At 37.3% G+C, this 288,358-nt stretch overlaps 6 protein-coding genes, 1 non-coding gene and 1 pseudogene across 8 annotated transcripts; 2 read left to right on the top strand and 6 right to left on the bottom strand.

The window, feature by feature from the left end:
- Positions 1-1,704: 1,704 nt before the first annotated feature.
- LOC150090063 (peptidoglycan recognition protein 1-like) lies at positions 1,705-5,650 on the bottom strand. Its single transcript, XM_090389741.1, has 5 exons — positions 5,553-5,650; positions 4,543-4,644; positions 4,072-4,257; positions 3,726-3,931; positions 1,705-2,162 (listed from the first exon to the last, which is right to left on the bottom strand). The coding sequence occupies exons 2-5, from the start codon at positions 4,631-4,633 to the stop codon at positions 2,004-2,006; spliced, it is 642 nt and encodes a 213-aa protein (XP_090245867.1). The 5' UTR covers positions 4,634-4,644; positions 5,553-5,650; the 3' UTR covers positions 1,705-2,003.
- A 15,142-nt stretch (positions 5,651-20,792) lies between these two features.
- Positions 20,793-26,697, bottom strand: LOC150090062 (peptidoglycan recognition protein 1-like). The gene is made up of 5 exons (XM_090389733.1): positions 26,521-26,697; positions 23,949-24,059; positions 23,210-23,392; positions 22,871-23,076; positions 20,793-21,216 (listed from the first exon to the last, which is right to left on the bottom strand). Exons 2-5 carry the CDS (start codon positions 24,046-24,048, stop codon positions 20,983-20,985), a joined length of 723 nt encoding a protein of 240 aa, XP_090245859.1. The 5' UTR covers positions 24,049-24,059; positions 26,521-26,697; the 3' UTR covers positions 20,793-20,982.
- Positions 26,698-33,650: 6,953 nt separating this feature from the next.
- Positions 33,651-55,538, bottom strand: LOC150090061 (peptidoglycan recognition protein 1-like). The gene is made up of 5 exons (XM_090389735.1): positions 55,420-55,538; positions 45,688-45,792; positions 41,443-41,628; positions 37,669-37,874; positions 33,651-33,952 (listed from the first exon to the last, which is right to left on the bottom strand). Exons 1-5 carry the CDS (start codon positions 55,430-55,432, stop codon positions 33,767-33,769), a joined length of 696 nt encoding a protein of 231 aa, XP_090245861.1. The 5' UTR covers positions 55,433-55,538; the 3' UTR covers positions 33,651-33,766.
- A 5,882-nt stretch (positions 55,539-61,420) lies between these two features.
- LOC150090060 (peptidoglycan recognition protein 1 pseudogene) lies at positions 61,421-67,503 on the bottom strand (annotated as a pseudogene). Its single transcript, XR_016548103.1, has 3 exons — positions 67,257-67,503; positions 63,590-63,795; positions 61,421-62,361 (listed from the first exon to the last, which is right to left on the bottom strand). The product of XR_016548103.1 is annotated as a peptidoglycan recognition protein 1 pseudogene (transcript).
- Positions 67,504-81,662: 14,159 nt separating this feature from the next.
- Positions 81,663-87,474, bottom strand: LOC150090059 (peptidoglycan recognition protein 1-like). Its single transcript, XM_090389736.1, has 4 exons — positions 87,378-87,474; positions 83,927-84,112; positions 83,613-83,818; positions 81,663-82,140 (listed from the first exon to the last, which is right to left on the bottom strand). The coding sequence occupies exons 1-4, from the start codon at positions 87,469-87,471 to the stop codon at positions 81,937-81,939; spliced, it is 690 nt and encodes a 229-aa protein (XP_090245862.1). The 5' UTR covers positions 87,472-87,474; the 3' UTR covers positions 81,663-81,936.
- Positions 87,475-136,032: 48,558 nt separating this feature from the next.
- Positions 136,033-250,044, bottom strand: LOC150090058 (uncharacterized). The gene is made up of 13 exons (XM_090389732.1): positions 249,919-250,044; positions 233,143-233,283; positions 223,235-223,321; positions 219,130-219,229; positions 208,187-208,237; positions 206,123-206,231; positions 203,482-203,524; positions 193,994-194,168; positions 175,458-175,999; positions 166,046-166,144; positions 158,145-158,247; positions 150,076-150,183; positions 136,033-136,153 (listed from the first exon to the last, which is right to left on the bottom strand). Exons 1-12 carry the CDS (start codon positions 250,030-250,032, stop codon positions 150,125-150,127), a joined length of 1,623 nt encoding a protein of 540 aa, XP_090245858.1. The 5' UTR covers positions 250,033-250,044; the 3' UTR covers positions 136,033-136,153; positions 150,076-150,124.
- Positions 250,045-276,504: 26,460 nt separating this feature from the next.
- On the top strand, positions 276,505-281,369 carry LOC150090057 (peptidoglycan-recognition protein SC2-like). The gene is made up of 4 exons (XM_090390163.1): positions 276,505-276,596; positions 276,725-276,907; positions 279,602-279,807; positions 281,226-281,369. Exons 1-4 carry the CDS (start codon positions 276,515-276,517, stop codon positions 281,367-281,369), a joined length of 615 nt encoding a protein of 204 aa, XP_090246289.1. The 5' UTR covers positions 276,505-276,514.
- Positions 281,370-281,744: 375 nt separating this feature from the next.
- On the top strand, positions 281,745-281,826 carry TRNAS-CGA (transfer RNA serine (anticodon CGA)). Its single transcript has one exon. It is a non-coding gene; the product is annotated as a tRNA-Ser (tRNA).
- The last annotated feature ends 6,532 nt before the right edge of the window (positions 281,827-288,358 follow it).

Here is a 288,358-nt window from a genome sequence, read left to right as displayed (position 1 = left end):
GAGGTGGCCCTTCTCTCCTCCTTTCTTCTATATTCCTGGTGGTGGACGTCTTCCTATCAGCCATCTTCTTCACTTTCACCTATCATTCAAGCTCGAACTGTCTCCCCCCGCGCTCCTTTCCAACAAAAACTTCAGAATTTTTTAGGAGTTTTCCCTGCCAAGTTCAGGCGACGCCAGGATTCGTCCCAACCACCAGAGACCTTACACCCTACTTCCTGGTCCACCTTGCAGTGGACAGGCAACGGGGGGGGGACCTTGGTTTTCCAAGGGTTCCAGGGATAAAAGGCCAGATGAATAACAAACCAACATAACTCAGCCAACATGAGGCAGGCCACATTAACATGCATTACCTGGCCGTCACAGAGTTTGTATTGCGTCACAAAAGTACACAATGCGGAGTTGGAAGAACCCCCACTGCCGCTTGACCTGTAGCACTAAACACAAAGTCCATGTTGATATTGGTCTTGCTAATCCTACGTTGTGCTGCGTTAATCATTTTGAATAAATTTAGAGGAAGGTCTGTAATGTAACCAATTTAGAAATAATTGTTATATTCTCTACCCTTTAATCAAAATAAGATATGGAATAAGAATTTGAACAGGGAGGTGAAACACTACACGGTAGAGCACGAAGGATTTCAGTGCTTCTCAATGTTCCGAATACGTCCGTCATACGCCAATATTTCAACCTAAGCAGGAAGTAATTTGATAACAAGAGATCTCCGAAGTTAATCGTTTTCTGGAATAACCACGCGCAATAATCATCCAAGAGGTCCAGGAATATGCAAGAAACCATGTCGTATCTAACTCACGATTCTCAATATGTTGTTTTCATCAGATAAGAGAACTTAGGTACCTTCCTTCTGTGCCGAAAGGTACTATCGGTACCTTTCGGCACAGAAGGAAAAATATTACGATATCCTGAATAATGCCAGTCTTCCCACACTAATATTATTTTAAGGTCCGAGAACGTTTAAAGGACAATTCTCTGTCTGTCACAAAGTCAGGTATGTGTGATGGCATCGTTTGGGTCTACCAGTTCTAAACGTTAACGCTAACGCTGGCTCGATCTGAGCCTACAAGATCTACAGTGGGAAAGAACTAGAAAGCTGTGCAAGGGATTTGTCCATGGAGACCTACATCATTTGCTCAATTAAAAACTGTTCTGTTGGAGCAACGGAGAAGTATTTCTGTCGGCACTGTCAAACTGGTGGAAGGTTTTTTACTAAGACTGGGTGCTGGTTTACGCACCAAAGCAGTGCCTACACTGTATTGAAATCTGACAAACAGACCTTTCTGCCATCCATTACTTTGTTTACAGTCAAAGTTTTTTATAGAGAATTATTTAAAACACACCACATAAACCACTTGGAGTTTGTTTAAACCTTGTAAACCCAATTCTAGCTGGTGAAGTGTTTTAAGATCAAAGATGATAGAAATACTTGATGTATCCTGTACCAGTTATTCAGAATAAAATACATATTCTACCATTCAGTGAAAATACTAAGTTTCGCATTTTTAAGTTGTTTCTGACTGGGTTTCATTTGAGAAATAACATGACAGAAATATGATTAATTAAAAAAATCGTGTCTCCAAAAGCTTGTCCAGATCATTGTATAAAATATAAGAATTTATTTACAACGAAAAAAGATGGATGTTACAAGTTTAAAGTTTACAATAGTGATGAAAATATACAATGTCAAGAAGTTTGGATGATTGATGATAGAAATTGAAATCAAATTCCGTTAGAGATGTAGGTAAGGAGGAGTCCAAGCTTGTTCTTTCTCAAGGAATGCATCTGTAGAAGTCCCTGAAGGTCTAGGGATGGTGTAGATAAGAAAGTAATAAACTTTCTGTTAATACTCCGATACAGCTCCATAGGATCAGCGAAGTTTGCAAAGATAGAGAGCACATGAACATCACCCTATTTAGAGATCGCTGGATTCGAACCACGTTGAACTCACAGGAGTGCATTGTTGCTGTACTTCTGCGTTAACAAATCGTCTACGTCAGTCCTTCTATAATGTCCCTGCAAGTGTAATAAGGGCCCTTTCCAGAATAATGGGACATTCGTTTCATTATCTCGTAGAGGACATCGCCAGGGGATAAAGTACAAATTGCATCTCGGTGTCCATGCAGTTTGTAATCTTCTGCAATGTAACCCTAAAAGAAAGAAAGTACATCTTAATTATTAGCCAATTAGACACATACACCCCTTGCTTAAAAGTAAATCTTTAAAAGTTTGTTATTTTCTATTTAAGAATACAGAGATCTCTCTCCTGGAACTATATATAGAACAGTAAAAACAAATTCTCGATGACCCATTTCAGTGTTTATGCAAACTTTCAGTCTTTTTATTGAGAAGCTACTAAAAACCTCGTGAAGTTTCAACCTGCATTTGCCAATCATTTAAATAACTTGGCCCGCCTAAACTTCATACCTAAACTACCATAAAAGATAATAGAATACTATAGGAGTGTTCTATAGTCAGAAATTGATATTGAACTTGAATTTCTACTTGTTATAATTTCAAGGAAATACTTAAAGCTCATTGGAAGATGATTCCAGTGAGCAGAAGTAGGGAAATAAATATAAAAAGGAATTATTCATTCGGTTTGGAAGGAAGGTTTGGGCTGATGCCACTTCAGAAGGAGTTAACTGATTCAGATCCCATTAAATAATTGGAGGAAAAATACGCACATGAAACTGAACATCTGCATGATAGGAAGCGGAGTGAGCTTGTAATTTACAACAGCAACAGTAATTAACTTGACTATTATAAATAAATTTTAGAGTGACTTTTGTGACACCTCCTGCGACTTGAAAAGTAATGCCAATTGAGATAAGAAGTTTGGTTAATCTCAGTAAAATATGTATTTATGTTTAGAACTCTACGTATAGGAAAATGCAGATTCGTTTTCTTTTACCATCATCGGCAAACTGTGGATGGGATTTCTAATCAATGGCGAAAGATTACTTATACAGGAGGGAAGGAGTAAGTGAAAAATGAATCTGGAAGGTACTTCAGCATTAGATGAAAGAAAACCCATCTAGCTTCACACGTAGTGGGTGGTCAGAGAAGAAACTGGCTGTCCAGTTTCAAAACTCAGAAGACAAATCTAAGAATAAGACCAAGGAGTAAGAGAATGTAAAGACCACGACACAAAAGAGGTGTTAACTCAAGTTCTGTTTTTTTTTTTTTAAAGAAATAAAGTATACTGATTCATTACGTTGAACTCATTTCCACTCCTCTAATGTCCAGTTTCTATGGGAATGCCACCAGCTTATTGTTCTGTATGATGTCTCATACAGTAGCAAAGGATCAGAGCCAAGTCCGTTTTCAGAGCCAATAAAACTTATTTAGCTCACAAGATGCGTTCTGAATTCAATTTCGATATGAGCTACTACCACACTGCGTATCTAACTCTTTAAATTATTATTGTTTCTCGATATTTTGATAAAATTAAAATCATAACATAAGCTATATTTTAAGTTCATTTTAATGATGAATGAACAGAAAGAAAAATGATTGTTTTGAATTAAAAGACGCGTTACCTTTTTCTTAGACATTCCGGGTTACAGTAAAAGTTGCCATTTTAGTATGTTAAGTACGTTGATCTATTTGAGCAACAAAATGAGATTATTTGGCTACTTTTGACTTAGCATTTGTAAGAAGTCTTACATAAATCTATATATAATTAGATACTTTTAATTCAAGTAACTTACCAGTTCCACTCCACATTGAATCAGTTTTTCAGCAGCTCTTAACATCTTTCTGTTTGGGACTAGATTTTGGAAGTTGCCCATGAAGGCTATAGAGAGGGAAATGTTGTTGTATCTTAAAGTGTGCGCCCCTACACGATCCCATCCACGTACACGATAGACACGTCCGTCGTTGCCAACCACGAAACTGTATCCCAGGTCACCCCAACCTGCAAATCAATAGCGAAAATTATTTCCACACTTTATATTTTGCTCCACTGCTGTATCTGGTGATACATTGACATTAAAATATGAGGAGAAACGTATAAGGAAGGATGAAAATCATTTATCGATGCGTACATAAACTTACCCCATCCAATCATGTGCAAATCTTGCATCTTCTTCATCACCTCAATGCATGCTTCCTTGGTGTAACACGTAATGCCTGCTGTGTGGTGGAAAAACACGTGCTCAACAGGAGTGTCAAGTGGTACGAATTCTTTAGCCGGTCTTGCTTCCCATTCATCTCTCTCAACAAACTCGATATTCTCGCACTCTGTAAGAAATGGAACAAAATAAACCTCATTGTTGCTTTATCCCATACAGCTAAACATGGGACCAGAAGGGGATCTCGTGTGTTTGGCCCAGATAATCAGTCCATTCTTTCTCTGATATTTATGGGTTGGCTTCTCCATCCCACCCCTTTCTAGTTAAGAATACTTCAAAATCGGACCGTATATTGAATTCAGACTGGTCCCAAACACCAGCGATGCTGATGAAAACAAGGATCACTTTCCCCTAAAAAATTGTCATAATGAGGAAGGAAGGTCATAACACTCACCATTATTAGGCACCGTCGGATATCCATCTGGAAATGACAAAATCATCACGACATATGACATCAACGCGAATGTTGTGAGATGTGCTGTCATAGCTAGAGATCCTGAAAAGATAAAAATAATTATAATATAAGATAAGGTAATATGTAAAATAGGCTAATCCATACCACTTATTTACTCTGTGTGGATTGTGGAGTAGTCTCCATCTATACCACACTTTCAGGGAAGTTTCTGAAACCAATTAAGTTAACCAATCTACTTGTATTGATTTCAAATAGTTGCTCTCGTGAAGAACAGGATATCCACTCATTCTAAAAATGGTTTAAGAAAATCTGTTCTGCATTGCTTATTAAGAATATTCTCAGGAACAAGTCAGACATCCTTGTTTAATCTGCGTGGGTAAAAACAGGTTTTCGTTGATTTTAATCTGTGAACAGCGTGTTTATCTTAATGTTCATAAAAATCGCTTGGTAATCAGGTACTAGCGACCTCCCTTCACTTCATTTCAAGCGTAATTTCTCCCCTCATTCTCTATAGGTGGTTTACTGCATCGCTTCCAAGAACCTTCTATCCAACCTTGTGCTGGAATCAAGATCTCGTTAAGAGATTTAAGCAATTAATGACACGAAGTTTCCTTCAAGAAAAACTTGTTATGGGATTAAATTGACGTTATCTCTAGTGGTGAAGATTTTACTGTCCATATCACAAAGAGATTAAGAAAATGTAAAGGACAATCATTACTCCTCCATCTACAGTCTTTTTTTATTCTATTCTGGGAAAAGAATTATCTACTAAATGGGAAGGTTAGTCAATAAATATCTAATGACATTCCACCGTGGAACATAAGTGTAATTGAAGAACGGACGTCACGTTAAAAACATAACTCTCAGAATGGTTTAAGAAAACATATGAAACACATTATTGGCCAAACTTCTTCGGTATTTTTAAAGCTGGGGAAAGAAGTAAGAAAAACTCACAAGGTGTACATAAGTTTGATAAGCTGGAAACTCACCTGCCTCTCAGTTCACCACTACGGGAAGACGATTTATCTTCTACACTGACAGTTATCATCTACCAAAAAATACCACCACCAGCGAGCTTCTGGTATGCTCTGTCCACGTGTTTCTCAGACCAACAAACAACCTGAGGAAATGAAGCAATAACTAGGATGCATGTGTGTGTCTACGGATTTTATTTAACTTCCGGTAGGTGACGTCATCGGTGAGAGGAATGTGGTGACAGATCAGTGAACAAAATGATGCGATGTTCGCGTAGAAAGTAAAACCTGCTTTGAGATTTTGAAGTGACGCCTTTGGGTGTTGTCGAATTTTATGTTTTGAATTCCAAGCTGCAGAAAAATAAAACGAATTACAGCAAAAAGTGTTGAAATGGTTAATATAAATAACTATACCGATTTTTCATAAAAATATCCTCCACGAGATTTTATTATTGTCTTACACAGACGTGACATTCTGGCGATTAATTTTATAATACTGTCTTGACTAATATTATTCCAAGCGATCTGCAAGGTTTCACGTAGACTTTGTGAAGATGGACAGACTTCAGAGATTTGACGGTCTGGATGATGCCATAAAAGCTCTATTGGAGATTGGGGTGGCCATACCATAATTTGCAATACCCCTCCTGTTGTTTATTTCCAAGAAAGTCCCTGTAAAATTTTGGGTCATCGTCTTATTGTATTATAAAATTTTCTTCCACAGAGTCGAAGTCCAGAGGATAATGTATTATGTTCAAGAATGCTTTTACAGCATTCTTTTCTTAAAATTCCTTCAATTCTGACGATGCCACCCAGTCCAGAAAAACAGAAGCGACCCCAGATTATGATGGAACACCCACCGTCCTTGACTGTAGGCACTAAACAACAGGGCACCATTTTTAATTCGGTTGATCGTCTCACATAATCTGTACTCTTTGATCCAAAAAATTCAAATTTGGATTCATCTGCCCACAGTACATTTTTTCACTCTTCAATTGACAAATGTTGATGGCTCTTAACCAAATCTAACCGTTTATTTCTTCAATAAGGGTTTTCGGACCTCTACACGACAATGAAATTCTGCTTTTAAGACGAAGCGTTACTGTGGATGTAGACATGGGAGTTTTCTTATTTCTTCGTTCCTTATTTCTTGTAAGCGTTGTGTATTTATTGCGAAACAATCTTCTATAATATTGAAACAATACTCCTACTATCTTGAATATTCTAGAATCATCTACAGCTGTCTACCACATTCAGGAATCTTCTAGGATCATCTACAACGTTCTACTAAATTCAGGTATCTTATACAATGTGCTAACAAATTTAGGAGTCTTCTACAATGTTCTAACAAATTTAGTTGTCTTCTACATCTTTCTGGAATATTCTCTCTGAATCTTTCTGAATATTCTACATCTTTCTGAATATTCTAGAAATTTCTTAAATATTATTTTAGTTTTTTGATTTTTATTACAATGTAGAAAATGTTTTAATAAAAATTGGTAAAGATAAACCTTTTTAAGTAAAACTTCGAAATTTAAGAAAAGGGAAACTAGATTAAAAACTTTTAGGCCGGAGTGTATATACTGCCCTACCATTAATATCCGAACGCCCCTCCAAGGATGGGGAAACAGGTCCTATGTATGCAACACGTCACAGAACCTGCTTTAAATATGCACACTGGGCTTCGAACAGACAATTGTAAAAGTGGGCATGCAAGATGACCACTTTTGCAAGATGCATCATGCAACAGAAGATGCAAGGCAATTCTTGGAGACCGTAGTGTTCATGAAAGATGGTGCGCCTCGCCGCGTTGGTCGACAAGTGAAGGAACTACTCCGTTCAACATTCAGAAATGATAGCATCATTTCTGGAGACTTTCCGCACTGGCCAGCCCGATCACAGATCTCAGTCCCTATGATTTCTGGCTATCTCAAGTGAAGGAAAGTGTGGGGGGGTGGTTAGTGGATGGATAGTTATTCTGGGGGGATAATACGTTTTCTTTTATTATTATTATTTATTTCTGTAATCATAAATCACGTTAACCTTCCAGACCCACCTCTTTTAACTTCGTATTTCACAATTAAATTTCCCCCTTAATTTACCCCCCTCCACATTAACACCTGACTTGTATACTGCACAGAAGATCACAGATTCTGGGGGAATAATAGTTCGTGTATGTCTCCTCTGGACTGGCTGAGTATTCAGAATGACTCAATACTACACATGATAAACATATACAAATTTGTTTATTTCACAGTATATACATTAAAGAATTGTATCATACAACATCAATTGGTATAATGTTAATTACTGGCATTATATGTGTGCTAAGATGTAAAATTTATCACAATTGATATATTATGTCTCTTCGTGTCTTTCTGCCTTTTCTCCTTCTGGTTTAGTTACATCTCATAACATTATTTTTTACTTTCTAACAGTTAAACTTCCCTACTGGAATTACAGCAGTGCTTAACACCTTTATGGATATTGTCCTAGATTTATAAATCCCCGCTATAATCTTTCTTTAATTTATCCCTTCCAAAATAATTCAATCTTAATATCTTGTAACGTTTCAAGTACATAGAACACCTTTACATCTTAACTTAGAACATACCAGTCTCAAGTACATGTATCAAAATCTTCCTTGCTTTAACTTATCTTTGAGATGAAGTACATACATCTATGAACCCTTTTTTTCCTTTTATACTAATCAATACCAAATCTACTATCAACTAAATAAACATTTTTCTAAAGTCCTTCCCCTCAAATCTAGCTTAAAATTATCATCTCGTACTTACATATTAACTTAGGGAATCACCCTTTACACCACCATTTCTCAGTTCAGGGGCGACCATCATCAACAGCATAGGGCATCATCAAGCTCCAACTGGAATCATTCATCGGCAAAGTAACTGCTGCTCATCTACAGGGATTCTCCTACGTTCAGGAACTCGCTCTTCTTTCCATACGGCTATTAAATAAGTTGCTCCGGCCTGCTTTTTGGGCGTCTGATCAGTTCGACGAAACTGGGAAGCATAATAGGATTATCAGGACTCTTCTTACTGCTTTATCAGGAAGCCTGGCTATGTAGCTCTTCCTTATCGTTCTAAGGTGAGGCTTTTCGATCCTTTTTACTCAGCTCCAGCATAGGTGTTTCCATCTTTCAAGGATTATCTCCTTCCTATTTCAACAACTCTTAAACAGCATCTCCCACAACTCATTACTCTGTCCGCTACTTTCTGGCGATTCTCCCGGCACTTCTCGGGATTTCTTTCCAGCCGCACATCACTCAGGCATCTCCATGGGAACTCTCCAAACTTCCACACTGCCAAAACTCACAACTCTCCCACAAAAAAAACTCCCTTCCCTGTCTTGCATCTGCTTTTTGTTTCAGCCGCTCATTCTATTTTGATCCAATCGTCGTTCGTTCTCCATCATCTCATTATTCTCATTCGCTCTCTCCCACTTCTTCCGTTTTTCTTGGCCCTTCTCTCTCCTGGGGTAACTTCCTGTTTACGAAATTTCCAGCAACTTCGATGAAGTACAGGGCGTCTAGAAATTTCTAGATATTTCCTTGTGATCATTCCCGATTCACTTACCGCTATTAGTCCACTCTGTTTTTTCTCTACCGCTCCTTGAAATTAATAAGTGCTCAAGGAGTCGGTCTGTTTCATCTAGCGGCTAGCCATTACCACAGGTGTATGCCACATCCAGGGTCTCCTTCACCCTCTTAGTTCTTAAAATCTTCCTCTCCACAAGGGGGAGTCGGTTCCCCTTGTTCTTTTCTTCCAAAGAGCTGCTCACTTTCTGTTTATGCGACCATGAACTGGCCTTACGGTGCCCCCTTTGTACTAGTGTTCCAGAGCTCCCATTGTCTTGTGTACCGTCCTGCTACCCCCCGTTGTTACGTTAATCCTCCTCTACTTGACTGTACGGTACAGAGCGATCGCAATCTAAGCTAAAAAATCATCCCATGTAAATAATATTATTTAATATATACATATTTTTTCCTTGTTATGTTATAATATTTATAACATAACATTCTCTAGGATAAGTGTAAGAATTTTGTTCTTACAAAAGCACATAGAACAATATCTGTAGATTTCCAAGTTCTGATATTAAAATCTAATCCTAAGTTAAGTATTCCATCTCATGTTTACAGTTCCAATTTCTCCCTGGTGGCGGAAATTTGAACTAAATTTTTTTCTTCTACAAATCGCTTCCCCATATCTTAAATGACATACTTATCGATTTTCACAGCGCTTTCTCTAGCCGTTTGACGATAGGGTCTCCTGAATAGGGAAACTCATAACCATCCGGTACATGTGTATTATTCTACAATTGTTGTTTAACAAGTTATAACATGTTTAGACTTGTCGTTTTTTCAATGTCCATTCAAATTTATACAAGAAACAGTACAAGTTCCTTTCGATTTATCCCACACTTTTCAATAATAATTACCATGAGGTGATTATTCATCTATTTAAATGATTATTCAGTAAATGTCGCTGGCACAGCCTCTAACCTTTTAGATGAACACTGATCCCTCAAGGCTCAACTTTGGGCCTTATTTTCTTCATTACATGTATTAATGATGTTAGTTCAATGCTCGACAAATTCATTATCCGATGGAAACTACTCACTGATGACCCACAGTTTTTGTTGTTGTGCAGGGAGGGGTTAGCCCATTGACTACTTTGGACATAGTGCGCCACTTTGTCTGGCACGCTATTTTATATGGTCTTTTTCATTTTTCCTTAAATCTGTACAAGTATGCGTTCGTGGGAAGATCTGTATGTTGGGCAGGCTGAAAAACCCATAATGACGTTAGGAAAACCTACTTCCTACACTTGAGACTGTCAAAGTACAGCTCCGGTTGAAGAGGACGTTAAGATATAATGTCAAGGTGGGAGTCCTTCGCCATAATGTCAAGGTGGGAGTCCCACTCCAATATTGCTGTGTGACCACTTAGTCCCAATCTGGTCTAATGGTAATTAATGTTTCTAACTTAAAATTTTATCTTTTCATAACTCTGCTGTTTTTCTAAACATCTCATTGATTTTACCCCAATACTGTTTGTTGTCAATCACCCTAATTAGTGATCTTAGATTACAACTTCGCTCAGATCTACACTTAACTTATAAATAAGGTAAACTTTTTGGTTAAACTCTTTAAGACGGCCACGAAAGGTTACGTTGATTCGAACATGCGGAATACGTAACTCTGAAACGAATGAAAAAAAAAAAAAAAGAACGAATGACAAGCTGATAGAATTATAGTTTGCCTACGGATCTTTCGTGAGTCTATTTTTAAGATGACCTTTCAGATGGCTGTTGACACTTCGACATTGATGACTTTTGTTGCACAACTCTACGAAGAGTTACACATCAGTTACCTTTCTCTGTAAGTCCGAGGGAACATTTCTGTTGTCCTTGAGTCATGACATTCAGAGTCGCCAAGTGAAGCAAGACATCCGAGTGTCAGTCAGCGATGTGTCATGTAGTTTCCCATCTGGCGTTTGTATTTTTGATAATGACGCTTATTTTATTACGATCTGTGGTTATGTCTCCTGTTTATGCGATATAACTTATAAATATTTATCAAGACCTGAATTTTGTCATTACTGCGCTTCTTATTTTGTTCAATGGGGTCCCCGCCCACTTCTATTGCAGTTTCTTAATAATTGGGTAAGTTCATCAATTAAGAGTATTGAGTTTCCTGTTTCCTGGAGGTCGTATTGTTTCATCAGAGAAGCATGGCACCATTATCTAGCCAATAAGGGTTGGTTTATTTCAAAATGCTAAGGAAACATAGAAAGAAGGTTTTGTCCCCAGCAACGCATTTGAGTTTGCCATCTTGAATTCCTCCTTCCCAGGTGTTCCAAACTTCATTGTCCCAAACTAGTAAGTACTGGGGAATAAATCCGAAGGAGAGTTCTTCATAATTTCACAGCCCAAGGTAAACCGTCACGAAACGAACTGGAAACCTCTGATGATGATGTTCGCGTGAGTATCAGCGCTGAAGATCGAACTGTGATACCCAGAAACCTTTGCATGTATACTAAAATAACCCTGGAAGGAACTTCAATGTTTTTCAAAACGTTAAGTTTTCTTATCCGTTATTAAAATTCTTCTTTGATAATTGAACCATTATCAATTAACACGTGCCATAATTGAAAGAGGGAGCCATTTTCGATAACTGGAATAAATCCACACTTTAAATAGAGTAATTGGGAAAATTTGAAAACTTACGGTAATCGTTTTTATTCCTAAAAAGACTAAAAACTTTAAAGTCAATTTATTTCGAAATTTGATTTGCAAGTTGTATTGGAAATATTAATTAATGTCGTAAATATTATAAACGGGGATATAATAAATATCACTTTATCGATAAACCATAGCTTTAAATCAATATACTTAGCAAATTTACGACAATAGTATTAAATAAATGAATAGTAAATTAGTAAAATTGTAAAATTATATAAAATTATTAAATGGTGAAATTAAATAAATGAATAGTATTAATAGTCAGTATTAAACATAATGAATCAATTGAATTATTGGCAATAAAATAGCAGCTCTCGAACAGCTGCTAACATGACAGTAAATGGCTGCTGTCAAAAGCGAAACATGATATTTCACGTGTATAAATGAAAGGAAAGAAAAGATTTTAAAGTGAATTTTATTGCAAAATTTGCGAAATTTAATTGTCAGTGTTGCGAGTGAATGAGGGCATCATAAATTAAACGAAAGATAGTTTTCATTCAATCCATTGCTCAAATTAGATGCATTAATGGGACAGATCTCCTTTATGATCACTAAATATCTCATGATCACTAAAGCACATAAAAATTGCTCAAATTTATTACGTCCTTTGTTATTCAGGTACGTTGGTTAGTTGTTGTTGGATTTTAGGAGCATCGGCGACTAAGGCCATGTTGCTTTGTGTATACTGTCTGTAAATTGTGTGTTTGAAGTTTCTGGGGGAAAAACCGACAAACGTGGTCACTTGTGAAAAAGGCCCATAAAAATTCCTCCAGTCATCGACGGTATTTGAATTCGTGTCTTTTCCACTAGGTGTGGGGAGGACCGCGATCCTACCAACTGTGCTACCCACAAGGGCGTTATTCAGGTAAAAGACGTCCATCGAATAACGATACTCCATAAGAAAGCACGTTTCCAAAGCGGATTGTCCTATTAAAAATGATTCCAGGGTACAGGAAGGAATTCTTTGTTGAGATCGATGTAAAAAGAATTTATACTGTTCTTACTGACACCAATTAAACAGGGAAGAGGCCCTGAAGAAGGCAACCGGGAAGGCATACAGTCAGTGATCACTGAATTGTGACAACTCCATCAGTAATGGATTACGCTCCACAGCTGACAGGAAGATACCGATGGTTGCTTAATATGAGTCATGTGTAGCTGGTAAGAACTAGGATCACTGGCGAGTATGGACCAACTTATCATTGGTGAGGTCTAAAAAGAAAAAAAAAAAAATACTGTTATATTAGGGTCATCTGGAAATTTAATTTCAGCAACCATGTGTATTGTGTCTGCAAATTGCGTGCATTTTCTGGTCGATTTGCCTGTTTTGCTGGACGGAAAAAAAATCTTTCTAGCCACGCCTGAGACCGAATAACTCAGCCACGGAATGAAAAAAGCCTATTAAAGTTCCACGTGTCCTCAATGGGATTTGAATCCGAACCTTTTCCATCTGGTGTGGGGAGGACAGTGATTATAACCATTGCGCTGCCCGCGCATACTAAGATAAGGTCTGAATGATGAAATACCATTGGAAGTACGTCATTAAAACCGATGTGGATCAGTTGGGAAAAAAGTAGAAGAGAGAGAGAAAGAATTGGACTGTCGCACTGGCACTGGAGTTTCCATTATTCAAATTTTTTCTATTCGTTTGGAGCAATTCGTTCCAGTCGAAATATTCAAAACTCAAAATGATGATAGGTCAAAACGTTATAGGTCGACCTTATTTACAGTATGTTGTTCACATCTAGATAGTCACATCCAGTTTAACAAATATATTAATTTTAGACCTTGTACATGGATAGCAAGAGTTCCACCTTGGGTGAAGAGCAAGGAGAGGAATTATTTGTCACAGATCGAACGGAGATCGCTAAAATTACAAGCTCTTAACTCATAAATAAGTCCTGAATATCAGCTCCATTAAATGTTTTAGCCTCCCATCTGGTAGCCTGAGTTATCATAATTGATATAATGTCCACGATATATCACTGGGATGAAAATTAAAATTCATCAGTGGGTCTAAATTCGTATGATCTCAATCCGTAGGTGCCAATCTGGACAATTTGCAAGGCAACATTAGCACTGGAAACTTCCTTGATTGGCACAGTAAGTTTTTTTTTTTTTTTTAAGTGTGGCTTATAGGTTTCCGAACTCTTAAGTACACTCTATTACTAACTTCACTATTACTAACATCGCTGATATTTTTACAACCGAAATATTTATCATTCATATCACCATATGCATTCAATTTTGTTTATCTGTGAGTTTCCTAACGATCTTCTTACATTTATCTCGAGTTTAAGCTCCACCAAATCCACTTTAAGTAAGTTGCTTCCAAAAATACTATAAACTCGCAGTTCTGTGTTTATTTAGGCATTTTAGGATTTTCTCTTGTTTGCCAGAATAGTAATTTTGTTTCCACGGTGCGAATGAAATTCAGAGTCATTAAATTAGATCATCGACCTCCGAAAACGTATCGAAATACAGGGGAAATAACAAAATAACCAGAAGCCACTTATGAATTAAGCAAAACAAAAAAAAATCAAAATAAAAGCCAGGCTTTTCATCGTATGGAAAGCTTCCATGTTCATATAAAATACCAATCAAAGTCTATCCATCCATTTTTTTTGAATTAATGATCTTTTTGTTTTATTATTGTTACAGATATAAAGTATAATTTTTGTTTGCTAAGATGTAATCAATAAAAAGTATTTTTCTCTATTTTTATTTTACACAGCTGTTCGTGTTCATCATGTTTCCTCCAAAGAATTGTTTGAGCCATAGTTTAGGAAACACTAATTAGAACAGGCAAATGGTGTTAGCAGAGATGACGTAATCTTTGAAAGTTCTTGGAAATCGTCATGGTAACCACTACGTAGTAAAATACTGGATTTATTTCCTCTGTCGCAAAATTTACTAGAATTAAAGTTAAATTGAAAATGGAGAGCAGATGTTTGTGGAAGATATCCCACGTCCTATCATCAGATCATCAGTACACCAACAGACTAGCTTAGCGAGTAAACTGCTGTAAGTCAGACAATGAGATCACTGTTCTAAGTACAGATGGCTTGAGTACGTGTATGTGCACGTGGAGAAGCGGATGATCGGGGCAGTTCTTTTAACCTGATGGCGCCATACAGCAAAAAGACGTGACGTCACTGGTTTGGCTGTCGAAGTGAAGGATTAACAGGTGGGTATATCCTGCGAAGAGATGCTGTTTTAGTCAAATACGCTTTGAAACGATTAACTGGTACACTTACGGTGGTCATTCATCCATTCGTAGTTCCCTTTAGGACTATTTCTTTTTTTATGAAAACCCCAACTGGAATGCAATGTGCTGCCATCAGCAAAACTATGGACAGGAAGATCAATGGAAGTAGATCATTAATATACAAGATGAAAAGAACTGGGCCTTGAGGAATACCAGTATTAGTGGAGAAGGTAGAAGACAGAGAGCCATCTACCATCAACCTCAGTGAGTGTTCAGAGAGAAAACTGGATACCCAATTACAAAAAGACTGTTGGAAAACCGTGAGATGGAAGCTTATTTAGACCTTTATGCCAAACACGATCAAAAGTTTTTGAAATGTCAAGAGCAACTGCTTGAGTTTCACCAATGAATTTGTCCGATTTGTCTATAGATGGGTAACATAAACCAAAATATCACCAATGGATCGACACTGACGGAATCCATACTGGCTATCGTTCATCAGATGGAAGGTTTCTAGATACTTTAAGAGTTGGCGGTTAATTTATTTGTCCATTACTTTAGAAAGAGTAGAAGTAAGTGCAATGAGACGATGATTGGATGGGAGGGATTTGTCATCTTTTTTAGGAACTGGCTGGATAGGAACAAATTTCCAAGCTGAAGGGAAAACACTTTTGGAATAAGAAAGTGAAAAAAGACGACAGACAGGTCTACATTCAGGAGCACAGGTTTTGATGAAAAATCATCATTAAGATTATTCAAAATCATTCTGACATCCTTTTGATGGAAGACCACAGGAGGCATTGAATGGAGTGCACTAGGAATAGTGGGAGGTAGTTTTCCAAGATCATCAATACACGGAAGAAAAATAGGTTTGGAAGAAAAAAATAGTTGGAAGAAAAATAGGATGCTAGCAGATCAGCTTTATCTTTGGCTGAAGTGGCTGATTGGAATATATCTAGGGTACGCTAGGCTGTTTAAAGATTTTGGGTGGTTTTCGGACAAGCATGGAGCCCCTCGGTATATTCCAGATAAATACGCTACGTTCATATTTATTATGTTTCGATTATTTTAAGATTCTTAATATCGGAGGAATCCTAAAAATAGTACTTATTGCTTTCGTTTTGGCATCTCTACCACTTCGAAAGCAGTCATCCAGCTAATTCCGAAAGGAACTACGACTGCATGAGTGATCATCCTACAAGTACCCGTTAATCTTTTCAAAACCGAAACAGCATCTTTTCCCAGAATCTGCTTAACCTGTCAACTCTTTACTCAGATTGCCAGACCAGAGACGTTACGTCATCCTCCAGTATGTCGCAATCGAATAAAAAGAACTGCTCTGATCATCCGCTTCTCTTTTTGTTCTATTGCCACGTGGCTACCCACGTACTCCAACCATCTGTACTTGGAACAGTGAGGGCACTGCCTGACTTGCAGCTGTTTATTTGTTAAGCCAGTAAGTTTCTTAGGATTCCTCGGATATTAAACCTTCAAATAACAGAAACATTAAATACACTGGTGTGCAAAACCTAAGGACCAACACTATTTCTAAAGGTTACAACCACAAAATCGTTACTTAAGGTACTCTTTACTGATGAGAGTAGATTCAGTCTCAGCAGTGATTCTGGACGTCAGCTAATCTGGCGAGAGATTAGCACACGGGATCACCCCGCAAACATCAACGAAAGGGATCGATATGGCGGTCGAGGTGTTCTCGTCTGGGGAGGCGTTAAGTTGGATGGACGTACACAACTCCTGATACTGTAACCGGTGCACGCTACTGTACTGAGGTAATCCTTCCCCACGTGCGTCTGTTCCATTGTGTCATTGGCCCCGAGTTCGTGTTTATGGATGATAACGCCACACCCCATCGCACTGCAGTTGTTGATATGCTTTTGGAAAGTGAGGACATTGTTCGTATGGATTAGCCTGCCCGTTCCAGTGATCTAAATCCTATCGAACACATATGGGACGCTCTGAGGAGAGGCCTAGCGGTACGTTAACACCCAGCAGAAAATGTTCACCAGATGAAGATGGCACTAACAGAGGAATGGACGATGTTACCACAAGAACTTATCAACATTGATACAACAGTGATATCAACAATGATTGAAAAAGAGCCCGTGAGTTAGGGTTGAATTTGAAAGTATCTGCAATTCTGCCCAGACACGATAAGAGGGAGTATATGATGAGAGCCTTGTCGATCAATTCGTCCTTGGAGAGATTGTGCAAAGCTCAAGGGGTAGAATTTTTCTCAGCCTGGTCTGTGCTTGTTAACGGGAGAGACTGCTTCTACACGGATGGGATACACTTAAATAGAAAGGGTGCAAGAATATTTGCCGATGCTATCGAGGCAGAGTTAGGCGGGTCGAAAAACTGCTAGCTTGGAGGGATACACGGACTAAGATTAACAGTAGCCGCTGGCAGAGGTGAAAGTGATTCTTGCACTGCTTCTATTGAAATGCAATTGAACAGCAGCCTAAAAAGCACGGCAATGTGGATTTCCAGGACTGCTGGCAGTCATAGTGAAACAAGGAGATACATGAGCTGTGTTAGGGTAACTAAGAGTAGAAACAGGTGCATGTATACTTGCATGTACACCAGTGCTAGGAGCATAGTTAATAAATTTGATGAGCTTGAAGTGTTAGTCAAAACTGCAAAGGCAGATATTGTTAGGATATCAGAGATGTGGTGTCACACAGACATAAACAGTGCAGAATTGGAAATTCGGGAGTACAATGTGTACAGAAAGGATAGACAGGACAGGAAGGGAGGAGGGGTTATGCTGTTAGTTAAGAAACACATAAAATCTGAGGAAGTGCATCCAACTGATATTTGTGCATCCAACTGAATGCAGTGTTGAGACTATTGGTGTGACATAAGCACTGTGAAAGGAAATATGAATCTAATAAGTATAATGAGCATTTGTGAGAGAAATGGAGCGGGCCAGTATATCGGAATGTTTTACTGGCCCACTCCATTGGGCCAGTAAAACAGAAATTACGTTGGGGTGGAGCGAAAAGTGGCCAGAGCTGTTTCATAATATTGTTTGAAGTGACGAGGCTGTGTTTTGCGTTGGTGATTTTGTTAACGGGCTCAACTGCTTGCCATTACTGGGCAGCAAAAAATCTGGACATGTGTTCTGAAAAGGTTCAGAGTAACTCAATAGTACACTGCCCTACCATTAACATCCGGACACTTACCTTAAGAGAAAAAAGAACTTTTATTCTGTCATTTGATATTTTGTGCTGAAGCCTTTTGCTTTTATGACGGCCTTCAATCTTCGCGGCATACTCTCAACCAGCTTTTTATAAATGTCAGGTGATATGTTCCTCCACTCGGCCTTTAATGCAGCCACCCGTTCGGCCTTGTCCTTTGGGCGATCTCGGTGTGCACGTACCCGACGATCCAATACATCTCAAAGATACTCGTTAGGGTTCAGATTAGGACTCTGGGTTGACCTATCCAATTTTTCCACACCCATGTCCTCAAACCACTCTGTTACGACCTGAGCAGTATGGCATGGCTCTTGGTGATACAGGTATGGGCCTTCCCCGAAGTATTGCCATAATGTTGGAAGTGCATAATTGTCTAGGATGGCCTGGTATTGCACAGCATTCATGGTTTTGTTGATAACGACTAATGGGTCCAAGCCAAACCATGAAAGGGCCCTATACCATGACACTGCCTCCACCAAACGTTTTTGTTGGGTGGATACAATCAGAAAAGAACTGTTCCCCTGGCATTCGCCACGCCCAGTAACGGCCATCGGACTGGTAGAGTGCGAACCTCGAATCATCTGTCCATAGGACTGTTTTCCACTGCTTTACAGTCCAGAATTCGTGCTCTTTCCAGCATGTTAATCGACATCTAGCATTTGTTGAGGTGGTCAATTCTGTTGAACTGTTGAAGTAATTCTGTTGAACGTGTCATCTTGCATGCAAAGATGTATCCATTATAAGAGCCAAAGGTTTGCTTGTATCTTTTGCCACCATTCTTCAGTATATAATTTGATGGATTCCATTAGCTTTCCTGCTGCTTTGTTCGCTTTTATCGCAATTTCATATGAAGTATGTTTAAAGAACTTTTAAAAATATTTCATATGAAGGTCTTGTATTAATTAAATAATAGCTACATCAACCATGAATGACTGCACGTGACACATAATTGTAAATGTAAATTTTAAATATGAATCCAAAAATGTAAAGTAACCATAAATGGTTCGCAGAATCCAGTGTCAGGAAAATGGATTTTCCGAATCAAAATCTAATAATAGGTTCGCGTGAGACCTACAAGTTAATTCAAGGAAAATAAAAGCAAAAACAAGCAGTCACGCAGTTTTCATCCTATACTACGATTACTGTGCCATTTCATTGATAACAATAACTCCTCCAGGCCATTGACTTCGTCTTATCAATGCAGATCCGGTTAGTGATACATGATCAGGAAGTAGGTTATATATATGGGATCGTGCTTAGTCAACAGCAGCTTCATCTGTCGAGAGGAAACACCTCAATTCGACTCGTACTATTGCAAGTCTCTCCTCTCTCTCTCTCTCTCTCTCTCTCTCTCTCTCTCTCTCTCTCTCTCTCTTTGAATGGTTCCACCCTCCAGTTTAATTGGTCACAACTGATGGTAGGACAGTTTCCCACCGGAAAACATCGCCCTTTCATTCTGCAAAAGGACAAATGGACTTTCAGACACACAATATATGATGTGTGTCTGAAAGTCCACACAACATATACTGTATTGAGAACATATATTACACACAATATATGTTCTCAATACAGTTAACAACGAATGAAAATTTAGTTCGAAGTGACTGACCAGTAAATAAACAGCCATCGAACTTAAAATCTTTGCTGTTGCAACAAATTATAGTCGTTCTGTTTAACTTAAAGTGATTTCTAATTGATAAAAGGTATGGCAATTTACGATGAAGGCTGGCTAATAATCTATGGAAGAAAATCTTTAGTAAAAATAGATCCGACCAAACTTTGTCCAAACACCACACGATCCCGATTTTGATCTTTTTTTTTTTATTTTAAATCTTTTGAGGCTTTCGAAAATAAACGTCTTACAGAAGATCGATTTGGTGAAGACGATGAACTTAAAGGGTGAGCTGAAACTTGGTTGAATGAGAAGGTACCTGGATTTTATGACAGAAGTACAACTGCACTCGTGATACGGCGAGACAAATGTCTGAATATGATGGGAAATTCTGTTGAAGTAGTGCACTAAAATTCGTTCATTTGTATGTCATGTTATTATTCTGTAATTTAAATAGCATTCAGGAAATTACCATTACCTTACTTTCCAAACAGCCCTTGTATATAAAGGGATAATTATTTTTGGCTTGATTTTTCCGTTTTGCTGACTTTATTGCATTATATACAGTTAAAAAGAATTTTAAAAAATTATCACCATTTTATTAAAATGATGGTTTAAATGGTTTATCTCTTTATCCTTCCATCCTCTTAAATATAACCATTTTGTCTGCTGTGAGTCTTAACATATCGTCGAATATTTCCTTCTAATCATATAAAACCTTAACGTGTTGCTTGAAGGGTTGTTGTACTTGTCCTCTAGTACAATAAAGATTTATTTATTTTCTGATAGAAATCTGTGATGACATCCCCCCACCCCTTTGAATCCTGAGGATGCTTCTGGCTGCTTTCTGATACGCATAGACCCCAATTTAAACCGATGGTACCAAGTCCGAAAATGAATTCAAGTGTGTATACAATTTCTCTAATGTGAAATAACTTGTTACGAATAATATATAAAATATAACAATTTATGTACAAAAAACGTTGGCTGTTACAAGCTGTAGGTTCATGAAAAATAATGTATATGCACATGTGTAATAATGCATTCAAATTCAACAACACCTGACCGGTTTAACAAGTTCGAAGCAGCAATCCGTTAAAGATGGATTTGGATGTCTTCAGGCTTTTTCTTGTTGTTTGATTCATTTCAAAATGTTGTCAAGATCGTTTCCAAACAATGCTGCATCATTGCTTTCGGTGGGAAGTCCCTCGAGGTCTGGTAATGGAGGGGAGCTTTTTCGTTTGCAGTTCTTATTGAGACCTACTCCAGAGTAATGAGGCAACTGTTGCATTATCTCATAGAGAAATTCACCAGGGGAAAGAGTACAGGATGCATCACGATGTCCATGTAATTTATAATCTTCTCTGATGTAACCCTAGAGGGATGTAAATACACGGAATTAGGATTAAAGTTCACCTACTGGGAGGCATCTCAAGAAAAATCTAATTGATGGAAAGATTTTAAATTTGGTAAGCACTCTATGGTAACAATGTTAATCAATATCGGAAAATTGTAAAATTGGTAGAACATTGTTTCTTATCGGAGGAGAATAACTTTTTAGGCGCTTTTTCCACATGTCGTGGCCGAGTTAGTAGCAATGATCTATCCGGATTCCACCCTACAGTAGACATCAAGAAGGTACAGTTACAGAGGGCTCGGGAACGCCAATACTAGACAATAGAGAATTGGAAAAACTTTGCCAGATCTGACAAATTCCAGTTCCTGCTATTTTATGTTGAGAGGGAGGTCCAGAATATGGCGAAAATGGCATGAGTCCATGGATCCATCCAGACAGGCAACAGCTGGAGGTGGCAACGTACTGGAGTGGGGAAAATGTTTTCGCGGTATACATTGGGCCCCTTCATACTGGTATAGCAGATTTGGACAACACAGGTTCTCTAGAAATTGTTCCTCACCAGGCACATAACTTGGATGCAGTGTGTTCATCTGCGAATGGTTTCTTTCAAAAGGGTAATGCACCATGTCACAAGGCCAGAAGTGTGCAGAACTGGTTCCAGGAACATGAGAGTAAATTCAGCTTACTGAGGTGGCCGCATAAATTACCACATCTCAGTCTAATTGAGCACCTGTGGGATGATTCGAAAACAGCTCCTGGGAGTATGGCGCGCAAACAACCATTCAATTCGGAACAGCTGTGGAAAGCATTTGAGTCAACGTGGACCAGCATCACTGTGGCACGCTTTCAACATCCCGTTGAATCCGTGCTACGACTAATCCAGACAAAAGAGGGACGTTCTCGCTGTTAAACAGACGCACCTAATAAAGTGGACACTCAGTATGCATTCCCTTGAACTCGTATCTAAAAATAGACTTCACTCACATGAATATTCGACCGACATGAAAATACACGATGCTGCACTAATTTTAACAAAATTTAATAGATGTAACCATTGTAGGGCAGATATTTGCATCAGTATAAGAAAATGCATATACTGTATTTATAATGGCGTCGGTGAGTAGATAGCAAAGGTGTAACCTTACTCGATGTTAATTGTATTCCATTAGCTAGACGAAGACTGAAAGAGTTCTTGTAGGAATATTGCTGATGCACGATGAAGGATGTCGAAACATGTCTTTCACCCTCGTGTGCAGCACAATTAGTATAATCACTGTGCATTCTGTATCAGGTGAAAAAGACCTGACTTCGAATCCATCAATGATGCCAGAAATTTTTATGAGTCTCTTTCACAACTTGGTTGAGTTAGTCAGTCTCAAGCAAGGGTAGCATAGCTTTTTCTCCCAGACACTCGCGTTTTTCATTGGTTGTTGTAGGGATTTAGGAGCTGATGCTCTTAAAATTCTACAACCACCAACCAACTAACCAACCAACACGGCCAATAACACTGTAGAAAATAAATAGCAGCCTTATTATTTTATAACCAAAACTTAAACCATCCATTTGCTTCTTAAAATGGCAAGTCTATTTTAAACAGAATGTGAAAAAACAGACTTTCACATTCGGTAAAGTTTATATCTACATCGAAATCCCTTTAGCTAGCGTAACTTACCAGTTCCACACCGCAGTCAATCAGATTTAAGGCAGCATGGAACATCAGCTCACTGGGAACTATATTTTCGAAGTTGCCCATAAAGGCTATAGAGATAGAAACGTTGTTGTATCCTCGTGTGTGTGCTCCTACATGATCCCAGCCACGTACTCTATAAACACGCCCCTCATTGCCAATCACGAAACTATAACCCAGGTCTGACCAATCTATAAATAAATGCCAAAAATTACTTCCACATAAGTTATGCTAAATTGTTTTGTTTGGGAATTAACTAAAGATTAACTTAACACGTATTTAGGAATTCAGATAAAGTGAGTTATTATCATTTAGGTAACTTACCCCAGTTCATGTGTAAATCCTGCATCCACTTCATTAACCTGATGCACTCTTCTTTATCATAACATGTGGCACCAGCTGTGTGATGGAAAAACACGTGTTCCACAGGAGTTTTGAGTGGTTTGAGCGGGCCAGGCTTTTCTGCTCGCCATTCATCACGTTCAACCATTTCGATTCCTCCACATTCTGTATGGAAGAAAATAAAAACTTATATACACACAGTTTAACCTCTTTTAATTCGTATAGTATATATAATGCACTTCTCCTTATAATCTGTTCAGAGTAAGGAACACCATGGAATTTTACACAACAGTATGGACCTATCCATTAGTTACTCACTCCTAGCTTCACTTCTGACATCTGCCCTTCGGTAAAATACCATTTTGACCATGGCCAGCATTAGAAGTTGAAGCGCAGATTTGGCTTAAATTCCGTTTGTGAATTTGTAATTGGAATTGGGAATAAAACAACCATCCATTGGACGACTACAAAGGTAGTTCTAATGTCATTAATGGTTGAGTAACCATGGCCACACTGTTAATATCATACCCGCGTTGTTTCTCATTCTTATCTTAGACAGACTAATTACTAATAAGAAAAACAAATGGCGCCAGATTGATTTCATCTTCAATGGAATTTAGTAATTTTAATTAAAGTTTCACATTAATTAAATATTAATTTAAACTTTTAATTTGCAAATTAAAATTCTATCGCTTATGATATTGCATAAATCAGTACACACCGTGTCTGGATCCTGTTGGAAATTCATTTCTAAATGACGCAATCATTACTATACATGACGTCATCACACATGCGGCGAGAATATTTTGCTGGACAGCCATAGTTGTATGCTCTGAAAGAAAAACAAACGTTAGTCAATTTATGCACTAATTTCTTTGCAACATACTGTATTCAAAATTGAAGTAAGGAACAAATTGTAATAACAGGCTTTGTATTCGGAGAAACAGAACACTGAACTATTTTTTAATGCTTTGTATTCATCTTTATATGTTCAAACTTCTGTACAGCAAGTAAACTGATCCTTGTACAGAATTAGGAGAACGTTCAGTTTCCATCTATTTTATTGTTTTACTCCGGTTATTAGTCGATCCGTTTTCTCGTGGTGCATCCTGGTCTTGCACTGTCCCAACTTTAAACCGGTATATTCCAAAAAGTAATAGTTTTTGGAATATGATATGAACTTCATATATTAATGTTATAATGAAGAATTGGTTGTGGTCCTGAGGGTAACGTACACTGCCACAAAAATTCCGAAAGTGAATCAATAAGATTCAGTTTCGGAATATCCAAACAGAATGATCTTCACAACTTTGGAGTGTATCCCCGCAGATTAATCTCGTTGCAAATGAAAAGAATTATTCTAATGATTCTTTCACTTATTAAAGAATCACTGGATCTCTTCTTTCGGAAGGATTCTCAGAACTCTGGTCGTCATTTCAGTAATGTCCACCTTGTTGTTGAATATTCAATCCTTAAGATGAGCTTTCAGCTTTGGAGACAGCAAGAAATCAAAAGGGACCATATCAGACTAAGACTATTCTCACTTTAATGTTTCTAATGGCATCATTTCAGTTTATGGAAGAAGGAGAAATCGCAAGGCACCAACTCGAGATAGGAGGAGTACATGGTACCACAAAAATATCGAGTTTCGCCAGATATATAAACTACAGTCAGGGCACTATAGGGATTTGCACCGTCTTAAAAGGAGGCAGTGTGTCATTTTCCCATATTTTCCTGCATTTCTTTCTAACTAAATCGCTCATACATACTAAAATCCCTCGAGAGAATGCCTCATTCGGAAAGGCACTCATCATGAGTGCCTCCAAGAAGGCACTCATGATGAACTAGTCCTTCTCAGGCGAAAATAAAATGCTAACAATATCATATTGACATGTGTTAATAAAACCCCTTATTTTTTATCGGCCATTTTTAACTTTGTAAAACATTAAAATTTTGTTTCACGGCTCAGTGACTTAATTCTGAACGTTGTTTGCAACAATTGTTGTTGTAGGAGGGTTTTAGAAGCATCAGCAATTAAGGCCATATTGTTCCGTGTATATTATCTGTAAATTTCGTATGTTCTGAGGTCAATTTTCTGTTTGCTGGACGAAAAACTAGAGTTTCCGGGAGAAAAACTATGCTACCCTCGCTTGAGATCGACTAACTCAGCCACGTCGTGAAAAAGACCCATAAAAATTCCACCCGTCATCGACGGGACTCGAACTCAGGTCTTTTCCACCCGGCATGGAGAGGACCGTGATCACCAACTGTGCTACCCATAAGGGCAGTTTCTCAGTAATGATTATTGAACACTGTCAGCTCATTGTTAATGTCGTATTGTGTGCCATGGTTTTTAGACTTTGTACCCAATTTCGTTCTATGCACATCTCGATTGTCTAACCAAACTGTCCAAGACTGAATTCGCAAATAATTGATTGAGGACTTTCATGAGAGTTATTAAGACAATTTGGTCAATAAAAATGACCTAAAGTTTACGTATAATAGATGAATTCTTGCTTTTTATTTTTCAGCACCTTTCGGCATGACATTAATTCTTGTATTAATTTTAATTTTGGTTTACACGCTATAGCGACGAACAAGTGTTTTGTTGACATAATCACATGTGAACTCAGCTGGGTTATCTTTGTAGGGATCAACCCTGTTATTAATGTCTTTACTGATGCTTTAAGTGTCCCATTTTAATTTTTAAAAAACAATGGACAGCAATTATAACAACAATAATATTGACCCAAGAAAGTAAAGGGTTACCAAGTCCATAAACAAATTCACTCTTGTAAAAAAGTTCAGTTGCAATTATAAAATTCAAAATATTAAGAAAAAAGGTTTATTTGATGGAATTCGGTGAAATCTTCTATGAAAGCGAATTGTTATAATGCCCAATTACATTAACTTTGAAAAGAAATGTCTCTTTTTTCGCGAATGGTAAGCCTGACGTCATCACTACATTATACTGAAGGATCAGTCCAGAATAATTCAGGAATCCAATTGGAAATGTATCAACTATAATAGTTAAACAACTTCCATGAATCTCATTCTGTTCACAAGACTGATAATAAGAGTTGTGGTAAAGGAGGATGCTTAGAGAGGAAATCATAAATGGCTATACGCTAATAGCGTCACTCCACATCCCTAGGCATTTAAGGAACGCTCAGTTTCAGTTTCTTTTAGACGCATTTCGTTGAAAACAAAAGTCCCGCATTTAAGCAGAAGTAAGATAAACATTTTAAGACGTTCGGGACAAAAGACAGAACGAAAAACACCTCGAAACTCACCTGACTCTTGTCTTTTTTTTCACGATTACCACTACAAAATCCTGACGATTATTTAAGGTGTGTGGTTACCTAGCGGGAGATGCTAGCGGTCCTCCTGGTTCTCCGCAAACAAACATACACGCGAAGGAAGTAAGAAACAGGTGCGATCTGTGTAGCTTCTGTTTATAAAACGTTCGGCAGGTGACGTCAAAAGTGTAAAGAATGGTGAACCGAAGGGTGTGTACTGGAATAGCGCTGGTGAGCGTGCAGCAAGTTCAAAGATCAACGTGTACCAGTACCTATGTGCGTGACGAGTCCATCTTTGTTCTCCCATTTGATGTCCCTCTCCTGCACGTGTTTCGGGTGACTTAATTGGCGGTAGTGTAGTCTGTCAGTAAGGCATGTTAGAAAAATTGGATTTTTGAATATTAATGAGTTATTGAAGCGGAAAGAAAGAAATCTTGATATTTTTTAGCGAAAAAGAAAAGTTACCATTCAAAGACGCTGTTGCGCAACTGAAGGAAATGTTTCACAACGTCACGTGATCCAAGAAACTTTCCCTCTACGTCTTAGCGATCATTTTCACTGTCCTTGGGACAGGACATTCTGTATGACCAAGTAAAGAGGAAGCTGTCCCGGTATAGGATACACGATATGTGATTCAGTCTCTTTATTGGTTCTGACTATCTGCTTTTTTTTCCTTCACAGATTTTTATTATCATCTTAAAAAGGGGAAAGTGAGTTTTATGCGATCTTTTTTTCGTGGAATTTACAAACACGTGCCGAATTTTTCCAGGATATTACTAGCCCTCAGGCAGTTCGAAATTGCTTAGTAACTGGGCACAACCAGCTGTTGAATATTAATATTTAAGACTTTCTTCAGGATTCCAGGCAGTAAAAATGTGACTAGAAACCTGAAGAAATCTTTCCTTTTGTAGCAAATGCATTCTTGCAATAATAATTCGAGACATCCCATGTTTAGAGTAAGAAATTTCTTCGAAGTTAAAGATAAATCAATATTCAATTTGGTTTTTTCGCTTGACTTAGCGATTGGTTTTTTATTCTGTTTTTATTATTTTTGTATAGTCAATAATTCCTTAGTTTTGTATATATTAAACCTAACCCCCTGTGGGATGTTCATTACTTAAAACTTTACTAAAGCAGGAATTTGATTTCGTCTCTAATCCCATTCAAGCTCATGTTAGGAGAAGCCACTGCAACTGTTGTTGCAATGGCTTCTTCCAGCATCCGCTTGCGAAATTGCAAGATTGGCCTATTAATAAGCGAGTACCAATCCTGTGTATATAACAGCATGTGATATTCGTATAACATTTTTGTTTTTGCGTTTTCTATGGCTACCAAAGAATGTGTACGTTATTGCGTTCTGCTATGTTGGAGATCCAATGCAGGTGAATCATTACATCATTGGTGGCCCCAAGTTTTGCAATGCATGTTGAAGCCTAACTTTGGAATGTCTACGGCTCATCAAGACAAGTTATGGCCATTTCTTTGCGCTGTGAGACTTGTACGTCAACGTTAGATGGATGGGCCCGTCGTAGTCGTAAGTGTATTCTGCAATAACTGGAATACGGATCGAGTCCACAAATTATCACGATGACTACTAATTTTGTATGGTAGATATACAAAAGTTTAAAAAGCCTGTGGATCGAGAAGTTCTACTGTATCCCAACGTATCATTCTTTATTGCTCCCGTGCCACAAAAAGAAGATTTGATAGTCCCGAATCCACCTTAGAGAGAAGTCTTCAGAATTAGATGAGCAATCTGATGATCAGAATAATCGGAAGTATGAGAGAAGCCTGCTCAATTAAAGTGCTACATTTCTCATATCAGGATTGGACGACTTGATGTGGACGCTGGGTCTAACAATATCCAAGGCAGAGTTCCTGACATCTCGTTTAAAAGAGTGGAGAATGGTTCAAAATCTCAGAAAAAAAGACCAGTTCAAAGTCTCATTTCAGAAAAAAAATGATATTCTTGGATAAAAATAACCACAGAAAATTAGCAATTACTCTTTCTATGATATTGTTACTTATTAAGAATTTTTTCTTAATGATCAACCTTGCGATCAAGGACATTCACCTGATATTGTTTAAAAACTAATTCTTCGATTACAAAAAAGGATAGACAGGATAGGAAGACAGGGAGGATGGGTTATGCTATTAATTAAGAAAAACATAAAATCTAAGGAAGTGCATCCAGTTGACATCGATGGACAGTGCAATGTTCAGTCAGTTTGGTGTGACATAAGCACTGGGAAAGCAAAAATGAGAGTAGGAGGGTGTTATTGGCCTAACAAATCTAATGAGTACAACGAACAATTGTAAAGAGAAATATAATGGGCAAGTAAATGGGGAATTTAACTTCCCTGATAATGAGTGGAACTTGTGGGTTGGTCACCCTCACACTAGTAAGACTTTTGTGAATTTATTGAATGACTGTTTTCTACAGCAACGTGTTCGAGAGGCAACCAGAGGGAGAAATATTCTTGATGTGATTATCAGCAGTGTTTATTCGTGCATTAAGAATTTGCAGATAAAGGAACAACTAGGTGGCAGTGATCACAGTGTACTGATGTGGGATTTAAAGATATAATAAATGTTCTTATTTATACTCCGGCACGACCACCAGACAGTCACGGGCTTGAACCTCGGTCCACTCAAAGAGCGTGTGCTGCTGTACTACAGTGGCCTCAGACAGTTTTTAAATTCTGTACAGTGGGACCAACTGATGATGTCACCAACAGAAAATTCTAAGTAGGAAAAATTCAAGGAACTAATCGTGGAAGCTGCTAGGCTTTTCATATTGATTAGGAAATATTGTTCAAGGTTTAGGGCTAGATGGATGTCAGATGAACTCATGAGATACATGGCAGAGAAGAAAAATGCATGGGATGCATATAAATTATCAGGCGACACAGAAGCCTATGGCAGATATAGGCTGGTCTGCAACCAAGTTACAAAGGAGGTTAGGCAGGCGAAGGCAGATTACGAAAAAACTTTGGCAAAAGATGCAAAGAAAAATAGCAAAGAGTTCTTTACTTATGTAAACTCTAAAAGGAAGGATATGAGTCAGATTGGTCCACTTGATATCGATGGGTCAACTGTTGATGATCCTGCTCAGGTAGCTAACAAACTAAATGAATATTTTGCATCGACATTCACACGTGAGGAGGTATTCAGCGAGGGGAATGCCAGAGGTGTATTCAACTCTAGCAGTAAGCTAGAGAATGTTGTAATAACTGAAAGTAAAGTGGAGGAGAAATTGTTGAAGATAAACACAAGAAAGGCACCTGGGGTTGATGGGATCTATCCAGTTATATTAAAGGAGGCAGCAGAGGAAGTAAGCAAACCCTTAGCCATAATTATGAGAACATCCTTGGATTCAGGTGAGGTCCCCACGGACTGGACATTTATTTTTATTTTTGTGTTTTTGTATGGGCGGCTCCTAGAACAGAAGTTCATCTCCGCCTCGTTGCTCTGTTCAGTTTTTACAGACTCTGTCAAGGTTAGGCCAGTGTGTATCTTGTAAAAAAAAAAAAAAAAAAAAAAATTTTTCCTTCTTTTTTTTTCATTCCTCATAGGAATATCCCATGTTGGATGAAGAAAGATGAAAAGGAAGGCGAGAAAGAGAGAAAAAAAAAAGAATAAAAAGTTTCCATCCCTCACGGGAGAAAGTGATAGGTAAGAATAACTGTGTTTGTGAGCTTATTTGTGTGTTGTGTAGCATGATGTTGTGTTTCGGCCTTTGGCTACCTGGAAGCAGTGATCACCTGGACGACTTCCTCCAGATGTGCAAATGTATCCCCAATTCACAAAGGGGAATTGTTTGTTTGTTTGTAGGCTTTACGGCGCAAGGGCAGCAAGGCCATAATTATGCCTAAGGGGATCTAAGCGTGACACGAGTAATTGCAGACCAGTTTAACTTCCGTTGGGAGGAAAATAATGGAGTAAATGGTTAAAGAAGCATTGCAGGATCACCTAGACAAGACTGCAGCAATAATTCAGACACAGCATGGGTTTGTTAAGGGAAAGTCATGTCTGACAAATTTGATTGGATATTATGATGTGGTTACAAAGGAACTGGATGCAAAAAATATTTTTGATATCATAATTATATCAAATACCAAAAAAAAAAAAAAAAAAAAAACCTTTACAAATTGGAGCAGAATGGTATTAAGGGTAAGTTGCTACAATGGATAAAAGGATGGTTAAGTGGGAGAAGACAGAGGGTGGTAATCAATGGACGCTGCTCTGGGTGGAATAATGTTATTAGTGGAGTCCCAAAGGGTTCGGTGTTGGGTCCACTGTTGTTTTGTATATTTATCAATGATATTGATGAAGGTATATCAGGCTTAGTGTCGAAGTTTGCAGATAATACAAAGGTTGGCAGGGTTGTTAATGACAGAAATGGCAGTGTGCTACTGCAACAGGATTTAGATAATTTGGAAAGATGGGCTGAGAAGTGGAAACTGAAGTTTAACATGCAAAGTACAGCATATGGGTAGAAGTAACCCCACAGTAACGTACCAAGTGTTTGGTGTTATACTTAGGGTGTTAGAAAATGAAAAAGACCAGGGAGTAATTGTGCAGTCAGATATGAAGTTTTCTGAGCAGTGCAGACAGGCTGCAAGAGCAGGTCATGGGGTTTTGTCAATGATATACAGGAATTTTGCTAGCAGGGAAAAGGAGGTGATTATCCCTCTGTATAAGGCAATGGTCAGGCCACGCCTTGAGTACTGCGTAAAGGTCTGGAGGCCTCATTTTAGGAAGAATGTAGATTTGCTTCAGTGTGTACAGAGAAGGGCAACAAGATTATTAAAGGGAATGAAGGGGTCCTCTTACCAAGAAAGAGGCTTAAGTTTTGCAAATTGCAGTGGCTGGAGACTAGGCACCTGCGAGGTGATCTGATTGAGGTGTATAAGACCTTGAATGGGTTGAGCACCCTGAATTCTGATGAGATTCTTCCACTTGCTCAGATTAGCAACCTGAGGGAGCATAAATTCGAATTCAGGAAAGACAGTTGTAGGATAGATGTGCAGAAATTTTCCTTTAGCCAGCGGGTGGTTAACTGCTGGAACAAGTTTCCTTCTGTCGTTGTGGAAGTTGATAGCTTAAATAAATTAAAGGAGGAGCTGGACAAACTTTTAGAGGGAATGGACTCTAGGAATTCCTCCCATCAACGACACGAATCGAACCAGACGAGTGAGGATGATCTCCCTGTGCTTTGGAAAAGCCCGAAGCTTACTTGTGGCCGCATGCATCTCTAAATTTGATTCAATAAGATATTATGAAGAGATGGGGGTAACCAGCCGTCTTGGCTACTATTAGTCAGTAGTTTGACCCCATATGGTCGGTTTTTGGGCCTAGTTTCATCCTCTGGATTTCCATTTCTTCAGCTCCTTGCCATATGACCACTTGAGAATGTTAAATTTCATGGAATTGTGTTTCCAAGCAAACTAGATTAGAAGAAAACGTATGTGTGCAATCAAACAGAACGAGGATTTTTAAACACTGTTCTTTATATTGTATAATTTCTACAAATTTATAAACGCAATGCTGCTATTACGATAACCATAATACTATACTTAATTAATTTTCGTCAGTAGATGGCGCCAGTTGTTTTCCAATTTATTTTCAGTTTTTAGAATTTAAATCTAATTTTATTATATTTCGAAGGCCGAATGTAGTTGTTGGGAAAGAAAGGCTTCCACAATATGAATGGAACTACAACGAATGTTCACCTCTGAATACTGTTGACGGTGGCAATAGGTCTTGATGTTATAAATGTTTTTTTTTTTTTTAGAAATTCTCTGCAAGAACTATAACTATAAAATTATCGAAATATTTATCAGAATTATGAACGCTTTTTTTTTTCACTACAAAAGTTGGAAATAATGTTTAATTGATAAGTAATAAAACGATAACTACACTGCACAAAGTCTATGCAGATGATTTTAAAATAATATCACATCACGACATAGCCTAAATGGCACTTTTAAATGTGTATGGGTGTGGGCAAATTATCCAGGTTGATAATTACATTTATAATGAGTAAAACAATTCATGCATTGAAAGTTTAGCTATAAAAATTTAGGAAACGCAACTGAGTCAGGTTTTCACCATGGTTGGTCCATCAAAAACTGACGGTCATTATCAAGAATATATTATACACACCAAGACTCAATTTTCAGTTTACGGAGGGATGAAACAGCAAGTCTCGCTTGCTATTTGATTTTCTGAACATCTGTACTTTCTTAGATATCATTCTCTTAACATCCGTGAAATATCAGCGATTCATATCAGTGACATCGCCATGACACTTGACAGACGCCCATATGTTTGGGTGTTTTTGTTCCACGCTGTAACTAGTAAGAAAAATGGTAAGATTGACTGTATGCTGTATTTCCGTTCTTTTTATGCCATCGTAGATAGCACAGTTGGTATAATCCCCGCCCTTCCCACACTGGGTCGAAAAGACCTGAGTTCGAATCTCGCGGGAGGAATATTTATGGGTCCTTTCTCCAACGTGGCCGAATTAGTCGGTCTCAGGCGATGGCAGCATGGATTTTTTTCTCCCGGAAACTCTGGTTTTAGGACCAGCAAACAGCAAATTGACCACAGAACATACGCAATTTACAGACATATTATATACCAGACTGCTAGCAACTATAATCCTTTTTCAAGACTCAATAAAATTAAATTAAAATTCAGTAAAAGTAAATTTCGAATATAAAAGTAGCGCCATCTACTTAAAAATATATGAACTGTAACGTTGTGTTTTGGATATATTGCCTTAAGTAGCCCTTACCACCAAATGCACTTTCCATCTCAGTCAGAAACAACAAGCTGAGCTCGGTTTGAATCGTCCCCTATCAGTTCTCATTTATTGTCTTTTCTATTCCCTCTGTACTCCCACATATTAAAATAAAATACTTCAGAACAGCAAAATCCACCCTTTCTGGATGCAAATGTGTATGGTGTGTGCCTATGTCCGATTTAAAGTGACCTTCACTCCATTTTACAAGAATATAAGGATTTATTTACAAGAAACTGCAGACGTTACATATCGGAAGTTCGTACGAAATTGTTCTTGCAGCTTTCAAATACCACCTTCTTTCGTCGTTGTCTTCTTCTTCTTCTTCTTCTGTTAGAGATGTGATCAGAAAGTCATCCACATCTGTTGCTTGCTTTCTAAGTGTATTAATCATAGAGACTCTTTCCAAGCGAATATATTTCCTGAGCATTCTTAACTAGAGCTGGTTCCATCACGCATTGACGATGGAATATAGTTCACGTCATTGCACGTATATTTAGAGACCTTTCCACTGTAATGAGGTAATCGCTTCATGATCTCGTACAGAACATCACCAGGTGAGAGGGTGCACCTAGCATCGCGATGTGCGTGTAGTTTATAATCCTTTGTGATGTAATTCTAAAAAAAAGAAAATACAACTTAAATGATAAACACTTTATTAAGGCAAATACATTAGAAGTTTGTTTCAAGCAAGGTTGATATTTAAAAGCAATGGATTATAAAGAAGTAGTTGTTTTTTTTTTCTATAAAAATACAGCAAAATTTATCCAGTGTCTGATTTCAGTAATTAGGTAATCGCGAATCCTAACCTTTCTTGAGAATGCTTTAAAACTTCTTCTTATGTAATACGTACTGATGCGCATCATTTTTGTTGACTGAAAACTGCGAGTACCGTTTTGTCTGCGTAGGTAGCACAATGGTATTGTCACCGTCCTCCCCACACCGGGTGGAAAAGGCCCGGGGTCGAATCCCATCGATGACGCGAGGAACTTTAATGGGCTTTTTTCACTCCGTGGCTGAGTTAGTCGGTCTCAGGCGTAGATAGCAAGGTTTCCTTCCTGCTGTAATTCTTAAAAATATATATACTGTTGATTGTGATGTCTGCCATATTAGTGCTACCCAAGAGGAGCTATCTTATCTACCTATTATGGCCATAAATTGCGCGCGCGCGCTTGTTCTCTGCTCAATTTGCCTGTTTTGCTGGACGGAAAACCGAGTTTCCTGGTCGGGGGGGGCGCAAGGAATCAAGATCCGTGAAAATGGTATATTTACCATTTTCCCGGATCTTGATTCCTTCTGCTGCACCTTTGAAATTTTACAGCACAAAATCATAATCACTCACTCGTACAAGAAGTTTACCTGTAAATGGCATATTTTTACGAGGAATGGCAGGACGATTAGCTGAAAGCAGATTGGAGTTTTGCTTCGGAACTTTGGTTTTGGTGCATCACCTTGCAGCACCATGGCCAAACATATATTGGAAACTAGCAATCAATATGTGGTTTGTGGTTCACTCCACACCATTAAATGCGAGGGATAATCTTTCCATTAACCCATTGTCGCGCATTTTCAGCACATGAATGGCACACTTAATGTAGGACCCATGATTTTTATTGGTCATCAATTCCAACACCAAAATAAGCATGAAACTTTTTAAATAAAAATAAATAAATTTTCTGTTTATACAGAAAATTTAGAAGAGGTCAGAAGAGTTCACAAGATAGAGAAAATACAAGGAACAATAAACACCGTATTTAGTAGCGTGCTTAACGACTACCATACTCCAAAACGTACCTTGACATTTGCCGGTTTCACATTGACCCACTTCCAATTTCTTCAATAGGTTTACAGTCCTCTTTGGCAGCTCCAACGCATTCCATCCTCTGTGGTACTATTACAACTCAACTTGTAGCTGTTGTAGGCGTCATTACTTCTTATTGCTCTGTAACTTCCCCATGATATCTTTTTCTGCTCAATTTAGCTGGCCTGCTCCATATTGATTAATCTCGTGCTCGTGCTGTATTTTCTTAATTACAAATATGCGTTCATGGCTTCTGTGATTATTGCTTTAAAAGTATTCCATGATTCGAATACATTCGAATCATGGAACACCTCTCCCTGCAATGCACCCAATTAATAGATGCAATGTACCGCCTTAAATTGTCATAGTCCCCTTTTCTGAAATTAAACCCTGCGTTTACCTTTAACCACTGCAACGTCTTTCTCCATATTCCAATTAAAGACTGAGTGACTCTACTACAGTAAGTAGTAGAGGTACAAGAAGTAGTAAGTAGTACAAGAAGAGCTGGGCAAGGTCGCTTGAGGGCTACGTCACCCAGAACAGACCGCTATATGGATCTAACAGCAAGCCGGTGTCCTACGATGTCCTGTCATCAACTGTCTCTTGAGGTTGCTAAGACCACAGGTGAAAACATTTCTAACCTTACTGTGTTAAGAATGCTCAATTCAAGTGGACTCTACACAAGGAAGCCAGTGGTTTGTATCCCATTAACCCCAAACTACCCCAGAGTTCGTCGAAACTGGTGCCATGAACATGTGACTTCGAGTCCTGACAAATGGGGTACAGTTCTGTTCTCTGATCAATCCCTACAAACAGATTCTAATCGTTATTTCATCTGAAGACAACGAGGAATGTGGTATCATCCCTATAACAGCAGAGAAAGGGACACTTATGGTGGAAGCGGTGTTCTCGTGTGGGGCGAAATAATGATCAATGGCCACACCCTTTTTGTTTTTGATAGGGGTAATGTAATTGTGCAGAGGTAAAGTGTAAAGTGTGTTGATGTCTAGCGGCACCAGGAGTTCCCCCATCTGCGCGCTGTTTACATTGTGGGCGTGCCAGTTCACTGGGAATGCCAGAGATTTAGAAGTGTGTGGGTATTGTATAAGAGTTGTGTCGTGTAGCGTTGTTCATCTGGTCATTTAGCCATTGGACCCCTGCTGAGGCCCCAACGCTGCCCCACTTTGGCCCCGTGGAGGCAGACCAGGAACACCGAGAATAGATCCTCGAACTCTATGTGCGAATTTTTCGGGGTGTAGTTGGCCCAGAGTTTCTTTTGATGCATGACAACCACTGCACACAGAGTTCAAGTGGTGAACTGAAGCTATCTTGAAAATCTTGAATTGAAGCTATCCAATAAATGCTGTGGCTAACGCGATCAGCAGATTTAAATCAGATCGAACATGTGTGGGACGCCCTTGGGCATCGTGCTGCACGCCGGCAGCCAACTCCTGCGCTTTTTGAATGAGATTAGTTACCACAGAATCTTAATGAAACCCTTGTATCAAGCATGGTTCACGGCTGTCAGAGGGATCATACGCGGCAATGATGTCATGTGACCATATTTTAGAACATCCTGTGTTGATTTCTGTAATATGACCATTTTGGTAATTCTTATACAATCCCTATAACTCTCCCTTATACCTGTCGGCAGTTTTTTGCTGTCTCCTCATTTCATTGTTATTCTATGGTACACCATCATACCAAATTTTATCCTGCTTCATCGCAAACTGAACGAGTTACACCACGTTTTCTTCGCGTTGTTAATTTTATCGAGCCGTGTATGACAAAAAGAACTAGCTTGTGTGGCTCATCCGCCCGAGTCAATTGTTTATCCAGGAAGCTCTAATGGACTGTGAACCCGGGGGTGTGGTGTCCGGATATTTTTTGATGTAGCGTATCTCATTATGGTTTTTATAATTTTGTAACATCTCTGTGCGACAGCTTATCGATGCACTGGAATCCATGAATATTTATTCACCAGAATGTTTTTTCTGGAAAGTAATGATTCAATTCTGCAGATAATCGATAGGATACTAGGTGGGTATACGCATTTCAGTGGGAACTGAATGTATTGTAAATTGAACTTAGCATTCTAAATAAGGATTCATTTAAAAAGCAAATTATAAGACTAATTGTTCAATATCCGAGAGAATAGTTTAACCAAAACTCATTAGTTTTATTTGTACATAATTCACTTATTATTAGAACATTATTTGTCATGTGTCCAATCCACTGTGCTCTGTATTTCAATTGATCTAAATTTAGGACAGAATTTCCAGTTTAGTGCTCAAGAACAGTAAATTAAAACACGTCACTGTAAACCAATAAAAGCATATAACGAATTAAATATATAAGATATGCATTTTCTACTCCCAACATGTCCACTTCTACTATTACTAGATTTGTCCTTTAAAATTTACTGGAGATGTCTATAGTTATAATATGTGAGAAAGGCCTGCATCCGTTCTTTTGGATGCAGGCCTTTCTCACATCCAGAATCCAGATTAAACTTTTAAGCAGAGTAACTTACCAGTTTCACGCCACACTGTATCAGCTTTTGAGCAGCATCCAACATTCTCTGGCTTGGAACTAAACTTTGGAAGTTGCCCATAAAGGCTATAGAGATAGAAATGTTGTTGTATCCCAGGGTATGAGCTCCTATTTGATCCCAACTACGTACTCGATAGACTCGTCCATCATTGCCAACCACAAAATTGTATCCTAGGTCTCCCCAGTCTGAAAATAAATAGTAAAAAAATATTTCCATAACCATTATATTCACATAAGTCTGTTTAGCGTTATGCTGACAGTTAAAACATTTTGTATTTAGGGATGGAAAGTGAAGTGAGGAAACGGATACACGCTTGGGGAAGTGAGAGGGATGAAGGGGAAACTCAATTTATTCTTGGAGAGGTAGGAAGCCTGAAAAAGACACACAATGGTCAATGTCATGGTAATGAATTTCGTGCACTGATATAAAAAGGAATTCGTGGCTTTCAAAATCATTTTATGTAAAGATAACAATCCCACAATGGATGTGGTAATAAAAGACCGACAGTAAAAATTGGATAAAGATAGCTTCGTGAGATGAAATGACTGAAATTGAAGCTTAAAAAATCATAGAGTTCAAAGAATCAGGTTTTGTAGGAATAAACCAGTCCTGGGTTTATATTTTTTCTTCTTTTGTGTTTACTTGTAGGCAAAAGTTCGATTGTTATCACCGAGAGAAGTCGAGCAACACTTTCCGTTATTATGGCTTTTTTTTTTTTTTTCATACCCCGAATCGAGCGAGGGTGGCTGTTGTTTTTACCTGGAAAATCTGGTATTTCATCCCATAAAACCATAAGTTTCCTACGTCTTATGCTACGATATACCGACGGATATTTGGAGAGATCTAAATATGATGCAAGAAATCAAGTTTATATAGCATCAGCCAAAATAAATAAAAAACTACACAGTTCACTAATCAGTACCCTCCAAGGATTCGTCTAGTTCTTCCTTGAAGTTATTAAACTCATCCACTTCGACAACAACAACAACAGATGGAAGTCTGTTCCAACAATCAACTACCCGCTGAATGAAGGCAAACTTCCATCTGTTATTCTACCATCCTTTCTGACTTGAATTTATGCCCCCTGATGTGTGTAGTCTCAGTAAGTGGAAGAATGCCATTAACATTCAGCTTATTCAATTCATTTAAGGCATTAAACCTCAATCAGATCTCCCGCAGGTGCCCAATCTCCAGACTCTGCAATTTGTAGAACCGAAGCCTTTCAAGGTACGAGCAGCCTTTTGTTCCCTTCACCAGTCTAGTTTCCCTCTCTGCACCTGCTCCAGTAGATATAAATCCTTCCTAATATGAGTCCTCCAGACTTGTGTATATTACTCAAGATGCGACCTAATCATGGCCTTATACAAATGGATAATCACCTCCTTATTCCTGCTAGAAAAATTCCTGTATATCATTGGCAAGACACCATTAGCTCTACTGGCAGCATGTCTGTCTGCACTGCTCAGAGAATTCACATTTGAATGAACAATTACTCCCAGGTCTTTTTCATTCTCCACTACTACTCGGAGAGTAGTACCAGAGTAGCTTATCAACTGTGTGGTACTACTCTCCGAGTAGTACCACACAGTTGATAAGTTACTCTGAGGTTACTGCCACCCATATGAGTACCTTGCATTTGTCAGTGTTAAACTGCAACTGCCATTTCTCAAACCACTCACCCAATTTTCCTAGATCTTTAGTGATGACTATTGTTTCATCAGTGTCACCCTGCCAACCATTGTTTCATCTGTAAACTTAGACAATAGGACTGATAAGAACAAGCAAAAATAGTCTTCTCCACTGGTGAAGCGTTGCTTATTTGTGGTAGTGCGATATCAGATAACTCATTGTGAAGGTATTCACAATATGAGATGTGATAAAACGATGCCATTTTCACCATTCGGTGATTCACTTATGTAAAAAAATGATGCTATTGCACTAACTATTTTTGTTTTCAATATTTATCAATGATATATATTGAAAACAAAATGGACCCAACACTGAACACTGGAGAACTCCACTAATAACATTTGTTTACGAAAGGCAGAGCCCATTGATAACCACTTTCTGTCTTCTTCCACTTAACCATCCCTTTATCCATAACAGTAACTTCCCCCTAATGCCTCAGTGCTCTACTTTATACAGTAGTCTTTTACGTGCAACAGTATCAACAGCCTTCCTGAAATCCAAGTATATGATATCAAAATTAGTTTTTGCATTCAGTTTCTTTGTTACTGCAACCTGTCTAACCAACCAGTCAGATTGATTAGACAACACCGCCCCTTAACAAATCTATGCTGTAATTGCAGTATATTTGCATGCCTGTCTAGATGGTCCATCTCCAGTCCATAGGGACCTCCCCTGAATCCAAGGATGCTCTCATAATTATGTTAAGGATTTGCTTATCTCCTTTGCTGCCTCCTTTAATATAATTGGATCGTTTCCATCTGCACCAGGTGCCTTTTTTATGTCACCTTCATCAATTTCTCCTCCTCCTTTCAATTATCACAAAGTATTTAACTCCTCGCTAGAGTTTAATAAACTTCTGGCATCCTCTTCTCTAAAGAATTCCGAATGTAGATGCAAAATACCTATTCAATTTTTTGTCCGTAACCTGAGCAGGGTCATCAAGCGGCCTAATGTGATTTAAATCCTTTCTACTGTTAACATAAGTATAGAAGTCTTTGCTATTTTTCTTAGCATTCTTTGCCAGAGACTTCGCATAATCTGCCTTAGCTTGCCTAACCTTTGTTCTACCATAGGCTTCTGTATCACCTGATAATTTATATGCGTCCCACGCATTTTTCTTCCATGCCACGTGACTCAATAGTTCATCTGACATCCATTTAGGTATAAGCCTTTGAACAGCATTTCTTTGTTGGTATGAAAAGCGTACTAGCCTTGATTACTTCCCTGAATACGTCCCACTTTGAATTTGCAATTGGTAACACCATCAGTTGGTCCCACTGCACAAAATTTAAAAAGACAGATATAGATACGGAGAGAATTAAGATATATATAGAGTTTAGTTTATAAACTACTGGTACTAAGTCATTTCTTTTGCCTTCGCCTTCGTGGGTAGCACAGTTGGAGTTGAACCACCGGTAAAATCGGTTTCCCCCCTACACTTGAGATCCAGTCCCGTCGATGACGTGAGGAATTTGTATGGGCCTTTTTCAGGAGAGGGTAGCATGGTTTTATCTCCTGGAAATTCAGGTTTTTCGTCCAGCAGACAGAAAATCAACCTCAGAACACACCCAATTTACAGACAGTACACTATGGCCTTAGTCGCTGAAGCCCCTAAAACCCTTCTACAACAAAAACAACAAACATCTATTTTAATCTCGCCATTAGGCATAATATATATACACTTCCCAACCAAAAGTATTCAGGCAATTTGGAAAATAAATAGGAGTGTTAATGAACGAATTGATAAGGTGTAATTTGATAATAGTACGCATTTGACATCCTTTGGAAAAAGCTTGGCTTCGAATCCCATGCAGATGGGAGGAATTTTATTGTTTTTTTCACATTCTGGTCAAGTGGTTTAGTCTACAGTGGGGTTTGGACGGTTCCTCTTTAGAAACGCGGTTTTCTAAAGAGGAACTTGTAGAAAACAATTTGTAAACACAATACATTGCGCTTCATAAATTCGGCTGCTTTTGCGTAAAACCAAAAGCATGAAAAGTAGACTGATCACAATTTAGTTCATATAATTTTAGATAAAGAAAAACGAAAACTAGATAAACTTACACTTTTTAATGTGATTATCCTGCATCATTTTCATTATCGAAATACACTCTTCCGTATCTTCACACAGTTTACTCGCTGTATGGTGAAAAAACACGTGCTTCACTGGAGTTGGGATTGATACGATATCATCAGCGGCTTTTGCTGCTCTCCACTCATCTCGTTCAACTATTTCAACGCCTGGACATTCTAAGGAGGGAGAAAAGAAAAGAGAAGTCTCTTATAAATAAAGTGCTGCCCTTTTTTGATTCATACAACAAATAAGAAAGTGTAATAGATGGATGAAAACTCCTTAAATTATTCAAAGAAATTTAGAAAGATAATATTCCGCGTTAATTAAGTACAGTACAACTGCGGTAATCCGAATTAGCATTAGCATTAGCATTAGCATTAGTAGAGGCATTTGATGCAAGAAAGCAAGCTTATGCGCAATCAGCCAAAAAAAAAAAAAAAAACCCCACTTCCACTTCACCCCTCTGTTCGTTCAAAATACCTGTCCAGCTGAGCCTTAAACTTATTTAGGCTATCAACCTCCACTACAAGGGATGGCAGTCTGTTCCACCAACCAACCACCCGCTGGCTAAAGGCAAATTTCCGCACGTCTATCCTACATCTGTCTTTCCTCAATTTGAATTTATGCCCTCTCAGGTGATTTTTCTGAGCTAGAGGAAGAATCTCATCAGCATTGAGCATGCTTAAACCATTCAAGGCTTTATACACCTCTATCAGATCACCTCGCTGGTGCCTAGTCTCCAGACACTATAATTTGCAAAACTTAAGCCTTTCTTCGTAAGAGCACCCCTTTGTTCCATTCACTAATCTTGTTGCCCTTCTCTGTACTTGTTCCAGCAGCTCTACATCCTTCTTGAAATGAGGCCTCCAGACCTGTATACAATACTCTAGGTGTGGCCTGACCATTGCCTTATACAATGGAATAAGCACCTCCTTATCCCTGCTGAAAAAATTCCTGTATATCATTGACAATACTCCATGAGCTACTCTTGCAGCCCATCTGCACTGCTCAGAGAACTTCATATCTGCCTGCACAACCAACCCCAAGTCCCTTTCATTCTCTACCACTGTCAGTGTAGTACCACAGAGTTGATACGTTGCTCTGGGGTTGCTGTTTCCCATGTGCAGTACTTTACATTTGTCAATGTTAAACTTCATTTGCCACCTCTCAGCCCATCTGCTCAACCTTTCCAGATCCTGTTGCAGCAGCATAGTGTCAGTAGTGTCCTTGACAACCCTGCCAACCTTTGTATCATCTGCAAACTTGGACATTAAGCTTGATATACCATCATCAATATCATTTATAAATACAGAAAACAATAATGGACCCAACACTGAGCCCTGAGGGACTCCACTAATAACATTAGTCCACGATGAGCAGTGTCCATTGATTACCACTCTCTGTCTTCTCCCCCTCAACCACCCCTTTATCCATAGCAGCAATTTGCCTCCAATGTCACACTGCTCCAATTTGTGTAGCAGTCTTCCATGTGCAACAGTATCAAAAGCCTTTCTAAGATCCAAGTATATAATATCAAAGTTATTCCCTGCATCCAGTTCTTTTGTGACTGCATCATAGTATCCAATCAAGTTGGTCAGGCAAGACTTCCCCTTAACAAAACCATGCTGTGTCTGAGCTATAACTGAAGTCTTGTCTAAATGATCCTGCAGTGCTTCTTTAACCAGTGCCTCCATTAATTTTCCTGGAACAGAAGTTAAGCTCACAGGTCTATAATTACTTGTGTCAGCCTTTGATCCTCCTTTGTGAATTGGGGTCACATTTGCACATTTCCAGTCTATGGGTACCTCCCCTGAGTCCAAGGAAGCTCTCATAATTATGGCTAAGGGTTTGCTTACATCCTTTGCTGCCTCCTTTAATATAACTGGATAGATCCCATCCACCCCGGGTGCCTTTCTTGTGTTTATCTTCAACAGTTTCTCCTCCACTTTACTCCCAGTTATTTCAAGATTCTGTAGCTGACTGCTAGAGTTGAATACACCTCTGGCATTCCCCTTGCTGAATAACTCCTCATGTGTGAATGTCGATGCAAAATATTCATTTAGTTTGTTAGCTACCTGAGCAGGATCATCAACAGTTGACCCATCAATATCAAGTGGACCAATCTGATTCATCCCCTTCCTTCTGGAGTTTACATAAGTAAAGAACTCTTTGCTGTTTTTCTTTGCATCCCTTGCCAAGGATTTCTCGTAATCTGCCTTCGCCTGCCGAACCTCCTTTGTAACTTGGTTGCATATCAACTTGTATCTATCATAGGCTTCTGTGTCATGTGTTAATTTGTATGTATCCCATGCATTTTTCTTCTCTGCCATATGTCTCATTAGTTCATCTGACATCCATTTTGGCCTAAACCTTGAACAATATTTCTTAGTTGGTATGTAAAGCCTAGTAGCTTCCAAGATAAGTTCTTTGAATGCTTCCCATTTTGAATTTGCTGTTGGTAACATCATCAGTTGGTCCCACTGTATAGAATTTAAATACTGTCTCAGTCCATCGTAGTCGCCTTTACGGAAGCAATAACCCTTCCCTTTACCCCTAATGGTAGTTACCTCTTTGAGTAAATCCCACTTCAGCACACTGTGATCACTGCCACCCAGTGGTTCCTTTATCTGCAGATTCCTAATGCATGAAGAATCACTACTGATAATAAGATCAAGAGTATTACTCCCTCTAGTTGCCTCCCGAACATGCTGATGTAGAAAACAATCATCCAATAAATCCACAAAAGCCCTGCTAGTGCGTGAGTAACCAGCCCCCAAATTCCAGTCAATATCTGGGAAATTAAAATCTCCCATTATAAGACTCTCTGATTTACTGGCCCACTCTATTTCCCTGTACAGTTCCTTATTATACTCATCAGAGTCATTAGGCCTATAGCACACTCCTACTCTCAATTTTGATCTCCCAATGCTTATGTCACACCAAATTCTTAGTGTTAAACGAAACACTCCTAAATGAATCAGGTATGACAGACTTTGTTTAACAGACCCAAGGTCATTCTTGGTCACTTAAGTAATTCTAATTCACCCGATAATTCTCCAATGAGACAAAAATAAGTTAGTTAAATTCAAACGTTCTGAAATTCAGTCCTCTCCTATACCTCACAAAATGGATTCTTCTGCTTCTATGCTTATCTTCGATTACACTTAGATTTCTAGACATTACATGTCTCTGTTAAGGATTGACTTCTAATCTTTCTTACAATAAGCATATCACAAATACTGCTTCCTCCGTATCTTAAAAACTGTATTTTCTCTTTCGCTCTCTCAGCATTATATTTTTTAAAGTGCTACTCACTCTTACCAATGTCAAATCCACCCTACCATGGAATATTGTTCCCACATCTGGAGCGGTGCTCCATTAAACTCCTGCATGCTTCTAGACTCTATTTGAAAGGAAGCATTTTGGTTAATTCATGACCCATCTCTTACAAAGTCTCTCCACTGTCTCTCTCATAGACTTCTGTTTCTGCTGCGTGCCTTTTCTATAAATACTTCTATGGGCGCTGTTCTTCTGAATTGGCTTCTATAATTCTCGCCCTCTCTTTCAAATCAGTTCAAACACGGGCCACAACCAGTCGGTATCCTATTATTGACCAACTTCAGATTTATTTATTCATTCAACTTCTGTTTCCTGGAACAACCTCTCCTCACACGTATTTCCTGAAAGTTACAATCTACAGAAATTCAAGTCTAATGTCAACAAGTATCTTCTTTAATCTTCTCAACCTCCAAACCACACACGGTACTAAGTACTACAGGTTCTAATACCTTTCATGTCTGGGGTCTTCATAAAAGAAAAAAAATAAAACCATATGAAATGAACGAAAAAGAAATCATTCTTTTTATGACCCTTATTGTGATTCAGTGTCTTGGTTTCAGTTGCCGATTTGTTCCAGATTCTTCTGAGCCAGCTTAACTTAAAACACACCTTTCCCAGAGCGATAACGCTTCCTTTTACTGCAGGACATCATAAATAATTAAAACAAAACTACACACGTGTATCATAACTCATTTCAGCTATGCAACTCACAGTAAAATTGGATCGACAGTAATGAGTACAACATGAAAACCAAAATCTGAATCTACGGATTCTGGATGTTAGTTTGCATGTTGGTTAAATTAATACTGCGATTGAACTGTATTAATTTTACTAAAGATCTGAAAGTTCTAAATGACTATCTAGATTATAATGTCATCAAAATTCATAGCACGTACCATGCCTGGGCGGAAGTCTGGAAGGAAGTGACTCAATCATTACGAAATAAAACATCACCAAGTAGGCAGCGAGGAGAATTTCGTATGCATTCATAGTTTTGTGGCCTGAAAGAAAACCGATTATTGGTCAATATATCATTGCTTTTTATTGCATTTTCTTTGGCCATCAACTGAGACATGATGTAATTTAAACATAGAGAAACAAACGTTAGAGAAATTACTCTTTTGCTGGCACTCAAATCCTGGGTGCCAGCAAAAGAGTTTGCCTCGTGAGGCCACAGTTTCTGCGCCTTTAGGAGCTGTGGAGAAACAGAAAATAAAAACTCAGATCAATGGAAGGAGAAGGCAAGTTCGTATTGTGAGGTAAGTGCAGCCAGTAAAGTCCAATCAGGTAGTCCACTCAGGTGAGTCCTATCCGTAAAGTCATTCTGGTTTGAAATCAGTTCTTCTGAGAAAAAGAATTATCTAGCAAGATATCCTATCTAGGTACGTCCTGTCAGATAAGCAGGTCCATTTTATAATTTTGATAATCGTGATAGGTGTGCAGAATACGTTAGTAATAGTTTCAATAGAGTCCATAATCAAGTATCAGCATAAGTTTTTTTTCTTTCTTTTTTTCTTCTTCTCTTCTTCTCTATTGGTTGAAGTTTAGGATACATTTCTAGATAAATGCAAAAAAACTATTGTGCAGTTAACATTCATGTAAGGTAGTGGTCGGAAGTTTAAGAGTTTGTTGTAGATGCCGTAGGTGTATTTGCCAGCGGTCTGACAGTTGAAGAAGAAATAGGAGATGGAGCAGCCAACATCTCTTTTCTTTTTGTGAATACTTTTAGTGCAAATCTTTGAAATGTCTGAAAGGATTCTTCATTTTCCACGAATATAGCTTCATTTCCCTCAGCAAAATTGTTATGATAAGATTTTATTGTTGATCTTTGGTCATTGTAGTTGGAGCAATGATAAATCACATGAGCCCAAGACCTGCAGTGCAGCAGAGGATACTGTCCTGCAAGCGCGAAGCATGGAAAGGAACCTAGATCTTTCAAGTGTGATTAGTTTACCTTTAAATTTGATGTTTGTTACCCTGTGAAACATATAGGTTTGAAAAACATCGTTGTATTTTAAAACGGTGTTTCTCAATCTCTTTGTAACGAGATAGCCTAATTTTTTTCGCTTTTTCATTGTAGCATTGTATATATATATATATACTATCCTACCCAAAGTCATGGGATACCCCACTGAATGCGGGAAATCTTCTGTGACTTTGGGATGAGCAAATATTTTGGCCTATAGTGATGATCAGAGGTTAGTCAGGAATTCGCACGTGTACGATGAACAGCATGGTTTGTATGGGAAGATCTTAGAGAGTTTCCAGGGGAGGTCGAAAGTTGAAAAAAAAAAAAGACTGAGTTCAAATCCCGTAAATCACGTGAGGAATTTTTATGGGTCTTTTTTTCACAATGGGACTAAATCAGTTGGTCCCAGGCGAAGGTAGCATGGGTTTTATCTCCCTGAAAGTCGGATTTTTTTTCAACAAAGAGGAAGATCGACTATAGGATACTCGATTTACACACATAATATGTACGGAGCAATATGGTCTAAGTCGCTGATGCGCCTAAAACCCTACAACAACAAATATATGGGATGACTAAAATCGAAGTGCGTAAATGGAAAACTAGATCGCCCAGAGATGAAGTTTGGAAAAGACAGTGTGTAGATCATGCTTAAACGAATAGTATTTAGTAGTCAAGATGTACTCTAACCATGGCATTTTACAAGAGTATAATCACTTTCTTGTCTCTGGTGGCAAAATTCCTGCATATCGTTAATAGAAACTCCATGAATTGTCCTGGAAATTGAATTATCTGTGCTGCTCAGAGAACTTCATGTGGGAGTGAAATTGCCCACTGGTCCTAGGATTAATACACATATTTGGAGATTAAAGATGTAATACGCACACTGGCCAAAAATAAACGAATATTTTTATTAAGACAGTCACAGACAGAAGAAATGCAAATTGATGCAAAGAAAAGTGTGGTTGTAAATGTTTGGTTGTAATTATGTTTTAGCATCGGCAACTGAGGCCATTTTGCTCCGTGTACATTGTGTGTAAATTGCATGTGTTCTGAGGTTTTATGTTTACTGGGCAAAAAACTCGAGTTTCCGAGAGAAAAACCATGCTACCCTCGCCTGATACCGATTAACTCAGCCACGTTGTGATAAAGACCCATAAAAACTCCTCCTATCATTGACGAGATTCGAACTCAGATCTTTTGCACCCTGCGTGGGGAGGACAGCGATCCTACCAACTATGGTACCCACAAGGACTGTGAAAATGGTGAGAGTGTGTGATCTATCAGACTTTGAAAAAGTCCTTATCGTGGGCGATCGTTTATCAAGAGCGACCATCCAAGAAACTAAAGACATAACTGGTTTCTTAAAAGCATCCATCTCAAAGGTTTTTAATGACTAGAAAGCAAGCCCTTATTCCATATCTCAAAGGCGTAAATGTGGCAGAAAAACAACGCTTCAAGAGCGAAGCCGCCGTACTCTAAGGAGGGCTGCACGGAAAAATAGGACCTCCAGTATGCAGCAAATAACATCTTAATTCAACCAGTGTGTATTGAAGTGTGTAATGAAGTATTAACATGATAAAATTCTTATCAGAATTTTACCAAAGCTGCTTCCTAGAGATTACCATAGATCATTGCGCTTTTTTTTCCTACTTCATTTACATGTTGCTTATATGATGTACTCTTTTTGTTTCTTTTCTTGCTTCACAGAAGACAATTTTATTGTCTAATGAATCATTTTTCGTATGGTTTAAGTAGGCGTTATACAGTATATCGCAATCCTCTTCATTAATCCATTAAAAAGGAAGCAGAGTCAAGCATCAGTTGAGGAAGTCACAAGATCCAATAATGATCCTATATCGAACATGTTGTGGCGAGCATCCCGCCAATACTTCAGAACAGTACTTCTCATTCTGTTTACTCTATAGATGAAAGATCTGATCTGGAGGGAGAAAAAAGAAAATCTCCAGACTATAGCTGAATTGTACAGATTAATACCAGCCCATAAAGACCAATTACCAAATTCAAGAACAAGGTATAATATAAACCAAGCTCCAAGCATCCGCTGTGTAAATAACCCACAACAGGAGACCCCCAGGATTTCTCCAATTTCAGCCAAACTTTAAGAAAGTACGAAAAAAGTGCACTGAATTACCGTGTTAACCATTCTGGCATTTCAGGTATATCAACACTCGTGAGTAGCATAATAGGTAGGATCGCCTTCCTTCCCCACCAGCGGAAAGGGTTTGAGCTCGAGCCCCGTCCATGAGAGGAGTGAGGAATGTTTATGGGCCATTTATTACAACGTGGCTGTTAGCCAGTCCCAAGCGAAAATAACATTGTTTTTTTCCTCCCGGAAACTCGGGATTTTCATCCAGCAAAACAGAAAATCGACCTCAGAACACACGCAATTTACAGACGACATACTCGGAACAATACGGCCTTAGTCTCTGATTTTCCTAAAAACCTCCTACAACAACAACAGTCATGTCAAACGCAAAAAGAAAACAACAAAAATCTCTTCTCTAAAAATCGATCATTAAATCATTATGGATCCTAAGAATATTTGTAATGCTTTTGCTAAATATTACCGTGATTTGAGCAGGTTAGGATTACTTGCAATGATATCTAATGATTATTTAGAAGTGGGACAAGGTACTTTTAGTTATATTGCAGTCATAGAATGAGATGTGACAAATATTTTAGCCAGTGCAAAAAAATGACCGAGACGGGGACCTCATGGCGTTCCCTGCTGTTTTTTAGAAAAAAAATTAATTTCAGTGTTAGTTCCTTACCTGGTACAGATTTTTAATCAGTCTTTAAACTAGTGGTGCGTACCTTGTGTAGTTTGTCAGCATACGTACATGTTTAGAAACAATGTCTCAGATTGTCATTAGCATTAGCATTAGCATCAGTAGAGGCATTTGATGCAAGAAAGCAAGCTTATGCAGCATCAGCCAAAAAAAAAAAAAGAAAAAAAAAAAAAAAAAAAAAGTAACATAAATAAATAAAAATAACCACTTCCACTTCACCCCTCTGTTCGTTCGAAATACCTGTCCAGCTGAGCCTTAAACTTATTTAGGCTATCAACTTCCACGACAAGGGATGGAAGTCTGTTCCACCCACCAACCACCCGCTGGCTAAAGGCAAATTTCCGCACATCTATCCTACATCTGTCTTTCCTCAATTTGAATTTATGCCCTCTCAGGTGATTTTTCTGAGCTAGAGGAAGAATCCCATCAGCATTGAGCATGCTCAAACCATTCAAGGCTTTGTACACCTCTATCAGATCACCCCGCTGGTGCCTAGTTTCCAGACACTGTAATTTGCAAAACTTAAGCCTTTCTTCGTAAGAGAACCCCTTTGTCCCATTCACCAATCTAGTTGCCCTTCTCTGTACTCGTTCCAGCAGCTCTACATCCTTCCTGAAATGAGGCCTCCAGGCCTGTATACAGTACTCTAGGTGTGGCCTGACCATTGCCTTATACAAGGGAATAATCACCTCCTTATCCCTGCTAGAAAAATTCCTATATATCATTGACAATACACCATGAGCTACTCTTGCAGCTCGTCTGCACTGCTCAGAGAACTTCATATCTGCCTGCACCACCACCCCCAGGTCCCTTTCATTCTCTACCACTGTCAGTGTAGTACCACAGAGTTGATACGTTGCTCTGGGGTTGCTGTTTCCCATATGTAGTACTTTACATTTGTCAATGTTAAACTTCATTTGCCACCTCGAAGCCCATCTGCTCAACCTTTCCAAATCCTGTTGCAGCAGCATAGTGTCAGTAGTGTCCTTGACAACCCTGCCAACCTTCGTATCGTCTGCAAACTTGGACATTAAGCCTGATATACCATCATCAATATCATTTATAAATACAGAAAACAATAAAGGCCCCAATACTGAACCCTGAGGGACTCCACTAATAACATTAGTCCACGATGAGCAGTGTCCATTGATTACCACTCTCTGTCTTCTCCCCCTCAACCACTCCTTTATCCATAGCAGCAACTTGCCTCCAATGCCACACTGCTCCAATTTGTGCAGCAGTCTTCCATGTGCAACAGTATCAAAAGCCTTTCTAAGATCCAAGTATATAATATCAAAGTTATTCCCTGCATCCAGTTCTTTTGTGACTGCATCATAGTATCCAATCAAATTGGTCAGGCAAGACTTCCCCTTAACAAAACCATGCTGTGTCCTAGCTATAACTGAAGTCTTGTCTAGATGATCCTGCAGTGCTTCTTTCACCAGTGCCTCCATTAATTTTCCGGGAACAGAAGTTAAACTCACAGGTCTATAATTACTTGTGTCAGCCTTTGATCCCCCTTTGTGAATTGGGGTCACATTTGCACATCTCCAGTCAATGGGTACCTCCCCTGAGTCCAAGGAAGCTCTCATAATTATGGCTAAGGGTTTGCTTACCTCCTTTGCTGCCTCCTTTAATATAACTGGATAGATCCCATCCACCCCAGGTGCCTTTCTTGTGTTTATCTTCAACAATTTCTCCTCCACTTTGCTCTCAGTTATTACAAGATTCTCTAGCTTACTGCTAGAGTTGAATACACCTCTGGCATTCCCCTCGCTGAATAACTCCTCATGTGTGAATGTCGATGCAAAATATTCATTTAGTTTGTTAGCTACCCGAGCAGGGTCATCAACAGTTGACCCATCGATCTCAAGTGGACCAATCTGATTCATCCCCTTCCTTCTAGAGTTTACATAAGTAAAGAACTCTTTGCTGTTTTTCTTCGCATCCCTTGCCAAGGATCTCTCGTAATCTGCCTTCGCCTGCCTAACCTCCTTTGTAACTTGGTTACAGATCAACTTGTATCTATCATAGGCGTCCGTGTCACGTGTTAATTTGTATGTATCCCATGCATTTTTCTTCTCTGCCATATGCCTCATTAGTTCATCTGACAACCATTTAGGCCTAAACCTTGAACAATATTTCTTAGTTGGTATGTAAAGCCTAGTAGCTTCCACGATAAGTTCTTTGAATGCTTCCCATTTTGAATTTGCTGTTGGCAATATCATCAGTTGATCCCACTGTATAGAATTTAAATACTGTCTCAGTCCATTGTAGTCGCCTTTACGAAAGCAATACCCCTTCCCTTTACCCCTAATGGTAGTTACCTCTTTGAGTAACTCCCACTTCAGCACACTGTGATCACTGCCACCAAGTGGTTCATTTATCTGCAGATTCTTAATGCATGAAGAATCACTACTGATAATCAAATCAAGAGTATTACTCCCTCTAGTTGCCTCCCGAACATGCTGATGTAGAAAACAATCATCCAATAAATCCACAAAAGCCTTGCTACTGTGTGAGTGACCAGCCCCCAAATTCCAGTCAATATCTGGGAAATTAAAATCCCCCATTATAAGACTCTCTGATTTACTGGCCCACTCTATTTCTCCGAACAGTTTCTTATTATACTCATCAGAGTCATTAGGCCTATAGCACACTCCTACTCTCAATTTTGATCTCCCAATGCTTATGTCACACCAAACTGACTCGACACTGCACTGTCCAGCGATGTCGACTGGCTTCACTTCCTTGGATTTTATGTGTTTTTTAACTAATAGCATAACCCCTCCTCCCTTCCTGTCCTGTCTATCCTTTCTGTAGACATTGTACTCCCCAAATTCCAGTTCTGCATTTCTTATATCTGTGTGACACCACGTCTCTGAAATCCCCACAATATCTGCCTTTGATGTTTTGAGCAATACCTCAAATTCATCAAATTTATTTACTAAACTCCTAGCATTGGTGTACACACAAGTATACATGCACCTGTTCTTTTTCTTAGCTACCCTAACACAACCCATGTGTTTACTTGTACCCCAATGATTCCCAGCAGTCTCTGAAATATCCTGCATCTTATTTTCCAGGCTGCGGCTCATTCCAATAGAAGCAGTGCAAGAATCACTTTCACCTCTGCCAGTGGCTACTGTTAATCTATTAGTCCTTGTATCCCCCCAATCTAGCAGTTTTCCGACCCACCTAACATTGCCTCGATAGCATCAGCAAACATTCTTGCACCCTTTCTATTTAAGTGTATCCCATCCCTGTAGAAGCAGTCTCTCCTGTTAACAAGTACAGACCAGGCTGAAAAAAATTCTACCCCTTGAGCCTTGCACAATCTTTCCAGGGCCGAATTGATTGACAGGGCTCTCATCATATACTCCCTCCTATCGTGTCATCCTTTTATATAACCTATATTGCAAAAAAATTTGATACTTTACTAGTTAAAAGTATCTTCCCTTACTTTAATAATCTATTTTCTCCATTACCACAGGGCTTTTGTCCTGGGGTATCTATTTAATCCATTCTTTACACCTTTTGGCAGTACGAATCTACAGTAGATGGGAGTAAGAAAGATCGAAATACTTTAGGTTGAATTGTCACAACCTTTCGACTTAGTATGTCAATCAAAAAATGAGAATGCTATGGAATTACAAATACTTTATTAAGTTGGTTTAAAAGATTAGGTAGTCAATAGAAATTTGCATGGTTTTATGGGTGGTGTTAGTTTGGCCCACTGATGTTTATCTGAACGATTGGCTTCATGTTTTAGAATCAGTATTGGCAACATGATGCAAGGAGGAAAAGCTTATACAAAAAGAGAAACACCATTCCGTGTTCCCTGAAATAATTTGTCCGAGCCTTTGTTAAATTTATTCAAACTACCAACCTCAACAACATTAGGTGGATGCTGATTTCCACCAGTTCGTTACCCTTTGGGTGAATGCGAATTTCCGCACATGTGTTCCTTACCTTACTTACTGTTACTTTACTTTTCCAATTTAAATTTATGACTCACCTTGTGTGTTTCATCAAGAAAAGGTAAAGATGCCGTCAGCATTTAGTTTACCTAACTCATAAAGTCATATACACTTCAGTCAGGTAACCACACTGATTCCTAGTTTCTGGAAAGGGCGCTCCACCCTGTATCCTTCCCAAAGATCCTTCCTGAGGTTCCAAACCTGTATGCACTGTTCCAGATTCAGCCTTACTCAATGAGTTAATTTCCTCTTTGTTCCTGCCTGCAAATTTCCTGCATATTTTGTTCTAGCAGCGTGTTTGTGTTGTATAATTACCCCTAGATCTTTTTTCATACTTCAACACCTTGAGTTTGGAAACAAGCAGAAGATACATTATTCTGAGGTTACTATCAAATGCCTTTCATTTATCACTGTTACACCACAATTGCCATTCTCCTTCCCTTCAGCAGATGGGGTGTAAAATGGCAATTGAGATCTTGAAGAAGCCTGATTATTGTCGTTAACTACTGTATCCACTTTGTGTCATTAGCAAACTTATAAATAAAACTTGTTAATGTACTTGTTAAATAAATATTGACAACAGTAAGGGCCCATCGCCATTCCTTGTGACATCCCAGTCACCACATTAGTCTATGAAAAGCAGTGGCCATTTATAACTATTCTTTATCTTCTACCGCTTAATGATCCCTTTATCCATAATAGTAACTTGCCCCTAATGCCATATTGCTCCAATGCAACAATCGTACATGCGCTGCAGTATCAAATACTTTATTCAAATTTAAGTACATGATTTCAAAGTTATTCTTTGGAACCAATACCAAAGAATATATTTTTTTTGTTAGGGTGAACTTTGCTCACCTTAACAGGAATATTTTATTACAAATGTATTTTAAATAACCTTACTATTCTTCCAGTTTCTAAGCAAAAAGATTTAGGGTTTCTTTTCACCACTCATGCGTCTTTCAGTACTCCATATTGTTCAAATTTTCAGACCGACTTACAAAATGATAGGCTTTATTGATTGAATTCGGTTCAGTTTAAGAATGTAACCACTTCTTTATCCGTATGTTATTTATGTTCTATACTGGAATATGAAGTGTCTATTTGGTCCCCAGGTGCCACTACCAACGTTAAAGTCCTGGAAAGGACACAACAAAGATTTATTCCAGTTCTTTTGAGAACTAATGAATCCCCTAACTTTCATCGAAGATTTTCTCTATCGCTGTTAAACAGACGTGTTTAATAAAATTAAGATTTTTATATAAGCGGTTAAGTCACAACATGCTCTCGTGGATAGCACAATTAGAAACTTCTTCTTCTTCTTCTTCTTCTGCTTCCTCGTGATGTCACAATTTAATAATTTTACGCAATTTATGCCAAATTTCTAGTCACCACTGAACAAGCAGGTGGCACTGCTGTAGTTCTTTTATCTCCTGGCTACATCCAAATGGCTGACTCGGTAGAATTACTGTGACCTTGAAAATACCAATAATGTATAACTCAGCAACACGTGAGTATTTTTAAATACAATTTGGTATGCTGAAAACTTCTACGTCAAAGCTATCAGGTAGCACAACTATTCTACTAAGAATTCCCAGTGGCTGATTATAGTTCCTTAAAATTTAATAACCTTGAAATTTCCTATGTTTTCCTATACCCGAGAATAATAACGATAGCCATTTAAAAAAAAAGTTCACAGTCGGGAAAATAAAACCACCTTTAGGTCCCAAATCTTAACTTATCACTCACCCACACTTATTTTATCTAAAATATAACTTCTTTTTGAGCAACACTCCCGAAAATCTTTATTAATTAATTTTAATAGCGCAATAATAATTAGAAACTAGTTACTAACAATTAGAAACTCACCTGACTCAGCCATTTATTTATTGTCTTTATTTATCCTCGTGGATAAGCTATTACAGCAACTACTCTAAAAGGCTGACGCATTCCTTCAGTGAGCTGCCAGAGATCCACGTGTTGTTACTACAAAACAAATACGATTTCTGGGATGTGTGCATGAGTGTTGTTTCTGGTTTATGTGACCCACAGCAGGCGACGTCACTGCTGTCAGTATTATGACAATATGAAGGATGTTTGTGAAGTAGTGCGCAGGAGCAGTGCGAAAAATCAGTTGGGAGGATTCGTTTGTGGTCCGCCTCGATTACAATAACATCCGTACTTTTTCGTCTCATTGATCCGTTATCAGGCATTTTTTTTTTTTTTTTTTTTGAAATGGGGGAAGCGTTAATTCAAAAGATAAGTCCTATAGAGTGAGAAAAAGAGGTTCATAACTAGTTAGCATTTTACCTACATTGACTTTACCTGGTGGGAAGGAACTTGCCACCCTTGACAGAGGCAATTACGACATTTGTCTTTCGAGTATAGGATGTAGCATTTGTCATGCGGTTGTGTTTTCGTTATGGCATTTCAGAAATTACCTCGCTTTCTTGTATATTTTATTTTAAAAAGAGGAAAATATTTTTTATGTAGTCTGTGTCCATAAGATTTATCAACAGGATGGAACACTTCCTGGAAGGAGATTTTACTAGGCCAATACAATTTCGGATTTGTCATTGTAACGTATGACAGTCAATTGTAAGATGTAAACTGATGGGAAAATTATTATACCTTAGATATTATATTAATAGAAGTTTTCTTTTCATTCTTAGAAGGATTATACAATTGTTGGAGTAACATCGTGTGAACTAACTTTACTCATATCTCGCTACAATATTTTGTTGCTCTTGATTCAGATGCACTTTCTCCTCTCTCTTGTTTTGAGAAATGCATTATCTCTTATTCCTGCTTAAACTGTTTTGTTGAACAACTGCCTTCTCAATGGTTCTGCCTTTAAGCACGAATTCCAAATTGCAAAAAGGAGAAAACTTATTCCATTAGCAACAGTCCCATGATTGTACTCAACGCTGCAGCCAAAATCTTGGATTATTAATTTTAAAGTATTATTTATATATTTATTCAGGTAAAGGAAAGGTTGCAGCCATCCATGGACGGCATCCAAATTCTAGCAGGGTAGACACAACAATAACAGATTAAATAAATATATAAAAGATACAAAGATCCAGTCAGAAAATTAATTACAGTAAGCTAAAGTCAGGGAAATGTCCAACATAAATGCTAAAAATGCATTCAGCACCCAACCAAGAAGAGTGCGGGGATGCCAGAAGGTTGCTGCAGGCTGTCCGGAACAGGAGAAGGAGCAAAGACCATCCTCTAACACAGAAGCCCACAGAAAGCGAAGGTCAATTCGGAAATTCTAAAATTGTAAGATTGCGTAAGTATTTAGGTCGTTCAAGAATCCAATCGTGTTTTCCTGGAACATATGACTTAGAGAGCTGATTCGGTTGAGGGCAGGTCGGATCATAGATGCTTGCTGATTAAATATTCTTTCGTTATTCTTAGGCAGGATGATGAGGCTGTCGATGTTGGAAGCGTCTAGTCTACCCGAAATAAGCTTAGAGAGGGAAATTATATTGCGAGTGGTGATGATTTGTTTCCAAGGGGTCATCGCGTGCAGCGAATACAGTATAGCTCTAGGAACAGTAAGGGAATGTCCTAAAGTCCTAGTGAGGGATGGTAGAAACTAATACTCAAGCCCCAGGAACTGCTGCAGGTAGGTTGGAGGGGCAGAGGACCAGATTTCCGATGCGTAGAGATCCACATGTACCACACAAGTTTGAACAAACCTAGTTAATAGTTTGTTATTGCCGTAACCCATCAGCTCCTGTCGAACTGACGAAATGGCCGCGAAGAATATGTTTCTTGCTTCCTTGAAGTACTCCCGAAAGGGAGTACTTCAAAGAAGCAAGAAACAAAACTGTCCGGTGCCTGGGATTCGAACCTGTCCGAAAGGACAGGTTCGAATCCCAGGCACCGGACAGTTTTTTCGGCATTTAGCTCAAGACCAATGTATTGAAGAAAGATGTTTATCTCAGAGATTTGTTTTGTTGCAGTTCCTTGGAGAGAGAGAGAGAGAGAGAGAGAGAGAGAGTCTTTTCTGGCCGATCCGAATAAATAAAGAGCTTCTGATCGTTGGCGTACGATATCATGTTTTGGAAATTCGCCAGCAGACGTTCCAATGCTGCTGCAAGTAGCGAAGCTGATAAAACGCCACCCTGTGGAACGATTCTGAAGACAGTAAAGGACAGAGAGACCATTGTGCTCAACAAGGATCTGCCTTTCCTGTAAACTTTTATTGACTACAGAGAGGTTATCGGAGATCCTAAAGTAGTTCTTCAGGATGTAAAGTAAAACTGTGATGGAAATGCTATCATATGTAGATTTAACGTCGAAAAAAATTATGTCAAACTGAGTTTTAGAATTAAAAACTCCCTGTATGTGAAAGAGACTTTGAAGGAGATTAGTAGTACTAGTAGATTTCCCAGAGATAACTGTGTGAAGGTGGCAAGGTCTATGATGAAAACAGTGCTCAATAAGTTGAGTTAGGATTCTCTTTTCAAAAAGTTTAATGAGCGAAGAGCCCACTAAGATCGGACGAAAATCCTTTGCAATTTAGGCCTCGAATTCTTTGGAATGGGTTGGACGAAGTAGTGTGTCCAGATATGGGGCACCGAAGATGATCGCAAAATTTCATTAAAGATGTGTAAACGAACATCCACAATAAAGACAGGATATTTTAATGATAAACGAGAGAAATCCATCAGGCTCGACGGTAGCTTTGTTTGTTAACTCATTAATTACTCTCATCAGATTTTCCTTCATGATATTAAGAGATGACAGGGGAGTTAAATCACGTAATGGGATGAAGAGGGGATGATTAGATTCTTCCTTTACGTGGTTCTCACCAAAGATATTGTCGGCCCATTTGATGAAAAGGCTCTCATCCATCTGATTATATTTGTATCTCGATATCTAACTTCATCATTTTATCCACAATAACCCGGTTTTCTTCTTAAAAACCCACTTTCTACAATGTCACTTTATAAATACTAGTAGTAATATTAAACTGGCACTGGTATAATGATGCAAGGAAGCGATTTATTATGCATCTGCCAAAAAAAAAAAAAAAAAAACTGTCTCATATTGTTCCCGTAGTCAAATATTGCCTATCCAGTTCTTCCTTCAATTTTGCCACTCTTCGCTTTGGCCACACTCATAAGAAACTTAGTCCAAAGTTCCACAATGCTGCCCGAAGCTGGCTGTGTTGTTGTTGATGGTACGACTTAAATTGCTCTTAATCTTTTATAAGCCCCATAAGGTTTCCCTTTAAATCCTCGTCTGTTTAAATTACATTTAAACCATTATCGTTAATGTTAATGTTGGAGAATTACCTAAAGCTTTAGAAAGATTTTGATTCATCCTCTTATAGTGAAAATCTCCTCCCTTCTCTCAACCCTGAATTTTAAAAATAGAGCATATTTTTAAATCCTTCCTATAAGTTTTCTCTGAAGTCTACTAAGGTGTTATGAATGTTGCAACTGTCATCTGTTGCAACTGTCATCCCGACGCCATTATTATCAAAATAAATAATAACAATTTTCAAATATTAAAAAAGCATAAACTGAATAAAAAGAAATTGAAATGAACGGCTCTTTTTAATATAATTGTGGTTGTAATCTTTATTCTTTATTTGCATAGCAGAGTATGAATATACAATCATTGCAACAATCCATCCTTTACGGCCAACAGAAACTCGTGTGTTATATCATCAGCGATTATGCATGTGAAAATTTTCTCCACGAATTTGAGCCTTGCACTGTTTCGGAAGAGATTTGAGCATTCTTAGCACCCAACAAGAACCGACCTTAGACATGGCCAAGTGTTCGTAGAGGATGGTCAGTGCCGACTTCCCAGAAATATTACACTCTCCAGAAGTCACAGACGCCTTAACACACCACACACTGGCCAAAAGATACGAACCTGTATTTAGTATCCAATCGTGTCGCCTTTGTTTCGAATAACAGCAGCTGTGCGGCGCCACATGGATTCTATAAGGTGTTTTAGTATCATTTGTTCAAATTATAACCATTCTTCCAGAAAAATATTGCGTAGCTGCGAAAATTTCAGGAAAGAGGATTTACTAGCCGAATAGCTCTCTCTCTCCAACTTATCCCACACATTTTGAGTAGGATTGAAATCAGGTAAATGTGGAGGACAGGAAAGATGATAGAAATCCGTGTCATGTTCTCCGAACCATTCTTGCACAATGCGCTGCTGCACTGTCATCCATAAAGTGGCCATCGCCTTCGGGAAAAAAAATTGTAACACTGCAAGGTGTAGTAGATCTCATACAAAATTCATGTACTCCCTTGATGACATTAGACCTCCACCGGTATCAACTGACCCAATCCGCGCTAACAAAGCATTCTCCGTACCATGATACCACCTCTAGCTGCTTGGGTTGTCTTAACAAGGCAAGCAGAGCCTTGAGATTCTCGCCACATTCTCTGCCTACCATTAGTCCAAAATAAAGTGTATCGTAATTCGTCTGACCATATGACTTTCTTCCATTTTCCCACAGTCTAATCACGACGATCTCGGCATCACTGCAGGCGGATTTTTCGGTTTATCCCTGAAACAAGTTGCTTTCCAATAAGCAGGTAACTACCAATACCCAATTTCTTCAATTCCCTGCGCATGGTACGAGTTGAAATAGGACAGTTCTGAGTTTGGTTGAGTTCATATGTTATTTGCTGCAGATTAATGTCCTATTTTTTTCGGGAAGTTCTTACAGTACGACGGCTTCGCTTTTGAGGTACTGTTTTTCTACCACATTTACGCCTTTGAGATGTAGGAGAACCGCTTGTTCCAGATATTGAAAATCTTTGAGATGAATGCTTTTGAGAAACCAGTTGTCTTTCGTTTCTTAAATCGTGGCTCCTGCTAAACGTGCACCCACGATATGATCTTTTTCAAAGTCCGATAGATCAAGCATTTTTCTTGGCTTCAATTTTCTGCAGTCGAACAGCCTGTCCAGTCTTTATACTCAACGAGGCAAGTCGTCATTACCCCACTTCACATTTTTCGTTGCATATATTTGCTGTTGTATTGGGGCTTTCGGAGCATAAACGACTAAGGCCATATTGCTTTATGTATACTGTGTGTAAATTGTATGGGTTCTGTGGTCGATTTTCTGTCTACTGGACAAAAAAATCGAGTTTCCGAGAAAAAAAACCATGCTACTCCTTCATCTGAGACCGACTAACTCAGTCACAAAAAAGTGAAAAAAGCTGATTAAAATTCCTCATGTCATTGTCGGTACTCGAACTCAGATATTTTCCAACCGGTGTGGGGAGGACAGCGATTCTATAAACTGTGATACCCGCAAAGTGCATCTATTTGCATTTCTTCTGTCTGTGTCTGTCTTAATACAAAGGTTCATTTTTTTTTAGCCAGTGTTTGTGTATATCTCTATTCTGCATAGCTTGTCCTCAATTTTTAGCACATTTCTGGAGTGTTTAGTGCCGTTGATCATTCTAAACGAAGATAATTTTCCATCGATTCTCGACCCCATTTAAACTGCTTAGAGCAAAATTTTATCTGGTATTCAGAGGAGTCAACGTTACTGTGTACAGTTTTCATGCATTCATGAATAATTTTTGAATCGTTTCCTTCTTTCATCAAAAATTTGATGATGGCTAAACGAAACACAGATATTTTATGAAAGCATCAGAAAACTACAGCTTTTTATATATACAGAATATTTTTCAAGGCAGATAACTTACTGAATGCCTCTCATAAATTATAATATGTATAAAAGTAACAGTAAAATAAAATATAAATTCATCGAAAAGTATAAAATAACATGACTCACAAGTATTACCAGGATTTAAACTTTAGTTGTAAAAATTTTCCTAACACATCAGGACAGTGTGTTCTATCCGTTAAATATTTATCGCGCACACACAATCATATCGTGGTAGATGACACTAGTTGTCTTCCAGTCACACTACGAATTTTTCTCCGAGGTTGTATCATTATTTTAGGTGTTGTTTGCAGATCACTGGGAGAGAAGTCCAGTCTGATAATGGTTGTCCATACTTTGTTACGTGAATTTTTGAAGATCAACACTGATCTCCTCAAGGGTTCGATTATTGTAAAAGCCTGAGTAGGAAGAAACCAATCACTTAACTGAGTGTCTTCTTCTTTCTGTTGGAGACTGGAGAAAGTCCTCAGTGCTGGAGGAAAAATATCCTGTTGACATGTCCAGAAATTTGGAGTATTCATAAAGTGCTGTTTGGATGTATTTAGTCTTGGTTCAAGTACATCATTGATGTTGAGATTCTCCCTCGCTATTTAGAAAAGAGCATTGAATCCATTGAACTTTATGAATAATGGTGATTGAATAGTGACTATATTATGATGATGATGATACAAATAGAAAGCTCTGCAGGAACAGGAACCTTCGCACCGATGTTAAAGAACTTGATGGGAACTCAAAGGTCTATCCTGCAGTTGAATTGGGATGCCATCTTGATATTTTTACTTTTTATACTAAATGTTTGGAGATATCTTTCTACGGAACGATGCCAACACCTGACCAGGACATGTTTTCTTCTGCATAGTCATTTGTGTAACCAAATCATCGTGTAACCACGAAACATACAATAAATGATTTAATTACGTAAAATAATTATATAATTCTTCATTATTGCGAACTCCCTTGGTGTCTGGCATTGGCGTGTAGTTCATGTCCCTGCAGGTGTATTTAGGACCCTTTCCAGAGTAATGGGGTAATCGCTTCATGATCTCGTAGAGAACATCACCAGGTGAGAGGGTGCAGGTGACATCACGATGTCCGTGTAGTTTGTAATTCTTTGTGATGTAACCCTAAAGGAAAGAAAGTGCATCTTGTTATTATTTATTTCAATCAAATCGACCCCAGAACACATGCAATTTACAGACATAATAATAAACGGAGCTCATACAAGTTCCTCGCATTACTGACCGGATTCGAACCCGGGTCTTTTCCGCCCGATGTGAAGAGGACGATGGTTATAACCACTGTGCTATCCGCGCAGAGCCCTAAACAGAATGGTGTACCATGTAGGCCGAGAAAACTTGTACAATTGTATTTTGCTGATCTTTCTCTTGGTTAGCAACTTTATTAATCTCAATGTAACCGAGCTTTTGTGGGATGATATTGAACAGGCTGCGTCTGGAAATGTGGGGAAATTCTGGGATTGTCTGCAGCCATCATGGCGAATAATTTTTCCGTGGTGTCAAGATGGATTAAACAAGACGGGTAGCAATTTTTAAATATTTTCTAAGCATCTTTTTGCTTGTTTCAAGTGCGTAGAAGAATACACTAATATTAAGACCTATTATATTAGTTCAAATATTTTGTAGCTTTGATGTTATACTAAAGAAAAACAGAATTCAAACAGAAAAAGAGAATTTCACAAGTTTTGCTGTAATAGCTTATCCTCGAGGATAAATAAAGACAATAAGAAAGTTGCTTGTGAGTTAACAAAGATAGTGTCCTTTACTGAATATTACATTATTATAGTCCAAAATACAGTATATAAATTAATTTAGAAAAATAATATAAGATAATTAATTTCTGAGAAAAAATACAGAATTAATTTCTAGAAAAAGTTTTAAAAAAATGCATCTTCCATAAATAAAATTTTTACTGTTCTTTGTCCCTACCCATTTACTTCGAAATCATTTATCTCATATTTCGCACCACTCTCGCTGGAATCATAATTGGTATAACCACCGGCCTCCCCAACCCGGGTGGAAAAGATCCGAGTTCAAAACCTGCTAATTACAATGCAGCCTATTACTTGATGGTTGTTTAAGATATGTCCCACCAACGTATCAACCGAATTTAGGGTGCACCATTAGAAGGTGGAAAAACCCCTGAAACACCTGTCACAAGCAATGACACCCAAATAAATACAATTAGTTGCACTTATTGATGGGCATAACCGAGAGATCATATTCCATTATTTCGATTATACTCATATCATTCGAATGAGTCATTTAATTAAGACAAATAAATCATTTGGTTAATCCCATCACTAGTTCGAAACCCTTAACTACAACAACTTACCAGTTTCACTCCACACTGTATAAGTTCTTGAGCAGCATCTAACATTCTCCGACTTGGAACTCGATTTTGGAAGTTTCCCATGAACGCTATAGAGATAGAGATGTTGTTGTATCCCAGAGTGTGAGCTCCAAGTTTATCCCAGCTACGTACTCGATAGACTCTTCCATCGTTGCCAACCACAAAATTGTATCCCAGGTCTCCCCAACCTGCAAACAAACAGCAAAACAATATTTCCATTGCTGTGTAATACCATAATCACTAGTGTTATGCTGGAAATTTAAAAAAAAATTGTATTGAGCTTATAATACTTGATGAAGTTTTAGGATGAAAGGAGTAGTGGGTTTATGTTTAGAAGGGCGGGGGGAGGGACGGTAGGGAGACTACAAAAGGCACAACAGTCAATTTCATGCAAAGGAAACTCGGGCACCGCTATAAAGAGTGGGTGTTCGTGACTTTTATAATCATTGTGTTGACGCTAAGAATTTCAGAATGGATATATCAATAAAAGATCACGCAATTCCAATGAACGTGTTTTCCAGAAAAGCAGTGGCAAAAAATGAAATAATTACAGTGAGGACCAATGTTTGCGCGATTAATGTAGAAGAAAACCCGGAAAAGATTATAGAAACAGGTTCAGAAGGTTCTCCAGGAAGGCATAAGTGCACAATTGGGTGGACCCTGTCTCTGAAGCTCAGTTTCTATTCCTATTGCCCAACTATTCAGACTTATTTCCCCCTCTGAATGGAAGTCACAAATGGTTTTTATCACGCCCTGGCTGATTAGTCGGTATCCAGGGGCTGTCTTTCCGTTTCTCCCAGAAAATCAAGTTTTTCATTCTACAAAACAAACAATCCACTCACAGGACACACGTGGTTTACACGAGAATAATTATGCTGACGGGTATGAGCGAGAGCTCTGGGGCATATAAACAAACTTTATTGCTTCTACACTAACAAAAATACACCCAGTGATCACTGAACTGTAACCACCCCATCCGTAATGGACTATGCCGCATAACTCGCAGTACAAAAAGGCGAACAGTGGTAATTTGCATGTGGTCGTGCAAATAAAAGTAATAAAGTAACAGCCACGGGACATAGTAAAGATATCATACAGTTTCAGAAGGGTATGATTGTGGTAGCTCCTGCGTCTAGTACTTTCATATCGGAAACAGCATGTCTTGTCGGTTGCTGACGACCCCCTTAATCAAAATGTACAAAGATGGTGTCGAACCACCTCCCGCCGACAGAATTGTAAAGGAATACGCAAAGTGCATGTTTGTGGTGAGCAAAGGGTGCGGCTCCCTGTACGGGCTCAACAGTAGGTTATTGTACAACAGTTGACATTGCAATACAATATGGAGAATGCAAGAACAATGTCCCAAATGATAATGCCCCGCAAAATCAGATGTATGGGGTTTCAGAGCAGATGATCCAAGAAACGCACTCTCTCCTCATTGCTGATCGTCGTCGAAGGCAAATTGCGGGTGTCATTAACACGCTGGTTGGATATTGGAGGACCGGAGACAAGTATACTGGCCGGATGAGTCCAAATACCTGGTGTAACACGCCGAAGGATGACGCCTTCGTGTGTGGTGCAAGCAACACGAGTCCATGGCCCCCATGGTGGTTGCTTAATCTGTGGCATACTTTGCTGGCAAGAACTAGAACCCTGGTGCATTGGGCCAACATTTCACTGATGAGGACCATCTGCAGCTCTTAGGAGATCATGTGCACCCTGCCATGTTGCATTTTACCCTGGACAGAAACGGGATCTTCTAAGAATATAATGTACCGTGTCATCGGGCACGCACTGTGCACGAGTGGTTCGAGGAACACAGTGAAAATATCACTCATCATGATTGGCCTCCAAATTCTCTTAACCTGAAACGAATTGAACACCTGTGGGATGTTTTGGAGCGAGAAGTCAGGCGTATGGACACGCAACAGACATCTATTCGACACTGTGGGAAACCTTGCAGGCAGAATGGCTGTAGATCCCCACTGACGTCTTTAAGGATCTAGTGGAGTCAATGCCAAGGTGAATAGCGGCTGTGATCCGTGCGAACGATGGCCAGACACGGTATTAGGTAGGTGATCACAATCCAGTGGTCACTGAGTGTACGTCGTTTTTCTTATTCTGGATTTAAATCCAGGAATTTTAAGGGAAGGTTGTCAAGATCAGGTTAACATGAAGTTAATTTTACACATTCAGTGGGTGAATCATAAGCAACCTTAAGTTGCTTAAAAGCAACCTTAAATATATTCCATAGACTTAGTTTCATCATTAGGCATCCCTTTTATAGGAATAAGATATATACACTACTCTACCAGAAGCATTCGAACACCTTCATGTTTAGAAAACCAAGAATTTTAGTGAAGGGCAAAATAAAGTGTAGGTCCACCTTTTTCTCTCAGTGACAATCGATTGTTCATGGAAAAATTTTCACCAACTCCAACTCCTAGTAGCATACAACAGAAATTTGTGTCCTTTTCTCCTTCAGTGCAGTAATCAATTAAACTGCATAACATAAGCATATTGGCGAGCGTTCCAGTTTATCTCACACGAGTTCGATCCAATTCAGGACTGAACTGTGACCTGGCCATACATGTTGTATTTCGCTTTCCTCAAACCAGATTTTACACCGCTCGCTTATAGCATTGACCATTATCATGCTAAAATGAGGAGGGGAACAGTTCCATAGAACTGCCAGAGTGTTGGCACCCGAAATTGTCCAAATGAACAGTGTGCGATTCGGGTTTGGTGGATTTTGATATTAAAACTTACTGTCCTGACCCAAAGCACGAAAATCTGTTTATTATGCTGGAAGAGCTGTCTTAACATTTTGGATACAGTGATGTATATTCATTTTCAATTTTTCACATATGGTTTGTTTGTTTATTTATTTTTTCTTTGCAATTCCAGCTTTTAATTTGGTTTCCTTATAGCCATCAGTCGTGCATTTTTTTCCCCTCGTGGGTAGCATAGTTGGTATAATCTCCGCCCTCCCCACACCAGGTGGTAAAGACCTCAGTTCAAATCCCGCAAGGAATTCGAACTCAGCTTATTGATCCTTATTAATGACGCTAAGAATTTTTATCGGCCATTTTCACAACGTGGCTGAGTTAGTCGATCTCAGACAAGGGCGGCATGATTTTTTCTCCCGAAAAGTCGGGTTTTTCGTCCAGCAAGCAGCAAATCGACCAAAAAACACATGAAATTTGCAAAACATACTACCTATGGTGCAAATGGCCTAAGTTATTGATGCCCCTAAAATTCTTTTAACCTTTTAGTGTTGTACTTACTTTTTCGTAGTCGTTTATCGACGAGGCAACTAAGGACACGAGGCACCAGTGAACTGCATTTAAAAAGTGGAGGGGGATATTTTATGATTAGTTCTGTTTGGCTGAATGAAAAGCTGGAGTTCTTGAAAGAATGAAAAAAAGGGCAGCAAACAGCTGATAAGGATAAAAGGCACCGAACACAGCCATGTAAAATTCGCTGCTCAAGAATCTAAACTTCCATCGCTCTTAGTATGCTAAGGCGAATAAGGCGATCACAATTTAGTTCATACACTATATTGCCAAAAGTATATGGACACCTGGATACTTGAAAAGAACTTTTTATTGTTACAATATTTACCAAAATTCATGTGTAAAGAACATACCCAAATTGATATGAAAATTCTGCATCACTTTCATTATCTTGATACACTTTTTCTTATCGTTACATAGAACACCTGCTGTGTGGTGGAAAAACACGTGCTCCACAGGAGTTGGGATCGTTTCGAGATCTTCGGTGGCGTTTGCTGCTCCCCATTCGTGTCGTTCAACTATCTGAGTTTCTGGACATTCTGTAAGAAGAGGAGAAAAAGAGAAAACGAATAAACAAAGTGCTGTCTTATTTTGATTCATGCGATAGGGAGTTGCAGTTGGATGAAAACTCGTTAAATTCCTTTTCACTGGGATTTAGATATTTTAAATAACCACCCATATTAAAATAAACATTTTAAAGTTGAAAACGATTATGCGGCAAATATATTACGTACCTTTCTTGTTCTTATCTGAAAATTTGTGGGTAAGTGAGTTGACCATTACTAAAGAACACATCATCACGCAAGTGGAGAGAAGATTTTGTACAGTCATAGTTCTGTGGGATAAAAGAAAACCGATTGTTAGCCTCTTAAGCAGAACTTTTTTTTGTAATTTAACTTAACATAATTAAACGTATACAGGGAATATTCAAAAAGATAGAATATAAAAAATAATCTTCTGAAGATGGAAAAGAGCAAATGGACATATGATATATTTTATAGGCTCAAACGAAAACTAGTTTCAGAAAATAAAAGAGAAAGAGTGCATTGCAATTATGGTCGACGGAATGACAGACTTTTTCGATATGAATTAACTTTCTCTGTGCTTTTGGTTTGTAAATGAAGATAAGAAGACTGAAGAATTGTTGAACAATGTTCAACAATTCTTCAGTTGTTCAGCATTGAAGAACTGTCGAAGCCAGTGTTGATGCAACTGTGGCAGGGATTTTTACTAGAGTTCAATCTCGATTTTCTCTGATCCTGCCCACGGCTTTGCATGTACGTTGCCTCGCTCCTTGTACAAGTTTAGGAGTTCAAAGTACGATTATAAATCACCCTGGTTACAAGAAAATATTGAATATAAAAAAATAAATTATTGAAAATTTCTGTGGCTTTCAAGAAAGACTCGTGTTCCGATCAACTGTAACAGGAGGAGAATGAGAGAAAAGTACATTTTATTTCAGAAAAAGTGTACACATCAGGGAACCCATTTACTGTGAATAGAATGATGTCAGGGCCTTGAGAAATGTGGGCTTTCTTAATAAATTTATCAAGATTCGCAGACGCATCTAACTTCAGTTCATGACAGGAGAAGTTGATCGGATCAAAAAACTGTTCTGATGGAAGCCGAGTTGTGATCTGGTATAAAGAAGATACTCTGCTCGACAAAATTAACAGAACACTTAAAAATGTGGTGCAACTCGTGCAGCTTGCGATGAAAGGGGACAAAATTTGGTATGGTGGTGTACCATAGAATAACGATGAAATGAGGAGACGGCGAGAAACATGTAAATTGTGTGTGTTCTCTAGTCGATTTTCCAGCTTTGCTGGACGAATCATTTGCTGGCTTTTTGTGGTTGAAAAACTTTGCTGTCTATGTCTGAGACCGATTAACTCAGCCACAGAGTGAAAAAGGCCCATAAAAGTTCCTCGCATCATCGACGGGATTCCAACCGAGCCTTTTCCACTCGGTGTGGGGAGGACGGTGACAATACCACTGTGCTACCTACCCGCGCAAACTGGGGAGTTAATGGGATACAAAGCACTGAGCCTTCTTAACACAGCCCTGGGTGTGGCTGCAGCAACCACATGAGGCAGTTGATATTGTATGGTTCCATCTTGCTATTAGAGCCAAATAGAGATCTGTTCTGTTTGAAGTAGCTTTTGGGCGACCTTGGCTAGTTCTTGTAAAAATAACTTCAATGGTGCTGAGAAAACAGTGAGTGACACAATAAGTCACCGTACCACCTCCGCCTGCGACTGCACTGCTTCAAGTTGTCTAACGGCCAGCTATCTCAAAGAATCATCTAAACGACGATAACTTGCCATCCTGAGTACTGGAGATGTGGTTATCCCACTGAGCGAACAAAAAAAACGGCAATGAGTGATATGGTTGCGCCCCGTGAAAGTGATTTTGGCCAAATTTTGTGCTTGGAACCTTTGGAAGGGCAGCTCTTCATATGTTTCTGCCTCTAAATAAACCCTACTTGTTTCTTCATATAATTCATAAAAGTTCTTCTACTTCTCGTTATTTTATCTTTAATACAGGTAGGCTACTTGGCACTTCAGATAAATGTTTTTCTTTCTTTCAGAATAGTTTCTAAAACAAACAAAAGCTGAAATCGATCTCGAAAGGCAACCTGATGTAGAAATTATAAATCATCTCCTCAGGAGAAATAAATAAAAAAAGATAGAAACAACAATTAAATAAAGTGGCTGAGTTAGTCGGTTTCAGGTGAGGGTTGCCTAGTTTTTCCTCTCGGAAACTCGGGTTTTTCGTCCAGAAAACAGAAAATCGACCATAGAACACACACACACGCAATTTACAGACAATATACACGGAGCAATATGGCCTTAGTCGCTGATGCTCCTAAAACCCCACTACAATAACAACAACGCACACGAAGTTTATAGACAAAGGGAACCATTGCATACAAGAGATAAGATGCAGTTTGAGTTCCATCAATGAATACCCTGCCGTATATTCGTTTCAGTCTGTAAGTTCATTCGTTTTTACTTCAAAAAAGAAATGTGGACGAGAAATGGTGCAATTTGTACGTACAGAGACGTTCTACTGGATTTTTCGATGAACAAAAATATGGTGGTCCATAATTTTGTAGATCCAGTCAACCTAACCTCAACTGTAGACCGAAATGGTATTGCTTATCGCACTAGTATTTACCACACCGACAACAACTTTCACTGTTGAAAGATCTTTTTCTTGTCTCGGTTGACTGAAAAATTAATTGCGATCAACAGTGACACAGCAAATTTTGAAATGTGGCCATCGTCAAGCTAAAAACCTTGACAGAGAATTCATAAGGAGAAGGGACAGAAGGTAATAAACATTCAGCTCGTCACAGCAACACAAAGTCGTAAATTATTTCCAGTTTGTTTAAATATTTCCAGTGGTAATTTTCTAAAAATAACAATAAATAACAGTTATTAAATGTATATGATCCATATCATACATGCACTGGCCCAAAAAATACAAACTTTATTCAGTAGCGAAACGGGTCACTTTGTTGAATAACAACAAGTGTGCGGCGTGGCATGGATTTTGTAAGGTGTTTTAGCGCGTTTTCATCTAACTGTAACTATTGTTCCAGCATAATATCGCTGAGCTGTGAAAAAGTTGAAGTAAGAGGACTTCGTTGCAGAAAAGCCCTCTCCAGCAAATTCCAATCATTCTCAATAGGATTGAGACCAAGTGAATGGGTGGACTAGAGAACACGGTGGAAATCCGTGCCATGTTCTCCGAACCATTCTTGCACGATACGCTGTTGCATTATCATCCATAAAATGGCCATAACCTTCGGAATAAAAGCATATCGTTGCAGGGTGCAGTAGATGTGATACAAAATTCAGGTAATCCCTGGATGACATTCGGCCTGACAGTCCGTGCCAACAAAACATTTCCCGTACCGTGATACACCTCGAGATTCTTGGGTTCTGTTAACAAGGCAAGCAGGGTCCATCGTTTCTTGGGGCCACATTATCCACATTATCTGCCTACCATCAGTGAATAAATCTGCCTACCATCAGTGCAAAACAAAGTGTGTCGTGATCCGTCTGACCGCATGACGTTCTTCCATCGTTCCACTGTCCCATCACGACGTTCTCGTCCCCATGCAAGCGGATTTATCTGTTTTTCCCTGAAACAAATGGCTTCTGAATAGGCAGGGGACTGCATTACTCAATTTCTTCAATTCCCTGCGCATGGTATACAGATTGAAATAGGGATGTTCTGGACGTGGTTGAATCAGATGTTATTTTCTGCACATTAGATGTCCTAATTTTCCGTATAGTCTTCCTTAGGGTACAATGACTTTGCTCTTGGAGCATTGTTTTTCTGCCACATTTACGCCATTGAGGTGTGGAAGGACTGCTTGATTTTCAGTCATTAAAAACCTCTAAGATGGAGGCTTTTGAGAAACCAGTTATGTATTTCGTTTCTTCGATAGTGGCTCCTGTTAAACGTGGACCAACCATAAGACCTTTTTCAAAGTCTGTCAGATTCACGTTTTCCCCATTTTTGTTTTCGGTTACTGCAATCGAACAGCATGTGTAGTCTTTATACTCAACCAAATAACACGTCATCACCCCCATGTCACAGTTTTCTTTGCATCTATTTGCATTTATTTGCATTTCTTCTGTCTGCAACTGTTTTAATGCAAAGGTTCGTATTTTTTTTGGCTACTGCGTGCAGAATTCATTTACTCATGTATATGTATATGGATCATGTTCCTTAGGTTACGGTCACATAGTTAATCAGATGGCACGACAGTTGTGTCCGAATTGTAAAAATTCAATACCCACAAGTTTTCTCAAGAAGCTCTTAATCCGGCGCCTATGGAACATATTGGATATCAGATGTCATTGTTCAATGTGTTGATCTATGTCCGCTATACTTTTCTACCATTTCGCAATACATTTATATCTTTTTTTTAATAGCGAACTTACACTCACTGGTCAAAAAAAATTCAAACCTTTTACAATTGGTGTCAAGGAATAATTAAAAGTACGGAATGCAAATATCAATTGTCATATGGTATGATCAAAAGTTCCTTGGTACCAGATAAATACTGTAAGCTCTCCTGGAGCTCCTTAGTCCATCTGGTCTTGGGGAAGACAGGGATCGTTCCAATTTTGAGAAAGGCGTTATTGTTAGCGCACGTCAAGCAGGAGCCATTATTGAGAAACCAAAGAAAATCACTGGTGTTTCGAAAGCAATCATATCAAAAACTTACAATGAGTTGAAAATTAAAGAAAAATGCAGCTCTAAGAGGAAAAAATGTGGAAGAAAGTTGGTACCCAGAAAATTCAATATAGGCAAATAAATATCCATTTCCAACAGAATTACATAGCGGAAGTTGAAGAATCTGGGATTTGGTAGTCTTGTGTCTACATGAAACCCACTTCTTTCGGTAAAAAACGAAAAATTCTACTGGAGTGATGACGCCAACGCCAAGACTGAACTGTGCATCCGTGGTAAAAGATCATGTGGTGTGATGGGTCTCGATTTACCCTTTTTTTGGTAGCAATGGTAAGGTGAAAGTGTCGCGTGAATCTCGTGACGCCATCATCCAGACTGTTCCCTATCCACCATTCAAGCAGCTAGGGTTGGTGTCATAGTACGGAGTACGTTCTGTTGCATGGGCGTGGTCTGCTCACATCGTTAGAAGGTCGTGTTACCTCCGATGAATGTCTTTCTGTCGTATTACTCTCAGACCAACTTCACCCTGCAAAGCTTCACTTTTACCCGAATGCAATGGATTCTTTCAGAACATCAATGCAACTATCAGCTATAAAAAAAATATTATCTGAATGATTCAAGAAACATTTCCCAGATTTTTATCATCTACCGTTGACGTCTAATTCTCAGATCTGAATCCAGTTCACAATATCTGGGGTATGTTGGAAAAGGCAGCCGGTTTTACAGTTCTCTACCGTACGTAGTATAGCAGCTGATAAATATTTGGATGTAAGAATGGTCCAATCTGGAGATAGGCTGCGACGGTCGATGTTGGAAATCTGGGAAGTATTTCTCGAATCATTCAAATAATATTTGTTTTTAAATGTTGTTTTTTTTGTCCTACTAGTTGTCGAATAAAGATTTCTAACTTTTTTGCCAGTGAGTGTATATCACCATAATGCGCACTTATAAGAGGAGTAAATATAGAATAATTACTAGCTGTTCAATAATGGCACAATCTGAAAGAGCAATCTCACTTTGAAAGGCAATTGTCAGCGCCATTCTTGCGAAACTTCAACATCGCGATGTAAGGTGTGTTGTAATGAAACGTCTGGCCATGAAATTTGAATTTATTCTTCATGGACCTTATTTACTGATTCATACTCGTACTTTGTAGGATGCTAAAATTAAAATGTGAACAAAAGCATATGCGTAAACTTTCTGTTTTTGTAAAGATGGTTTCATTTAAATGGCTAAATAATCCTTGTTATTGGGGCTAATTGATCAAAGCTCTAAATGAATGCATTAGTATACATCGTACTTTTAATTCCAAAGCACGCTGTGGTGTTCTGTAGATGTAGTATTATTTATGTAATGCACTATTTCCGGGAAATACATTTGTTCCCGAAGCTCATTATCAGATGAACTTGGTGTACGAGTATATGAACTATTTGTTCCGGCAGGCGAGAGAATTTATTATGAGGAGTTAATCTTACGTTGGTTTCGTTGTTATAGGGTTTTAGGAGCTTCAGCAACTAAAGCCATATTGCTCCGTGTATATTGTTTATAAATTACGTGTGTTCTGTGGTCGATTTTCTGGTTGCTGGACGAAAAACCCGAGTTTCCGGGACAAAAGACCATTCTCCCCTCATCTGAGACCCACTAATTCAGCCACGTTGTGAAAAAGACCCATAAAAATTCCTCAAGTCATCGACGGGACTCGAACTCAGGTCCTTTTCACCCGGTGTCAGAAGGACGAGGGTACTTCTTCGTCGTTGTGTGTAGCATAGTTGGTATAATCGTCGTCCTCCCCACATCAGGTTGAAAAGTTTTGAGTTCGAGTCCCGTCGATGACGGGAGAAATATGGGCTTTTTTCTCAACATGGCTGAGTTAGTCGGTCTTAGACAAAAGTAGCATGGTTTTTCGTCCAGTAAACAGAAAATCTACCTCAAAATACATGCAATTTGCAGACAGTATACACGAAGCAATATGGCCTTAGTTGCTGATGATCCTAAAACCCTGCCACTAATACGACAAAAAAGTATAGTTTTAAATCTGCTGAGCCTTAAAGGAACTTTATAAAAGTCTTTTCATTTGGGCTTTATACTTTATATTTTTTATTTTGTTTTACTGATTTTATTTAATGTATAAATAGTGACACGATTATATCTAACGTAACTACAGTTTTAAACAAAATATGATTTCATTATTCCATTAACCTATAGCGATCAGCCGCCATACGATATTGTATACCTAATTTTGGCAGAAATTGGCTACAATGAATTGATTTCAATAAAACAGTTATTTATTTATCTGGACTTAGGACGAGAATTATATGGGAAGAAATCCTACGTTTACGGGATGAAAAACTGTAAGTGCTAATTTGCGTTTTTCATCCAGGAAACTTATTAGAAATCCGTTTTATGGATCGATCGATCCGTGATGGACGTGTCATGGTTGGTACATCAGGTGGGTACATCTATCTTGTAAGAGAAGAAAGAAAAAAAAAAAAAAAAACAGAAACTTAATCGGACATTGACTGCAACCAACCTTCTCGCCCTGTTACTGGAGATAAATCTTATTCCTTTCTAATCTTTTTGAACGTCTTTTGCTGACTGAAAGTTTAACATTCTAGCAGATGGCAAGTTAATAGAATCATAATAAGATTTTAAAATTCGACATAAACAAACAGGAGTTAATAACAACTTAGAGAAACTCACCTGACTCATTCATTTGCTATAGCTGCACTGAAGAACACTAACGAACTGCCAGAGTGTGCAGTCCACGTGTTTTCGTAAGGACAAAAAAAAAAAAAAAAAAAAACGCACACACGCTATAGCAGGATGTTTGCACGAGTATGTTTTCTAGTTTATAAAACTAGCGGTGGGTGACGTAACAGGAGTCATCCACGTGAGGAAATGAAAAATGTTTGAGTCGTGAAAGGACATGAAATGCTTGATCGTGTCACGTTCTGCTCCCATGCATTTTTTTTAGATTAACTTACTGATGGTAACTCTGACAGCGAGTGAGAGATTGAATGGAGTTCTCAGAATTGAATATTCAGATACTTTTATATATTTTTATTTGAAATTGGAATTCAGAATAACGTTATGCGACTGCAGGAAATGTTGCACGTCGAGGCAGCGTCTTTCTTGTAGAGACTTTCCTGTAGGTGTAGATGATATTTGTATTGCCCTTTAGTAAGGTACTCAGAACGGCCAACTGTCGTGCGTGTATGGGGTCTTAACAGAAGATGCACGACAGATCATTCAGTTTTTCTTTTGGTTGTAACATTTCCGAAAATGATGATTTTGTTTTTGTCTTGCACGTATCTTTTCAACGTCAAAACGGAATTTTCAAATTTTTCTCGCAGTAGTAAGTTGATAAATTAGATTTTTATTCGTTTACACCGTGGGTTATAGGGAAACACTAATTAATTTAAAATCCACGGAATACACATATAGAACCTACTTAAATATATTGATGAAAAATAATGTGATAATTAAGGTCATCATTTTAAAAACCTGTAAGCACAGAACGGATAATCAATCACGGATAAGCTGATATTTTAAGTAAATGATAAACAGACCATGCAAAAACGAATTCCAGGGAGAAAGAAATGGATGTGGAATATGACGTGATCCACAGGAGATTTTTATAAAAGCAGCCATAAGTTGTTGTTGTTGTTATTGGATTTTAGGAGCATTAGCGACTAAGGTCATACTGTTCCATATATACTGTAAATTGCTTGTGTTCTATGGTTGGTTTTCTGTTTTCTGGACGAAACATCAGAGTTTCCGGGAGTAAAAACCATACCGTCCTCATCTGAGACCGACTAACTCCATGTTATGAAAAAGACCCATAAAAATTCCTCGCTTCATTGACGGAATTCGAATTCAGGTCTTTTCCACCTGATGTGGGGAGAATGGTGATTCTATCAACTGTGCTACCCATTAGCTCACAAATTGGAGCAGTATGGTATTAAAGGCAAGTTACTGCTATGGATAAAGCGGTGGTTGAGTGGGAGAAGACAGAGAGTAGTTATTACCGGACACTTAACACACCACCTGCAAGAACTGATTGTACCGAATATAAGATGGAGAAAATTAGTATATATTACAGATCATTTTATTTTTTAAAATATTATGCAATTGTTGCAGCTGAATCAGGTGATGAATTTTCTCTTCTTACTCCCATACGGTCACCAACGATTAGAGAAGCTCCAAGATAGAGAGTACAGAGGTTGCTGAATTTTGGAGTATTTTGTGAATTCGAACATGTTAAGTGGGCACCAACAGAAACCCCGGAGCACTCGGCCTCAGTCACGCTTGACCTTACTCATACATCATATTAGGGCCACTCAAGGGTCAGGTGGCCCTGTCGTATTAGGGCCACCCGAGAGCCAGCTCATCTGCACATCTGTGTTATATACATAATTTGCGTGTGTTTTCAAGCAGGGCTCCCTGTTTTGCTGGACGAAAAACTTGAGTGTCCTATCCCCATGGTGGAAAAATGGTGATTTTAATCACTGCACTACCCGAACGGACTTAAGTCGATAGCAAAAAACTCATATTAGGACCACCCAAGAACAAATTCATCTGCACACGTGTATTATGTCCATAGATTGTATGTGTTCACTGGTCCATTTGCTTGTTTCTCTGGATGAAAGACGCGAGTTTCCGGGGAGGAAAACTTGCTGTATACGCTTGAGACCAACTAACTCAGCCACAGAGTGAGTGAAAGAAGTCCGTAAAAGTTTCTCGCGTAATTGACGGGATTCGAAACCGGGCTTTTTCAACCCGGTGGAAGGGCGATGATTACAAACATTGTACTAGCCATGTAGACAAAGTCTATGGTCAGCTGTTTCACCGTTTTCGGTTTGTCTATCGGCTCGCACAGAGCGAGACAGCCCCGACACTATCCTCTCTTTGTTTCTCCTTCCTTCACACATTCCTCCCCTCAATCAACCCGTAAAACTAATGTGACAGAGTCCAGTCCTTTTGATTAATAGGTCGTATCGCTGATAACAACTCATCTTTAAAACACTTTCAACGAGAGGTAGTAGAACAACCCCTTGCCCGTAGTTCTGACGTAGGCTCGTGACTTTCTGTCTCTGTATTTTTAAACGAAGAGAACAGTTCTAGCCGGACTATGGACTTTTTCTGCAGCAGACACCATCGTTCAACAACTTCCAGTAAACGTTATGGGGTAGAGATTAAATGAACTTTTAGTATAAGTGTTTTCTTTGTTCACGTTATTTAAACACCCCATTTGAGTGCAAAGGACTACGTCTAATCAATAGTAGCTGACTGAATCTTGTGAGAAAAAATTGAAGCATGATGATTTTAGAAAAAGAAAAGCTCTAGATAAGGCCACGCATTTTTCTTCGTCGTTAGATATGCATTTAGGCACACAGCATCGGGATAAATTTCATCCCAAAAAGTACATATTTAGCAATAGATGGCAGCACTATTCGTATTAAATATACTTCTATTTAAGTGTATCCCATACCTGTAAAACTGCCTCTCCTATTAACAAGCGCAGATCATTCTGATAAAAATTGTACCCCATGAGCTTGCACAATCACTGCAGAGCCGAACTGGTTGGTAGGGCTCTCAATATGTACACCCTCCAATTGTGTCTGCTCAGAATTGCACTTTTTCAAATTCAATACTAACTCTCGACATTGTCCAACATTGCCCTTTTCTTGTTAAGTAAGTTAAGTAAGATCTTATGCGCTTAATATTATTAGTGCCATCGTGTACAACAATATCACTTTTTGTGCCCTTAAAAGATGATATCTGCTCTACAACGTCATCAACCTTTGCCCCTGAAAGACATACCCTGATTCTATTCCAGCTATCCTTTTTACACCATAAATATATTTTCTAAAAAGGATTTCCCGTTTCCCGGACAACAGTCACTGATAATAACTACCTCCTGTGGGATCAATGGATTATGTCTTGGGGATTGACGCGGCGTTTCCCAATGTACAGATGTTACCTCTGGCGTTGAGTTGGGAAGATGAGTGCTTGGTGGTCATCCTCGTGGGTAGCAAGCACAGTTGGTAAAATCGCTGTCCTCCCCACACCGAATGGAAAATACCTGAGTTCGAGCCCGTCGATAACGTGAGGAATTTTTATGAACCATTTTCACAACTTGGCTGTTAATCGGTCTTAGGCGTGGGTAGCGTGGTTTCCCCCTCCCCCGAAACTGCGGTTTTTCGTCCAGCAAACAGAAACTCGACTGTAAAACACATGCAATTTAGAGATAGCATATACTGAGCAATATGGCCTTAGTTTTTGATGGTTCTAAAACGCTAATAGCTTGATGGCCCCCTATTTTAATTCCTTCTAGAGCATCTACCTGTTCCTTGAGTTCTCAAACGCCCAGTAGAGCGCTGAATTCGCGCATAATTTCTTTATACTCTTTGCATCGAACACACACACACACACACACACACACACACAAAGACAATCCTTTGGCTGTATCATATTCCGTTCCATAGTGACCGCAAACATTGCGCAAGTAGTACATTTCCTAAGACCGCCAATCATAGGAGAACTGTAACCTCCCTCATTTCCGTTGAGCCCGTTGCACTGCTATTCTTTTCTGGGGAATGATTTCCGTTCAAATTCAATTTAATTTGAGAATATCATACTGATAGATACATAAATGCAATAATACATATTGTGATATTAAGTTTACGTTACACGTTACGCTGTAGTGTTACGTTGGTAGAGTTTTAAATTAATTATAGCCTTACCATAAATAAAAATTCTTTAATAGAACAAAAAAATATACGGCTACGTAGAACGTTATTAGAACTTTCGGGCTACTTATTTACCACAATAAAACCCTACAACTCCAATACTACTATGCACTGCATTACTAGTTACGTGCCGACCGGGTAAGGCACCTGCCTGGCAACTGAAAGGTCACGGGTTCGAATCCCGCCTCGGGCTTGGATCCGAGTACTACAAAAACCTTGGGAGGTGCATTATGGCTACAGAAGCCGATGCGCCAATAACCACCAAAGAAAAACTAGTTACGTGATATGATATTCGCGTCAAACTGATGCAAAAGCCCTACTATATTGTTTTAATTAAGTCGTAACTTACAAAATCTCTGGCTAAATTTTAAGATAAGCTAACGAACGCGACTAACACTATTAAACACAATTCATTGACACAATTTAATGTTAATTGCGTCAAAAGAATGGCAAAATTTCCAAAAAAACCTATCGATTTCAAAGAGCTCAAAATTCTTCAAAATTCTGCACAGTTTGTAACCGAAGCCAGAGAGGAATTTCGGAAATTGATAGACTGTTAACAAATAAAAGTGAGCATTCGGTTGCAATTTAACCAATACAGTTTAAAAAAAAAATCGATCAATAAATTTGATCGATTTTTTTTTTACAAAGGATCACCACTATCATTCTAGTTTCCTTTTCTCAGCACACACAAATTGTCTTGGAACAATAATAATACGTTCGTATACCCTGTTTTTTTACCTTGCTGGTAATTTATACACTGAGTGATCACTGAATTACGACCACCCCTATGAAAACTGAATGCTACCCGTTGACCACGTGAAGTACGAGAGTGTGGAGTTAGGTGACCTACGTAACTTAGATAAGGTGTCAGTGGTTCAGTAGGTAGTAAAATTCCGAGAGTGATGGGTAAAAGGAATGATTTATCGGACTTTGATAAAGGACACATTGTGGGTGCTCGACGAGCTGGTGCCTCGATTTCCCAAACGGCTGAACTGGTGGGGTGTTCGAGAGCCGTCGTAGTTAAAGTGTACCAGGACTGGCGTCAAAATGGTCAACCAACGACCCGACGGCAAAAGTGCAAAGGTCAGCGAAAGGTTGATGTTAGAGACGAGCGCCTGGTCCGACGACTCGTACAGGCGAACAGGCGCAGTACTGTTGAACAGTTGACTACCCAATACAACATGGGCCAACCCAGAACAATATCTGGCATAACCATGCGTCGCACGCATGGGTTATACCAGCAGACAACCCCTACGGCATCCTCTCCTAACCAAGGTTCATCGTCATAAAAGACTCGCTTGGTGCAAAGAGCATGCAAGTTGGACGTTAGAAGACTGGAAGAAGGTGTGCTGGTCGGGTGAGTCATGTTATTTACTCAACACCGTGGATGGTCGTGTACGGATTTGGCATCAACAACATGAGGCTTTTTTGTTCCATCATGCATGATATCAAAAGTGCAGACCAATGGAGGCGGTTGTATGGTGTGGGGCATGTTGCACTGGTAGGAACTTGGACCCCAGGTGCATGTGGAACAACGTAGCACTGGTCTCCGCTGTCAACTGCTTGCTGACTGTGTACACCCAGCTATGTTACACTTTTTCCCGAATGGCGATGGCGTCTTCCAGGATGACAATGCGCCGAACCATCGGGCACTTGTTGTGCAGGAATGGTTTGAGAAACACAATTCTGACTTCCAGCATATCGATTGGCCTCCGAACTTTCTCGATATTAATCCTATAGAGTACTTGTGGGACACTATGGAAAGGCGTATCAGGCGTCTGGTTACATCAATCACCTCCATACCAACATTGCTGGCCACAATACACACATCTTGGTTGTCCATACCTCCCGAACGCTTCCGACATCTTGTTGAATCAATGCCACGTCGGATAGCTGCTGTCAGAGGGCAAAAGGAGGACCTACGAAGAATTAGGTGGTGTGGGGCATGTTTCACTGGTAGGAACTTGGACCCCAGGTGCATGTGGAACAACGTAGCACTGGGTGGTGGTTATAATTCAGTGATCACTCAGTGTATATTCATATACAAACGTACTACTGACATATGTTCAGGCCTGAACAAATCTGTCGAGCATGTATTACAAGAACATCTATTCTTCTTATTTAATTTGACTTGTCACTTAAATTCATATTTTGGCAACTTCTCAAAGCAGCTGATATCAATCAGCTTCACACTAAACTCCATGAATAATAAAAACTTTTTAAATTTCTTTAAATTAACTTTTATCTGTATGTTAAATTAACTAAAGTGATATAGCGATTATTACCAGCGTACCGAAGCATCATAAATCGCGAAAAAGGACAAGAGATATTAAACTGCCGAGTCATTCCCGAGTTACGACACCCGACTTACAACAACTGTACACGCGAACAAAGCTTCATAAGACAAACAGTATTATGTTTTCACGAATGAACAATCTTTCGAATATTTATTTATGTTTTCCCTAATCAATTAAAAAAAGGAAGATCACGATTTCTATGTCGATGTTGAAGAAGAATCTGATCAAGAAATGCTCTTCAGGTAAATTCATCCTTCTCGCTATTTGTAATAAATATGGATTTTAATCATACAAGACGATTTTTTATTATTATTCATCGATCATTTCAGTTTATTTGTATTTTTCTTATACAAGTAGTAAAGCGCACATTTTGGCTATTAAGTGTTACCCTGAAACAATCACAGAGAAAATTGCATCCTCCTCAAAAATAAAATCAATTCACAGTTAGTCCAAGCACTTTTACGATAACCTTTTATTCTCACGTCTCTCTGTTACTATTATCTTCTGTTATCGAAGTAGATTTTGTCCTTCAACTCTCCACTCAGTTACACAGTATACCGGACAACCATTTTTTGCAGGATTTTGTATTTCTTTGGCTGATGGATCCATAAACAAACTGACGACTGATACTATACTATACGGTGGAAACGTTTTAAAAATATCTCCTTTCATTTAACCTGACTTTATGCAGAGCAGTGACTGTTGTTCGATTCCATATTCATTTTTGAACGTCGAGAATTCAATGGTGATTCCATCCCAGTTATTCATCATAAGCTTGTATAATTAGAATTCTCCTCGGTTGAACCTTCTTCAAATGAATAGATTTCATATGTGGGGCTGCAAATATAATAAGGGCCCTCTGTAGTGTAATGGGGCCATTGTTTAATGATTTCATAAAGAACGTCACCAGGAGAGAGAGTGCAACCGATATCACGATGTCCCATCAGTTTGTAATCCATTGCAATGTAGCCCTAATAGAAAGAAAGAAAGAAAGAAAAAATATGTTTAGATCCGGTTATGCTCTACGAAATATGGAAAAATATTTACAGATTACAAATTTTGTAAAATTAGCTGAATGATCAGTTTAACCTTGGAGAATCTCTGCAGGAAGCCTCTACTTTCATCTAGAAAAGTAGAGGAACTCAAAAGTTTCCTATGAGATACAAATAAGTACATACTTCTGTCAGGTTACCTTGGCTTTGTTTCGGAGTGCTTCCAGAGCAATCAAAGGCATGATTGGTTGGTTGGTGTATGGTTGTAGACGCATCAAAAACGTAGGCCATATTGAGCAGCATTAGGCGATATCAACCACAGAACACAAGCAATTGACAGACATATATAATATGTCTGTAAAACTGCTTGTGTTCTATGGTCCATTTGCTGTTTTTTCTTGGCAAAAAATCCTAGTTTCCGGAAGAAAAAACCATACCACCCTCGCTTGAGACCAACTAACTCAGTAATGTTGTGAAAAAGACCTATAAAAATTCTCCGCGTCATTGAGCGGATTCAAACTTAGGTCATTTCCATCAGGCGTGAGGAGGACGGTGATTATACCAACTGGAAAATATGTAAAAACCCACGAGGGCACCAAAGCCACGAGGCGTCAGTGTCAGTGTGTTGTTTCTGCAAGTTGCGTGATCGGTTTGCTTCTTTCCTGATTGAAAAATTACAATTTTCTGAGAGGCAGTGACACTACAACGCGCAAACACTATATATATGGTTATGGCTACTGCATCACTGTGGGGAAAGGCTGCAGTATTTCCCAGATTCTTTCAAGCTGCGATTTCCAAACTGTGTTCCGAGGCTTCTTGATTTGTCGCGAGATGAGCAAAAACTCCACTGAGTTTGATAGCAATTCCTCTTTAGGTACGACGAATACAGTTTAACTTTTAAGGCTTGAGTGACAAAAGTTTAGAGTCACTAGGATAGAGCGTCTGTTTGTCTATTTCCCTTAAGCACCAAAGAAACTAAGGCCACGAGGCGCCAGTGTATTGTGCCCATAATTCTGCGCAATATGTGTTCAATTGCCTGTTTGCTGGGCAAAAACCCGACTTGCAAAACCACGCCTGAGACTGACTAACTCAACCACATTGTGAAAAAGAACCCATAAAATTCCTCTCCTCATCGAAGAGATTCGAACCTGGACCTTTTTCACCCGGTGTAGGGAGGACGGTGATTACATCCACTTCTGCCTGCTAGGAGAGGATAGAGCGTAAACAAATCCTATACCTTTGCACTATCTGCTAAACCCATTCTCTTGTTTTTATTTATTATTCATCTGAAATCGAGCCATATTGGCCCAAACTAAGATAATCTTTGACTGGTAGTCAAAGCTAAGATAATCTTTGACTGGTAGCCAAAAAAATAATCTTTGACTGGTAGCCCAGTCAAAGATTATTTTTTTGGATAAACTGAAACCTGTCCGAACCCGTTTTCTACTTACCAGATCAAGTCCACACTGGATCAGTTTTTGAGCGGTATCTAACATTACTACACTTGGGGTCAGTGCTTGATAATTGCCTATGAAAGCGATGCCCACCGAAGTGTTGTCACGCTCTGAGGTGTGCTGCCCGACTGTTAACCATCCACGAGCTCGATAAATTCGTCCGTCATTTCCAATCGCAAAATTGTACTTGATGTCTGAAGCTCCTGAAGAAGCGAAAGAAATAATAATAAATAAACGTTAAAAATAATTTCGAGAAAATTTTGATAATGCTTTATTTCATGTGCAAAATAGTCAATGGTTTATCTAATTACCACACATTTTCATGTGAGCTCTTTGCTTTTGCTGCAGGATTTCGCTGCATGTCTGTTTATCGGAGCACGTAGTGCTCGCTGTGTGAAGTACGACCACGTCTTCAACAGGAGTTCGAAGACGATAGAATTTTTCAGCTGGTTCTGCTCCCCATTCGTCACGTTCAACTATTTCCACTTGATTACACTCTGTAAAATCAAGCAGAAATGAAAATTTAGTGTCACCGATAGTGCTTCCATCTAGTGGAGTTTTTATTTGAGTTATTAAAATATTATTGTCTTGAATTTATTATATTTTAACATTGAAAACATTTTTCATATGCACTCAAAAAAATAAAATAATTTTAAAAAAATGAAAATAATAAAAATAATTAATAAAATAGATTAAATAATTAATAAATAATTAACAGAATAATAAAAATAACAAATAAAATAATATAAATAATTAATAAAATAGAATAAATATTAATAAAATAATAAAATAATTAATAAAATAATAAAAAATAAATAAACTGCAACTACGTATGATTCTTCATTTTTTTTAATAAATAAATATATTTTTTCAATATATAAATGATTATTTATACACAAAAATAATTTATTTTTGTAGTTATGAGCCCAAAATGTGCTAGATGGGTTTGGTTCAATACAAAATGTGTGCTGAATTTCAGAAAAACATTTCAGAATTAAGGAAAGCAAAGCATTAGAATGAAATCCAGTGTTTTATCTTTTTTTATTTCTTTGTTTTTTCTCTCTTGTTTTTTTTTTCGAATTTTCAGATCATTGAAATTAGAGATCGCAAATGCATTATAGAATTTTATAATCACAGCTGAATTGCGCCAAACCCATGAAAACTTCCAGGTTGTAATTAAGTTCGTTATCTTTTGAAACTAGTTGCATGTTGTCTTTAGAACAGAATACATTCTGTTTTATTTTTATTTTTTTTTAATTTTTTTGTTTTTTTTTTTAATCAAACCTACAAACCCAAAAGGTACTAGAACCTATAGTGCTTCGTACTGTGCGTGGATTGAAGGTTCGGAAGATGAGAGAAGATACTTGTTAACATTAGACTTGAATTTCCATTGATTGTATTGTACAGGAAATACGTGTGAAGTGCGATTGTTCCAGAAAACGGAACTTGAAGGAATAAATGAGGAAGAAGAAAAGTTAGTTCTGCGAATTTGAAGTTAGACAGTAAAAGAATGCTGATTCTTTGTGGCACACATTCGAACTGATTTTGAAGAGAGGGGGTGAATTACAGATACCAGTTCAGAAGAACGGTGCGCATGGAAGTACCTATAGAAAGAGTATGTAGTAGAAAGAAAACGTCTATGAGACAGGGACCAGAGAGACTTTGTTAAAGATTGGTCATTAATTAACCTGACAGCCCTCCATTGAATGGAGTCTAGAAGCCTGAGAAAGATTGAGGAACCCTCCAGATATGGGAACAATATTCCATAGCAGGACGGATTTGAGATTTGTACAGGGTGAGCAATTGTTTAGAAGAAAAGTAATGCTGAAAGCGAAAGAGAAAACCAAGTTTTCTAAGAGAAATACATGATTCTAACAGAGATATGTCATCTTATCTAGAAATTTGAGCATCGAAAATAAGCATAGCAGCAGAAGAATCCTTTTTACGAGATATAACACAGGACTGAGTTTTAGAAGGACTGAAATCAACTAAGTTATCTTTGTCCCATTGAAGAATTATCTGGAGCTCAGAATTTTAGGAATTGGTAGTGGATATTCGAGAAGTTGAAGCTGTTTTTGCAGGGCAAGGTTTCTCAAACTGCAAGGTGGAAAGCAATACGCTATCATCTGAAAAACTATGGATAGGATTTCCAGTCAATGGAAAGAGGTCACTAATATACAAGAGAAAAAGAATTGGAGAGAGAAAAGAACCTTGGAGAACACCGGCATTAGCAGAGAAGTTAAAAAACAGAGCGCTATCTACCATCATCCGCAGTGAGCATCAGAGAAAAAACTGCATACCCAATAGAAAAACAACACAGTCATCAATCTATAAGATGGAAACTTATTTAGAAAACTTTTATGTCAAACACGATGAAAAGCCTTTGAAATGTCAAGAGAAGCTGTTTGAGTTTCACCAAACGTTTCCTTGGAATTTATCCACAGATGGATCACATAGTCCAATATATCACCAAAGTGTCGACACTTACAAAATCCATATTGGCCATCATTGATCAGCTGAAAGGTTTCGAGATAATTTAAGTTGGTGATTAATGAATTTCTTCATTACTTTAGAAATAATAGAATACTTCCTTTTGCAGTAGTACGTACTTGCAATGGGACAATAAAATAGAAGGGATTTGTCACCCTTTTTTTATGAACTGGTCTGATTTAAACAAATTTCCAAGGAGAAGGAAAATCACGAGTGGAATAGGAAAGTGTAAAAAATGAGAAATAGAACAGGAATAACCTCAGGAGTATAGGTTTTGGGAACAAGTGGAGAAATACGATCAGAACCTGGAGCTTTCTTGGCATCAAAATTCTACTGATATCCTTTTGACGGAAGGCACAAAAGGCAGCGAGTGAAGTGTACTGGAACGTAAGAGGCGGTTTACAAAGATCGCCCTACAAGAGTTAGAAGAAAAATAAGATGCTAGTAAGTCAGCTTTATCTTTAGCTGAGGTGGCAATAGAACGATTAGGTTTTAAAAGAGAAAGAAGTATAGGTGAGCAAACTTAGTGCTCGACTACAATTTGGACAAGAAGCAAGTTTTCTACTTTTAGCCTGTTCATGATCTCATTTGAACTGATTAATGACTGCTTTACAATTGTCGCGCGCTTTGATAAAGGAAAAAATTGAAGCTGCAGATTTGGTTGTAAGCCAATGGCGATATGAAACATTCTTTTCATGAAAAGTCTTAGCACATTTATTGGAAAACCAAGGTTTAGATAAAAGACGAGATTTTAAATTGGAATGTGGAAAAAAAAAAGGATTCCATTCCTACAAGAATAATTTCACTGACACGATCTGAGCAAACATTGACATTAGAAGATTTAAAACAGTAATTCTACGGAGGAAAAGAAGAATAGAAATCTCGAAGTTCATTCCATTTTGTATTGTTGTAATGTCAAATAATTTGAGGGTGATAATGGCCACGAGAGGAAGGCTCCATTGGAGAAGAGACCGTTACCAAGTTGTGATTTGAATTGTCTAGAGGACCACTCATCTCGACTGTATACTTTGAAGGGTTGTTCGACATTCTACAGCCATTATACAACTTGTTAAATTTTTTGAATTTTGAATTTTTTTACCTGATTTCCTTTATAACAACCCGTCTACAAATATTTTTTCTAGGTGTACCTGTAGTCATATGCATCCCTGATATTAATCTTTTCACATTAGGAAGCTAATCACTAATTCATTGCTATTTGTTTTTAACTATAAATAACTAATCAAAATGGAAAATTATGCCACTTATCCTTACCTTCTGCTGAGTTAATACTTTTAGGATTAGTCATAACCATGACAATGAATGATATTAACATGATGGGGACGAGTGGATTTTTCTCAGCAGCCATAACTCTGTATCTGAAATGAAAGAGAGGGAGAAAAAGAGAACTGAACGACTGCACTTAAGCGATAAAATTTACCTACCACTAAAATAACAAACGCGATGAATAAATTCCGATGCTCATATAAAAATCAGCTGACAATACTCCAACGAAAGATTTTCATTGCTTTGACTTTGTAAACCTAAAAATCCAACGTCGTGGTCATTTGAAATACTGTGCTTCCATTTGCAGTAAGGGAATATATCTTTCAGGACTAATGTCTAAGGCGAAAAGTGTGATCCAAAGTTGAGCCCTCAAGAGAATAAATTACTCACTCATAACATAGCTATGAAATTAGGATACCAAGAGATACCAAGATGACTCTGAATTCACAAGAAAGAGCTAAAAGATTCATCACAATACTCTTCGCTCTTGGGAATAGCAAAATGAATATAATTAACGTCCCGCGTAAGGTGGAAAAGACCTCACTTCTAATCCTGAAAATTACTCAGAGAATTTCTCATATCGTGGCTGATTGGTCTCAAGCGAAGGTATCATGGTTTTTACTCCCGGAAACTCAAGTTTGCGGTTCTGTGGTGATCCATAAAATATGTGACTATATATATATGACGAAAATCTTATAAAATATAGCATTTTCGTCATATACCAGTGTATTATTCGAAAAGAGGTAGCTATTAAGGTCCTTTACTCAAGTAAAGGACATTCTTATAAAAACTAAAGAACTAAAATGGTCTTCGGCAGGACACATAGCTCGAAGACATGATGACAGATGGACTAAGAAAATAACAGAATGGTACCCAAGAGGAGCTAGAAGAAAACCTGGAAGACAAAGGCGGAGATGGATAGATGAAATTCATGAGTTTTTGGGTAGTAAATAAATGGCCAGTGCTCAAAACAGAAGGAACTGGAAAGTTGCTGGAGAGGCCTTCATCTTGCAGTGGATTGAAAATGGCTGATGATGATGATGATGATTAAGGTGCTGATAATAATTATTACTTCTGCCCTTCCACACCTTGTGGGAAAGGACTGTGTTCGATTCTCATCAAGACAAGATGAATTTTTGCAGTCTCGATCGCCTCCTCCCCTACAAAACTGGGTTTTCATCCAGAAAAATACACACCGATCGCAGAATTTAAACAATTTACATCTATATTCAACTTACTGATACCTCATAGCCTTATTTGCTTTGACGTAAAGATAGCAACATCCTCTGGGGTTAAAACTCCTATATTATACTCAAGAAGCGATTATCAAAACTTAACCACAAGGCAATGAAACAATGAAAGGTGGGATTTGTATTGCAGTATTTCTTTGGGTAGGCAGGTTCACAGGGGAAATCGGCTAACCTGTCACTATGAAATTTGATCCGTAAGAATATTTTTATTTGATAGGTATTTAATTTTTATATAAAATATATTTTATTTATTTATTTTTGATTAAGTCCATAGGAATATTTTAGTCCTGAAATTTAGAAAAGGATCGGAAACGCCGTTCCACATTTATAGCAATATTCCTGTAAGAAGAAAAGGAACTGGAGGGGACATGAAATCGGAATTGGGCCTTAAACACTCGAAGAGTGTAACAGAATATATTCTTGAAATCTGGTGTGGATCCGCACATTCAAAACATACTTTCATACCGGATTTCTGATTTTTCCTGTTTTAATGAAACTTGGGATACTTTAGAAAGACATCTGGAACATCTTTTTAAAAGAAGCAAATATAAAATTTCATGAAAATCCATCCAATAGGAGCCGAGTTGTTTCATATGGACAAACAGACTTGGAGACAATAGGTGCATTACGCATTTTCAAACGTTCCCAAAAAAAAAAAACTGAAACTCTGAAAAAACTGAAAAACTGAAAGTGAAAGATAATACGTTCTCTCACATCATATGGGAAAGGGTTTGATTTGGTTCCCGTTGCCAAAGTTAAGAAATACGAAAGGAACAAAGTTAAGAAATGCATCGAGACGAAAGGAACTTTTATAAGATTTTTTACACATGGTGACTAAATAGTTAGCCTTGAACGAGAGTTATAAGTTTTGTTTTTTTTTTGTTTTAATTGTGATGCATGACAAAAATCAAGGAAATTGATCATGGATTATTAGCAATGTACACAAAAAATATATTGATCCACGCAGCCTTAATTGACTCAATGGTTATTCTAGAAACACTCTACCCTCAGCCAAAATTCCAATTACAGACACAATATTGAGGTGGCATTGCCTTAATTACTTCGGCGAAAATTGTAAATAAACATTGACTGCATCTAAGAGGGGAGTTCAAAAAAGATTTGTATCCACCCAGGAGCAGCTGTGATAGAAGGTTGAAACAAACATCATGTATTACACCTTTTCACCGTAGTCACCAGACCCATTACTACTACAACAAACCGCAGAAATTACCTTATCATCAGCAACAAAGTGTTTTCCACGAAGAAAGGACTTCAAGGTAGGAAAGAGGAAGAAATCCAGAGGTGCAAGGTTGGAGGAAGTAAGTAGGATGCGACAATATTTCATTTTTTTTTCACACATTGACAACGTTTCGTGTGCACATTGTGCCCTTTCTTTCTTCTGGTAAGGAGTCAGAAGTCTGAGAACCCATCTAGCAGACACTTTACTCATATGCAACTCTTGATGGATAATGTTCTCAACAGACCCTACAATACTTTGGAGCTGTGCAGCTAGTTCTTTGACGCTGATAAGGCAATCTTCCAGGAATAATGCCTCAATATTTGCAACACTCTCTTCTGTTACAGCAGTTACTAAGCGCCCTGTGATTTCTTCATCATGCACCGAGGTTCTTCCATATTTGAATTGTTTATACCAATGTGCAGCAACACCACGGTAACCTGGGCAGTCTTCTCCGTAAACAGGGTCATTTCTTAGTGGATTTTTTTGGGTGTTTTCCCTTGAAGAAAGAGGAACCGAATCACTGATCTGTATTTCACTTTATCCATTGTGACACCTCACTTCATTCAGCGCTGCAAAGAAAAAATTAATTGTTAGATCGAAACCAAAATTTGCGGTTGCTATAGGGATTTCAAGGTGTCAAACAAAAAAATATTATCTTTCTATCATAACTACTTGTGTGTGAACACAAATCGTTTTTGAGCTCCCTTCGTACTGTTTCAGCCATTGGCGTGATCTTTAGATACAAGACAGCTACCCTCTTTACATTGCACTCCTGCACGAAGATTAGGATGCGATCTGTAATTCGTTGTTGCGTGCAGAAAAGATAAAACCGGACGAAGTTTGTAGAAGGATATGCAGAGATACAGTGACACTGCATGATGCCATCCTTTACCAATAAAAGTGGCACCCAAGCATCTACTGGAAAGTGTAACTCATTCAGCGATCATAAAGAATAATTCTGCACGATGGATAGAGGAAAAATCGCGACGAGTGAAATGGGTGTCAGCATGACAACGCTGATTCTGATCCTTTTCATTTTATTCTGGAGATGATCAAGAAGATTCATTCGGAAATATTATCTCTCATTCTATGAATGAATGGATCTGTAAGAAGCAGAAACCCCTACAGCCAACCCATAATTAGGCCCATTGTGCAACCCTAAGGAGTGTATTTGCTTTTTTGCTTGTATTCTATAATCAATTCGCTTATTGTTCAAAAACTCGAATTTCCGAGAAGGGAAACTATGCAATTCCTCTCCTGAGACCAGGTAATTCGGCCACAAAGTTAAGTTATTTAATGGACTTTATATATAAGAACTCAGCCTAAAACACTGATGGATCCAATATCTCTCTATTACAGAAGATTTAGGAGAAGTCCGGTTGGCCTGCCTCCCTAAAATCCACTCATGCACACCTTCTCGATGGTAAGCCCTGTTACGTCACTTAGGTGGCAACGAACGTGTAGAGTGGTTCTCTTCAAGACGCCTGGTCAGCGTGAAGAGGAAAAGACCAAACCCTCCAGCAATATGAAAGCACGACGAAACAAATGGCCCTCAGTCCCCAGCAGCTTTCACTCTCCCTCTTACGGCAGCGAGAGGATTAGAGTGGAAGCAGAGGGTGCTAAGAATCTCTGGGTACGACCAGGCTGCCATGCACGGAAACTGAACTTGGCCTGTTATAACGTAAGAACACTCATCGGTGAAGACAGGATATTAGAGCTGGAAAAGGAATTAGAAAATGTGAATTGGAATATCATCGGTTTGGCTGAAACAAGAAGAAGAAATGAATCACTTATAAGTTTATCAAGTGGAAATCTGCTGTACACCAATGGAAACAGTGAAAGGAGTGAAGGTGGAGTTGGGTTTCTGGTCCATAAAGATTTTAAAAACAACATTTTGGAATTCAAAAGTACATCACCAAGAGTGTCAAGACTAATACTCAAGATTTCTAAGAGATACAAGCTAAAGATTATAATGATTTATGCACCAACATCGAGCCATGATGATGAAGAGGTTGAAGAAATGTACACCGAAATTGAGAGTCTTCTAGATGAGCAGAAAACCCACTACACTATTATTATGGGGGACTTCAATGCTAAGGTTGGAAAAAGACAAAACAGTGCAGAAAGGGGAACTATAGGAAATTTTGGAATTGGTGAAAGAAATAAAAGAGGTGAAAGACTTGTGGAATTTGCAGAATCTCAAGGACTGTCAGTAATGAACACTTTTTTCAAGAAAAGGGTGAACAGAAAGTGGACATGGAAGAGTCCAAATGGATTAACTACTAATGAAATCGACTTCATCTTCACTAACAGAAGATATATTGTGAATGATGTTACCGTCCTGAATAAGGTAAATGTTGGAAGTGATCACAGAATGGTAAGATGTACACTTGATATAGATGTAGGAAAGGAAAGGAAAAAACTGACTCGAGTAAATAATACAAAGGTCTTTGAGATAACAGAAGAGGAGAAAAAGCAGTATGTACTGGAACTTAAGAACAAGTATGAGCTTCTGCAGACTGCTGAGGACCAAGATATCGACGAGGAATATTACAACTTTTTGAAAGTGATAAAGCCCAAGAAACCTATAGGGAAAAAGAAATCCAAAGAAGAAAAAATTAGTCAAGAAACACTTGTCATGATGAACTGAAGACGACAAATGAAAAGCAAGAAAAACACTGACAGGGAGAAAATTGAGTATACTGAGTTATGCAAAGCCATTAGAAAGAGACTCAGAGAGGACATAAGAAGATTTAACACAAGAAAAGTAGCACAAGCATTAAGGGAAAACAAAGGATTTAAATCAGCAGCCATGAGCAGTAATACAGAAAGACAAATGATACTGAAACTGAAGAATAGCGATGGTGTACTTATAAACAGCAGAGAAGGCATAATTCAAATAGCAGAAGACTACTATAGAGAATTATACAAGGAGTGAGAGAATGATGCCAGCAGTGGGGAAGATGGATTGCAAAGTAGCAACACATACGACATACCCAATATTCTTCCTGATGAGGTAGAACATGCATTGAAGAAAATGAAGAATCAGAAAGCCCCGGGGGAAGATGAAGTTACTGTAGAGTTGTTAAAATTGGGAGGAAGAGACATAACACAAAAACTGGCAAGGCTCTTCACAAAGTGCATTAGAAAAGGTGTGACGCCTAAGCAGTTGAATAATGCAATAATAGTTTTGCTGCATAAGAAAGGAGATAAATCAGAAATTGGAAATTATAGACCAATTAGCTTGTTATCCCACATCTACAAGTTGTTCACAAGGGTCATTACTAACAGATTGGAAAGAATACTTGATGAGAATCAACCGAAAGAGCAAGCTGGTTTTAGGACAGGATTCTCAACTATGGATCACCTTCACGTAATATCACAGCTAATGGAGAAAGCAAATGAATATAAAACACCATTATGCCTGGCATTTGTGGATTATGAAAAGGCATTTGACTCCATACAGCATAAGGCAATGTTTCGGGCACTGGAAAGACAAGGCATTGATACCCCATATATTATGATTTTGAAGAAAATATACGAGAGTGCTACCTCCTTTATTAGACTAGACAAAGACAGTAGGAAATTTAAAATCGAGAAAGGAGTTCGACAAGGAGACACAATATCTCCAAAGCTGTTTACTGCTGCCCTTGAGGAAGCTTTCAGAAGATTAGACTGGTCGCAGAAAGGAGTCAATGTGAACGGAGAGTACCTAAACCATTTACGATTTGCAGATGACATTGTGGTCATAAGCCATGATCCCAAAGAATTAGAGGAAAATCTTAATCAGTTATGCACAGCTAGTAAGGATTTTGGACTAAAGATGAATATGGCTAAAACAAAAGTAATGATGAACAAGTATGCCACAGAAAGGGAAATAATGATTGAAGGAGCAGTAACTGAAAAGGTGGAGTCATATACTTATCTGGGACAAGTTATTAGCTGTAATAATGATAAATGGCTGGAAGTCAAGAGAAGAATAAATTTTGGATGGATAGCATTCAGGAAATATAGTCACATACTGAAGAGCAATATCCCAGTTTGTCTGAAACGTAAAATAATGAACCAATGTATACTCCCCACCATGACTTATGGAAGTGAAACTTGGGCACTCACCAAAAGAATGGAAGAGAAGCTGAGAACTACACAGCGAAGAATGGAACGAATCATATTGGGAATCAGACTGTTAGATAAGAAGAGAAACACATGGATTAGGCAACAAACTCAAGTAAAGGACATTCTTATCAAAACTAAAGAACTAAAATGGTCTTGGGCAGGACACATAGCTCGAAGACATGATGACAGATGGACTAAGAAAATAACAGAATCGTATCCAAGAGGAGCTAGAAGAAAACCTGGAAGACAAAGGCGGAGATGGATAGATGAAATTCATGAGTTTGTGGGTAGTAAATGGATGTCCAGTGCTCAAAACAGAAGGAACTGGAAAGTTGCTGGAGAGGCCTTCATCCTGCAGTGGATTGAAAATGGCTGATGATGATGATGATGATATATAAGAATGTTTCATAACGTGAGTCATACTTTTTGGATTTATTCAAGGCCGACTGAGATAGGTTTGTAACAATTCAGAATTGGACACGAGTGTATATTCATTTTCATTTCTTTTAATATTTTCATTACTTTCAAGTGCCGAATTAATGCTGAAAGTGTGACCCACTTGATATGCAGTATCCTATAGTTCCACAGTCTCTATATGCTTGAGGTTCAATACAGCTCATATGAATTCACCTGGGCTAAGGAGGACTATGTAAAATATTTTGATTAATAAATGAGATCCGGTCTGAAGTGTTATCCCATATTCCATGTATAGATGGATCCGTAGGGGGCAAAACCTTTCATATCCAATTCATAATCAGGCTCATGGAATTTAAGGTATTCTGGCTCCGAATTACGAACTTTGCCATGGTGATTCTAAATAGGACCTATGGTTTTTTGTAGCGTCAATGGTTGCCAGAAATGAAAGAAAAGAAAATATGCAATCTATCTCTCTAAAGAACTACTATTATACCACGTGAGTTTATTAAGTTAGTTTATTCAGCCTATTGGCTAAATATACTATACAATTAGGTAAGGTCTGAACTGAATGAAGGAGACAGGCATTCTGCAAGCAGGAAGCTGTTAACAATACGGCCAAGTATGATCTGATGATGGATTCCAGCAAGGTTGCCCAAACGTTACCTAATTGTATAGTATGTTTAATCAATAGACTGAATAAACTAACTTAAAAAAACTTAATGATATAGTAGTGGTTATTTAGAGAGACAAATTTCATGGAAAATTTCTACGTAACGTCCTTTCCTAACAATAATAAATATGCAATCATGCTATATCATATTTATTAACAATGATTGACTTCTGTACAGAACTGAGTATTAATCTTTGCTAAAAGTAAATCACAACATAAAAAATCAAAAATGAAAAAGTAGAAACCTTGGGTTAACCGAAATAAAATTTTTTAAAACGTAAACTTTTTAAGGAAATTTTATTTTGCTTAAGAAATTTTATTTCCTTAAAAATTTGACATTTTTTGGTAAAAAATTTAGCTTAATCTCGCCTTCCACGTTATCCTTTTCCATTGACTGCATATCCTGGTGGATTTCTTTCCCCATGCTCTTCATTAACGTCTCCCAGATTTAGTCCTAAAAGATCCAGGTGAAAGTGCAAATGATGGAGTTCGATTGACATTCTGCATACCATTTTCCTCAATTTTCAATCATCTTGTTAGTTAGTCCTTTTTAAGTTTTGCTCTTAATATTACCAAAAAGACGTTCAACACAAGGCGAAAAAGACTGCCAGGCATTTCGCTGAGCATCAGTCATTTTGTCTTCAGTTTTTGGGAGATCAACAACTTCTTAACTTTTGTACCAATAAATATGTCACTATTCACTTTTACAGAAGACAGTTTTGGAAATATAGACTGTATATGCTTGAAGGTGGATCCAATTTTGTTGATGTGTTGAATCCTTGAAGATTCAATACTTTAACAAATTATAATTATTTGGTTTTCACCGTGCTGTGGAGTTGTAAAATGAAAACTTTGTTTCTTAACATCAAGGGATTGTTTAGTGCATTATGTGTGCCAGGCTACAATTCGATTTTGTCAGAATATTGCGTTCTCCTGTAGTGCTAATTACTGCCCTGCTTTCTGAAAAGAAGAGTAGCGAAGATAATTAATGAAACCATCACGCAAACCCAAAAGGAACAACAGCATCTTGAAGTTTCCACAGACATTCCATTTATACTGGTCTGCTTCACATTTCCATAATATTATTTCATACGGACAGGGAAGTATGTTCCCATTGTGAAGTAACACAGCTTTCAAACTTTTACTAGAACCAATCTTGCCAAGAAAGACGCCACTGTTCTTGATTGTGTCTATTACCAATTTTTTCATAAAGACTAGTGAAATCAAAACAAGAGCACAGGGATTCTCTACCACAGTGTAAAAACGTGCATACATGGCCATTTTCTATATGTGGAAGTCTTGATGCGGGATCAAGAAGAATCCATTCTTTTAAGCGAGATATCAGGGGCTCTGCTTTGAATTTGGCTAGATTTAACTCCATCTATTACCCAATTCTTGCTAATTAGGGAAATACGATTTTACTTGAAAAGGTTTCTGAAATATAATTTCAATTACTCCTCTCTGGCAGGTGGGTTAGGAATTTTTAGATCTTCATTGTGAGGCAATAGAGCAATGGAGGATGGCATTTTGGAATATGTTACAGCTTTTCGTTCCGGAGACTTTTAAACTTTGATATAGTTATGCACAAAAAAACGAACACCATACAAAAGTAATAGTCGAGATGATGGTATGTGAATTCTCTACAAATTCGAGGTATAATAAAAGACATTCACTTGAGAATACCACGAAACCATCCACCTAATGTTGACCTGCAACTACTATCGCAGAAATGAGATACCTGCAACTTGTCTTGATCACCCATAAGGCATTCAAAATTAAGCTTCATAGGTATTGCAAAACTCCCTGCCGCCAGCGATGTCATAGCTCGACCGCTTAGAAAAGAATGGCCCTAGTGGGTAGCACAGTTGGTAGAATCGCCGTCCTCCCACCCTGGCTGATAAAGTTCGATTCCGTCGATAACGTGAGAAAGTTTTATGGGCCTTTTTCACAACGTGGCTGAGTTAGACGATCTCAGACTAGGGTAGCATGGATTTTTATCCAGGAAACTCTGGTTATTAGACCGACAAACAGAAAATCGACCACAGAACACACGCAATTTACAGAGAGTATACACGGAGTAATATGGCCAATGTCCCAAAGCAACTAAAGAAATGAAGTGTCAGTTTAATGCGCCTGTAAATGCCGGTGATCTCTGGAACACCTGCAGTTACAGACACATTTAGTTCCAGTGTGTTTCAATTCCATTCGAACGAGAAAGTAAATTTCCTCAATTAATTCAGCAAAGAAAGATGTATCCAAACCACGTTACTGAAATGCTGTACATTAGTACAAAGTTGGTGCTTAGACACTTTTACATTATAAATACGGCCACTACTTTTACTATCTTCACAACAGAATTAGCTCTAAAAACTACATATCATCACCTTATGTGGATATATAGAGACAGTGAGTGGATGATAACATCAAATATTGACTCATCGCTTTCTTTTTTTTACTGTATCCTGCCTACACTTATCTCACATTCATCTTACCTGAAGCTTCTGTCTCTTCCGATATTTCTCAGCCGAAGACTTCACCAAAAGAACCGGAGTGTGTAACAAAACAAATCATGCAAAATCTTTCTAGAGAGCCTATTTACTGTAAGTCGTAGGAATTTATGTACAGCCTTCATTGAGACAATTATTCTCTTAAACAGCAGATTCATTGTGATTGCAAAATACATCAAGCGAACGGTTATCCTAGGATCCAATAGAGGTACTGTTATTGCGATGAAAAGATGTAGTCGTTAAAGGACCAAGAGGAGTCGACTTTAAAGAGGGAGTTTAGCACTCCTGGTATTAAATAGCTCAACAGTTGGATAATTAATTGAAATTAGCAAAGTAATAGATTTTACAATAGACTGGCAATTAATTAATTATTATCAGGATGCCCGATTTTATAATTAAAACGCTTGTTTGAATTATAAAAGCGTTATAAGAAATATAGGAATATAATAAATATATATATATTTTTTTTGTATATTTTATACTCTTGCTATGCAGAGAGAGTTTTCAGGTTTAAGGAACAGTTCCTTAATTATAAGGAACTGTTTTATTGAAGTTAATACACACAACAGTCAATGATAAGTCGGACATTTTTCATGTGACAGTGTACAAGAGCCAACTCCCAATGTGCTTGACAGAGGATCACAGGAGCCAGTACCATATTCGCTGAATACATACCATACTACCTTCCTGCTATCAAAAATTCGTTGGGTCACCTAGGAGTGGCGCACTATGGCTCCAGATGCCGATGCACCTAATAAATCCTCAAACAAACAAACCAACTTGTTGGTCATTAAATAATGAATGAATAAAAGGTTCTTATGAAGCATGCAGGTGCCGGCGACGGTTTTGGTAATATACACTGGTCTACAAAATTAACAGAACAGATTTGCTTGCGATGCAGTGGTTGGCACGGTAGTGTACCATAGAATAACAATGAAATGAGGAGACAACGAGAAACTTCGAACAGGTATAAGGGACATTTATAGGGGTTCTATAAGAATTACCAAAAAGGTCATATTACAGAAGTCCACACAAGATGCTCGAAAATATGGTCACGTGACGTCAGTAAGGCATGTGATCATCTCCAACGACTAAACAGGCCCGACCGCGGTGAACCATGCTAGATATTGAGGTGTCTATAAGGTCCTGCGGCAACAAATCCCATTCTTCCGCACACCAAGTGATCGAGGAGTTGGCTGTCGGCGTGCAATGCGTTGCCCCAGGGCGCCCCACACATGGTCGATCGGATATAAGTCCGTTGATTGTGATGGTCACTGCAGTCGTTGGATATCTTCATTTCAAGATATTCCTCTACCATCTGAGTTCTATGCGTGCAGAGGCGCTGTCGTGCACGAAAAGAAAATCTGGACCAATCGTACCACTAAAAAGTCGCACATAGGATTCGAGGATCTGTTCTTGGTTCATCTACCCAGTTACGCGTAGATGTATTTCTATAAAAACATGAACCGAGGTGCGGCCTTTGATCATTATTCCTCCGCACACGAGAACACCGCCTACAAAGTAAGTGTTCCTTTTTCTAATGTTGCAGGATGGTACGCGTTCCTCTTTGTCTCAGATGATCTGGAATCTGATTGTAGGCTAAAACGGGATTCATCAGAGAACAGAACTGTAGCCCATTTGTCAAGGCTCCAAGTCACATGTTCATGTGACTTGGAGGTTTGGGATTAATCGGATACAAGCCACTGCCTTTGCGTAGAATCCACTTGAATTGAGCTCTCTTAACACAGTCCGGTTTGAAATGTTTTCACCTGTGTGCCGCAGCAACCTCAAGACACATTTAATGACAGGACATCGTAGGGTTCCATCTTGCCGTTAGAGCCAGATAGGTGTGTTCTGGTTGGCGTAGCTCTCGTGCGACCTTGGCCAGCTCTTCTTGCAATGGTTCCTGTCTCCTGAAACTGCTTTCATAGTGTCGAGACGAAACTCTGTGACACATTAAGCCAACGTGACGCCTGCGACTGCCCGGCTCCAAGTCATCCAATGACCTGCCATTTCAAAGAATCATCTAAAGGACGATGACTTCTCCTATAGAGTGCTGGAGATGTGGCTATCTCACTGAGAAAGCCAAAAAACGAGAATGAAATGATGTGGTTGTAACCCGTGTTTTGATAGGCGGCTCTCTAAGGTGGTAGACAAATTTCTATTGGATACTCGGAATTTGCATGCCTGGATGCCTATTATATCAAATATTTGCCTTCGGCGACACTGTTCACGATAAAATATTCATGAAAAATATTTGTTCTATTAAGTTTGTCGAGCAGTGTATAATATTGGAACAATACTCCCACTTTCTAGAATATTTGGAGTAATTTACAACGTTCTACAACATTGAGGAATTTTCTACGCCTTTGTGGAATATTCTCGAATATTTTAGAAATTTCTTAAAAATATATTTAAATTTTTTCGATTTTTATACATAATAAAAATATTTTAATAAAAATTCGTAAACAAGTTGGTCCTATTTTTATAAAATCTTTGAAAAATTAAGAAAAATGAAATGTGATTGTGTGATTCCAAACTTTTAAGTGTGGGAACACAAACGAGTGTTCTACGTAATCATTCCATGATGCCCAAATGAGTATTATGAGATTTTTAAAATTTAATTGCCTTAATTACAAACAGAATTACATTCGTTTGGAAATCAGATTCTCATTCAAACAATACATCGATAAGTGGGCATCATGAATTAAAACTAAACAATCTAATGGAACCAATATTGTTACCAGAAGGAAAAACTGTCGATTATTAAACACTAATTGTATCTCCGTGCAAAACACATACATAGCAATGGAGAGGGACAAAGATCTTTTAGATATGCATTTCCCATCGTTGGAAAGTAAGATACCACTTTCGCATGCATTTAGTTGGTAGTCAATCAATTTAATGCGCAATGTCTAAAAGAAGGAAGGAAGAAAAATATGCCCTCCATGTCCTCCTCTCTATGTATGGCTTCCGCCAAAAAGGTGTACTTGGAAGAGGTGTGAATGGTATCGTATTTCAAATGTTGGACACCTTTGGCCAGACAGTAGCTGTTAAAATCCCAAGATCATACAGATTAACTGAACTGAATGAATGGCCAAAGCTTAACCATCCAAACGTTCTTCGTTTAAACGGGATAATAGACCTTCGACCCCAAGCAGTAGTCTTTCTGATGCCTGTACAAGCCGCAACATTGAAGAAGTTAGTGTACCAATCTAACTTCGTTGTTCTAGAGGAAAGTTTAAATTTGAAGAGGCGATGGCTGTTTGAAACCCTTTGTGGCCTGGAATACCTTCATACACAGAAACTCTACCATTTGGATATTAAACCCGATAACATTCTCCTGTCTTTTACGGGTGTAGCCATGCTGGGCGATTTTACATTTTTAACTAACACCAGCTTACATACAAACGTTTCCAATTTAGGATTTGCAGAATGGTTTCGTCCTCCAGAAGCTTTTGAAAATGAGCGAGGCAAAGGTAGCTGCGTTTTGTACGCGGACAAAATGGACTTATGGGCATTTGGAATAACTGCCTTAAATATACTACTGGGAAAATACTTTTACCACTGCATGTACGAGAACTCTACATACGATCCATACAGAATTCATTACCATGTGTGGGAAAAAGAGTTGCAGCCTTTCTTGAAGAAATTCCAAGACTATGGATACTTTAAGATGATGCTAACTAAATCAAATCCGAATTTTCCGATCCGAAATAACGTTGTAGACGAGTGTATGCAATTCATTTCTGTATTCCTTCATAATAATCCCTTGAAGCGGGTGAATGCAAAGAAATGTCTTCGTCTTCCGTTCCTTTCTCCGTGGAACCGTTCTATTAAAACGGAAACAGCAAACCCCAGTAAGTTGTACACGTTAAATCCAATTTAGGTCTGCATTGTTTTGTTATTCATTTTATAATTTATGTAAAATTGTAAATAATACTTTGAAATATTCGCAAATACAGGGAGTGATATCTTGTTTATAGTTTGGAGTCACCTGTACAGTTACTGCGAACAGTACCTCTTTTATTAAACAGTCCATCAAAGTAGGATGTCTATTATTGTGCAGGGCGACAAACATATTATAACATGACAAGTTTGTTTGTTGTACGGTTTTAGGCTCATCAGCAACTTAGGCCATATGGCCAGAGTTGCTGATTCGCCATATATCTGTAAATTGTATGTGTTTTGTGGTCCATTTGCTGTTTGCTCGACAACAAACCCGAGTTTCAGGGAGAAAAACCACGCTACCCTCGCCAGAGACCTACTAACTCAGCCACGTTGTGAAAAAGGCCTATAAAAATTCATACCATCATTAATAGGATTCAAACTCGGATCTCTTGCCACCCGTTGTGAGGAAGACGGTGATTATACTTTACCAACATGACAGGTTTTATAGCTGCCAGAAGTTATTTCAACCAAAACAAACATTTAATGGCAATGATAGAAATGCAACGTTGGCCATGATTACAAAACTCGTCTTTGTTCTTTCAAGGTGTGATAACCTCGAAAGAGAGTGATAAGCGTTTCTCTGTAAACAATACTAGTTTGTAAGTTGACTTGGCTCATTAATGGCCTCAGCTGCCAATACGCCATTAAACACCAAATTAACCAACCAACAAACTAGTTTGTACGTGGGCACCTCGCTTTCATCTAATGCCTGCTTTATAAGTAATGCGACTGGCACAAATTCTGCGTTCTACATATTTTATCTTAGAAAACCTATAACAGTTGTTGTTATTGTTGTTGTAGGATTTTAGGACCCTATTGCTTGGCTCCGTGTATACTGTCTGTAAATTGCGTTTGTTCTGTGACTGATTTTCTGTTTGCTGGATGAAAATCCCGAGTTTCCGGGAGAAAAAAATTTTGCTATCCTGAGACCGACTAACTCAGCCACGCTGTGAAAAAGGCCCATAAAAATTCCTCACGTCATCGACGGGACTCGAACTCAGGTCTTCCCACCCGTTGTGGGGAGGATGGCGATTCTGCCAGCTGTGCTAACCACGAGGGCTTTTTGCATCTGTGGAGAGTAAAGACAGCGAAATAAATTAATTTATTTAAGGAAGAGTGCGGCGTTTCATAAATTTAAAACTGTTGCTAATTTTATGAAGTTGTTCTTACGGTTTTGGCCCAATGATATGGAGCAGTCATCCTGAAAAATGCATTCTGCAACATTCCCATAGTGGTCTGTAACTGGAAGTAATTCTGTCTCAAGAATGTCCTTGTACACCTCAGCATTCACTGCACCATTCACAAATTCAAGTCTACCAACTGTTCTGCGTGGCATACAGCTCCACGTCATTTGAGATGCAGAAGGTTTCATTGTGGAGACGATACAGTCACGATGAAATCTGGTCATGAAAGTTTAATTTTGATTCATCAGAGGAAAACAACACATTTCCACTTATCCTTAGATCAACTAGAATGCTCTTTTGCCCGCTTTAGACGCTGGGGTTTCATGTTTTACGTCAAAAGTAGCTTTTTTCTTAGGCGATTTGCTACTAATCCGGATGAGAATAGGTGTCTACGAACTGTAGCAGTACTTGCCTTTACTTCTGTATCCTCCTCCCATGCTGTTTTGAGATCTGTCGATTAGGATCTTCTGTTTCTGACACACAGATGGACCAGAAATCTGTCCTGTGCTAAAGAAGGTTTCTGTATCTTTTTGTTTAGACTTCCAGTTCTTATAATTTTCTTAATAAACGTGCCACTTTTTCAGTGAATCCTTTTGGCTATTCATGCGTAGAATGTCCCTCTACATTCAAGGCAGAAGCAACACTTTCCTACGTGCTGTGTTAATTGTAAAAATTTAGCCTTTGCAGTAGCACGGAATACTAAGTTCGTGGCATATGCACTGTATTTATACTGGCACTAGGGTGATGCAATTTAACAATGAAATAAAATAAATAAAAATTCACAGCGCTTATTAAAATTTACATAACTTAGATAAATATATCAGTATATGAAACTTTATGTCAATCACAGACTGAAAGTGTTTCAGTCATGCTTTTCTGCATGGCTGAAACACTTTCCTGCATTTGATTTTCTGTTTTTGAGTTTTAAACAGGACTTGTAACTTTAGAATTAAGTTCTTTGACTGCTTAAAAGGTTTTATTGAGTAGATTGAACCTTAATTTACGAAATAAATAGAAAAAAAAAATCTGAAGGCGCTAAATCCACCCAAACTTTGCGAAAATTGCAAAGTTTGGGTGGTCTTTGTAAGACTACACACGAGGATAGTGTGGTCTTACACTATCCTCATAAAAAGTTATTGGGCAACCCCCATCCGAGAAGGATCCCTTACTTTTAACGGTCCTTTGAAGTGTTTTAAGGATAAAGGTTGTCTCCCTTTGTTGACAGCCATTTCTTCCTCAAGGAAACCCAAAAAATTACTATGAATTCGGCTTCACGTTAGCGCAGGGGAAAGAGTCTCAGTTCTCATCCAACACGTATGGAAAATGTGTGAGTTCAAAACCCGTCAATAACGAGAGGAATTTTTCCATTTTTATCTTTTTGTTTTGAAGAAGACCCAAATTCTTGCTTTCTTCTTGATCGATTAGGTCCATTCCATGGATTGACATTATTTGCTACCACATAGGATCGCGATGCCATAGCCATGTCTTATCACAAGTTATAATCCCTTTAAAGTAGTCTTCACTTGTTCATGGAAATGATCTCACGCAGAGAGTCACAACGTCCATTATTGATAGGGAGCAAAGAACAGCTTTTCCTGTAACTTACTGTGTCTGAGGTTTTATTTTAATATTTATATTTTATATTATTATGTTTAGATTCAGATTTATTTATATTTCAAATATATATTTCTTTTGATATTCTACCAAAGCCTTTTCCACGTATGGTGTGGAAGGATAGCGATCGTATCTACCGTTCCATCCACGAGGGTAGATAACTAACGCCCTCTTTTTGTACATCGCCATATCCGACTACATTAGGGAGAAAACACTAAGCGACTAGAGGATATTCACTTGGCCTGTCCACTTCATACTGACAGTGTGGAGTGAGTGGGGAAAGTGATGTCATTTTAAATGATAATTTTTAGAAGAGTGTGTGTGTGTGTGTTAATTGTGTGTAGACGTTTAGATGTTTACTATTTTTAATACCGTCACTTTGTTTTCAGATTATAATGCCAATTGGCGTAAGGATCGAGAATGGTCTTCTTGCTGTGACTTAAGGCTTGGTACATCCAGCGAAGAAGCATCAGATACTTCAAAGAACTATGATGCAACGTCCATTTTTGGGATGGCAAGAGGTAAAATAGGTTGTATTAGGGAAAATTATGAGACATAATTAGTAAAAAACACAAAGAACAGTAACATCAGGGTTTTAGGAGCTTCAGAAACTGAGGCCATATTTCTTCGTGTAAACTGTTTGTAAATTACGTATGTTCTGAGGTCGATTTTCTGTTTGCTGGAAAAAAAAACCGAGTTTCCAGGAGAAAAAAACCATGCTACCTTCGCCTGAGACTGACTAACTCAGCTACGTTATGAAGAAGGCCCATAAAAATTCCTCACGTCACTGATGGGACTCGAACCTAGGGTTTTTCTTCGCGGTGTGAGGAGAACGGCGATTCTACCAACTTAGCTCACGAAGAAGAGCAAAGAACAGCAGCAAAGAATTCTTTACTTATGCTTACAATAGAAGGAAAGGAAAGAACCACATTGGCTCACTAGATATGAATGGCATAATAACTGGTGATTCTGTACAAGTTACTGGAAAACTGGATAAATACTCTGCATTTACATTCAAACACAAAGACTTTTTTAAAAGATGGGGATGCCAGAACTGGAGTAAAATTATATTATGATAAATTAAAGTAAAAGGGTAGGAAAAGTGTTTAAGCCAAAAGTAAATACGACACCGGGGCTGGCAACATCTGTTTAATTAAAGAAGCAACGAAGATATAAACATACCTTTAGCCATAATTATGAAGGCATCCTTGAATTCAGAGGGTGTCTCGACTGACTGTATATATGAACAAATATCTTTCCTTATTTACAATGGGTGTTAAGAATTGAAGTGCGTAATTACTGAGTTGTTAATGTAACTTCGGCACAAGGGGAAATAATGGAATCATCGGTAGAGAAGTAATGCAAGATTCGACAGCAATGCAGTTATACAGTAATCACAGCATGGATTCGCTAAGAGAAGATCTTGTCTAACCAGTGCGATTAGTTACCATAACGTCTCCACAAAGGACCATGATGCAAAGAATAATTTTGGCATCATACACTTGACTTTCAGTAGAGCCTTTGATATTAATCCACATGAAAGAGTGCTGCCTAAATTGGATGGCAGGTGTGTTTTGTGCGTGTGTTTGATTTAAGCACAGATAATTAACAAATCAAAGAAAACGCACTTTTCTTTGATTTTTTAATCGTCTGTGCAACATTCTCTGAGGCGTTAGTATAGTATGTCTATTATTGCACGCATTCTATACTCGATTTGTCTGTTTCCTGGACGAAAAACCCTAGTTTCTGGAAGAAAATACCATGCAGCCCTCGCATTTGACCAACAACTCAGCCACGAGAAGCACATAAAAATTCTTGACATCATTGACGGAATTCGAACTCAGGTCTTTTCCACCTGGTGTGTGTGGACGGTGATTATATCCATTGTGCCACCCATGATGGCTATAACGCAATGTTATTCAGTTTCTTAGAGAGGAGAGCGTCTATCCATCAGAAATTACCAGCTGTTGGAAAGGTGCACTCCAACAACTGAATGTCATACCGACTAGCATATGAATGGGTAAATAATTGCAATAAATGAAGAAAAATTCTGTATGACGAATACCCTTCTCCCCACCTAGGATTAGCTCACACAGTTGTTACAGAAGAAAATGTTATCTTTTATCCAAACAATGCCATGAGGGCAGATCTGCGTCAGCAGTTAATGATATTTCCAGGAAGCTGGATATTCCTCATGAATATGTCTATACATGATTTTCATGTTTTTGGAAGAATAATCTGATAGGACATGAATTCAGCATGGACGGTGAAATAATGACACCAACAACAATCAAAAGACTTAATGAGCACGCTATTAAAATCTAGTGTAGAAATGGGATAAGTAACTAAATAGATTTTTTAAAATATGTATATACCAGTTATTGTTAAAAATATGATTCTCGTTTTTATTTAACCCACTTTCGTATTCTAATAAAGTTAGAGATAGTACTGACGTTTGCATATTGCTGGCTTCTAAAATCTGCCCATTTTGTCCACTGGATCAAGTGACCCTGGTCAGTACCAACAAAAACGATAGCACTATTTTAATTAATATTAAATAAACCCCAGGGGATCACATCTGGTGAGTATGGGCTTGGCACATCCAGGGTCCTGAGCTGGATATCATCATTCTTCTCTTTTTGGTGATTCCTCCCTACTTCTGACTCTCTCTCTCTCTCTCTCTCTCTCTCTCTCTCTCTCTCTCTCTCTCAGTGTAACTCAGAAAATTTTTTTGGCTGATGCAGCATAAGCCTCAGGCTTCCTTGCACTGTAAGGCTAATAATAATAATAAGAAGGGCAAAACCATCCAGCCTCACCAACTGGAAGTGTTTCCTGCGCAACTGCATTAGTGACCACCCAGGAAGGAAGAAAACGCCAACTCATGAAGTGGAGCATTGAAATGAATACATACATCATGCGAGCATACTATGAAATAACCAGGCTAGAGACCGATATGACAATGTACAGATCGCGACTACATACCAATTGGTTAGAACGATACCCGGGTATTCAGGTCACCGAACAGCGATTAGCAGACCAGAGAAGGACCATCGTCGCGAAGAACTTAATAGCTCCTCCTATTTTTGAAAAAATCAAACAGGATGTCAGCGATCTGCTACAAAGCACAAAGAATATGATAGTCAATATGGAACCAGAGGAGGAACAGCAAGAAGAAATACAACCCAGAGTAGCTGAAGTGGAAAGAGACGAAGTCACGCTATCCAGAATAGAAGACGAGTGGAAGAAGGCCCTAACAGAATTCGAAGGAATGGACCCCACAAGAACCCACGTGATATCTAAGCAGAGGCCAAATAAAATCCTGTGGAGAGTAACAGACCACCTCAAACGGCAAATAATGCCACATTACCTTGACAACAATGGTGCAACGCTGGAGGCTATCCACACAGCTGTATACTGTGCTGCTATAGCAGCCACTAGGATTAAAGGAAAAGAAACGAGAGACCATCAGCAGAAGAACCGAAAACAGAAGGAACCGCCAGCTTGGGAAAGAAGACTTCAGCAGAAGATAGAAGAATTAAGAGCCAAGATAGGTCAGTTGACCCAGTACCAACAGAGTAATAGAAGTAAGAAATTGATTGGAAAGGTGAAGAGCATCCTCAAGAGAAACAGCGCCCACAGCAAACATGAGACCAGAAATCAGAGAATAGGAGAATATTTATACACACTGAAGCAGAACCTCCTCGAACTCAGCAAGAGACTACACCGATACAAAGAGAGCTCCCAGAGGAAAAAACCGAATCTTCGATGAGGACCAAAGAGCCTTCTACAGGAAACTGGGTGAAGATGAGAAAGCAGGAAATGGAGCACCCGAGAAGATGACTGAAGAGTTCTGGGGAAATATCTGGAGCAGTGAAGTAAGACATAACAGCAAAGCACCCTGGATATAAGTAGAACGGAAGAAAACGAAGGACATACAAGAGATGAGAGAGTGGGAGATTCGAGAAGAAGAAGTAAAACAGTCGATCAGAAACACCCACAACTGGCGAACCCCGGGAATTGATAACATCCACAACTACTGGCACAAGAAGCTCACCTGCACATACAAGCACCTAGTAGAGAAGTTCATTCGAATGATAAGGCACCCGGAGACAATCCCGAAGTTTCTCACTGAAGGAGTCACATATCTGAAGCCTAAAGATGAAGACACAAGAAACCCCACGAAATACAGGCCAATCACATGCCTCCCAACGATGTACAAGATCCTGACCAGCTGCATAACTAAGAAGATATCAGACCACTTAGAGAGTCAGAACATAATGGCCGAACAGCAGAAAGGATGCAAGCGGAGAAGCAAAGGATGTAAGAAACAATTAACCATAGATGCCGCAGTTTTGCAGTAAGCCTACAAGCACCGCAACGTATACACGGCCTACATTGATTACCGCAAGGCCTTCGACTCCGTACCCCATAGCTGTCTAATAGAGACCCTGAAGATCTACAGGGTCAATCCGATAGTGACAAACTTCCTGTCTGCGCGGTAGCACAGTGGTATCATCACCCTCCTCCCCACACCGGGTGGAAAAGGCCTGGGTTCGAATGCCGTCGATGACGCGAGGAACTTTAATGGGCTTTTTTTCACTCAGTGGCTGAGTTAGTTGGTCTCAGGCATAGATAGCAAGGTTTTTCTCCCCAGTAACTGGGGTTTTTTCGTCCCGCAAAACAGGCAAATCAACAATAGAACATACGCAATTTACAAACACAAATACGGGTTAATGTATTTAATTACGGGCAACCCTAAAATAATAATAATAATAATAATAATAAAAGTGACAAACTTTCTAGGAGCAACAATGGCGAAATGGAGTACCACCATTAAGGTCGAGAACATCACAACCAGGCCAATCCCCATTAGAAGAGGAATCTTTCAGGGAGATGCTCTGAGCCTACTATGGTTCTGTCTAGCATTCAACCCGCTATCCACCATGCTCAACGGCAGCAAGTATGGATATTAGCTCAAAGAAGGAAGAAAGAACCTGTACACCCTCACCCATCTGATGTACATGGATGACATCAAGCTCTACGCGACAACCGAGAAGCAACTCCAGCAACTACTCCGGATCACCGAAGAATTCAGCAAGTACATCAGGATGGAATTTTGGTCTAGAAAAAAAAAATGCAAGACCTACACACTGCACCAGGGAAAATTAGTTGGCCGAAACTACTAGCTGCTGACTGGTAAAGAGATCGAAGCTATGACAGAAAGAGAGACCTACAAATACCTAGGGATGATGCAGGCTGAACAGTTGGAACACAAGGAAATCAAGAAGTGCCTGACCAAAAAATATCATCAGAGACTCAGAAGCCTGCTGAAAGCAAAATTGAACGGAGGGAACACAGTTAAAGCCATAAACACCTATGCAGCTCCAGTAAAAACATACACATTCGGGGTCATAGATTGGACTAACACCGAACTAGAAGATATCATGCGAAAGACAAGGACAATGATGACCAAGAGTCGCCAACACCACCCGACTTCAGCAGTGGAGAGAATAACAATACCTCGGAAAGAGGGAGGAAGGGGCCTGATAGACCTGACAGAACAACAGAAAACAGCGATAGTTAACCTGAAGGATTACTTCGAGAACAACACAGCACCACTCCTCCAGGCCATAAGGAAGATAGATAAGTGCTATACCCCACTCAACCTAAGCGAGGAAACCCCTCCTGCCCAAACGGTACAGGAAACGAAAATAGAAAATTGGGCAAAGAAGACACTCCATGGCAGACACTACAATGACCTCCATCAAGATCACATCGATAACATTGCTTTCAATGTATGGCTCACAAACGGGACGCTCTTCCCCGAGATTGAAGGATTCATACTGGCCATCCAAGATCAGGTAATCAACACTAGAAACTATAGAAAATACATCGCAAAGGAGGCCAGAATGTCAGATGACACATGTCGACGATGCCACCTGGCCTCAGAAACAATTCAACACATCACCGCGGGGTGCAAGGTAATCACCCAGACTGAGTACACTCATAGACACAACCAGGTAGCCAGGATAATACATCAAAAGCTAGCGAGGAAATACCAGTTGACCAAAGAAAGTGTACCATACTACAAGTACGAACCCCAGGCAGTACTCGAGACTCGAACCCACAAGCCGTATTGGGACCGCGCCATAATAACGAATAAGACCATCCCGCACAACAGACCGGACATAACCCTCGTGGACAAGATGGAAAACGCTACTTACCTGATTGACATAGCGATGCCGAACACTAGCAATGTTCAGAAAACCCATGAGGAAAAAATTAGAAAGTACATGAGCCTGAGACAGGAGATCAAGGAGATGTGGAATATGCAAGAAGTATCAATCATCGTTTCAACAACCGGTATGGTACCAAAGACTCTACATAGCAGCCTAGCAGCAATAGGTGTCCCAGAGAACACGTACAAGGAACTCCAGAAAGTCGCAATCCTGAACACCTGTAGGAGAGTCAGAGTTTTCCTCGACCGACAGTAACACCAGACATTACAACCACCCTGCGTACTTGGTAGTAGTACCCGTCACTGAGTGGAATCTCCCAATCAGGGAGAAATAATATAAGAGCAACAACAATAATAATAATATTCCTGTTCCTTTCTAGGACATTACAAAAGGATAGGGACTGTAATGTCAGCCACTGTAGCTGTTCTGGTGTTGTTAATCTCCAATGTGGCGCTCTATTCATCTTCAAATGAATTACTTCAAGATGCAGGTAAAGTTTATTCTTTCATTTTTCTCACTAAATAAGATTTTAAATTATAGTGTAGTTTAATGAACTAAGAAATGCTTCTTGCTTGCTAATTAGGAATTAAGGAATTATGTTTATTTCATTAGCATGGCAGTAAAGGAAATTTCTTTATGAGGTACTCAATATGGCCTAGTTAAAAAAAGGTAAACTGCAGTTATTATCAACCCACTGCAGGATGGAAGCCTCCTCAGCAAATCATGTTGAGGGAAAATGGACCATAATCTCCCACGCTGGTCCCGTGCAGGTTGGCAGATTAACCGTATTTAGCAGTCAGGGGCTTGAACCCCAGGCTACTAAGGGAGTGTGTACTACTGCACTCACGCCCCTGACCACTCGGCTACAGAGGCTGCTATGGCCTCGTTAAACTTCGTTAATTTTAAGCTGCTTTTTCTGAATGCTAAATTCAAAACTAACATAGTATATTTTTACAAAATGTATATCCGATCTCTGTTACCATAAACATTTATGAGTAAATAAATGTCTATAAATAAATAAACAAGTAAAGAAATGAATCATAAGCCAGTTAGCTTTTATCTAAAACTAAGGCCATGTTGCTCCGTGTATACTATCTGTAAATTGCATGTGTTCTGAAGTTGATTTTCTGTTTGCTGGACGAAAAAACCAGAGTTTCAGGGAGAAAAAAATCATGCTACCCTCGCCTGAGACCATTTAACTCAGCCACGTTGTGAAAAAGGCCCATAAAAATTCCTCTCGTCATCGACGAAACTCGAATTCAGGTCCTCCCTACACTGGGTGGCTTCCAACTGTGCAATCCACGAGGGCTCGGAAAGCGTCAAAAACCTGAGAACAAGAATCCAAGTTATTTTTAAATAATTTTTATCCAAATTACAATAGTTAAATGTCCAAATTGGGCCAAAATAATTGAAAAATAAGAGAAAGAAATTTGAAATTCCTCTTTTGAGTCTTTAACACAGAATTTTAAAACTTAAAAGTAGAAGCTCAAAGTTTTCAGTTCATAATGACTTTGGCACCATAAATTAAGGCTTGTAGTTGGGCAGAGGAACGGTCTTTTAACGTCCATAGTTAAACTTATACATTCGTGGAAGTATTTCAGACACTTATCACCTGCTTCGCATCCTCTCTTTAACTGGTCCTGGTTAAATGCATGCTTTTTTCTACTCAATAATATTCCTCCTGTTTTTAACGTTTCCGATTTATTAATTTCTTCTCTGCAGTTATGAAAATGAGTTATTTTTTTAGTTAACAGCGCGAATGTTTTAGATTGGTGTCCTTTTCCGTCGGAAGTGCACAAAACTTGAAACATGTTTGCTGTTATTTGAGTTAATTTTCGCTTCCTTGGAGGTAGGCAGTAGAATAGTGAAGACCATGCCGTCTTCATAAGAGTTACCGTTTAAATCGATAATTTTTTTGTTACATAACATCACTTCAGATATTGACGTTGGTTGTCCAGAAGAGGGAGGGAGGAAGGTTCTTTGTAAAGAGTTGATATTGCCGGAGTTATGCAATTGTCCCACTCTTGTGACAACAGCTTTCCAAAACGTTCTTTAATAATTGCGCTTTATCAATGTTTTTGGATAATAGAGGCACCATTATTCCAGTAGTATTCGAATGCCCTAAACATAGCCTTATCTAATCGAATGGGTGAAGTTACTAGGTAGTGTTCGATATCATTGTTAAAGAGGTCGAAAAATTTGTCAGCCTCTTTAACAATCTCAAAATCGAGATGGCCCTTTTTACCATCGAAGATCAAGAGGCAACGGCTTACAACTTTGAAATCGTTAAAATGATGAAGCTACTCATCCAGTGATTTTGTAGCCATACTACTTATACTTCAGTATGTGTGCACCCTGTTGACATAACGAAAATAGATCCAAAGGCTTGATATACGTCTGCATATTCATGCATCATTCGTTGGCCCTTAAACATAATCATGGAAAGCAGAATGGCTCACTTTGCACTAACGCAGGATAACAGTCGTGTTCTCTCCACTTCATCGACAGGATTCGAACCTGGGCCTTTTCCACCCGGTGTATGGAGGACGGTGATGCCACCACTATGCTACTGCGCCGATGCAACATATAGGTAGTTTTAATGCTTAGAGGTCTAGGGATATCAGAGTTCCAATATATTCCCAAGAAAACCAGATTCCCCATATCAAAACACTGCCGCCATCTGCAGTTTCTGTGGATTCAGGACATTGGTGATTCCTCTCTGCTGTTGTTCGCCATACCTTCATTTACCATCGACACGGCATAGCAGGAATTGATTCAGCAGAAGAGGCTTTTTTCTGGCTATCATTGGTCTAATGACGCTATTCAGATGCAAACTTTAGGGGTCATTGGCAATGGGTAGTAGTAAGATGGGTACCACCTTGACTGGGCCTTAGTCCGACAGCCCATGCAGGGGAGCGTTCGTTGGATCATGGTCTTGGAAATATCGCTGGTTGTCCCTTGGTTATTATACAAAGGTCTTTGAAATAACAGAGGAGGAGAAAAAGCAGTATGTACTGGAACTTAAGAACAAGTTTGAGCTTCTGCACACTGCTCAGGACCAAGATATCGACGAGGAATATTACAACTTTCTGAAAGTGATAAAGCCCAAGAAACCTATAGGGAAACAGAAATCCAAAGAAGAAAAAATTAGTCAAGAAACACTTGTCATGATGAACCAAAGACGACAAATGAAGAGCAAGAAAAACACTGACAGGGAGAAAATTGAGTATACTGAGTTATGCAAAGCCATTAGAAAGAGACTCAGAGAGGACATAAGAAGATTTAACACAAGAAAAGTAGAACAACCATTAAGGGAAAACAAAGGATTTAAATCAGCAGCCATGGGCAGTAATACAGAAAGACAAATGATACTGAAACTGAAGAATAGCGATGGTGTACTTATAAACAGCAGAGAAAGCATAGTTCAAATAGCAGAAGACTACTATAGAGAATTATACAAGGAGCGAGGGAATGATACCAGCAGTGGGGAAGATGGATTGCAAAGTAGCAACACATACGACATACCCGATATTCTTCCTGATGAGGTAGAACATGCATTGAAGAAAATGAAGAATCGGAAAGCCCCGGGGGAAGATGAAGTTACTGTAGAGTTGTTAAAATTGGGAGGAAGAGACATAACACAAAAACTGGCAAGGCTCTTCACAAAGTGCATTAGAAAAGGTGTGATGCCTAAGCAGTGGAATAATGCAATCATAGTTTCGCTGCATAAGAAAGGAGATAAATCAGAAATTGGAAATTATAGACCAATTAGCTTGTTATCCCATATCTACAAGTTGTTCACAAGGGTCATTACTAACAGATTAGAAAGAATACTTGATGAGAATCAACCGAAAGAGTAAGCTGGCTTTAGGACAGGATTCTCAACTATGGATCACCTTCACGTAATATCACAGCTAATGGAGAAAGCAAATGAATATAAAACACCATTATGCCTGGCATTTGTGGATTATGAAAAGGCATTTGACTCCATACGGCATAAGGTAATGTTTCGGGCACTGGAAAGACAAGGCATGGATACTCCATATATTATGATTTTGAAGAAAATATATGAGAGTGCTACATCCTTTATTAGACTAGACAAAGACAGTAGGAAATTTAAAATTGAGAAAGGAGTTCGACAAGGAGACACAATATCTCCGAAGCTGTTTACTGCTGCCCTTGAGGAAGCTTTCAGAAGATTAGACTGGTCGCAGAAAGGAGTCAATGTGAACGGAGAGTACCTAAACCATTTACGATTTGCAGATGACATTGTGTCATAAGCCACGATCCCAAAGAATTGGAGGAAAATCTTAATCAGTTATGCACAGTTAGTAAGGATTTTGGACTAAAGATGAATATGGCTAAAACAAAAGTAATGATGAACAAGTGTGCCACGGAAAGAGAAATAATGATTGAAGGAGCAGTAATTGAAAAGGTGGAGTCATATACTTATCTGGGACAAGTTATTAGCTGTAATAATGATAAATGACTGGAAGTCAAGAGAAGAATAAATTTTGGATGGACAGCATTCAGGAAATATAGTCACATACTGAAGAGCAATATCCCAGTTTGTCTGAAACGTAAAATAATGAATCAATGTATATTCCCCACCATGACTTATGGAAGTCAAACTTGGGCACTCACCAAAAGAATGGAAGAGAAGCTAAGAACTACACAGCGAAGAATGGAACGAATTATATTGGGAATCAGACTGTTAGATAAGAAAAGAAACACATGGATTAGGCAGCAAACTCAAGTAAAGGACATTCTTATCAAAACTAAAGAACTAAAATGGTCTTGGGCAGGACACATAGCTTGAAGACATGATGATAGATGGACTAAGAAAATAACAGAATGGTACACAAGAGGAGCTAGAAGAAAACCTGGAAGACAAAGGCGGAGATGGATAGATGAAATTCATGAGTTTTTGAGTAGTAAATGGATGGCCAGTGCTCAAAACAGAAGGAACTGGAAAGTTGCTGGAGAGGCCTTCATCCTGCAGTGGATTGAAAATGGCTGATGATGATGATGATATTATGGAAACGGCAGATCTTGTGGGCTGTTCCACCGTTTTCCGTCTATCTGTCGGCTCGCACAAATGGGACAGCCTACATTCACGACCATCGACGTGGCATGGCCACTCATTTTCCCGGCAACTGTTGCTATATCCACTGCCCCTCCACTCTGGGAACACATTAACTACAGCACTCCGCAAACAGCCCACAGGATTTGCAGTTTCCATAATAGTATCGCCATTCAATCAGTACTCAACAATCATCCCTTTTTTGAAGTCCGTCATACCACATCCCTTGTTCAAGTCGATCAAGTACTTTGTATGGACCACATGCCATGAGCCGGCAGCATCACATTTACCGGTTCTCATCACAACACGTGCACTACCAGGTGTGGAGGAAAGTGATATTTTGACTGGATAGTGTATTCTTCTAATTTTGTTGGTTAACGTCTAGTATTAATTCATAAAAATTCTCATTTATGTCCTCATTTTATCTCCTTAAGAAACAGTACTATTTACTTAGAGGGAGAATCTAGGCCCGCAAATTTCCAAATGTGCCCTATGGTAAAAGGGGTTCGAATATCTTTGACCAAGTTCTCATCTGGATCAAGAATACGACAGTGCATTAATTGATGGTAGGTAGTGGTCACAATGACAAAAATATGTAGTATCCACAAAGACTTGAGCAGCCAAAGGGAAAGGACTAAGTTTTAAAAGTCTGTACTGTATTTACTACAGGTTAGTAGATTTAGGTATTTCTTGGACTTTTGCTGAAACTGATGATTAAAATTAAGTGTGCGGGTAGCGATGTTGACATTTATTGAATGAGGATTAGTTGAGTTTACTAAGAGTGCTTTCTTAAAGGTAAATTATTCAAAATTGCTAACATCAGTGACATAGCTTCCTATCGTGAAACTACACCAGGGTCCTAAATACAGGATGGGGAGCAAGAAAAAGATAAAATGACCTTGAGGATCAATAAAGAAAGATTTCAACAGAGTCTAAGCTCATTATGATATTCTTACCTTGCGTGACAATTGAAAAAGGCCAAGTGGCACTCATGACAGTTTGCTTCCACATTGTTTTGTTTGTGGTTAAGTATCTGTCAAAGTGATTCACGTGTCTTCACATCCTGTTTAACAAATTTGATTCCTTCAGATTTTCTCCTCGTAAATTGAATGTTTAACTTTAAAGAAATTTGTCAGGAGGATATCACTGAAATTTATTATTCTTTTAACAATATACACAACAGGCATGCACCCAGTTCAAGTGTATAACAGAGTAGAAAAAAAGAGAACAGAACAAAGGTTGTACAATAACAAAACAAGAATATTTGCAAAGCAATTAAGTTCTGCCCTCATGAGGTGTATTTCTGAAAAGCAGTTCTGATTATTTGCCTCCTTCAAAGACATCTTAAGAGGTAATGATCTGTGAAATTAAAACAGTATCTTAAGAGGGGTTCCCGTTATATGCATCGTTGTGTATCATCCAAATCTTTGGCCACTGTGCCGTGAAGGGCAGTTGCAACTGCACTACTATGTACATCACTATCTCACTGTTACAATAAAGATTTCTCTCTCAAATATACAACAGGTATTGGTGCACCTACGGTTTTTTGATGGCCCTTGTTCTTGACTCCTGAGACTGACTGCTGGACACATCCAGCATTCATATGTACATAAACAGTAATTAATGCATTGCATTTTCATTAATTTAATTTTTTTTTTTGTTGTTATTCAGAACATGGAATTAGTATTCTCTGGACAGAAACAAATGATCCTGACAAAACATTGACCAATATGATGTGGTACAGAGAGAGACAGATAGAATTGAGAGGACTAATATATCCAGTGCATTCGTATATACAAGTATTAAAAGTAATGAAGAATCATGCACAGTTCAGTAGTTTAGAAACAGAGATACCTGAGAAGTGTGGTAATGGGTCCATAAAGTCAAAAGGGGATGCCTACAATAAAGTTTTGTACCAGAGTCCCTATAACCCTCTCACTTTGAAGTGGTTGTAAATGTTTTCATAACCTCATTATATAATTGTTAATTATAACAATTCACCTTGATTATAATTAAAATGTTTGGATTAAAGAGATTTCCCAATTGTACTCTAAGATAAAGTGAGAAACGTTTGACAAAATATTTTAATTTTTTTTTTAAGTGATTAAATTACAAAGAAAGTAATATTAAGGTATGCATGATTTTAAGTGAAAATCTTAACCAGAAACCAAAAAGGTTCATAGAATTCTAAGAGGAGCAGAGAACAAAACAGTCATACAGCAGAAAAATGACTTTTGGGTAGCATCTGAAGCTAAAATTAAATACTACAAGGCAGTATTGGTCCTAGGATTTTATGAAGGCAGAATTATACAGTTTTCCGAGCAATCATTGAATTTTAATCATGTAGCAGTAACAGAAATTCCGCATAATTTTGAATATTTGGGGTGGTTTACAGTCCCTATCCCGGATCACCACTGATACAAGGTTAATTCAGAATATTTTTTATTTATTTAACAAAAGTTAATAAAGAATATGCACAAAGGTAACTTGCCTTTTTATAATACATTGTATGCCTATCAAAGCCTGTTTAACTGTACAGCCCACATACAAATTAGTGCAAAAGCAACATGTTAGTACACAGCTAAACCTAAATTAGCAAATTATTTGCAAGAGTGGCATCGTTTAAGTCATATCTTATATTGTGAATACCTTCACAAGTTGCCATGACATTGCACTACTTCGAATAAGTAGCACTTCACCCGGAGGGGAAGACTATTGTTACTTATTCTCAGTGGATACCATCACCCAGACAGCACCGTTTCAGGGCTATTTGGCACTTCTTTGGCACTTGGGTACCTATCTACTGTGGTGGGTGGGTTACATCACTTGGGTAGGTATCCAAGTGATGTAATGATGGAAAAACAGTTATGAAGTATAACTCCACAATATGACAGATGCCTGATGGTGTATAAATTAAGACTATAATGCATTAGGGCTTATGCCTCAAGCTGCGAGAAAGTTAGACTATGTACAAATTAAAGCCCTAATGCATTATAGTCCTAATTCAATTTATACATCAGGCATCTCTCATATTGTGGAGTTATACTTCATACCTGTTTTGCCATCATTACATCACTTGGGTACCTACCCACCCACCGAAGAAGGGCCAAATAGCCCTGAAATGCTGTCCTCAGTAGTGGGGACGCATTGCCCAGTCAGAGTATGTAGCTTTGAGTTTGTGTGTGAGAGTTAAGACTAACTATCCCTTTGATTCTTCTATGGCATCTTTTCCTCTTCCTCTCTTACTGTCACTTTCCTACCTTTCTTTCTTTGCTGTCTCATAGGGATATTGAGGATAGCTGAGATCTTTATCCAATACTATTTTCAAAACGGTGCTGTCTGGGTGGTGGTATCTACTGAGAATAAGTAACAATAGTCTTCTCCTTCAGGTGAAGTGTTACTTATTTGAAGTAGTGCAATGTCATGGCAACTCATGAAGGTATTCACAGTGGGAATGATTATATGTACTGTGCTACATATGAGGGTCCCAAGATGATGTGAGATGTATTTTAATGTTTCTTCAGGGAAACATTGGGAGATCGCCATCCAATCTCCTGATATTTAACCCAGCAGTAGCATTTTCCGTTTTGTAACATGAGTAATATCAGTCCCCGGAGGCTTCAGCTTTTAATTTTAATATTTAGAAAAAGTATTTGGATTTTGGAATTGTGATTTTAGTATACAAATGCTTAACCTTTTACCTATAGACTGCAATGTTTATTCATTTTGGGGTTTTTTTTTCAAAAAATTGAAAATTTTTTGAAATATGGTTTAATCCATATTGCAAAAAATTAAGTCAACGGTTTGTGTGCTTCTTGTAGATGGCCAAGCTCCATAAAATTATGGTTAGAAATGAATATTTTGTATGCTTACATGACAAAAAAAGTTCAAAGTTCTCAGATTCACTTATTATGGATTTTTAATGTCTTTTGTGAACAAACAAATAAGGATGTCACCTCATTGTTTCTAAACCCTCCATATTTCGACATAAAAATACAAAGTCTAGCAATACAAATTCTGTAAAGAATGGAGTTTCAAATAGCTCAAAGCTTGAGCCATAATTCAAATGTTCTAGAAGAAGTTCTACACAATGATGTGTATATAAATTTTTTTCATTGCTTTATTTTCTTGATTGTGTCTACACCAATATTGTTAATGGATATTATAAATAACATGGGGCCCAACACTGAACACTGTGGGTACAAGCATTGGCCAACTGGAAGAATTTTTTATGATGACCTCACCAATTTACTTTCCTTTCATTGTTTTGGCTTTCAATTTCAATGTTAAAATTTGAAAAGTATGATTTAAAAATTAATTTCTCATTACTAGTGTACAGAATACACCATGCTACATATTTTCTTCAGCATGACTGCCTGTGTTAATTCACTAATCATACCTGCAATTTTTCTAATAATAGCATTTCTTTTAAAGAAATTGTAAATGACATTTAATTATATTACACAATAAAATAACTTTTATAATACTTTCCATTAACTCCTTAAATGTTAATCTATCTGCAGACTGTTCTGCCCACCACCACCATTTGCAATAGGTGGTTTTTGCTATAACAAGCATGGAGATGCATTAAATTTACATAAATGCAAAATTTAAAAAAAAAAAAAATACTTAAATTCTTTGTAATAATCAGTGTCAACTAATTGAATATCACTAAATAGTCTAATTTAGAGTAACTGTTGTCAGACAAAGCCAAATGAGATACTATACCAAGAATCCCTTTACCCCTAAAATGAATCATCTCATCATGACCTTCAGTTCCTTCTCATGATGGTATGAATATAGCTGTGCCCCTGAGTGTTCAGCCATAGAATAAGGTAATTTGTTAATGTCAGTACTAGCAAAATCAGATTTGTCTTTAAAGTATACCTGAAAATGCATCTTATGCCATGACATAATTTCTGTTGCAACAACAAAAAAAAAAAAAAAAAAAAAATATATATATATATATATATATATATATGAAATTAGTTTTACATTACAAAGGGCAAAAGGGGTTGTGCACCTGGTGGCATTATGGATGGGCCAATGACTAAGGAGCAATGTGCAATTTCAGTTAGTTTACTTGACCACAAAGAACTGTGGTCACTTAAGAACATGAGATTAAGAAAAAAACTTATGGTATGTGTTTTCAAAAAACTAATATCTAGAAAAAAAAAAAAAAAAAAACAACTTTTTAGGTTACTTTATGTACAAAATTTGGTAAAGGTTAAAGCTGTAATTTGTCTTGATAGGATGAATAAATTAAACAGTACCAATGGGCAGTCTAATTACTGATATTTATTTTGTCATTTTTTTGAGGAAAAAGAAATGAAACACAACCATACACTCAATAAAATCCAAAGCAAAATTATATACATATGCACTATATCTAGGGAATAATAACTTTCTGATATTTCCAAGTGACATATGCAATTATTTAAGCATAATACAAGCTGCCAACAACATAATATACAAGATTTATGTACAGTTTTGGATGAAATACAAGAATTTAACAAACAAATACAAATAAATTAAAATATACATTCCTACAAACAAATGCTCAATTTGCTTTCTTAAAAAAATATATTCTATGCCTCTTTAAACAGTTAATTTCGAATTTTTTTCTCCAGAATAAAATATATCAGTATACACAACATTCACGTGCTTTTCAATTATCATTAAAATCTGTACATTTGAAAATGAAAGAATTAAGAATATTTGTTTTTCAACTTACTTACTGCTGCCAGTGATGGCATCAGTAACTTGAACAACAAATATTCTTAATTCTTGCCCGAATGCAAAACAGTCATAAATGTAGCTACACAGCATTACATCACTTTTTCTTCATAAAAATCACACTATGCTTAAAAAAAAAAAAAAAAAAAAAAATTAGCATTTCAATTTCAACTAAAAAATTCTGTAGTGTATTAAATTTTAATGCTACTTCCATTCACTCAGTTGTTTTTGGAATGTGATAAATTGCCTCTCTCTTGCTCTCTCCATTTTTTATTTATTTTTAATCTGTTGAAATATCATGTGCCTTGTTCAGAATACTGTTTTGTCTAACATTAATGCTGGTTACCTTGGCTAACCATTAAACATGAATCTAACATGGACTGCATTTTTAAAAATTATCACTAACCTAAAACTTTTGTTTTTTTATCAAAATTCTGTATTTACTAAATGGAATATATAGTGTAAAATATTTAACAAACTGTTTATATACACTGATAGCTACTTTTAAACTAATCCCACTGCATTATCATTATAGCCAAGCCACAAATTTTATCTCACTCGTGTTGATTAACATCACACAAAATTACAAATTGTGCAAAATGATCATTAGGATTATAAATGTGCCTACTTCACAACCATGTCTACCCACAGGACAGTTACTTTAAATCCTATCCTCAGCTTAAGTTAAATTAATAATTCAATGAAATGTTTATTTTTTTGATTCTTTATTATCTAATACAATACTTCTTAAAATTATTTTGTCTATTACTCATTTATAAATTTATTGTAAGAGAGAAAATATGACTGCCAATTACTATCTGTATAGATCACATGATTACTGTACACAGAATTAGCATTGGCAAAATGACACAAAAAAGCAACTTTATACAGCATCAGTCAAAATACACATGCATATACACTCACTCATTTGTCCTTTCCTTCTTAAATAGCTTATCCAGTCTTAAATTTATTCAAATTACTCACTTATACAAACACAATCAATAACTTTCTGGCCTGACTGAGGGTAAAATTTTACACATCTATTCTGCAACCATCCTTTTTTCAATTTAAAAATATATCCCCTTGTGTAATTTCCCTCAGAAGTAAAGCTGCCATCAGCATTTAGTTTACTCAATCTGCTTAAAGCCCTAACTCTATTTAATCAGTTATCCTCATTGGTGCCTAGTTTCCATATGCTGTAACTGACAGAAACTAAGTCTCTTTAGGCCATTTCTGTGCTGTGCTCCCCCAGCTAATCTTGTTTTACTTCTCTCTCTGCAGCCTTTCCAACAGATCTTCATCCTTCTAAAAGAAGGCTACCAAACTTGTATGCATTATTCAAGGTGTGATATAACCACTGCTTTACACAATGGGGTGATCTTTGTCTTTAAGGTCAAAGTTCATGTTTTCTTGAAAATGACAAGAACCCCATGTGCTACTCTGGCAGCTTGTCTGCACTGCTCAAATAACTTGTGGCCAAGTGGCCAGGAGCAGGAATGCAGTAGCACACATCTTTAAGTGGACTGGGGTTCAAGTCCGTGACTACTAACTACAATTAATGATTGTATTCATGGTTTATAGTGAATTACTCTTAGGTGGTGGCTATGCCAGGGTATAAACAAGAACTTCATGTTTGATTGTACAACTACCTCTAGGTCTTCTTCATTATCAAGTACCTTCAGTTTGATGCTATCCTAATGGTCTGTACACAAAAAATATAAATGGCAGATGAAGTTTTATCAATGATAAAACTTCAGCTGCCATTTTTTACCCCATCTATTTAGATCTCCTTGAAGTAGCATAACCTGATTAATGTTATTAACCACCCTGACAACCTGTATCATCAGCAAACTTGAACTACTTACATCAATAGCAAAAGTAAGATCTGAAAATAAACAGTTTAGAACAAACTGCCCAAAAGTTAAACTCCACAGCCTAGTGTTTTTTTGTTTCTATTTGTAAAGTTAAGAGTACAGCAAAGTAGTCTCCAGCTCAACAATGCAAAGAACCAGGCATCCTTACTTGCAGAAGTCTCTACACTGAAACAGTTAACAATTTCATTTCATTTACTGTACATTTGCAGAAATATGCAAGTGTAAACACACTTTTTTTTTTTTTTTTTTTCTTTCTTTCTTTCTTTCTTTGGTGTCACACTACTTTCTTGATAGCACACAAGTACCAATGATTGTAAATATAAACCCGAATTCTAAAAGTGCAGTCCAAGTAGACAATGTATTGAAAGTCATCAGGCAACAGAAAAAGGCTGTTTGCCATTTTTTTTTTGTTTTGTTTCTGCCTGCTAAAACATTAAGGTTACAGTAGTGTATTATCCATAAATTTTGAATATTCTACTGTTGGTATGACTGTTATACTGAATGAATAACTTTTTATTCAGAGGGGAATTGGGAGAGAGATAAATCATGCAACCTAGGACTGTCAAAAATCAGCCTTGTGAAAAAAAATTCACAAAAATTCTTCTGTCTTGACAGAATTTAAACTCTAGCCTTTCTACACTGTGTACCCAAAGAGCATTCATAACCACTTTGGTACCCTTGAGAGTATATAGAAAGCCTGCAGAAACATCACCGACTAATATATTTAAATATACTTTTCCATTAGAATTAATCTCCTATCCTAAGCAGCACCTTCTTTAGTCAAATAAATGTGTTCATTTTGGAATACTGTCATAGGGAACTTTCATTTCTTAATCAATCAAACATCAGCATTGTGTACTTTGTCAGTTATGCATAATGTCATTCAAAACTCATTGCTCGTTTCCCATCATAATAATTAGAAAATTTTTGGTTGTTGTGATAAAGTTGTTGGAGCATCAACAACTAAGGCCATATTGCTCTGCATATACTGTCTGTAAATTGCATGTATTCTGTGGTCAAGTTTCTGTTTGCTGGACAAAAAACCTGAGTACCCGAGAGTAAAAAAACTATGCTACCTTCGCATGAGACTGACTAACTCAGCCATGTTGTGAAAAAGGCTCATAAAAATTCCTCATGACATCAATCGGACTCAAACTGAGGTCTTCTCCACCCAGTGTGGGGAGGATGGCAATCCTATCAACATGCTACCCACAAGGGGAGTAAATTTTTGGAAATTAACTGTCCAATTAACATTGTGATTTAAAAGTATATGTAACGAGATTTAGAAAAGACGTGGCCTTGAGAACTTACTCATTTAAATAACAATCATAAGGAATTTAAATTTATCAAACTGGGTAGAACTTTTCTAACTGATAAAAGTCAGGAATATTAAAAAACACATTTATTTCAATGCATGAACATGAAGTAGAAATGATATAAACTATGGAGTTAAAAATTAAAGTTAATAAAAAAACTGTTCCATTAGAGGAAAAGACAGTTTTTCCTTTATAAAGTGTGATGTAGAAAGTGATAAAAGCAGGCCAGCAAAGCTTTTTTGAAAATCCCAATAACTTTTTTTTTTTTTTTAAACTATTAAGCATTAGTAGAAGCATATGATGCAAGAAAGCAGCATCAGAAAAAAAAAAAAAAAAAAAAAAAATCACTCCCATTTCACCCCTCCATTCGTTCCAAATACCTGTCCAGCCCAGCCTTAAATTTATTTAGTCTATCAACTTCCACAACAAAGGATGGAAGTCTGTTCCACCAACCAACTACCCGCTCACCAAAGGCAAACTTCTGCACATCTATCCTACATCTGTCTTTCCTCAATTTGAATTTATGCCCTCTCAGGTGATTATTCTGAGCAAGAGGAAGAATCCCATCAGCATTGAGCATGCTCAAACCATTCAAGGCTTTATACACCTCAATGAGATCAACTCGCAGGTACCTAGTCTCCAGACATTGTAATATGCAAAACTTAAGCCTTTCTTTGTAAGAGCAACCCTTTGTTCCATTCACTAATGCCTTTCCTTTACTACTACTTGCACAGAGAAGTTTGTCACTTACTAATCATACTACATATAAGTCTATGTTATCCATTCAGCTATACCCAAGTGGAAATTAGATTCTATTTATATACTTATATTACAGAAAAATAAAAAAGCAAATAATTTTGCATTAACACATACAAGCAATTCACATTATGGTACACAATATTAAAAAAAAAAAAAATACCTCAAATAGAGATGTATTCTTTTGTAGAAGACACCACAATAATACATTATAATACAGCACAGAGAAGTGCGAATAAAAAAAAGGAATTTTTTAAAAAAATTCTTCTAATCACAAGTGACACATCTAGAAGCAGAAAAAAATATTCCCTAATGATATGTACTTCTGTCAATAAATACAAAGGATATCACATTGCTAACTTTGATAATTACTAAAATGCATATCTTTCACTAATTAAAACCATGATTCTATGTTTTGATTTTTGTTATTAATTCTCTGTAAAACAATGTTATTACAAAATTTTTGTATGAAGAAATTCATTTCCACAATACAAAATAAAACATCACAAGAAATATAATACACAATTGTATTTCATCAAAACAACTGTCACAAATACTGTCAACTGACAAAAAAAAGTTGCATACATAGAAATATATGTGGAGAAGAAGAAAAAAAAACATTAGAAAACATCAGTAAATGACAATAAAAAATGAAAAAAAAAACAAAACAAGATTATGCCTTCCCTGTAAAGGAATAATTCAAAATTACGTCAATATAACTCAATAATTAAAATGTCCTACAAGAATAAAATGAATGCCAAACCTTATTTAGTGATTATGATATTTCATTTGACACCAACGAGAGAGAGAGAGACATTGAAAATGTAACCATACCTAGCCACCTGCTAAAAATCTACCTCAGATTGAAAGGGCACTAGCACAATAGGCAGAACCTACAAGAACTACAGGTTGGGACTGTTTCCTGAAGCTGTTGAATGAAAGAAATATAAAACAATTATCTAGGCTCAGAAAAGATTTATTATCCTGAAATTCTGGATGTCAATGCTATTCACATGAATTTCATTTTCAATAAATAACTATAACAAAAATATTACGACACAGTAAAGGAGAAGTACAACTATTATACATGCACAGCTGAGCATGGTGGTGGTTACAGCAGCGTTGTGGATTGGATTTACCATGGAGAAAGGATTAAATTAATAAAACTAGTTTAACTGAATCAGTTTTTAATAGAACCATTTTGTAGATGGTTAATAGAAGACAATGCAATACCAATTCTTGCCACTAACATTAGAAGGTACTTAGCATGATCATATCCATGATCATGTAAGAAACGATACACTCCTGATATGCAGACAATTACATTTCCTAAAGGCAGGTTCTTGCTCCATGGTGAATAAAAGTGACAATCTGGATGCAGCTCCAACTTATGACGATAGAAAATCTACAAACACGAAGCTTCTGGGAATTTATAACATCCCATCTCCAGTTGTCCCTGTATGAGTTGCAATCTGTCTGGTGATCCATAGCCTGGGATCCTGCAGAAACTAAATATGTCACCACTAGCACTTATATCTGGTAGTGACTGTTACAGAGATAAGATGCAAAGCTAGGCCTTTTCTCTATTCAATACATGGATGCAGTCTGGGCTTAATTAAAAGTGATTCAATCAATTTCTAACTTGGTTGAATTTGTAACTTTCCAGAAGCAAGTTACAAAATGATATGATTTGTGCATTCATGGGATTGATATTATGATCACAGTTCAACATTTCAATGACCACCACCATTAATTTCTCAAAGTTGACTTTGAGAAAGAGAAACTGATTCAACCTTCCATTGTCAGGCAAATTTCGCCTGTGTAAGTTGTACTGCTCGTTGTTTTGCAGCACATCCGCATCTTAGTTTATCTTGTTTATAAAAGTAAGTGTTCATGGATCAGTCTGCAAGTTGCCTGGACTGTAAAACCTTAGGAAGCCTCTTTCCCTACTCTTAAGATCATCTAACTACAGCCCCAATCAAAGATGCCTTTAAAACTTCTTCCAGCCTCCAATACAGGATTCAAATCTGGACCTTTCCCCACAACTGATAGGCAGCAAAATCATTCCACTGTCATGGAGGGAAGTGATAGTGCAACTCCACTGTAATTATATACATTTCCATTTTCCATATATCCTGTAAGCATCCATTTGGTTACCAATGCAATCAAAACATGCAGCAACCCATCACCTGCATTTTATCCCAATGTTTATCCGAATATGAAGCTTTTAACATCAAATACATAACAGTTCCAGCTACTGCTTAAGAGCAATTCTAATGTGAAGATGTCTCTCACCACATAGGATGCAGCACAACTAAGTTATATATACGATACAATACAGAATCAGTGAAGCTCAGAGAATAGAAGGTTGAACAGCAGAGCGCGTGGCCCTCAAAGAAGCTAACTCAGTGATAATCACTTACATGTGGACCCTGGCCATGATTGCCAAACACACAAATCATAGGATGTGACATTTTCTTCTGTTAAAGAAAATGGTCTCAATGACTACTCTTTAAGTACAGTAATTATACATCCAACAGAAACTAAAATTTGGTCATTACCAGATATGATCAGTAACAGAGATGACATATTCCATTTCTACTGAATCCTAAGGATCAATAATCAATGTGTAGGATGTGCCACTTGTTACTCATTTTTGAGAGGTATGGATTCAACTTCCTGAATCAGAGATGAAACAAGAGGAATTCTTCAACCAGGCTGCAGTCAGCCAATCTCAGATGCAGGGAGTAGTGTTCCCATAAGTTATTTTGGAGTTTTTGGCCTACACAACATGCAGATTGATCCATGGAAGAACACACTTCTACAAGAACAATACATGATAAAGATCATATGAAGTACAAAACTGTGACCAAAGTGAATATGTGCACCCCACCCCAAATAACGAAAAAATTCCTAAAAGCTTGGTGATGACAGTTTTTATATAGTTATAGGCTGAGAGTCATTATTACAACAATTGGAAAAGTCCAATTGCAATTCCAGTTTCAGGTCTCACAGAATATGCTTATACAAAGGGTACTAGGAAAGTTTTGCAATATGACGCAACAATGAATCACAGGAAGCTGCTTGTTGCTGCATGTTGAGACATGTTCATACGTGCATAGTAGCCGCCGCGCCAAGTCGATGGGCTCAGTTATTCATTAGTAGTGAGAGTGTAAAGTGCTTGCGATGGCATCGTGGTCACGAAATGAGATAAGGACAGTTTTGCGGTATAATTTCGTGCGTGGTTTAACCATAGACCAGTGCTTAGAAGAAATGACTCTTGCACTAGATGATGATTGTCCACATCGTACAACGATATTCAGGTGGTATAGAGAATTCCAAAGGGGAAATTTCACTCTGGAGGATTCTGAGAGGCCGGAAAGGCCACGAACGTCAGTTACGGAGGAAAACGTTACTGCTGTGAGGAAAATGCTTGACGAAAACAGGCGTGTGACCTACCAACAGATAGAGGATACTTTGGGCCTAAATGCACCAGCAATTCGTTCGATTCTGCTAGATCATTTGCACGTGAAGAAACTTTGTTCTCTCTGGGTGCCGCATCAACTGACTGAAGAGCAGATGACACGACGTGTGACTTGGTGCCGGGAGATGTTAAAAAAGTTTGATAAGGGACAATCTCGGTATGTGAACAACATCGTGACAGGTGACGAGACTTGGCTGTACTATTACGATCTGCCGACCAAGGCTCAAAACAAAGTTTGGGTCTTTGAGGATGACGACACACCCGTAATTGTCAGAAAATCCCGATCTGTAAAGAAGAAAATGATAGCTGTATTTTTCAAATCGAGTGGAATTGTGGAATGTGTCGTTTTGGACACGCAGAAGACAGTCACAGCTAAGTGGTATACTGAACAATGCCTGCCTAAAGTCATTGGATCTAGGAAGAACCTGCGGCCAAAGTCAAAAATGGACACCTGGTACCTCCATCACGAAAATGCTCCAGCTCACCGCGCCAAAGCCTGCACCGAATATTTGACCACTACAGGACTGAAACTTCTCGAGCACCCTCCCTACAGTCCAGACCTTGCTCCCTGCGACTTTGCACTGTTCCCGCACGTGAAAATGAAGCTAAAAGGGAGGCGGTTTTCCAGTGATGAGGACCTTCTACGGGCTTGGGACAACGAGTGTGCTTTACTCCCTAGTGAAACTTGGCAGAACTGGTTTAAAGATTGGTTTCGGAGGATGGAGAGGTGTATTGAATGTAGAGGAAATTACTTTGAAAAAATTAAATAAACAAAGCTGTATTGCAAAACTTTCCTAGTACCCTTTGTATTAATCCAAATGAGCATATTTCAGTCCTTCTGGACAGGAGGATGAACAAACCATGATACTATCAACTGCCACCATTGCGAAAAATCTTGACATACAGATGAAACCTGGTTAATTGGAAAATCAATGAAGTCAGTTTAAGTCAGACTATGCTAAAGGCCCTATAGTTAACATTATTAACACTAACTGCTAGTGAAATGCTGTTTTCTCTGCAAAAGGATAATCACGCACACTTTGTGCAAGTTTTCTACTTTCAGAGTGCTCACTATATTCTGATAGCGATAGTGAATATATGTATCACCCATATTTAATAAAGAATTTAAGGAAATAAATTTATGATTGTTCAAGACATGTTTCTTGTTAACCATGATATCCTTATGAAAAAATTATATAAAATGATGTTTCTAGAGATGTAAAGCCACTGCATGTCAGATTTAATAACAGAAGTCATTAAAATTAATATAAATAAATAAAAGCAGCACTATTATATTTGTGTTGTAATCACTGGAATGTGTATAAATATTCTGCATCTTTCTAAAAACTACCTCTTGCACTTTTAATATTGTTATCAAAATGGACCCAGGGTGGTGTGAAAGTTCCTAGGTATGCATCTGTGCATTTTAATTCCCATATTGCCACAAAAAATGGGTCAACCATTATAAGCAGAGTAAAGTTCTGCAGCTGCTGTAACAGTGAAGTTTTTAACAGCTTTGCTTTAATTTTCTAAAAAATTCTTGTAAACAAATATTTTGTTTGAAAATAAAACCTCTATGTGCTCTTATACTATATGTTGAGTGTCCATTTTATTAGGTACACTTACTTAATAGTGTCTCCTTTCAGCCTCCTTCAGAATGCCTTGGATTCATCATGACATGGACTCAATGAGACATGAAAAGCATGCCATGGGGATAATAGTCCATACTGACTCAGCTGCTTCCCACAGTTGCAAACTGCATGGTTGTAGTCTACTCCAAAGAGCCCATTCCACTTCATCCCAGCATTGTTCAACTGGGCTGAAATTTAGTGAATGGATAGCCATAGGCAGTAGACTGAATTCACTCTTATTACTGGAACTACTTCTAGCTTTCTGATATGGCACATTACTCTGCTGGAAGAAACCATTTACAGATGGATATGCTGCCCCTATGAAGGAATGCACCTGGGCAGAAACAATTTCCAGATAACCTGTGGCAACCAGCTGTTTCTCCATTGATATCAAGGGCACAATGTGCACCATAAAAACCCTTCCCACATCATCATCATCATAATTTCCCCTCCAATAGCTTGCATTCTTGATATCTGGCAGGATGGCTCCATGGACTTATACTCTTTTTGCCATATAACATATAACTTATACTCTTTTTGCCATAAAACAACAGGAACTGGAATCCATCAGACCATGCATCATTTTTCCACTCCTCCATTGTCCAGCATTGGTGTTCCTGAGGCTATTGTAGCTGTACCTCTTGTTTTTTCACTGACAGGAGGAGTGGAACCCTGTTTAGTCAGCTGCAATAACCCATCTGTGACAAGTAAGATGTGGTGTGTGTTTTGGAATGCCTCTTTGGCTACCACTGTTGTATTGGGTTGTTAACTTACTGACTGTAGCATTTCTGTTATCCTGCATAGGTCTTAGTTCAGCCTCTGTTGGCTTGCATCAACAAGCTATTTCCAACCACTGGATCATTGGGTAAATGTTATTTGTTTATTGGACCAATCTCAATATACCCAAGACACACTCACAGTTTCCAAGATAATCATACTGTGCATCTAGTGTTGACTATCATTCTATGTTTAAAGTTGCTACAGACTTCAGTGTCTGGAGACTAGACACCTGTAAGGTGATCTGATTGAGGTGAATAAGGCTTTGAGCAAGCTCAATGCTGATGGGATTCTTCCTCTTGCTCAGATTACACACTTTTATCTGTTATTGTGAAAGCTGATGGCTTAAATAAATTCAAAGAAGTGGACTAACTTTTGCAGTGAATGGATGGATAAAATGGGAAGGTTTTTTTTTTTTTTTTTTTTTTTTGGCTGATGCTGTATAAGCTTTTTCTTGCATCATATACCTCTGCTAATGCTAAAAGTCACATAAATCTTGCCTTGCTCATTCGTCACACTGAATTGTATACATTTATTATTTATTTTTATTTTATTATTATTTTTTTTTTTAGGCCCTTGCCTCTGAAATCTTAGGAAATTAGGTGGCAAGGCCTGCCAGAGTAATTACTTCTAATGCGATCCCTCTATGCCTGACCTGCCTCCTCGGGGTTAAGTGTGGGCAACGGGGGGTCCCACTAGGGGCCCAACGGCTAAAAGGTCAGAGGAACAACACAACATGACACTACACAACATAAACATGTACCTTACACTTTTTAAAATCTCTGGCCTTCACAGTGTTCTGTGTTTCACAAACAGAGTACACAACACGGAGATGGGGGAAACCCCTTGGGCCGTTAGACAATGAACACTTTACACTTTGAATTGTATACATAGAACATCCCTAAGCTTTATATCACATGGTAATAATATGTGTGCTGTTATTAAAGGATAGCTCTATTTTACACAAAGGTTAAGTGTAGCTAAGAAAGTGGCCATTCAGTGTACAGTAACAAATAAGTGTTTTCTTAAGGGCAATTTTAAGCCTTGTAATTCTGTGGCATTTTTGTAGAGAGATTTCTAAGATTCCCACTTTTAGATATCATTTTACCACTCTGAAGCCCCATCTACCAAGTAAACAAAATGAAAAATAAATACTGAAGTTTATTAACTACACAACTGTCTGGCAATTTGGTTTTTTTTATTTCTCTGTAATGGTCACAGTTAAGTATAATTAAATTTATGCAAATGTATAAACATAATGAAGCATATTTCAATGACTTTTCAATTTTAAGTTAGAGAAGGATGCTTGACCTTACTGTGATAGAATATTGCTTTAATTTTCATGCACTAAATCACTTTTCACAAAAATGTTCATTTCCCACTGTTGGATGACAGAGGGCCTTGGTTATTGCCATAACAAATCCATTATATCTATCCATCTATAAGCATTACCTGGCACATAGCTTTTAATTCGGCCAAAGCTGAATATAAAGTTAAGCAATAATCTGATCTTACAATATGATATTTCTGGTTATACAAAAATATAACATGGCAATTCTTTTCCTGAAAAATTTTTTTCAAAAAAAATCACCAGGAATACAACAACATTAAGAAAAGGTTTTGGACAGTAATAAAATTCATTTGTATAACTTAAATAAAGCTATTTCTAGGTTATTTGTTATACAAATATGCATGACCATTCTTAACCTTGCATTTTCCTAAATGTCAGCCATCGGATAAAAACAACTATAAACTCTGAAATAAGTGTTTTTACTGCTTTGGGATGCAAATGAGTCAAATCACAATTTAAAAAGCAATGACCTTTGCTGTGATTTTAATATGGTCACAGTTATGAGCACCATTTAAATTCTACTATTTCAACTGTATGTATAATTCATTGCATTTATATTTCAGTTTTCAAAATTTTTCATGTTACTAAAAGACCTCACTCGAGACTATCATATTTGTACTCTAGATATTCCTATTTACAGGATAACATTTTGATATGAAAAAATGAGTATTATTGCTTATTTACAGAATCATGAATCAATTTTTCATGGTATATAGCAAAACAAGCCTACACACACAGAAATTCCAAACACTTAAATGTGTTTAAGACCCTGACTGCAGACTCTCATCATTTATACATACAAAATAGACATATAGTAAATCTCTATATAAGTGAAATGCCAGTTATTACATCCTTAGATTATACTATAATATATACATATGTGCATATATGCACATAAATAAGCATATACAATAAGGTATATTATCTTTTGCAAACTCATAATTCACTAAGTCAGATACTAGATTTCAGTGTGTGTGTGTGTGTGTGTGTGTGTGTGTGTGTGTGTGTGTGTGTGTGTGTGTGTACGCACGATCCTTGACACTATTGGGGTTACCAAAGAATAGCACCTATTTGCGCTGCCAACCCCAATCCAAAGCAGCATTTTATTGATGCAGAAATAATTTGCGGAAGTAAAGAAAAATGTTTTGTATTAACTTACTCTACTTCAAAATTTAACTTATTCAAAATGTTAAATATACAATAAAAGGAAAAATATTTTTTCCTTGGCCTTGTTTAAATAATAAAGACTGTATCAATAATATACAAATTCTGATATAATTTAATACAAGATATATCAGATATAATATAGCAGATTCTTGCAACCACATGTTTCAAATTAATATTGATGTGAATGCATAAATCCTATCAGCATCAAATGTAGGAGGTAACGACAACACTATTGAAGAATACTGTAAAATATTATTCCATTTCTTGCAGGTTCATTTAATGTGTTACTTAAAGCAATTCACATAAGGTATAACTAAACTTTGGTACTTCTTATCCATATAACTTTGCAAGCTGAAATAAAAAGTAAAAAATTTCAAATCCTGTGAATATTTTCTATGCTGATATCAGAAAATAATTTCAGCAAGGGAAGTGAGATAAGAGAGCCCAACAACTGAATTGAAAAAAATCTAGATAAATGGGCTGCCTTAAGAATTTTATAATTTTTACTGATAAGCCAAATATTATTGAGGGTGGGTGGGGGATATCAACTGGAGAGCTCTGCAATGCAGTAGTTATGTCTGTGGAGTACAACAGATATGCTTTGCAAACATGCTCTGAAGCCAGACAAACTAGAATTCAGTTTACTAATAAATAACACTGAACCCTCATAAATATTTATAAATATTATTATAATACTTTTAGTAATAAATTACTTTGATATTACCGGAAGTAATAATATACAATAATGTAAATAAGAAGAGTTTTGCTACAACACCACTGTCTGTTCACAACCATTATGAATAACCATTTATTTACAGAAATACATAAGTATGCAAGCTGCCAAGGTCAGTCAGTTTGCTTAAATATGGAAATAAGAACTTTTCAAGAATTCTCTATTCACAAGCCAAAACAGATGGAAAAGCTCAACCAGAAAAAAAAACAAAAACAAAAAACAAAACAGAAGATGTGGCTCAAGGATAAATATTCTTGAATTTTGGAATTTAATAAATGAATTGCTATTCAGTTAGTTACTTCTGGACTAAACTACAATAAATTTCATTAATTCCTGGTCCAACTAGATTATTACATCCTTATGTAATAATCTAGATTAAAAACATCCCCCTCCTATATTTGGCATAATCTTATAAGATTTGTGCATGAATTCAGATATTAATTTAAAGTAGAACTGAATCTAACAGATTACAAATCATGATCTTATGTCTGTAACCTGAAATATAATATTTTTCCTAATAACCAACAAAAAAAAATGCATACCACAAAGAAGCAAATGAATACTTTTCTTCCTATGAAAAATCATTAAATTTCAAAAGATTTTACTTTGATCAAAAAAAAAAAAAAAAAATTCTAGCTACATTATTAGGAAGTGTTAAAAATTAAATTTATTGGTTTAAGTGTGGTCTTCATTGAAACAAATGTCTAACAAAAATGAAAAGAACATTTTTAGTGTTCTTTCTAAAAATGACAAAGGATGATATTTTCAGAGATTCCAAAACTGAGCTTGGCAAAAGAATGATAAAAAAAAGTATAATTATAATTAAAAAAAAAACCTTCTTAAAAGAGTAAGTCAATTTAATTTGTAAGTAGAAAAATACCAATTTTCCAGCTTCAGACAAAAAAAAAAAAAAAAAGTATTCTTGAAATTCTAATGATTTTTTTTTTTAAATTATAAAAAATTATTTTTAGCATTTTTTGCTAAATTGTTTCAATTTAGCAATAAAACTTCATTTTATTAATTTTATTTACATAATTTATCACACTTTTGTTGCTCAAGTATTTCATTTCAGTTTGGTACAAACTGAAATGAAAACAGAAAATAGCACAGAAGAAAAAAAAAAATTATATATATATTCAGTCAAATTTAATTTTAAATCTGATTTCATATATATACTGTACATGTGTCACACACATACAAATGAAGATGAGTACTCTAGTGATTTTTTTTTTTTAAAGAATGGCTTATTCCTGCTTTACCTGATAATACTTTCATCCCACTGAGATTTTTACACAATTGTTTTTGTTTGCTTTTTTTCAATACACTCTTTGAATTTGGAAATGCCACATTTCTTGATTACGAATTCAGTAACAGAAAAAAAAAAATGTGACCAACATTAGTAATGGGAGAAAGACAGAACAACATAAAAAGACAAGTGACAAACTAATGGTGCATATTTCTTTTCTAAGGCAAATTATCCTTAGTAATCCTATAATATTATTGTTCAATCAAAATACTCCCTGAAAACTGTCTTGAATGTTCCTACACAAGATGTAAAGGTTCTACTTTTGTTCATTCTGGATTACTCCTTAAGTGATGTACTACTATAAGCTGCCTTCAATGCTTGAAGCCATTGACATGCCCTTATTTTAAATTGGTGCCATATTTCTGTGTCAAAAGAATGAGATAAAAAAAAATAATAATAAATAAAATAAAATAAAAACCTGAAAGACAGATTATGCAAAATGAATTAATTAATATCTATAATGTTTCATGATAACATTTTAATCACAAATATAAAAAAAAAAAAAATTTCAATTATATATGGATATGCTATCAAAGTCCTAAAAATATTAGAATGCTGTAAAAAATAAGTGCTTCACACTTTTATATAAGGCACTTTTACATAATGCCTTTTATATAACTTTTATATAGCACACTTTTATATAAGGCATTTTATTATGTCCAATATTAGAATATTCACCAAGTCTGTACATCTTATCAAGTACATCTTAAGATTAACTGCAGTCAAATTAGATTATCCTGCTCAGAAAGCTAACAAACTGAATGTGTATTTTGCATCTACATTTACAATTAAGAAATTCTTTAGGGAAGTGGAAGACAGAAGCTTATTAAACTAACAGGGAGCTAAATAATTTTGTAATAACTGAGGGTAAAGTGGAGAAGAAATTGTTGAAGTTAAACATAAGAAAGGCAGATGGGGTTGATGGGATTTATCCAGTTATATTAAAGGAGGGGGCAAAGGAAGTAGGCAAACCCTTAGCCATAATTATGGCTAAGGGTTTGCCTACGCATCTATGGACGAAGAGGAAGTCCCCCATGGACTGGAGTGTGAAAATGTATCCCCAATTCAAAAAGGGGGATCAAAGGGTGACAAGTAATTATAGACCTGTTAGTTTAACTTCTGTTCTGGGAAAAATAATGAAGTCACTGGTTAAAGAAGCATTGCAGGAACATCTAGACAAGACGGCAGTAATAATTCAGACACAACATGGATTTGTTAAGGGGAAGTCTTGTCTGACTAATTTGTTTGGATACCATGATGCAGCCCAAAGGAACTAGATTAAAAAAATAATTTTGATATCATATACTTGGATTTCAGGAAGACTACTGTACAAATTTCAGCAGTATGGCATTAAGGACAAGTTGCTACAATGGATAAAAGGATGGTTGAGTGGGAGAAGACAGAGTGGTAATCAATGGACACTGCTCTTCGTAGACTACTGTTATTAGTGGAGTCCTCCAGGGTTCAGTGTCGGGCTCCATTGTTGTTTTGTATATTTATCAATAATATTGATGAAGGTACAAGAGGCTTAATGTCTAAGCTTGCAGATGATACAAAGGTTGGCAGGATTGTTAATGACAGTAATGGTGGTACGGAGCTATGCATCAGGTTGTTATGTTATTGTTGTTATTTGGTTTTTAGGAGCATTAGCAACTAAGGCCATATTGCTCCGGGATATGCGGTGGCCATTTCCTGACCTTTCCGCATCCTCCGTATTTGGTGGTGACGGGCTCGAACCCCGGTCTAATCAAGAAACATGTGCTACGCACTGCTGCTCCTTCCCACCTGGCTACGGAGGCGCCCTATGCATCAGGATCTAGAAAAGTTGGGCAGATGGGCTGAGAGGTGGCAAATGAATTTTAACATTGACAAATGCAAATTACTGCATATGGATAGCAGCAACCCCTGAGTAACATATGTACTGTGTGGTACTACACTCAGTGGAGAACAAAAAAAGATCTGGGGTAATTGTGCAGTCTAAAAAGGATATTTCAGAGCAGTGCAGTTCAGGCTGCCAGAGCAACTCATGGAGTGCTCTGGCAGCCTGTATTAAATATAATCTTTTAATAGTGAAAGAAAATATACAGGAACTTTGCTAGCAGGGATAAGGAGGTGATTACCCCTTTGTGTAAGGCAATGGTCAGGCCACACTGAGTACTGCATACATGTCTGGAGGCCTCATTTTAGGAAGGATGTGAAGCTGCTGGAATGAGTACAGAGAAGAGCAATGAGATTGGTGAGGGGGAACAAAGGGGTGCTGTTACCAAGAAAAACTTGAAGTTCTGCAAATTGCAGTGTCTGGAGACCAGGCACCTGCCAGTTGATCTGACTGAGGTGCATATGGCTTTGAATGGTTTGAGCAAGCTCAATGCTGATGGGATTGTTCCTCTTGCTCAGATTACGTATTTGAGAGGGTATAAATTCAAACTGAGGAAAAACAATTGCAGAATAGATGTGAGGAAATTTGGCTTTAGTAATCAACTGAGTGGTTGATTGCTGAAACAAACATCCATCTGTCGTTGTGGAAGTAGTTATCTTAAACAAATTCAAGGAAGAACTGGACAAACTATCAGAGTGAATGGATGGGTGAAATGGGAAGTGTTTTTTTTTTTTTTTTTTGGTTGATACTGTATAAGCTTGTTTTTTTGCATCATATGCCTCTATAATGTTAATGATAAACTGTTGTGTCAAAGTTTACACTGATAATTAGGGGACCCAACTCTTGATCAGCCAATTTCGGGATATCTACCTTAAAAAAGCTGGACACAACCAAAAAAAAAGTCGGGATTTTTTTCATTGGTACATCAGATTACAAAATGCCTCATAACATTAATGTATGTACATGTCTCTTCTTGGTTATTATACATACATAATATATCTTGACATTAATTTTTAAAATAGGTAGGTTAAATAAATTAGATACACATAGGTAAGTAAAATGTTTATTCATTATTAGGTCAACATCCAACAATCAACAGAACATAGCCTTCTATTATTTTTTAATATAAATATGTGATAAATCGGGACAAATGGTGTCCCACCTAGGGTTCTTTCAGGATGCCTCTATAGAGAGCCGAAAATTGGGATGTCCCGCAAAATTCAGGACGGTTGGTCACCCTACAGATAATACAAAGTTTGGTTGAGTAGTTAATGACAAGAATCAGGGTATGCTATTTCAACAAGATCTAGATAACTTGGGAAGAAAGGCTTGCATAAATAGCAATTGAGCTTTAACATTGATAAATGAAAGTTACTGCTTTTGAGTAGCAGTAATTCCAGATTACTGCATACAAACTAGGTGCTACCACACTCAAGCTAGTGGGGAATGAAAGAGACTAGAGATAATTGCACAATCTAACATGAAGTCCCCTGTGTAGACAGGCTGCAGGGAGAAGGGGGTGATTTTTGACAATGTACAAGGCAATGGTTGGGCCACATCATGAATACATACAGCTTTGGAAGCTTCAATTCAGGAAGGACATGGATCTGTTGGAATGGGTGTGAGAACAGCAACATGAATCGTTCAGGGCACAAATGGATACTCTTATCAAGAAAGACTTTAGTTCTGTAAATTGAAGCATCTATAAACTAGGCACCTGTGAGGAGACTTGATTGAAGTGTTTGAAGATTTAAAGTGGAACCCAGCTCAGTAAAAACAGATGATACTATTGTACACAATGATACTAATGATATTGAGAGTAGGAGATTTAAGGATATTTAATTAACATGTACAGAGTAATGTCGAGAACTAGCTGAGATTTAGGATTTAAATTGAAAGTAGCTACAATCCTGCAGAGACACAATAGGAGAGAACATGATAACAGCCTCGTTGATCTAGTCGGCCCAAGGGAGAGTGTGCAACAATCATATAGGTAGAATCTTTCTTTACATGGTCTGGCCTTGTTAATAGGATAGACTGCTTTTACAGGGGTGGGATATACTTAAATAGAAGGGGTGCAAGGATATTTGCTGACTTTAAAGGCAATGTTAGATGGGCCAGAAAACTGCTAGCTTGGAGGGGGGGTAGGATAAGGAGCAGATATCATCTTTTAAGGGCACAAAAGGCAATATCGTTGTACATATTGGCACTAAAGACATTAGGAGTAGGAGATCTCTAAACTTACCAAGTACAGGATAATTTTGAGTAAAAGTCACAAGTTAGGGCTAAATTTAAAGTGCCTGGGAATTCTGCCAAACATGATAGGAGGGGTTATATAACTAGAGTCTTGTTAATCAATTCGAGGCAGTCTTAGGTGGGTCGGAAAGCTGCTAGCTTGGGGGAGGATACATAGACTAATAGAGTAACAATAGCAGCAGGCACAAGTGAGAGTGATTGAAAGTGATTCTGCTTTTACTGGAACATGCTGCAGAATGGAAAGCAAGGTGTCAGGGATTTCAAGGCCTGCCGTGAGTCATCATGAAACAAGTAAATACATGAGTTGTGTTAGGGTAAATAAGAGTAAGAACAGGTGCATGTACAGTTACATGTACACCAATGCTAGGAGCACAATAAATACATTTGATGAATTTGAAGTGCTGGTCAAGTCATCAAATGCAGGCATTGTGGGGATATCAGAGTTAAGGAATGCAGAATTTGAATACATGGAGTACAATATGTATAGAAAGAACAGAAGGAGGAGGACAGGGTTAAGAGTATAACTCTTAACTAAGAGTTATACTTTTAGTTAAGTAGCACAAAATCTAAGGCAGTACAGCCAGTTGACATGGGTGGTCAGTGCAATGTTAAGTGAGTTTGGTGTAACATTAGTATTAGTAATGGCCAAACAAAAACGAGAGTAGTAGTGTATTATGGGCCTAATGACTATGATGAGTATAACAAACAATTACAAAGAGAAAGAGAGGTAGGCCAGTAAATCAGAATGTCTTATAATGGGGGATTTTAACTTTCCAGATATTGAATGGAACTTGTGGTTTGGTGAAACACACACACGCACACAAATTGTGGATTTAATAGATTGGCATTAGCATTGGCACATGATGCAAGAAAGCAAGCTTATATAGCATCAGCAAAAAAAACCCCTTATTTCAGCCATCCTCTCGCACCAAATGTTTGTCAAGTTCTGCCTTCAATCTATTTAAGCTATCAACTTCTACAAGGACAGATGGAAGTTTATTCCAGAAATCAATGACCCGTTGGCTAAAGGCAAACTTCCGCACATCTAGCCTATATCTGTCTTTCCTCGATTTGAATCTATGCCCTCTCAGGTGATTATTCTGAGCAAGAGGAAGAATCCCATCAGCATTGAACATGCTCAAACCATTCAAGGCTTTATACACCTCAGTCAGACTGCCTCACAGGTGCCTAGTGTCCAGACGCTGTAATTTGCAAAACTTAAGCCTTTCTTCGTAAGAGCAACCCTTTGTTCTGTTCACTAATCTTGTTGCCCTTCTCTGTACTCGTTCCAACAGCTCTACATCCTTCTTAAAATGAGGCCTCCAGACCTGTATTCAAGGTGTGGCCTGACCTTATACAAGGGGATAATCACCTGCTTATCCCTGCTATAAAAATTCCTGTATATCATTGACAAGACACCATGACAGAAAACTTCATATCTGCCTGCACAATTACTCCCAGGTCCTTTTCATTCTCTACCACTGTCAGTGTGGTACCACAGAGTTGATACGTTACTCTGGGATTACTGCTTCCCATAGGTAGTACAGTCAGTCCTCGTATAACACGTGGTTACACTACACGAATTCGATCATACACAATTTATAAATAGGGGAACAATATCGTATATAACACGAACTGAACTTGCTTATGCACTATTCGAGTTTGTGTTTACAAGAAATGGCAGTAACAGATTCCACTAGCAGGAATGCAACTGGAAATTGTTTTTATTGTTTTATGGCAGTAATCCCCAGAAATGTGCTTTAGTAAAATGTGAGCCAGTGAGGTGTTCATAGTGTGTCTCTCTGCCTTTACGGTGTTGTTTATTCAGTTGCTACATGCATGCAGTTTTGTTTATGTGTATCAAGCGTGCCTCCTCATTTTGTAATTGTGCTTTATTCCCTAAAAATGAGTAAAATACTTAAAAGGTGTGAAAAGGAAGCGTCCTGGTGAAGACACTACAGATTTAGAGAGAAAAAGAAAAGCAATATCGATAAACAGAGGCGGGCTGGGTCAAAAATTCTTAACCGGGAAAATTTGTAGTGGCCTCATACTAGCATTTATGGCCAAAATCACACCGGCTTCCGGTAAGGCTTATGGCCAATCTGCCTCTGTCGATAGAGAACAAATATGAAATTGTGAAAAGCTTGGAGCGAAACAAAAGACCATTTGATATTGCACATGCTACAGACCTAAATGAGGCAACGCTGAGAATTACAAAGAATGCAGAGAAAATAAAAATAACTTTCATAGCGGGAACAACTCAAAGTTGTAATTAAAATCCATTAGATTAAGACACAAAGAATTGGAAGAGATGGAAAGGCTATCATCTGTTTGGACAGAAAATCAAACAAAAAACAAGTTTGCTTACGATAGAAGCAAAAGCATTGGCAATATTTTATTACACAATAGTCGTAATAAAATACTTATGTATTTTATTACGATAATTTATTGTGTTTGGTAATGTTTTGGTTATAAATGTGTGTTCAATCTTGGGTGGTCGGCACCTAACCCTATTTTTCCCATAGGACCTGTTGTTTATATTGCACGATTTTGCATTGCACGAGCACGCACATCGCACACAAAGCCATTCCCCTTGGCAATATCATGTCCCATTCTTGATTGCTCCACAAACATCAAACAAGCAGTGGTCTCAGACAGTTTTTAAATACTATACATTGGAACTGACTGATGATGTTACTATCAGCAAATTCTAAATGGAAAGCACTAAAAGGAGTAATCACAGGAGCTCCTAGGCTTTTCATACTAACTAAGAAATACTGTTCAATGCTTAGATATAAATGGATCTCAGATGAACTAATGAGACTCGTGGCGAAGAAGAAATATGCATGGGATGCATTTAAATTATCAGGCAACACAGAAGCCTATAGTACATATAAGGTAGTCTGCAATCCAGTCACAAAGGATGTTAGGCAAGCTAAGACAGATTATGAGAAATCTTTGGCAAAGCAAAACAGCAAAGATTTCTTTAATTATGTAAATTGTAGAAGGAAGGGAATGAATCACAGTGGTCCACTTGATATCGATGGTTGAACTGTTCATGATCCTGCTCAGGCTGCTGACAAACTGAATAAACATTTTGCATCTACATCACACATGAGGAATTCTTAATGGAAGCAGATGCCAGTAGTTTGTCAAACTCTAACATGGAACTAAACGATTTTGTAATAACTGAGAGGAAAGTGGAAGAGAAATTGAAGTTAAACATAAGAAAAGCATGTGGGGTGGATGGGATCTATCCAATTATATTAAGGGAGGCAGCAAAGGAGGTAAGCAAACCCTTAGTCATATTTATGAGAGCATTCCTGGATTCTGGGAAGTCTCCATGGGCTGAAGATGTGTGAATGCATCGCCAATTCACAAAGGGTCACATGAGTAATTAAGATTGTAATTAGCTTTCCTTCTATTCCTGGGAAAATAATGGTATCACTGGTTAAAGAAGTAATGCAGGTCTATCTAGAAGGGAATGCAGTTACAGCATGGATTTGTTGGAGGGTAAATCTTTTTTTCCAAACTGATTCCATACTATGACAAAGTAATAAAAGAACTGGATGCAACAAATAATTTTGACATTATATACTTTGATTTCAGAAAAGCTTTTGATATTGTTGCACATAAAAGACTGCTGTACAAATTGGAGCAGAGTAACATTAAGAACAAGTTGCTTTTACAAATAAAGGGATGGTGAGTGATAGAAGGTGCAGTAGTTATCAATGGGCACTGCTCTGTTTGGACTAATGTTATTAGCAGATTCGTACTGGATTTGGTGCTGGGCCCATTGTTTTTTATATTAATGATATTGAAGACTTGTCAGGCTGAATGTCTAAGTTTGCAAATGATACAAAGGTTGGCATGGAAGTTAATCACAATTATCAGGGTGGGCAGATGGGCTGAAAAGTGACAAATGAAGTTTAATATTTGCAAATACAAGGTACTTCATATGCATAACAGTAATCCAAGATTAACACACTCAGGAAAGTGGAGAATGAAAAAGACCTGGTGATAACTGTGCTGTCAGATATGAAGTTTTCTGAGCATTGCAGCCAGTCTGCCAGGACATCTCATGGAATTTTATCAATCATATATAGGAATTTTGCCAACTGGTTATAGAAAGGGTGCTCTTACTAGGAAAAGCTTTAGTTTTGCAAATTCCAGCATCTGGAGACTAGTAACCCGAGGAGATCTGATTGAAGTATTTAAAGGCTTGAATGGATTGAGTACGCTCAATGCTGATGACATTTTCCCTCTTAGTATTAGTATGGCAAATGATGCAAGAAAGCAAGCTTATAATACATCAGCAAAAAAAAAAAAAAAAAAAACCCTTCCCACCCCTTCAATAATTTTTTTAGTTTTCTTCCTTGAATTCATTCAAACTACACACTTCCACAACAACAACATATGAAAGTGTGGGTTCCAGCCACTGCTTGAAAGCAAACTTGCACACATATATATGATAAATTTCAATCAAGGAAGGATGGTCATAGGTTGGATGTGCAAAAATTTCCCCTTCAGCCAGAGGGTGGCTGATTGTCTGTTGGAACAAACTCCCATCTGTTATTGTGGAGGTGAGTAGTTTAAATAAATTCAAGGAAGAACTAGACAAATTGTTAGAGGAGATAGAGAGATGAAATGGGTGGAAGTGTTGGCTTTTTTTTTTTTTTTTGCTGATGCTTTCTTTCATTATTTGCCACTACTACTACTACAAATAATAACAACTAGGGGGCTCCATCCCCTGCTCACTTTGCTCACCAACCCCTGCACACACTTTGCTTTTCTATATAATATGTACAGGTATGACGGGGTAAGTCAAATCTTTTCTACGTAAAAGACAGACCTGTCAAAACGCACTGATCAATATCTAATCAGGAAATGATTTATGTAATTATTTACCTGTGCATTTGTAGTGCATGGCATTCTCAAGGTCGAATAAATATCACTATGTAATTATTTACCTGTGTTTACATAGGTCACTTAGAAAAACACCTGGTAAAAATTCAGATCTTGGGTACCACTCCATACTTCGACTAAAAGTCAGGAAGAAGGCAGTGATTGGCAAGTGCCATTCACTGTTTAGCCCTGCCCCCTTTCCTCCTAGGTTGACATGCCTAGGGTGTTTATTCCCTCCATTTGGTGCTGTTTTAAAATCTGGAACTCTTTTTCAGATTTTAAAACAGTGGGATGGCAGGATAAACATCCTACCTACGCTAAGCAACCCCCCCCACCTCGATGACACAAAACAATCAGAAACAAAACGCATTCATAATAATCACCAATCATAGAACTCGACTGTATAATCACTCCGTTCTACGACTGAGACAAGTGGTACCCAAATAATAGATTTTAGCGAAATGCTTTTTGCTTCGTGTTCCATAATGCATGAGGAATATTGTTGCATCTGAAAGGGCAGGACTAAAATATTTAACTGAAATATTTACAAACTATAGAAATATTTAAAATATTTACAAAATACTAAAACTATTTACAAATAAATAACATTCATTAATATACAAAAAAATGTTACAATGGATCATCAAATGTTAGACAGTGAAGCATGTGCACGAGGTTGGTGAACATTATGGAGGCAGTTGTCAATAATTAATTACATTTGTAGTGATGTAATTGCCTCGCCCTCTTCTTCACTGGTTTGAATAAATATCACTAGGATAATGTATAGAGAGATAACAACAACATGTATAGACAAGTTCTGCTGAAATGCCTCTTATCACCATTGTTGTACTAGACCAGGCCCGGGCAAACCATGGCCCGCGGGCCGCCGCACATTTTTGTGCGGCCCGCGAGCTTTAATTGTATTTCCGAAAAAAGTTTACTTATTTTATGCCTTTTGTGATGCCTTTTTGAAAAATAAATTTGTATAGGTAATACATTATAGAATTTGTTGACTTGTAAATTGTTTTATCATCTCTGTATTGTTCAAATTGAGTTAGAAATTGTGCATTTTTCTGATGGAGACTATATTAAAGAATGTATGGCTGAAGCTTGTGGAATTACATGTCCTGACATTAAACAAACACAAATTTGAGAATATAAGTTTATCTCAGCGAACCATAGTAAGACGAATTGAATGTATCGATACAAATTTGAATGAGCAATTATTATCAGTATTAGAATCCATAACATGGTACTCGATAGCTCTCGATGAAAGTAACGACCAAAAGAATACTGCGCAGTTATTAATTTTCATACGTGGATGTACCTCTAATTTCGAAATTATTGAAGAGCTTCTTCTTTCAATGGAATCTCTTAAAGACCAAACAACGGGCTGATATATTTGAAAAAGTTGAAAAATGCTTAACAAGATATAATTTACAATGGAACAAAATGGTAAGCGTAACAACTGACGGAGCACCAAGTTTGACAGGTAAAAATGTTGGAGCGTTAAAGAAAATTCAGGATAAAATTTGTGAAAATTATCCTGATTATAATTTAATTACAATTCATTGTATTATACATGGACAAGTATTATGTAAAAATGTGTTAAAAGTTGAACATGTCACATCTTGTATTATTAAACTAGTAAATTTAATACGAGTGAGGGGCCTGAAACACAGACAATTCGTTAATTTTCTTCAAGATATTGAATCCAAGTACACAGTTATTCCTTATCATAGCCAAATTCGATGGCTTAGCTTAGGAAATGTTCTTTGGCGAGTATGGGATCTTAAAGATGACATCATTCTATTTTTAAAACTGACAAATATTATGGACTTTCACGAATTAATTGATAATAACTGGATTTCTGATTTTGCATTTACCCTGGACATCGTGACACACTTAAATACTTTCAACACCGTGTTATAAGGGAAAAATTTATACGCCTTAAGGATATGGTAAAAAGTCTGAATGAATTTCAATTAAAACTCCAGTTGTTCCTTTGATATTTATTGATTAACAAGATAGACCACTTTCCAACCATGAAATTGCTGAAGATTTCAGAAAATAAATTTGAAAAATATTGTCAAATTGCCAACGCTTTGAATGACGACTTTTCATGAAGATTTGGCGACTTCTGAAAATTTGAGACAAGTTTGGAAATAGTGCGCAACCCATTTTCAATAGAAATTAATAGTGCACTGAGTGAACTACAACTTCAGATTATAGATCTGCAGTGTGATACTGATTTAAGGGAATTTCACCGTTGTGAAGAAATCTGCAAATTTTACAATACTTTTAATTCGGACAAATTCGACGAACTTAAAGATTTTGCCTGGAAAATGTTGGTTATTTTTGGATTAACCTACATATGGGAACAATTCCCATATCCATTCATGCCATTAAATTCTTGGTTGTTAGAGAATAATTTTTTTTTATGTTATATTTCTTCTTCATGATAACAAATAATATATATCTAAAAATAGTATTTTACGTGCAGCCCACCTTTTCGAATTCCTAATGTGACCCTTCAGCCAAAAAGTTTGCCCAGGCCTGTACTAGACTGTTATTTAACTGACTATAGCCTTTCTGTCACCCTGTACAAGCCTTGTCGCCTTGTCATTCTTTATTGGGTTTTAACACCAATGGTCTGTTTCTCACCACAGAATCTCCTCTGGATGGATGTTATTTTCTAATTGAACCAATCTCAGTACATCTGAGACAAAGGAGCACCTAACAAATTCAGTGTGACCAACATAACAGAGTGGTTCATTACAAAATTAACCTGAGAGACAGCTGCATATGAAAATCCCAGGAGTGCACTTTCTGAGATACTCATACTGGGATATCTGGTGCCAACTACCAAGCCATGTTAAAAGTCAATTATATCTTTTGTCTTGCCAATTCTCACACTAAGTTGTATACATACTGAATCCCTACATATCTGCCCACCTGTTTCATATCACATAGTGTGAACATATATTTTTTTTTTTTTTTTTTTTTATGAAAACCCCAAACATGAAAGGTATCAAAACCTATAGTGCTTAGTACCGTGCATGGGTTGAAGGAGAAGTATGGGGGGAGGGGGGATGCCGGAAACTTTGCTCTAGAGACTAAACATGGGTTTCACCACTTCAAGCCACCAATAAGCAAAGTGGTGGTATTTCACCGGTTGATGAAAGTCGTCTACCACCTGAAGATGTTGTTACTGATACTGCGTTTCACGAAACTCATACTGATACTCCATTTTGTGAAAATAGTAGGTGTACCCAATAAATTGACCACTCAATATATATTCTCTCTCTCTCTCTCTCTCTCTCTCTCTCTCTCTCTCTCTCTCTCTCTCTCTCTCTCTCTCTCTCTCATGCTGAACTGTGGTGCCTCCATTGACAAGTTTTCAATAAATGCTGGGTAAATAAAAGTTGCAATTCTGTTCTCTTTTAAAATAAAAAAAATTCAGTAAATGTGTAACACAGATGCATAGGAAATATTTATCATGATAGAATTTAATAGTGAAAGATAAGTTTGATAACACATATAAATTCACATTTCACAGCAAACTAAATCTGTATCTTATACAGAATTTTAATTAAGTGAAACTTGATAAAGAAAAATAATTTTCTGTGTTAAATGGAACAGATACAGGAAATAGCATTAATAATAATAAAAATTAGTTACATGCTCCTAATCTGCCTAAGAGGTGAAATGCTATGATTTTCAGGCCAAATAAAATGAACAAGTGATCAATAAAATTTCACACTGGGGGAATAAAAAATGAAATGCACAAGGCATAATTATGTATGGGTTTATAAGTAATTAACTATATAATATTGGTGTAAATACACCATAGTTTACGCATAAATTTAAACTACGTATGTAGTGTAATAGGCATCATTTTAATTGTATCTCATATTGTGGCTGCCTTCATAATGAGATACCAGGTATTGCACGATGCCTATTACTTTGAATAAGTAATACTTCTCTAGTAGAGAAGACTACTGTTATTTATTCTCAGTTGATACCACCACCCAGACAGCACCATTTCAAAGCAGTTGGCCTATGACCTGTCCACCAATGATAGGCCAACTAGCTTTGAAACTGTGCCATCTGGGTGATGGTATCCACTGAGAATAAATAAGAAGTCTTCTCTACTAGAGAAGATATCTCATTGTTTGTTTGTTTGTTTGTTTGTTATCTGGTTTTTACGAGCATTAGCAACTAAGGCCATATTGCTCCGGGGATATGTGGTGGTCATTCCCTGACCTTTCTGCATCTTCCATATTTGGTGGTCACGGGCTCGAACCCAGGTCTAATCAAGAAGCGTGTGCTATGCACTGCCACTCCTGCCCACGGAGACACCAGTTGTGAAAGCAGCCACAATATGAGATACAATTAAAACAATGCCTATTATACTACATACATAGTTTAAATTTATGGGTAAACTATGGTGTATTTACACCAATATTATATAGTTAATTATTTAAAAACCCATATATAATTATGCCTTGTGCATTTCATTTTTAAATACATTATCTGTACACCATTGGCATCTCTTATATTGTGGAATCACTTCGCAACTGTGATGGCATGTCACATTACCAGAGTACTTTCCCACCCACCGATGATGGGCCAACAGCTTTGAAATGGGGCCATCTGGGTGGTGGTATCCACTGAGAATAAATAACAGTAGTCTTCTCTACTAGAGAAGTGTTACTTATTCAAAGTAGTGCAATACCTGATATCTCGTTGTTTGTTTGTTATCTGGTTTTTAGGAGCATTAGCAACTAAGGCCATATTGCTCCGGGGATATGTGGTGGTCATTCCCTAACCTTTCTGCATCCTCCATATTTGGTGGTCACGGGCTCGAACCCAGGTCTAATCAAGAAGTATGTGCTACACACTGCTGCTCCTGCCCACCTGGCTATGGAGGTGTCAGGTATCTCGTTGTGAAGCCAGCCACAATATGAGATGCAATTAAAATGATGCCTATTACACTACATATGTAGTTTAATTTTATGGGTAAACTATGGTGTATTTACACCAATATCATATAAGTAATTTATGTGTACAGGAATAAAGTACCGAGAGACCAATTCTGAGTGTGTGTGTGAGAGCATGTGTATGAGAGAGAGAGAGAGAGAGAGAGAGAGAGAGAGAGAGAGAGAGAGAGAGAGAGAGAGAGATCCCAAACTATTAAAACTATGAATATAATATACAAATAATTCAAAAACTAATTAAAACCTCCTCATAGCTGTCTTCAGACATCTACATTATGGACGAGACTTATATCTTAATCTTCCCATTCATCGTCATCATCTTCCTCATCCTCCTCATCACTGTCACTCTCATCTAATGATACAAAAAATAAAACTTCAAATTAATATACACAGATTTATAATATTAATTTAAATTTCATTAATTATTAACTAAATTAATAATTCATTACAGTAGAAGCCCTCTTATCTGACATGATCGGAACTAATAGTTGGTTGGTTAAAGTGAGAAATCATTAAAAAAAGTGAAAATATATATTAAGAATTTTATTTCAACTTAAAATACCATACATACATACATACATACATTCAGGCGTGGGGAGTATTTTTGTTGTGCGCATTTCCCTCCACCCCACCCCGATACCAGTGAAGTAATATCTGAATGTCCCAGTTTATCTCTGGGACATTCAGATATTACTTCACTTCTGGGACATTCAGATATTACTTCACTTATCTATGAAGTAATATCTGAATGTCCCAGTTTATCTCTCAGTGTATCCATCTACAAATGGGCTCTTTCAACAAAATTTAAATAAAATCAGTAATTCATCTGTTTAAATAATAAATATGTTTTGCAGCACAATCCTTTTATATTTTTTCATACCCATCACATTGTTGACTGTTGAACCACTGTTCAATATAATGTAAAGCTGTATTTATGGCATTATTGACTGCTGCACAAGAAATTTTTGACCCTGAATTTGATTCAATGCATTGTCGATAATTTAACTTTCCAACAAATGAATCTAAGGCTGCATGTCCTCTTGCTGTAAATCTTTGGAACCTTAAATTTGCCTGAAATCAAACTATGTTCTTCATTATTTTCCTGTAGATGAAGACTTTCATTAGCATTGCCCACCTCAGGTCAAAGTTTTCTCCAAGACTTAGTAGAGGTTGAACTTGGAAATTTGTTCCGTGCTAGTGCCATAATGTAAATGCATCTTTGATGTTGATAATGTTAGATATTCTATAAGACATATATTCATTTATATTTTTAAAGCTATGAGATCAGATGATTTATAATAAAAACCACAAATTTGTGAGTTCAATTACATTGCTGTATACAGCTACCATGATTTTCTTTGTGGATTTCTTATTTTCTGGTACGGCAGGCTCCACTTGCTTTTCTATAATTTTTTTTAGATAACATCTTATAGGCCCATATAACCACACTGTAGAGTTGCTCTCCAAACAATTTTTCTCTCTTGATGAATGACCTTAGATATCCTCTAAATTTCTGAGCAGCAGGCTAATCAGCAAATAATCTCTTCCTGCTAAATACTCAGTAGATGACAATCACAACATTTTTTTTCTAGCCTCCAATTCATTCCATCATATGGAATCAGCAAATAATTTCTTCCTAATAAATACTCAATGGATGAATACCATGATATTTTTTCTAACCTCCAATCCATTCCATCACTTGATGTAAAACTTTCTGCACCATCATGCTTGATGTAAAACAAAGCTTTTCCTTTGATTCTGCTCTCATGGATCCACTGAATTGAGTTCTGTGTTGTCTCTCTTGCATAAAGTACATGAATAATGCATTGTCTGCTATCTCTAATTTTGATTTCTTCATATTGGAGTGAGAACTTAATCCATGTGAAACAAAATGAAAGCCAAATATGTTTAAATTTATGATTTTTTTGTGATTTTTTGCAAATTTTTATTAGTGACTCACCTTATAGTCTTCTTAAAGCATACAACTTTTTCATAGAAATGATTTTCTTTTCTCACCCATTTTCATTAATTTATGTAATATTTAATTAAATTAAATATTACATAAATTTAATTACAATAACAAATGATTTTACTGGTGCATCATACTACTCATAGAGGTGGACATTGTGTAATACATTAGCCTAATAACTGCAAGCATACTGGACTAGTGCCCATGATATACTGCAGTGCGCTGTGGGTACCAGACATTATGTTTTAAGGTAGGAAGGGGAGAGTGTTGATTAAGTGGATATCAGTTAAGAAGGGTTTTACTGATTTTTAAACAGTGACAAGCTACTTAGAAATATTCTATTTGATAACAGAACTGTATAACAGCAATGACTTTGTATTTTGTGGGGTGGCTGTAAGAGTTTGCTGCAGTACAAAAGAAGAATGCAACCTGGTATTTCCTAACTTAGCTACACTTGAAATAAGGTGATCCCTGAACCTGACCTCATAGGATGTATATTTCAGATTAAGTTGTCCAATCTGAAACCTGGTTTCAGGATAGGTTATTAAACGTGACTCTTAACATATCCTTTTAAATCCATTTTGGTTCTCTTAATTTTAAGTTAATTTGTCTCAATAGAAAAAAAAAAAGAATGACATAAATAAACACAGTTTCATTAATAATCAGTCTATGTACTATTAGCAAACTGCACAGTCAGACAAAGTTTTCTGAGGAGTGAAGGCATGCAGCTAGAATAGCTGAAGGGATTTTGTCAATGATATACAGAATTCTGCCAACAGGGGTAAAGATGTAATTATTCCACTGTATAAGACAATGGTAAGGCTACATATTGAGAATATAACTCCAGTGGGCTTCAGTTTTCTAGTTGCAAAGACCTAGCTGGTCAAGATGCTGAGGCTTTTGCAAAATACTAATGAACTCGCACAGATTGTTCATTTACCTACCAGAATACTAGACAATCCCAACCACACACTGAATATTCTTAACCTGTTTCTCACAAATGATCCTTCAAGGTACACAGCCGATGGTGAGTAGTCCTCTAACACCTCAGACCACAAATTGGTGATGGTTTATTCTCCAATGGAACCTTTCCCTAATGGCTATTCTCAGCATCATGTTGCGTGTGGTATGCAGCTAGAATAGCTGAAGGGATTTTGTCAATGATATACAGAATTCTGCCAACAGGGGTAAAGATGTAATTATTCCACTGTATAAGACAATGGTAAGGCTACATATTGAGAATATAACTCCAGTGGGCTTCAGTTTTCTAGTTGCAAAGACCTAGCTGGTCAAGATGCTGAGGCTTTTGCAAAATACTAATGAACTCGCACAGATTGTTCATTTACCTACCAGAATACTAGACAATCTACCTACCTACATACAGATCTACATACAGATCATCCTACATACAGACAATCTACATACAGATCATCCCATTTCATATTACAAGAATGTGAAATGGGATGATCTGTATGGTTTCTATTCTTCTTTTACTGTTTTAAACCTTCTGATACTTCTTTCACTGATTCAGATCATATCAGTGAAATTATTCTTGTAGGGATGAAATCCTTTATTCCACATTCCACCTTAAAATCTAATTCTTTATCTAAACCTCAGTTTTCCAATAAATGCGTTAAGGCTGTTCAATATAAGAATGCTACATATCACAATAAGCTTGCATCCAAAACTCCAGGTTCAGTTTCTGTCTACACTAAAGCTTGTAACAACTGTAAAGCTCATTTTGCTCCCTGTTATGGTTTGATAAATTTCTGGTCTCCAATTCCCTGCAGAATTTCTCAAGTGTGAATGTATTAATCAACCCAAACTTGATTCTGAACAGGCTAAGAGTAGCAAACTTGCTTCTTGTTCAAATGGTTGTCAAGCAATCTGGTCTCTTTTTAATGTTACTGGGTACAACTGTTGCCCATCTATACTCCCTCCTCTGTTAAAACCTGACTGTTCTATTTCCACCTCAGCTAAGAATAAAGCTGACTTACTAGCATCCTACGTTTCTTCTCAATGCCTCAGACAAAGTTTGAGCTTTTATTTTTAAAAACCTTTGCACCAAAATATACTAAAATATGCACCAAAATGCTAATATATGCATTACAATCTTTACATTTATTACCATTAACTGACCCACAATTTATTTGTATTCAGTAAATTAAAGTAACAAAACTATTTATGAAAAGTTTTAACATCTTTTCTGAATGCTTTGCCTTTCAAACTCACACCTGGAATAATTTTTGTTACAATACACAATAATATATTTCTCAAAGTGGCATTGCAAATTTGTGATTATTTTTGATTTATACATTTATCGCCAAAGATCATTTTATATAGAGAATGACTTTTCTACTTCTACAGAAGGGACCAGGTTATATTTAAAAATGTGAGCTTTTGAAGCCTATACTTGAAATGTAAGTATTTCCTTTCCCATTTATAAATTCATCTATTTTCCTTAAAGTGTGAAATTCTGAGTTCTTTTCTAAAAGATTGTAAAGAAAGAGATGGAAAAAGTTGAATTTGTAATTCAACTTTTTGCATCTCTCCAACAAGTGGGGACTTCCCCTGGACTCAGGGGGAAGTCTCCATGGACTGGAGATGTGTAAATGTATCGCCAATTCACAAAAGGGGATACATTTGCACATCTCCAGTCTGTTGCAACCTTCCTTAAATCCAAGGATGCTTGCATAATTATAGCTAAGGGTTTGCTTACTTCCTTTGCTGCTTCCCTTAATATAACTGGATAGATCTCATCCACCCCAGGTGCCTTTATGTTTAACTGTAACAATTTTTCCTCCATTTTCTCTTAGTTATTACAAAATAATTTTGCTCCCTGTTATAGTTTGATAAACTTCTGGTCTCCAATTCCCTGCAGAATTTCTCATGTGTGAATGTAGATGCAAAATACTCATTTAGTTTGTCAGATACCGGAACAGGATCATCCATAGTTGACCCATTGATATCAAGTGGTCCAATCTGATTCATCCCCCTCCTTCTAGAGTCTACATAAGTAAAGATGTTGTTGCTGTTTTGTTTGCATTCTTTGCCAGAGATGTCTTGTAATTTAGCAATTTATCTAGTAATAGGCTTCTGTGTCATCTGATAATTTCAATGCCTCCCATGCATTTTTCTTCTCTGACACGAGTCTCATTAGTTTACCTGACATCCATTTAGGCCTGAACCTGGAATGGTATTTCATAGTCGGTATGAAAAGCCTACTAGGTTTCCAAGATTTTCTGTTGGTAACACCATCAGTTGGTCCCACTGTATAGAATTTAAAAACTGTCCAAGACCACCATAGTCAACTTTATGAAAGCAAAAAAAACTCTTCCCCTTTACCTGCTGATGGTAATTATATCTTTAAGTAATTCCCACATCAGTACACTGTGATCATTGCCACCTAGTGGTTCCTTTATCCACAGATTCTTTATGGGTGAATAATCATTGCTGATAATCATGTCAAGAGTATTACTCCCTCTGGTTGACTCTCAAATATGCTGCTGTAGAAAACAGTCTTCCAATAAATCAAAAGTTTTGCTAGTGTGTGAGTGACCAACCCACAAGTTATAGTCAATATCTGGAAAGTTAAAATTGCCCATTATACAACATTCTGATTTTCTGGGACACTATATTTCTCTGTACAGTTGTTCATTCTACTCAAAGTCATTGGGCCTACAATCACTCCTACTCTCAATTTTGCTTTCCCAGTGCTTATATCATGGGGACCACTGCTGATTCTCATTTTCATAAATTACATTGACAGAGGGATAGAAAGCGTGATGTCAAAATTTGCAGATGGCATAAAGATTGGCAGATTAGTCAATGATCAGTGCCAAGCATTGCTCCTTCAGGATGACTTGAACAGACTTCAAAAGATAGTCAGGGAAAGTGGCAGCTACATTTTAATGCTGCAAAATACAAGGTCTTACACTTGGGGAAAGCAACCCACAAATAAAATTATACACTTGGTGGGGTTGAATTAAAAACCGTGGAGATGGAAAGGGATCTGGGAGTTACAATACGAGCAGATATGAAGTTTTCTGAACAGTGTAAACCGGCAGCAGTAAATCCCATTGTGTCCTATCAATGATTTATCAAACACTATTCTGTAGAGATAAGGAAGTCATAATCCCACTCTAAAGGCAATTGTAAGACCACACATTTGAAATACTGTGTTCAAGTATGGAGACTTCATTTGAAAAAATGATAGAGCTTCTTGAAAGCGTCCAAAGATTGGCAACTCGAATGGTGAGATCAGCAGAAGGATTACTGTATGAGGAAAGACTCCGATTATGTGGGCTACAGAGCTTGGTAACCAGGCACTTCAGAAGTGTCCTGATTGAGGTTTATAAGGCTCTGAGAGGGATTAGTAAAATGAATGAAGGTGGAATAGTTAATGCAGGTGGGTTTTGTAGCTGGACGTGATGTTGTTTCGTTGTCCTTTGTACCACATCGAGTGCATGCAAGGACTCTATGGCAGGCCACTTGCAAATGTCCATATTTCTGGTACCTAAAGCACCATAAATGATTTGGGACATATGGATGCACTGGACAGTTGATGTAGGCAGCTTTAATTTCATTACGAGATGTCAGTGAATTGAAAGTCAGGATTATGTTTATAGTGGGAACAAGTTTCCCAACTCTACACACAGAAATTCACTTAACAGCAATCACTACCTGTGGTTTTTTTTAGTTCAGAGCATATTTACTCCTCCGTAAACTTGAGAAGGTCCCACTCTGAAATGACACCTCTCGATGAGTTAAGTGTTCTACATGGTGTCATGTTTATTATTATTCCTCTGAATGATATTGTTCTGAGTAACTGCTCAGAACACCTATCATTTTTTTGTTTCAATTAAGGTCTCCAGAATGGAGCCTCTTAACTGATTTAGGGGAACCTGCTATTTCCTCTAAACCTTTCTGTATAAAAAAAGGACATTTTCCTAATAGGTTTTTCACTGGTGGAGTGGATGATTAAAATCCTTGTGACAGGCCTTGATGGTATTTCTGTTCACTGTCATTTTTGCAGCAATAGTGCTTTTGTCTCACAAGCATCATTAGTGAACACTTTCAGTGTTCATTAATGATGCTTGTCAGGCCATTTTTGAACCATATGATCCATTTAGACAAAATTTTTAATGACATACAATTATATCCACATTAATTGAACAATCTCTTATGGATTTCACTAACTCTCTTACCTTCAGAACATGAAGGGTCTGAAGTGTCAGACTATGAAGGTCTGAAGGTATGTTTTGTATTATACAAGAACATAATTGTTCTTATATAACAGAGAATTTTTAAACTACTCTTTTTTCTTGAATAAGCTTTACAACCCAGTTTGTACGGTATGAAAAGAAAAAAATAAAAATAAAATAAGAGTGAATTTATTTTCTAACCAGTAAAATTTCGTTGTCTAATAATTCAAGAAGCAGAAATAATTATTTCTGCTTCTTGAATTATTCTGTTTTTTAGTAACCACGAATGATCATAAGAAATGTTTAGTATTCATGTTTACCAGAACATACACATGATACTATACAGATTACATTCCCTAGCAAAAGGTAACAAACTTAGAATCTTATACTGAATGAAGTGGGTTAAGCAATTTTGTATGAATAAGGGAAGGTGAAAAAACGAAAGTGCCTGTTATCTACTACCTTTCATTTCCACTAAGCAGTAAACGATATCAGTGTTATTATATATCTTTTTCAGTTACATCAAAAACCACATGATACTGGTATTTGAATGAATAGCATGTGTTGCTAAGAAACAAGAATATCTCTGAAAGAAAGAATAACTTTTTTGCTGCACAAAATTCTAAGTCATATTGTAATAAATATAGGTAATAACCAAAATACTTCTTTTAGGCATGACTAGACAGGTGAATAAAAACACTGAAGTTAATAAAAAACTGATAAAATGTTAAAGTTAATAAAAACACTGCTTTTATTTGCTCACGTGTAGGAGGAGAAATATTAAGCTTCTGATTAAATTTGCAAATAAGCCATGTACCAAATTTTAGTTCATTTTTTTATGAAAAAAAGTGCTAGGAGTATTTGATACATGAGGTATCTTACATTGGAAGTACCTAAAAAAAAAGTTTTAAATATCATTAAACAGTTATTAAAATAGTAGCTTTAGAAAGCTACTATTTACAAATAATCTACAAATAATGTTATAGAAAAATTTTTTTAACACAACTTATGAAAAACAGTATGTTTTCAGATATCTTGTAACAGTTGTAAATCTACAATACTACACAGTAGTTTGGGTAAAAAATTATTTTAATTAAAACTATTCCAGGTAAAACACATTGTTATTCATTAAAGTCACACCTGTTTGATGTATAGCTCTGGATCTTTCCTGGAGAGCTCTTGCCAAGGCACCTGCTAACCCTTCCATTACTGGAGCAGCTTGTGATGATTTTGTTTCGGTTACCTAAACACAACCAAATAAGAAAAAATAATCCTATAAAATTAGCAAATAAGTGCTGCACAATGACTTAGTTTTTTTTTCATTAATTATATCTAAAGATTATTCTCCCGTTTTCTTTGCATTTCATAACTCCAGAGACAACTATATTTTCCTTGGGTCTTCCCTAATGAGAAATGCTATTCAGGAAGTATCATTTGTCATACACTTGTGAATGTTGTTAGAGAACAACCTCACATGCATTATCCACCTTTATTTGCTAATGTAATCAATGAATAAAGTCAAACTGGAAAACATAAGGCTCAGGCTAAGCACACACACACTGGTGACTACAATAAAAGCCGTCTCAGTAACTAATGACATGGTGCAGTGAACTATGTTGTTGTTGTTATTTGGCTTTTAGGAGCATTAGCAACTAAGGCCATATTGCTCCGGGGATATGCGGTGGTCATTCCCTAACCTTTCCGTATCCTCCATATTTGGTGGTCATGGGCTCAAACCCCGGTCTAATCAAGAAGCATGTGCTACACACTGCTGATCCTGCTCACCTGGCTACGGAGGCACCAGAAAAGTTATGGTTATTTGGTTTTTAGGAGCATTAGCAACTAAGGCCATATTGCTCCAGGAATATGCGGTGGTCATTCCCCGACCTTTCCACATCCTCCGTATTTGGTGGTGACGGGCTCGAACCCCAGTCTAATCAAGAAGCGTGTGTTATGCACTGTTGCTCCTTCCCACCTGGCTACAGAGGTGCCTAAAAGTTATGGAATGATAAGCAACCCATACAGTATGAAATGATGAGCAACCTGTACAGCAATACAATATACTACATATGATGGTTCAACACTTTTTTTCCTTCTGTCATCATTACAAAGTAGTATTAATGGAACTGAACTGTTGTTAACAAGCAAATTTTATTATGTACAAAATATTACATTAAGACTCTCACCCAATATAACTACTTGATAACTGGCAATGTTTCTCGATTCCATGCTGAATCCTGTCATCAGCCTAATCAAGAAAAAACTGAAGTAGAAGACCTACTTTTTACTCAATACATTCTCAAATGGTTTCACATTTAAGAGTACTCAATCTCAGTTCCCTTCATTTTTTTTCTTATTTCTAGAAAAATGACAACAATTAGTCTTATAGACATGAATTTTCTACTTCAACCAAAGGACTACTGATGCTAGTTAATAAGTTAATAATCTTCTGGTTTTATAGTACATCAGCAACTGAAGTCAAAAACTATACACAGACTAAGGAAGCAAGAATAAAATATTTGATAAGCAATATATTACCATATCAAAGTGAATAAAGAAAAATAATGTGGGCTTATTTTAAATAAAAGGTATACTATATAGTTTCATTTGGCAAAATAGTATATTCAAGAGAGAAAGAGAGAGATTACAGTTATAAATTCAGCAGGGTAAAATTAACCAATGAACATTACAAAACATTTTCAGAAGAAAAATGTATTTGGACACACTATATAAGCAATTGCAAAAAGGGCTTTTAATTCAGAAACCTAGGGCACTGCAGGGTCATCTTTGGATTATACAAGTCTCAACCCTCCTGACCAAACTTCAAGTAAGTGCCAGCCAGAATTAGCCTCCATTCCTGCTACAAAGCAGCAGCCAGGGCCAGTTTGGCAATAGACTAACCAGTACTCCAGCTGATACTGTAGACATTCAGTGAGGTTGAGGTTCAAGTTCTGAAAGGGCAATCCAATTTTTTGACATTACTTATCCACAAATCAGTCCTGTATGACCCTTTCCGTAATGGTATGGTGCATTGTTGTACTGATACTGACAGAGCTCAGGTCCACTACTGCCAAGGTGTGTAGGCAATGCATAATTGGCTAAAAAAAATCCAAGTATGTCATGTACTTTGTGATTTCAAGTACTACCACCAATAGAAGAAGTCCCAGAACAGTCTAAATAACCCCACAACTTTAAACTGCCTCCAACAAACTTCACAATCAAGTCAACGCACGCACGCACGGGCAGAAAAGTCCATACCAAAACATGTTTGCTGCAACAAAACATTGTTGTAAGATTAGTCACTCTTCTCAATCTGATGAATGTCAGAAATGACACCATTTCAAAAGCATTTGCATTGCTGATTGTGAGTGTGGACTTGTGCATAGCTGTCCTATCGCTAAATCCTAGACTATGATGATCCCTACAGATGGTTGATATACTGGTGGATGTTTCTGTGTCCTCTTAGACTAGCTCTGTGATGCTTTTTAGCAGATGGCATGCATGTGGTATGATCTACCCTCTGTACTGTTTAGTAAACACCTTGAATTTGAAAGACTATCCAGACCTTTTTTTTTTCATTGATATATCACCCATTCTCTTTGAATAACATCCACCACAATGGTTTTTGGGAGGTGCAGATGAGTTGCAGTTGCATGCATAAAAAGGTTACTGTCAGTGTATACAACCAACATACAATGTTGAAATTCTGTACTTCTAATCCACAAGCTCCATTGGCTTTTCACATACTGATGCCACAGGTAGATCCAACAGATTTATATTGTGCATGAGTATTGTTTATGCATATATTCATGCACAGAAAACTTCTGGAACAGCACAAAATATTCGTGGAGCAGTGGCCAAATACTTTTTGGTCACACAATGTATTGTGTCTATAAACAATGTATTCCAATTTGCATGTGTGTGTTGGTGGGGGCACTGCACCTCTACCTAAAACTAGCTAACTCTAATAAAAAAAAAAAATCTTTACAAAGAATCCCACTGGTCTAGAAGAAGAATGAAACCTTGAGCATTTTTCAAATGGAGATGAGTGGAAAATCCACTATACTTCTACTAATGTGGTATTCAAAATTTGTTGTAAGGTTCTGAATACACATACAACAGGGATAATTTTGAACTGTGTACAATATAAAGGGTATCTCATCCTGATTTAACGATTTCCATTGATTTTTATCTGTTTAATCTTTTCTGGTTGGGAGGGAAGGGACTAATTCCTATTGACCCTTTTAGATGACACTCAAATAAGTAAATTTTCTCCACTGGCAATCTGAAAAGGATTCAGTAATGCTAAAAGTGTGAACTGAAGGTTCTATTCTATAATATGGATTTTTTTTTTTTTTTTTTTAAGTTTCAATATTTTATAAAAAGAGACGACTTTTAAAAAATTAACCATCTTAACCAGAACAGACTTCATACTTGAGACAATATCACTTTGTAGATATTTCTATATACTATCAAAAAAAAAATTTATTTATATCAAAATTCTTCTTAAAATGTCTACAAGGAAAGTACAATGGAAAGTTCATATTTTAATCCAATCAAAAATAGCACGTTCATCAACTTTATAATAAAAGTAACCTACCGTATATGAAATGAAGACAAAAATGTTACGACTTCTGTAGCTCCAATCCATTTTCTACTATTTGTTAACCTTCCACCAAGTTGTTCACATCCCTGAGGATCAAAACCCTGCCTCCAAGCACTCTCTATCAGATCTTGCAGTTTTGATATTGATGGAATGACAGATTTACCTATCAATATTGGAAGACCCATTCCCATAACATTAAAAAGTTTGCAGTGAACTATGGTGGTATACTTAGGTGTGCAGGCAAATCACTGGTGATTTCCTAAATCCTATGCAGTATTTAATCTTTCTTCTAACCAGTGCCTCAGCAGAGATGCTTCCAAGTTGGGTAGATTGCTTTATAATTACCAAAAAAGCAGAATAAAGCCATTGTTTGTGTCATACGTATCCTACTGACGCAATATATTTCCACTGAAAGTTGCTCAGTTGAACTGACATTTACCACGTAAGATGCTCATATATATGATACATAACAAATATGTGCTCATATGCAGCAAACACAGCTCATCAACAAGGTGGAAGTGCTTTTTCACTATAAAATATACAATAACATGCAACTGATCTACTAAATTTCATTCAGTTTTTCTTCATGAAAGCCACACTTTTGTGCTGTTTACATGAACTCTTAATATCCCAAATTTATAAAATCGTGTATATAAGGCATATTTGAAGGAAAATGGACTAAAAATTCATAAATTTTGAACTGTGTATTACTGTGGAAATTTTTTTCCCACATAAAGTAATAATAATTGACTATACATAAAAAAAATTGTTCTTTTTCATAAAATATCAATTTAAAAAAACTGCACAATACATTTACATTAATATATATTTACATTCAAGAGATAATGTTTCTAAAACTGAGCTAATTAATTGCATTAAGCATTTTGGTAGATCAGTGGTTCTCAAGTGCAGCCACCAGACAATTTTCATAAATATCAAAAATTTTTTATTTATTAAATTTCAATATTAAAAAAATAATTTGTATACAATAAAATACCATATGGACTTTTATAAAAGCAATATTCAATGGTATGAGACATGATTATTCATCCAGAATACCAGCATTTAATAAATGTACTAGATTTATTACGTTTTGTGCTGCTACCAGCTAAATCTCATGGCCGTTTTTGCGGTAATAATTCATTTTTGCAGTAATAATTCAGACACAACATGGGTTTCTGAAGGGAAAGTCTTGTCTGACAAATCTGATTGAATACTATGATATGGTTACAAAGGAACTGGATGCAAAAAATAATTTTGATATCATATACTTTGATTTCATGAAAGCTTTAGACACTGTTGAGCATGGAAGACTACTGCACAAATTGGAGCAGTATGGTATTAAGGGTATGCTGCTACAATGGATAAAAGGGTGGTTGAATGGGAGAAGACAAAGAGTGGTAATCAATGGATGCTGCTCTTTGTGGACTAATGTTATCAGTGGAGTTCCCCAGAGTTCGGTGTTTGGCCCACTGTTGTTTTGTATATTTATAAATGATATTGATGACATCAAGCTTAATGTCGAAGTTTGCAGATGATACAAAGGTTGGCAGGGTTGTTAATGACAATAATGGCAGTGTGCTACTGCAACAGAATCTAGAAAATTTAGGCAAATGGGCAGGGAAGTAGTAGTAGTGGCATGTGATGCAAGAAAGCAAGTGTATGAGCTTATGCAGCATCAGCCAAAAAAAAAAAATTTCCAAAACAAATCTCTCTAAATGTTTATCCAGTTCCTCCTTAAATTTATTTAACCTATCAACTTCCACAATGACAGATGTTCCAGAAAATAACCACCCACTGGCTAAAGGCAAATTTCTGCACATCTATTCTACACTTGTCTTTCCTTAATTTGAATTTATGCCCCCTTAGGTTCGTAATCTGAACGAATGGAAGAATCCCATCATAATTCAGCATGCTCAACCCATTCAAGGGCCTTGTACACACACCTCAATCAGATTACCTTGCAGGTGCCTAGTCTCCAGCCACTGCAATTTGCAGAACTTAAGCCTCTCATGGTAAGAGGATCGATCCCTTCATTCCCCTCACCAATCTTGTTGCCCTTCTCTGTACATGCTCAAGCAAATCTACATCCTTTCTAAAATGAAGCCTCCAAGCCTGTCATCTGAAGTTTAACATTGCAGTTGTCAAAGTACTGCATATGGCTAGAAGTAATCCTAGAGAAACGTACCAACTTTCTGCTACTACACTTAGGATGGTAGAAAGTGAAAAAGACCTGGGAGTAGTTGTGCAGTAAGATATGAAGTTTTCTAAGCACCGCAGACAGGCTGCCAGAGCAGGTCATGGGGTATTGTCAATGATATACAGAAATTTTGCTAGTAGGGAAAAGGAGGTGATTAACCCTTTGCATAAGGCAATGGTCAGGCCATGCCTGACCATTGTACTGCATACAGTACAATGGTATACAGTACTGCATACAGGTCTGGAGGCCTCATTTTAGGAAGGATGTAGAGTTGCTTGAGCGTGTACAGAGAAGGGCACAAGATTGGTGAGGGGTCCTCTTACCAAGAAAGGCTTAAGTTCTGCAAATTGCAGTGGCTGGAGATCAGGCACCTGGGAGGTGATCTGATTAAGGTGTATAATGCTTGAATGGGTTGAGCATGCTGAATTCTGATGGGATTCTTCCACTTGCTCAGATTACAAACCTGAGGGGGCATAAATTCAAATTGAGGAAAGACAGTTATAGAATAAATGTGAAGAAATTTGTCTTTAGCCACCGGGTGGTTAATTGCTGGAACAAACTTCCATCTGTCATTGTGGAAGTTGATAGCTTAAATAAATTCAAGGAGGAACTGGATAAACTTTTAGATGGAATGGTTGTGTGAATTTTTTTTTTTTTTTTTTTTTTTTGCTGATGAAGAAGTTCACTACCTTTCACCCTTGACATGATATGATTAATACCAATTCAGAACCATCCTGTATTTTCAGATGCAAGAAAGTTCACAAGGTTGGCTTCCATCCACTCGCTGTCAGAAGCGCACAGATCCAGTGACCACCATGCCAGTTTCAATGTGGATTCCATGTTCACTATTGCCCCACCTGAAGATATTAAAGGTCTATCTTTCATTGTATCTTCAAGAGTATACCACCATAGGGCATCTCGCATCTTTGTCAAAAGGAGACATTAGAGCTCATGTCTCCATCCCCCAGCCTTAATATTCATGATTAGGCTCTCCAAATTGTGGATAGTTATGTAGATGACATGCTAATTATATGGCAATGTAGTCTCAATATTCATGGGATATTTTACAACAGTCTCAATGAGCTTGTATCTCACACTAAATATTTACTTCTTGGAATGATGAAAACACCCATGAAGAACATCTCTATACATAGAGACAAGGACTCATTAAGAACCACAGTGTACAGAAAACCCAATATAACACAAGCAAAATGTCAAATTTCCAACCATTATCAAGGGCTTTACTAAGAGAATGCTGAAGGACTGCTTAGGAAAATGACTTGACAAAAGAGTTCAATAACACCAGAGTTTTACTAGAAAAAAATTATCCTAGATTTCTAGTAAACAGACAATCTGCAAAACTACACAAAAGGCTACTTCTGGATTCCTCATCTCCTCAGTATTAACCAACCTCTCTAGAGCATATGTGCTGAAGAGAGTTTTGGTTTACTCTTCATGCAATATCTGAACAGATAGCATTTCTGGCCTGAAAAAAGGGCATAAAAACCTTCACTAATGAAGATAAAATTAAAACAACTACTCAGATTCCTGTGATTCCCCTCCCACCCTCAAACTAGAGAAGCCTACAAAATAAATTACTAGTGCAAAATTGTCTGCATTGGGAAATCCTGTTGGAATGTCCTTAAATGTTTAAGTTAACAGCACAGTTTTTCAGAAGAAAAATCCTTTAACCTTTCCAACTTGCAAGTACTCAACTACAATACACATACATTTTCCCTATCAATTGCAACACTGTAAAATACACCACTCAAAAAAATCCTCTCACTGTTGAATAAGAAGTGCTTAAATTCTGCCACTTCATGAGCCAAGTGTGGGTCCAACCTTCCTCAGTGCCAACTGATATAATTAGTCCTGGTAGCACATTCAGAGAACTCAGTTCACTTACACAACTCCCACCTTCTCTCTGCAGCCAACTTGAATACAGAAGTGAGACTGATTTATAGTAGTTGTCCAATTCCCATGTAGCTGTTTCAGATATATCAGTAACAGCAGTACAAATAACCTGCATGACAGTTAGCAGTGCATCTAACAGAACCTGTTTATTGTTGAAATAATTACTGTTAGTGTTTGTTACATTAGTTCTTCTATTCTAATGCAGAGTGAAAATTTTAATTTACAGATTGTTTTTACCAGAATAATTAACTATAAATTGCATTTCTCTAGTGTAATATTACAATGATTTTATTTTAACATGCAACAATCAAAAATACTCACAGGTTTTAATTCAATTCCTTGCCTTATCTGATTAAGAAGTGCACCTCTTGCATCATTAGAAGGCACATTTTTCTCAGTGTCACCATTCATATCTACATGCTAAAAAAAGAAGAAAAATATATAAATATATACATTCATTATAAATACATACATTTATCATAAACATTTTTACAAATGCGTGTGCATGTGTGCACACACGCACGGTGTGATCAAAACATTTGAAGTCGAACAAATTGAGACTTGTCATAACATTTTTTTGACTCATCTAGACATAATATATGAACCACTTCACCTGCAGTCAGTATGAATCAGAAAATGTTGTGTTGAATAGGGGGAATTTACATGCTTTGTTGCATTTTAAAATGAATGATTTTACTGAGCTGCATATTTACATTAAATTTTGTACTAAATTAATAAAAATTGCAACAGAAACCTGAAATGATAAAAACAGCTTCCGTAGAAGATGCTGTGTGTCATTCAAAGACTTTTCAGTGGTTTGTAAATCTTGTTCCTCACTCTGGATGCCCTTCCGCTTCAAAAAACTAATGATTCAATCACTGGTTTTCATGATCAGATCAGGCATGACATGTTTAACTGTCTGAAAAGTTGCTAGTGAAATTGGTATTTCTAATGGGACATGTCAATTTTAACACAAGCTTTGGGAATGTGATGCATTTCAGCCAAGCTTGTGTCTCACATCCTCACTGTTGATCACAGAGTGGCATGTTCTTGCATGTCAGCATCTTTCATCAATACGCTGTTGCTGCCTGCATTTTGTTTTTTCCATCAAAAATGTTTCCATCAGTAATGAATGTGGGTAAGCATCATTACTGATACTGACCCACATTTTTTCTCATACACCTACAACTTGGTGACAAATTGTAAGGTGTATGGCTATGATCTGGAAACTAAAGGCTCAGTCCTCTCAATGGAAGACTGTCTTCTCAAAGGCCATCAAAATCTAGACAATCATGGCCAAAATGTGAAGATGGTGCTCAGCATATTTTTTTTTGACTCTGTGCATTGTTATTTATGAATCTGTTCTGAATGGTCAAACAGTGACCCAAGAATACTTTTCCAGTTCTACAATGATTGAATGATGCTGTTCAGAGAAAATGGTTGGAAAAGTGGGCATTGCACTTGCATCTTGAATCGAAATTGCCATGAGTGCAGGATGCATTATCAAGAATTTATTGTGAAACACTCCATCACTGTAGTTTCTCATCTACTAAACCCACTGGATTTAGTGTTTGAATTGATGCATATGGTATCAAGGGAACAACTCTGAAAGAGCCATCAAAATAGCTGTAAGCTTCATCATTTTCCAGATGATGTTCAGTTCCATTACTTTTTGATCATGCTTCGTTTTTGTAATAAATTCTTGTCTGGTTATTAAGATCTGTTTACTACATCATCAGAATTCAAACTCTTCAGCCCATTTCAAAAGGATGCTCTCTTCTTAAAAGTATTCAAAAAGCAATTCACATAACACTGATTAATCACTATTTCAACCAAAGCTCTCCTTACCTGCACTCTATAGAAGATCAACAATCACCAATCTTCTGTATACCCTTGTCCAGATCTCATAATCTTAGCATTAGCAGCGGCACACGATGCAAGAAAGCAAGCTTATGCAACATCAGTCAAAAAAAAAAAAAAAAAGTTCCGATTTCACCCCTCTGTTCGTTCGAAATACCTGTCCAGCTGAGCCTTAAACTTATTTAGGCTATCAACTTCCACGACAAGGGATGAAAGTCTATTCCACCAACCAACCACCCGCTGGCTAAAGGCAAATTTCCTCATGTCTATCCTACATCTGTCTTTTCTCAATTTGAATTTACGCCCTCTCAGGTGATTATTCTGAGCAAGAGGAAGAATCCCATCAGCATTGAGCATGCTCAAACCATTCAAGGCTTTATACATCTCTCTCAGATCACCTCGCTGGTGCCTAGTCCCCAGACACTGTAATTAGCAAAACTTAAGCCTTTCTTCGTAAGAGCACCCCTTTGTTCCATTCACTAATCTTGTTGTCCTTCTCTGTACTCATTCCAGCATCTCTACATCCTTCTTGAAATGAGGCTTCCAGACCTGTATACAGTACTCTAGGTGTGGCCTGACCATCACCTTATACAATGGAATAATCACCTCCTTATCCCTGCTGGAAAAATTCCTGTATATCATTGACAATACTCCATGAGCTACTCTTGCAGCCCGTCTGCACTGCTCAGAGAACTTCATATCTGCCTGCACAACCACCCCCAAGTCCCTTTCATTCTCTACCACTGTCAGTGTAGTACAACAGAGTTGATACGTTGCTCTGGCATTGCTGTTTTCCATATGTAGTACTTTACATTTGTCAATGTTAAACTTCATTTGCCACCTCTCAGCCCATCTGCTCAACGTTTCCAGATCTTGTTGCAGTAGCATAGTGTCAGTAGTGTCCTTGACAACCCTGCCAACCTTCGTATCGTCTGCAAACTTGGACATTAAGCTTGATATACGATCATCAATATCATTTATAAATACAGAAAACAATAATGGACCCAATACTGAACCCTGAGGGACTCCACTAATAACATTAGTCCACGATGAGCAGTGTCCAAGTATATAATATCAAAGTTATTCCCTGCATCCAGTTCTTTTGTGACTGCATCATAGTATCCAATCAAATTGGTCAGGCAAGACTTCCCCTTAACAAAACCATGCTGTGTCTGAGCTATAACGGAAGTCTTGTCTAGATGATCCTGCAGTGCTTCTTTAACAAGTGCCTCCATTAATTTTCCTGGAACAGAAGTTAAACTAACAGGTCTATAATTATTTGTGTCGCCCTTTGATCCTCCTTTGTGAATTGGGGTCACATTTGCACATCTCCAGTCCATAGGTACTTCCCCTGAGTCCAAGGAAGCTCTCATAATTATGGCTAAGGGTTTGCTTACTTCCTTTGCTGCCTCCTTTAATATAACTGGATAGATCCTATCCACCCCAGGTGCCTTTCTTGTGTTTATCTTCAACAGTTTCTCCTCCACTTTACTCTCAGTTATTACAAGATTCTCTAGCTTACTGCCAGAGTTGAATACACTTCTGGAATTCCCCTCGCTGAATAACTCCTCATGTGTAAATGTCGATGCAAAATATTCATTCAGTTTGTTAACTACCTGAGCAGGATCATCAACAGTTGACCCATCGATATCAAGTGGACCAATCTGATTCATCCCCTTCCTTCTAGAGTTTACATAAGTAAAGAACTCTTTGCTGTTTTTCTTTGCATCCCTTGCCAAAGATTTCTCGTAATCTGCCTTCGCCTGCCTAACCTCCTTTGTAACTTGGTTACAGATCAACTTGTATCTATCAAAGGCTTCTGTGTCACGTGTTAATTTGTATGTATCCCATTCCCATATGTATCCCATTTGTATGTATCCCATTCATGTCTCATTAGTTCATCTGACATCCACTTAGGCCTAAACCCTGAACAATATTTCTTAGTTGGTATGTAAAGCCTAGTAGCTTCCAAGATAAGTTCTTTGAATGCTTCCCATTTTGAATTTGCTGTTGGTAACATCATCAGTTGGTCCCACTGTATAGAATTTAAATACTGTCTCAGTCCATCGTAGTCGCCTTTACGAAAGCAATAACCCTTCCCTTTACCCCTAATGGTAGTTACCTCTTTGAGTAAATCCCACTTCAGCACACTGTGATCACTGCCACCTAGTGGTTCATTAACCTGCAGGTTCTTAATGCATGAAGAATCACTACTGATAATCAAATCAAGAGTATTACTCCCTCTAGTTGCCTCCCGAACATGCTGATGTAGAAAACAATCATCCAATAAATCCACAAAAGCCTTGTAGTGTGTGAGTGACCAGCCCCCAAATTCCAGTCAATATCTGGGAAATTAAAATCCCCCATTATAAGACTCTCTGATTTACTGGCCCACTCTATTTCCCTGTACAGTTTCTTATTATACTCATTAGAGTCATTAGGCCTATAGCACACTCCTACTCTCAATTTTGATCTCCCAATGCTTATGTCACACCAAACTGACTCGACACTGCACCGTCCAGCAATGTCGACTGGCTTTGCTTCACTTGGATTTTATGTATTTCTTAACTAATAGCATAACCCCTCCTCCCTTCCTATCCTGTCTATCCTTTCTGTAGACATTGTACTCCCCAAATTGCAGTTCTGCATTCCTTATATCTGTGTGACACCACGTCTCTGAAATCCCCACAATATCTGCCTTTGATGTTTTGAGCAATACCTCAAATTCATCAAATTTTCTACATCAGCATGTTCGGGAGGCAACTAGAGGGAGTAATACTCTTGATCTGATTATTAGTAGTGATTCTTCATGCATTAAGAATCTGCAGTTAAACACTAGGTGGCAGTGATCATAGTGTGCTGAAGTGGGATTTACTCAAAGAGGTAACTACCATCAGGGGTAAAGGGAAGGGTTTTTGCTTTCGTAAAGGCGACTACGATGGTCTGAGGCAGTATTTAAATTCTATACAGTGGGACCAACTGATGATGTTAACAACAGCAAATTCAAAATGGGAAGCTACTAGGCTTTACATACCAACTAAGAAATATTGTTCAAAGTTCAGGCCTACATAGATGTCAGATGAACTAATGAGACATATGGCAGAGAATAAAAATGCATATGAAAAATATAAATTAATGGGTGACATGGAAGCCTATGATAGATATAAGCTGGTCTGTAACAAAGTCACAAAGATTAGGCAGGCAAAGGCAGATTATGAGAAATCCTTGGCAAAGAATGCAAAGAAAAACAGAAAAAGAGTTCCTAACTCTATGTAAACTCTAGAAGGAAAGGGATGAATCAGATTGGTCTACTGGATATTGATTGTTCAACTGTTGATGATCCTGCTCAGGTGGCTAACAAACTAAATGAGTATTTTGAATCTACATTCAAGCATGAGGAGTTATTCAGGAAAGGGAATGCCAGAGGTGAAGTAAACCCTGGCAGTGAGCAGGTTATTTTGTAATAACTGAGAGGAAAGTGGAGGTGAAATTGTTGAGGATAAAAAAAAAAAGGCACCCGGGGTGGATAGGATCTATCCAGTTATATTAAAGGAGGCAGCAAAGGAAGTAAGCAAACCCTTAGCCATAATTAGGAGAGCTTCCTTGGACTCAGGGGAGGTACCCATAGACTGGAAATGTGCAAATTGTGACTCCAATTCACAAAGGAGGATCAAAGGTGACACAAGAAATTATAGACCTGTGAGCTTAACTTCTGTTCCAGGAAAATTAATGGAGACACTGGTAAAGAAGCACTGCAGGATCATCTAAATAAGACTTCAGTTATAGCTCAGACACAGCATGGTTTTGTTAAGGGAAAGTCTTGCCTGACCAATTTGATTGGATACTATGATGTGGTCACAAAGGAACTGGATGCAGGGAATAACTTTGATATCATATATTTGGATCTTAGAAAGGCTTTTGATACTGTTGCACATGGAAGACTGCTGCACAAATTGGAGAAGTGTGGCATTGGAAGCAAATTGATGCTATGGATAAAGGGATGGCTGAGGGGGTGAAGACAGAGTGGTAATCAATGGACACTGCTCATCGTGGACTAAATGTTATTAGTGGAGTCCCTCAGGGTTCAGTGTTGAGTCATTGTGTTTTCTGTATTTATAAATACAGAAAACAACAGGAAAATTAATGGAGGCACTAGTTAAAGAAGCACTGCAGGATCATCTTGACAAGACTTCAGTTATAGCTCAGACACAACATGGTTTTGTTAAGGGAAAGTCTTGCCTGACCAATTTGATTGGATACTATGATGCAGTCACAAAAGAACTGGATGCAGGGAATAACTTTGATATGAGTCCTTGGACTCAGGGGAAGTACCCATAGATTCTCTAGCTTATTGCCAGAGGTTTATTCAACTCTGGCAGTAAGCTAGAGAATCTTGTAATAACTGAGAGTAAAGTGGAGGAGAAATTTTTGAAGATAAATACAAGAAAGGCACCTGGGGTGGATGGGATCTATCCAGTTATATTAAAAGGAGCAGCAAAGGAAGTAAGCAAACCCTTAGCCATAACTATGAGAGCTTCCTTGGACTCAGGGGAAGTACTCCTTTAGTCCACGAAGCACAGTGTCCATTGATTACCACTATGTTCTCCCACTCAACCATCCCTTCATTCATAGCAGCAATTTGCCTCCAATGCCACACTGTTCCAATTTGTGCAGCAGTCTTCCATGTGCAACAGTATCAAAAGCCTTTCTAAGATCCAAATATATGATATCAAAGTTATCATATTCCCTGCATCCAGTTCCTTTGTGACCACATTATAGTATCCAATCAAATTGGTCAGACAAGACTTCCCGGTGCCTCCATAGCCAGGTGGGCAGGAGCAGCATTCCGCAGCACACACTTCTTGATTAGAACGGGGTTCGAGCCCGTCACCACCAAATATGGAGGATGCGGAAGGTCAGGGAATGACCACCACATATCCCCGGAGCAATATGGCCTTAGTTGCTAATGCTCCTAAAAACCAAACAACAACAACAACTTTCCCTGAACAAACCCATGCTGTGTCTGAGCTATAACTGAAGTCTTCTCTAGATGATCCTGCAGTGCTTCTTTAAATGGTGCCTCCATAAATTTCCCTGGAACAGAAGTTAAATTAACAGGTTTATAATTACTTGTGTAGCCCTTTGATCCTCCTTTGTGAATTGGGGTCACATTTGCACATCTCAAGTCCATAGGTACCTCCCCTGAGTCCAAGGAGGCTCTCATAATTATGGCTAAGGATTTGCTGCCTCCTTTAACATAACTGGATAGATCCCATCCACCCTCGGTGCCTTTTTTATGTTTATCTTCAACAATTTCTCCTCCCCTTTCCTCTCAGTTATTACAAAATCATCTAGCTCACTGCCAGAGTTTAATTCACCTCTGGCATTCCCCTCCTTGAATAACTCCTCATGTGTGAATGTCGATGCAAAATATTCATTTAGTTTGTTAGCGATCTGAGCAGGATCATCAACAGTTGAACTATCGATATCAAGTGGACCAATCTGATTCATTCCCCCTCCTTCTAAAGTTTACATAAGTAAAGAAGTCTTTGCTGTTTTTTTTTGCATCCTTTGCCCAAGATTTCTTGTAATCTACCTTCACTTGCCTAACCTCCTTTGTGACATGATTACAGAATAGTTTATATCTACCATAGGCTTCTGTGTCACCTGTTAATTTATATGCATCCCATGCATTTTTCTTCTCTGTCACATGTCTAATTAGTTCATCTGACATCCGTTTAGGTCTAAATATTGAGCAATATTTTTTAGTTGGTATGAAAAGCCTAGTAGCTTCCAAGATTAATTCTTTGAATGCTTCCCATTTTGAATTTGCTGTTGATAACATCATCAGTTGGTCCCACCATATAGAATTTAAATACTGTCTCAGACCTAAGTTCTTAGTTCTGAGGCTTAAGTTCTGCAAATTGCAGTGGCTGGAGACTAGGCACCTGCGCGGTGATCTGATTGAGGTGTATAAGGCCTTGAATGGGTTCAGCACGCTGAATTCTGATGGGATTCTTCCACTTGTTCAGATTACGAACCTAAGGGGACATAAATTCAAATTAAGAAAGGACAGATGTAGAATAGATGTGCGGAAATTTGCCTTTAGCCAGCGGGTGGTTAATTGCTGGAACAAACTTCCATCTGTCGTTGTGGAAGTTGATAGGTTGAATAAATTTAAGGAGGAACTGGACAGGCATTTGGAGGGAATGGTGTGATTTTTTTTTTTTTTTTGGCTGATGCTGCATAAGCTCATACACTTGCTTTCTTGCATCACATGCCACTACTACTACTACCTCCGTAGTCACCTTTACGAAAGCAAAAACCATTCTCTTTACCCCTGATGGTAGTTACCTCTTTGAGTAAATCCCGCTTCAGCACACTGTGATCACCGCCACCTAGTGGTTCCTTTATCTGCAGATTCTTAATGCATGAAGAATCAGTACTGATAATCAGATCAACTCCCTCTAGTTGCCTCACGAACATGCTGATGAAGATCCATAAAAGCCTTGCTAGTGTGCGAGTGACCAACCCACAAATTCCAGTCAATATCCGGGAAATTAAAATACCCCATTATAAGACTCTGATTTACTGACTCACTCTATTTCCCTGTACAGTTTTTTTTATTATTTTCTCCATAGGTAAAAATCTTTGTTTTAATGATAGTGAATGTTCAATGATGTTCTCTAAGTGCAAAATGATAATCAAAACACATATGAACTAACTAGTGTATAATGGTGGATACCGAGTGCATGAACTACATATGAGAATGTTGAGCCCATAAAACATTTTCAATAAGCTTTAAGAAATCAGACATAGTCCAGGCAGGTGTCATCTGTAATGAATCAGGGAACTGGTTATGTGAAGTTTCATGATTTCATCCCTGAAGGGAATTCCAGTTAGAAATATAAGGTTACATGAGGGCCTAGTAGTAAAGCAACTATTAGCAGAAGACATAACGTGGAGGATTATCCATTAGCAGCAATGCTTTTGATGTTTACAGTGACAGATATATGAAAGATTCTTGTGAAAGGCCAATCACACAAAACCTGGACTGGAACATCCAACTGTATGATAATACTCTAGGAGGTGCAAATGAATTTCAGGACTTTTCCATCTGATGCATTCTCAATGTGCTAGACAGCTATGATCAAATCAGGTGAAACCTAAGTCATGCATGTACCTTAATATTGATTAAGATATGTGCGTGTTTGCTGATCAATTTGATTATTCAATCCATACTCTACTGAACTCAAAGCCTCTACTGAACTGATATTACACAGTACAAGAATCTGACCAATGATCAGATGAATGTCAGAAAAGCCTTCAAATATGTACAACTTGCACTAATCATGCCTATTCCTTCAGACTTACCGATAAGATAACTATAAATTAGGGACAACAAGACATTATTACAAGTACAATTTATTTAGCAAGGAACAATGTACAACATTCATTGGGCATGAGTTAAGTTAGTTTGGATATTCAAGATCAATTTTTGATTAATTAACTTATACTGAAATGCAGAAAACAGTTCAATGACCTCACATCTGTGATAAAATGTGGAAAGAACTAAAGTAATGCACAACTTGCATCAAAACTAATGTAATAGGAATTCTGACAGCACCAACCAAAGAATACAGATGACTGCTACACAAGATAGTCTCAGCAGGAGTCTACATTCTCTCATTCATGCTGCTGAATCCCTTTACATGTTGTTAGAACTATTTTGACTAAAGACATTGCAAGAAAGAAGAAAATAGCAGTACAAGAAGGAAGAAATAAAAGTTGTTTGACAATAAATTTCAAAATTCATTAAAAATTTTAAATACTTCTGTCTGATAAAATACTGAAGAAATAAACGTCTACTTACATGTAAAGTAGTTCCTTTTCGTATTTGGTCAAGGAGAGCAGACCTTGAATCAGATGCTACTTTAGGAGTACTGGAGTCGCTAATTCCACTTTCACGCATGCTTCCTACAGGATGGAAGGCTGGCGGAGGAGGAGGTGGTGGGGGAGGGGGAGCTATGCTGCTTGATACTGGTTGAGGTGGAGCTATTATGGATGGACCAATCAATGAATGTGAAACAGGTGCAGGAGGAGGAAGTGGTGGTGGGGGTGGAGGTGGGGGAGGTGCAACAGGTGGTGTTGGCATAATAGGTGGAGGTGGCTGCTTTGTTATAATAGGAACTTTAGGAGGAGCTCGACTGGGTGGAGGTGGTGGAATTGTTACCATTTTAATTGGTGAATGACTTGGTACAGGAGGTGTACGAGGCATATTTGGAGGGACTGATGGAGGTGGAGGAGGTGGGAGAGGTGCATTACGAGCAGGAGGAAGCGGTGGTGGTGGAGCCGAATGTCTTGAACTATTAGGTGTTGGAGGAGCCTCTCGAGCAGGTATGGGAGGTGGTCCAGCTGCAAATTTATAAAATACGTGTCACAGTTAAGCAAACACAATTCAAATAACTCCAATTAACTTAGTTAAAAAAATACATATTTCAGACTATTTATGTAAATTAAAGAAAAATTCTGGAAAAAAGGTTTATACCCATAGCCATAAATCAATTGCACCAAGATACTACATTAACTTATTCTAAATTCCAATTCACTTATTATAATGAAAGGCAGAGCTCAATGAATGTGAGGACCAAAAGTTACTTAAATAAAATTAGGTTTAAAAACTGGACTGTTTCAAATCAGTACAGATACCTTCATTTCCTGTCTTAAATCTAAATAATATGCAAGCTTGAGAATCCATTCAGGACATATTGATTTTAACCCATATTTAGGGGAAAACATTTTGTCAGTATATAAAATAAGTGAATGTGGTGAATGCACAAATCATATTTTGCAACAAAAACATCAATAAAAATGTGATAAGAAAAACTATTAACAAAATAGTTATTTTGTAAAAAAATTTGTTATTTTAAAAATAAATTTGGCTGTATTAATGTATAAGCAAAAGTGGCCGTATGTTAGCATACTATTCCATTAATTTTGAAAGATTTCAATTGAATGCCTAATATATTTTCTCATTTTCCAACATCTACAGATTGCACAAATTGTCAATGTAATATTTGAGAAAATTTTATTAATACAAGTTGTTGCTTTTCTTTTTCATAATACTATCATTTAATGCATTCATCGTCAAAAGTGTTTTAATAACATAAAAAAAAAAAAATCATCTTCTCTTTAGCCATACAGTCCATTTTTCACAGCCTCATCTCAAATACTGATCACAAATATTTGATTTGGTTTATATCAGGAGGGTTCTCAGGTCAAGTAGAATACACAATATTGTTTTCTTCCATGAACTAAATTATTTACTAAATTGGTAGTATAGCATGGTGTAAGATCACCCTAAAGCATACTTGTGCCATCTTGGCTGAGATTTTTTCATCTCAGGAAGCATTTTCCTTTATAAATTATCACTGTATTTTTCACTATTCATTTTACCTTGCCCTGGAATAAGTGCCCCTGACACATTTGTTCCCTCTGAATGCTTTACTGATTTAAATATACATAGACAATGCTGATTCACTGCTTTTTTTTTATTGTAAATACTGATATCTTTATCCATGCATATCAAAGTCCATGCACTTCAATTAGCAGCAATTTGCCTCCAATGCCACACTACACCAATTTGTGCAGCAGTCTTCCATGTGCAACAGTATCAAAAGCCTTTCTAAGATCCAAATATATAATATCAAAGTTATTCCCTGCATTCAGTTCTTTTGTGACTGCATCATAGTATCCAATCAAATTGGTCAGGCAAGACTTTCCCTTAACAAAACCATGTTGTGTCTGAGCTATAACTGAAGTCTTGTCAAGATGATCCTGCAGTGCTTCTTTAACCAGTGCCTCCATTAATTTTCCTGGAACAGAAGTTAAACTCACAGGTCTATAATTACTTGTGTCAGCCTTTGATCCTCCTTTGTGAATTGGGGTCACATTTGCATATCTCCAGTCTATGGATACCTCCCTGAGTCCAAAGAAGCTCTCATAATTATGGCAAAGGGTTTGCTTACTTCCTTTGCTGCCTCCTTTAATATAACTGGAAAGATCCCATCCACCCCGGGTGACTTTTTTATGTTTATCCTCAACAATTTCTCCTCCACTATCCTCTCAGTTATTACAAAATCATCTAGCTCACTGCCAGAGTTTACTTCACCTCTGGCATTCCCCTTCCTGAATAACTCCTCATGTGTAGACGTAGATGCAAAATACTTATTTAGTTTGTTAGCCACCTGAGCAGGATCCTCAACTGTTGAACCATCAATATCCAGTGGACATTTATAAATACAGATATAATTTATAAATATAAATACATCCCTTTCCTTCTAGAGTTTACATGGGAAAAGAACTCTTTTCTGCTTTTCTTTGTCCTTTGCCAAGGATTTCTCAATCTTCCTTTGCCTGCCTAATCTCCTTTGTGACTTGGTTATAGACCAGCTTATATCCATCATGGGCTTCCATGTCACCCATTAATTTATATGTATCCCATGCATTTTTATTCTCTGCCATATGTCTTCATTAGTTTGTCTGACATCCATTTAGACCTAAATCTTGAACAATATTTCTTAGTTGGTATGTAAAGCCTAGTAGCTTCCAAGATAAGTTCTTTGAATGCTACCCATTTTTAATTTGCTGTTGCTAACATCATCAGTTGGTCTCACTGTATAGAATTTAAATACCGTCTCAGACCATCGTAGTCGCCTTTACGAAAGCAAAATCCTTCCCTTTACCCCTGATGGTAATTACCTCTGAGTAAATCCCACTTCAGCATACTGTGATCATGGCCACCTAGTGGTTCCTTTATCTGCAGATTCTTAATGCATGAAGAATCACTACTGATAATCAGACCAAGAGTATTACTCCCTCTAGTTGCCTCTGAACATGCTGATGTAGAAAACAATCATCCAATAAATCCACAAAAGCCTTGCTAGTGTATGAGTGACCAACCCACAAATTCCGGTCAATATCTGGGAAATTAAAATCCCCCATTATAAGACTCTCAGATTTACTGGCCCACTATTTCCCTGTACAGTTTCTTATTATACTCATCAGAGTCATTAGGCCTATAGCACACTCCTATTCTCAATTTTGATCTCCCAATGCTTATGTCACACCAAACTGACTCGAAACTGCACTGTCCAGTGATGTCGACTGGCTTCACTTCCTTGGATTTTGTGTGTTTCTTAACTAATAGCATAACCCCTCCTCCCTTCCTATCCTGCCCTGTCTATCCTTTCTGTACACATTGTACAGAAAGGATAGACAGGACAAATTCCAGTTCAGTTCTGCATTCCTTATCTCTGTTTGACACCAGTCTCTGATATCCCAACAATATCTGCCTTTGAGCAATACCTCAAATTCATCAAATTTATTTACCAAACTCCTAGCATTGGTGTACACGCAAGTATACATGCACCTGTTCCTATTCTTAGCTATCCTAACACAACCCATGTGTTTTCTTGTACTGCAATGACTCCCAGCAGTCTCTGAAATATCCTGCATCTTGTTTTCCAGGCTGCTGCTCATTCCAATAGAAGCAGTGCAAGAATCACTTTCACCTCTGCCAGTGGCTACTGTTCATCTATTAGTCCTTGTATCCCCCCAGAGTGATGTACTAACACTGTGGTACTACAAGGAGAAAGAGTGGAGAATGAAAAGATGTGTGTGGGGGGGGGGAGTAAATGTGCTATCAGATATGAAGGTTTCAGAGCAATGCAGACAAGCTGCCAGAGCAGCTAACGGAGTCTTGTCAATAATATACAGGAACTTTGCTAGCAGGGCTAAGGAGATGATTATCCTTTTGTACAAGACAGTGGTCAGGCCACACCTTGAGTACTGCATACAGGTCTGGGAGGCTTAATTTTAGGAAGGATTAGAGCTTCTAGAATGAGTACAGAGAAGGACAACGAGATTGGTGAGGGGGAACAAAGGGGTGCTCTTACTAAGAAAAGCTTAAGTTCTGCAAATTGCAGCATCCGGAGACTAGACACCTGTGAAGTGATCTGATTGAGGCGTATAAAACTTTGAATGGTTTGAGCAAGCTCAATGCTGATAGGATTCTTCTTTGTGCTCAAATTACACACTTCAGGGGTCATAAATTTGGCAGAGTTGTCAAGGACACTACTGACACTATGCTGCTGCAACAGGATCTGGAAAGGTTGAGCAGATGGGCTGAGAGGTGGCAAATGAAGTTTAACATTGACAAATGTTAAGTACTACACATGGGAAACAGCAACCCCAGAGCAACGTATCAACTCTGTGGTACTACACTGACAGTGGTAGAGAATGAAAGGGACTTGGGGGTGGTTGTGCAGGCAGATATGAAGTTCTCTGAGCACTGCAGACGGGCTGCAAGAGTAGCTCATGGAGTTTTTTTTTTTTTTTTGATAGTTGTTGGCGCATCGGCTTCTGTGGCCATATTGCACCTCCCAAGGTTTTTGCAGTACTTTGATCCAAGCCCGAGGCGGGAATCGAACCCGCGACCTTTGGGTTGCCGGGCAGGTACTTTACCCACTCGGCTAGCCCGGTCGGCAGCTCATGGAGTATTGTCAATGATATACAGGAATTTTTCCAGCAGGGATAAGGAGGTGATTATTCCCTTGTATAAGACAATGGTCAGGCCACACCTAGAGTACTGTATACAGGTCTGGAGGCCTCATTTCAAGAAGGATGTAGAGCTGCTGGAACGAGTACAGAGAAGGGCAACAAGATTAGTGAATGGAACAAAGGGGTGCTCTTACGAAGAAAGGCTTAAGTTTTGCAAATTACAGTGTCTGGAGACTAGGCACCAGCGAGGTGATCTGATAGAGGTGTATAAAGCCTTGAATGGTTTGAGCATGCTCAATGCTGATGGGATTCTTCCTCTAGCTCAGAATAATCACCTGAGAGGGCATAAATTCAAATTGAGGAAAGACAGATGTAGGATAGATGTGCGGAAATTTGCCTTTAGCCAGCGGGTGGTTGGTTGGTGGAACAGACTTCCATCCCTTGTCGTGGAAGTTGATAACCTAAATAAGTTTAAGGCTCAGCTGGACAGGTATTTTGAACGAACAGAGGGGTGAAGTGGAAGTGGGTTTTTTTTTTTTTTTTTGGCTGATGCTGCATAAGCTTGCTTTCTTGCATCAAATGCCTCTACTAATGCTAATGCTAATTGAGGAAAGACAGTTGCAGAATAGAGATACAGAAATTTACCTTTAGCCAGTGAGTGGTTGATTGCTGGAACAAACTTCCATCTGTTGTTGTGGAAGTTGTGATAGGTGAAATGGGAAAGTATGTTTTTTTTTTCTGGCTGATGCTGTGTAAGTTGTCTTTTTTGCATCATATGCCACTACTAATACTAATACTAAGAAGTGACTTTCATTGCTAAACAGAACCTCTTTCCACTTGTTCTCAAGTCTAGTCCTTATATCTCTTGGCACAGGTAGGTGGTTTTTCTTGTAGTTAACAGCTCTTTTTTAATTGGCCATATTGCTTTTTGACTGGCTTCAACGAGCCTATGAAAAATGTGCCACATTCACCTTTCCTTCTCCATGAAAAGGATCCACCTTCTTCGTTTTATTTGAACAATCTATTTAAGCTCTTAAATTCATTGCATTTCTTGGTAATATCCTATTGATCCCAAACAATATATAAATGCAGTTCTTTTTCTTTTATGTTATATCCATGTTTCATAAACAATAACTGAAACAAAAATTCTCAATTAACAAACAAGGTTATTAAATGACACCATTTTACAAATAAATTCAGGACAAGTCACTACAATTAAATGCTACAATCACTTAGTACACAATGCAGTAGAGTGTGATTCTGGCATGCTCTGAAATTATTTTTACTCTTTTCAGTATCAATTTAATCCTATTTCAACCATATTAATCTGATAGTTTCATCAGATTATTGTACTGCATTATAATTTTTATAGATACATTGCACACTGAGTATAAGGGTCATAATGATGTTTAAAGACATTATGAAACATAAAACTATCATATCCTGTGCTATGATTAAGATAATTAAATGTTAAATAAAACTGACACTACCTCAATACACTTAATATAAAACTGGAAGCATTTCAAGATTCCTCCAAATCCCACTGTCATGCCTATAAAAAGGGTTACACTATGATCACCAGTGTCTGATAGTTCCTTTACTCAGACTCTTACCACAATAAAAACTTGTTTTATCAGACTAAATGGAGATAAGGCCTCTCTGCTAAATGTGACTGTCCATTAAACTTGAAAGAAATGCATATGATTATTGAAGCTGCAAGAGTGCTATGAAAAAGGTACTATGATATATAAATAAAATTAAATTGTAATACTATATTTTACTGCACTTGCTAATTGTATAGAGTTCCATGTTATATAGCAGCAGTGGAAAACTCTGCTATCTTGGCACCTGGAATTCTGCTCAACTAAAAATATTTTAACTGATGGTAAATACTATTAGACAAACAATTATGTTAACAGATTTCATATGGAAGAAAAACATGATTCAGGGCATTGACCATTATTTCTGAAGTCCATTAAATTGAAATACACTAAAGCAAGTGTTTAATATGCATGATGAATTACTATTGATAATAAAATGAAGAATGCTTTCTATTGCAGCATCTCTAACATGCTGGTACAGTAATTAACCTTTGTCCAACACTTTGTCATTCGTATATTTTTATGAACATCAACTTTTAAGATATCTGGAACGATCCAAAACTACATTCCAGTGCTTCTGAACAGAGTTAGACTTTTCTTCTAAATTATATTTCTTCTAAATTATATGAAATCAATGCATACTGTTACACTGAGGCAGGTAAATTAATTATTTTATTTACTTATTATTTTTTTGGTCTTTTCAAGTACATAGTACTGGCTAATGCAAAATCTTTGTTTTTTAATCTAACTGGGTAACACCAAATTGTTCAACAAATTCAAAATAATCTAATCTTCCACAGCCAAATTCACTTAAAAAAAAAAAAAAAAATATATATATATACACACACCGGGTGATTCACTACCAGTGCGACAAACTTGCAGGAGGTGTAGGGGGCACAAAGACGAATCGGAATCGCATAGCATTGCAGGGTTCGAAATGCCTTCATCATGCGGTAGAGGACGTTGAACGGGAGGTTGCGTGAACAGCGATCCCGCTGGAATGCAGCATTTGCGAACCGTTTCTGTTGAGGAAACCAAGTAGCAAAAGTCCTCTGGAGTGGATAATCCGCAGGCTCCAATGATTGGACGCACTGCAGATGGTATGAACTCATTTGGTTTGTTGACAGTATCCTCCATACAGTGGATTGGGAAATACCCAATCATTGGCCTATCGCTCGAGTACTCTTACTCGGATTGCCTTCTGCAATATGTAGGACATTCTCCTCATTGTCTTGGGCCCTCGTCGTTCACTCTCGATTCATGGTACCTCTCGTGAAACAACCAGTCTCGCGTAACCTTCTGTGCACAAGTGCGAAAATCGTATGATGAGGAGCACACCTGTGCGGGAAACATTCCTGGTACAAGCGCAGAGCCCGTTACAGTCCACAGCGACTGTACGCGAGGTGCATGTCGGTCAGTTCAACGTTTGAATACTCGTCCATCCTACTGCCTCGGGAACTGGTTCGCAAATGCTGACTTCCAGCAGGATCACTGTTCACGCGACCTCCCGTTCAACGTCCTCTACCACATGACGAAGGCATTTCGGACCCTGCAATGCTATGTGATTCCAATTCGTCTTTGTGCCCCCTACACCTCCTGAAAGTTTGTTGCACTGATAGTAAATCACGCTGTATATACACACCAGGTGGTTATAAAATACGTTTCCCTATTCAGGAGACCCTAGTGTCAACTAGGGTCTCCTGAATAGGGAAACACCAGATGTTTCACCAATAGGGAAACAACATGTGCACCAGGGGAAAACGGTGCTGCACATGTGTAAAAGTTGTCATTTACTTCAAGACACACTGCTTACGCAAATGATATCCTGTTAGATAAAAGCAGAAAGGCCTACACCACAGTCAATAACCATTATGGCTCTAACAAAAAAGGAAGATGCTCTTTTAAGTAAAACTGTTCAACCAGAATAATAGTAATGTTAATGCAGCACTAAGTGAATATCGGAAACTTAAAAGGTTTGCGTAAAGGACCTTTGATGCCAGTTGGGCTTTGAAAACTAATAAAAAATTTGAAGCAACTGGGGAGTTAAGTGTGATTCCAGGCAGGGTATGACCATGTATCGGAACGGAGGTAGTGGATGAAGTGGTGGTTCAATGGTCAGAATGCGAAACACTACCAGTCAGTAGTGCCAGAGGTGTGCCAAGAGACTTGAACCTTCCTTCGTCTACTGTACGTAAAGTGCTTCGAATAATTTTATGCTGGTTCCTGTACAAGATTCACATAGTGCAAGAACGAAAGTCTCGTGATCAGCAACAATGAATAGACTTTGCTCTATGATTTCTGGCTCATATGGAACTTGACAATACATGGGCTCGAATGACCTTGTGGTCTGATGAGGCACATTTCACTCTTCATGGGGCTGTAAATGCACAAATCTGCTGAATATTCTCATCCATCTGCTGTGCATGAAAGACCACTACAAAGTCTATACATTACAGTATGGTGTGGATTCACAGCAGAGTTTGTAATTGCACCATTTTTCTTTGAAGAGTCTCCACCTCATGCCCCCCCACCGTATGATAACTAGTGCACGGTACCACACTCTTCTAAGAGATCACATTATTCCAGCTCTGCAAAATGGCAATTTCAGAGACTGCTGGGAGCCATTGCGGTACAAGTAAACACATGGGATGTGTTAGGGTAGCTAAGAATAGAAACAGGTGCAGGTATACTTGCGTGTACACCAATGCTAGGAGTTTAGTAAATAAATTTGATGAATTTGAGGTATTGCTCAAAACATCAAAGGCAGATATTGTTGGGATATCAGAGGCGTGGTGTCACACAGATATAAGGGATGCAGAACTGCAATTTGGGGAGTACAACGTCTACAGAAAGGATAGACAGGATAGGAAGGGGGGAGGGGTTATGCTATTAGTTAAGAAACACATAAAAACCAAGGAAGTGAAGCCAGTCGACATCGCCGGACAGTGCAGTGTTGAGTCAGTTTGGTGTGACATAAGCATTGGGAGATCAAAATTGAGAGTAGGAGTGTGCTATAGGCCTAATGACTCTGATGAGTATAATGAGGAACTGTACAGGGAAATAGAGTGGGCCAGTAAATCAGAGAGTCTTATAATGGGAGATTTTAATTTCCCAGATATTGACTGGAATTTGGGGGCTGGTTACTCACACACTAGCAGGGCTTTTGTGGATTTACTGGATGATTGTTTTCTACATCAGCATGTTCGGGAGGCAACTAGAGGGAGTAATACTCTTGATTTGATTATCAGCAGTGATTCTTCATGCATTAAGAATCTGCAGATAAACGAACCACTAGGTGGCAGTGATCACAGTGTGCTGAAGTGGGATTTACTCAAAGAGGTAACAACCATTAGGGGTAAAGGGAAGGGTTATTGCTTCCGTAAAGGCGACTACGATGGACTGAGACAGTATTTAAATTCTATACAGTGGGACCAACTGATGATGTTACCAACAGCAAATTCAAAATGGGAAGCATTCAAAGAACTTATCTTGGAAGCTACTAGGCTTTACATACCAACTAAGAAATATTGTTCAAGGTTTAGGCCAAAATGGATGTCAGATGAACTAATGAGGCATATGGCAGAGAAGAAAAATGCATGGGATACTTACAAATTAACATATGACACAGAAGCCTATGATAGATACAAGTTGATATGCAACCAAGTTACAAAGGAGGTTAGGCAGGCAAAGGCAGATTACGAGAAATCCTTGGCAAGGGATGCAAAGAAAAACAGCAAAGAGTTCTTTACTTATGTTAACTCTAGAAGGAAGGGGATGAATCAGATTGGTCCACTTGATATTGATGGGTCAACTGTTGATGATCCTGCTCAGGTAGCTAACAAACTAAATGAATATTTTGCATCAACATTCACACATGAGGAGTTATTCAGCAAGGGGAATGCCAGAGGTGTATTCAACTCTAGCAGTAAGCTACAGAATCTTGAAATAACTGGGAGTAAAGTGGAGGAGAAACTGTTGAAGATAAACACAAGAAAGGCACCCGGGGTGGATGGGATCTATCCAGTTATATTAAAGGAGGCAGCAAAGGAAGTAAGCAAACCCTTAGCCATAATTATGAGAGCTTCCTTGGACTCAGGGAAGGTACCCATAGACTGGAAATGTGCAAATGTGACCCCAATTCACAAAGGAGGATCAAAGGCTGACACAAGTAATTATAGACCTGTGAGCTTAACTTCTGTTCCAGGAAAATTAATGGAGGCACTGGTTAAAGAAGCACTGCAGGATCATTTAGACAAGACTTCAGTTATAGCTCAGACACAGCATGGTTTTGTTAAGGGGAAGTCTTGCCTGACCAACTTGATTGGATATTATGATACAGTCACAAAAGAACTGGATGCAGGGAATAACTTTGATATTATATACTTGGATCTTAGAAAGGCTTTTGATACTGTTGCACATGGAAGACTGCTACACAAATTGGAGCAGTGTGACATTGGAGGCAAATTGCTGCTATGGATAAAGGGGTGGTTGAGGGGGAGAAGACAGAGAGTGGTAATCAATGGACACTGCTCATCGTGGACTAATGTTATTAATGGAGTCCCTCAGGGCTCAGTGTTGGGTCCATTATTGTTTTCTGTATTTATAAATGATATTGATGATGGTATATCAAGCTTAATGTCCAAGTTTGCAGATGATACAAAGGTTGGCAGGGTTGTCAAGGACACTACTGACACTATGCTGCTGCAACAGGATCTGGAAAGGTTGAGCAGATGGGCTGAGAGGTGGCAAATGAAGTTTAACATTGACAAATGTAAAGTACTACACATGGGAAACAGCAACCCCAGAGCAACGTATCAACTCTGTGGTACTACACTGACAGTGGTAGAGAATGAAAGGGACTTGGGGGTGGTTGTGCAGGCAGATATGAAGTTCTCTGAGCAGTGCAGATGGGCTGCAAGAGTAGCTCATGGAGTATTGTCAATGATATACAGGAATTTTTCCAGCAGGGATAAGGAGGTGATTATTCCATTGTATAAGGCAATGGTCAGGCCACACCTAAAGTACTGTATACAGGTCTGGAGGCCTCATTTCAAGAAGGATGTAGAGCTGCTGGAACGAGTACAGAGAAGGGCAACAAGATTAGTGAATGGAACAAAGGGGTGCTCTTACGAAGAAAGGCTTAAGTTTTGCAAATTACAGTGTCTGGAGACTAGGCACCAGCGAGGTGATCTGATAGAGGTGTATAAAGCCTTGAATGGTTTAAGCATGCTCAATGCTGATGGGATTCTTCCTCTAGCTCAGAAAAATCACCTGAGAGGGCATAAATTCAAATTGAGGAAAGACAGATGTAGGATAGACGTGAGGAAATTGCCTTTAGCCAGCGGGTGGTTGGTTGGTGGAACAGACTTCCATCCCTTGTGGTGGAGGTTAATAGCCTAAATAAGTTTAAGGCTCAGCTGGACAGGTATTTGGAACGAACAGAGGGGTGAAGTGGAAGTGGGTTTTTTTTTTTTTTTGGCTGATGCTGCATAAGCTTGCTTTCTTGCATCAAATGCCTCTACTAATGCTAATGCTTGGAGACTGTAGTGTTCACGCAAGATGGTGCCCCTCTCCACATTGGTCAACAAGTGAAGGAACTGCTCCGTTCAACATTATTATTATTATTAGCAATATGGTGCAAGGAAGCCTGAGGCTTATGCTGCACCAGCCAAAAAAAAAAAATTCGAGTTACCCTGAGAGAGAGAGAGAGAGAGAGAGAGAGAGAGAGAGAGAGAGAGAGAGAGAGTCAAAAGTAGAAGGGAATCGCCAAGAAAGAGACAAATGATGATATCCAGCTCAGAACTCTGAGTGTGCCAAGCCCATACTCATCAGATGTGAGCCCATTCGGAAATGAATGCATCATTTCTAGAGACTTTACGCAGTTCTGGCCAGCTCGATCACCTGATCTCAATCACTGATTTCTGGCTAGAGGGATACCTGAAAGACAGTTTTTCATGGCAGCATACAGACGCTTGTCAATTTGAAAGCAAGAATTAAACAGCATGTAGCCAACATCCCCAATGAGATGCTATGCAAAACTGTTGTCGCACGCAGCCCTCTGTTTTCAGAACGTCATCTCAAGTGAAGGAAAGCACACAGAACAATATTTGTAGATTTCTAAGTTCTGATATTAAAATCTAATTCTAAGTTAAGTATTCCATCTCATATTTACAGTGCCAATTTCTCCCCTGGTGGCAGAAATTTGAACTAATTTTTTTCTTCTACAAATCACTTCCCCATACCCTAAATAACATACCCACTGATTTTCACAGCACCATCTCTAACCGTTTTGACACTAGGGTCTCCTGAATAGGGAAACTTATTTTATAACTACCCGGTGTGTATGTTTGTTGTTATTTGTTTGTTTGTTATTTAGTTTTTAGGAGCATTAGCAACTAAGGCCATATCATTGCGGGAATATGCGGTGGTCATTCCTTTGACCTTTCCGCATCCTCCGCACTTGGTGGTGATGGGCTCGAACCCCGGTCTAATCAAGAAGTGTGTACTACGCACTGCTGCTCCTTCCCACCTGGCTACGGAGGCACCCGGGTGTGTGTGTGTATACAGTCCTGGAAAATATCTCTTGCATACATATGTAAGAGATATATTCCAGGACTTCTTATGTAAGTCGAGTTTTACTTAACTAACTCGGGAATAACTAATAAAAATAAAATATTGCTACTACATCCCTGATATGCGAAAATTACAAAAACCACATAATATCCTCAGAAGAATGAAGAAAAATAGTTATATATTTTTAATTAGTTCAATTAAAAACTTTATCTGGGGACAGCGGTGAAGTAGCCAGAGTGGCACATAAGTAAAAAAAAAAAAATGCATGTTATTGTACTGTAAAAACTGATTTTTATTTCGTAGCCTTGATTATTATAGTTGATTTCATTGGTGCCGATCCCTTCACTGCTTCTTGTATTTGTCTTTCTCCTTTATCGTGTTCACCATTGACACTGACTATAAGACCATTTTCATACATCCTTATTATTTTAATTTTCTGTTCCAACTTGATCAGTTTCCTTTTCTTGATACTAGTACCGCTGTCACTTATTTTCTTAGTTGGTACCATGATAACAGTCAAAATTAAATTTTCTGAAAGCTTCAAAGGGTTAAGGCAAAAACTCAATATTATCACCCCACGTGAGCTCACATTTTACTAAAGCACATTTCTGGAGGTCACTGCCATAAAACAATTTGCACTTTCCGGGTTACTGGGCTTTTCTGTTAGCACAATTCATTCTAAACAGGTAGTAAACTCAATCTTATTCCATTTGCAATAATACCGATAGTTGGAATAATGTAACGTAAGTCCGAAGCAACATAAGTCGGGGGCTTACTATATCAAAAAATGTTCAGCAATCTACACAAAAAGTATGCCGATAGATAAAAAAATTTCCATGCACTACCCACGTGTCCAATACGTGAGTAGTGCGTATTGAACATGCATTTATTTTTTTACAACGTTGCGATGGTTAGGTCACCAACATTACAATGGTTCTTTAGAGATTTAACTGATGCACCGTTTTCAAATGTTTGAATGGTTGCAAGATAATAGGTACATTAATCTTTCAATGACTACTTATAACGCCGCTTCTTGTCCCTTATTTACGTCTTGCAAAATATCTGTTTATACCTATTCTAGTTATTACTTGAATTTTATGTTTCTGGTTGATTTTTTTTTAATTTGGAGGCTTGAAGCGTCACGATAAATCCAGAGTCTGCTGTGTGTGTGTGTGTGTGTGTATATATATATATATTTTTTTTTCCCCTTGGTTGTCGTCATTTGTTTAATTAATTGCCTACTCCCCCATCCAAGAGTACGGTTCGCTTTGACCAATTCACACCTTCTCCCATATACTCGGGGTTACTTTAGCTGTTATAAATTCACTGGGAACTATCAAGCTTACTTCTTTGGTCTTTGTTACAGTCCTGTTATGTTCACTTCACTTGGTTCAACAGTAAGTTGTCATATCCTGACTATTTTCTTTCATCCTGATATTTCACTTTCTTTGTTAAAGTTCAGATAGGGCTGTTTGCTATTCACTAATTTTTTCTTTAACTGGAATCAATTGGTTTTAATTTTAGCTTGCCGTACTATGGGACACCAAAGACCAAGAACTTATCAAGCCCGAACCCCATTCCACAACAAGGCATAACTACAACAGCATAGCTACCTGTCCTCTCTAGCGGAGTCTCCCAAATTATATCCGAGAGCGAGTGCAACTTACGGATGTCTAACGTGGAGATGACGAGCGAACATCGGACCGATCGCATTCCAGTCAGAATATCCAGTAAGAGGGCTCGTCGAACGCGACATCGATCCCGAGATGAGATTTCAGATCATTATGTGAAAAGCAAATACGGTTCCAAGAGTAATCTCATCATAGTACAACCGTCTGTCGAAATAAAAATTCGATGCTTCCTACAAAACATCAGGAGTATCAGAAACAAATTAGATGGCCTACTTGATTTGCTTTCCTGCTCAGACTACGACTTCGTCATTCTGATTGAAACCTGGCTCAGAGATGAAATGGAAATTTCCGCCTTCACCTCAAATCTTGGCTATCACACGCTGGCTGCTAATAGAATTGGGAGACGTGGTGGTGGTGTAGCAATCCGTCAAAGGAGTTCACTACCCCTGATTAAGGCATACACTTATCCAGGAAGTGACATAGAAGCTGTTCTTGGAATCTACCGAATTGCTGGTTTGTCGATCTCTGTGTGTGCCGTGTATTTACCCCCACCAGTTTCTGAGGATTCTGTCCTTAATCTGACAGCATGGCTGTCATCCACAACCAATCATCGGCAAAAGCTCATCATCCTCAGAGACTTTAACCTTCCACTGCCAGCCACAAAGAAGCTCCTAGATACTCTGTCATCGAACATGTCGGATATGGGCATTGGTCTTATTCATGTTCCTCCCTCACACGGCGATGCCACCCTGCAGCGCATCTTCTCAAACTGTTTAGTAAAGGAAACCCTGACCATAACTGAGAACTTCCTCCCGTCCGATCATGTTCCGATTGCTGCGATTATATCTATGCAGGCACCTAAGGATGAACGTAGAAAAGTACAAACTACAAACACTGTCAGGAGAATATACAATCCCAAATACATCAACATTGGAAAAGTTACTACCCTTTTCCAACTTTACCCATGGAACATACTGGCTGAGCTTAACATAAATGAGGCTGCCTACTGGCTTTCGAGATGGATGGAATTCATTACAAGGTCTGCAATGTCCAAAACTTGCATCCTAAGTCCCCACTCAAAGCCATGGTGGAATGACTTCCTGACCAAGGCCTTTAGGGAAAAACAGGCAGCCCATGCCTCTTACAAGAAGTCGCCTTCACAAGAGTCATACACCAAATTTTCCAAAGCAAGGATGGATTTCCAGAAGAGGAAACAATTTTCTATTGACAATTTCATGAATGGCCGGCTATCCAGGGGAAAACGTGTGTGGTCCACTAGTCATACTTTCACCCCTCTATCTTTTGATGTCCAGGAATGGTGTGAGCATGTGCTCCGTATTAAGCGAGATCACCGTAAGTCCGAAGCATATCCTTGGAACGAAGCGTTTAACATTTCTTCACCTACTAGTAATACAGAAATTTCCGAAGAACAACTAATAAAAATAATAAATTCTCTACCTGACAAGTCCACCATAGGAATCGACGCAATACCTCATTTTAGTCTAAAAATTGCTTCTTATTTCATCAGCAAAGAGCTCACTCAACTCTACAACAAAGTTCTCAAATTTGCACAGGTACCTTCAAGCTGGTTATCATACAGAGTCGTGGCAGTTCCGAAAAAGCCTCATGCGAAAAGACCGGCTGACTTCAGGCCAATATCAATTGCCTCTCCCTTCCTGAAATGCCTCGAGAAGTGCATCTATAATGATGTAGCACTCGCAATCTTTGCACATAGGCCAGAACATACCCATTATGCCATGCCTAATAGATCTACCGTAACCTGCCTACAGTCATTATCACAGAAAATACCTCAGGCCTGGAATGACAACGAAGATCTTCACACCATTTTTCTGGACATGAAAGCTGCTTTCGACTCAGTCCAGATAACACCCCTTCTTGCCTTACTTGAAAGATTCTACGGGATATCCGGAAATATGCTCGAGATCCTTAATAATTTGCTATCTAGGAGAATGCTTCACTTCAAAGGTGATGGCATTACAGTCACTAAAAGCGTCGAAGTCGGGATCCCACAAGGTGGTTGTCTCTCAGCCTTGTTATTTGCAGCAATATTCGTTCCACTAATGGATCAAATTCCAGCCTTCCTATCGTATGCTGATGATATTGTTTGCTACTTGCCATGCAAACGCCATGTTGGTGATTCACAAGAAAGACAAACCGCCTCTGAAGCTGTAAACAGCTACCTAAATACATTCTATAAGTATGCTAAATTTTTTGGCCTGTCAGTCAATCCAGAGAAGTCAAACTATCTCATCTTTACGCCAAGTCGAATGACTTCTACTGATACTGCATCTTCTCTACTTCCGGAATTGGCAGGAAAGGTCCTGACTCCCACAGACAGCGTCAAATTCCTAGGAGTAATCCTTGATGCCAACCTCACATATAAAAAACAAATCCAAGCACAGTATTCCAAAGCCCTAAGAGCGTTCTGGGGAATGAAAATTGATCTGTGCAAAACGCACAATAAGAAAATAATCAAGAAGTACCTTGCAACTTACTTCTGTAGTGTGCTCTCCTATGCCGTGGAGGTTTGGTCGGCGGCACCACCCACCAGCCTCAGGAAACTATGGGGCCTCGAATTCTGGGTGCTGAAGTGGGCCAACTTGTGGTCGCACCAGAACTACACAACATCTAAATCTACTCTCTGTTGCAACCTGCAATATATGCCCATAGTCCACAGAGCCCATGTGCTAAAAATAAAGTCATTCCTTCATCTGTGCTCAGCTAAGCAGGATCACATCAACATCTGGAACACGGTTGGTTGGCGTTTGCCAGGCAGACATCTCTGTAGTACTCCCTCCCTGTGCTCAAGACTCCAGCGGTTACAGAATTTCAGGAGACACTTCCCTACCCTAATGTGACTCTGGACACTCTCAACTCGCTTAACATTGACATCGACCTGTGGACTATAGACAAGGCATATCGCGATGGCATCTTGGCCCATCTTGCTGTTTGTAAAGGACATTTGTGTAAGTGCCGATCTTAGCTAGCCGATGTCATTTCATGTTCTGCTCAACTTGTAGTCCGTTTTTGCTGTAATTACTACTTCATTAATTTTACATTCTGATCATCTTTGCTTTGATCTATTAATTATTATATAGTTATTATTATTATTATTATTATTATATACATATATATTTTTTTTTTTTTTTTTTTTTATATAAAACAAAATCACTTGTATAAACAACAAATTGTAAGATTCCTCTGGATTTCTGTGTACGGAATCATTATTGTATAAAATTTATGTTAATAAAGAATCTTATTATTATTATTTTGCTTATTTATTTTAGTATTTTTTTGGTTTTGGTTTTGTTTTTTTTAATTTCCTTTTGGCTTTTGTCGGGTTGGCTATGATGTATATGTTTGCTCGCTTTTTCTGTCTGCCACGTATACATCATAACAGAAACTGAGGCCTTGCTTATTGCTTTGTTACCTTTGGTTTTGGCTGCCGGCCCTTGATGACGTAATTAAAATTTTAGGACCTACAGCATTAAGTACTATTTATATATTTTCATTTAATTTTATTTTTATAATTTTTTTTAGGTAATCTGCTTTTAATTTTTCAGGCACTTTTAATTTTTTTCATTGTAGCTACACCTTTCAGGTCAGCACTCCTACCCATACACTTATCTAGTCAAATATCAATCAAATAAAAAAAATAAAAAAATTAAATAAGTAAACTTATCACACACAAAGACAAGATATATTTTTTTGCCTACTATTGTAAATATATACAGAACATGGTCACTGTACTCTTGATAAACATGCGCAGAGCAACTAGTGCCAGGTTTTCAGCACATTTAACTTCACTAGTTCTGTAATTGAAAAACATAACATCAAACAACATAAACTTGGCTAAAAGCCAAACAAAAACTAAATTTATCAGAAAACAATAAGAGAGAGATCCAATTAATGGAAAACGTTTAACTAAATTGGAGGAGTTGGCAAATATACATTTACAACAGAAATCTTCAAAAAAAATTTGGATAACTCTTGTGAATTAATAACTATCATAAACATCTTACGGGGTGGTGGTGATGGTCTCTTCACTTCACGTATAGCTGCATCAATTCCACCATGCTGATCTAGGAAATCATATATAAAGTTACGAGTCTCAGTATCAGCTAGATCTTTTTCCGAAACCCCTGCAACTTTGAAGAATTCTTTCAAATTTGAATCCAATAAATCTGGAGATGAACACTAAAAGAAAACATGTCAATATTACTTAAAGCTTATCAGTTCTTATTTTGATAACCATTTGATATAAAATTAATTTCATCAGAAAAATATTCACTGTGCAACTTAACAAGCCAGCAACTAATCCTAAGTTGTTTCTTATGCCAACTTGTTTTTACTAGTAAAGGTAAATTTCCCTGCATTGTTTCAGATGAATTTATTAGAATGATATAGAAATACATTTAAATTTTGAGGTATACCATATATTTTGACACCTCCTTGTCTTCTTCAATGGATTAAGAATTAATTGAAAAGAGATTATTTTTACTGCAATGCATTTTTACTGCAAAAAGAAAAATAAACATATTTATTTATAATATAAAGATATTATATATATATATATATATATATATATAAATAAAAAAATATTATATAAGATGTGTCTGAAAAGTTTTAGGCTACATTCATAAAAAAATTGAAATCTCAAAAAAAAATTAATTTTTTTTTTAGTTACAATGTTGGGTTCTCTGTTGGGTTCAGTGTTGGGTTCTCTGTTGTTTTGTATATTTATCAATGATATTGATGAAGGTATATCAGGCTTAATGTCGAAGTTTGCAGTTGATACAAAAGTTGGCAGGGTTGTTAATGACAGTAATGGCAGTGTGCTACTGCAACAGGATCTAGATAATTTGGGCAGATGGGCTAAGAAGTGGCAACTGAAGTTTAACCTTGACAAATGCAAAGTACTGCATATGGGTAGAAGTAACCCCAGAGAAACGTACCAACTGTGTGGTACTACACTTAAGGTGGTAGAAAATGAAGAAGACCTGGGAGTAATTGTGCAGTCAGATATGAAGTTTTCTGAGCAATGCAGACAGGCTGCCAGGGCAGGTCATGGGGTTTTGTCAATGATATATAGGAATTTTGCTAGCAGGGAAAAGGAAATGATTGTCCCTCTGTATAAGCCAATGGTCAGGCCACGCCTTGAGTACTGCATACAGGTCTGGAGGCCTCATTTTAGGAAGGATATAGATTTGCTTGAGCGTGTACAGAGAAGAGCAACAAGATTGGTGAGGGGAATGAAAGGATCCTCTTACCAAGAGAGGCTTAAGTTCTGCAAATTGCAGTGGCTGGAGACTAGGCACCTGCGTGGTGATCTGATTGAAGTGTATAAGGCCTTGAATGGGTTGAACAGCATGCTGAATTCTGATGGGATCCTTCCACTTGTTCAGATTACGAACCTAAGGGGGCATAAATTCAAATTAAGAAAAGACAGAAGTAGAATGAGCAGAAATTTGCCTTTAGCCAGTGGGTGGTTTATTGCTGGAACAAACTTCCATCTGTCGTTGTGGAAGTTGATAGGTTAAATAAATTTAAGGAGGAACTGGATAGGCATTTGGAGGGAATGGTGTGATTTTTTTTTTTTTTTGGCTGATGCTGCATAAGCTCATACACTTGCTTTCTTGCATCACATGCCACTGCTACTACTAATTCCAAAAACCAGAATGTTGAATATTTAAATAAAATTGAAATTACTAATAATTAAAATAATTCATCCTAACTGATATAGTAATAAATTACAGACAATCTTTACAGAACTGTTAAATTAACCAATTACTACCAAACAGCAGGCGATCTTTGCAGAACAGTTAATTAAGAATAACCAATTTCAACAATAAATAAATAGGAAAATCCAGCTTACCACCTTGAACTGTACTAAGTAAAAGAATGAAATTTTGAGCACATGTTACTTATTCCCAAACAGTGACAACAGCACCCTCTCAGTTCAGATAACTAAAGGACAAACTAAATAAATTGAATACATAATTTTTAACCAAAGAAACTTTAGGACTAATAAACTGAAATTATAGTTTAATTGTACACTATCGAATTTGAATTTTATTTAGACAATATCCTATGAAAATGAATAGTTGGTTCTCAATTTTTTAGAATGAAAGTTAGCAAGAACAATTGGAATGAAATACCTTTAAAATATTTTACAAAGTAGAAATGAAAAATACCCTTTAAAAGATGAAATTGATTACTGCCTTAAGAACAAATATAGGTACAACTTTTTCAATGAGCGTAAGCTATATGTTACATGTTCTAAAGGTAGTGCCTACTATATAAATATGTACAAGTCCTCAAAATGACTAATGTGATTTTTGAATAGCTATTATAGCATTATAATAGCAAACTATGTGAAAAAGAAACAGAGAATTATAGTGAATGTTGAGAAATGTAATAGAAAAATATTTGAACAAGCAGAGGATTATATTAAAATTGAAATACTTATATAGAAAATACTTTAGCTATGATGTAATTTGGGTTTATATTATTGTGTCATTCATTAATAGCAATAAAAATGGCTTTGTGAAGATTTTTAGCAATAAAATTAGCTGGAAATCCATTATTAATAAGCTTATACCTAAATTCTATAAGTGATCCTATGATATTCCTGTGTATTCTCTTTGAAATATCAGAATGCCAGTGTGTTAGGCTTATTGATTTAAATCTGAATTCTTTGCGCTTGTCATATACTTTAATGTATAATTTATAATTGTATAATATAATTTATATAATGTATTACATTGTATCTAATTTGGGTGGGTAGTACTTAACTACATCTTTAAGAAAGTTGGGTTCATTTATTACTATTAGACCATCTATGTATCAGTAAAGTATTAGGTTTTTATTTAAGTTTTGTTCAAAATGGTGCAAATAGAGGTTAGCAATTAGGCATGAGCTGCAGGCCCCCATTGCTATACCTGTATGTTGCTATACTGTTTCCATTAAAAATGTAGCTATTGAATAAACATAGGTTAATTAAGCTGTCCCAATAATTCTGTTGGCATGGTAATATGTTTTTATACTTCTTAAAATCTGTATTTAGTAATTATTATAAGTTGTTATGGGAAATACTAGTAAATAGGTTTTTTAAGTCGAAAGTACTTATATGTTCTATTGTATTGGAGTTGTTATTTAAACATTCTAATATTGGGCTGTAATTAAGAATTATTCTGGACATACCTATATTGCTTAATATGATGTTTAGTAGGGATTCCAGTTTTTGATGTGGGAGCTTGGCATAACTGTTCCTACATGATGTGATAAACCTGAATCCTATAGGGGATTTGTGGAACTTAGGTATACAATGTACACAATGGCCAATAATTTCTTAATGATGGTGTTATGGTTATATGTTACCATTTTGTAAGTTGTGCTATTACTGAGCTCATTTAATAATATGGAAGTATAGAATTTTTTTATATATAATGCTATATTTGTTGGCTGCATTGTCTATTGTTGTTATTATGAACTTAGTTTGTACCTTCTTTAATTGCTGTTTAATTATGGACATATCAAATATCTTTGTAGGTTGTGTTTTGTTAAGCATAAAGCCTATATATTTTTCTATAGCTTCATAGGTGAGAGTAATCCATATGTGGAATGCTTCCAAAGGTGTTTTATGTTTGTATGCCAGTTTTAAGCAAAAATTGTACTAGGTCAATGTGTATTTGTTTATTAATCATATTTAATCTACTTTTTGTACTAGGCCTAAATTTGAATCCATAAGATAACGGGTTACGCAATTCTGTGTGAGAAATGATGCTCAAATCCCCGGTAATAATGTGTTTATGGTACTTATCCATATATGTTTGATATTGAGGCAGATGGCAAAAACATTCTGCCTCAATATCACTTTTCACAAGGTTGCAGGCCACTTGTTTGTAATTGCATACTGTTAGACCTATAGGTTTGTTATAACTGTAGTGGGTACTAATATAAGAGTTTGTAATTGATAGTGCATATTTAAATTTGTTGATAATCTGATCCATTAGTATATTATCCAATACTATTCTCCAATATATCGAATACTATATCCAATATTATCCATTAGTATATTTCAGAATTTAAAAATGTATTCCTTAGTGACCTTAGACTTATTACCTAATTTGAATTTAAAGATATCATTCAGTAGATGGTTTAAGTGTATGTTATTATAGCTATATGTAATACTTATTTTCAATAAGGCTCTAACGCTTACTATGTTTTAGGCCAAAAATAATATCCTGAATATACTTAACATATATAATAGGTTTGTCCCATGATTTTAACATATCAACAAAACTACCTAATTTATGTGTGTGTGTGTGTGTGTGTGTGTGTGTGTGTGTGTGTGTGTGTGTGTGTATATATATATATATATATATATATATATATATATATATATATATAGATAAAATTAGAAAGAATTAATAGAAAATACAAAAAGATGGAGAAGTATTTAACACAAGGTGCCGAGCCTAATAGAAGAAAAGTAGGTAAGAGAAAAGAATGAGAAATAAAAAGAATGTTAAGAACCTAAAAAAAAAAAAATTGTACAATTATATAGAATGAAAGGCTGGATTAACAAGCCAATCAAATTTAGATATGTTGAAAGGGAAAGAAGAAATTTATAATTAATTAATGCTAAATAACAGTGAGCATCAAATTGAGTATGGTAGGACAGTAAATAGGAAAAAACACAAAAAAAATGATGCAAACTAAATAAAATTGATACATAGATCAGGCATTTCATCAGGGGACTATACCTGATCATGTACCAAATCACTGCATTCCTATGCAAACTTATGTTAATGGAGGAAAGATTAAAAATATTACATTAAAAAGGGGGGGGGGGAGATAAAACATCCAAAAACATAAGCTAACCCCAATGCAGTGCATGTAATTAAAATATTAAATTAAATAAATTAAAGTGTAAATGAATAATTAAAGAATGACTAGATTTCATGTACATGGCTTAAGTGTATATAACGTAATGTAAATTCTGAATCATCCAAAGGACGAAAAAATGTTTTGAAAAAAGATGAAAAAGTATTAAATGTAACAGGCAGTGGTATAGAAATGGAAAAAAATGCAGGGTAAGGGAAGGAAAAAGGTAATAAAGATAAAGGAGGCAAAAATAGTGAGAATGAGAAAAGTGAGAATATCCGAATCGCCCTCGTATTACGTTAATAGTTAACTGATGGAAGTAAGAAAAATAGAAAAATGAAAAGAAACGAAAAAAAGAGTTTAAAGGATACTAGGCAAGCTAGGTGTGTAAATACCGAACCTCTTAGAGAGGGCCTTGGCTGTGAGAGTGTTAGTAGAAGTGGAAACTAATACCACTGGTCTGTGCTATATTTTAAAAAGCCAAAAACACAATTCCAGAAAAAAAATGACGAAAAATAAAAATATAAGGTAAAAATAATGAATAAGAGAAAACATTTAAATACCTGTTAAGTTATGTAACATCAAAGTGGGCAAAAATGTATTACTAAGAAAGAAAATATTTCATCAAGATAGGTAAGTATAAATGGAATATAAACAGAAGGAGAGCTATGATGACTGTGTTACTCAGTAGAAAGCTGAGTAAAAAGGACACAGGTGCCCTCTATAGCTTTTAAAATAAGTTGAGATATCGAAAAGAAATAAATGTGAATCTAATAACGTGTATATTAAGGCTGACTGGAAAAAATTTTGAAAGAAATGTGAGAGAGCAACATGTCATAGATGATAGCAAAGAAAATAAAATACCGTTACGATTGTAAATGATTATTAATATGAATATTAATAGTAATAAAGAAAATAAACTTAGAGTGAAAAAGCATAAATTTCATTCAAAGAGAAGTCATGTAATGGGTTCACTTTCGAAGTAGTGGAAATACCACCATTAAAATATACATCTGTAGAGCTATACAAGTATCAGGTTAGCACTAACCAAAATGGGACATAATAAATCCAAATTTTTGTTTGATGAAAGCCGACATATTTTTTATAATATAATTGATAAAGTTAATTGGAATATCGTTAATGTGTAATTTAGTATATAGGCCATTTAAGGCATTAATGAAAAGTGTTTGATTGCTGCTTAAATTTGCAAGACGAATAATTTGTGTACAGATGATGTTTTTATGAACTTTAATAGAAATATTTGAATTCCAATTAGTTAGATAAATAATGTTAAAATTAAATTCCAAATTATGATGAAGTGGGGGACTATTTAAAGTAATACTTAAATCAAGGAAGTTTGTGTATTGATTACTACTATTTTCTTTATTCAAGGTGAGTTTAATTGCTTCTGTAAGGTCATCCATGATCTGTATGCCCTACATAATATATTTACATTTATTGGCACAATTTATTAGACCTTATTCTTGCCGCAAAATTTCAAATTTCGTTCTTAACACTTGTCTACAGCCCACGTGCACCATAGCATACAGAACATGTCGGAAACAGAAGCAAGAACATTGCCATCTTTCTCATAATTTCGGTGGATGGCCTCTGATGAAGACACTGAAATTGTGAAAAATACTGCAATGTAGTCTTATTTTGGTCGCCTTTTCATTTCTTACCAACTATGTGTCTTTCTTTTTCATATCTTACCTCGTCATCTCAAGTAAGATATGAAAAATATCTTACCTAATATATCATATATTGCTACATTCTTTATCCACTTCACTGCTGGTGTATACCGTAGATTCAACAGGATTAAACAAAAATCTTCTTCACACACACACACGCTATAGGGTACGTTTTGCTAATGCAGTGTCCCTGATCCATAATTAATGTTATCTTCCTTTTTGTACTGTTACTCTCCACCCTCTATGATTACTTAGCTTCTTAATACTATTATATTATATATAATATATTATATATAAAAAAAAAAAAAAAAATGTGTGGTTTTGTAGAATAAATAAAGTGTTTGTGTAAATGGAAATGAAAAGTACACAAGGTGCCAGAACTAAGAGAAGTTTAAGGCATAGTAGAAAGTGGAAGTGAAGTAGCGGTTAAACAGGAGAAATAATTTGAAAAACCTAGTGTAAAAATGAATTGGAAAAAAAAAAAAAAAAAAAAAAAGACATATACAAGTAAATAAATAACACTATATTCAGATATAGGAGGGTAATTTTAGCAAGAGGTCGAATCAGAGGATAGCAAATATGCAGAATGTGAATATAGTAGATGAAAATATGATATATAGCCAGGAAATTCATCAGGGTACTACTCCTGACCATGTATCAGGCAGAGTTTCCAAACTTGTCTGTAGTATTAGAAAAAGGGGGACATATATATGCAGCCTTTTATTGTAATACTAGTAGACAAGGTAGTCAGTCCCCTATGCAGTGTAAAATGTAAATTAAAATAAATACAAATATATGCAAATTTATAAAAGTGTAATATAATACAAATGTATGTGAAGCGCATGAAAAAGTATAGACAAGCAATATATTGTTTGTCTATACAAAAAGTATATTGCTTGTCTATACTTTTTCATGCGCTTCACATGCATTTGTATTATATTCCACATTACACTTTTATAAATTTGCATATATTTTTGTATTTATTTAAATTTACATTTTACACTGCATAGGGACTACCTTGTCTACTAGTATTACGATAAAAGGCCGCATATTTGAGGTCCCCTGATAAATTTCCTGGCTATGTATCATATTTTCATCTACTATATTCAGATTATGCATATTTGCCATCCCATGATTCGAACTCTTGCTGAAATTGTCCTCCCATATCTGAATATTACGTTATTTATTTACTTGTACATTCCTTTTTTTTTTCCTCAGTCCCAGTTCATTTTTACATTAGGTTTTTCAAATTCTTTCTCCTGTTTAACCATTACTTCACTTCCACTTTCTACTATCCCTTAAACTCCTCTTAGTTCTGGCACCTTGTATACTTTTCATTTCCATATTTCACAGACACTATTTATTCTACAAACCACACATTATTTATATCCTTTTGCTTCCTCTACTGCTGCACTGCACATTAGACATACTATAACTTTTGTTATTTCCCTTTTTCTGCTTATTTTGCTTCTTAACTGTTATATATTTCACACACACACAGTTTCCAAAAAGTAAGGTAACACATTTATCTTGATGTTTAATAATACGAAGTTGAAATTATACACCAAGAAATAAGTGAACATGCACCATTTCTCCACAAAGTCTCCAGTTTTATTTATGCACTTGTCCCAATGATGGATCAGTTTATCAATACCAGTACTGAAGAAGTCTGTGCCCACACACAGTAACCAACATCACACTGCCTGATGAACTTCCTCATCCATGGTGAAATGCTTTCCTGAAAGGTGATTTTTCAGAGGGCCAAACAAATGGAAGTCTGGTCTGTAGGGGGGATGTGACAGAATTTCCCAACAATTACAGTGCAACCACTCACAAGTGGTGTGGGCAGTGTGTGGAGTTGCATTGTCATGCAACAAAATAATGCCACTTGTCAGGAGTCCCAGTCATTTGCATTGAATGTTGGTTTTCAGCTTTTCTAACATTGCACAGTAAAGCTGTGCATTGATTGTTCCTCCCTTCGGCAAGAAATCCACCAACAGAATGCCTTGGTGATCCCAGAACACTGTGGCCATGACTTTTCAGACACTGGGAACAGTTTTAAATTTTTTGCACACAGGAGATTGTGGATGTTTCCAGATCAGGGAGTCTTGTTTGCTCTCCAGGGTAAAGTGATGAACCCACATTTCACCTGCCATGACTATGCGAGCGAGAAAATCCTCTCTTTCGTCGCTGTATCAAAGCAGGTTCTCCAGAGACATCCCCATGTGTTTTGCTTTGTCCTCCTCTGACAATTGTCAGGGCACCCAGGGGCAGCACACCTTTCGAAAGTTAAGGACATCTTAAACAGTCGACTTACTCACTTTCACTATTTGTGCAATTTCACTCTCCTGTTTTCAAGAACGATGCCCTTAATGCGCGAAATGTTTTTCTGTCTTGCTTAATGAAGAACTGCCAGCCCAATGTCGATCTTCAATGTCAACATGGCATGCTTTAAATTCACTGCACCAAAAACACACCTGCTTCTTTGTCACCACCTTTTCTCCATACACAACAACCAGTTCATGGAGAATGTCACTTGAAGACCCCTTTGCTTGCAAAAAGTGAATAACTTCACAAACACCTGTTTTGGACCACACTCGCACAGTAGCCACTGCCATTTTGCAACTGGAATCTGCTGCGAGGCAACAGTACCGCAACACTGCACTGGTGGTCTTTTGGAACGTTATTAGCAGGTCTATCTGTCCACCACGTTTTGTCTCATTCCCTTTCCCCATTATTAAGAAAAAAAATGTGATACCTTACTTTTTGGAAACCCCTCGTGTGTGTGTGTGTGTGTGTGTGTGTGTGTGTGTGTGTGTGTGTGTGTGTGTATAAAAAAAACACACCTAAAATGCAGTAATTTATATTTCATAAAATTTTATTGAAAGTTCTAATAGAGAGAGAGAGAAGAAAAAAACATAAGGACTTACATCAAATCCTGTATTTGGATTCCAACCAATGTGCTGAATATGTCTGTAAAAAACAGAAAAAAGGAAAACATTTTCAGAAATCATGCATACTGTTCATTCCAATTTCAGGGATAAAATTTTTGGAAATATTTTAATTACTTAGGACATGTTATTAGCTACTTTCATTCTTGTAACCTACAACTGCTGATGTTATTGTCCTGAACTACTGCTAGATGAGCTCTCAATAATTACAATAGCCTAAAAGGCTGCATTTGCAATTTAGATTTTTTTTTTTTTTTTTTTTTTTTATTTCAAATGATAATTGTGCATATATCAGAAATGTCACTGATAGGTAAATAACACATCCATTACAGAAAACTGCTAGTTTTAGAGGGGAGGGTCGACTGGCAGTTTAACAGCAACCAAAGCAGAGGCAAAAAAAAAAAAAAAAAAATCCTTGCAGTGCTATTTGGACATGCAACAGCATGGTAAGCAAAACTGGTGGATTATAAGGCTTGTCGAGTGGGTGTGAGAAGAGACTGCCCAATAAAACAGATGAACTGAATGGCAGAAAATAACAGTAGATATATACAAAAAATTGGCAAAGAGTGTTCCACAAAGAATAGCTGCCATCATAAAGGCTAAAGGTTTCAGCACATGTTATTAGTTCTCCTAATAACGTGCTGAAACCGACAAATAAAGATTATTTGTCAATTTGCAAGTGGCTGGATATTAACATCCAGCAATAACGGTAATACATCCAGCAATAACATCCACTAATAACGGTAGTAATGTCATTAGTCCACCAATAACCTTAGTCCACTGATAATCACTGTCTTCTGCTGAACTATCACATTATTCATAGTAGTAACTTGCCCTTATGCCACACTGCTCTAATTTATGCAACAGTCTTTTATGCGCAACAGTTTGAAAAGCTTTAATGAAATCCAAGCATATGATATCAAATTTACTTTTCTGCATCCAGTTTCTTTGTTATCATTGGTTAATATGATACCAGCCCCCTTAACAAAACCATGCTGTGAATGCAAATTGCACTCATCTCTAAATGGTCCTGCATTACTTCTTTTACCAGTGACTCCATCACGTTCCCTGTAAGAAAGTTAAGCTAACAGGCCTGTAATTAATCATGTCACCCTTTGATCCCCCTTTGTGAAATGGGGATACATTCACGCATCTCTAGGTACCTCCCCTGAATCCAAACATGCTCCCATAACTATGGCTGATGGTTTGCTTACCCCCTTTCTTTTAATCTGATAAGGGAACTATCAATCTTATAATGTTGAAATCTCATTCAGCAATTTTTTCCTATTTATAGATCATCAAGTAATAATACTTCTAAGCAAAATTTTAGCTGACAATATTAACTGCACATATCTGAAAAAATGCCCAAATTTTAACTTTGTGACACACTGTGAAGTTGCAATTGTAACAGCTACTTCAGCAGAGAAACAAGAAGTGAGAAAAGAAAACAATAAGTAGATTGTAAAAAAAAAAAAAAAACAAGAGGTCACACACTCTTAGCTGGAAATCCCTTTCAGTTAATTTGTGTTTATATGCTTACTCCTGATGCTCTTCACATGTGGTATCCTGTAAACGTTCTATGAATTTGACACTTGTTTGAAAACTGCAGGATAAAAGGTCATGACAGTTCATACAACCATCATATGAAACCTAATTTTGCAACTTTTTGAAAGGCATGGTACAGGTTTTGACTCTTTTGTGAAAATCACTGATGTCCCATTAGACAACCGGATTTAACGGAATAAAATTAGATGTGAGACATATGCTTGCTACATAAATTCTAAATGATACCAACAAGTTATCACCTTTAACTAACTATCATAGCAAGAGCAAAGTCAAAGACATTTCTCAAGAACACACACACGGGGGGGGAGAGAATATGAAGAAGCAAGAAGTGTTATAGTTTGCAATGAAAAGGAATTTCTACTTTGTAAATTTGGGTCATGAGTTATACAGGTATAACTCATGAGTGAAATTATATAAGTGAAATTATATAAGCCACATATAAGTGAAATTCACCACTCCACTCCTCAGGTCTCTCCACTAGAGCTAGTATAATTGGCAGCCTGACAGATTTTCAATTCAAATTTGAGCTCTTTACCCCCCACCCCCAAATACTTGCAGTTTGTATTGGGAACTAAAATTTTACATAGAAGTGTTATTTGATATGACCCATAAATGAGCAAAATTCCAGTTTTCAATATGACAAGGTTGATAGTCCTATTGTGAGTAGATGTAAAAAACAGAAAGAACTGTCAATTTTCTTGTTTATTTAAAAAGTCAAGCCTACTATTATTCTCTCAAGCACCCCAATCACAAAGCAAAAATGTTTCAACTTGCAGTCTCAAAAATTCCATTGGCAAATCTTGCATAGGTACCATAGATACCTTCAGAGTGCTGGACTTGTTTTTATCTGTTCTCTTACAAAGAGTCAATAACTAAATACAAAATTATATACAATTAACATCATGCAAATTCTTCTTTAGATTCTCTCCCAAACAAAAAAGGAATGATTTGAGGGTCATGACAGTAAATAAATATGATAAATATGATACATTTCATATATTCAAGTAATTTTTAAATTATTTCAATATAAGTGTTTTTTAAAAAATATACCTACACAAAGTTAGTAGGTTGACCGATGTCAGCTTTAGATAATTTTCTTTTCTTGTTTTTATCTCTTCGTTTTTCACTCAAATTTGGCATTGATTCAGATAAACCAACAGGAACTAAATGTAAAGGAATGAGTATGCTTTAAAAAAAAATAAGCAATTTACTGAAAATCTAAATCTAATTTAGAAATAATGTAACCACTATTTTACAACTACATTAGTTTAAATTACAATAAAATGTAATTAAAAATTTTAAATGTACATAAAAGAAATTAAGACAGCTTTGCTAAACAGTCTTTAATTTTAGCCAAAATTTATAAAATAACAAGATTCAAATTTAATTTAATTAAATAATACCTTAACTCCATGTTTTGGAAGCAACAATTAGTTCATTGACCTTATTATGCTGAGAAACCAGATCATTCTATACCCAAACTATTTGATATATTAAATTATTCCTTCTTTACAGAAGATCTTTCTGAACTCCCTTTGGAATTCTCTTATCAAGTTAATTCTAAAATACAAATTTAAAAAAGAGAAAAAACATTAATATTAAAGGAGAAAATATCACTACAATTTTGAACGAGGCACGTGCAAAAATAAATTTAACGGAATAAAATTAGATGCGAGACATATGCTTGCTACAAATTCTAAATGAGACCAACAAGTTATCACCTTTAACTATCATAACAAGAGGCTTTACTATCCAAAATCTAACTGTAGACACATAGTAAACCAACAGAAGTATCTCCCTAAAGCAAGGTCTGTAACATTATAGGGTTTGAGAGATATTAATATTGTTTACTTTGCTGTTTGTGCTTCTTGTTTTTTTTTTTTTTTGTGAGCTGCTTAAAGAACATTTGAGGAAAATGAACTTTTCTACTCACTGCAGCTATATAAAAGAACATTGCTTTTTCTATTGTTGAATGAATTACAGGAAATATTATCTGCATTATATTGCTATAATAACTTATTGGAAAGCTAGTGACAAATGGGCCTGGAGTACTGGGGTCCATAGTTTAACAGATATTTATTTAAAGTATACCCAGTAAAATAAAATAAAATAAAATATTTCCAGAAGCTTTCGGAACTCGTGTCCCTTTCTCAACTGTTTCTCAACAGTTGAGAAAGGGACACGAGTTCCGAAAGCTTCTGGAAATATTTTATTTTATTTTATTTTACTGGGTATACTTTAAATAAATATCTGTTATTGGAAAGCTGTCAGCTTACTAATAAGTTTTATCAATTAAACATAATATAGCCTTACTAACTTTAAATTATATTATTAATTGTTATTCACTTATTGTACAAGCAATACAATCATATACGCATTTCATGAGACATGTTTACTGCTTCACGTAAACATATCAAGTGATAATGGATATCAGTATAACAATAATAAGAGAAAAAAATATGGAGTGAAACAGCTGTTTTTCTCCTTATTTTTTATTCTATCAGTGTGATCGTATGAGGTTTATTTGTAGAAACCAGCATCCATGATATTGCAGAAATATCTCCTTTAAAATACAAGTTAAGTATATATTCATTCTTATGAATTTTAACTACTACTGAAATGAAAATCAGTTCTGATAGAGAAGCCTACTTCCAAATAAAAATGTTTGAAAAATGAAAATCAGTTCCATTGGAGAAGCCTATTGAAAATACAGAGGACAAGTTTATCAATGACCCATTTCTGACCAATTCACTCTAGTACCTATCATTCCAATCTTAAGTTTCTGTTGCATGCCTTCTATACGCTACTTTAATAGAAAATGGCAATCTCTACACTTTTCTCTAGCAAAGTGAGAAAACTAACTTTTCTTCCTCTTTCTTCACTTCCCATGTCTTCAGCTGCACTGAGTGGAGAGAGAGAGAGAGAGAGAGAGGATAGAATTTTAACAGATATTCAAATCCAAAAATTTCAGCCCATCCCTGATACTAGAATACTAAAGTTTCAATGATGTTTGATATACTGAATTTAAAAAAAAAAAAAAAAAAAAGTGGTACAAGAGATCTTATATAGATAAAATGAAGACTATATCAAAGAAAATTAAAATTTCAGGCATACTCACCATTTACCAAAACACCGGTCTGAGTTGGTTTGAGACATTGTGCATGTCTTGCTGGAATTAAAAAAAAAAATAAAATCAAACTTAGTCTTAATATTTAAATAAATGTAGAATCAGGATTAATCTATATACAAGTGGGCATATACTGAGTAGTCACTGAATTATGACCACCCCTATGAAAACTGAATGCAACCTGTTAACTATGTGAAGTACGAGAGTGAGGAGTTAGTCAACCAACGTAGCATAGATAAGGTATCAGTGGTTCAGTAGGTAGTAAAATTCCGAGCATGATGGGTAAAAAGGAAGGATTTATTGGACTTTGATAATGGACAGATTGTGGGTGCTCAACGGGCTGGTGCCTCGATTTCCCAAATGGCTGAACTTGTTGAGTGTTCGAGAGCCACTGTAGTTCAAGTGTACCAGGACTGGCATCAAAATGGTCAAACAACAACCCGACGGCAAAACTGCAAAGGGCAGCAAAAGGTTGAGGTTAGAAGTGAGTGCCGGGTCTGACGACTCGTACAGGCGAACAGGCACAGCACTGTTGAAGAGTTGACTACCCAATATGCCATGGGTAGCCATAGGTTCCATGGGCCAACCTGGAACAATATCTGACATGACCATGCATCTCACACACGAACATATGGGCTATACCAGCAGACGATCCCTACGACATCCTCCCCTAACCAAGGTTCATCGATGTAAAAGACTCGCCTGGTGCAAAGAGCATGCAAGTTGGACGTTAGAAGACTGGAAGAAGGTGTGCTGGTCAGATGAGTCACGTTATTTACTCCACACCATGGATGGCAGTGTGCGGATTTGGTGTCAACAACATGAGGCCCTTGTTCCATCATGCATGGTATTAAAAGTGCAGGCCAGTGGAGGTGGTTGTATGGTATGGGGCATGTTTCACTGGCAGGAACTGGGACCCCTGGGGCATGTGAAACAACGTATCAGTGGGCTCCGCGTCCTCAACTGCTTGCTGACTGTGTAAACCCCGCTACGTTAAACTTTTTCCTGAATGGCGATGGTGTCTTCCAAGATGACAATGCACTGAGCCATCAGGCACTTGTTGTGCAGGAATGGTTTGGGGAACCAAATTCTGATTTCCAGCATATCGATTGGCCTTCGAATTCCCCCCGATATCAATCCCATAGAGCATTTGTGGGAAGGCATATCAGGTGTCTGGATACATCAATCACCTCCATATCTGCATTGCTGACCACATTACACACAGCTTGGTTGGTCATACCTCCAAAACACTTCTGACATCTTGTTGAATCAATGTCATGTCGGACAGCTGCTGTATTGAGAGCAAAAGGAGAACCTACAAAGTATTAGGTAGGTGGTCATGATTCAGTGATCACTCACTGTATATTATTCAGCAAACAAACCATCATAAAAAAGAAGTCCACCAGATAATGGCAAACTATATTTTATTTGAAAGAAAAACTCAAAAAAGGTTTCATGGAACTTCATCAATTAATGTAAATACTAGATTTCAGGGTTGAAAAAGCTCAAATCTCAAAATAGCATTACTTCAACAGAAAGTGATGTGCATGTGCTGTGGTATTGGAATTTTAAATCTGTCATTAAAATGCAACGTCATTACCAAGTAGAATAGGGAGAGAAGACACTAGAAAGAAAGTCTATCCAGTGGTGGTTGAAACAATTTCAAGAAACAAATGTTCTGCTCTACAAAATGGCAGGTGGGCTGGTTTCATGAACCCTATCAACTACTATATCAACTATAACCCTATGCATTGAAAGGCTTCATGAGGAATGATATTGATAAGGTTCATGAAACCTTTCGGTGCAATCAAAGGAAGTAGATTCATTGTGCCAGCACAGAATATCAAATTGGCTTGACCAACCATACAAAAGATTTTCTATGCTCTTTTGAAACTTGTATGCGTATAAAATTCAGATTGCAAAGGTGCTGAAAGCAGACTATCAGCCCTGAAAGGCTTTTACTATGGACATGCTCAGATGGACTTAAAACAATGGCTACTGGAACAATGTTATTCTTAGTGATGAGTCAACTTTTTGTGTGTGTGGCTTTTATGGTTAATAGATACAAATGAAGAATTTGTGGAAATAAAAGCCCACATAAAAATCGGTTAATGTCTGAAAGGACTAAGTTGTTCTTTCAAATAAAATGAACCATTTCTCTTTATCTGGTTTACTTTTCTTTTTTAAATTGGTTTGTAACATGGAAAATAATACATGCTAACCCTGCACACATATGCAAAAACCATTAATATGGAAATAATGACACCAATAGTTTGAGCAATGAAACCTCTAATAATATATAGAGAAATCTTACCCAAAAAAAGTATAGGGTCCATTAGAAACAAACAAAAACAAACACTTAACATGTGGTTTTTTCTGATACTTTTCTCATGTGCACATGTGGGAGAAGTCTATTTTTAACAAAATTGTGCAAGAAGCTAAGGAGATCGGTTCACAATGGAGTGTCAGATCATTTAACATCCCATTTTGTGTATGGTGGTTTTTAAAAAGTAAATTAACATTACAATGCAGCATAATTTTTCAGCAACATTTTCATGTTTCTAACATACCCTCCATCACCACAATCAAATCAAGAGTAGTCAATTTTAAAACCATTAGTGCTATAACAGACAAAGCCACTGGGAACTCCACATACTATAAACGTGCCTGAGAATGCAGAAAAGTTCACCTGTCTGTAAAGAAGAGTCCAAGATGGTTTTGTTCAGTCTCATTCCCATACGCTACATTTGTCAGATGTTACACTGAGGTACATTCTTGAAAAACAAAGTTTCACCCTTATAAAATATCCGCTATACAAGAACTCAGTACAAATGAAAATAAATCAACTACATTTCTGTATGCTTTTTACGCAGTTACAGTGGACAATACCTGAACTTTAAAAGATATAAATAATATTAAGCACATTATCTTATTATTTGAATGGTGATGTCAACAAAGAGAATAATCACCACTAAGCTACTAATAACATTTATCAAGATTATAAATTTGCACTTCATTCACCAATAGTGATGGCATGGTGTGCTGTTTTAAGTTAAACTACTATCAATCATTTCTTTTTTGAAAATGAAAATAGCTAACCTGGCTAAAACACTTATTCAGGAGTTCAGTCTTGCTTAGCTATAGCATGGCTGCTAACTTTTGGCTTTCAATAAACTGGATTAGGCATTTGCAAAAAAAAAAAAAAAAACAGGCATACTTCCAAAAGACAAGAGATTTTTTGGAAAAAGTGGAAGGTTTTTCTACAGCCCAGACTGCACTAGAAATTAATACAGGAAAAATATGTACTTTTTTTTTATTAAGATATGGCCACAGCATTGTTTACCAGTACAGCATGCTTTTAAATGTGATTTACCTAACATTGTTTTCTGTCTGTGGATTTTTGTTAGACATCAACTGATTCTGATTGCTTCAAGATAAAAATATTGTTACAGACTTGGTTCTCTTCAAAAATGTTATTTTATTATTTTTTTTTTTTTAGGAGCATTAGCAACTAAGGCCATACTGCTCCAGGGATATATGTGGTGGTCATTCCCTGACCTTTCCACATCCTCCGTATTTGGTGGATCATGGGCTTGAACCCCAGTCTAATCAAGAAGCATGTGCTACGCACTGCTGCTCCTGTCCACCTGGCTAAGGAGGCACCCTTCAAAAATGTAAAGTCAAAGTTCTGTTCATTGTGGCACTACTGTCTAGGCTGTCAGGAACATTTTCAAAGTTTCACCAGAAAGTGAAGATAAACTCACTTTTTGGTTTTCTAACCTGGCTGAATATTCTCTCACAACTCAGTACTGCTATGAGAAATTGTTAAAAAAAGTCAAGCATGAATAGGGATACTATTGGTATATTTCAAACTTCCTGGTGCACTTGTCAGTTCCCCAGGGATCACTATACAGCAAACTGTCAAAATAATGGCACCCCAAATAACAGCACATTCGAGCTGATGGCACAGTGAGATCGGATGCTTACATACAGCGCAAGTATCTTGCAGTATCGAAAAAAAAAAGAAAAAAAAAAAAAAAAAGACAAGTCACGTGATTATTGTATTTGTTTATGTTCACCATTTTGAAAGTGAATTCTGTACTGATATCACGGATTGTACTGCTGTTTAACATTTATTTTAAATTAAAAACCCCCTTACTATGACTCCTAAAGTTAATAAACATCATACAGAGAAGAAAAGAAGAACAACATTAAAGCTTAATGACAAACTTGATATAATCCAAATTATTACATTAGGGTCACCCAGAAAGTTAATTCATATATCCAGTAAATTCATATGCTCAGTAAATTTTGCTGGATGAAAAACCCTAGTTTTTGGTGGGGGAAACCTTGCCTGAGACCAACTAACTCAGCCACGGATTGAAAAAGGCCATAAAAGTTCCTTGTGTCATCGACTGAATTCAAACCTGGGCCTTTTCCACCCAGTGTGGGGAGGACATTGACAATACCACTGTTCTACTCACACAAACTAAACTTGATATAATAAAGAAAATATAACTGCATCTTGAATTCCCGCAGGTGCCGTTATTCTGAAAGTCTACTGTACGTCAATTCTTTTGTCATTTGGTAGTTCTCACACTGAAATTGACAGAACTGATACTGCAAAACATCAGTTCTGTCAAAAGAGCTCTGTGCAATTTGAATGCTGTCAAAAAACATTCAAATCTCACGGCATACCAAATAGCTGAAACCAAAAATTGCAAAGATTTGCTTACCATGTATTCACTTTAGTATAAATGCTTTGTAAATAGGCAGCAACCACACTCATTCTGACAAAAGTAAGTATATAGAAGCAAATTAATTGCTGAAAGCCATTTCATATGAATTTTGTTATAAGAAAGAAAATAATAAAATACACTATGTAAATTCATAAATCGAGAATGTGGAAAATGCCATAAAGACATATGTAGCAGAACATGCAAAAGAAATAAATTACCAAATGTTTCTTTCAAAAATATCACAAAAGTAGTGAATGCAAGACAGTGGAATACAAAAAAAAATGACATCATCGGCTGGAGTTCTTCTATCAAATTAAGGGAGCAGAGGGAAAATGAAATTAATACTTTGTTGAGTGTTTTGTGTAACATTTGACTATGTATTAATTTCATTTGCACACAGTGGAATGAGAGAAAATAATACTTTGAATGAAAAAGAGAAGGTATCAGTTTTCTGATAAGAAAAACCAAGACTACAGCAATTCTTGCCAACATGATATATTTCAACTAATGACAATAATGACATTAAGAGTAGGAGATCTGCAGACTTATTTAAAAAGTAGAGGTCAATGCTGAAAAAAGTTGTGAGTTAGGGTTAAATTTGAAAGTATCTGCAATTCTGCTCAGACACGATAGGAGGCATTATATGATGAGAGCCTTGTCAATCAATTTGGCCCTGGAGAGATTGTGCAAGGCTCGTGGGGCAGAATTTTTCCCAACATAGTCTGTACTTATTAACAGGAGAGACTGCTTCTACAGGGATGGTATACACTTAAACAAAAAGGATGCAAAAATATTTGCTAATGCTATTGAGGAATGTTAGGTGGGTCAGAAACTACTCGCTTGGTGGGGGATTCACAGATTAAGAGTACCACAGGCAGAGGTGAAAGTGATTCTTTCACTGCCTCTATTGGAATGAGCAGCAGCGTGGAAAGCAAGTTGCAGGAGATTTCAAGAACTGCTGGGAGTCATCATGGAACAAGTAAATACAAGGGCTGTGTTAGATAACTGAATAAGAACACCAATGATAGGAGTATAGTAAATAAATTTGATGAATTTGAAGTACTGGCCAAGACATCAAAGGCAGATATTATTGGGATATCACAGACATGGTGTCACACAGATGTAAGGAAGAAAGAATTGGAATTTGGGCAGCAAATTGTGTATAGAAAGGATAGGAAGGAAGGAGGGGTAATGTTGTTAGTTAGGAAACACAATTTTTGGCAGTGCATCAAGTTGACATGGGTGGCCAGTGCAATATTGAATTAGTTTGGTGTGACATAAGCACTGGGAAAGCAAAAATGAGAGTAGGAGTGTGTTAGAGGCCTAGTGACTCACATTAGCATAATGAACAACTGTACAGAGAAACAGTGGGCCAGTAAATCACTGTCTTATAATGGGGAATTTTAACTTTCAAGATATTGACTGGAACTTGCCACTCGCACAATAGCAAGACTTTTGTCAATTTATTGGATGACTGTTTTCTCTTGATCTGATTATGAGCAGTGATTATTCAAGAATTAAGATTTTGCAGATAAAGGAACTGCTATGTGGCAGTGATCAGTGTACTCATGTGGGATTTACTTAAAGAAGTAACTACCATCAGGGGTAAAGGGAAGGGTTTTTGCTTTCACAAACTGAATATAATGGTCTCTGATAGTTTTTAAATTCTATATAGTGAAACCAACTGATGATGCTACCAATACCAATAGCAAATTCTAAATGAGAAACATTCAAGGAATTAATCTTGGAAGCTACTAGACTTTTCATATCAACTAAGAAATACTGTTCAAGGTTTAGGCCTTAATGGATGTCAGATGAACTAATGAGAGTCGTGGCACAGAATAAAAATGCATGAGATGCATATAAATTATCAGGCAACACAGAAGCCTATGGTAGATATAAGCTTTTCTGTAATTAAGTCACAAAGGAGGTTAGGCAAACGAAGGCAGATTACAAAATCTTTGGCAAAAGATGCAAGGAAAAACAGCAAGACTTCTTTACTTATGTAAACTGTAGAAGGGGATGAATCACAGTGGTCCACTTCATATCAATGGTTGAACTGTTCATGATCCTACCCAGGTAGCTGACAAAATGAATGAGTATTTTGCAACTACATTAATACATGAGAAATTCTGTAGGAAATTGGAGTTCAAAAGTTTATCAAAATCTAACAGGGAGCTAAGTGATTTTGTAATAACTGACAGCAAACTGGAGGAGATGTTGCTGAAGTTAAACATAATAAAGGTATATGGGGTGGATGGGACTTATCCAGTTATATTAAGGGAGGCAACAAAGGAAGTAAGCAAACAGATAGCCATAATTATGGGAGCATCCTTGGATTCAGGGGAATTCTCTGTGAACTTGCAGGTTCATCTGGACAAGACTGAAGTTATAGTTCAGACACAGCATGGGTTTGTTAAGGGGAAGTCTTGTCTGACCAGTTTTATTGGATACTGCAATGTGGTCACAAAGGAACTGGAATCAAAAAATAATTCTGATATCATATACTTGGATTTCAGGAGCTTTTAATACTGTTGCACATGGAAGACTGCTGCACAAATTTGAGCAGTATGTCATTAAGGACAAGTTGCTGCTATGGATAAAGGGATGGCTGAGTGGAAGACAGAGAGTGTTAATCAATGGACACTGCCCTTTGTAGACTAAAGTTGTTTGTGGAGTCCCCAAGGGTTTGGTGTTGGGTCAATTGTTGTTTTCTATATTTATCAATGATACTGATGAATGGAGCAGGGCTTAATGTCCAAGTTTGCAGACGATATAAAGGTTGCTAATGACAGTATGCTATTGTAACAAGATCCAGAAAAGTTGGGCAGATAGGCTGAGAGGTGGCAAATAAAGTTTAACATTGACAAATGCAAAGTACTGCATATGGGTAGTAGTAACCCCAGAGTAACATGCCAATTATGCATTAATACACTCAGAGTAGTGGAGAATGAAAAAGATCTGTGGGTAATTGTGCAGTCAAATATAAAGTTTTCTGATCAGTGCAGACAGGCTGCCAGAGCAGCCCATGGGATCTTATCAATGATATACAAGAATTTTGCTATAAGGAGGTAATTATTCCTTTGCATAGGGCAATGGTCATGTCACACCTTGAGTACTGCATGCAGGTCTGGAGTCCTCATTTTAGGAAGGAAGTAGAGCTGCTGAACAAGTACAGAGAAGGGCAACGATATTGGTCAGGGGAAGAAAGGGTCACCCTTACCAAGAAAGGCTTAAGTTCTGCAAACTGCTGCATCTGGAGACTAGGTTGACTGCAAGGGTGATCTGATTGAGTTGTATAAGGCCTTGAATGGTTTGACCAAGCTCAATGCTGACAGGATTCTTTCTCTTGCTCAGATTACACACCTGTGTAGGCATAAATTCAAATTAAGGAAAGACAGTTGTAGAATAGATGTGCAGAAATTTGCTTTTAGCCAGTGGGTGGTTGATTGCTGGAACAAACTTCCATCTGTTGTTGTGGAAGTTGACAGCTTAAATAAATTCAAGGCTGAACTAGACAAACTTTTGGAGTGAATTAAATGGGCGAAACTAGGGAGTTTTTTTTTGGTCTGATGCTGTATAAGCTTGCTTCTTGCATCAATATGCCTCTACTAATGCTAATGTAGTACACATGTACATAAATAACAGGCTTCACTGAGCATATGTTTCTTATGGAAATTGTACTACCAACATAAGCAAAATAAAATGTAAGGGAATTTTCTATGCTTAGACATGTTTCGGTGAAAATGATAAACTCTCAGAATTTGAGATGGCACACTGGTTGGGAGGCTCTGTGCTACAGTAATCAATTTTCAAAATGGAAGTGGAAGATTTGAAAACTCTTGGTAAAATAAATTTTCACGTAACATTCTTCAACATAGTAATAATGATTACATGAACGTGAGGTATGTTAGATTAAAGAGCTGTTTGGATTTTCACACATTGGCATAACATTTAAAAGAAACAAACAAATTGCTTTATTCAAGCCAAAAGAGAGAAATATAAAAAGACTTTCTGCATGGATGAGGATAACATGTCTAGAATTATCAGCTTGTTTGGACTGTAAGATTTCTTTTACTAGAAGTTTGTATTTCAGAAACAAAAACTTTTTCTTGAGTTCATCAATTTATCTCTCAAAACGTTTTAGATAAAGAACTGGATGTGAAAATGATTCAGTTCTACTCACTAGTGATTGCTTGTTGCACTTATCAATTTGGTAACTCTGAAAAGTGCTCATATGGCTTTTCCTATCACTTCTTTAAACAGTCTCAAAGTTTTCCACGTTCTATCAGTCAAATTACACATTTAATTATACAAATAAGCCAACATGTACACACATGCTTCAAAATCTTTTATTTAATTTGGTGGCATGCATTAATTGAAATTTCTTAAATCTATCTTTCCTTTTAAAACTTCTTTTTAGATAGTAGTAAATTTCCAACAAGTTCAGTTTTATTCATTCAGTTTCACAGGAAGGCATGCAGCTCTTTCAGCACAAAAAAATTAATTTTTCAAATTAAATAATATGATAAGAACAGCTTATTACCACTAATCATCGCAATCTCCTCTTTTAATATCCTTGTCACTCCAGTTTTTAGGCCTGCTATGACAGATGCATTATCAATGCTAGATGCTAGACAGTTCTTGAAGGAATTGCAATGCTTTCAGATTGTTCACAAAAATATGTCCAATGTTGTACCATGCAATGTTGCCTTCTAATAATGGCACTCAGAGGAGCTGCATTTGATTTGATTTTTTTTTTTATTATAAGAGGTCAACACAGTGGGATAAAGCTTGAAATCACATTGATTATTGTCATCTGTAGCAATTGAAAATGGCCAAATGACCCATTTTTCAGAGCCATCACCAACTCTTCTTTCCCTATTTGTACAATTTCACTAACAATACCTGTTGTTTTTGTTCTTCCACAACCGTATTTTTTTTTTTTTTTGCTATTTCACTCCTAGGGAAACATTTCTGAACAATGTGCCTGCATGCACAGTTCAGACGATGATTATTCTCTATGATAAAAGGAAATAAACATGCAGCATGAAAGACATCACCACCATGAAATGCAACATCTATTTTTGAATTTCTTTCAATGTAGAGTATGCTGTTGTTATCAGTTGGATAAAAGTGACATCCTTACACCCATTAAATGTGAAGGAAAAATTTTTTTTTAAAATTCTGGTGTTTAATACAAAAATGAACCCTTTGGGCAGTGAGCTTGCCATATGTGGGTGGGTTCTGCCACAGTGAATTTTCAATAGCAGCATGATGTGTTGAGCTAGTTTTTCATAGAATTTTGAAATTTTGTAAGAGAAAAAAAAAAAACTTTGTACATAAATGTTTTTAATAGCAGGGTAAAATCATCATCAAAAATTGAACAATTAAAAAAAAAAATTAATAGAAAAGGCTGTTACTTTATTTGATGCAATAATATCCATTACATTTATATACATATTACTTTATTTGGTTTTATAAAATTCTGGATCTGAATTCTACAGATTTTTTTAAATTTGACTTTTGTAAGCCTAAATCAGAAAACTAATGTCAACAGTTGATCTTCTCATCTAATTTTCAAAACTATTTTCATCCTGTCCTCTATTATAAATTTTACCTTCAAATAGTTGGAAACACATAATAAATGGCAACATGTACTAGAAAAATTAAGATAATTCATACATTAAGAAATATACTGTTGGAACTGGCCTTTGAAACATTGTTTTTTGTACATACTCCCCCAGAGTCCACACATAAAAAGTATAACTCAATGTACATACTCCTGAAAGGATTAATATAATAAATATACTGTACCATTATATACTATGGGTGGGGGGGTAGGGAACATTGATTTTAACATAATCGTTCAGGAATGTGATAATGAATTCTTTCGCCACACCTTACAAGATTTAATTTTATCTTCATTACCATTTTCAATTTGGTCTTTTTTTGTCATAGTGTGATAGCAAGATTACAATCACTGAAGAAACAGAGGAGAAAACATCTGTAAAATGTATAATTTTAAGACCTGCATTAGTAATAAATAGATTCTAACCTTTATATAGGTGAATTACTTCACTTCAAGCACTTAGATAAAGATAATTTGCACAATATGCTGTTCATTAGAAATTAATTTTCAGCAAAGGTGTTCAACTGTAATAGGATTTTATTGCAAGTATATGTGTGTTTTACCTTCCCGTTTCTGTCTTCTATACTGAAGTTTTTCTTCTACAGCTGATCTAAATGTATGTGCTTCAAAATCGTCTGCAAAGTTCAACCCTGCTTGACAATCCTGTAGGAAAGATATTTGCAAAGACATAAAAACACAAGAAAAATACTAGAAATTAATATTTCATTAAAGTTCAAACTTTTAATTTATACAATATGAATCAGAATATATTTGGATGAATCATATTTTTTAAAAGCGCAACCTTAATCTTAATATCCACAGTAGCCACTGACTAATAAACCCCAAAACAACTATCAACACTACAACAAAATTACTATTGTGCAGCAAATTATTCATGAAATATATTCAAGTACAAGGCAATGGCAGGATGAAGCTAGTTTTCAATAGTTTCAAAAACCAGTTGTTAAATTTTAAATAATTTGGAGAACTGACTGTTAAATAAAAAAAAATATAAAAGGGAAACAAGGTATGAAAATTTTTAAAATATAGAACATATTTACCACTTTCAAAAATTTTACTGAAACTGATATCACAGAATAATGCATCTTTTGAATTAAAATGGACAATCTATGCTTTATGTGGTATAAAACTTGGTAACCTCAAAGAGGCTTTAACACTATTTTTAAAGCTGGTGAGATATCATCAGCCACAACTGATACACAAAGCAAATAAAAAAAAAAAAAAAAAAAGAAAAAAGTATGTGGGTATGTAGCAATTGATCAGTTAATTATACAGTCAAACTTGGTTATAACAAGCATCAAGGGACCGACAAAATTTCTTCATTATAACCACTATTCGTTAGCGGAGATGGGGAAACCCCTGGGGCCATTAAACAATGAGCACTTTATATCAGTAGTGATGAGTTACCTAATTTTTTTTTTAATTCTCAATAACTTGATTAAAAAATAGATTCCAAAAACAAAAGAAATATTAGAAATAAAAAAAAATAAGTATATGCCTACATGTTATTTGTATTAAAATGCTTATATAAACTACAATACACTTAATATAAATAAATTAAATTTTTTCTGTTTATACTCAGGCACGACAACCAAGTCAGTAGAGTTTACAATAAATCGTCAATACAAATATTTATCATATTTAGTAGTCATGGGCTTGAACCCCGGTGCACTCAAGGAACGCGTGCTATGCACTCTCGCTCCTGACCACTGGGCTACGTCAGACCCTAAATTATAAACAATTTATTTGTCTGTAATTAAAAACAACAATACTATTTAATAATAAAACCCGATTTCAACTAGTCTTTATTTATGAATCTTAAAACTGATGTTTGTTTTAAAGATATCACTTTGATATTTCTTAAGTTTCCCCTTAAAACACTCAATTCATTAAAAGTCTCGTTACTTGCCTCAGTTCCTTCAAAAAAATTGACTGTGTCCATTGCACCTTGAGCTTGTGAGATTGTCGGCACTGATTTTAATTCACTTTCAATTGTCATCATATCATCATCACAATCATAGTCGTTACCATCATCGTTATTGTCTTTGTTGAGCATAGCATCTACAGAGAGCAACATTGCTCTCTGTAGGAAAATCACTAGTTAATAAGTTGTCATTGACTCATATAGATTCATTGATGTTATCTGTATTAAAACCTACAACGTTGTTATGTAGCAACCATTCGGATAATGGTAAGTTGTTTTCTTTGTTTCCATCTTCTTCATCTACAATTGAAATTTCATTTTAATTTAATTTCGATTTCTTGAAGCAATTTGATATGGTTGTAAAAGAAATGTTTTCCCACACATCATTCAATAAATTTATAGAATACAATATCAATATACACTAAGTTTCTCTTCTCTTTGACTGATCATATGTAGAACTAGAAATTTTTTATGAAATCCTTTGAAACTCTTGATTACACCTATGTCCATTGGTTGTAAAATTGGTGTCGCATTGGGTGGCAGAAACACTAGCTTAATACTGGACAAATTTTGAATCTGGGAATGTGCAGGACAGTTATCAACCAACAATAAAATATTTTTCTTCTTTTTGAATAGCTCCTTATTCTAATCATTTACGTATTACCGAAAAATATCCAAAGTCATCCAAGCTTTCTTGTTTGCAGTGTAATCCACAGGAAGTTTCCTTACATTTTTGAAATACTGAAGTTTTAATTATTTTCCGATAACAAACAGTTTTTTTTTTTTTTTTTTAATCAGTTCCTGTCATATATGAGCATATGAGCAACATCAAGCGAGCCACTGTTTTTTTTCACCAACACATTTTTTCCCTTTGAATTTAAACGAATTATCAGGTGTCAAATTATAAAAAAAAAGTCCTGTTTCATCAGCATTGTTGTAGTAGTAGTAGTAGTAATAGAGGCATGTGATGAAAGAAAGCAAGCGTATGAGCTTATGTAGCATCAGCCAAAAAAAAAAAAAAAATGCACACAATTTCACACAACCATTCCCTCTAAAAGTTTGTCCAGTTTCTCCTTGAATTTAAGCTATCAACTTTGTTAAGGGAAAGCCTTGTCTGACAAATTTGATTGGATACTATGATGTGGTTACAAAGAAACTGGATGCAAAAAATAATTTTGATATCATATACTTGGATGTCGGGAAAGCTTTTGACACTGTTCAAATTGGAGCAGAATGGTATTAAGAGTAAGTTGCTACAATGGATAAAAGGGTGGTTGAGTGGGAGAAGACAGAGTGGTAATCTATGGATGCTGTTCTTCGTGGGCTAATATTATTAGTGGAGTCCCACAGGGTTTGGTGTTGGGCCCACTGTTGTTTTGCATATTTATCAATGATATTGATGATAAGTATATCAGGCTTAGTGTCGAAGTTTGCAGATGATACAAAGGTTGGCAGAGTTGTTAATGACAGTATTGGCAGTGTTATTGTTGTTGTTATTTGGTTTTTTTTTTAGGAACATTAGCAACTAAGGCCATATTGCTCCGGGGATATGCGGTGGTCATTCCCTGACCTTTCCGCATCCTCCGTATTTGGTGGGCACGAAAATTTGTTTGGTATATCTGTGTAGTATGCTCAGTATAACAGTGAGTGACTGTATGGAAATACGCATAAATTAAAATCATTATGGCTTTTTGCTCGTTACAGCCATGACCTCGCTATTTCCGTGCTCATTATAACCAAGTTCGACTGTATATCCAAAAATTATAATCCAACTTTCAAACATTTTCTTTAAATTTTTTCAAAGATTTTTGTACCATTAAGTTGTTAAAATTGCTAAAACTTTAGATAAAATGGTGTTATTTTTTAAAGAAACAGTTAAAATTGTGGCGGTTCACCACAAAAAATGCAGAATCATTTTTACAAAATAACTCTCTTATTCTGACTGAATAATACAGTAATACTGATATTCAGTATTACTGTGATCTACAAACTATATTCCTCTGGATCCAATGCACTTAGCCCAAAGTCTCTCCCATAATATACTGGAAACCATTTTTAAGGCTTCTCCTTTACAAACATTTAAGCAGCTCTGACTGGAGCCTCTCTGGTGCCGAGAACAGAAGTCACATACAAGATCAGGGTTCTATGGTGGATGAAGAATGTGATTTTGTTAGAAGATAGAAAGCCTCTTTTCAAAAAGGTACCTCATCACCTGTGTTAGGCTATTTCTTACTGATACTTTGTTTTCATGCACAGCAACAGCTGCTGTGTTCATAATTTCTTCTATTACAATGGATTTTTGTGACGATCCATGTTCATATTTTTATTTTATTTTATTTCAAATGAGTTTTCAGTTGAGATTATTAATCCTTTAATAATCTCAAATGAAATACTTAAATACTTGAAGAAAAAAGGCAGTTAACTGTAGCAATACTTCACATGATTCTTGCAGTACACTGCAAGAGACTTGCATGATGCTCAAAGAGGATTAAGATGAATGAATTTGCCAGAGGTTAATTCCGAATTACATCTCTCCACATATGTGCAGCATGAGAGTACACTACTGATAGGCAGAGCAAATCACTACTAACAAAGAAAACAAACGATAAGCATGGTTTTTTAAAATTAACCATTTTTTAAATTAAATCATTCTTGGTGTTTTGTAAATTCTAATTAGAAGAAAAATAATACATTTTTTTGAGTATTTATAGTAATGAACTTACATCAGCCTCAAAAGTATGAAAAAATGGTTTAGGTGCTCTGTATACAAATTGGGTATATAGTTCCTGTTCCCAAACACTGCTCCTCTTCTGCAACACAAACATTAAAATTAATACTCATTACAATAAAATTTAATAAAATAGTTTAATAAAATAAAATGATTAGAATCATAATAAGGATTGTGAAAAATCAACTTTTAGAAATTCCTCTTCTTTAATAAAGAAGGAATAAACGAGATTGTATCTGAGTTTAAATATGGTATCATCTAAAATGTCTGGGATGGATAAGTCTTCCAAAAGTCACTTGCACAGCAATAATAGTTTGAGGGCTTGGGAAGGGGGTAGAGAGGATAGGGAGTCTTGCCTGACCACATTATTTACCATGACTTCAGTAATGCTCTTGATATAATTCCAATGAAAGACTATTATATAAACTGGTAAGATCCTTTGTTGGATCAGGGACTGGCCAACAAAAAATACCAGTGTACTTCAGGATCACTGCTGGGACCACTTTTGTTTCTTATCTTCCTTAATGACACTGACGAGGGTGTGCAAGGGAAGTTGTCAAAGTTTGCTGATGATTTCAAGGTAGGAAGGGTAATTAAAGACTAGAACTAAAATCCGTTGCACAATCACTTGTGCAACTGATCCAAATCAGTTTGCTTCAAAATGACTTATAGCAGTTGCACAAAATGGTAAAAAAGTGTTAACTAAAGTTTAATTCTTCTAAATGTAAAGTTTTGCACCTGGGGAAGTGAAATCCAAGTGTTATTTAAAAGCTAGAGGAAAGGGTTTAAAAGTGATTCAGGACAAAAAAGTCTTAGGAGTTAGTCAGACATGAAATTTTCATTGCAGTGTAAACAAGTGGCTGGAAAGGCACATGGTGTCCTGTCTATGATATATAGAGCCTTCACAATTAGGGAAAAGGAATATCATTGTCCATTTTATAAGATGATGGTGAGACTGCATTTAGAATAATTTGTTCAAATCTAGAGGACACAGTTGAAGAGAGGCATAATGCTTCTAGAAAAGTCAAAGACGGACAACCAGACTGGTGAAGGTTGTTAATATATGTCCTTATGAAGAACAGCTTAGAAGGCACAAACAATAAAGCTTGTCAAAGACAGCTTTGGTGTGGAGGGCTGATAGAGGAATATAGACTCCCTGAAGGGAATCATTAAAATTAATGAGGGAGATACATTTTCACTGTTAAAAGAGATAAGCAGGAAACACAAATGCAAATTTTGGAGAGTAATTAGGAGGCTGGATCTAGTGACATTTACTTTCAGGCTGCATGTTACAGATTCACTTTTTGGCAATGGATAAAGGTATGAACAAGGGTTTTCTTTTTGGCAGATGCAGTAAAAGTCTGCTTCCTTATATCATTTAACCATTATAACAATAATACTACAAAACATGTATATACACACACACAAGATCGAGCCAAATGTTCTCGGAGTGATCAATAAAATTAATTTATACCTACATTACTTACATGTTGGCAGTGTTCCCTTCAAAGTAATCCTCTCCACAGCTTATACACCGATCTCAGCACTTCAACTGTTTGAAGCATATCTGGAACTCCTGTTTCAAGATGCTGTTCAATGTTTTCTGCAATTCAGATTGAATCTCCTTTGAACCTTCATATTTTAACTGGATTATCATTTTTGAAAACAGAAAGAAGTCACAGGCTAAGTAAAAATTGATGAACTGACAAAATTCTGTGGACTGTTACATTATCATGATGCAGAGGCCAATTCTGAATGCACCATTTGTCTGGGTGTTTTCTTTTGTTATCCTCCCTCAAACACCTTAGGATCATGATGTAGAACTGGTGATTTACATTTTGGCCTCATGAAAGAACTTCTGACAAACAATTCCCTCACTGTCAAAGAAAACAATCAGCATGCTCTTAACATTTGATCTGACCTGCCTTGTGCATTTTGCATGTGGAATGGACTTTTCTGTTGAGAAGATTGTAGCTTTCTTTCTGGGTCACAACCACAAAGCCAGCATTTATCCCCTGTTATGGACTTGAAAAGGAAGTTTGTCCTTCCGGGCTGTGCTTGCAGGAAACAACACAAGGAAAGCCAGTTTTCTTTCTGTTCATCATTCAGCAAATGTGTCATGAATTTTGCAGCAATACACCTCATGTTTAAATTTTTGTATTAATATTAGTATTAGCAGTGGCAAATGATTCAGAAAGCAAGCTTAAAAATCATCCACCTTGAATTTATCCAAACTATCCATTCCACAACAGATAAAAGTTTGTCCCAAGGATCAACCAACCACTGGCTGAAGGCAAACTTCTGCACATCTATCCTACAACTATCCTTCCTCAATTTGAATTTACACCACCTCACGTGTGTATTCTGAACACGAGGAAGAATGCCATCAACAAGAGTTTGCCCAATCCATTCAGAGCTTTAAACACCTCAATCAGATCACCTCACAGGTTTCTATGTCTCCAGACACTACAATTTGCAGAACTAAAGCCTTTCTTGGTGAGGGGACCCCTTCTTTCTCCTCACCAATCTTGCTGCCCTTTTCTGTACACACTCATGCAACTCTACATCCTTCCTAAAATGAGGCCCCCAGACCTGTATGCAGTACTTAAGGCATGGCCTAACTATTGCCTTGTACAATGGGATAATCACCTATTCCCTGCTAGCAAAGTTCCTGTATATTATTGACAAAGCCCCATGAGCTGTAATGGCAGCCTTTCTGCACTACTCAGAGAACTTTATTTTTATATGTGGCTGTACATAATCCCAAGGTTTTATTTCATTTTCCACTACCCAGAGTGTAGTACCACACAGCTGTTATGTTAATCTGGGATTACTGTTATCCACATGCAGTACCTTACATTTGTCAATATCAAACTTCAACTGCCATTTCTCAATGCATCTGCCTAACTTTTGTTAGATTTTGTTGCAGTAGTTTACCTTCATTACTACCCTGCCAACCTTTGTATCACCTTCAAACTTAGACATTAAGACCGATATACTTACATCAATATCATTAATAAATATAGAAAACAACAATGGGCCCATCACTGAACCGCGTAGACCCCAATAATAATATTGGTCTACGAAGAGCAGTGCCCATTACCAACCATTCTCCATCTTGTCCCACTCAACCATCCCTTTATTCATAGCAGTAACTTGGCCTTAATGCCACACTGCTCCACTTTATACAGCAATCTTGCTTTATACAACAGTTTCAAAAGATTTCCTGAAATTGAAGCATATGATAAAATTTAGTTCTTTTGTTATTGCATCATAGTAGCCAATCAGACTGTTCAAATATGATGGTCCCTTAACAAATTCATGCTGTGACTGAGTATAATAGCATTCGTGTCTAGATGATCCTGCATTAATTCTTTAACCAGCATTTTCCCTGGAACATAACCATTATTTTACCTGGAACAGAAGTTAAGCTAATAGGTCTATAATTACACGTTACCTTTTGACCTCCCTTCGTGAATTAAGGATATATTTGCATATTTCCGGTTCATAGGGACCTCCCCTGAATCCAAAGTTATACTCTCATAATTATGGTTAAGAGTTTACTTACTACTTTGCTGCCATCCTTAATATAATTGAATAGATCCCATCCACTCCAGGTGCCATTTTTAGGTTTAGCTTCAAAGATTTCTCTTCCACTTTCCTCTCAGTTATCAGAAAATCAGAAAAAACCCCTCCCCTGGATACCAGTGAAGCAACATTTGGATGTGCTTTCATGGCTGCAGCATATTCATTTGCAAGTGAGTTCTTCCACAGGAAAATATTAGGTCAAAATGAATGGATGTGGTTCCAAGAACATGAGTAAATTCATGTGAACTGTGGTGGCCTCCAGTAATCAGATCTCAATCCAACTGAGTACCCATGAGGCAGGCCAAACAAGGAGGATGGGGGATTGATATGACCTAGGCCTGCAATTCTGGCTGAGGCCTTAAATACATTTTATACACACACACACCCCCTATTGCCTTCATCATGTTTGTCCATCCATCTGTCCACATAAGGGGGTACACTAGTGGGCAGATTTTCAAGAAATATTCTATTCTGGCTTGTTATATGTATCTGTCAAGCCAAACCAAAATTTCATATAAAATCAGGCAAAGAAATCTGGATATTATTTCTTTCTTTTTTTTTTTTTAGTTCTCATACAAGTGGTATGGAAAAAAGAAATTCATAGATTAAATGCAGTACTGTTAGCTTCATGTAACTGTCTGTACATGCTTTGTGTGTGTGCATCGTTATGCAAGACTCATGAACAAGATATCACCTATGAAGAGATACAAATATACAGAAAGAAAATAGAAAAAAAAAAGGTAATACAGGAGAAGAATAATAAATACTATATAATAATAAATATTGCATAGCTGTAATGAAACTAAATGGCTGAGTTTAGAGAATGTAAACTTATAGAATTTTATTAAATATTCTTTAAAGTTATATAATCTTAGTAATTAACTGATGGAGATAACTATATTTACTTTTCATTTCTATTAATCACAGAAAATGAAAAAATAAAAAAAAATCAACCACACCCCAAATGTAATGCACTACATATATAATTAATTTGTTAAGTAATTAAATTCATTTTTAACAATTGGTGGCAAAAAAACTGTACAAACTTAAAATAATAAAAATGTTTATTTCATTATTTTTTTATATTATTGATTTAATAAGCTAGAATTGACTTGTTGCTTTTTATCCATATCTACATGTGAGTGCATAAATACATATACAAACACCAGGGCCTGCATTTGTTCTTGACAACTCTACCTGTAGGATGAGGTGGAATGAGATGTTTGTAGTAGAGATCAGCAGCCATCCAATTTGCATTAACTGTTGGAAGAAATTTAGTCAACACAGAACAGCATCTCTGTGTCACTTTTGACATTCACTGATATCATGTCACAACAAACAGCTATTGTGGGGACTAAAGGGATACTTGTTCACTATCAGGCAGATGTATCGATGGATAATCCTAGGTAGGGACTAAAAGGGCTATAGTCTCTCTCTTGGATTTTTTTACTGCTACATGATGATTAAAGCTAATGATTTTTTTTTAGCCTTCTCCCCTTAGAAAATCAAGGAGTCATCCCTGGGTGTACATAATAAGGTAGCCCCTCACTGTGTATACATAGTAGTAGTAGTAGTAGTGGCATGTGATGCAAGAAAGCAAGTGTATGAGCTTATGCAGCTTCAGCGAAAAAAAAAAAATCACACCACTCCAAATGCCTGTCCAGTTCCTCCTTAAATTTATTCAACCTATCAAACTTCCACAACGACAGATGGAAGTTTGTTCCAGCAATTAACCACCCACTGGCTAAAGGAAAATTTCTGCACATCTATTCCACATCTGTCCTTTCTTAATTTGAATTTATGCCCCCTTAGGTTCGTAATCTGAATAAGTGGAAGGATCCCATCAGAATTCAGCGTGCTCAACCCATTTAAGGCCTTATACACCTCAATCAAATCACCGTGCAGGTGCCTAGTCTCCAGCCACTGCAATTTCCAGAACTTAAGCCTCTCTTGGTAAGAGGATCCCTTCATTCCACTCACCAATCTTGTTGCCCTTCTCTGTACATGCTCAAGTAAATCTACATCCTTCCTAAAATGAGGCCTTCAGACCTGTATGCAGTAATCAAGGTGTGTCCTGACCATTGCCTTATACAGAGGGACAATCACCTCCTTCTCCCTGCTGGCAAAATTCCTATATATCATTGACAAAACCCCATGACCTGCCCTGGCAGCCTGACTACATTGCTCAGAAAACTTCATATCTGACTGCACAATTACTCCCAGGTCTTTTTCATTTTCTACCACCTTAAGTGTAGTACCACACAGTTGGTACATTTCTCTGGGGTTACTTCTACCCATATGCAGTACTTTGCATTTGTCAAGGTTAAACTTCAGTTGCCACTTCTTAGCCCATCTGCCCAAATTATCTAGATCCTGTTGCAATAGCACACTGCCATTACTGTCATTAACAACCCTGCCAACCTTTGATCATCTGCAAACTTCGACATTAAGCCTGATATACCTTCATCAATATCATTGATAAATATACAAAACAACAGTGGATCCAACACCGAACCCTGTGGAACTCCACTAATAACATTAGTCCACGAAGAGCAGCACCCATTGATTACCACCCTCTGTCTTCTCCCACTTAACCATCCTTTTATCCATTGTAGCAACTTACCCTAAATACATGTACATAAGATGTTTAAGAAGTATGTGCAAAGGATACAGTCTAAAATAAGAAAAAAAATAAGAAAAAAGTTATATAAACATGTGCCCAAAAATCTATTTGGAGTTATTAATAATTACTAATCTTCCATTACTTTACCACTTGTCATGTCTTTGAAGGGGTCTAGATTTGAATCCTGTTGGTGATTGGATTCATTCTTAAAAGCCTTTTTAGTTAGGGCTGCAGTGAGATTTCAGCTGGGGGTGGTGGGGGGGGGTAGAGTACCCAACTGCCATCAGTTATTTTGGTTTTTCAGCTTTTGCAATGGAAATCGACCACTGAAGAGGCAGCATACACTGCTGCAATATGATGTTGTTGCTAACTTGATGTTGCTGGAATAAATTACCACCATATCCTGTAAAAACTGGAAAGCTTACATAATGAAAGCTCCCTTAATACACACCTCTTGTTGTAGACAGTCAGACTTGGATCCTAGCCAGAAGTATTAAAAATTACATGATAAATTACCCAGAACAGACATTTACACTTTAATAGGTGTCTTTCTGTATTTTCCATCTCCCTGCATTGAACATGTATTCTTTCAAGGGTAACATGTGGGATTAAAGCATTTGCTGCTGGTGATATACGCATTTTCACAGGTCAACAGGCATTTTCCACAGAGTTAAGTGAAGGTCAAAGACTTTACAGTAACAGTGGTACTAATTTGCTTTGGGGATTGTACTAATTTGCATGGGGATTGTCTGTGGACGAGATTTGTGATGGCTACAGATTACCTCACAGAATAGATTTCACAGTGTGTTGCTAATTTGTTCAACACTTTGTACATGTCCTCCATGACAGTATAATGGTTTTTCCACTTGTCAGTCATCTCAAGGAGTCTGAGTTCAGATCCCATCAATGGCTGGGAGAATTTCTAAAGATCTGTTCAATCAGGGCTATAGTTAGCTTATTTCAGGGGCAGGGTGAAATTTCAGCAATGTTTTTCAGCTTGCACAACAAGCAAATTAGACCATGAACACACATTTATACAGACAAAATTCATAGTGAAACAACATGGTATAAGTCCCAATGCTCCTAAAACCCAACAACTGCTGGTACATTACTTAGAAAAACAATAAAATCATCATACGAGAGATGCTGTTGCCAGAATTGGGGGAGGGTGAGGAGTACTGTAGTAAGTCCATATATGGTATTCAGTTTGTGTTTCATTTTAAAAAAAAATGTGTGGAAATACAACTGTAATATATTTCTTTGAACCAGAAAAAAAAATGATAACAACAACACACCACCAGTTGTTTGTTTGTTTGGTTTTAGGAGCATTAGCAACTAAGGCCATATTGCTCCAGGAATATGCAGTGGTCATTCCCTGACCTTTCCGCATCCTCCGTATTTGGTGGTGACGGGCTCGAACCCCGGTCTAATCAAGCAGCGTGTGCTACGCACTGTTGCTCCTTCCCACCTGGCTACGGAGGCGCCCACACCACCAGTGAACTGCATAGGAAATTTTGACCAGTATCTCATGGGGATTGTCTGCATACACAAAAACACAGCAGTTTTAAGCAGTAATTATTTCTTTTTGAACAATGAAAATTCACTTGCCCCACACAGAGAATTTTGTGTTAAACAAACTTCAACAAAATCTTCACATTTAAGTAGCCACATATGAAGATTTTGTTGAAGTCTGTGCATGTATTCAAGATTTTCTCCTGGAATAGGTCAGAATAGTCCTTTGTATTTGATTGTGTGTTATTTTTTTAAGCAAGTTAATTCCTTCTGCTTGCAGCAAGGCTGTACAAGGAAATATAAAAATAAGGGTATTTACCTATCAAAAGGAAAGGGGGAAGTGATCTATAAAAGAATTCTAGGCAGGACAAATATGGACTAAAACCAGTGAGTAATCTAAATTATCCATAATACATATGAAAACATCAAAACGAAATGCTCTAAACAAAGCTATTTATATCCATTCATTACTAAGAATTAATTATGCATCATTTACTAAAAGATGTACTATTTATTAAAAGCTAATTGGTCATTATTTATAAAAAGTTAATTGAACACACAAATATGTACAATGTTAATCAATGAAAAAAAAAAAAAAACTTTGTGCAACCCACTTGGTTACAGTAAATTTCATTTTTTTGAATTATTGAAACTGGCTACACTGACCTTTTCAAAGAGGACACCTCTATATAGTGGACATTTTCTTCTGTGGTGCCCACTTTAGAGAGGTTTCATTATATAAAGTATTTTTTTTTATTAAGATTATACAAAATTTATATAAAGTTTGCTAGTGATTTAAAGGTGGATAGGATAGTTAACAAAACCATTCTGCAACTGGGACCATATGCCGTTTCTAAATGATTTAGATCAGATACACATAGGGTATGTAAGGTGGCAAATGAAGTTTAATAATGCTAAATGTACGGTTTTGCATTTGGAGTAAAGAAATATCAGGTGACACAGATTATAGGCCAAGGAATTAAAGGTGGTTCAGGATGAAAAGGATTTAGGGGTTATGATACAAGCAGACAAAGTTGCTTGTGCAATGTAGGCAAGTGGCTAAGAAGTCTGAGGGTGTAATATCAATGACAAAACCTTTGTGATCAGGAAGAAGGATGTTATTATTCCTCTTTATAAAATGATGGCAAGTCCTCATTTGTTATATCATATTTGGATCTGAAGGTCTCAAGAACTTCAAGAGTTGATAAAGATTATCAACAAGAGTTGATAAAGGTTAACCCCATGAGTAATGTGTTAAAAAAGATTTGGAATGCAAAGTATGAAGGCTAGACAACTGAGGACTGACCTGACAGAGGAGTTTGAGACTCTTTAAAGGAATAAGAAGAATGAATGAGGGAGGTATTTTCATGTTGATACGTGACACAAGAACAAGGGGCACATAAAATTTGGGAAGCAGAAGATTAGATCTTACAAAGTTCATTTCTTGGTGGGTTGTTGATCACTGGAATAAGTTGAGTACCAAAGTAGATGTGCTATGGAGTCCCGACATGGTTCAAGAGGGAAATGAATTGTTAATTTTCAGGAAAAGATTATAACTGACAGAGGATTTTATTTTTTTTTTCCTTAGCTGATACAGAATAAGTCTATCCCCTTTCTTGTATCATTTGGCCTGATTAATACTAATGCTAAATTTAAGAAGAGTTAGGTAAATACCTAGATGGAACTAGGTGGCTTTTTTTCTTTTTTCCATAAAGCTGATTCTGGCTTCCTTGCATTTATTGTGCCTGTTATTCACCAATTAGTTTCGGTGGGAGATAAAAAAAAAATTAAAAAAAAGGCAAGAAATATTTTAAAACAGGATACTTTAAAATTTTTCTCTTTATATAATATTATACACTATTATTACATTATAATATAATACTGAAGTCTTGTTATTACAAAAAATAAAGTTGTTGTTGGTTTTTTTTGATAACAAGGTTTCTTATTTGGTTTAAACTTGGCTTTAGGTTTGAATTTTTTTTTTTTTTTTTTTTGTGACTTTACAGCCTGAAACACAGGGCAGTGAAGCAGGCAAAAAAAAAAAAAAAAAAAAGGAAACCAAAACTATGGAAAATTACCATAGCAGTGAGTGCCATTCTACTAATATGAATTAAATGTACCACTAAACAATGAATGCTACAGTAGATGATAAAAAAAAAGAAGTACATTACCATACTTACATCAATATCAAAAACTTGAATAAAGTAAGATCTTCTTGGATTATCTTTTACAAAGCACACTACTCCACACCAGTGTTTGATCCAGTGCATATGACTGGGAGGCTCTGTCATGAAGACTTGAACCACAGCTGTTGCTAAAGTCTGTAATGTATAAACTTTCTCTGAATATCACTAATGGAACTAATCATGAGAATTAATATAAAAGTGAAGGAAATTCTCTAAAGGCACTGCCACATAAATACAAGCATAACTCAGTGTAATAGCTAAACCACTAGTTTACACATAATATAAGTGAATTTGAACATCACTGATTGATATATAATCTACTCAAATATCAAATATGATACAAACCATATAAGACTATGATGTATGGAATGTATTTAGGATTTGAAATCTAAATATGCAGATATATAAAATATGAACTATAGATACACAGCTCTTACAACAAATGCAAGTAAGACTGTGCTACATACCTAATGAATATACTGACTATGATGATCACCTATAAGCATAAATGGAATGGGAAAGCAAACTAGAATGTCTTATTATGGGTAGCTAATTTTCTGGACAGACTGGGACTCAGGGATATGATATGCACCTAGTAGCAGATGGTTTTTTGGACCATCTGGATGATTGTTTTTCCATTAACGCATTAAAGATGATATAAGGGATAAAAAACATTCTTGGTTTCACCATTATTAAAGAGTCATCCGTTATTAAGCATTTTCAAATTAAAAAGATGATAATGGACAGCGAATTAACATTCTGGTATGGTATATATTCTGTGAAATTATTTATTGAGGATAGGATTATTAAATTTTTTCAGGAAGATTATGACTTCAACGTTATTTCAGTTCCATTCATTGAGAGCAGCTAAAATGGAAAATGCTTATGTGAAATGTTCCCCAAAATAATTCAACACCACAAACTGTTTCATACCTTTAAAAATTATGTGACTAATATGAAATGAATAATTTCATATTAGTCACATAATTAAGGTTTAATATGAAATGAATGACCAAAGAATGAAAGGTGAAAATAAGGCTGCCTGGAATATGTACACAAACAAGAGACCTACCCAATATGGAAAATATAGGGTATTCATTTTAAAAGAAATGCCCGTGTTATTTGTATTAGCTACAATGCAACCAAGTAATGATTGTTGGTGTAATTGTCAAGAGCAGTAATGAAAATGTTAAGTAATTGGAGGAAGTGACAGTTTTGCATTTCAGGTGTTCACTTCAGTAATGAAGTGTACAACTCGCAATCCTTGTGAGAAGTTGTACACTTCATTACTGGTGAATAAATGTCGCACCATATATCATTGAGGAATGTGTTTATTTTAGTGGAATCTTACTTACAAACAAATTCTTCCAGTGAATGTCAACAAAAATTTGTTGAAAGGTTCCCTAACATTAACCATCCATGCAAAGCTATTATTTTCAAAACAAAGAAGTTTCATGAGTATGAATCAGCTGGAATAAAAAACATGAAATAAGGGGCATTCTTACACATGATACATTAGACACTGTCAAAAGCAGTACAGATAAGCTGCCAGGGTAGCTCATGGGGTTTTGTCAATGATGTGTAGGAACTTTTCCAGCAAGGATAAGGAATTGATTATCCTATTATACAAAGCAATGTATATAAGACATCTTAAGTACTGCACACAGGACTGAAATCCTCATTTTAGGAAGGATATCTGGAATTGGTGTAGAGAAGAGCAACAAGGTTGGTGAAAGGAGCAAAAAGGGTGGTCTTACCAAGAAAGGCTTCAGTTCTACAAATTGCAGCATCTGAAGATTAGGCACCTGCAAGGTGATCTGATTAAGGTGTTTAAGGTTTTGAATGGATTAAGCAAGCTCAATGATGATGACATTCTTCTTCTTTCTCACTACACACATGATGAAGCATAAATTCAAACTGAGGAAGGATGGTTACAGAACAGATGTGCAGAAGTTTGCTTTCAGCCATTAATTATTGTTCATTGAAACAAACTTCCATCTATTGTTATGAAATTGGGTAGCTTGAAGAAATTCAAGGAAGAACTAATTTATTTCATCATTTATTCACAGTATCTGAGTCACAGTAATCTGGGGGGGGGGCAAACACACTCAACATGGCTGAAGATGAAAGGATCTATTAAAAGGTAGTACATTTTAATGCAACTTTCTTTCAGACATGAATTTAGGTTCTATCAATGATAGAACAGAACCCTGCCAATAGAGATAAAGAGCTAATTATCCCACTGTGTGAATTAATGATAAGAGCATACATTGAATACTATATACTGGCATCTTCAAGTTAAATAATTAATGTAGAAAATTGACACACAAGGTGAAATGCATATCTTGGAAATATGAAGGGTGTTTGAAAATTTTGTGGCCTGAATATGAAAGGTTTATTTGAGGAGTCTGTTAGTTTGTTACTTTTCAACTTAGCACCCACCCCTTTGGAATCAATATAGTTTTGCCACCAATGCTGCAATGCATTGATTTCGGCTGCAAAGAAAATTTTCTCCTGGACCTCCAGGAATGCATCCACTTATGTCACTGTCGATAAGAAAACAAATGTCAGCTAGGTATTTTTTTTCAAATTAGGAAATAGGTGAAAGTCCAATGGCACCAGGTCTGGTGACTATGGGGAATGGTCCAAGATGTCAAAGCCACTCATGCAGTCCAGCCATAGCAATAACAGACATGTGAGCAGGTGCACTGTCCTGGTGGAACGAGACTCCCTTGTTGAGCTTTGTTCGGCATTTGTCTTTGATGTTTTCATGAACATGTCTTACAAAGTCTGTGTAACATGTCCCTGTGATTCCCTGGCCTTTCTGAAGGTAGTCCACTATCAAATTCCATTAGAATCCCAAAAACTAATGCCATCACCTTGGCAGAAGAAAGAACCAACTTGGCTTTAGAGGGAGAAGAGTGGTTTTCCACTGTTTGATTGCTCCTTTGACTCTGGCTGGAAGTGATGGACCCACATCTCATCCATGGTCACAAACAACCTTGCAAGGAAATTTGCTGGATCTGCTTGAAAATGATGCAATGTTTACTTTACTTGACAATTTTTGATCTGCTGTTAACTTTGAGATCCATCATGCTGAAACCTTTTTCATAACAAGAACCTATGTTATTATGTGGTACATATTTGGATGAGATTCCCAAAACACTGGCAATGTACCAAACTGTCACTTGTCAATCACTCATCATGCACACTCTGAACTTCTGAAGTGATGGACATTGCAGGTCTTCCATAGCTTGGGTCATCTTTCAGGCTCTCCCCTCATTTAAATTCTGCTGCCCACTTCTTAACAATGGAAGAGGAAGGAACATCCTTCTCCAATGTGAATTTCCTTTGGCATTAGTCCTTTTATTTTCTCAAATATTTGACAATTGTTAGATAATGTTAGGAAAGGTAGTTGTAAAATAGATGTGCAAAAATTTGCCTTTAACCAGTGGGTAGTTAATTGGTGGAACAGGCTTCCATCTTTTGTTGTGGAGGCTAATAGCCAAATAAATTTAAGGCCGAGCTGGACAAGCATTTGGAACGAATGGAGGGGTGAAATGGGAGGGTTTTTTTTTTTTTTTTGGATAAGCTTGCTTTCTTACATCGTATGCCTCTATTAATGCTAATTCATGGTGACAGATTTGTCCACCTTTCCTCATTCACACAACTTTCCTGACTTCAAGACCTGTAATTAAAAAAAACAAACAAAGACATTACCTGAAACTGCATGAAACTTGGTGGGTTACTATTTGACATGTTATACATTAAGTACAGAAATTTTTAACGTTGTACAACTACTCTTTCATACTCAGACAACAAAACTTTTCAAACACCCCTCAATGTCCCATAGGAAATAATGTAACAAGGCTAAGTAAAAGTAACATCTAGATCAGACTATAAAATTATTTTTTATTTAAAATGCTTATAGAAAAATTAATGCAAAGATATACTTTACATTGATGTTCCTTTAAACATTTTAAATAAAAAATACAATTATAATACCATAAAAATGTAATAACAGCTTCAGAGCTACAGGCAAAGATATTTAGTCCAGGGGTCCCCAAACTACAGCCTGTGAAATTTTATCACAGATCATAAAAATGAATGTTTATATTAGATCACAATAAAATTTATGAAAAAACATTTTACAGATTATTTTAACATTCGTCGGTTGATTAATAGTGTTGACACCTCTGTATAGTCAGCTTAGTCTTCTTAGATATTAATTCTGTTATTTCCACTCAAAGCTATTCTTTGAAACATCATTAAAATAATCCATTAATATTGCCCCTGCCATTAAATAGCAATAGGCATTAGAGACAGTAATTAGGGATTTCCTAATCCCTTGCCAGTCTGCACACCAACCCTGATGTCCAGAGTATAGGAGCAAGGGTTACCTTAGGCTTCCACTACACAAGAATCCCGGATCCAGGATAAAACCTAGCTCCAGCAGCATGGTCTGATGATTGGTATCGACAGTGCTTTTTTTGAGATGGGACACAACAGTACAGCATACCAGCAACTTTGTTAACAGTGATGTGTGACATTTGCACACAGTACATTTTGAAATTTGAAATATTCCATAAAAAAATTTTTTTCCCATGTTTACCCATTATTCAAATATATATGCTTTAAAGTTATTTAACTAAATTTGCATTTTTCACTGTCAATTGTTAAGATATATTCTATATAAAACTTTATAACCATTTTTGGAATTTTAAGTTACTCAGTCGGACCTCTGTTTAATAAACTTAAGATAGTTTCGGTTGAGCAAAGAAAATTTTCATAAAACAAATGGATTAGGAGATACCCGGTATGCACTGTTCGCACTTCTAGCCTTTAGGCAATTAGTGCTACTGCACGAATTAAGAGAGCTAAAGGGATTACCATTCTACACTTAATGATACTCATAAATCCTATCCAACCACTTGTCCCACACAGAGAACTTATGCTGGTCAAGGGTTATCCCTGATGCGAACAATGGGCTCTGGTCAACCTTCTACTGTAAGTGCCTTCTTCAGGAATTAGGAGAGAGTGGTTTTCTTTACAAATAATCAACTGTTGTTTCATAGAAGTGTGTTTTTTCCCATAAAGTTTCCATATGCCATTTCCTAGGGGCTGATATTGGTTCCCCATATATCATATTTACACAGTCAGAGTACCTCAATGACTCCCACATTTTGGACAGTTTCAAAAAAAAATAAAAATTCAAATTTAAGAACTAGTTCAAAGAATTAATGACAATATCGATGACAAGAAAAGGAAAATGAGGATAACAAAGATATTAAACCTTCTAAACATGAAAAAAAATGTTGGCAGTTTTTGAAACTTTGTTATAGCCTGCAGTGTAAAGAAAATGTTTCTGAAAATACAAGACGTTAAAATAAATGTGGAATTTTTTTTAAATGATCGACGTACAGTAAATACAGTGTACAACAAAAGATAACCAAATATTTTGCAAAATAATTCTTAGATGTACTAATATTGCACGCATCATGTCATATGAAAAAAAAAAAATTGCATCTTAATTTGTTATGTATTAAGAAATTGTTTTGAAATGTTAAAAAATTTATTTACCATCTTTTAGTGTATTTCTGAATGTTGAGTTATTTTTCATTGTAGAAAAGGTCATATTTCTTTATAACGAAATTTTTGCAAGAAACAATCAACTTAATTATATAGAGACTGTAGATTTATTTTATTGTGGATTATCTCGCTTTCACAGGTGTTCTGTTCATCTAAGAAGTGCCACCCACTTCGGGAAACTTGTGTACCTTTTTCTTGACTCCTCCCCCTTTAGAAATGCCATTTCCTAGGGGCTGATATTGGTTCCCCACTAGTTTTCTACAACTTTTGTTACAATGTAAAAGTTTGTTCAACACAACTTTATATTTGTGCATCTTCAATTCAGATGCAACAGTTTCATTTATTTGCCCATACAGTAACGAGATTGTGAGTGAACTTGTATTTTTTTTTACTGCTAATGACATCAATACTGTCATTAGTATTAAAATAAAATTTAAAAAAATCTTGAACTGTAAAGTATAAAATGAAAAGAATTACTAGTTTCTTCTCACCTACCATAGTGAAGAAATTAAAAACAAGTGAAAATGTGAGTGAAGACTTAACAGAAACTGTCAAATACTGCTTTTGTTACTGATGGTATCCACGTCCAACAGCAAGAGATGACTGATATAAATGACTGGCCAAGTTGCTGGACTGTTGATCAAAAAAATGACTTCTGTGCGAAGTATAATTGGCACAATTATCAAAATAAGAGACTTGGCTGTGCATTATGTAAACAAATTGGAACTCTTGAAGTGGAAAAGAAGATGGCCATGAAGATTTCTAAGGAATGGGCAAATAAGGAAGTTACCTATTTTGGTGAAAGCAGACAACAACAGCTGTCTTTAAGAAAGAAAAATTTTCGATCACAAGGAAACAGCAGGACATAAAGCTGCCATAAAACTGCTTGCGAAAGCTGAGAAAGAGCCCTTCAAAATCTGTGTTTAAAGCGTTTATGACATAAAAAATTAATAACAGCAAAATTTTTTCCCACTGTGGTGGCCAAAGAAAATCAGTCTTCATAATTTTGAATCAGAGATTGACCTACAAGAATTAAATGGGATTGAATTGACCTACAAGAATTAAATGGGATTGACATGGGTCGTATTCTTCATTCAACTAATGCTTGCATTAACATCTTGAACCACATTAGTGATGAAATGAGCAAAAAAATTGGTTAATAAAATCATAATGTCAATCAGTAAAATTCCATTGATAATCGATGAATTGACCAAGGCGAGTAGGAAATCTGCTTTGATCGTTTACATTCGAACTTGTATATTTGACAGTGGAATGAGATCTCCCGTAAATTTGTTTCTGGACTTGATTGAACTTTAAAGTGTTACTGCAAAAGGGATATTTGATTCTCTGCTCAATTGTCTTCAGTCATACAGTATGACGGAAAACTATTTAAAAACTCACTTAGTTTGTGTCACATGTGATGGTGCAGCTGTTATGATGGGTAGCAAAAGTGGTGTTACAAAACTAATGAAACAAACATTCCCTTCTTTAATAGTGTGGCATTGTGCTAATCACCGATCAGAACTATCAGTTGGTGTTACTATGAAATTCGTTGCAGGTATCGACAGATTTAAAGCATTTATTGATAAACATTATGTGATGAATAACACGTCACCAAAAATGCCAGAGAAGGTGTGCACCAACTTGCTGGATATTGAACTATTAAAAATTGGCAGAATTTTAAGCACACGATGGGTGGCATCAAGCTTCCGGTATGTTTTGGCTGTTTGGAATAACTATGAGGCACTAGTTAATCATTTTCAAGAAGCAATGAATGACTCGACGTGGGACCAAAAAGAAAGATGTACATATGAAGGATTGCTGAAGAAAATTACAACTACAAACTTTATATTAGACTTAGGTTTAATGTGTGATGGTCTTCAAGAATTTTCAGATTTGAGCTTGGACTTGCAGGAACACAATATAGATTTGTACAGGGCAAATAAAAAAAACAGAAATTGTTGTACAACTTTTTCATGAAAGACAAACAGTTCTGGGACAGTATTACAGAAATGCCACCAAAGCTGCCAAAATCTGATTTCAAGGAGTTTCACTTCATGAAACAGATTACAGAAATTATTTTCCAATCAATCCAGAAGCTTTCTACAGAACTTTGAAACAATCAGTAGAAAGCAGGCTGCTTGATAGAAAAATGCTGATTTGGCAGTGTTGGCCCGAGTACCTGATAGGATACATTGGCCTGAAGATACTAACTCACAAGTGACATTTGGTGAGAATGAAATTAGAAAGTTATCAATTAGGTTTCGGTTAAATGAAAGAGATATAATTCGTGGGTTTCGGGAATATCTAATTGGAAAGACGATTTCGGAAGAGTTGAAGCATTAATGAATGCTCTGAATACGATACCAATTTCAGCAAGTGAAGGTGAACGAAGATTTTCACAAATGAATCTGATCGTCAGCCCAACCAGAGCTTCATTGATGACAAAAACAGTTTCTTCACTACTGTTTCCTAAAATTGTAGGCCCACCGCTGACACACTTTGATCCAGCAAAATATGTCGATTTGTGGCTGCTTCGGAAACATCATTTGGCAACAGACACAAACAGTAAGAAAAGAAGTCAGCATATTGTGTCGGATGAGAACTTAATAGAAATTTGGGATATTCTATAAACTTCATTTTGAAATTATTTTTACTTAGTACTTATTTTTACTTTTTACTTATTTTTATCTTATTTTACGCACCTTTGACTTATTTTTTACACATTTTTCTTATTTTTTTATATACTTGTATATAAAAAAATTAAGTATATATACTTAATTTGTTGTTCTTATTCCAAAAACATTACTACTGAAGTAACAATATCACGAAACAATTTTTTTAGTTTACTTTTCATATCCTTTTAATTTTCAATTTTTCCTGATAACAAAGAATGAGTACCAGCACCTATTTTTTTTTATACAAAAAAGGCACAGGGTATCGGGAAGATCATGAACCAGGCTGCACACGAACCCTGATGTTCAGAGTATGGGAGCAGGGGTCACCCCTGGCTTCTATTATACAAGAAGCCCAGATCCAAGATAAAAACATGACACTATCTTATTGGTTAATGGGGTTAATCCCTCTGCTATAAATTAACTGCTGGCAGTCTGTATGCACATAAAGGTTCTGGTAGCATCAGCAAGAGGCTGTTGGCAGGTATGAATTTAATCTTTGTATTACCTTAATTTCCTGTTTTCTATTGTAACAGCAATTCAAAACTTAATACAGGAACTTCCCGACTTACGTAAGTGTTGCGTTCTGCGGAACGCTACACAAGTCGGAATTTCTCCAATGCTTGTGCAGCACTCGCAACTGTGCTCGCTGAATTGATTGAATCAAAAAAGAAATGTTCAATGAACATGTAAATAGAATTATTTATTGTATTTATTCAATTTTTTATCTCATGCACAGGAAAAATTACAAAAGCGTGCAATTTAAAAAAATTTCAAAATTATAAAATTACAAAAAAAGAGAGGAGACAGGCATAACATCAGTAAGTTTTACCTCTCGAGCATCGTTGCCAGAATTGACGCCTTCAGCTGATGAGTACGCTGCAGAGGTTGATGGCTGTGGAGATTTTGAAGGGGTCGACCGCTCAACCTTACGAAAAAAACATTAATGGATGACTTAACAGTGGCTTTTTTCTTTTCATCGTAGACTTCTTTGTAGCAAGCTAGCATATCATTTACCCCTCTGTTAACTTTTAAGAATCGTTTGCTGTCAGGATCCATCTTCTCAAATTGCCGATGCAATTTCACAAAATGTCATTGCCATCTCTCTGGTGATGGAGCGTCTCGGGTCCTCATTTGGTTCATCTTGAGCTTCGTCAGCATTTTCTTCTTTTATTATCACTGCCTGCAAGTCAATAAGTTCTTCGTTAGATAATTCCTTTTCTTCTTCTATTAACTCCTCTACGTCTTTGGCATCAACCACCAACTGAAGTAGCTCTGCAACCTTTACAATCTTATCTGTAACCTCTTCATATGATTCGTCTTTTTCAAATTCTTCAAAGCCTTTTACGTGCCGTGGGCATATTTTCTTCCATGCGCCATTTAAACAACTTTTAGTAATTTCCACCCAAACCTTATTAATGTTTAAGATGGCGTGGTAAGATTTCCAAGTCTCTTCAAGTAAAATTTATCTCATCGTCTACTGCAGACAATGCCTGAGCAAATGGGCGTAAATAGTATTCTTTTAAATTCAAAATAACACCCTGATCCATAGGTTGGATGAGTGAATTTGTGTGTTTGGCGATAGAAATATGACTCTTGTTCGAATTGAAATCATCTAGATGCGTAGGATGTCCAGGAGCATTATCTAATAGAAGCAAAATCTTGAAAGGAACGTCATTGTCTTTACAATATTTTTCAACCTCGGGAATGAAGCAGCATTTAAACCAATCCTCAAAGAGAGAGACTGTTATCCATGCTCTCTGGTTCAATCGGAAATGCACAGGTAGGGTGGCTTTATTGATGCCCTTAAATGCACGAGGATTTTTTTTTTTTTTTTTTTTTGTAGGCCACTCTAATAATTAAATTCATCTGCCGTGTTGTGTGTTCTTATGTCTGTTAATTGCATGTGTTCTATGGTCGATTTGTCTGTTTTGCTGGATGAAAAACTCCAGTTTCTGAGGAGAAATCCTTGCTATCTACACCTGAGATGAACTAACTCAGCCATGGAGTGAAAAAAGCCCATTAAAGTTCCTCACGTCATCGATGGGATTCGAACCCGGGCCTTTTCCGGGTGTGGGGAGGATGGTGACGATACCACTGTGCTACTCATGCAGACTGCACGAGGATTTACAGAATAGTACACAAGCAGTGGTTTTAATCTGTAATCTCCCGCTGAATTAGTCCCAAGCAAGAGCATGGCCCTATCTTTTGACGCTATGAAACCTGGCATCGTGTTTTGGCAATTTATATTCCATCCTGCATTTTTTTCCAATACAGAGCAGTCTCGTCAACATTAAAAATTTGCTGCATTGAATAGCTGCCTTCATCAATAATTTTTTCCAAAGGATCACAAATTTTCTCTGCAGCTGCAGAATCGGCACTGGCAACTTCACTGCATACTTTAACGTTGTGGAAACCAGCACGATGCTTGAGCCTATTAAATCACCCGTTGCTTTCCACAAACTGGGGTTGGGGTTCGCAGTAATTATCCTTAATATCTTTATAAATACTTGTTGCTTTTGCTTGAATGGTCATTAGACTCAGGGGTACTTGCTTCTGAATCTGATTTTCCATCCATATTATTAACAGCTGTTCCATCTTCAATATAGCACATGAACGCTGTTTTGCATTGATCCTTCCACATGTTCTTTTATACGTGCACTGTCCTTTAAAACAATATTCACTGTTGAAGCAAGTGAGGCCTAATTCCCTTGCAATAGATGACAAACTTTGTCCTGCTTTGTTCTTCTTAATCATTTTCATCTTCATTTCTAAATCAATTTTGTTTTGTTCCTTGGCACTACCACCACTTGCCCTTTTCATTGGTCGCTTTCCCTTCATCATTGTATATGTAAATAGGAATGAAGAGAAGTTTCTGAAAATTTGTATTTTATATGATTGAAGATTTAAGTGAAGGGGAACACATTTCCCCATAATAGCGTAAAAGCCCACACAATTGCAGTTATCGGTATTATCGCAAATGCAATAAGATAGAGTTTACTAGAGCTTTCCTATTTTGTTTTATGGTACTGACCTGCAGAAATGTGTTTTAGAAAAATATCACAAAGCCGTTCAAAACTGATTCTTATAACGGAACATATGATAATGATGAAAGTGTTGTGCAATTTCCATTATAAAAATGACCTTTTAGAGAGATAAATAGCTCAGTAATATAGCAAAATTTTCAACTTCCAAGAACGAATTACAAAAAAAAAAAAATGTGTTATTGGGTTCATGTTACGATATTTTCACGATACCTCCATTTTATTCCTACAAGATGCAAAATACATTTCCAAGATTTTTTTTAAGTTTGCACTGGCCAGCAAAAACTTACATAAAGTCGAATTTCCGTAAGTCGAGTATTACTTAAGTCAGGGAGTTCCTGTACTTTAGAATCGTAATTTGCAAATTGTAATAATAATATAAAACTATAAGTTTTATATTATTAATTTCACATGATATAACAGTGATATGAATATAATAACAACCTTTATGTTAAAATATTTCATAAAATTAAAACACGTCAGTGTTTGCTTACTTCAATATTCGTGAGTATTTTTTTTTTTTTTTTTATTCCAGCGACCCCATAAAAATCATGTCAAAGTTGATGTCGAAAAAAACAGAAGTTTATGCTGAGTGTCGCTTTTTTAATGAGCGGTAGCAAATTAATTACTTTTTTGCACTGCTCAATGATACTTGCACATATCTTATTTGCAATGAAGCTTTGTCGGTTTTCAAGGAATCTAATGTGAAAAGTCACTACACCGCAAAACATACCTCAAATTACTTTAAATTTCAAGGAGCTTTGCAGAAGAAAAAACTCCAAGAACTAACCCAAACTTTTCAGTCAACGACAGAAGATTAGAACTTTTACTCATCAAAAATTATCTGCAGTTAGAGCTAGTTTTTGAGCCTCCCAAATCATTGCCGAAGGAAGGGCCTTTACGGATGGAAAATTTGTTTGGCAATTGCACAAGAAGTATGTCCTCAGAAAGTAAAGAATTTTGTGTCTGTAAATTTATCTTTATCAATTGTAACAAGAAGAATTGAAGATTTATGAGCCGATATTCAAAATCAACTCTTAGAAAAAGTTCGTGAATTCACACATTTTTCAGTAGCAATTGATGAGAGTTCAATTACTAATTTATATCTGAATATAAATCAAAATTTTGCAGTAACTGAAGAGCTAGTTGCATTAAAAAGCTTAAGAGATACAACAACAGATGAAAATATATTTTTGAGTGTGCCAGAAGCAATTGATGGCCTCAAATTGAATTGGGATTTGCTATCAGCAGTTACAATGGATGGCACTAAAAATATGGTTGGTACTAAAATTAGGTTCATGGATCTGCTTCATAAATATCTTGAGAGTAAAAATATTAAAAAAATATTTATAACCTGAGGAATAATGTTGATAACCACAAGACAGTGCATTGGGTAGCAGTAATCAACCAACAGTCTGTCTTGCAACAGTATTTAGGAACTGGCCTCATGAAGTAATTCTTCCAGATTGAAGGAAACATAGTAGACTAAAATTTTGTTAAAAATGATTTGTAAGATATTGACAATGTATGGACTAGATATTTTTAAAATAAACGAGTTGCTAATTACTGGAATACGTAACCTCCATAGGTGATTGTGGCCGATACCTTGGGGAAATTCAAAGCTCAACTGAATAGGCACTTATGTGAAGAGGGAGCATATTTTTTTTTCATTCTATTTTATCATTTATCTATTACTAACATACAGGTTAGTGCAAAAGCATCATTTTAATGTAGCCATCTACCAAAGTAGTTAAATTAATTAATTAAATTGGCATAGTTTTGGTTATATCTCATATTGAGAATGCCTTCATGTTGCCATGGTATTGTACTACCTCAAAACAAGTTTCCATGGTATTGTACTACCTCAAATAAGTAACACTTCACCAGTGGAGACTACTGTTACTTGTCATCAGTGGATACCACCACCACCACCCAGACAGCACCATTTGAAATATGGTATGGGATAAAGATCTCTGTTATCCTCATACTGTCCCTATTAGACTTAGGAAAGCAAAAAAGATGTAGAAAAGTGATAGTAGGAGAGGAAGAAATGCCGTCGAAGGAAGAAAGGGACAGTTACTCCACCTCACACCACTCAAAAACTCAAATTCCTCGAATGGGCAACGCTTCCCAAGTGGAGAAGATTATTGATACCTATTCTCGGAAACACCGTGGCCATCAGGACCACCCCCATACGACACCGTTTCAAATGTTGTTGTTGTTATTTGGTTTTTAGGAGCATTAGCAACTAAGGCCATATTGCTCTGGGATATGCGGTGCTCATTCCCTGACCTTTCCGCATCCTCCGTATTTGGTGGTGACGGGCTCGAACCCCAGTCTAATCAAGAAGCATGTGCTACACACTGCTGCTCCTTCCCACCTGGCTACGGAGGCACTGACCCGTTTCAAAGCTTGTTGGCTTCTCCTCAATGGGTGGGCAAGCACCCTGGTGTTGCAATAGTGACAACCCAGTTATGAAGTATAGCTTCGCAATATGAGAGATGCCTGATGGCGTGCAGGCATACCATGGCAACTCGTTGTGAAGGCATTCACAATGAGATATAACCAAAATGATGCCAATTCAATTAATTAATTTAACTACTTTGGTGGATAGCTACGTTAAAATGATGACTTTGCACTAACCTATATATTAGTTATTCTACCTTGTAGCATAAAGCTTTTGCTCTTAAATATTTTAGTCTATATCACTGCACACTATCAGACATCTCTCATATTGAGAAGTTACACTTCATAACTGGGTTGTCACTATTGCAACTTGTTGTCACTATTCTCCTCAGTGGGTGGGCAGGTACCTGCCCACCCACTGAGGAGAAGCCAACAAGCTATGAAACAGTGCCGTCTGGGTGGTGGTGGTATCTGCTGAGAATTAGTAACAGTAGTCTTCTCCACTGGTGAAGTGTTACTTATTCGAGGTAGTATAATACCATGGCAACTTGTTGTGAAGACATTCACAATATGAGATATAACAATTCGATTAATTAATTTAACTACTTTTGTAGATGGCTATGTTAAAATGATGCCTTTGCACTAACCTATATGTTAGTCATTCTACCTCGTAGCATGAGGCCTTTGCCCTTAAATATGTTATAGTCTGAATCACTGCACACCATAAGACATCTCTCATATTGAGAAGTTACACTTCATAACTGGGTTGTCACTATTGCAACACCAGGGTACCTGCCCACCCACCAAGGAAAGGCCAACAAGCTGCTATTATTGTTATTTTTGGATTTTAGGAGCATTAGCAACTAAGGCCATATTGCTCCGGGGATATGTGGTGGTCATTCCTGACCTTTCCACATCCTCCATATTTGGTGGATCATGGGCTCGAACCCCGGTCTAATCAAGAAGCGTGTACTACACACTGCTGCTCCTGCCCACCTGGCTATAGTGGCGCCTGGCCAACAAGCCTTTGAAACAGTCACCAGAGGAGCCTGATATTCATGGAGTTTCCAAGAATAGGTAACAACAGTCTTCTCTACTGGGAAAGCATTGCCTATTCAAGGAATTTATGAGTTTTTGAGTGGTGTGAGTTGAAGGAGTTACTGTCCCTTTCATTCTTCTACGCCATTTCTTTTCTTCTTCCACTCCTACTATAACTTTCCGTCTATTTTTGCTTTTCTAAGTCTAATAGGGACAAGTGGATAGTAGAGTTATTATCCCACACATATACAAACAAGCTTTGAAATGGTGCCATCTGGGTGTTGGTATCTGCTGAGAATTAGTAACAGTAATCTTCTCCACTGGTGAAGTGTTACTTATTCAAGGTAGTACGATACCATGGCAACTCATTGCAAAGGCATTCACAATATGAGATATAACCAAAACGATGCCAATATAATTAATTAATTTAAACTTTATTTAATTTATAAAATTAATTTAATTAATTTAATTAATTTTAACTATGTTAAAATGATGCTTTTGCACTGACCTATATGTTAGTCATTCTACCTCGTAGCATAAGGCCTTTGCCCTTAAATATTTTATAGTATTTATCTATTATTTTTATTTTTTTAGCCACTGCAGCAAAAGACTGAAGCTTCCTTGCACCATATGGCTAATACTAACAATAATAAGAGGGAATCATCTGGTGCAGCAGTATTCCTGTTTGAGGGACTGTTCATAATTTTAATTAGCTCATACCTAGATAGATATGATTTCTGACAGTTCATTCCTAGTGGCTGTTGGAACAAAGTACATATTCTTGCATTAGAGGTCTGAGGCCAGATTCTTAAAGATGGTGACTGAGTGTGTTTGATGTAGGCTATTTTCTCTATTGATGTTAGAAAAAAAAAAATCTTTTGTCAGTTTTTTTTTTTTATTGACTAGGAGGCTATGAAAGACTACTTCTCATCTTGAACCTTTCTTCTCATTTTTTTCTCTTTTCAACAGGAATACTGTTGCACCAAGTACACTGTTTTGCAGCACAAATTGGTTTTAATTTCACTGTAAAATTAAAAAGACTGCACATCTGTAAACCAGGCTTTTTTTTGCATGGAGACCTAATTTAAATGATTAAGGCTTTAAATAGCTTATGGGGCAGCTTTGCTCTTTCTCAAGTAACATACACAATGGAGATTTTTAAAGTGAAAAAGAATAGTTCCAGAATAGATGCGTAGAAGTTTGCCTTCAGCCACAGATTACTGGAATACACTTCCACCTAGTGCATGGAGAAAAATGTTTAAATAAATTTAAAGAAATATTGGACAAATTATAAGAGGTAGTGAAGTTAGTATAAGTTTCTATTTATTCATTTATTGGTTGATGCTGGATAAGTTTACTTTCTTGTATCTGAAAGGATGGGTGAAATGGGAAGGTTTTTTTTTTTTTTTTTTTTTTTTGGCTGAGGCTATATAAGCTTGCTTTCTTGCATCATGTGCCTCTACTAATGCTAATCAAACCAACAATAATCTGCCAATGACAAAACTAATGTCAACACAAAATTGAAGTGTTAATGGCATTAGTTTGAGAAGAGTGATAAATAAAACAAGTGACGATTATAAAATTAATTTCTAAACAAATCATTTCAATTGATCAATTCATAATTAATCTGGATAATCAACGTTCCATTGTATTTCTATTAAACATTATATTAATTCTAATAGCACTGTATTGAAGTTACATTTACATCCTGAATGAAGTGAAATCGATATATTTTAAATACCATGAACCATCGATATAATATATCGCGACTCGTCCCGTCCCCCATTGCAATAACCCAAATGAGAAAACCTTGCGGGGGGGGGGGAACTAGGGCCTATTCCTAAGAGGCAAAAATTCACGTCCGCTTTCGTCATCCAGTCATTATAACAATACATTTCCTGTTTTAAAATTGAGAAGAGAGGGAGACCAAATAACCTTCCCTGGCGTCAAAATATTTAAATAGTAACGCCTATGCTGGAGATACCAGCATCAGATATGACATACAGAGAGATGCTTACCCTGCAACTTTTTCCAAGAAGGCTAAATATTAGATCATTTTCGTCCTTTGTTAGCAAACCCGATGGTTTATTTTCTAAAGGCCTCCTTCTTGTCTGACCTCTGAGGGCTGTCATTTTCAGAGGGATCTTGTACAGAATTTACCTGTGATTAAAAAATTAAGGCCAGACTTCTCCACTAATAGCAAAATTTATATACACGGATAGAAAACATCAAACGTCTACTGCCTGCAATATGCATCATAATATATAACAAAAATTCATCCTCCTAGACTATTTAAACATTTTTCAATGTTCGCAATGTTTCTGAGATTATCTATAACAAGACTAACATAACTCATATTGCTTAACAAAAATAAAGATACCCGCACCGGACACATAAATTCATAACATTGCTACAAATCAGATATATGAACGATTGAAATCAGTAGTGAACTCCCCCTAGTGAGTAAAACTGCTTTAATTCATTTATTTATTTACTAGGTGCATCGGAGTGATTACATATATCAGTGTAGTAGTAGTAGTGGCATGTGATGCAAGAAAGCAAGCGTATAATCTTATGCAGCACCAGCCGAAAAAAAAAAAAAAAAAAAATTACAAAACAATCCCCTCTAAATATTTGTCTAGTTCCTCCTTAAATTTATTTAACCTATCAACTTCCACAACGACAGATGGAAGTTTGTTCCAGCAATTAACCACCCGCTGGCCAAAGGCAAATTTCCGCACATCTATTCTACATCTGTCCTTCCTCAATTTCAATTTATGCCCCCTTAGGTTCGTAATCTGAACAAGTGGAAGAATCCCATCAGAATTCAGCGTGCTTAACCCATTCAAGGCCTTATACACCTCAATCAGATCACCTCGCAGGTACCTAGTCTCCAGTTGCTGAAATTTGCAGAAATTAGGCCTCTCCTGGTAAGAGGATCCCTTTATTCCCCTCACCAATCTTGTTGCCCTTCTCTGTACACGCTCAAGCAAATCTACATCCTTCCTAAAATGAGGCCTCCAGACCTGCATGCAGTACTAAAGGCGTGGCCTGACCATTGCCTTATACAGAGGGACAATCACCTCCTTTTCCCTGCTAACAAAATTCCTGTATATCATTAACAACATTCCATGACCTGCCGTGGCAGCCTGTCTGCATTGCTAAGAAAACTTCATATATGACTGCACAATTACTCCCAGGTCTTTTTCATTTTCTAAAACCTTAAGTGTAGTACCACACAGTTGGTACGTTTCTCTGGGGTTACTTCTACCCATATGCTGTAAAAGGAAAGTGCAACCATTATCAACCCACTGCAGGATGGAAGCCTCCTCAACAATTCATGTTGAGGGAAATGGACCATAATCTGCCACGCTAGTCCAATGCGAGTTGCCAGATCGACGTATTCAGCAGTCAGGGGCTTGAACCCCGGTCAACTCAAAGAGCGTGTGCTACTGCACTCCCGCTTCTCTCGGCTACGGAATGCAGTACTTTGCATTTTTCAGTGTTAAACTTCAGCTACCACTTCTTAGCCCATCTGCCCAAATTATCTAGTTCCTGTTGCAGTAGCACACTGTCATGACTGTGATTAACAACCCTGCCAACCTTTGTATCATCTGCAAACTTTGATACTAAGCCTGATATACCTTCATCAATATCATTGATAACTATACAAAACAACATGGACCCAATACCGAACCCTGTGGGACTCCACTAATAACACTAGTCCACGAAGAGCAGCACCCATTGATTACCACCCTCTGTCTTCTCCCACTCAACCATCCTTTTATCCATTGTAGCAACTTACCCTTAATACCATTCTGCTCCAATTTGTACAATAGTCTTCCATGCGCAACAGTGCCAAAAGCTTTCCTGAAATCCAAGTATATGATATCAAAATTATTTTTTTGCATCCAGTTCCTTTGTAGCGACATCATAATAACCAATCAAATTTGTTAGATAAGACTTTCTCTTAACAAACACATACTGTGTCTGAATCATTGCTGCAGTCTTGTCTAGATGATCCTGCAATGCATCTTTAACCAGTGACTCCATTATTTTACCCGGAACAGAAGTTAAACTAACTGGTCTGTAATTACTCGTGTTACCCTTCGATCCCCCGTTGTGAATGGGGGACACATTTGCACATCTCCAGTCCGTGGGGACCTTCCGTGAGTCCAAGGATGCTCTCATAATTATGGCTAAGGGTTTGCTTACTTCCTTTTGTTGAATTACACAGCAGAAACTGTTGTGTAATTCAACATTATTTGGGTAACGGAAAATTTTGGAATAGGTAATATATTGGCAGAACACTATATAAATTTTATGATATTCTACTAATACCAAAAAAAAAAAAAAAAAAACATAAAGAAAAAAGGTTGCCCTCATGATAAATTTTAATTTATTTACATTAAAAAATTTTTCCAAGTGCATTTTCTTTTTCTTTTAAAATGCATCACAAATTGAAATGTAAATAAAGCAAAATTTTGATTAATATATTGAAGAACCTTCCAGCAGTGCTCGGGAAACATCGGTTGAACACAATGGATTATAAAAACTATAAAAACCCTTTTAAGGCGTCGAGAAAATACAAATAACATTCTAGCAGTTGCATACCAAACGGAGATGGGAGGACTGTGGACATCTAAAACAATGTTTCGAATTTTAAGGAAATAAATAAAGACCGCCTTTGTAGAAAGTAAATGAAGTGACTAGAGAAAGATGGGTAGCTATAAATGTCAGTGAGAAGTGGTGAAACCCATGTTTAATCTCTAGAGCAAAGTTTCCGGCATCCCCCTCCCCCCATACTTCTCCTTCAACCCATGCTTTCTTAACCCAAGCACGGTACTAAGTACTATAGGTTCTAATACCTCTCGTGTTTGGGGTTCACATAAATAAAAAAAAAAAAAAAAAAGACAAAAATTTATCCTAATTATATCAATAAATTTATTGTGACTAGAAGACAACATATTCAGAAGTAAAAGCTCCGGGAACCAGCGAGACGATATGTCTTCTTTACTGAACTACAGATTTCACAAACTAAAAAAAGAATTCAAAATAAATTACCTAATGGAGCCGGAATGGAAGTGCTATTTATATAGTCTGCGCGCGTAGCACAGTGGTACCGTCCTCCCCACACTGGGAGCAAAAGGCACGGGTTCGAATCCCGTCAATGACCAGAGGAACTTTAATGGGCTTTTTTCACTCCGTGACTGAGTTAGTCGGTCTAAAGCGTATATAACAAGGTTCTCCCCCAGAAACTGGGGGGTTTTGTCCAGCAAAACAGACAAATCGACCATAGAACACACGCAATTAACAGACATAAGACACACAGCAATGCAGATGAATTTTATTATTCGGGTGGCCTAAAATTCATAGCTTTTTTTTTTTTTTTTTTTTTTTGGTGCTATTTATATAAAGAAAGGAATGCAAAGTATATACCTAAGAAAATGTAGAAATAAATTCGTCACCAATGCCTCATCTCTTCAGAGAAAGCTACAAGGGACTCCAAGTTGGCGAAAGAAGAACGCAATGCTTCGATAACTCCTCAACCAGAAACAACCCTCAATTACAACATTCTATGAGCAAATACCTTCCAACACGAAAATGTAATATGTTGTTGTAGGGTTTCAAGAGCATCAACCACTAAGGCCATATTGCCCAGTGTATACAGTCTTTAACGTGTGTTCTGTGGTCGATTTTCTGTTTGCTGGATGCAAAATCCGAGTTTCCGTGATCAAAACCATGCTGTCCTTGCCTGGGACCGACTAACTCAGCCACCTTGTGCGATTTCACATAAAAATTCCTCACGTGATCGAGGTGACTCGAACTCATGTCTTTTACACAGGATGTGGGGGGACGGTAATTCTACCAACTGTGCTACCCACCCCACAAGGGCAATGTAATATGGACATGCCGAATCTACCAAATCCGGTAATGCATTATCCGGTACTATCTATTTTCCTGTTATATTTAGGAAAAAAAAAAAAAGAGAGACTCCCGAAAACCACCGAGAATTGGCAAATCCAGATATCAGAGTACTATTCTCCAAAGAAGTGGATCACAGTTAATCGTGTAGGGGCAGTGGTGTCCAACCTACGGCCCACAAATAATTTTTTTATTTGCGGGCTGTAGTTAAACAGCATTTTAAAATTTGTTAATTATTTCAAAAGCCGCATACATTCCATGCTAAAATACACTGTGCTGCCACTTTATTAGGTAGACCTCCCTAGTAGCGTGCTGAGCCTCCTTTAACCTTCAAAACAGCCTGAATTCGTCTAGGCATGGATTGATCAAGATGCTGAAAACGTTGTGCAGAAATGGAGTCCCATGCAGACATGAGGGTGTCACGCAGTTCCTCGAGATTCGATGGAGGTCTAGGCCTGCTGCAAATAGACCTCTCCAGCTCATTCCAAAGATGTTTGATAGGATTGAGATCCACGGATTGAGCGGGCCACTGCAGCAAAGAAAATCATTATCATGTTCCTAGAATCATTTCATAGTGATTCGGGCTTTGTGCACCGGCACATTATCATGCTGGAAGTAACCATCTGACTGAGGATAAACTGTCAACATGAAAGGATGCACTTGGTCAGCAACGATGTTTAGGTACAATGTGGCATTCAGACGTGAATCTTGGGTATCAATGGACCCAATGTGTGCCAAGAAAACATTCCCTACACCATAACACTGCCCCATCAACTTGCACAGTAGTCATCACACATGACGGGTCCATGGATTCATGTTGTTTTCGCTAAATTCTGAGATTTCCATTAACATGATGCACCAGGAACTTTGACTCATCAGACCAAGTAACTGTTTTCCAATCCTCGATAGTCCAGTGCTAGTGTTTCTGTGCCCACAGGAGGCGTTCTCTCTTGTTCTTCATTGATAACAAACGTACGCGATGTGGCCGTCGGCTGTTGTAGCTCCTTTTCAACAAAGCGCGATTAGTGATCCGTTGCGATATTTTGTTCTGCATACCAAGGTTGTATTCTGACGTGATGTGCGACATTATGGCCCGTCTGTTTGCCTGCACAATTCTAGTCGTCGTCCTCTGACATTGGCACCTCCGTAGCCAGGTGGGCAGGAGCAGTAGTGCGTAGCACACGCTTCTTGATTAGACCGGGGATTCGAGCCCGTGACCTCCAAATACGAAGGATGCAGAAAGGTCAGGGAATGACCACTGCATATCCCTGGAGCAGTATGGCCTTAGTTGCTAATGTTCCTAAAAACCAAATAACAACAAACAAACAATCCTCTGATATCTCTATCAACAAGAGATTTTCTTCCACAGGAGTGCCGTTGAGAGGATGTTTTCTGTTCTTTGCACCATTCTCGATACACCCTTGAGACTGTGGTGCGTGAAAAGTTCAGGAGAACTGCCGTTTCAGAGATGCTTTGTCGAGCACGTCTTTTCCCTACTACCATGCCACGTTCGAGGTCCGTAAAATCACTCATATTCCTCATTCTTGCTATGGTCTGTACGCTTAAATGATACTAGAAAGGTTGTTCTGCTGCATTTTTATCCACAACTGTGATCATGTGACTCGCAATGTTGAGGGACAACCCATTTGTGTGCACAGCTGTGGTGTACCTAATAAAGTGGCAGCACAGTGTAAGTGAAATAAACGAATTGAAAAGACCGCGGTGCTCGTTGCGGCGAATATATCTCAGTGTTGAAGTTACGAAGCCACGTGTTAGTGCTGTGAATTTTGTTTCTTTAATCTCGGTTTTGCATCAAATATGTGCATGCCCGACCAAAAGTGTGTGTATACGAGGAGCTATCAAAATGTTCCAAGGCTCCAATTATGGCGCGCCTTCTGCTTGACCTTGGTGGCTGCGCAAATGTGTATGCGCAGTACACTTCATTAAAAATGTAACACAATAATTTTTCTCGAATCACTCGGTGCGGCCCGCGAAACAAATCGCACTTTGAATATGGCCCCTGTATGGGAAAAGGTTGGACTATTTCATCATTTCATATAACAACACATCATGTCACAAAGCAAGAATTGCGACATTGGTGTGCTGTAATGTGCCAAGAATTATTCCCTGGCATGTTGCATTATGCAATCGCCACGAAATAATTCCTTGGCCAAAAATAAAGGGAAAAAACGTTCTGAAATATGATTTTCCGTATGTAGTAATGGCAGCTTCTTCATGCAGCCATTAGCACTGGATATATTTAAGAGTACTGTATGTACGTGGTAACTTGAAAGGCCACTCTGTTTCTTCCTGTTCAACAGAACACCTCTGAGACGACTATTGTTGGAGGAACAGATTTCCATCTAACCTGTGATAGGAGCAAACCATTCCTTTCAGAAGGTTACTGACTACCCAAATATGGTGCTACAGACACATCTTCATAACTGGAGAAATCAGAAACTTCACCCATCATGTAAGATGGATGAAGTTTCATCCATAAAAACTGCTAGCTTGGGGGATACAAAGACTAATAGATTAACAGTAGCCACTGGCAGAGGTGAAAGTGATTCTTGCACTGCTTCTATTGGAATGAGCAGAAGCCTGAAAAACAAGATGCAGGATATTTCAGAGACTGCTGGGAGTGATTACGGTACAAGTAAACACATGGGTTGTGTTAGGGTAGCTAAGAATAGAAACAAGTGCGTGTACACTAATGCTAGGAGTTTAGTAAATAAATTTGTTGAATTTGAGGTATTGCTCAAAGCATCAAAGGCGGATGTTGTTGGGATATCAGAGACGTGGTGTCACACAGATATAAGGAATGCAGAACTGGAATTTGGGGAGTACAATGTGTACAGAAAGGATAGACTGGATAGAAAGGAAGGAGGGTTTATGCTATTAGTTAAGTAACACATAAAATCCAAGGAAGTGAAGCCAGTCGACATCGCTGGGCAGTGAAGTGTCCAGTCAGTTTTGTGTGACATAAGCATTGGGAGATCAAAATTGAGAGTAGGAGTGTGCTATAGGCCTAATGACTCTGATGAGTGTAATAAGAAACTGTACAGGGAAATAGAGTGGGCCAGTACATCAGAGAGTCTTATAATGGGAGATTTTATTTTCCCAGATATTAACTGGAATTTGTGGGTTGGTCACTTACACACTAGAAAGGCTTTTGTGGATTTATTGGATGATTGTTTTCTACATCAGCATGTTCGGGAGGCAACTAGAGGTAGTAATACTCTTGATTTGATTATCAGTAGTGATTCTTCATGCATTTAGAATCTGCAGATAAATGAACCACTAGGTGGCAGTGATCACATTGTGCTGAAGTGGGATTTACTCAAAGAGATAACTACCATCAGGGATAAAGGGAAGGGTTATTGCTTTCGTAAAGGCGACTACGATGGTCTGAGACAGTATTTAAATTCTATGCAGTGGGACCAACTGATGATGTTACCAACAGCAAATTCAAAATGGGAAACATTCAAAGAACTTATATGGGAAGATACTAGACTTTACATACCAACTAAGAAATATTGTTCAAAGTTTAGGCCTAAATGGATGTCAGATGAACTAATGAGACATATGGCAGAGAAGAAAAATGCATGGGATACATATAAATTAACACGTGACATAGAAGCCTATGATAGATACAAGTTGATCTGTAACCAAGTTACAAAGGAGGTTAGGCAGGCGAAGGTAGATTACGAGAAATCTTTGGCAAGGGATGTAACCAAATCAGCAAAGAGTTCTTTACTTATGTAAACTGTAGAAGGAAGGGGATGAACCAGATTGGTCCACTTGATATCGATGGGTCAACTGTTGATGATCCTGCTCAGGTAGCTAACAAATTGAATGAATATTTTGCATCGACATTCACACACGAGGAGTTATTCAGCGAGGGGAATTCCAGAGGTGTATTCAACTCTGGCAGTAAGCTAAAGAATCTTGTAATAACTGACAGTAAAGTGGAGGAGAAATTGTTGAAGATAAACACAAGAAAGTCACATGGGGTGGATGGGATCTATCCAGTTATATTAAAGGAGGCAGCAAAGGAAGTAAGCAAACCCTTAGCCATAATTATGAGAGTTTCCTTGGACTCAGGGGAGGTACCCACAGACTGCAGATGTGCAAATGTGACCCCAGTTCACAAAGGAGGATCAAAGGCTGACACAAGTAATTATAGACCTTGAGTTTAACTTCTGTTCCAGGAAAATTAATGGAGGCACTGGTTAAAGAAGCACTGCAGGATCATCTGGACAAGACTTCAGTTATAGTTCGGACACAGCATGGTTTTGTTAAGGGGAAGTCTTGCCTGATCAATTTGATTGGATACTATGATGTAGTCACAAAAGAACTGGATGCAGGGAATAACTTTAATATTATATACTTGGATCTTAGAAAGGATTTTGATACTGTTGCACATCGAAGACTGCTGCAGAAATTGGAGCAGTGTGGCACTGGAGGCAAATTGTTGCTTTTGGATAAAGGGGGTGGTTGAGGGGGAGAAGACAGAGAGTGGTAATCAATGGACACTGCTCATCGTGGACTAATGTTATTAGTGGAGTCCCTCAGGGTGCAGTGTTGGGTCCATTATTGTTTTCTGTATTTATAAATGATATTGATGATGTTATATCAAGCTTAATGTCCAAATTTGCAGACGATACAAAGGTTGGCAGGGTTGTCAAGGACACTACTGGCACTATGCTACTGCAACACAATCTGGAAATGTTGAGGTAATGGATTGAGAGGTGGCAAAATAACATTGACAAATGTAAAGTACTGCATATGGGAGACAGCAACCCCAGAGCAACGTATCAACTCTGTGGTACTACACTGATAGTGGTAGAGAATGAAAAGAACCTGGGGGTAATTGTGCAGGCAGATATGAAATTCTCTGAACAGTGCAGATGGGCTGCAAGAGTATCTCATGGTGTCTTTTCAATGATATACAGGAATTTTTCTAGCAGGGATAAGGAGGTGATTATTCCCTTGTATAAGGCAATGGTCAGGCCACACCTAGAGTACTGTATACAGGTCTGGAGGCCTCATTTCAAGAAGGATGTAGAGCTGCTGGAATGAATACAGAGAAGGGCAACAAGATTAGTGAATGGAACAAAGGGTTGCTCTTACAAAGAAATGCTTAAGTTTTGCAAATTACAGTGTCTGGAGACTAGGCACCGGCGAGGTGATCTGATAGAAGTGTATAAAGCCTTGAATGGTTTGAGCATGCTCAATGCTGATGGGATTCTTTCTCTTGCTCAGAATAATCACCTGAGAGGGTATAAATTCAAATTGAGGAAAGATAGATGTAGGATAGACGTGCGGAAATTTGCCTTTAACCAGCGGGTAGTTGGTTGGTGGAACAGACTTCCATCCCTTGTCGTGTAAGTTGACAGCCTAAATAAATTTAAGGCTCAACTTGACAGGTATTTCGAACGGATGGAGGGGTAAAGTGGGAGTGTTTTTTTTTTTTTTTTTTTTTTTGGCTGATGCTGCATAAGCTTGCTTTCGTGCATCATATGCCTCTTCTAATGCTAATGCTAAGATCTTCACCCATAATGCAATAAGTAACGACATACCAATCATAGTATCAACCACCGATATAGTGCCAAACACCCTAGATAACAGCCTAACAGCAATAGGCATCCCAGAGAACACCTACGAGGAACTCAAGAATGTCGCAATCCTGAATACCTGTAAACTAGTCAGAGAATTTCTATACCAACAGTAACACCAAACATAACAGCTACCCTGTGTATTTGGTAGCAATAACCGTCACGGGATGGAACTCTCAATCTGGGAGAAATGGTATTACCGGCAGAGTGCCCAGAGGAAAACAGACAACAAGATATTCGTTGGAAACCAATGGACCCATCAACCAGAAGGTACTCGTGGAACTCTGGAGGAAACTTGTGGAGCAGCAAAGTTAGCCCTAACAGCTGGGGTCCCCTTGGATAGATCTAGAAAGGAAGAAAACCAAGAACGTGCAAGGGATGATAGAATCGGAGACACAGGACGAAGAAGTACAATGGTGGATCAGGAACTCCCACAACTGATGAACCCCAGAATAGATAACATCAAAAACTATTTCTACAAGAAATTTAACTGCACACACAAGCACATAGCAGAGCAGTTCACCCAGATAATATGGCCCACTGACACAATCCCAGACTCTCTAACTCAAGGAATCACCGACCTGAAAGCTAACAATAAAGACAACACAAACCTGGAAAAGTTGTCTCACAACAATGCACAAGGTACTGACAGATGCATATCTAAGAGAATGTCAAACTATTTGGAGAGCCAGAACATCATGACCGAGCAGCAGAAGGGATGTAAGCAGATCAGCAGAGGATGCAAAAAGCAATTGACCATTGATGCTGTATTTATAGTGTCAGCCTACAAGAAGCACTGCAGCCTGGACATGGCTTGCATCGATTACCACAATGCCTTCAACTCCATGCCACATATCTGACTGATAGAGACACTGAAGAACTACAAAGTCAACCAGACACTGACGAAATTCCTAGAAGTAACCATGACAAAATGGAGAACCACCATCAAAGTTGAGAAGATCACGACCAGACCGATAGCCATAAGAAAAGGAATCTTCCTGGGAGATGCTTTGAACCCACTGTGGGTCTGTCTATCACCGAAACCACTGCCCACCCTGCTTAATAACAGTAAGTACGGGTATACCCTAAAAGAAGGGAAGAATAACCTGCACACCCTGTCTCATCTGATGGCCTTGGATGATATCAAACTCTATGCCGCACCTGAGAATCAACCCCAACAGCTACCCAGGAGTTCAGCACTAACACCAAGATGCAATTTGGCATAGATAAATTCAGTGCCCATGGATTACATCAAGGATATCCAGTCTGACGAAACTACTAGCTGAAGACCGGTGAAGAATGTGTATATATAAAGGTTGGCTCCTAGAACGTCAGTTCAACTTCGCTTCGTATCTCTGTGAAGAACAGTAGCATTATAAAAGGGCCGGAAATGTGATTGGTATTGGTCTGTTTGTATTATGTGTGTGTGTGTGTGTGTGTGTGTGTGTGTGTGTGTGTGTGTGTGTGTGTGTGTGTGTGTGTGTGTGTGTGTGTGTGTGTGTGTGTGTGTGTGTGTGTGTGTGTGTGTGTGTGTGTGTGTGTGTGTGTGTGTGTGTGTGTGTGTGTGTGTGTGTGTGTGTGTGTGTGCTGTTGTTCTGTTCTGGCCGCTTGGCTACTTAGAAGCATCATTCACCTGGAGAGATGATTCTGGGTACTTGGGTAGACCTGAGACCCGAGTACCCAGGGTAGACCGGTGAATAAATTAAAGCCATGACAGAGGGAGAGATATACAAATATCTAGGGATGAAACAGCCTCACCATTTAGAATACAAGGAGATTAAGGGCTGCCTGATTGTGAAAAACCATCAGAGACTGAGAAGCCAGTTAAATTCAAAGCTGAATGGCAGGAACATGATAACAGCCATAAAAACTTATGCAGTTCCAGTACTAACATACTTCTTGTGACCATATATTGGACCAACACCGAGCCAGAGGAAATTATGAGATCGACCAGGATAATGATGACCAAGAGACTACCCAAACATCACCCAAAGTTGGCCATCAAGAGACTACCATAACGCATAAAGAAGGATTGACTGACCTCATTGAACAAGGGAAGAAGGCGAATAAGAACTGCTTGATTACTTCCAGGAAAACACAGATGCAATCTACCAAGCCATAAGAAAGATAACAAGCAGCACACACACACACACACTTAATCTCAACTACATTAACACAGACAGAAGAAATAAAGACAGATGGATGGGCGAAGAAGACACTCCATAACAGACACTACAATGACATCCACCAAGACTACATAGATAAGATGGCTTCCAACACTTGGCTGACGAACGGAAGGCTCTTCGCCAAGACCGAAGGATTCGTGCTTTCCATCCAAGACCAGGCAATAAACACCAGAAACTGCAGGAAATACATCGCCAAGGACCCGGAATAACAGATGACGAATGTCGATGATACCACCTGACCCCAGTAACAATCCGGCATATCACTGCAGCATTCAGGTTGACTACCATTTGCATTTGCATCTGCATTAGCATTAGCAGTAGTATATTATTCAAGAAAGTAAGCTTATACAGCATCAGCCAAAAATAAAAATAAACTTACAATTTCACCCATCCATTAGCTCCAAAAGTTTGTCCACTTCTTCCTTGAATTCATTTAAGCTATCAACTTCCGAAACGACAGATGGAAGTTTGTTCCTGCAATCAACTACCCACTGGTTAAAGGCAAATTTGCACATATCTATTCTACAACTGTCTTTCCTTAATTTGAATTTATGGCCCCTCAGGTTTGTAATCTGAACAAGAGGAAGTATCCCATTAGCATTGAGCCTGCTGAAACCGTTCAACGCCTTATACACCCAGTGAGATCACCTTGTAGGTGCCTAGTCGCCAGACGCTGCAATTTGCAGATGAGTATAATTACACTCAATACGACATGGCCAGGATAAAACACCAGAAGCTAGCAAAAAAATACCAGCTGATCAAAGAAAGTTTATTGTATTACAAGTACGAATCTCAGCCCCTCCTAGAGACCTCTACCACAGACTATTATGGGACTGTGCCATAATAAGGAATAGGTGACGTGATTACCAAACACGTGCCTTCCAATGCAATTTTGTCTTCCACGGTATTTTGCTCACGTGATTTATATCATTTCCTTTTGTCACCAGGAGAGCCACTTATTGTTACATTTTCTCCATTACTGGATGGCGCCACATGATTTTTTCAAATTATTATTATGAAAAAAATAATTACTCTAACGAAAGTCGGTATATTGTTTGCTTAGCAGCCCAAATCTCTGGGATACTGAGACATTTAGTGTTAGCAGTGAAAATCATCCGTTGGAATGCGATTTGAAATGATTTTTTAATTCTAAGGAGAAATAATAATTTAATGATGAAAAAAGATGCATTGGAAAATATTTTTTTTAAATTGCAATATTCATTTTTTAAAATTTTTATTCTAATTTCTTTAATGAACAAAATAATAGTGTATTCTTCTTTTAACGATGGCAATAGTATATCGGAAAGTAATTTTTTTTTTTAATTCTAAGAGGAAATAAAATTAAATGAACAAAATAATTTTTTTTCTGAGAAACAATATAATATTTATAAATACAACCTTTTTTTTTTAATTCTTAGAAGAAAATATAAAGTTAAATGAACAAATTCTTAAAATTATAATATAAACATTTCATTTCCAAGTTGTAATTATAATATTATTTTAGTTAAATGTTTTCTGTGTTAACTAAGGGAACACCGATCAGAGACATAGGTTCTAATGAACAAAGTTATTTTATTGAATACTATTTATTTCAAAGAAGTCAATATTCAATTTGTTTTCTTCTAAATCATCGCAATATTTTGCAAAGTTTTAATTTCCTGACTGTGAAAATTTTAAAATATGCATTTTTTTTTTCTCTTCTGTTCTCACAGACGCAAGTTCTTTAATAAACTTGCGTTCTGTGAGGTAGGTAAATTATAATTAGAGAAATAAACAAATCTTAATTTTCTGACTAAACAAAATTTGAAAATATTCATTTGTTTTATATTCTAAATTACAATATTCTGTAAAGTTTTAAAAATATTCATTTTCTCTTCGAATTCGCAATATTTTCTAGATATTCATTTTTTTCTCTAAATACTGTAGTAATATTCTGTTAATATTCATTTCTTAAGTTCTTTCATAGGTATGCCTCTAATGCAATTTGTACCTAATCCGTTATGTTTAAATTTGCTGTGATTCTCTAAATCAGTCGGAGTATCCATCTGTGACTTATATTATTTATTTAATTTATTTATTTATTCTTTTTTAGGGTTTCTGATCTAATCTTTTAGTCTGTTTTAGACGAAATATGTATGACTTCCCCCTCAGGTGTGGAATTCCCAGTGTTACGAAATAGTTTCATATAAGCATGTCCCTTCTACTTCTCTCTCTCTCTCTCTCTCTCTCTCTCTCTTCGGAGCAATATAGTAGTAGTTGTTGTTTGTTATTTGGTTTTTAGGAGCATTAGCAACTAAGGCCATATTGCTCCGGGGATATGCGGTGGTCATTCCCTGACCTTTCCGCATCCTCCGTATTTGGTGGTCACGGGCTCGAACCCCGGTCTAATCAAGAAGCGTGTGCTACGCACTGCCGCTCCTGCCCACCTGGCCACGGAGGCGCCAGTAGTAGTAGTGGCATATGATGCAAGAAAGCAAGTGTATGAGCTTATGCAGCATCAGCCAAAAAAAAAAAAAAAAAAAAAATCACACCATTCCCTCCAAATGCCTGTCCAGTTCTTCCTTAAATTTATTTAACCTATCAACTTCCACAACGACAGATGGAAGTTTATTCCAGCAATTAACCACCCGCTGGCTAAAGGCAAATTTCCGCACATCTACTCTACATCTGTCTTTTCTTAATTTGAATTTATGCCCCCTTAGGTTCGTAATCTGAACAAGTAGAAGGATCCCATCAGAATTCAGCGTGCTCAACCCATCCAAGGCCTTATACACCTCAATCACCGCGCAGGTGCCTAGTCTCCAGCCACTGCAATTTGCAGAACTTAAGCCTCTCTTGGTAAGAGGATCTCTTCATTCCCCTCACCAATCTTGCTGCCCTTCTCTGTACACGCTCAAGCAAATCTACATCCTTCCTAAAATGAAGCCTCCAGACCTGTACGCAGTACTCAAGGCGTGGCCTGACCATTGCCTTATACAAAGGGATAATCACCTCCTTTTCCCTGCTAGCAAAATTCCTATATATCATTGACAAAACCCCATGACCTGCTCTGGAAGCCTGTCTGCATTGCTCAGAAAACTTCATATCTGCCTGCACAATTACTCCCAGGTCTTTTTCATTTTCTACCACCTTAAGTGTAGTACCACACAGTTGGTACGTTTCTCTGGGGTTACTTCTACCCATATGCAGTACTTTGCATTTGTCAAGTTTAAACTTCAGTTGCCACTGCTTAGCCCATATGTCCAAATTATCTAGATCCTGTTGCAGTAGCACACTGCCATTACTGTCATTAACAACCCTGCCAACCTTTGTATCATCTGCAAACTTCTACACTAAGCCTGATCAATATCATTGATAAATATACAAAACAACAGAGGACCCAATACCGAACCCTGTGGGACTCCACTAATATTAGTCCACGAAGAGCCGCACCCAATATGGCCTTAGTTGCTAATGCTCCTAAAAACCAATAAACAACAACAACTCTCTCTCTCTCTCTCTCTCTCTCTCTCTCTCTCTCTCTCTCTCTCTCTCTCTCTCTCTCTCTCTCTCAGGGTAACGTGGGAATTTTTTTTTTTTGGCTGGTGCAGCATAAGCCTCAGGCTTCCTTGCACCATATAGCTAATAAAAAAAATAATAATAATAAGTCTCAAAAATGCCAATACAATTCATTTCATTCTGTTAATGAGACCGTCTGGCTCTTTAATTGTTTTGTTTTGATTACAATTACTTCTTTAATTTTTAAAAACTTAGTATGTTATCAGAAAGCAATGTTTTATAAAGTCATATTCTACGTTTTCATTTTGTCTACTGTAGTACTACTTGCTTCATTCGTAGATGTAACTGAATCTAAAGGTTACTTATTTATTCAATTTATGTTGTACACGCAATGTGTGTACATGTGTGAGAGAGAGAGAGAAAGTGAAAGGGAGAAATAGATCATCTTTAAATCCATATTTTATTTATTTTAGTTTACATTATCATATTTCCAGGGTGTCCTAACGTCAGTATCGTCGGCCGCAATAGATGGGGTGCAAATCCTGCGAAAGGAATCCTTGGAAATACGGAACCAGCCCAACATGTGTTCATCCACCACACGGCTTTGGCAATTTGTTCTAATAAACAGGGCTGTATAAATGAGATGAAAAGCATTCAGAAACTACATCAAGTTGATCGAGGTAGGATATTTTTCCCTTTTTTTTCTGGTATCCAGAGAGGTAATGCTTCGCATGACCTCTCTGATCCAGAAAATTAAATTGTGGACCTCTACACCTAAAATCTGGACTATTTCCTATCACAAACATTTCCTACACACACACACACACACACACACACACACACACACACACACACACACACACACACACACACACACATATATATATATTAGGCTCAATGTTCGATGTGCTGCCAAACCTATAAAAAATAAAGTACGAAAAAATAAGAGAATAAAATAGTAAAAGTTAATATTAACATCTGGTGAGTCCCTGGGGTTATTTATTAACCTCAGTCCATGGGCTTAGCACACCCAGGATCCTGAGTTGGATATTACCATTCTTCTTTTTCTTGGTGATTCCTCTCTCTCTCTCTCTCTCTCTCTCTCTCTCTCTCTCTCTCTCTCTCTTTCGGGGTAATTCAGAAATTCTTTTTTTTGGCTGGTGCAGCATAAGCCTCAGGCTTCCTTGCACCATATGGCTAATAATAATAATAATAATAATAATAATAATAATACAATACAATACAATACAACAACAACAACAATAATACAATACAACAACAACAACAACAACAACAACAACAATAATAATAATAATAATAAATATGATATATATTGGTACATATACAATAAGAAATTAATATAATAATTTGGTAAATAGTATTATTAGTTTCAACCTTACAGTGCAAGGAAGTGACAGGCTTTTGCGGCACAGACCGAAAAAAATAAAGATGAGAAAGTCCAAATTACGCATTTCCTTCCTCACGTAGATAACTATCGAACTGACCTTTGAACTTCATCAAACTGACAACCTGAACTACCAGCGGGAGCAACTGGTTTCAGTAATCAACAACTTGCAGGCTAAAATAAAACTTCCTACAATCTGGTCTAAATCTCTTCCCCTCTAATTTGAATTTATGACCTCTAGTTCTGGAATTTTTTTATAAAAGTGAAAATTACTCCTTCATTAGTTTTACTAACCAGTCTCAGAGCCTTTTAGACCTCAATGAGGTCCCCTCCAAGGTGCTTGGTTACCAAGCTATGTAGCCCACATTTGCTTCCAACTAACTCAGTGTCTTTTATCCCCATGAAAAACTCGGCCCCATTCTTTGATCCTTTAGACAGTGCTTTCTCATACTCAGCCATGGCTTCCCCGACCATATCTGCTGTACTATTACTGATCAACTTGTAGCTGTTTTAGGCTTCAGTACTTTTCATTGCTCTGTAAACTTCTCATGTTGTCTCTTTCTGCTCTATTAGAATGGATTGCTCCGTATTCACCCGTCTCTATGCGTTCGTGGTTTCTGTAATTATTGCTGTAAATATATTCCATAATTTTAATGTATTCGCCTTCCCTCTGCAATCCGCCCAATTAATAGATGCCAGGTAGCGCCTTAAACTCTCATAGCCCCCTTTTCTGAAAGTAAAACCCATGCCTTTTCCTTAACTACCGCAACATTTTTATTACTCTTCCAAACTAAAGAATGGGTGATCACTAGCTCTCATTGGTTCCCATACTGTATATTCTGTTAGTTCATCTGATTCAGTAGTAACGATGAGGTGCAGAATATCCTTAGTTCTAGTATTTTCTTTAATATGCTTTAAAATGATAAGCATCTAGTTAATTTAAAAATTGGATTCCCCAGAAGAAATAACGTCTAGAATCTGTTTGTAAAACTAGACTCATCAGAGAACAGAACTGTACCCCATTTTTCAAAGCTCCAAATCACATGTTCATGGCACCAGTTTCGACGAACTCTGCAAGGAAGACAGACCACTGGCTTCCTTGCGTAGAGTCCACTTGAATTGAGCCTCTTAACACAGTCCGGTGGAAATGTTTTCAGCTGTGGCCACATCATCCTCAAGAGTAACAGTTGGCGACAGGACATTGTAGGGTTCCGCCTTGCTCTTAGAGCCAGATAGCGGTCTTTTCTGGTTAAAGTAGCCCTCGGGCGACCTTGGCCAATTCTTCTTGTAATGGTTTCTGTCTCCTGAAACTGCTTCCATAGTGCCGAGACGACACTGCGTGACACATTAAGGCAACGTGCTAAATTCGCCTGTGATTTCCTAGCTTAAAGTCGCCCAAAGGCCAACCATTCCAAAGAATCATCTAAAAGGCGATGACTTGCAGTTCTGAATGCTGGAGATATCCCACTGAGCAAGCCAAAAAACGGGAATGAAGTTATGTGATCCCAACCAGTGTTTTTATACGCATGAATAATATGCATAATGTGCGGCTGCGTAAGGTGGTAGATCGCTTTGTAATGAATACTCTGAATTTGCATGCCAGGATACTTATTATATAAAATATTCGCCTTCGCCGACACTGTTCACAAAAAATGCTCATGAAAAACATTTTGTTCTGTTATCTCTAGAATACGAATAAAATTGGGAATTCATCCCAATTGTGCTGAGATATTCATTATCCGAAACAAATGTTTGTTGTAATCTTCGCTTGTCTAAGAAAATTAAATTATTGTGATGTCCTCTGATTTATATATAAACAATTAATGTTGCTTTGTTTCCATTTCATTCTTTTCAGGTTGGCCAGATATTGGGTACTACTTCCTCGTTGGAGGAGATGGAAAAGTATATGAGGGAAGGGGTTGGAGGAAAATAGGGGCTCACACCATTAATTACAACACCAATGGCGTTGCTTTCTCATTCATGGGAAACTTCAAGAATGAATATCCTAATGAAACCATGTTAAGTGCTGCGCAAAACTTAATTCAGTGTGGTTTTGAAAGGGTAAGTATCTTCAGTCTCTTTTCTAATCTTTTTAATGGTTTTTAAAGATGACTGAAAAAAAGTTACGACTGCAACGCTAAAATTGCAACAAAAAGAATAAAAAGTTCTTAGGAGAATATTGTTAAAATGACAATTTTTTAATTATAACTAGATATTCCTGTTACAAATGGATCCTTGTGGATAGCACAGCGGTTATAATCGCTGTCCTTCCCTGTTTGGAAAAGGCCTGAGTTCGAATTCCATATCACCAAAGGAATTTACAGTATGGAAAGTTGCATAGATTTTTCTCCAGGAAACTTTGGGGTTTTTCTCCCTTATAAAAGGAAAAAATGAGCCGTAGAAGTCACGCAGTTTATATATATGACATTTTGCGTGTCCATGGTTAGGACATAGGGAGACACTGAGGTCGCAACGCATTCCTATCCAGTTTCGGACCCTTTTAGCCAATCGAAAGAGTCCCACAATGGATAGTGGCGTAGGTCAACTCGGCTCCTTCACGAAATAAGAGGGTGACCTGGAAATAATTCAGAAAACGTAGTCTTCTGATCAATAGGTCAATTTTAGGTAAAATTTATAATGTTCTTAATTCTAAAGTGGGGTGTAGGCCAAAAGTTTAAACAATTTCACCAAATTTCCTGTAAATAATAGTAGAATTACTTGCCTTTGGATGCTGTTAACTTTTCAAATTAACTTTATTTTAATAACATCTGTTTCCTGCAAATGTTATGGGAAAAAATAGGAAAAAATAACCTAAAAATATATTATCATTCTTATAACACACACACACACACACACTGTGTGTGTAATTATATATAATAATTACAGACATTACAGCTATGAAGCGAATAAATATAGTATGAGAAAGGTTATATATGTATTTCGGATACATTAAAAATATTTTATGTAAAAATGTTATACATGTTTGGAAAGTTAATCTATTTAATACTCAGCCCACGTAATATGAAATTAATTTCAAAAATTTGACGTTAAAATATTTTATCTCCAATTTTTATTCATTTATTTTACATTTTAATTTATTTATTATTAATTTTTTGGCAGTTTTCGAATTCTCTTAATTTTAGCATAAGTGTCAATCTAAAGTTTGTTTGGAACTTAAATATATGGGGATATTGATCGTAAAAGAGTGAATTAAAATCTTCGCATACGTTGATCGTTGTGTCAACTGGCGACTGGAGTGCCCGCATCTCAGGAGGAAATTTACTTTCTTCTGTTGTATTAGTTTCAACCAAATAATTGCAACTTTTTTTCTAAATGGGTATTTTGAGACTGAATTTACAAAAAAAATCGTCCAAGAACAAAGCTCTAATAGATTTCAATAAGAACATTCAGAAAAAACATCCTGCGGCCATATTACAATTTTTGAACTAGATCTATTCCTTTAATAAAACACAACTGATCCAAGGGAATCTTCAATATTTATTGAAGCCCACACTTCTTTATCCCCAATACAAATTCACACTTAAAAATACAGTACTTTTTTGTAGAACTGAATAGTATATGGTATAGTGTGTTCGTGTCTAACGGCACCAGAGGTTTCCACCATCTCCGCGTTGCTTTCATTGTGGGTGTAACAGTTCACTGCAAAGGCCAGAGATTTAAAAGTGTATGGATTTCGTAAGTGTAGTGTTGTGGATCGTTGTTCTTCTGGCCATTTAGCCGCCAGACCCCTGCTTGGGCCCAACGTTGCCCACACTATACCTCGTGGAAGCAGACCAGGTACACCAGTATTTAGATATTTACTCTGGCAGGTCCTACCACCTAATTTCTGAGATTTCAGTGGCTAAGACCTAAAAAAAATTCTCGCTCGGTGGGGTTAATAAAATTGAGTAGAAAAGCCAAATGAGGTTTTTTTTTTTTTTTTTTTGATTTGGTAGTTGTTGGCGCATCGGCTTCTGTGGCCATATTGCACCTCCCAAGGTTTTTGCAGTACTTTGATCCAAGCCCGAGGCGGGAATCGAACCCGCGACCTTTGGGTTGCCGGGCAGGTACTTTACCCACTCGGCTAGCCCGGTCGGCCCAAATGAGGTTAGTGTGAACGTAATTAAATTGAGTCGTTATTAAACTTTGTAACTTATGTGGGATAAACGCCTGCGTATTAGGTAGAGTGAGAGAGGAGACTGAAGGCTGGGGGGAAAAGACAGAAATATGGGGACTATAGAGAAGGCAACCCCATATTTTGCCTACCAGGCAAAGAGAGGAGTGGCAGGGAGGGGACAGAAAAGACCGTGGTCCTATCTTTTCCATCTCCCCTCTTGCTGGCGAAGAGGGGAAAAAGATAGGACCACGTATTTGAGAGCCAAAATGGTAGTTGGTCTTCAGTCGTATTGTTGTTCCCATTTAGGATATCACTCATGGGACTATGTACCGTCCAGTTCAGTCAAGTCAGTGAAGGTTTGTGTTGATAAATGTCTAGTCCGGTGGTTTTTCATTGTTGGTCAAGTCCTGTCCAGGTAGTAGAGGTGTCAATTCCGGGATCCATATCAAGTGCAGTGATCAGGTTCCTTCAGGATTTCAGGAGTGAGCAGAACTGAATATCATGCTGAATACTGCGGAGTATTTTTATGCGTATAATCTATTGTAAACAACCAAAATAATTTATTGCAATTCAAATCAATAAATACTTTAGTAGATCACATAATAACTTAAAATTTCTAATAGACGAAAAGATCATAATATTAAAATGGAAAAGAAATTTCCATTTTGATTTGTTTCGATTTCAACGTATTTCACTGTATTATGCGCATCCATTATATCCAATAAAAGGTAATTTACCTGTGATTTATTCCCTTTTCAAACTTGGAATCATCATTAACACATTACATACATAAAAAGACTGTAATGTTAAATTATGAGAAGTATACTGACAAGTGATATTCGAAATAATTAAGAGAAGTTATCCTAACTGAGCTATCAACTAGATAGCTTTTAGCTTGAACGACAATATTTAGATCAGAGTTTTGATCAAGGGGTGGAGTGAAATCCAGAGGGTGTAATGTACCCGGGCTGTGGACTGAAAAGCTCCAATAGGCAAAATGTAGACACCATGCTAGCCATTTGGGATTTAATATTGTAATAATAATAATAGCACTGCCTTCACGTTGGCGTAAATATATGGAACACAAAGGTGACAACGAAAGGAAAAAAAATTAGTGTACAAAGTATATTAAGAAATCGGAACTGTTTCTTATTACTTCTTATTTTTATAAAATGAATCTTATCTAATATGCATATATTAGATAAGATTCATTTAACGATATAATAAAGGTTGATTAGCTTCATTAAATAAATAATATTTAAAATCTAGGCTTTTTGCTTAGTTTATATTTTCCGTGTTAACCAGCCAACTTCAGCCAACTAGATCTTTCCTCACTAAAATTCGTTTGGTTGCACAAAACTGGAGCAGAAGCATGTTCATCCGTAGAATTTTTCTTTGTCGAGTGGTGGTGGTGGTGGTGGTGGTGGAGGCCGAAGATTATAATCGCTGCTTTGTCTGAAAGAAAAATAGTCCAGTTTTTTAATTAAATCCTTTGGAAGAGCAGAGCCGTGCAATCAGAGAGAGGGGGCGGGTTGCTGGATGCGATATACCGGACGTTGAAACAGAAGGGAAGATCCAAAACCAACCATGTAACTGGCATCTAGTGTTGCCAACTCTTAATAATACTTCCCGCTAGCCGCATGCTCAAAATCCGCTATTTTTAACACTTAACCCGCTAACTTTTGAAATTTTCATTTGGGTTAAATCCTATTAATGGTGCCATCAAAATTTTTAAGACCTCAATATTATGTCCAAACAAAAACTTTCAAATTGCATATTAAATGCAGTTTATTCTGAGGAACAAGTCAAAAATAACAAGAACCGTTTAACGGAGTTGATGAATTTATGGCATGATCACTGGATTTCTTGGATGGCGAAAAATTACATTTTTCGCCAACCATTTTTCGTCATACTTATACCCATGATAAGGTTATTCATCGCTATAATTTTGTTTCTCCAGATGATTCAAGTGCTCATACTCAAAATATTGAAACAGTTTTTTTTTTTTAGCGCATCAGCTTCTGTGGCCATAATGCACCTCCCAAAGTTTTTGCATTTTACTCTGATCCAAGTCCTAGACGGGATTCGAATCCGCCACCTTTGGGGTACTAGGCAGGCACTTTACCCACCTGGCTAGCCCGGTCGGCACAGCTTTTTGTGAAGTTTGCAATCTTGAAATCCGGCTTACAAAAAGTAAATGTAAAACTGATATGTTTAGATGGGGTTGTAAGAAACCTTGCCGTAAAACAAAGAGTATTAGACATAAATCATTTTTTAATGATAGTAGATTATCGTTATCTCAAAATTTATTATCTCTATACTTCTGTTGCCAAAATTGGAATCAAGATTGCATTGCTCTTGATTTAAATATCAATAAAAACATTGTTATTGAAAAATGCAAAGATCTGAGGGAGATATGCATGATATCAATAATTGATTAAGATAGTTAACTAGGGGTGATTTCAGAATCTATCGAAGTTTAAATTGATGAGTGAGCATTTTTCAAAAGAAAATATAATTGAGGACGACTAATAGGAACACAATGGGTTTTTGGTGCATCCGAAAGAATTATCAAACGGTATTTTTTAGTTACAGTAGAAAATAGAGATAAAACAACTCTATTATCAATTATAAGAGAGAGAATATTACCAGGTACAAGAATCATCAGTGATGGATGGCCTGCATATAAAGATCTCTACCGAGACATTAATTATACCCATGATGAGGTTATTCATCGCTATAATTTTGTTTCTCCAGATGATTCAAGTGCTCATACTCAAAATATTGAAAACACTTGGTTACATGACAAAGGAAAATTAAAATACCAGTTTGGAACACAAGATAGTCTACTAGAAGGTTATCTATATGAGTTTCTATTTAGAAGAAAATTTTCTAAAGAAAAATTATTTAATTATCTTATTTTAGAAATAAATAAATAAGAAAGGTAAATTTTTTTGTGTTTCGAAAGTTAATTGAATTTTTGATTTTCCCTAATTTTTTATTTATTAAATTGTTTCTAACTTTTTTAAGCATATATTTTTTTATGGCACCCATTAATAGGATTTAGCCTTCATTTGTTTGTAAGGATTTAAAAAATATATTATATATAAATAGTTATTTATTTTCTGTTTTTAATATAAAATAAGAGGGTGACCTATAAATATCTAATTAAAGTCAAAATTCAATACCTCCTCATCATATGCTTCTTGTGTACCCATTTTGCGAAGCACTTCTTCAGGTAAAACATAATTTTTACAACACTTTTCAACTCTTTTGAGCCCGTATCCGTATCGTATCCACAGAACCACGATATATTGTTGCTTCAGAATTATTTGAGTCTGTCACAGCTATGATTTGAAAAACGGCAATCGAAGTTTAATGTTCCTAAATGTCAGGTTTTGCACTTGGGAAACAGAAATCCAAGAGTTACTTATAAGTTAGGTGAAAGTGGAGTTAAAAACTGGCGATGGGAGTATTTTGATTTCTTGATTTTTTCTTTACTTCTTTTTTTATTTTCCAGGTGCCGGAAAAGTCCGCTTTCTTGCATGATTTAGTCAATACCTAAATCATGCCTAATTCTAATATCATCGTTAAACCTTTGAGTTATATTTCGTTTCGGCAGGCGACTGTACCTAAACATAAAATGAAAGTTTTTCATGCATTTATATTAGGGTATCTGCCTTATGTTATGAATAATTAAACAATAAATTACATTACAATGTACGTATATTGCAGAAGTACAAATATAGATATAAAATACACAAATTATTCCTATGAAACTCACCTCTTTCAATTATAATGAACAGTTATACACAGTTATAATAAACCTGCGCGGTGATCTGATTGAGGTATACAGGGTGTTTCAGTTAAACGTTTCAGAACTTCTAAGAGGGGTAGGGTACATCCTGACAACTCGAAATCATATAGCAATGTGGGGTCGGAAATGCTTTCCTGAAGCGGTATTGTACACAGAAGTCGTCGTGCGACGTCGTGCAGCACAGATTCGATTTTCGGTCAATGTATGGGCCGGTATTATGGGAGATCATCTCATCGGACCTTACCTGTTACCGTGTCGTCTAACCGGACCTATCTACGTGATCTTTCTGCAGCAAGTATTGCCACAACTTTTGAGAGATGAACAGATTTCTGCATCGACGCAACAGACAATGTGGTTCCAACACAATGGAGCCCCTGCCCATTAGAGCGGAGATGTTCGTAACTACCTGGATGTCACATTTGGTCAACAGTGGATCGGACGTGGTGGTCCCGTGCGTTGGCCTGCTCGGTCACCCGACCTATCATGTCTTGATTTTTATTTCTGGGGTCATATGAAATCGCTAGTTTATGACACCCCTGTTAACAATGCTGAGGAGCTGGTTGCAAGAATCGCAGTAGCTGCCGAAGAAATTCGAAATTCGCCTGGAGTATTCCAGAATGTTCGGATGTCCATGCGTCGGAGATGTGAGGCGCGCATTGTAGCCCGTGGAAGAAACTTCGAACACTTACTTTAATCCATGTACCTTTTGCTTCTTTTCATGTATTATTAAAACGATTTCTCACTTACGGTCTCTTTTCTTTATGGTGCTTCTGTGCACAACACCGCTTCAGGAAAGCATTTCCGACCCCACATTGCTATATGATTTCGAGTTGTCAGGATGTACCCTACCCCTCTTAGAAGTTCTGAAACGTTTAACTGAAACACCCTGTATAAGGCCTTGAATGGGTTGAGCACGCTGAATTCTGATGGGATCCTTCCACTTGTTCAGATTACGAACCTAAGGGGGGCATAAATTCAAATTTGCCTTTAGCCAGCGGGTGGTTAATTGCTGGAACAAACTTCCATCTGTCGTTGTGGAAGTTAATAGGTTGAATAAATTTAAGGAGGAACTGGATAGGCATTTGGAGGGAATGGTGTGATTTTTTTTTTTTTTTTTTTTGGCTGATGCTGCATAAGCTCATACACTTGCTTTCTTGCATCACATGCCACTACTACTACTACTACTACTACAGTTATTAACACTGAATTAAGATCTTGATTGAGATCGTGATCTCCCAAGTTGCAACCTGTCGGCGCGTCTATGGTATCTCAGAATTCCATTTTGAAGAGCATTTTTCATATGAAACATCCTTCGTGGATTACTGAGGTTGGTAAGCTTGTAACGAAAGCAATCCAATGGACCCTCGTCACTGCATCTTCTCTAGTTTGGATAAACACATTTAGAGACGCCTGGTTTTCTCATTTTGTTCGCTAGTAAATTTGCAAATTTGATTATATTTCTTTTTTCCATAAATTTCCCCCATCCACTGGCAAAAGTAGTCGATGGTAGAATACAGGATTCCTCGTATATTCGTGTGGGGTTTTACCCACTGTTTTGTACTGAAAAGAACGCATCTCATGTTGTTAGCTAAGGATAAAAATAAAACATTTATTTTTCTTCTGTCGTGTACTGTCAGGTTGCAAAATAGTGTTCCACAACCCACAAGCGATAAAGTATTGATGTCATCAAAACTTGAATTTCTAATCAGAATATTTCTGACCTTGTTGCATACATCTAAAATGAAGTATACAATTATTATTGACGTATTGTATATATGACAATAATATAACGTTTCATACAATAGACACCATTTTCCGCCCATTCCTTTTAAACGCAAAACAGAGTTATTTTAAGCACAAAGGAAAAACAAAGAAAATATATGAAAGAGAAATTAGTCGTGGCACCAGTCGTATCCAATTTTCAAAGGGATAGGGTGGAGTATGTAATCCAATGTAGTGGTCTGTCTGCTTTTAATAAATAGTGCTGACTTCAACTTTTCCAGCTGTATTCATCGCTGTTATAGAAGATTCAATCCTTCGATTAAGGAATGATGGTTTTCAACGTCGTATTATTAGCTCCTGTTCTGTCTGCGTCAATTCTACTGGTTTTATTCGTAACTGGATCCGATGGTAAGATAGAGAGAGAGAGAAGGAAGCCACTGTTTATCAATTTGTACTTTATTAGTTAACGTACATATGTGGTATTTCACTTTACATATGTGGTATTTCAATTCAGTGTATGTTAAATATATTTCTAGGATGTAGTGGGATCGAGATTGTAACCCGCCAGGGATGGGGAGCAAGGCCTCCGACAACAACGATTCCAAATATACAGCCTGTCTTGCACGTGTTTATCCACCATACGGCAGGTACAGCTTGTTCCACGAAGGCCAGCTGCATAACACAGGTTAAGAGCATTCAGAAAGATCACCAAAACAAACGTAAGATTTTGTGTTAGTTTGAAATCTGATACTATACGTTTATTAATTCGAGGATTGCTTTGCAGAGTGCTAAATATAGAGTTGATAATGGAATTAAAAGGAGAAAAATCGAGTTTTTTTTCTTAAACGTAACCCGGAGTAGTTTGGCTCCGTTTTGTAACACGAGTGGTATTGCGTATGCCTGACATTAATTTAATATTTGAAAGGAGGTGTTCGGTTTTTTTTAATTGTTCTTGGAGTGTTTTAATAGTAGAAATCTTTATTGCAATAATAATAAGAAGAATAATAATAATACAATCGATATATTGCAATACGTTAACAGAGATAATACAATATAATAAAAAACAGAGAACATTGATAAATTAAATATAAGGAAACATATAAGTATATAATATCTTTATTGCAATCAGTGAAAATAAGTAAATTTTACATGGATGCCTGATGCAATGCCCATAACAGCAAAAATGCGGGTTTAACAGAGAAACGAACTAAAACTCTTAACAACAAAAAATTAAGTTGCACACATATGAAAACAGATTTTTTTAAATTTTTTATTTTACAATATCAACACACCAATCAGGGGAAAATAGTGACAGTCACTCGGTTGAAGATGAGAGCTGCTCCCTGATGATACGTCTTCTGTAGGATTTGTTCTCAATGAATTTCTTGTAGTCAGCATCCATATCTTGGACGTTTTGGAGCATTTCCATTGGCAGGAATCTGTCGCTCTTCCTGAGCCCCCACGCCACTGACTGTAAAGAAGGGAGGGCCCCTTAAGGGTCTCGGGGGGATCCTCCAATTACAAATCTGCCAAAAACTTGGCGTGTTGATTTCACCCGCTATCATTTTAATGGTGACGAGTAAGCGGAAGGTAAAGATCCGTTCTGAGACTTTGCTGTAGTTTAGAAGTTTGGTCATTTCTGAAGTATGTACTTCTTCTTGTACTTGAAGAGCAGCCAGTACTCATCAGATGAGATGGTTTTTAGCATGGTTTTTAAAATCTGGAATACGGATCTGAAATCTGGGCGTCGGCAGCAACGACGCCCAGATTTCAGATCCGTAGGTGACGACTGGCTGAAGAAACCGGTAAATATATTGAATGGTGTACTGGGACTCTGTGAGATGAAGGAGATGTTGTTTAGCAAGCCATCTGGATCGGCTGACCTTGTTGTGAATATCTGCCACATGGTGTTTAATGCTGAGCTTAGGGTCAAAGATGACCCTGAGATCTCTGTGCTTGGTTACTGGAGGGATGGAGGCTCCATGGATTTTCAGGTTTAGTTGAGTTGGATGTGATTTGAGTGAGAACACCATTTGTGCAGATTTATTTCTGTTAATCTGGAGAAAGAACTGTGTTAAGTATGTAACTAGAGCTTTTAGGCTGTTGTTGATGGTATAGGAAGCAGTCTCGAGTTGGTCGGTCCCATGGATGCGATAGAGGAGCTTCAAATCATCTGCATATATGAGAAAATCCCTTTCCTCCTATAGGAATGGGTGAATGGCAGCAGTAAAGAGGAGCCCAGACAGAACTCCGCCCTATTTATTCATCGGTCAGGTGAAGAGCCCTGGTAGTAAGAAGCGACTTTAATCCTTTAATCTGGTATCCCTCCTCACAAAGCTGAAGGAGGCGCTGGACGTCAATGCAGTCGAGGGCAGACTGGATATCTAGATACACAATTGCCATCTCCTCCCTGTCTTGTAGAGCCTCCAGAATGGTGTTAGTGGTTGCCAGCAGGTTGGTGATGGTGGACCTGCGTTTCAGTGCATAATGGATAAATTGTGAATTGCATGGGAGAACCTGGTTGGTTAAGATGGGAAGAAGGTACTTCTCCATAACTTTGAGGATGCATGACGCTTTCATAATTGGCCTGAACTGTGATATTGAGGTAGCTCTACGTGTTTTTGGAACTGCTTGAACTATATATTGGTTCCAGGCTGTTGGGAAACTTTGAGTTGCAAGAATTCCATTTAGGATTTCTAGAAGCGCATCCATGAAGAAAACACTTACGCTCTTAAGGATAAATTGTGGGATTCCATCAAATCCAGCACATGATGTTGGTGGGATACTATTGATGGCCTGGATGAGCTCTCCTTTTGTAATGATGATGGATGTGCGGGTATCTCGTTGGCAACTGTTGTGAAGATTCTTACGGTCTGACGCAGACTTGGGCTCCAAACTTGTAATGTAGTCAATCCATTCGATCGGATTAATTTGCTGAGGGAAATAATCATGTCCTGCCTTAAACGGTGTCTTCCCTACCTTATGTATTTTATCAATGTAGGCTTTCATGGCTTTAGATTTACATCTGTTAAACGGGCACGGGTTCTTGAATATGCTATTCTGTCTATTGGGTCTGACGTGGCTTTCCATTTTGCATTAAGCCTTTGCTTATTGTGAAATTCGCGACTGAGCTGTTGGTTCCACCATGCTTTGCTCCGGCGAGAAATGTAGGCGTATAATAAAGAAGTACAGCTGAAAACAAAGTATAATACAGTTATATCACAATATACAAAGAAGATCTAGATGGAAACAAATAGATAGAATCTAAAGCGATTGCTATTCTTTTTCTCTCCGATTCGACTTCTTCAATTAACAGTTAGTTCACTGCAAAATAGCGCATATATTATCAATGTACTAAACCAATCTTAAAAGAATTAATTCGTCAGTAATTCTTTCTGTTCCATCCTTTTCAGGTTGGGGTGAAATTGGATATAGCTTTCTCATCGGAGGAGATGGAAGAGTATACGAGGGAAGAGGCTGGAGGAAATTAGGGGCCCACACTGTTGGTTACAACCGCAATGGCGTTGGTATCTCATTTATAGGAAACTTCGAGAAGACCACTCCCAGTCAAGCCATGCTGAATGCTGCGCAGAAGTTAATCCAGTGCGGTGTTGGAAACGTAAGCATTTTCATTCTTGTCTCCATAGTTTTTTTTAAAAGGCTTTCAAACACCTTTGATATCAAAAGTTGGTGCTCCATCGGATAAAAGTGCATTGATAGGATTAACAATCTGAAAATGACAAAGGAGAAATTCCCTGGATAACCCTGAACGCGAACTATCTCGAGGGCAGAAAAGTCTCCTGCAACGCGGTATTAATAAATAAAAAAATAATAAATAAAAAATTCGGATCGAAAGAATATAGTCGCGAGGTAGGATTGAATTTGAAAGTGTCGGCAGTTCTGCCCAGACACGATAGGAGGGAGTATATATTGAGAGCCTTGTCAATCAATTCGGCCCTGAAGAGAATGTGCAAGGCTCATGAGGTAGAATTTTTCTCAGCGTGGTCTGTGCTTGTTAAAAGGAGAGGCTGCTCCTACAGGGATGCAGCCTGGAAGGCAAGGTGTCTGGGATTTCAAGCCCTGCTGGGGGCCATCATAGAACAAATGAATACATCGACTGTGTTAGGGTAACTAAGAGTAAGAACACTTGCACGTGAATGTACGCTAATACTAGGAGCATTGTAAATAAATTTGATGAATTTGAAAATTTTTACTTTTAGTGGGGATGGTGGCAGGATACATTACACAAGCGTACAAGTTGAATTTCCAAGTTTACCGATTTATATACAGGATGAACCAAAAGTCTGTGTACACGTTAAAAATATCCTGAAAAAGATATCTTAAAAAGGTAGAGATTCACTATCGGGTACAGCCGCCAAAAATGGCGGTGAGGAGAGGTTGGGGAAAGCAGTGATTGTCGGGTTTGACTCCGCCCACTCACTGCGTTCCCCCTCCTCTCCTCGCCCACGGATGTCAAGTGACACGCGGATGGCACGTGGCACACAGCAACAAATATGGCGGCTAAAAATGAAGGATAAATCCAATAAATTTAAAAGTTCAAGTTACAAAAATGCACGTTTTTCGCGATCACTAATTTTTGGTGGGGGCTGCCGCTCCCTAGCCCTCGCTGTTTTTTTTTCCTACAAAATTGAAACCGAAAAAGAAAAGGAGAAAAGGTAATTTAAGGGTAAATAGAACGAACGAAAAGGAACGGCAACTCAACATTTGAAAAAAAACATAAATGCACGTTTCTATGAAAAATAAAAACAAATGCAGGTTTTTCTACGCTATTTTACGAGCATTAACAATGAGAAAAAAGGCTGAAAAGAAGAAAACGAAAAGGTAATTTTAGGGGAAATTTTTGCCGCCTCTTCAGAGGCATTCTTTTTCTAATGAGATTATTTCGTGTAAAATATTCACTCAAACAGATCTCTGGAACAAAATGTTTTATACACTAGAAGTTTTTTTTAATATTCTAAATAATAAGCTATTTATTTCAACTATATTGAACTAGTAGTTATTTTTTCTCTTCTACAGGGAGCAATAGTTAAGAATTACCAATTGCATGGACATCGCGATGCGTCTTGCACGTTATGTCCAGGTACCATACTCTACAATATCATCAAAAAATGGCCACGTTTTAAAGGAGGAAAACTGCCAAAGTATGTTTGTCGTGGATAGTCTCTCACAGACCCGACAACACCAGCTATCTCGGTGTTTGAATATCAGAAAGTTTCAAGTGCTAAGATGTATCATGTTTAGTTTGATGTACCATGTTTAATTTGATGTATCATGTTTAGTTCAGAAAATCCTTGAAATAAATAATGTTCAGTATAAACACCGGAAGTTGTGTATAACCGAATATTCTCACTGCTGTAATTTACAAACATTTTTCCATTTTCCAAATTAAGAGTTATCGTTTGATTTAAATAAGCTTCTGATGCATTCTGTAGGTAAGCATGAAATCTGTCAAGAAATCGAAATTTATTTTATTCAAAGCCTACGTTTTAATATATATTCTTTATATTTTTCAATAAAATAAGCCACCCATCAAGGGCAGTTGTGGCCGAGTGGTTAAGGCGATGGACTCGAAATCCATTGGGGTTTCCCCGCGCAGGTTCGAATCCTGCCAACTGCGAATAGCACGTGCTAATTTTTTTATCCCAGGTGTTACTGTCGTAAAAGTGAGCGGTGTGCGCATAATCTGTACGTTTTCCTCACCATCCTGATTTTTTTTTTAATAGCAGAATATGATCAGATATCCATTCCTGCCCTCCTGCACATTCTGGAATCCCATTTCAGTATCAGTGGCAATCTCTTGAAAGTCCTAGCATCAAGCTTCACCCTAGACATCTGCTAGTCGCACATCGGTACTTCAGCGAAGTTACACAATTTTCAGAGGTGTCCTACAAGGGGGGGGCGTCCTCTCCTCGACGCTATTTGCGGCTGCACCAGAACACTTTCTGTTAGTTAACCAGGACTTCTTGTCCTATGCCGATGATTTGAAACTATTCATCACTTCAGGGAATCCCAACTTCGCCCATTTAATCTCTGATGAAGTAACACAGAAACTCGTACTCTTTGAAGAGTATCTACAGTCCATTGGTTTATAAATAAAGGAAAATCAGAGAAAGTCACTTTCGCTTTCACAAAAAATAAAATGAAGAACCACATTCCTACTATCATTAATAGTTCCGAAATCATGAAGGTTTCTCATCACAAAGATCTCGGGTTAACATGGGACCAAAAACCTCACTTTCCTCCCTCACTTCATGGACTCCAGAAGAAAGTATTTCTCTGCCATGTGGACAATTCGGCAAGAGCTCACCAGTTTTTGTAATGTGAGTCTAATCATCCAGTATGTCTCAGAAACGTATCGTCCCAGCCATTTTGTACACATCAGTGATTTGGTCATCTGCCCCACCCTCCTACCTGAAACGCCATCTTGGATTAGAATACTGGTACGTGCGATGAACTGGGCCACAAGGAAGCCCTTCACAATCTCCAAGCCGGTACTATTCGCAAACTTGAACATCCCACTGTGGAAACACCTCGTCGTTACACGGAATATTATAATCCTTAGTCAGCTATTTACAGAACTTTGGAGTGTGGGTAACGGTGGGTCTCATTAGGGGCCCATCGGCTAAAAGGCCAGATGAACAACGGTACAAAACATTACACAGCACAATAGCCATTGTGCTATGTAATGTTGTACCGAGAGCTAGAGTTTAAAGTTCGGTACTCAGGTCATTTCGATCAACAATTTAAAAAAATACAACAATATTTTAATAAATCTCATCTATTCAGGTACATGCAGTCTGAACCAGTAATGTAAAAACATCACTTTTCCACTGATACGATTAGTTCAAAAAAAAAAAAAAAAAACTACAGAAACAGAAAAATTAGATATATAAAAAATAAAAATATTAAGGCATATAATTCTCATTTTTAAATACATATTAGTCGAGCTTTTAATTGAGCAAATGTGTCAATAGCATCCGAGTAGTTCAGTGAATTTGCGATCTCGTTTTCAATAGCTAACACTGTTATCGATACGCTAAAAGAAATAGCAACACATTTGCTGCGTTCGGAAATATGTCTGTTAAATCGGGAAAATAAATGTTATTGAAAACGTAAATTGGACTCATTTTTGGCGATAAGAATGAAGCTAGAGTTTAAAGTTCGGTACTCAGGTCATTTCGATCAATATCAGCATACTCTCAATCAGATAATGCAGTATCAATGTCGCTTCTGTGATTCAGAACTGTTTTTAGGTCCATTTTGTGAATATCAAGTACATTATAAAATATTTTAAAAAAAACAACAACTTTAAGCTTTTCCTGTGAATAATCACCTACATCGTCCCCAGCTTCATAATCAAAATTCCTTTTTTTGCGTCTTGTAACCAGCCTTTGTATATCAGCCTCTGCTGCAATTTCCTTCGAAGAAATTAATAAGTTTTTTGAAAACATTTAGGAGATATTCATTTTAAAAACATTTCAATTTTATCTATCGCGTTTATTCGGTTAAAATTACTTTAGTTTTCACAAGAACGTCGTTCCAAACTATCAAACTGCATACAAATTTAAAACAAGGAAGTATTTTGGCTAAAAATGGCGCTTCTTGCCGAACTGAATTATCTACATTTGATAATTTATGTATTTCTACTAAAGCATCATATATCTCAACTGACTGATAGCGCAGAGGTTTTAAAAAAAAGCGTGTCAAATGTCGCAGCACAACTTTGTGCTGACACACTTGGCAGTTAATGTGGATTTTTTAACACATACGGAACCACTTAAAATATAAATAACTCTTGAACTATAGAAAATATCCCACTATTTCTCGTGAAGAAGCTGCGTCATTTAGAACAAATTTAGAGAGTGACAAGAACAAGGTACAGAAAATGATCCAGGATGTTTCTAAAGAATCCCGCTTTGTATCTCTGAGTACAGATTTTTAAAGGTAATCCCAAATCGTCTAACTGTTTCAATACCAGTTCTGTTTGTTCAGCTCCTGTACAATTATATGCAGGAGTAAAACTCATGAAATATTCAGAAGGCACATGTTTATCAGTTTTTTAAATCCTTCGTTACGATTCTTATAACTAATGAAAACACTGGTCAACAGCTAAAACGTTTCGGTAATAAATTAGTCAATTTTGACTAATATTAATGTGATAAATAAATACTACAGCTAAAAAGGATTATTAGCTCTACTTTTGAAGGTACTATACATGTCCCTTTCAGTGCGTTTTTGCTCGATCACCACTACCAACATTTGCATCAACGTTATTCTTTGTATTGAATACAGCTTTCGTTTAGCCTTTTCCTGCTTTCCTTCCACTAACCATATTGGTGTTCTGTAAGTTGTTATCGGCGCAAAGATACATTCATATAAAAGAATTATTGTTTTTCCCTTAGAAGAAATCTTTATTGTACAGTAAGGATACAATAATGTGCCCGCCACAGTCAGGAGGCCAGGGGCTTGACAAAATACCCCATTAATCCTGGTTATGCCAAATATCATTCCTACAAATCTTTTAATTTTATCATTTATTGCATTGATATGCCCAATAAACTTCGTATGCCGATCTATATGCACTCCTAAATAGTTCAAAGTCATTACTGATTGCAGACTCAACTCTCTTATCTTTATATACTGATATCTTCTTATAGGTAGTCTCCCATTCAAAAACAAAATCTTTGTTTTCTTATACAGAAATGGACAATCTGTGTAGTTTACAGCAGTCGTTCAATTCTGACAATACCCTTTGCTTTTTTTTTTACAATTTTGCTCTAGATCCTCCTTCTACTGTTATAATTAAGTCATTTGCATAGACAGTCATGTGGACATTCTGAAATTCTTTCCTCAACAAATCTTTTAACACTATCGACCAGATTAGTGGACCAAAAACGGATCCTTGTAGACATATTTTCAATACCTTTCTTGTTACTGCTTCTTATTCGTTCTTAACTGTCACATATCTATCTTTGAGGTAATCTTTAATTGCATTATAGATTTGTGAGGAATATTTAGCCTTCCTCAACATCATTAGAACACTCTCCCAACTGAGGTTATCAAAATATTTAAAGATTCCAATTATATGCTTAACATTTTCTCTTTTACTACGTGTTTTAGTCGTATTAATGCATCTTATATTCCTTTTCCTTGAGTAAAGCCAAATTGTTTCCCCGAAATTGGACGATTCTGTTCATTATAGTAGTTTATCCTTTCTGTCAGCATTCTATCATAGTCCTTATCCAAACCAGGCAATAGAGCAATTGATCTTTACGAAATTGGCACATTTCTAGGTTTCTCTGGAGAATTTAACAATATTTTTAATAGGGCATCCTTCCATGGTTCAGGAAACACGCTTTAACTCCTTTGTCCACCGTTTAACTGATTTCCTTTTATTCTGAGTTCTGTTCTAGGAGTAATCAAACAGGTGACAACGTTCCCTCACTTCACTTACCCATTTCTGTCTACCCACCACTAAAACCTCAAAATTCAGGCATTGTAGGTACTCAGTACATGTTGGAATTTTTGAAATTTCCGATGCTTCGAGGGTTATGCACACAATTATTCTACTGTAGTTCGTTACTTGTTTGGTTCCATGGTGTAATGATCAGTCCGCTGCACTTTGAATCCAACGATTCGAGTTCTAGTCTCCATAAAACCTAAAATTTTTTTTTTCTTGGCATTATTGCTGTTATGGGTTTTGCATCAATCCTCTATGTAATCCTTTTATTTCTATTCACTGGTTGCAATAAAGATAAATCTCAGCTATAACGATTCATTTGATATGAACAATGTATTTGCTCTCTCTCTCTCTTTGTGCTTCGGAACAGTTTCAATGATGACTTGAGATAATATTTTCTAATAATTGGCATAGTACATATTTAATTAAAGATTACTAAAAAAAGATCTTTTAAAACTTGACCTGCTCAATATTCCTATCTTAATTGAAAATGCAAACATCTGGATCGTTGGTTCGCTTGGTTTCTTCTCTATATTTTGCTAGTAAAACAGTATAATCGGAAAGAGATGTTTTTATAGGTTTCAGTGATAGAAAATATCGTATCTGTTTTATTTTATCAGATATTCAGCAATGCATTTAAATGGTATTTTTACTTTCCATTTCTAAAGAGTTGTACACTGGATAGCATACTGACATTGCACAACTACTGCCAATGTCGTCCTTTTATCATGGCTGTAAGATGAAAGGAAGTTGACAATGTAGCGGAAATTGCAAAAGTGATTTTCAACAGTGGGTCAAGGCAATTGGAGCTGGGGAGAGGAAGGTCTCGATGGCTGATTAGAGAATCGTAGCGTTTCCTAATAAATTTATAAAGCATAGGACATGGAAACTTGGCGTTTACGATCAGTATTAGAAATCGTAGAATGGTAGCAGATTTGGTTTGTTCAAAAAAGGGGAGTTCAAAACTGGTGTTTATAACTGAAAAGGTTTATCAAACTATGTGAGGTGAATATCTAGGGGTAATACACTGCTCAACAAAATTAACGGAACAAAATGTTTTTCATGAATATGGTTTTATGAACAGTGTTGCCAAAGACGAATATTTGATAATAATCATCCTGGAATGCAAATTCCGAGTATCCAATAGAAATCTATCTATCACCTTATAGAGCAGCACATCACGCAAATTATTCATGCTTATAAAAGCACGGGTTGCGACAACAATACTTCATTCTCGTTTTTTGGCTTGCTCAGTGGAATAGCCACATCTCCAGTACTCACGATGGCAAGTCATCGTCATTTAGATGATTCCTTGAGAAGGCGGGCCAGCAGACGACTTGAAGCCAGGCAATTGCAGGGAGATAGCAAGTTGGATTAATGTGTCGCGCGGTGTCTTTTTGGCACTATGGAAACAGTTATCAACTGTCCAAAAGCAGAGAAATCGCCTGCCTAGACTATACAACTGATCCGGTGAACGATCGTAAACTTGAGAAAAAACGACTTCTCGCCCACCTACAACAGGTCTGGCAAACCCGCTGGACGACTTCGACAAAAGGGGAAGTCACCCGAAGATTCATACCGGATAATCAACTAATGTTTCCCAAATGCCCAAAATGGTTTTCACTGGGACTACTGACATCTTACCTACTCACGGGACACGGCGCAACAAGAGCAAAACTCTCCATTTTCGGATTGAATGACACCCCTGTCTGCCACTGTGGACATGTGTGTGTGTGTGTGTGTGTGTATACTGTGTCGGGGTGGTTCCCAGGCATATGCCCATCTCCACCTAATTCTTTAAATAAAACAGATAACTGTAAAGTGGGCCTGAAACATAGCTAAGAAATTGAATATTCAAAACAAGAGCATTTTTAGATATAAATTACACTAATTATATCGAAAGAAAAATAGTCAAATTTTGTATAGGAAAGGTTAAACTTGTATTAAAGAAATGTTTATGAACTTAGTATGTTGTTTATGTCAGGTCACTCTGCCATCAGGAAACAGCTGATATCTTCAGCTGTAGGCTGATGCCCGACCCTGGGCACGTGGAGCCGGACCTGTCTCTACTATTGTATACTGAAGTGCAAGGCACTAACCTGCACCCAACAGAGGAAGTGCAATACTGTTGGGTGCCAACATCCCTGGTCTCAGGCCGCCCAAACCCGAGAACCAAGGAGAAAAAAAAAAAAAAAAAAAAAACCACCGTAGTGGTACATGTTCAGGAGCCACAGACCGGACAAATAGCTTCCCAGACTGAAGCACCCGAACCCAGATGCAATCATGCATGATTCACATATGCTGCCAACTCTAGATCTGAAAAGTTCCTTATGATTGTTCTTCTGGCAAACACAGCGGCAGCAAATCTCTGCAGAGCCCGGAAGCTAGATGCATCTTGTAAAAGGATCTCCACGTTATCCTCAGTAAAGGGAGAAACCTCGTCGAAAAGTCGACGACGCTCTGATCCATAAAAAGGACAAACAAACAACACGTGCGTCCAAGTTTCTGCATCACCACAAGAACACCACGGATCAGGCTCCAATCCTTTTGAAAATAGTTTGTCACGAAAAGATCCGTGTCCGGTCAATATATAACTTGTAAACATCGTAGGACAAAACCAAGAAGACACTGTCTTTGACATAGCAAAATCCGCCGCTGGAATAATTCTTCTTGTTGTCTCGCCAAATGC

Source organism: Mastigoproctus giganteus, chromosome 2 (genome assembly GCF_048544385.1).
Source record: "Mastigoproctus giganteus isolate SK-2022 chromosome 2, ASM4854438v1, whole genome shotgun sequence".
NCBI classification, from domain to species: Eukaryota; Metazoa; Arthropoda; class Arachnida; order Uropygi; family Thelyphonidae; genus Mastigoproctus; species Mastigoproctus giganteus.
Note: the sequence above shows the minus strand (reverse complement) of the source record. Positions and strands in the feature narration are given on the sequence as shown.

Bases quoted from the DNA above. Each gene is read 5' to 3' on its own strand.
- LOC150090063 (XM_090389741.1), bottom strand. From the start codon at position 4,633: ATGACAGCACATCTCACAACATTCGCGTTGATGTCATATGTCGTGATG. The intron at 4,258-4,542 runs GTGAGTGTTATG...CATTTCTTACAG, and splicing joins TCCGACGGTGCCTAATAATG to AGTGCGAGAATATCGAGTTT. The intron at 2,163-3,725 runs GTAAGTTACTTG...TCTTTCTTTTAG, and splicing joins TTCAATGTGGAGTGGAACTG to GGTTACATTGCAGAAGATTA.
- LOC150090062 (XM_090389733.1), bottom strand. From the start codon at position 24,048: ATGGCTGTCCAGCAAAATATTCTCGCCGCATGTGTGATGACGTCATGT. The intron at 23,393-23,948 runs GTGTGTACTGAT...TCTTCCATACAG, and splicing joins TCCAACAGGATCCAGACACG to AATGTGGAGGAATCGAAATG. The intron at 21,217-22,870 runs GTAAGTTACGCT...ACATCCCTCTAG, and splicing joins TTGACTGCGGTGTGGAACTG to GGTTACATCAGAGAAGATTA.
- LOC150090061 (XM_090389735.1), bottom strand. The intron at 41,629-45,687 runs GTACGTGCTATG...CTCCCTCCTTAG, and splicing joins CAGACTTCCGCCCAGGCATG to AATGTCCAGGCGTTGAAATA. The intron at 37,875-41,442 runs GTAAGTTTATCT...ATTTATTTTCAG, and splicing joins GGATAATCACATTAAAAAGT to ACTGGGGAGACCTAGGATAC.
- LOC150090059 (XM_090389736.1), bottom strand. From the start codon at position 87,471: ATGGCTGCTGAGAAAAATCCACTCGTCCCCATCATGTTAATATCATTC. The intron at 84,113-87,377 runs GTAAGGATAAGT...TTGATTTTACAG, and splicing joins AAGTATTAACTCAGCAGAAG to AGTGTAATCAAGTGGAAATA. The intron at 83,819-83,926 runs GTAATTAGATAA...TCGCTTCTTCAG, and splicing joins AGCTCACATGAAAATGTGTG to GAGCTTCAGACATCAAGTAC.
- LOC150090058 (XM_090389732.1), bottom strand. From the start codon at position 250,032: ATGACAGCCCTCAGAGGTCAGACAAGAAGGAGGCCTTTAGAAAATAAA. The intron at 158,248-166,045 runs GTGAGTATTTTT...GGTTGTGTTTAG, and splicing joins AAGGAATTGAATTAAAACCT to GTAACCGAAACAAAATCATC. The intron at 150,184-158,144 runs GTGTGACTTTAA...TTGTATCATTAG, and splicing joins CAGAGCTATACATCAAACAG to ATGAGAGTGACAGTGATGAG.
- LOC150090057 (XM_090390163.1), top strand. From the start codon at position 276,515: ATGATGGTTTTCAACGTCGTATTATTAGCTCCTGTTCTGTCTGCGTCA. The intron at 276,908-279,601 runs GTAAGATTTTGT...CATCCTTTTCAG, and splicing joins GAAAGATCACCAAAACAAAC to GTTGGGGTGAAATTGGATAT. The intron at 279,808-281,225 runs GTAAGCATTTTC...TCTCTTCTACAG, and splicing joins TCCAGTGCGGTGTTGGAAAC to GGAGCAATAGTTAAGAATTA.